This window comes from Schistocerca cancellata, chromosome 9, assembly GCF_023864275.1.
Source record: "Schistocerca cancellata isolate TAMUIC-IGC-003103 chromosome 9, iqSchCanc2.1, whole genome shotgun sequence".
Lineage (NCBI taxonomy): Eukaryota > Metazoa > Arthropoda > Insecta > Orthoptera > Acrididae > Schistocerca > Schistocerca cancellata.
In genome coordinates, this window is record NC_064634.1 from 317,925,465 (window position 1) to 318,213,822 (window position 288,358).

The 288,358-nt window shown below is 39.4% G+C and overlaps 1 protein-coding gene across 2 annotated transcripts; it reads right to left on the bottom strand.

The window, feature by feature from the left end:
- Window positions 1-3,831: 3,831 nt before the first annotated feature.
- LOC126100298 (phosphatidylinositol 4-kinase alpha) lies at window positions 3,832-202,684 on the bottom strand. Of its 2 annotated transcripts, XM_049910905.1 has the most exons (40): window positions 202,521-202,684; window positions 202,231-202,444; window positions 201,967-202,146; window positions 198,471-198,660; window positions 189,244-189,330; window positions 188,948-189,122; window positions 181,972-182,149; window positions 176,321-176,530; window positions 166,905-166,970; window positions 131,204-131,304; window positions 110,984-111,131; window positions 110,540-110,729; window positions 103,023-103,209; window positions 102,759-102,862; window positions 99,809-99,968; window positions 98,052-98,211; window positions 97,782-97,921; window positions 97,402-97,535; window positions 97,183-97,284; window positions 96,466-96,639; window positions 94,837-95,002; window positions 84,359-84,562; window positions 83,764-84,004; window positions 75,236-75,393; window positions 61,671-61,799; window positions 57,639-57,821; window positions 53,439-53,634; window positions 49,348-49,574; window positions 47,181-47,362; window positions 46,854-46,986; window positions 42,625-42,804; window positions 37,350-37,470; window positions 35,541-35,684; window positions 35,245-35,374; window positions 33,726-33,903; window positions 22,648-22,773; window positions 15,713-15,835; window positions 14,337-14,460; window positions 14,067-14,226; window positions 3,832-5,112 (listed from the first exon to the last, which is right to left on the bottom strand). In XM_049910905.1, exons 1-40 carry the CDS (start codon window positions 202,608-202,610, stop codon window positions 4,887-4,889), a joined length of 6,321 nt encoding a protein of 2,106 aa, XP_049766862.1. In that variant the 5' UTR covers window positions 202,611-202,684; the 3' UTR covers window positions 3,832-4,886. The 2 variants fall into 2 exon arrangements, with proteins under 2 accessions (XP_049766862.1, XP_049766863.1); XM_049910906.1 differs by lacking the exon at window positions 166,905-166,970.
- Window positions 202,685-288,358: the final 85,674 nt, after the last annotated feature.

Consider the following 288,358-nt stretch of genomic DNA (forward strand, 5'->3'; position numbering starts at 1 on the left):
CTCACAACACAACGTCCTATAATTATTCGACATGGTGGCATTGCTGTCAGGGTTCCTCTGAGACATAGCCCATAGGTAGCCATCATCCACTGCAGTAGTAGCCCTCGGGTGGCCTGAGCGAGGCATGTCATCCACATTTCCTGTCTCTCTGTATATCCTCCGTGTCCAAACAACATCGCTTTGGTTCACTCTGAGACACCTGGACACTTCCCGTGTTGAGAGCCCTATATACCTCATATTATCAGCCAATTTTGATATGTGTGTCAGAATTAGAACAAAAGATCTGAGCAGAGTACAAGTGACACAGATGTGCTTTATATGAGGGTCCTGGCTAAGATGAGAAGGGGCAGGATAAGAAATGAAGCAATACGAAACATCCTTCAGATCAATCCCCTAAAAGAGATTATGGAGAAAAATAGGCTTATGTGGTTTGGTCACAGTAAAAGAATGGGACAAGAAAGGTTTCCAAGAAGAGCTCTAGAATGGACAGAATCTGGAAGAAGACTGACTGGACAGCCACGAACATGATGGAGAGATCAGGTGAAGGCTGATGCAAACTGAAGAGGAATACAGAGGGAATAAATGTGGGAGAAAGTAGAAGCTTGGCAGAGGCTCTGTGAATGACCTGCATATGCAGAAATGTTTCACGAAAAGAAGAAGAAGATAAAGGCAGCTTGCAACAAATGTCAAATTGTAATGCATACAAGTGAAACAAAAGAAAAATTCGGAGTAGGTATTAAAATCCATGGAGAAGAAATAAAAACTTTGAGGTTCACCGATGACATTGTAATTCTGTCAGAGACAGCAAAGGACTTGGAAGAACAGTTGAACGGAATGGATGGTGTCTTGAAGGGAGGATATAAGATGAACATCAACAAAAGCAAAATGAGGATAATGGAATGTAGTCGAATTAAGTCAGGTGATGTTGAGGGTATTAGATTAGGAAATGAGACACTTAAAGTAGTAAAGGAGTTTTGCTATTTGGGGAGCAAAATAACTGATGATGGTCGAAGTAGAGAGGATATAAAATGTAGACTGGCAATGGCAAGGAAAGCGTTTCTGAAGAGGAGAAATTTGTTAACATCAAGTATAGATTTAAGTGTCAGGAAGTCATTTCTGAAAGTATTTGTATGGAGTGTAGCCATGTATGGAAGTGAAACATGGGCGGTAAATAGTTTGGACAAGAAGAGAATAGAAGCTTTCGAAATGTGGTGCTACAGAAGAATGCTGAAGATTAGATGGGTAGATCACATAACTAATGAGGAAGTATTGAATAAGATTGGGGAGAACAGAAGTTTGTGGCACAACTTGACGAGAAGAAGGGATCGGTTGGTAGGACATGTTCTGAGGCATCAAGGGATCACCAATTTAGTATTGGAGGGCAGCGTGGAGGGTAAAAATCGTAGGGGGAGACCAAGAGATGAATACACTAAGCAGATTCAGCAGGATGTAGGTTGCAGTAGGTACTGGGAGATGAAGAAGCTTGCACAGGATAGAGTAGCATGGAGAGCTGCATCAAACCAGTCTCGGGACTGAAGACCACAACAACAACAACAAATGCATACATGCTCAAGTATGCAAATGATCAACAATTTATTGTAACTGCACAAAGTAGGAGTAAAGCCATTACATTCTGCATCATAACAGTTCAGTTTAGCCTGTACAGAAGTGTAACAGAAATGCTCAAGTGCTTAAATGGGAATCCTTTGGAGAAAGACCACACATTTCTTGCAAAACAATGTTGAGTAATTTAAAAAAAAAAAAAAAAAACATGACCATTATGTTGCCACCCTTGTGTACCTCATGTAGTGATCAAGAGAATACGATAAGAGAGTTAGAGCATATTCAGTGATGCGCAGTCAATCATTTTTCTCCCACTCAATGGAAACTGAATAGCAAAGAAAACAGATATTATTGGTATGGTGCACAGTCTAACATGCACTGCACAGAGGGTTAGAGAGTTGCAGATACAAGAGAAGATTACACAGTGGGTTTCTCATTTAGAAATTTCATTTGAATGTTGGCAGTTTGTGGGAAGATCACGTTGTGCTTCTTGTAAGAAGGAGAAACATCTACCGACATCTGTTGGTTTTTAACGAGAGCGGATTCATGTCTATTGATATTGCAGTTTACTGTTATATGTATTTAACAGGAGCAGATTCATGTCTGTTGATACTGCAGTTTACTGTTACACAACACTGCTACTCATATTGTTCGGTGTCTAACAACTGTCATGTGACTATGGAATCACTGTGTTCAGGAGGCCCATATTCAGTGTGTCAGGGGATCTCAACAGCCCCACCTGACTAGCATCAAAGAGGGCAGGCATGGAGCATGCTTGGCAGTGCAGTATTGCACAGCTATGTCAGATACTTTGAGTTATGGAACTGGATTGTCTGCAGCAAGAAAATTATCCACACAGAAAGTGCGAAGACATATAAAGCACCACAGATTGTCAGCAGCATGACCCACTGTTGCAGCTTCCTTTGATGTAACCAACTGCAACACTGTAGGCTAGAGTGGCACGACACTGTCTTTTCATTCAAGTCTGAGTTCTGTTTACAGCATCATGAAGGTTGAACACTGCCAGATTGTGTTCAAGATTGTCATACAGAAACTGGCCATATTTGTCACAAGGGATTGTTCATGAATTTTATTTATACAAAGTAGACTTATTATTCTGTCTGCTGATCACTATGGACTAGTCTACCTAGTATATGACAGTGAACTAATAGTACCATTACGACGTATTATCTGAAGATAGGCAACATTTTCTAATAGATTACAGAATCAATGGACAGAAAAATTAGCCTACTTTGTACTGTCATATGGGCCCAGCACACGCTGTAATGGAATGAAATGCCATTGGGTATACAAGACTTCTGTTTTGCATACCAGGTAAGCTGGACAACAGGTGCTGAATTTCTGACACATTATGGCTTGTGGTCTCGCCATATCCTTGGGTTCTCTAAGACATCTTTTTTCCCACAAGATTATGCAAGACTGCATGTTACCTATGTTATCTTGATCTAACTTAATACTGGTGGTGCTCAAATGTTACCCTGGCTAGCACATTTTCCAGATGTCTCAGATGCTGAAAACTTCTGGTCATTTATTGCTGAGTGAGTGGCACACCACCATTTGACAGTAACTATGATTGATGAATTGTGGCATAGAAATGAAGTAGCATGACATGAAATATCCAAACCTGTCATTCGAGCTCAGTTTGAGTCGATGCACAGCCAGGTTGCAGCTTTGCTGCTGCCAGAGGTGTCAGCTATCTGTACTGAATTTCTCATCCAGTGTATCCACAAATAATAAATTTAATCTTGTCTTCTTCCTATTGGATTCTATATGCACAATCAGTCAAATTTTGTTACTTCCTAGCATTTCACTTTGAATGGCTGGCACTATATATGGCTTTCTACATTCCTCATGATCTAGAAGATCACATGCAGATTCCCTCTCACTGCAGTGCATAATGTATCACCATCACATCTAACAATGGTCACTGAGTCTTATCTGGAGTTTAGAGTATACAGAAATGGCAGCTGTGATTAATCCCAAGATCAGGAATGTGAATGTTATGAACTCCCCCCCCCCCCCCCCCCCCTCCAAAGCCCAAAGTTGTAGGATTCAGGGACAAATCTTGCTTACCAAATGCTAGATATGTGGCAATTATTACACATTATTTCCTTACCATTATAAATTCTTTATTGCTAAGTAGCCCATAGTCACAACTAATTTTTATCTTGATTGATTCTCTTACTGAATCTCATACAAAATAAGTTCTGTTAGTATTAAAGGAACTGTAAAGAGGTAAAACTACGGTTTCATTGAAAATAATTTGTATTGTTGTACTGGAATGAAATATAATACAGAACAGTGGAATGTAAAACTGACAATTTTGATAAAACATTACAATAAACAGTTTTAATAGTTGATGTTAATACACTCTTTTTCATTTCAGATGACTTTCAGAGCTTACTAAATAATTTAACAACACCACTAGATAATTACCATTGGTTTAACATTACTCTTAATATTCCTTGTTCCAACATTAAAAAACACAGACTATATAATGACATGTAAATTACAATGCTTTTTCTCTTTTTATGAGTGTCTTCACTACCATCCTCATTCATAACAAGTTTCAGCCTGCATATTTTATAGTAATGACTGATTAAATAATGGCAGGATGTGCACATCAGTTCCACAGTAACAAGAATAACAATTATTTCAAAATGAGAGATATTATCAGATGAAACAGAAGTGATATTTAGAAACAAACATTTGTCATAAAATGGAAAGAGGGTGTGCATTGTTTTTGATGCCATTCGAGAACTCTTGTTTGTTTAATATAATTTTTTGATTTATTTATTACAGGACAGAAAATTAATTCACGACTATGATGACACTTATTTCTTAATATAAAAACAACAGTCTAACTAGTATATGTAAACAAATATCAGCAGTTTCTGCCTGATTGTAACAGGACAATGACAAACAGTACAAAGTATGACACATCACGCAAAAAATGAAAAAGTCATGGTGAATTGAATGAAACTTATGCATTTATGACATTGTCCACCACTCAGTTTTCTGCATTGTGAACAATACATATTGAAATTATTTACATAAAATAATTAAGTACAATTATTGCATTGCATCTTTTTCATATTTACAAATACTTTACAAATTGTCATGATTGACTCTGACCTGCAAGTGCAACCGATAGACGTAACAATGTTTTATGCTGTCAAACCGCATAATATATTTACAAAGACTATATTGCACAGTCGAACAAAAGAGAATTACATTAACAATAAACTACACAATTTACAGAGCATGAAGATGATGTATACCAACAATTACAGTGGCATTCTTTAGTATGGTATCTGGTTTTGGTAATACTGTATCATGTCGTATGTCCTGGTACGGAAATTGAGGAAAGAATTTCGTATAATCCCTAACATTGCTGCTGCTGCTTCCTTGTCCGTCACACCAGGGTTGAAACGTGCTCGAAGGAGTTTAATCGTCTGTCCTCGGAAGCAAGGTAACCCTGTATCTAGCATCAGTGACACCAAAGATATAATTGCTTCATGGTATGGCCTGAAATCATAATATTTATAACACAATTCATTTCCAAACAATGGAAAATCCAATTCATTTCCAGATTTATTACTCATACAAATATTTCATATACAATCAAAATAACTACTAAAGAACAAATAAGAAGGGGAAAAACATGAGGAGGAAAAATGTCTACAAAATGAAGTAAAACCATTACCTAACAAAGCACCTACATAAAGCCACCGACGAGATCTACTTGTGAACTTGAAATGCAGCTACAGATGAATTACATAATAAAACAGAAAGATTATCAAGCTCTTAGAACCAACATCTATTTATCTGGAGATGAGATAAGAGGGAATGAGAAAAATATCACAAGCTTTTACAAAACTGAACCTAAAATCTTCAGCCTATTTGTACCTCATGGAAATAAAAGTGAACTTGGGCTGTGAAACAGCTGTAAATTGCAATTTAGTTCCAACAAAGGTGGTAACTTTCATCACACCACACTTGTTCAGTTTGGCTCAGCACTTCATTCATTCTTCCGCTCATTTACTAGCAACAGTAAACAGACAAAGGAGAAATAACTCATTTCCCCATATGTGTTAACTTGTTATGGCCAGATAGTTCTCTCAGATTAATGGGTGTTAACCTGTCTGTGCTGGGCAATTCTCTTAGGCTCACTGATATGTCCACAGATTCATGGGTGTTAACCTGTCTGTGCTGGGCAATTCTCTTAGGCTCACTGATATGTCCACATGCATGTGGAATGAACTGTTGCTTATTGTTTGCTGCCACATTTTTACAATATTGCACAACTTCAGTACCCTCAAACTATGGCTGAGAATGCTGTTTAACTTGTATCCTTAGTGGATACCCCTTCTCAGTTCATCAGTAGATGGCAGAGTCAAATAAAAAGAAATTCTGGTTATATGTAAAGGCTGTTAGTGCTCAGTCACTCATGAATGAGACTGGAACTGAAATTAAGAGTAGCAAAGAAAAGGCTGAAATGCTTAATTCTATTTTCAAATGTTCCTTTAAAAAGGAAAGCCCAGGAGAATTGCTCTAATTTAACCCTCATACCACAGTACATGTTAGTGATATTGAGGAACTTCTAACATCATTAAAAATTTCTGTACATCCTTCTGTACTGTTACACAAGTGAACCTGAATATGAAGGGATAAAGAGCCTCTAAGTTGGGTTATCAAATTTCTACTGAAAAGAAACATACATTCTAAAAAAGTTATGATGATAAATATTTTTATGAAAAGACTATCCTACTGGTTTTTTCTTTATGCACTTTTGTGGAAGATGAAATCAGACACTATGCTACTGCCACAAAGGAAACAAAAGAAGAAGGTAAGATTAATGTTTAATGTCCAGTGAATGATGAGGTCATTGGAAGCAGTGCCCTGACAGGGGAAGGAAATTGATGCTGTGCTTTTCAGAAATACCATTGTGGCAATTGTCTTAAATGATTCAGGGAAACCACAAAAGCCTAAATCTGCATGGCCAGACAGAGATTTGAACTGCTGTCCTCTCAAAAGTGAGTACAGTGTCTAAACAAATGTGCCATCTCACTTGGCATGAAGCAAAAAACAAAGCTGCTTCAATGAATTTAGAGCTTACTGAAAATAGATTATGAAGTGCAGTAATATGATGAAATCTTGAAGAAAAAAAAACAGATTATTAATAGGATGTTCTCTTAAGATAACTGCCCTCAACATGGGGTCCAAGCAACCTGTCCCTCCTTTCCAGACTATCCACCCTTTCCCCATGAGAGATGAACTGACAGTTTTGAAAGCCAGGGATCTCAGTGGTACTGGAATTTGCCTCCTGAAGGTAGTAATGGCCACCTGTACTACCTTATGACTACAAATAACATACTGCCCAAGTCATAGTTTGGCTTCCTCTAGGGTTCTGATACTGAAGAGGATATTTACACACATACAGAGAATGTATTGATTAGACAATGAATTACAAGCTACTGGTAGATGCTGTAATATGCCACAGGCATTTTACAGTACAAATCACAACATCCTAAAATGTAAATCACAAAGAAAGGTCCTCATATCATGATGCCAGAAATAACTTTGTTGTTCCTCAACAAAATATTGGAAAACGGGACCTCTCGCCAAGTTACTGCCACTCCCACCAATAATGGTCATCTGGAGGGGGGGGGGGGGGGGGGGGGGGAGTTGGGAAGGAAGAGACCATGCTTCCCAATCACAGCACCATTCCAAACGAAGCTGTTTGTCTTGTGGTGTTAACAGCAGCCCATGTAGAGGACAATAACTGCCTACTCCAGCTGCTGCTAATCTCTGACCAATGGTTCAGCATGATACAGAATGTTGAGAGATTTCACTATTTTTTCTCAAAGAACTGGTGCAGATCTAAAAGGGACTGGTGTTCTTGATGTGCAATATGTTTATCCTTCCCTGTGTTATCACGCAATGCAACATCATACCACTGTCACATTCGAATGTCCCACAAATGTGGATACTGCGTGATCTGACCAGGTGGCCAAATTGTCCTCCCACCCTCGCCCAAACTTGTATACAACTGGTACAGTCCTTGTACAGCATCTGGATTTTTCCTACTAGTTCTTCAAGCACATTCCTTTCCTCAAGCACTCCCACATCTCCTCTCTTGCAACACTATCATATACCTTTTTGTCGATCTTCACTCTATGATCTTCTTTAAAATTGCAACCCACGCAAAAGCATGTTTATTCCTCTTTAATTAATGGGCTTCAATCTACTGCCTTTCTTAAACAGAGGTATTACTGACACCCTTAATCCAGTCTGCTGGCATCTTGTTGTCTTTCCACTCTGCACTGTGTGTTCTGTACATTTATTGTAGGCCCTGCATGCCTGCTGCCTTTATCATGTCCACATTCTCTTCACCTGCTCCCACATATTTTCCCTTAGGTGTAGATTTTAAGGCTGCCTTTTTCTGCCCAATGGGAGTTTCTTCACTGCTGGTGTGAGTATTTGGTTCTGTGTTATGTTCTTCAACTGATCTATTAAGCAGTTGGTCAAAATTGTCCTGACAGGTATTCTCTGAAGTTATTTTCTTTTCTTACTAGATTTACATTTTCTTCTTCAAGTGCCTTTACGGTATTCACCAGTTCCCTTTTTACCTCTGATAATACTGTAGAGAAGTTTCTCATTGCATCTGCTATCCACCTCCAGTTCCTGCATTAATATCTTCCATGTCTTGGCCTTCTCTTTTGTAACAGTTCTTTAAATTTCTTATTCCTTATTTCAGTATATTTGTTCCAGATCTCTTCTCTTGGCTTCATTTCTAGTAGTTCTGGTTCATTTTTCCCAATGCCTTTCTTTTTGTGAAAAATTACATTGTAATACTGCTATTCTCACTCTTTCATTCCACAGACACTATCTTCGAGGAAGTCCTCAGTCTGAGACTACAGAATGAATAATATCCGTAATCTAATCTGTATTATTCATATACTGATGAGCCATTATGGCCACTGTCACCCACGAGACAGAATTTCAGCTAATAGCATTATGGATGTGAAGTGTAAGGAAAATACATACGCAGAGATGAATGGGGAATCATTCTAGTGTTATAGGCTACAAATGGAGAAACCCACTGACATAAGCAACTTTGATGTGGGACAGACTGTTATGGCCATGTGCCAGAGAATGAGCACCTCAGAAACAGGGAAGCTGCTCAGCTGTTCTTCTGGTGCTGTTGTCAGCATCAATAGAAAGTGGTTGAAGAATGGTGAAACCATGAGTAGGTGACATGGTGTTGGATATCAATGTCTCACTACACAATGCAGAGTTGTGGCTTGCCTGCTCTGTAAAGTGGGACAGGTAGCTATCTGAATCAGATCTGATGACAGAGTACAATGCTGGTGCAGGACCAAGTGTTTTGGAGCATACCATTCAATGAATATTGTTAAACATAAGGCTCCAACTCCTCACATGTTCCCTGTAGTCAATTATGGCTGCAGTAGGTTCAGTGTAATGCAGCAGAATAGGGCAGTATGAAACAAAGAGAACGATACCATATATTTTGGGATTCTATTACGTTATCTTTACGCAAAGTCATATACATCCAGAACTTTCAACTGTATTGTCTGACACTCACTACATCTATGAAAACTAATTAATAAGGTGCATAATACACAAATCCAATCAATTCATATATTGCAAACCCAGAACATGTTACATCAAATGTAAACATACAAGGAGAACATTATTTGTAAGAACAGGACACAAAAAGGCTGCAGTAATAATGACGGAACTCAATGTAAAGAGACTGAAATCATGTCAAGCATCAAACATCATGGCGTAACTACAAAGTAATTAAGGGATGTGGTCGTACTATTGTTATCAGTGAATATTTCATGAAATTATGATATAAAAACTGATTTATTTCAGCATACTAAATATATAAAATTTGTTGTCATCATTTGTCAAGCAAAACACCGCAATTAGTGTCATGAAAGCACATAAATGTCAATTGTAAGTTTAATCATGTACAGTAGAAAAAATACATAAAAAGGTTGTGTCATTGTTGTATGTTATATAAGCACCACAATCAGTAGCCAAATGGCAAGTGCAGTTCAGATCCGCTTCCTGATTGGTATTACATCACTCCAGTATGAGACTTTATGATGAGAAGTCTGAGTGGTATTTGTAGAAATAAATATATAAAAGATTAATTCCAATGTGTTGGCTACAACATTTAGAAATTAGTGTACTACAGAAACTGTCTTCATAGGCTGTATGTGGTTACCAAGAATGTTTCATAACGGAAGGATTATTTATTTGCTGGAGAGTTACGCCATCTTTTAATAGAAAGCAGATACAAAAGTTCTAACGTAAACAGATAGATAAAAAAATCTCCTCACCAAGTGGCGGCAGGAGAACACACACATAAAAAAAGGTTTTACTTATGCAAGCTTTCTGAGTCAGTGGCTCATCCTTCTGGCAAAAGGGTTGAAGGGGAAGGAAGAGGGGTGAAGGGAAAGGAACTGGAGAGGTTTAGCAAAAGGGGTAGAGTTGGAAAAGTCACCCAGAACCCTGGGTCAGGAGAGACTTACCAGAGGGAATGAGCAGAGATAAATATGGAATCATTCTTGTAACTGGGCCACAAATGGGGAAATCCACTGACATAAGCAACTTTGACATGGGACAGATAGTTACGGCCCTGCGTCAGAGAATGAACATGAAGGAAATGGAGAGGCTGGTCAGTTGTTCATGTGTCACTGTTGTCAGCAGTTCTGTACGGTAAGTATTCCCACAATCCCGGGTTCTGGGTGACTTTTCCACACTCTCCCCCTTTTCCTAAACCTATTTTGGCAAGCAGAAGAAAAAGAAAAGTTTATGGAAGGATTTGGACAATAATACCTTATTACCCTGGCTGGGGATACAGCCTATACAGGTGGAAAAGAACCAAATTAATGTGAATAACTGAAAATACAATAATTTATACAAATGGCTACAAACATTTACACAGGAACAATTTAAGAATCAAGGTAAATGAACGACTGAAATGAAATGTAATTTACGTAATTAAAATAAAGTCTTGCATGAAAAAATAGCGGGAATGATAAGTGAAGTGATTAAGGGTGTAGAACAATCAAAATGTACACTAAGTAACAACTTAGAATTGTTATTGAATGGACTAAGACAGTCGCTGGGGGATAAACTACATATTACGAATAACGAACAAACAATTTGGAATACAAGATATCAAACTTTAGTTACCAGTTGGCAGTATCAGAAAAAGGACTTGGAAAATAAGACTGGGATCACAAACAATTAGATGCATAGGATGTTCTTGTCAAAAATAAGACTGTAAAGATAGAATCAGATTAAATAAATTAAGTTGAAAATATCTGTATTGTAGAAAATTACATTTAGTTGGAAGAGACTGAAAACATAACTTTTGACGTGTTAGAGTTCACTTTAGTGGAAGCAGTTTGTCAACAATGTGTTACACACCTCAGAACTGTAGTTGGAAACTTTACCAGTGTTAGCAAAAGCAGAAGTAAAAGTACTTAAAGAAATTAAAATATCAGAAAATTAAACTGAAATGAATATATTTGAACAAGTGTGAGCTATTAGCAAATATGTCTGTCAAACATTTTTCAAATGATGATACTCTGTAACTTATAAACTTAAACTATAGAACAACAGGTTATTCCAAATGTAATATGCAATGTAAATGTTTCTTTGCCTAAACAAAAAAAGCTAATAATGTTACCATGGGAATGCAAAAGTGTTATGGGTTTGTGAATTGTAAAACTGAATTGTAGCTATATAGTGTACATTTATGCATATATCTGACAAGGGGACCCTCCATACTGCAAATAACAGATTCTGGGGTGCTTCAAATATGTTGTAGTGCCTCTACAACATATTTGAAGCACATCAAAATCTGTGATTTACAGCATGGGGGGTCCCCTTGTGAGTGGTATCTGTTCTGTCAGACACATCTGACAGACTGTACATCACTCATTATGATGCTGCCTTAAAACCCCAATATTAATTTTGAAGCACCCAGTACTTATGTGCACATACTTCAATGCATTGAAACAATTGTATTTGTTGGAAACTATTTATACTATCTGTCAATTATTATTGTTATTATCATCACCACCACCACCACCATCGTCATCGTCATCATCATCATCTGAGATGCATAATTATCTAATAACTGCCACAATGTACAGAAGATTACCATTTCTAATCCACAGTTTATGCCGGAGCACCTATGTACACTATGTTGACTACAAGATGATGAGATGATTGTACCAGGAAGGGACAATCCAAAATAAGACTGATGTGCCAATTAAATTCAATGTATTCAAATAACTGTATATCTGTGAAGATATACATAATTGCTCCTAGTCAATTTGCCAGCTAGTGTTATTGACTAACAAAAGTAAAATTGGAGAGGCAAATAAGAAGACAATTTATACTTCTTTTGAAACTTATGCTGTCATACTGTGAAAACCACCAAATGAATTGACAAAACAATCATATCCATTACGTTTGGTAATAAATTTAATTAGTATTTTGGGCATCTTGTAAATCTTGGCAGCACAAACACTATATGCATTGCCAATGCTGTAACAAGATATACTAATTACAAAGACTCTGTGTATACAGATAAGTTGTATTATGTGAAACATAAATGATTTAGTCATATACTTTTACTCTTTAATACTACTATTACCTGAGAGAATGAACTTTTCACTGTGTGATATTAGAAACTGTAAAGTCTAGTCATGCATTTCAATAGTTTAATATTATTTATGTTTTTCTGCGACTGTGGTTTGTCTGAATGGAGACTAAATAATATTTCAGAGAAATACATAAGAGCTGAGTACAACTGAGGAGAAGTGGCATACTGAATGGTGATGGTTCATACAGGAATCCTGGACAGCTTTGCAAGTTCATGGATAGAAAGAAGGTGCTTTATGCAAAAAATATAAGTTAATAATTTATGTAAAGAAAAAGTAATTATTATATACAGATTGTGTGGGATTAAAATTTGAGAATAAACTGAAAAAATACTAGTATTTCACGTAAAGTTTTATGTAATGTGAACAATAGATTTGTTGAAACTTTATATCACAAACGCACACAGACACTACAATTACTTTATACGACAAACTTTCTATGCTGATGCATGAATACCATGATAAAGCCTTGCCCATAATAATTCCAATGTGTTGTCTATATCATTTAAAATTCAGTCTTTAATAACTATAAATTTAATAATGAGTCTTTCCTTCTCATCCTGTATGGTAAAGACTGGGTGACTTTCCCAAAATCTACCCCTTTTCTTAGATCTCTCCAGTCCTTTTCCTTCACCCTCCTTCCTCCCCCTTCAACACCTCTGCCTGAAGGAGGAGCCACTGACTGTGAAAGCTTGCCAATCACAACAGTCTTTTATGTGGGCATTCTGCCACCGCTTGATGAGTAGGTTTTTGATCTATCCAATTAAATAATTTTATCAATAATTGATTGTTTCCATAGCTATATTTAATAATTAGTGTACCACAAAAATTATCTTGTTATGCTGTATGTGGATACTGGCAAGCATCATAAAGGAAGTATTATTTATTTTCTGGAGAGTTACACTGCCATTTCGGCGGAAAGCAGAGGCAAAAGTTAAGTGTTCAAGTTTATTTGCAGAAGCATAGAAACATTATAATGGGATCTTCGAGATAGGACCCCAGGTGAATAGAAATATGTCATCTGGTTGGATGAATCACATTTATTGACAGTTTGATGGTGTGTCACTTAGGTGAACAGCTGCTTAAAACATGTACCATGCCACAGAAAGAGGCCGGTGGGTGCGTTAGTACACTACGGGGAGCATTCACCTGGGCTTCCGTGAGACCTGTGGCAGTAATCCAAGGTACTTGACAGCTGTGAACTATGAGAACATTATTGCACCCCATCAGCACCCATTCATACTTGATTGTCTCTCTGGAACGATGGCACTTGCAGTGGAATATCTCTCTCTGTCATAGGCCAGAATCGATTTGAGGAGGATGATAATGAGTTCATGTTGTTGACATCTTGGCCACCAGATTTGGCTGATCTCAATCTGATGGAACACATTTGGGAGATTATTGGGTGCCAGCTATGCGCTGACAAACCATTGGATCATAATTTACAGGAATTGTGTGAAATGAGCAAAGACATCTGGTGCCACATGTCTCCGGAAGCCTACGAAGAACTTGTCAAATTCATTTCACATAGAAGCACTGCTGCACTGAATTCCAAAGGTGGACCAACATACTATTACACAGGTCATCATATTTTGGCTCGTAAGCGCAAAACTGATTATTTGACACATTATGGGCATTTGTCAGTACCTTGTGTGCAGCCCGATAATGACTTGTAGAATGTTCCATCACTTGTAAGACAAAGGTGTTACCTAGAATTAAAATTCATGTCTTGCATTATGAAAGAGCAGTTATCATTCGTTTACAAACCTGACAGCCAAATATGCCTGCACACAAAGTTCCATAAACCACCGGAATGGTGCAGCTTCCATTTTGCCTCCCATGACCATCACCATTTCATCTGTCAGCTTTATATCTGGTTCAAAGCCTAGATTTCCACCAGGTGAGCTCTCAAACATGAAGCCAAAATCTGTGTGTGCAATAAAGGAGTTAATAACAATACAACCAAACATCACTTGCAAAATTTTGTAAAGTGTAGGTGAAGAAACACACACAAAATAGAATCAGTATAATGCTCACCGATGTGGATTATATGGCCTTCGGTGTCCAACATGATATTCCCATTGTGTCTGTCTTTTATTTGCAGCAAGTAGCCTATAACGCTGTAGGCAGCCATTGACTTGATGAAGTTACGCCTTGCTTTCTACAGAAAAAAATTAATAAATATTTAAATATTTCTTATTTTAAAAGAAAATAAAAACAATGCAAGACAACAGTGTGTACTTCAATGTAGGTAGTAGCAATTTTACTTTTGTTTCCGTATCACAAAAACCATTTAAAATGTCAAACACTGCTTATTTATTATAAGTTCTTGCAGACTTTATTTTTCAATGAACGGAACAACTAGAAACTTCTATACAGAAATGTTCAATAGAAAGTTTTAGAGGAGAAATTTAAAACAGAAGATTCAAAGGACGTGCCACCAAGCCACTGACTTCAAATACATCCAGAACTGTTGATGATACTAGCATATGTCCTGTCATCCAATGTCGACATGGAACTGCAGGTTAAATTGCACCATGTTTGGCAGTGAGACCCTCAAATTTAAGAAATCTGTATCCTTTTCACAAAAAGTATCACAGTAAGCTACAAAAAACATCAAAACCAGTACAAGTCTCCTTCAAGGACTCGTAAATTGCGTTTAAAGAGTACATAGTTTCATTCTTTACTTAACACAGTTGCATGAGTATTGTACAAAAGTTATGAGTATTGGCAATACAGCAAAACATCCTTCATCCCAGTACCAAGCATTGTTTTAAATTCTTCAACATTTCTGACATTATTTGAGATTAACAGCTTAACTGTGTAGCTACACTTAAACATCAGTAATAGATTTTTCCTGTTTTGCTTTTTGAAGGAGGCTAGAGTGCTGTAAATGCTACGTGAATCATAAGTATGGAAATTAAAAATCATTTGAAAGTTAATTGCAGTTTTACAAATTACAATGATTCTATGCTAAATGACAATCAATTTCATGAATGTACCAATGGGAGTCAGTACAAGATAGATACACCTTAGTAACAGCCTTACTGTTAAATTCTGAGAGCTCACATTTTGATATGAATCCAGAGACTACCACATCCTACAAAATATGTCTCACATAATGACTAGGAGAGAAAATTACACAAATAAATTTGGTCATGTTAACAGAATCTTCCAGTGGTTCTTGGTAGAACAATAATTACATTATTAATAAATATAATAATAATAATAAATCTGGTCTTGCAAATCTGTGAAGCAAATAAGAAGGGTTTGGGAGGGAGGGAAGGGGGGAGGAAAGATTATGGTACACTATATGCCATTGTACGTTTTGTGACGTGCAGATGTAAATGTATAAATTCCTTTGGTATTTTATCACCACAATTTTTAATGTAAAGGGGAAGACAGAAAATTACCTGAAATTCCTTTGTTTTTTCATCACCATAGGTCTTAATGAAATATTCATACATTCCAAAATCAGTCTGCCGCCCAAGCTGATCTCTTGATTTGGCGTTGGGCACACACTCAATAACACCACACTGAAAAAAAAAAAGTTCAAATATCAAGAACCAAGCTAATCTTGTTCTTCATAACCATGACAACACACACACAAAAGATGTCTAAATTGTATCATAAGCTTATGCAACGTAGATTAGAAAAAAAAAATGGATGGAGCAGATAATTCTGAGTATAAAGGCTGAGGCTGCCTGTCTGGTTAGGAGGGGGAAGGAAAAGTAGTTGTGATAGTACTCAAATGTGCAGCTTCTAGAAAAATATTATCAATTGAAAAGGGGGAAAAAGAAAGATATTTGAAAGTGGCTTGCCCATTTTACAGAAAAGGGGTTCTGTTTCAGTTACCTGGTTCATATCCCAGCTCTCAAATTATTTCTTCATTATCTCCATGTTTACAATGGGAATCACTAAGTCACAAGAAATTACAAATATACAGGGTGATTATAATTAAACTTCCAAACAACTGTAGAAATAACAGCACTGGTCAGAATGACATCAAATTGCAACAAAATATTATCCAAATCTATAAGAACGGTGAGAAAAATAATGTAGAAAATTACACAACATTATCACTGTTCTCTGTGTTTCATAAACTTCTGCAAACATTAATTTATCAAAGATTAATTAATTTTCTGGAAAGGGATCCAATCCTCTCTGTTGCTCAGCATGGCTCATGGAAGAATAAAAAATGACTGCTACATGTACAATTACATACACTCCACCTTAGATGCTCTAGATAAAAAACAAAAAGCAGTTGGGATCTTCCCATATTTTCAAAGGCATTTTATGTCATAGACCACAAAATTACAATATACAAACTGCAGTCCTATGACATCAGAGGCACCCTTCTGAACTGGTTCAGCTTATATTTACAAACAGGAAACAGAAAGTAGCAATAACAAAAAATGATCAAGGGCATGTGGGAACTTACTGCTATGACTATAGAGATATTGCAGAAGGTGTCAGGATACAATTCTTGGACCAATTCTGTTCCTTTATAATAAGTAATTTATCCCTGAACACCAATGCCAATACCAGTCCGCTCTTTGCAGATAATACCAGTATCCTCCTTAGCAGCAAAAATGCTCATGAGCTCCAAGGGGTCACAACTGAAGGTACAGGTGAGTCAGGGAGAATGACTGTTTCGATAGAAATAACCTGATACTCACCACAAAGAAAACCACCTTCCTGAAGTTTCATCTGATATTCAATAAATGTATGCCCAATATGAAAATACATGGCTCTGTAATATCACTTGCATCAGACAAGATTTTTAGGCCTGTGTATCCAGATCAACTTAAAATAGCTGACATACACCAGCAAAACTAACAGTAAGCTGAATGAAGTGTGCTGTGTCTTGCACTTCCTTGCATACCACACAAGACAGGCTCTACACACAGCTTCAGCATTCTTCACACTCAGAAGATGACTGTGAATGTAATTAACAGCACAAAGCCAAATGACAACTGCAAACCTCTCTTCCAAAAATCACTGTTGGCAGTATCTACATATTATAAAAGCCTATATATTATAAATATGTCAGTTTGTAAAAATGTGAATAATGATAATCACAGTGCAAGAAAGGAAATGAAACTTCATTTTCAGAGAATGTGTATCTCTGGCTTTAAAAATTCTCCATTTAACGAAGGCATTCGACTTGCCAACAGCCTGCCATCAGAAGCAAAAAATATGAAGTATCTTTCTTTAATAGGAATCTGGAAACTTTTTTGCTTTATCATAGCTTTTACGCTGTATATGAATTTTTGGGTCATATATATGTGAAAAAAAAAGCATGAAATCAATTGCAGGAATTATTTCTGTAAAATAAATAAATGCTAATGTAAAATAACACCATATGCAACTGCACCAACTGTGTGCTATACTTTAAATAAGTGTGTGTGTGTGTGTGTGTGTGTGTGTGTGTGTGTGTGTGTGTGTGTGCATCAGGGGGAGGGGGGAAGGGGAGGGAGGGAGGGAGGGAGGGAGGGAGGGAGGGAGGGAGGGAGGGAGGGAGGGAGGGAGGGGGGAGGGAGAGAGAGAGGGAGGGGGGAGGAAATGTGAAATTTTAATATCTTCGTAATGAGTTGTAATATGTGACTATGGCAACCAGGCATTTGTTTTGTATATGCGTGAGCTGGCTGTGAAACTAAAACTACATTATAATTAATAATACTTATGTAAAATCATGTTATGTAAATTCCAGTCACATCATACTATGACTTGTTCAGTATCATATCTACACCTACATTTACATCTACACTCTGCAAACAACTGTGAGATGCATGGCAGATGGTTGTACCAGTTATTAGGGCTTTTCCCTATTCCCTTCCCAAATGGAACATGGAAACAATGAATGCTGAAATGCTTCTGTGCATGTTGTAATTAAACTAATATTGACCTCACTGTCCTTGTAGGGGAGATCATAGGGGACTGCAGTAAATTTCTAAAGCAATCAGTGAAGACCATTTCTTGAAACTTTGTGAGTAGGCTTTCTTAGGGTAGTGTATGTCTACCTTCAAGTGTGTGCCAGTTCAGTTTCTTCACTTACCCATAGGCCAAACATACATGTGACCATTTGTAATGCCCTTTTCTGTATATATTCAATATCCCATATTAGTCCTACTTTGTACATGACCCAAACACACTTGGGTAACGTTCTAGGATGGGTTGCACGAGTAATTTTTAGCTATGTCTTTGTACACAAATTGTGTTTCCCTAGTATTCTACCAATGAACTGAAGTCTGCCATCTGCTTTACCTATGAACGAGCCTATGTGATGGTTCCATTTCATATATGTATAAAATGTTAAACCAAAGTATTTGTGTGAGTGACCAATTCCAACTGTGACTCACTGGGACTATAGTGGTAGCATACAACATTTTTCATTTTGTGAAGTGCATCATTTTATATTTTTTGTCATTTCAAGCAAGTTGCCAATCTTTGTACCACTTTGAGATATACTGCATGTTTTATGCATCATCATGTGTATGTCTTGTCCCAGAATGATTTTGAGGACAAATACCATAAAATAGAGTGAATAGGGGCATGAAGGTGACTGTAGACAAAAGTTGGGACAAAGTAATTAAATGAAACAAATCATTTGTGTATTGTCTAAGGTGTTGTGAATAGTGAAGTAATGATGGAAAATCTGTTGTCTACAAGATTTTTTGGCACCAAAATTGTGTCTTTATATTTGTCATGTTGGCAGATGTTATACTGAGCTGATAATCTGCACAGAATTTTATTACCTCTTAAAACCGTGTGGGTTTCCAAGATTCGCCTGTTATTGAATTAATATTCTCAGTCCAGTGTATTTGCACATAACAAACATATAGTTAGCTTCATTCTGAAAGCAATCATTTAATATGTTTTTTTAAGTAATGTTGTGTAGTTATATCGGCATGATAGACAGGACAAAAAATACCGTAAGTACCTACTGGTAGCACATTTTTCTTAAAAATATCTATTTTTAACAATTTTGTTTACTCATTTGTTAACCTAACCTCAATGTTAACATCTCTCCAGGTGATTCATGATGCCTAGGACATACAAAAGGAAATCCTCACTCAAGTGTACATTGTACTGTTGATGAGGTGATGGTAATGCAGGTTGTTCAAACAGTTGCATATGGAATGTTCAAAAGTAAATCAGGAAAAAAACTGAAATTTCTAAGTGAGCCCCACACTGTTACATGTGGCAATCAAAAGATATTCCTGGTGGGAATACTGAGTTCAAGAATAAAGGTAGTGAAACTTGGCTTTCTAAAAATCTTGAAGTAAATCTTGTTGAATGCCTTATAATTTAAGGCTATCCTTGGAGTGCCTTCCACTTCCATTGCTTCATAAAATGTCACTTGCTCAGAGAGAGCATGTATTTAATTAAATTTAAAGACAACATGCCCAGATATGAGTGGGCACTTGGCTTCCTGACTAGATACAAAGCTAAACTCTCTAAACACTTGTGTCTAAAGGAGCCAAGCAAAAGTGTCCCCCATCAATTATCAAAACTTTCTTTGATGAGCTGACAGCATCAGTGGAAGGTAATGGAGCGAGTGTTACTCTAGTGGACTTAACAAATATTTTGTGTAACTCTGTATCATTTACTTTGTATCACTGTGAAGTCAGTGTCATTTATATAAAGAAAATATCTATTTTAGAATAAGTTGGTTCACGGTAATCTGTCACACTGTAACAACAGTACACTAGTTGTTGCATCCTGGTGCCAATATACATTTTGTAATGTCACCTGGCAGCAAAAATGTTTTCTTGTTCTGTGCTCTGCAGAGTTAAGTCAGTAATCCATGAATTTTTGTTTCATGTACAACTGGAAATATATATCCACATGCGGCAATAGCTCCTGGGTACATGTAGCATAGTTTGTGCCGGGTGTTTTTCAATCAAAGTGGAATGCTATAGCCAAGTATTACTATGTAATAAAACACTTTTTTATCTGATTTTTTGTAGATCTCTGATGATGGATAAATTCCAAAATGCATCATATGAGCAATAAAGTCATTCTTTGCCCGATGTTTGACTTTTACCATTGTGACCTAGTCAGCCTGAATGCACAACTACTGATTATTATAATAGTGATTGCCAGCCTTCTGCATGACTTTACATCACATTTATATCAAAATAAATACCAGTTCCATATCACCCCAACCATGAGGGGAGTATTGATACAAACAGAACATATATACAGGGTGTTTCAAAATGAATATACAGGTTATAAATAACACATCAAATGAAAGAGCAACTCAAACAGATTTGTTTGTATACTTATGTGTAAAGGGAAGAGTATGGAATGACCAAGAATGAATTAAAACATCTTGAACAAGTGAGAGTCTATCACGCATAGTCCCAAGAAATCAGTTTGGCCTTGTCGTTCGCAGTTGTTATAAGCTCTAAAGCCTACATACTATGGTTTACACATGCCAGCTTCGCAAATGAAATTTTGCTGCATGAGATGAAAATTTTCTGGATTGTGTTGTCTTCAGTGGTGAATCGACATTTCACCTAAATGGAAATGTGAACACACACAATGTGTGTATCTGGGGGTAAGCAAATCCTCACGAGATGGTACAGTTGCAATGAGACTCCTCTCGGTTTTTTTGGCGAAGCAACTGTAATTGGTGTTTATCAGCAGCAAAATGGTGTGCCATCTCACTGGCATAACTCAGCATGTGACTGGCTAAACTGTGTTGTACCCGACCAGTGGGCTGACCGCAAGGTATTGGATGACAGAGCTAGTTTTATATGATCTTCATGGTCACACACGATCTGACCCCATGCTATTTTTGCCTTTGGGGGTTCATAAAGGTTGATGTGTATGTCTCCGCTACCAGGTGATCTATCTGACTTCAGAAACAGCACTGTTGCAACAATTACTATAGACACAGTGACCAAGGTTATGGAAAAACTTGCCTATCGACTCGATGTCTGATGATGGTGCTCACATTGAACACTTTTAAGGAAAACTGTTATAGTTGCTTTTTCATTTGATGTATTATTTGTAATTGTAAGTTAAGTTTAATAAATGTTACAAAGATATAAAACCTGTATATTCATTTTGAAGCACCTGTATATTCAAAAAAGGAAAAGGGAGAGCAGATTTTCATTATAGGCATGGACAACCTGAGCAGTGTTACACAATATAACAATTTATTGCTAAGAAATACCAAAGTTGTCCCTATTCACCCCAGAGTACGGTATGTACTCATAAATCAGTGGCATGCAGCATGTCGCATTGGAGATCTCCCCCTGTTTTCCTTTTATCACAATTGACTGCTAGTCATTATACAAGTCCTTTTTCAAACACTTAAACAATATGGAGCATTATCTGCACAGAATATATGTCAAAGCATCTCTGTTTGCCCTCAGTCCTTAATGAAAAATTGAACACTAAAGATCTGTTTCTCACTTTAATCTGTTACAGTTATTCTAATTTCTCTTTGTTAGAAAGCATAGTCTTTCCAACTATTTATAACTATATTATATATTTCAAATAACGACACTATTACAAAAAGGATAGTTGTTATTTAACATGTAGTGGAGATGCTGAGCCATAGGTAGAAACAACAAAAAGACTGTCATACAAGCAAGCTTTTACACACACACACACACACACACACACACACACACACACACACACACGAGTAAGGCCTTGGCAAACAGACAATGTGTGTGTGTGTGTGTGTGTGTGTGTGGGTGTGTGACACAGCACTCCGCGATGTGGTGAATAGCAACTATCCGTTTCATAATATTGTCATCATCCTATCCTGGAATTTCCATTGTTTGATTTTATATACTTCAAAGGAATTTTGTAAAGAACAATAAAATGAAGTTATCAGTCTGTTAAGTGTTCAGTATGTTTCAGTAGATTCATCCTTTACGGTTATCACAGTGGATTAAAGGGCTCTATCAGGATGAGGAAAGAAATAGTTATAAGTAGTTTTACACTACTCAAAAAAACCTTCACACAAAGACAAAGAAGAAGAGAGTACAGAAAGTCGTAAAAAATATTGAAGAAGCCATCCGTCTTTTGAGGATCTTCATTCTAGAAGGAAAGTGATGTATAAAGTGGACCATAAGTTGGTCAATAGAATATGAGGAGTAAGACCTAGTTGGTTTAGTTCTACATGAAAACCTAATAAAAAACAGAAATGTTGTCAATGTTTAGCATCATCATAAAAATTTATGTATTACTATTATCAAGAAGAAAATGCTAAAAATATATACGAGATTTTTCTCTGTTGCTTGCCCATGTTTCTGCATTTTTTTGAAACTTAGGATGTATAATAAAGTCTACAAAATGATTTACGTGGGTCACCAACACTTACTCCAGGTGCTGTGGCAACAACTCGATATGGGAAGAGGTACAGATCCAGTCCAACCTGCTGGAAAATATTTTTGAATATTCCAATAACCTGCAGGGCTAGCATGTCTTGACGTACATCATCTCCAACCTGAAAATAAAAATGTTGTATTGGTACATTTTTTATGGTTTGACACTGTTTTTAAGCTAAAACTTTACTCTAGTTTCCTTTTTCAATTAAAGTCTTCAACCCCAGGCCCAATGGACACTGTAGGAATATAAATCTTAACATAAACATGCTATATCACTTTTGCTGCATTTATACTCCCCCCAAGTGGAAGAAAATGACTACACCAACTTAGAAAGGAAAAAGTGAAACAACTCACTCTCAGATTCTTAGAACTGAGTAAGCAATCCATTCACAAGAATTTGAAAGAGCATAGCAAATAAAAAATGTAATAGTCACTCACGTACTCCCTGTCTGTGATAACGTTGAGCATACATGTCCTTTCGGTTATCCTATAACAGACTGTAACTAAATGTAAGCACTATGCCTTATTATGTAGTTTAGTTTTTGGGCACCATGCATATTTCCTAAGAGCATGTACCATGAAGGAAAGCAATGTTAAACAGTTTAACATCTCATCGATACTGGGGTTATTGAAAACAAGTTGATATTTGCAGGGGAAGGAGCCTGCCATGGCCTTCTGAAAGTAACCATAGCTGCAGAGAAATTGAAGTAAGGAAATTTTAATCCCACTTTTCCCAAACATGAGCCCGTAGCATTGATGACTATGCTACCTCACATGGAACAAATACTGAAATTGTGTTTAACCATTTTGCTGCTGTGAATGTGTATGCATATCCTGCTACACTGCTCCCCAGATGCTACAGACACATATATGCACCACACTTGGGTTTTCCTATAGTGCTACCGACATCTGTATGTGCCCTGAGCTGCTGACCTCTCACTGCTGCAGATGAGTTACTTCCATATCTCAGAAAATAAAAAAGTTTCATATATTTAGCATGCAACATGCAATGCCTCATTGCATGCTATCATTTGAAAAAAAAAAAAAAAAAAAAAAAAACGTTTCAATATTGTGAATCATTTACGAGATACGATTGTTATCACCACATGAATTGCAATGTGAAAGGATGTGAATGGGCACATTGCACGTGACAATCTGTTGGATATAAAACCCAATAACAAAAGGAGATATTGTTCTGTTCTCAATTTTAAATAAAATAAAGATATCTTATCACTGTCACGTATGACCTCAAATCAACCATTCACAAAGTTTATGCAATGTGTTTTTATCTCTATGAACTCTTTAATTTCACACAGTGTTTTACTTAATTTGACACAGTGCAGTAGTAAGTATGACTAATAACAAAAAGAAATTCAGTTTTTTAATGAGTGACAATATCAGTCTGTAAGATGTGCAAAAATCAAATTTGTTCACCTAATAGCTTTTGAAAAATTGGGTGATAAGTATTCCATGTCGACCAGAATGCCATCTCTCAGCACAGGCATAACAAAAGTCGCTCTTAGTATGGAATGCAGAGAGCACATCTGTAGCAGTGAAAGAGGAAAATGCAAGCAGGTTATTGATGTTACATCTTGCCTCTATCTCAAAACAACAATCAATATTAAATGAAAATTATGTAAGGGAAACTAAGAGCTCGGTTTATATAAGAGCTGCACATCAAGAAACTTAACAAATGCTGTTAAAACACCAACTTTTGGAACAAGAGTTCATTTATTATTATTACAGGATTAATCAATACAAAGATTAATTAATATATCTAAAAACAAAGATGATGTAACTTACCAAACGAAAGCGTTGGTATGTTGATAGACACACAAATAAACAAAAACACATACACAAAATTCAAGCTTTCGCAACCCACGGTTGCTTCATCAGGAAAGAGGGAAGGAGAGGGAAAGACGAAAGGATGTGGGTTTTAAGGGAGACGGTAAGGAGTCATTCCAATCCTGGGAGCGGAAAGACTTACCTTAGGGGGAAAAAGGGACAGGTATACACTCGCACACACACACATGTGGATGGATATGTGTGTGTGTCCTTTCATCTTTCCCTCTCCTTCCCTCTTTCCTGATGAAGCAACTGTGGGTTGCGAAAGCTTGAATTCTGTGTGTGTGTTTTTGTTTATTTGTGTGACTATCAACATACCAACACTTTCGTTTGGTAAGTTACATCATCTTTGTTTTTAGAGATATTTTTCCCACGTGGAATGTTTCCCTCTATTATATTCAAAGATTAATTAATAACATCATCTTGCTGTATTCCTGTATTCCTGTTATCCTCCGCCAAGCCTCTTTATCCAGCGCATCTTCCTTGTTGATGCTGTGATGTTCCATTACTCCATTTATGTGGTCTGTCCACGAATGTCGTGGTCTTCTGCACTTACGTCTGCTGGGTGGTTTCCATTCATAAACCTTTTTTGGCCACTGATGATCTGGCATTCTCATCATATGTCCATACCATTTTAATGATTTTCTATCAATCACTGTATCATTTGCCGTCATTGTAGCTCTTACTTCACAATTACTTTTTCTTTCGATTCTTCATATTCTGGCACTCCTATGCAAATAATCCATTTACACAGCTATTAATCTTCTTTTGAGATCCGTATTTAAGATCCATAGTTCTGATCCATAACACAGCACTGATTCAACTATTATCTTACCTACTCTTTTCTTATTGCTGTTGGAAATATTCTTATCCCACCAAAAAGAATTCATACACCCTAACACTGTTCTGCTTTGCTGTATTCTATATTTTACTCCTATATGGCCCAATCCATTTTTATCATATGTGCCCCGAGATATTTAAATTTCTCTACCTGTCTCATTACTGCTTTGTCACTGATGAGTACTTCAAATTTAGCATCACTATTCACCACCAGATACTCTGTTTCTGTTAGAATCATTTGTAGTCCTCACCTGTTGTATTCCTGATATAATCGTCGTATCATGAACTCAAGGTCATAATCATCTGGTGCTATAATAGCTTGATTGTCAGAAAAACTTAACGATAATATTTGTACATCAGTGACAGTGATTCCCATTCCGCTGCAGCTGCTCTTCCAATTTTGGAGAGCCACTTCTACATATAAATTGAACAAGATGGATGACATACTGCAGCCTTGTTGCAAACCTTTAGTGACATTAATAGGTTCTGGTAACTTTGAACCTCGTTCAATCTATACACATTATCTCTGTACATTTCAATATTAATTCGTAAAAGGTGGTCACCCATACCTATATATTTCACAGCTTCCCACAGCTTAGATCTAGGGACTGTATTGTAAGCTTTTGCTAAATCTACAATGTGTAGCTCATTCCCTACTGCTATAAATTTCTCCATTAGTTGTTGTAAAATAAATAGGTTGTCTGTGCATGATCTGTTCTGCCTAAACTCGCTCTGGTCTTCCCCAATATGGTGGCCAACATTTTGTCTTATTTTTTCAAACATTATCTTGCCAAATAAGCAGCTCATTGTACAGTTGACATTAATGCCTCTACAGCAGTTTGTGTCTTTTCTATTCCCTTTCTTGAAAATAGAAAGCATATACGACTTTTTCCATTCTGAGGGAATTTACAACAGATTTTCATCAGGCAGGTTATTCGTTTCTTCTGATATCTTCCTCCAGCCTTCAATAATTCAACAGAAATGTTTCTTGGACCAGGCGATTGGCCAGTCTTCATTTTAATTAATGCACAATTCACTTCCTTTATTGTAATGTTTGTATTTAGATCAGTTACTTCCATCTTCTCTTCATTCCCTTGTGTGTAATATGGCCTATCTTCAGTTAAAAGGTCTCCATAATGCTTTTTCCATTCCTTTTAAGGAATTAGATTGTCTACTGCTTTGTTTACTTGTATTTTCTTCATACTGGTAATAGTCCTCCACAATTCTGTTCCCACATATTGTTTTTTTCTAATTTAATTCTGTTTCTTAATTCGCAATTTGTTGCCTGGTAGTTTTGCCTGTCCTGTAGTGATTTAGTTTATAACCATTTTCTGTAGAGATTTTTCTTTTCCCTAATCAACATCTTCAGGGCATCAGATATCCATGGAGAACCCCCGTTACCTAGACTCTTACTCTCAGTCCCTAGTACCTCCAGAGAAATTTTTTTAAGTTCTGTTTTAATATTTTCACATCCTACTTCAACACTGTCATCTTCTGGAATCACTTTAAGTTCATTTTCTAAGCTATGCTGAAATAAATCCTTGATACTGAACTGCTTCCGGAGAAAGAACTTATACCTTGCCTGCTTTAATTTCTCATGACTGCTGTGGTCAGCCACTTGTCCAGTTGTTTATGTTTTTCTCCTAAATGGGTATGTCAACTTCGCTAAAACTAAGTAGTGATCAGACCAACAGTTGTCCCCCACATGACTCTACAGACTTGAACTACCATTTTTGGCCGTTGCTTGGTAATGATGTAATCAATTATTGATTTGTGCTGTAATGAGGGTCTCCCCCATGTATATCTGTGGATATCTTTATGTGAATTGTGTGTGTTCAGAATTTTCAAGTCATATTGGTTACAGAATTCTACAAGATTTTCTCCAGAACTATTAATGACATTTTCTCCATTATCTTCCAACTACTGCATCATTTACTTGTAAGCCAACCCTCACATAAAAATCTCCTGCTATTATTACATTTTGGTGCTTTTTGACTTGATTGAGTAGATGGTCTAATTTCTGGTAGAAATGGACTTTGGTTTGCTGTGCTGCATCGTCGTTTGGTGCACACACCCCTATTATAACTATATGAATGCCATATTAACTTGATGGTAATAGTGAAAATCCTTTCACATAAAAATGCATAGTCCTTGATGTAAGTGCTCAGAGCTTTGTTAATTGGAATGGAAACGCCTGCTTTTGCTCATTTATGTTTATCAACTCCAGACCAAAAATGGGTGAAATTTCCAAATTTCTCATTACCTTGTCCCTTCTTTTTTGTTTCTGAAAGATTAATTATGTCCACTGAGCTGCGGAAAAAATTGCTGTTTCGAAGAGCGCGCCGCAGCACGTTGTGTGAAGCAGTCGCCCACTGTTTCTGGTGGCGGCACCGCTGTGGCAATCGCAGCTTTGGTGTCTCCCTCTGGTGGAAAAGGGGAAAGGTTCCCTGTTCACGTGCATTTAAAGGTCAGTCAAAGTGAGTCTGGGTCAGTCTCACATCACCAGGTGCTGGTCTGTCTCTTGTTCACATTTGTGTGGCAGTTAGTGTCTGTCTGTCGTCGGAGAGCTAGTATGTCTGTCGTTTGGATCAAACTTTAAATCCGGCAAATTAGAGTCTTGCCACTCCACCAGTAACAGAACTCAGCTAGTGGTCACCCAGTCAGGGCTGAGTTCCTGCATCTGAGTCTGCGCGTTAGGCCGCCAGTCTGCTCGAGTTGCTCGGGCAACGGTCATTGGCGGTTGGATCAATCGGTTGGTAGGTCGCGCACTGAGACATAAGATGACGTGTCCGTCTTGAGCATCGGCGCATGTGAGGTCGCCACGTGAGTCCAGTGGGCCACGCCGTATAGCGAGGGGTAGTGGCTTCACAGTAGACATGAGAGCAACAGGAGGCAACCCACGACATCGAGCTGGTCGGTGCGAGCTGTGACACCATGAAATGGGAGATCGGCGCGCTTTCCTGCGTCCGTTGAAGCGGCTGGCAGTTCGGGAGAGCGTTGGGGGTGCTGTGCCAGGTCTTCGCCAGAAATTGCAGTTTATTACAAGTTAAGTGATTGGAGATATATTGTTTATATTTAAAAAGAAAGATGATGAGACTTACCCAACAAAAGCGCTGGCAGGTCGATAGACACACAAATAAACACAAACATACACACAAAACTCAAGCTTTCGCAACAAACTGTTGCCTCATCAGGAAAGAGGGAAGGAGAGGGAAAGACGAAAGGATATGGGTTTTAAGGGAGAGGGTAAGGAGTCATTCCAATCCCGGGAGCGGAAAGACTTACCTTAGGGGGAAAAAAGGACAGGTATACACTCGCACACACACACATATCCATCCATACATACAAGACACAAGCAGACATTTGTAAAGGCAAAGAGTTTGAGCAGAGATGTCAGTCGGGACGGAAGTATAGAGGCAAAGATGATGTTGAAAGACAGGTGAGGTATGAGCGGCGGCAAATTGAAATTAGGAATTAGCGGAGATTGAGGCCTGGCGGATAGCGAGAAGAGAGGATATGCTGAAGGGCAAGTTCCCATCTCAGGAGTTCTGACAGGTTGGTGTTAGTGGGAAGTATCCAGATAACCCGGACGGTGTAACACTGTGCCAAGATGTGCTGGCCGTGCACCAAGGCATGTTTAGCCACAGGGTGATCCTCATTACCAACAAACACTGTCTGCCTGTGTCCATTCATGCGAATGGACAGTTTGTTGCTGGTCATTCCCACATAGAACGCTTCACAGTGTAGGCAGGTCAGTTGGTAAATCACGTGGGTGCTTTCACACGTGGCTCTGCCTTTGATCGTGTACACCTTCCGGGTTACAGGACTGGAATAGGTGGTGGTGGGAGGGTGCATGGGACAGGTTTTACACCGGGGGCGGTTACAGGGGTAGGAGCCAGAGGGTAGGGAAGGTGGTTTGGGGATTTCATAGGGATGAACTAAGAGGTTACGAAGGTTAGGTGGACGGCGGAAAGACACTCTTGGTGGAGTGGGGAGGATTTCATGAAGGATGGATCTCATTTCAGGGCAGGATTTGAGGAAGTCGTATCCCTGCTGGAGAGCCACATTCAGAATCTGATCCAGTCCCGGAAAGTATCCTGTCACAAGTGGGGCACTTTTGGGGTTCTTCTGTGGAAGGTTCCGGGTTTGAGGAGATGAGGAAGTGGCTCTGGTTATTTGCTTCTGTACCAGGTCGGGAGGGTAGTTACGGGATGCAAAAGCTGTTTTCAGGTTGTTGGTGTAATGGTTCAAGGATTCCGGACTGGAGCAGATTCGTTTGCCACGAAGACCTAGGCTGTAGGGAAGGGACCGTTTGATGTGGAATGGGTGGCAGCTGTCAACTCCATCAACCTCCTGACCCCACCAACACCCCGCACCCCCACCTTCTACCTTCTTCCCAAAATTCACAAACCCAATCATCCCGGCCGTCCCATTGTAGCTGGTTACCAAGCCCCCACAGAACGCATCTCCGCCTACGTAGATCAACACCTTCAACCCATTACTTGCAGTCTCCCATCCTTCATCAAAGACACCAACCACTTTCTCGAACGCCTGGAATCCCTACCCAGTCTGTTACCCCCGGAAACCATCCTTGTAACCATTGATGCCACTTCCTTATACACAAATATTCCGCATGTCCAGGGCCTCGCTGCGATGGAGCACTTCCTTTCACGCCGATCACCTGCCGCCCTACCTAAAACCTCTTTCCTCATTACCTTAGCCAGCTTCATCCTGACCCACAACTTCTTCACTTTTGAAGGCCAGACATACCAACAATTAAAGGGAACAGCCATGGGTACCAGGATGGCCCCCTCGTACGCCAACCTATTCATGGGTCGCTTAGAGGAAGCCTTCTTGGTTACCCAGGCCTGCCAACCCAAAGTTTGGTACAGATTTATTGATGACATTTTCATGATCTGGACTCACAGTGAAGAAGAACTCCAGAATTTCCTCTCCAACCTCAACTCCTTTGGTTCCATCAGATTCACCTGGTCCTACTCTAAATCCCATGCCACTTTCCTTGACGTGGACCTCCACCTGTCCAATGGCCAGCTTCACACGTCCGTCCACATCAAACCCACCAACAAGCAACAGTACCTCCATTATGACAGCTGCCACCCATTCCACATCAAACGGTCCCTTCCCTACAGCCTAGGTCTTCGTGGCAAACGAATCTGCTCCAGTCCAGAATCCTTGAACCATTACACCAACAACCTGAAAACAGCTTTTGCATCCCGTAACTACCCTCCCGACCTGGTACAGAAGCAAATAACCAGAGCCACTTCCTCATCTCCTCAAACCCGGAACCTTCCACAGAAGAACCCCAAAAGTGCCCCACTTGTGACAGGATACTTTCCGGGACTGGATCAGATTCTGAATGTGGCTCTCCAGCAGGGATACGACTTCCTCAAATCCTGCCCTGAAATGAGATCCATCCTTCATGAAATCCTCCCCACTCCACCAAGAGTGTCTTTCCGCCGTCCACCTAACCTTCGTAACCTCTTAGTTCATCCCTATGAAATCCCCAAACCACCTTCCCTACCCTCTGGCTCCTACCCCTGTAACCGCCCCCGGTGTAAAACCTGTCCCATGCACCCTCCCACCACCACCTATTCCAGTCCTGTAACCCGGAAGGTGTACACGATCAAAGGCAGAGCCACGTGTGAAAGCACCCACGTGATTTACCAACTGACCTGCCTACACTGTGAAGCGTTCTATGTGGGAATGACCAGCAACAAACTGTCCATTCGCATGAATGGACACAGGCAGACAGTGTTTGTTGGTAATGAGGATCACCCTGGGGCTAAACATGCCTTGGTGCACGGCCAGCACATCTTGGCACAGTGTTACACCGTCCGGGTTATCTGGATACTTCCCACTAACACCAACCTGTCAGAACTCCGGAGATGGGAACTTGCCCTTCAGCATATCCTCTCTTCTCGCTATCCGCCAGGCCTCAATCTCCGCTAATTCCTAATTTCAATTTGCCGCCGCTCATACCTCACCTGTCTTTCAACATCATCTTTGCCTCTATACTTCCGTCCCGACTGACATCTCTGCTCAAACTCTTTGCCTTTACAAATGTCTGCTTGTGTCTTGTATGTATGGATGGATATGTGTGTGTGTGCGAGTGTATACCTGTCCTTTTTTCCCCCTAAGGTAAGTCTTTCCGCTCCCGGGATTGGAATGACTCCTTACCCTCTCCCTTAAAACCCATATCCTTTCGTCTTTCCCTCTCCTTCCCTCTTTCCTGATGAGGCAACAGTTTGTTGCGAAAGCTTGAGTTTTGTGTGTATGTTTGTGTTTATTTGTGTGTCTATCGACCTGCCAGCGCTTTTGTTGGGTAAGTCTCATCATCTTTCTTTTTAAATATATTTTTCCCACGTGGAATGTTTCCCTCTATTATAGAGATATATTGTTTCATTTACTTGGTAAATTCTACTTGTTTTCTTGGTGAGGTCACCAGCCACTTTGTTTTGGGGGCATCCCACAATTCTTCTCAGTTTGCCCACCTGCGGGAAGGTGGTTATTTATGAATTGGGTGGTCCATTTCTCCCTTGCGAAGTAGGGGAGGGTTAGAGCAACCTGCGGTTCGGGTTCTTCAGTAATCTCCCTGTCAATCTGCCATAAGTTAAATAGCTGCCTCTGTCATGTTTGTCGGATTTGGTGTTAACGAATTTATTGCTTGAAGTGTAACGGCTGAATCCCTGAAATATGTTTTTATCTTGCCTATCCTCTTGAGAGGCGGTATATGTGTAATGTAGAGCATGTTTGTATATTTTATGTAAGACTGCATTTCATGGTTTTTTTTTTATTTAAATGGTCATTTTAGTATATAAAGTTGCCACCCTTCCACAGTAAGAGTTTTTTTTAGAATCAAGTTGAACCTTCGGTGGCAAGTTAATTTTTTTAATGTTAGTGTTTTGTCCGTCCCTCCTACGGGGTGCATAGTTTATGTGCTTGTGTGCATAGTTTATGTGCTTGTGTGAGTTGTTAAAATTTTTGGTTTAAAGTAACCTGGTGTGTTGCAGATTTGCACCAGTGTAGTCTTTCAGAGGTTGTTGTGAGCGATCGTGACTACGGCTGTGTGAAAAAGGAGCAGCAAGGTTCTCAGCCCGAAAGCTCATACTGTCAAAATTTGTTCTTTCTGTCTCTGAATAAATTGCAACTTGATATTTAGAGAGTGCTTTCTGATTATAATTTTAAATCTGTTTAAAAAGGGGGGGGGGGGCTTTTAGGAATAAAATTTCCATTTGTTGAAAGAAATTTAATTTGTTTTCATCAGTTACCAACTGGCAACTACTTCCACACTCACATAGTGTGATTAAATGTGTTAATGTTCTTGATGAATCGCTAGTAAATAAAGTAAATTCTTAAGAAAAGGTTTTGAAAGTAAATTCATAGTTCATCCACCTTCAGTCGGCTAATTTCATTCTCTATTTTGTTGTGTTTATTTGTCAGGCTTTGAATGTTCCATGTACCAACTCTCAGTGTCCTTTTCCTTAATTATCGTAAAGTGTTTCTAGCTGATTTCGGAGACTCCACTTTAGATTCTTGAGCTTGTAGAAGTTTTTTTGTGGATAATAGGGTCCTGGCCCATTGACCCAACCCCCAACTTGGAGGACCAGTATTTGGTATCAGAGTTTACTCCCCTAGGAGGGTTGGCCCGCCACACCTATAGAGATCCTCTTCCCTAGGTGGGACACATTTCGTCTGGCTCCTCTGTTGAGGCCTGTCCGGCTTGGGTGACCCTGCCAGTAGCTACGCTACCGCTGGCATAGCCCTCAACTTCACTGGAACATGCAAAACCTCCCACCCGGTACTAAAGGTACCTTCAATAATGCAGTGTCCCTTGAACAAGAAGAGTTCATTTTGTATGGAAAAAGATAGGAAAAAGATGGAGGAAACATAAGTATTGAAGGAAGAGGTAGTACTGCCACCCACAAAACAAAGGAGGATAGTACAATATGAAAAATCAGTTTTACTTCATCAAAAATTAACAAATCATCCCCCCATCTGTAAAGCAAACAGTATATAATACATTAAAGAAAATAACTGTACTAAGGTAACACAATACTAGTTGGTTTTGGCACTGATGTTCTTATCATGCACGTATAAAAAATACAGGTGAAAGAAGGAAACACGATAATCTGGCATCTGCCAAGCTTGGTGATCATAGACCAATAACCAAAAGGCACTGCGTAGTTCACTAAATTCTAATGGTGTTCTTAAAGCACCAATCCTAAATTTGGCTACTCAACAGTTATAATATATCATCATTACAAGCACAAGCAAGACTGGAATCACCCGAAACAAGTTTTGTATGCTTGGAGCCTGAACAAATAGCTGAGTGTCAAAATTAAATCACAACATATCTTTTCAGTACCTTGAAAATTGCTGCTTGCCACTTCTCAATTCCTAAACCAGAAATAATATTAGATGAGTCTCTTTGTAATGGTGGTGACTGTAGCTGTTGCTGTGAGACTTCCATTGCCGCAGTCTCGAGCTCATTAATGCCCATCTGTTTTACACGGAAACGTGCAAGATATGGAGCTTTCGCAGCACTGGAAAAAAAGAAAAACATTTTAGTACTGTGGCTACATGCTGAAAACACACTATAGTATACATCACATACAAATTCATACATAATACGTAGAAGAATATACCATGCAAATGTTTTCCCAAATACATTACTGCAAAAAAAATTAGTACACCTGGAAAGGCGATGTTGATTTTGATCCAATGACGCCCATACACCACAATGGAGAGGGGAGCGGGAAATGGAATTGCAACACAAGTTGAACATGCTGCATCAGTTGTGCAATCACACTGTTATCAATGGTCATGTGAACATTCTCACAACCATAGATGAGGTTCTGGATCTCCAAGCAACACAGACACCCACCAGAATCATCATACTGTAAGGGCAGCAGTGCCGGATCATACAGCTACCACAACACAGATAAGAGGGCTACTGAGCTCAAACATGTCAACAGGAACTGTTGTGAACCGATTCTTAGCAGTGTGACTACAGGCACAAATGTCTCTAGCCTGTCTTCCACTCATGTCACAGCAAAGATGTGCACAGCTTGACTGGTGCCAATAGAGGATCACTTGGAAGATGGAATGGCACGTCTTGGTCTTCAGCATTGAAAGCAGATTCTCCCTGCAAGCAAGTGATGGTCATTTGCACATACAAAATAGACCTGGTGAGTGCTGCCTTGTACAGTCCTTCGGCTGAAGAAACACTGGCTCCACCACAGGTCTTATGGTCTGTGTTGCGATAACTTGCAACTCTTGTTCACCTTTGATGTTACTGAAGGGAACACAAACCAGCACTCAGTGCATGCAGAATGTTCTTAGACCTGTTCTTTTTGCCCTCTGGCAACAGGACAATGATGTGTTATTCCAACAGAATAATGCTCATCCACAAACTGCCCATGAAACTCATTGTGATCTGCAAGACATGTAGCAACTTTTCTGGCCAACACAATCTCTAGACTTGTCTCCAACCAAGCATTTGTGGGACATGATGGGATGAGAAGTGATTTGTGCAACTCGTCAACCAACAACTCTTATAGAACTACATGAACAGGTCGACTTAGAACAGTTTTTGCCATCTGTACGATCAACTGGATGCCAGAGTCAGGGCCTGCATTGCTGCCAGTGGAGGTTACACCACATACTAATATGGGTGTTTCAGCTAGGGTCGCTACCTGATACATCAGAACTGCTTGTGCTATTGATCTGTAAATGTAATCATTTCATGTACTCCATATGCACAGTTTGCAACAATTAATCTTGAGTGAATTGGAAACCTCTAAAAGGGTGTACTATTTTTTTTTTCCTGAAGCGTATGTATTACAGGCATTATAATGGTCAGATGTCTTCAAAACAAAGCTAACCTCTGCATTGGTGTACCACTTTTGTAATCTATATCCAACACCATTGCCTCAGGGTTTGACGGTAAGTAACAACCTGCTTGCACTTTTATCTTGCTAAGTGCCTCCAGACAAGCCCGTTTACGTTCTGGGCCTGCAACAATGGGAAACACATAAACTACTCCGCAGAATATTCAAAAGACTTTTCTTACAGTTGTCTAAAAACCACAAACGAAAGCTGTGTAAAAAATAAAACAATATAAAAGTTAGTGATTGTTCGATTACAGAGCTACTGATATTGTAATGAGTTTTCACTGTACCTTTAGGAAATGGTCTGATTTCTCCTGAGATGTTTGTTATTTTTGCAAAAAAGTCAAATTCTCGTTCATAAAACTGTTTAGCAGGCCCAGACAGTGAGGACACAATACTTTTTGTTAAAGAATCGAGGATATCATACAGTGTCGCTGCAAAAAATGGAAATATTATTCTTTGCTCAATATCAAGTGCTTTTTACATTATGAGAAAAAGACTGAAAAGGGAAAATTAAAAACTGATTCATATAACGAAATTACTACATCATTTACATTACTGCATAAATGGCACAGTACATTACAAGAATTTATGCATACTTTCAAAAGCTGTGGGAGTTATATAATTCTGAATCTGCAGCCAGGATTCCATTTGTAGGTACCACCTCCTAAAAATAATAAAACTGCTCATTTCACATTAAGTAAACATAGTCTGTGGCAGCTGAAGCCACACTGTAGCTCCAGCTGCCATAGACTGTGGTCAGGTGTGTGAGCTGTGTTTGTGTTAGCACGTGTGTGTTGTGTGTGTGTGTGTGTGTGTGTGTGTGTGTGTGTGTTGACTATTTCTGACAAAGGCCTTGTTGGCCAAAAGCTTATTGTGATAGTCTTTTTGTTGTGCCTATCTGCGACTCAACATCTTCATTATATACTGAGCAGCAACTATCCTTTCATAATATAGTTACATTTATCCTGGATTTTCAATTTTTTGAAGTAAAAGTGCCACTCTCCATGACCTACAAGCTGTAGCAAAAATTATCTCAAACTCTATGCAATAAATCAGCCAAGTAATAAGATTCAAGGCTTTATGCAATACAATGTGTAAAATTTGCTCAAGCTGTTACACAGGTCAGAAGCAGAAATTCACACACATGATGACATGAACTATCACACACACACACGCGCACGCAGACACACACACACACACACACACACACACACACACACACACAATATCTGATTTGGAATCAGACACTCCACAGCAATTCCTAGGTAATTTTAATTGGATGTGACTACTGGTAATTCAAGAGTCTACCCTGATAGCCTGGGTGAGATTGGGGTGTGACCTTGAAATTAATTACACACAGAGGAATATAAATAAATAAAATAAAAACTAGTGCAGCTGTGGAATTTCTATTTCCAAAATAAATATTTTATCAGGTATGGCCAAACCTATACAATTCTTCTACTCAAGTAATGGGGAAGACATATATAGTCGAGTCACAAAATCAGCCACAGCAACGTACACAATGAAACATGGAACATTTGTTTAACAAGGAAAATACTCATATTAAGAGAGCCCACTCCACCATTTATAAAATTCTCATGCAATAGATCCCCCTTGCAACATCAATGCTACCCATGTAGAAGACGCAGGTGCATGACCTTTCCGATAAATCCAACCAGCACATCCTACTTCAGTCCCATAATAGGCTATACTCTTATTCTGTCAAGAGGCAGTGCCAACTGTGGAAGCAGACATATCATATGCTAATGCTACTGTAATTAATACACAGCATTTTACATGCAACCGCCAATGAGCTGTCCACACATCTGAATCATAAACCCCTAACTGTGGCCTACAGCAGAGTTAACCACCTGGTAGCAAAATAAATTGCAAGGGGATGTTTCTATCACTTTCCTGCTTTCTGCATATTATTGTATGATATGCCAATGACAGGAATTCTGCTGTATTTATTCTGGTTTAGTGTAGATTGTTTTACAGAAGATGAAGTTTTTGGGATTTAACGCAAACAATTTTGTTTCCCAGAAATTTTGTAAATTTAAATATAAACACAAGCTCATTGCACAAGATGAACTTACGATCTTTCTGCTGCATTTCTTCATCAACATACATATTAGTTTGCATGTTCCAGATCAACTGATGTGCAACAACTTGTGATTTTTTGGAAATGTATTTGATAAACTCTATCACATACCCCATCTGTAATAAAAACAAGAATAATGTAACTTATTTTTGTAACTATGGTTGTCAGTCACTTCAACTGGTTTTATAAATTTCTTTTGAAGCTGAAAAAAAGGTTATGTCCTAAGATACAACATAAATTCGGTTATAAATATAACTGTTAACAACAATATTCAAACAGGAAATACAAAAACATGTATTTGCAATATTTTAATGGTACTTTCAACATACTATATTCCTTGACACACCTGAATTATATTCTCTAAAATGAAATAAATAGAATCAACAGATATGCCATCAATAAAAATCATTGAGATAAAATAAAACTTTCTACAGCTCAGCAATTTGAACCCATCTCTACTGCTTTTTGCAAGCTGCTGCTCTAACCATTTAGGCCATCAGAGCCTGCCTTCCTAGACTGATTCACAGTTTCAGTATCACTGATGTTTCCTTCCTACTACTCCCAAGAACAGAAACCAGAGGACTTCCCATGGGGTAGGAGTCCTGGCACTCAGGCAACTCTCATTGCAGTTTCTGGAAACAACAGAAAATCCTATAGGCCTGCAGTGATGGCCTAAATGGTTGACAGTATTGATCATGATATGTAGGCAATTTGTGTTCAAATCACAAATTTCTGTCATGATGTACTCATTACATTTTCTGTTTTGTAATCCAGAACTGTTTTTTTAAAATTGATTTTAAAATAAAGAGCTAAGTGGCACAAGAAAAGCAGATATGATTGTTTGCTAACTTACAAAACTCTCTACTTTTGGGATGGAAAGGAGGGGGTAGAGTTTTAACATACCATCAAGATCAAAAGAACTTAAGCACAAGCTCAAGTGGGACAAGTATGAGATAGCAAATCAACTGCGCCTTGTAAAAGTTATCATCATGTTCTGTGTATCATAACTCCAACCTCTTGCTATGATACGGAATGAGTCAGTTTTTTAACTACAGTACTTCATCTCAGTGGAAAATGTGACAAGAAGCAGATTATTTACATGACTTCTTAAATTTTTCTTTTCTTTTTTATGCAGTTAGTGATTTATACTTAACTATGAAGTAAAAGGAATTGTCATGCAGATATTATTTCACTGTAGTCTCACAGGGTTTGCTAGTGGTTACTAAAATCAACATGACTTGATATTTCAGTGAGCGACCTGCCCTCCATCTTCAGGAGAGATGCTGTTGCTGCTGATGAGTACACTGAAAACTGATGCCGTGGCTGGGAAATGTAATCATCTATAGGTATGCAAAGAGTTGCCACCCACTGTTCCAACTCAGTCGAACTTTGGTATGAAGGGCATGCACTACGAGGTGTGCGAGAAAAGTAATGAGACTAATTTTTTATTTACCACAGTTTTTATTTTTTTCAGACAACAATACTATCCCATTCAAAGTAGTTTCCTTTGGCAGCTGTACACTTGCAGAGTCACTGGTCCCAGTCTTGGCAGCAGCACTGAAGGACTTGAACTGATAGACAGCACTGAAGGGCTTCAACTGGTAGGGCCTTTAAAACTTAACAGCCACATTCTTTTGAATGTTCTGGGGCATTGTCCTGATACACAATCCACTTTTCTGTAATGTCCTGTCTCACTCGATTCACCCTTTTCCTCAGACTTTCTTGGACATCTTTGTAAAACGTTTTGGTTGACAGCTTGTTCTGGAGGAAAAAAAAATCATGCACAAAATTCCTACTGTCAAAAAACGGATCAGCATTGTTTCAATCTTTGATTTGCTTGTTTGAGCTTTTTTTAGTTGAGGAGATGTCTCAGTGTGCAAGTCTTCAGTTTGCCACTTTGACTCAGGATCATATTAAAAAATCCAGGATTCTTTGCGAATGAACCAGCCATGGTTATTAGCAATATTCTGCTCATTTATGAAATTTTTGGGCACCATTTTGCTATATATTTTTGCATGGGCAAAACTTCAGCCAACATTTTACGTACAGTGAAAGTGTTTAACAGGTCACCCATTATCCTTATCCTTGGTCTGACCTCTCAAGAGCACGCACACATTCAACATTTTCATCAGTTTTTGAAGTACCTGAGTGAGGTTCATTTTCAACATGTTCTCGGTCTTCCAAAAAATCATTTGTGCCAGTGAAAAACCACTCTCAAAAATCATGTGATGACTGTATGGAGCTGAAACAGGGACTCAGCATCTGGAAGGGATGAACACACTAGTATACACAAGCAGAACAACACAGTGTTGCCAGATCTCTCACACTGTTATCAGTCTCATTACTTTTCTCACGTATCTCGTATTTCCGACACAGATAGCCTGACACAGGAACTTGCACACCTGGCGTCTGTGGTTAAGGAAAACAGATATTCGGAGAAGCAGATTCATCAGGCTATGGAGTTTGTACCATCCATGGCAGTGCATGAAGAGAAGCATAGATCTTTAATCTTTGTTCCTTATGCTGGGGGTACATCCTTTAAGAATGGAAGAGTTTTAAGTAGATTTGACATTAGGACACTACTTGAGTTTGTCAAAGTTGATTTGGGAGCTACAGAGCCTGACATATACAAAATTCCATATCAATATGGGATGGAAAAAATAATTTTTTGTGTTAATAGCTGTAAAATTTTATTTATTCATTATAAATAAAATTGTACAGCTATTGGCACAAAAAATTATTTTTTTCCAAATATTTATCAGCTGTTGGTAACACTTGAAGAACGCTTCAATAAACTGGGATGACTTACATCGGCCATTGGATTCGTATAGTTCAGGACAGGTATGTGAGATGGGGTTACAGCAGTCTGAGAAATCAGTGATAGCAGAAAATTGTTTGAACAAGGAAAATGGGATGAAATGTGTTGCAACTGTGATAGTAGCCAGTATGTACTGTTTCTGGGTCAGTATTTATAAGGTAGCAACTGAAATTAGGTTGGCAGGCAACCTGATTAATAGAGACAATGAGTTTTCTCTTAGCAGGCCATGGAACCTGTACTATCATGCATCAAACATTCTTCGGTGTGGACAGCCTGAGTGCTTGAGAACAGACTATAAGAGGGATTCATCATTGACACCCATGCCAAAAGGTCAGTCTTGGGGGTTACACCTGTGGTGAGCTATGCAGGCACAGTGCACAGTATGGGGTTCAAATAGGGTTAGTATTTCTAGCCTTGGAATCAGTTTTCAATGGGATCTAGTAGCACCAGCAGTAGCATTTCTCCTGAAGGTGGCTCCACAGGTGGATAGCCGAAATACTGAGTCATGCTGATTTTAGGGTTTGGCAGCAAACCGGAGGAGACTACCATGAATTATTATGCCAGGAAAGTCTATGCAGTCAAATATGGCTTCAGTTTGCATTCGAAGCTAATTTCATTATCCATTAATTTCTTTATGTCACTGGGTAAATGGTCAAAGATTCTTATGATTAAATACTTCACTCTTTTCTGTGTCACACTAAGGATGAGGAATGAACAGTGTAACCATATCTCCATCTAGTGTTTATTTATGAATATTATTATTGTCTTCAAGCTGTAATGGTTGACAACAAATTTCATATGAGTGTAAATTCACTGTGAGGCTGTTTTCAGTATGTCTAACTGTTTATAGAACTGTCTGCAAGAGGTTCTAGAATGGACACCACACATATTATCTTCATTACACACATCTGTGCAAGAAATATTTTTTTCCTCAATGATGTGTTAGCCCAGAATATGTAAAGTAATGATCTGAGCATTTGCCTGAAGTAATTTCAGGAAACCAGACATAATGAAAACCTGGGAGATGAACCACACTCTTTCCAAATATGAGTCCAGTATCTCATCTATTGTCTCTCCTAATGTGGAGTTTACTTTGAGAGGAACAAGATTAAATGCACAGACATTTGATGACATGGATTGGCTGGCATGATTGGTGGTCTAAATTAAGAAGCTTGTAAATGCAGAAAAAATAGAGGAAAATGGTTGAAGAAGATTTACTAGAGTAAGAATAGGTAAGAGAAGTCAGAATGATGGGTAGAAATAAAGGGACAGCTATTAAAAGACCTGAACACATAGGAGATCTGGCAAGGAGCTTCGAGAAAGGTACAGCACAACCTTAATAGGAGTGTAATTAGAGGTCTTTCGTAAACACAAGTTTTGGAAAATGATTTTGATCTGAAGGTAGACAACCTTTTGTACCCACCACTCACTTTTTTATCTTGGCTAATAAGAAAATTTTCGAACTGCCTACTGGTTATACAGTAATAGTGATTTATGAAGTAGGGAAATAGTTTCACTTGAAAAATTACAGCAAGTTAAACCATATAATAATAATTACTTACCAAATTTTTATGACAATGTAACGAAAATGTTTTTACAAGTCTTACCACCTATTGCCCGTTGAAGGCTGCAATGCCCTCTAGTGTGCGGTAGGGATCAGGTCGAATGCCACTGATTTAGATGTAAGGCCTAAATAATTATTTCTTTCTGTGCTTGTATACCTAACTTGATTGCAAGGCAAGTCAATTTAACACAAAACCTCCTCAGTTTTTCTTTATCCTCCCACTGCTAGTGTGCCACAACCATGCTCCAGTCTCCTCATTTCTCCAAATACTCTCCTCCACACTTTTCAGCCTACTATCCCTTGGTCTTCCTTTAGGCATTTTGCTTTGGAACCTCAGTTAAAGCACCTTTCTGCAATTCTACAAAATGTCATTCCCTTTACATACCTGTTGCACTTAAGCCTCACTGTTTCTATTCAGTCCTCTGGGAGTTTTTTTTTTATGTGTGCTTGTAGCCTGCTAAGTCCCTTTTCTTCAATGGCCTAGTTCAGAAGCATGAGTCAGGATACACTCTTAGTAAGAGTAATACATTATTTCTTAGGATTTCTATGGAACAGCTTTATTCTAATCATGCTCCTGTATTTCCAAGAAATGCCACTGCCTGCATGTCTCTCTTAATGACTTCAACATAATTTTTTTAAGGTAATAATAGCAATGGAAAATTAAATTAAAGAAACTAATACATTATGAGGCAAAACTGCTGGCCAGTGCTCAACTTATTATTACAGCTTTATTTCTACTTTTGTCCCCTAAAACCAAAGAAAACTTTATATGTCTTATTTTCAGCTGGAAAGAAGGCTCTCATTATGCCTAGATTATAGTTCTTGAAAAGCTGAACCTTTTAAAAATTCGACACACACTGAAAATAATGTAAAATGCAATTATATTACCGTATCATGTCTCACTGCCTGCACCAACTGTGGAATGTAGAAGAGAACTGCATCTGCAGGATAACTACTAAGCACTCTGACTGCATACTGGGCCGTGATGGGATGTGGTGGAAACTGCCGTGAGAAGAACGACAAAGCATGGATTGGGGTTACAGGAGCCCAGGTCAGGCAGTGGACAATCTGAAATTAAATAAACATATGAGTGTTTTGTAAGTAGAAGCTTATTCTGGTACTTTCATTTACACAATCTATAAAATACTGCATATGAATTGGCCATATTAATATGAAAAATTTGAAGCAGACAAATAGCAAATGTGTGTACATTGGCATTCCACACAGGATATTACTAGGAGAGAAATAGTGGTAAATAAATTATATCCCAAGGATCAGTTAAGCACACAATCTTCAGAGTGAAGATCCATTCATTTGAAGCTTCCTGGTAGATGAAAACTATGTGCTGGATCCAGACTCAAACTTGAGGCCTTAAACTTTCGTGGGCAAGTGCTCCACTGAATAAGCTATCCAAGCATGGCTCACGACCTGCCCTCACAGTTTTACCTCTGCCAGTACTTCCCCCCACCCTCCAAATTTCACAGTTCTCTTGCATATTTTGCCTATGAAAGACAAAGGTTCTGTCGGTCCACTACGCAGTTTTAATCTGAACAAAGTATGTTGATAATATTTAAGAAGATAAAAAAATAAGGTAACTGGTATGAATTTGATTCAGAACTACATTGCAAAAAGTGTTAAGAATGTTCCAGACACCTCCACCTCCCCCAATGAAAGCAGTTTCTTTTCATAGCTATGGTTGTGCTGTTGATAAAATATTTATTTATTTATTTATTTATTGTATATAGCCCACTGACACATTTATGTGAGTGTGACACTAGAATGTAGAATGAGTCAAAATACAGATTATAAAATGAACTCTACATGTAAAATGAAGAGTTTTCAAGGGCAGCACAATTAATTTACCAAAAACAGTCAGAGAAAATAAAGCATAAAAAAGAATAGCAATTACAGGATAAAATGGGAGTAGTACAAAACATTATTCTTTGTTGTCTAATTATTCAAAAGACTGTAGTGAACACATAAAGAGTATTCATGAAAACAGTTTATCTGTCTTTCCTAAAAAATCTAAAGAATAAATGTTTTTACAAGTAAATACATACTTATTTTAAGTGAGGCAAAGGTGTCACATACACATTTAATGTTCTGCAATGAATTAATGATTTTAACACTACTGTACAATACACTTTTGACTGATGATGACCGAAGTTAAGTCCCATAGTGCTCAGAGCCATTTGAACCATTTTTAGTACACTTTTCTGTATCAGACTCAAGCTCTTTGGGTCACAATTGAAGCCAGTTTTTCTTCTTGTAATGTGATCATAGCACATTTCAGTCATTTCGTAGCACACAATGTCATTAACGAAGCACATAATGGACTGGATATTATCTAGTAAGTATTACAACTGTCTTACAAAGTATACAGTAGGGGTTCCTGTATACGATCCAAACACAGTTCAGACCTGTTTGATAATAGAAGATATTCTTCAATAGGAATAAATTGCCACAAAGATAATTCCACAACACATGGTGAAGTGGAAGCACTTGAAGTACATGCATTTGTTGGCAGTGATGTCACAAAAACTTGATACAGGACTAATGACAACTGTCATTGAAGACAAATTATTTAACATTTGAATGACACAAAATTCCCAGACTTCAATGAATACCCCACAATCCTGCTTCCAGATTTGATTTTTGCCTCAACAATTTATGTCTTTGTTTGGCACTCTACAAGGAGTTCCCATCTCATCCATAATTTGTACATATTTCCCACAGATAAACTGTATGCTACTTGATGTCATGCCTGCATAGCCCTCACTTTTTTTTGGAACTGGGTTTGGATACAAGATTTCAGCTTTAAATGGATGAAACCAGCCGTTGTATTTCTGAGAAAACTTCATAATTTACTTGTCATTTTAAATGCAGCTATAGCTTTCTGGAGCTTACCATGGACCCACTTCAATTCCTATCTTCAGTGGTACATTTGAATGTTAATTAGCATTACATTTTCCTTCAAAATAGAAAATTGCAGATGTAGGCTTGGTAATTTCTTGTGGCTATTGCTCAGCAATGTTGCACTCTGTTTTCAAGAAACCTGCTGAGAGACAGTCGCCTCCACTAACAATAATTTCTTTCCACAATCATTAACCTATTTCTTCTTTCTCTTTGCCAACTTTAGAGTATTTGCTGGTGAGTGGAGACCTTTGAGTATACAGAATGGAGGCTTTTTTTGCACATGACATCTCTTATTCTTCTTACAATTACCTAATCATAATTCAACACATCATATATCATGTTGTTGCTAAGAACACATTTCCAAACTGGCACTCTTTGTGGGTTTTCTAAAGTCATCTTTGCTGAGAGGGTGTAACTTCATTCCATCGAGCAATTAGAAAATTAAAAGTTGGCTCAAACAGAACCCCACATACCTAAGAAACTCCAAACAAATAAAGTGTGATAAATGTCCCACAAGTTACCCACTTATTTTATTATCCTTGCCACCAGCACAAAGCACTTCACAACACTGAGGGGTTTCTATAAATGTTATACTATGCTAATGATGGATGCAGTTAAACCAAGCTCCAAATTCTCCATAACATACAACATTCCAGCAGTACATGTAATAATTATTGCTGAAACTGCAAAGAGCTTATGGTTGTGGAGGAGCAGTAGCACTGACCATCCTCCCATCTATAGAACTCCAGGTTGGCCAACTTGTACTTAGTGAAGAATGGTCAAGCTTCCTCAGACACTTGAAATTTGACAGGACACATCCAGCATGTGTAGCTTAGTGGAAACTACAAATGTGGGAAGCATAACCAAGCACAACCCTCATCTCCTCCAGGGGGAGGGGGAGTGGGCAATAATGACACATTAGTCTATCGTATAGAGATGCTCAATGGCATACAAATAAAATTATGGCTACAGTGCAACTTTCCTTTTCATAATATTGTTACAAATAAAATTGTTGCTTATTCAAAAATTGAGTACGAATTATTCAGGGATACAGAGCCCTGATGATCAGATAATTGGTCATTCAATCTAAAGTTCAAATAGTGGCTTTCAGAAAATGATCATATAATGATGATGATGATGATGATGGTGGTGGTGATTATTGGGCTTGTCAGGAGGTTGAAAAGTTAAACAGATTAGAATTTTTTCTGATTCACTGTTTTACATTGTGCCGTATGGGCTACAGTTAACACCTATTAAGGTGACATAATGTTTTGCATGGCGTGCAAACGATTTTCCACATGCTGAAAGAACAGTAATATATTTCAGTACTAAAGGGAATGAGTCTAGTCTGGACTACTGCATGTCATGACAGCAGTGTTAAACACTACTCTATGGACAGCTTTGGTGCCGGTCTAGAACAAATATTGATATGATACTCCAATTCTGCAAACCAGAATGATGCTGGAGTTTGTACATATGGTCTTCTCCTGAACTACAGCTGTACCACATGCTTACCTCAAGTTACAATACAATTTTCTTTCTTGAGTAAAGGACAGTTCGTCATCCAAAAAATTGAAAATAAGAGAAAAGTATGAATTCTTTGGTGTACCTCTACTGTGCTGTGTTGTTGAAATTGTTTTTCTGGTGGTTTTAGACAGCCCACTAAGTACATTGCATCCTTTCTGAAAAGCTGTGATATCTAAATTTTTGATGAATATAGTCATACTGTCAAGCCAGTACAGAAATAAACAAACTTACTAAGTATTGTTTGTATGAATTACCCCTATCAACCTATATAAACTTTCGAAACTTCCTGGCAGATTAAAACAGTGTGCCGGACCGAGACTCAAATTCAGGACCTTTGCTAGAGCACTTGCCCGCGAAAGGCAAAGGTCCTGAGTTCAAGTCTCGGTCTGACACACAGTTTTAATCTGCCAGGAAGTTTCATATCAGCGCACACTCTGCTGCAGAGTGAAAATGTCATTCTATATAAACTTTCCTTTGGCCCCAAAACAAGATAAAGTGTTGCACACATCTGTACAAACAGATACAATATTAAATTATTAATAGAAACACAAGCAGCAACAGTCTTCAAACATTAAACAAATAACCAAGATGCATACAAAGGAAATATTTGGTAGTTTGCTGTTAGAAAGAAAGAAAAATAAGCTACTAAAACAGTGAATAATTTGCTAACATACCTCACTGGCATCATTAAGCAATGCATCTGTTGTAACAAGATAGTTGAGAGCATGTGGGATGTGAGAGACAACTGTAGGATTCCCACGTACTTGATTGGACACCTCACGAATTATGCTCTCTGTGTTTTTCAACCTAAAATATGACATCAAACTTGAATCTTTATTTGAAACATGTGGATTGGAGCTCTAATAGGAAGTGTCTCAACTTAGATTCAGAAAAAGTATTTCTCTATCTTTAATTAATTAACATACAATAACAGTAACAGTAATAGTTACAGAACACAATGGTCTCTCATAATCTTGTAAGACCAGCGAAAGTTTACAAACCTGAGAGGAAGAAAGACTGCCAGTATGGGGCTTATATCCCATGCTAACCGAGCATTGTCCCTCCATGTACGTTCTGTCATTGTCTTTGAGCGCCAGGCAGCTATTGTGTCTTCTCCTTGCACTTGTCTCTCTTGGCGGCCCATTGGATTGTACCATATCAATAAGAATTCTATTTCTACAGCCTGCACAAAAAGACAGAACACTACAAAAATAGTGCACTTGATCTCACATAATAAGTGAGGTGTTTCTACAAAATTTGGTCATTTAACAGTATGTCCTGAAATGTTTAATGAATTTCAGTCACTAATAATTATCAAGAAGTATGTTATAGGTAACAAAAGAAAACAATAACATGTAATATGTGCAACACTGGTTAATAGATCAAAGGATCTTTCAAATTACAAATACCATCCCCAACACTAATTGCATAGTGGAATAACAAATAAAATCAACAGAAGGGTATGCATGCATGCTTGCATCAATTACTAAGATGACATTTACATATGTTTCATATTTTTCTTGATAATATTCTGTCCCATCAGCAACATAGAAAAACATTAAAGTTGTAAATTGAGGGCACAGATTGACTGACTGACTGACCGACTGACCCACTGATTGAGGGGGAGCAGGGGGGTGTTTATGGGACTAAACGGTGAGCTCATCAGACCCGTGATTACAAAGTTACACATGGAAGAGAGAGGGTCAGCTAAAAGTGGATGGATCTAGTCAGAAAAGAGAAACTATAAAATAAGGAAGTTAAAACACACACAGCAGAAGGTATAAAAGGGTAGCCCAAATCGAAAAACTGGGAAAACGAGGGATAAAAGAGCAGTCTTTGCAAGGGGGAGAGGTCATGTGTCCCAGACCAAGGACACAGACTTTTATCAGGCTATGCTATCAGGCTGCATCGTATGTGTGTGTGTGTGTGTGTGTGTGTGTGTGTGTGTGTGTGTGTGTGTGTGAGGGAGGGGGAGGGAGGGGGAGAGGGGGAGAGAGAGAGAGAGAGAGAGAGAGAGAGGGCTGCATCGTGTGTGTGTGTGTGTGTGTGTGTGTGTGTGTGTGTGTGAGGGAGGGAGGGGGAGGGAGGGGGAGAGGGGGAGAGAGAGAGAGAGAGAGAGAGAGAGAGAGAGAGAGAGAGAGAGAGAGAGCACATGCATGCACAAATGTACTTTATGGGGCTATCTTCTGCTCAACGCTTCCTCTATATGAAGCGTATTAGGTAACTGGATCGATAAAAAGAATCTATTCACCAAGCAGTGGTAGAAGCGCATACACATAAAGAAAGGTTTTACTTATGCAAGCTTTTGCAGCCAGTAGCTCCTCCTCCTCCTGGCAGAAGGGTTGAAACAGAAGGAAGAGGGGTGAAGGAAAAGACTGGAAAGGTTTAGGAAAAGGGATAGAGTTTGGAAAAGTCACCCAGAGCCATGAGTCAGGGGAGACTTAGCAGATGGGATGAGGACCGTTTCCTTCTCATCCCCTTGATGAACAAATTTTTTTTACCCATGCAATTACAATACATCATCAAAAATTGATTATGTTTGTTTCTATATGAAAAGCTATCAACATCTCTCACACTACAGTTTGAAATTTTAAATTGGTTTCTTCAGCTGTTCAAAAATCTGACACTAACATAACTGAAACTTCCTGGCAGATTAAAACTGTGTGCTGGACTGAGACTCGAACTCGGGACCTTTGCCTTTCGCGGGCAAGTGCTCTGCTGGCAGAAGTAAAGCTGTGAGGACAGGGCATGAGTCGTGCTTGGGTAGCTCAGTTGGTAGAGCACTTGCCCGCGAAAGGCAAAGGTCCCGAGTTCGAGTCTCGGTCCGGCACACAGTTTTACTCTGCCAGGAAGTTTCATATCAGCGCACACTCCGCTATAGAGTAAAAATTTCACTCTACTAACATAACTGTTCATGTGGTAAATATTACCCTGCATGTAATTCTCTTTTTATAAGTAAACAACTAATGTAAAGTAATGACATGAAATGTAATACACATAACAATAATTAATATAAAAAAGGATCCTCCAAACTACAAATACTATACTTCTTGACTACTGATTATATGTTTTTTCTTCTCTTTCAGTAACATGCACAAACTGTTGAGGTATCAAGGAGCAATCTGTTATATTCATAATATTACAAGCTGAATGAGCTGTTTCACCCACCAGTAGCTCAAGTATCAGATTTCTCTTTTTAATATAGTTTTTCACAAAGACATCAGCATTGGGTACTCTCTTACTACGTGCAGATCTCTTTGATAATGTGTTGGTGCTAGAGGACAGAGGCACTGTGTTGATCCAGCCAGTAGCTTGGCGTGTGAAGTCTCCAGATGTTGACCTCATATCACTACTCATGGAATGAAAGGTAGATGATGGGGCAAAGAGATCAAAATCTGAAAAACATAAAATTCAATAAAACAGGCACTTAAAGCCAACAGGACACAATGTATTACAGGGACAGAGATATTTTTCATTACAAGGTTATCACATTAATACTACACATAAGTTTTACATTCACATATAGATTCTAATATCTAGTCTTGAAACAGAATTTCGTATCATGATAAATTTAAAATAGTAGTCATATGAAACAATAACTGACGCACTCACTAGACACATGAGGTTCTACATCTACAACTACAAGGTGAGAAAACAATCAGAGATTCACTGCTCTCAAACATTTTCTGACACTAACATCTTCTTTTTCATCAGATGCTCACATTTAGAGGACACAAATTTTCCATTTGGGCTAAGCCATACATGATTGAAAACCCTATAATAATACCAATCTTCACTGTTCTCTCACATTTCTTTACATTGAGAATTTTATGAGGAGGACAGACTGTTACTCACAATACAGCGAAGATGAGGAGTCGCAGATACGCACTGCAAAAGGACTCTGTGTGTGTGTGTGTGTGTGTGTGTGTGTGTGTGTGTGTGTGTGTGTGTGTGTGTGTGTGTGCGCGTGTGCACGTGCGCGCAGTCTAATTCTGATGAAGGGCTTCCTGGCAAAAAGCTTACATGTTTGACTGCCTTTTTGTTGTGTATATCTGCAACTCAAAATCCCTGTTACATGGTGAATAGCAATCTAGCCTTTGCATAATACTGTCACTATTCCATCATGGATTTTCCATTGTTCTGTTTATGTTGATATTTCCTTCACCTTCAATAGATAAAGCAGCAGTAAAGTTAGGACACAGAGTGTTTTATGCCTTGTAATCTCTTTCGATCCTCTGGCTATAGCTGTGTACATTAATTTCTACTGTGTCTTACTGCAGCAGAAGTACTTTTTCCCTGTGGAAATCAGAGGTACATATTTGTAAATGTTTGGCCTTTTCATCACATGCAAGTGCTGCCATCTGTTGGGTATCAATATAAAAATATCTGCAAGTTAATGTAGCAATACGCAGCAGCATGTGACATTGCATACTAGCTTGTGATCAGCAGAATATACAGATGTGGTTGGTTCACTATATTCCACCACATAATGTAATGTTGTTATTGTTATTTTGCATGGTAATTATTGAATGATCATTCTACCATTTATTAGAATAGAGAATATTTTGTTATTAGTAATTTTAGTTTACAAAGTATGTTTTGAAAATGGGTACATATTTCTGTTTAAATCTTGCATCTAAAATCATTAAAAAAATCACTTAAGAGCATTACCAAATAAATAAAAACTTTCCTTCCTCCAGAAATAATGCATGTATGAAAGGGTGAAGAAGAACTGACAAAAATCTGTGCAAAATGAAAACATGAAAGAGAAAGTAAAAAAGGTTTTTTATTTAATCTCCCAAAACAGTAAAAACCAGCACCACACCATACTTCTCTCTCTCTCTCTCTCTCTCTCTCTCTCTCTCTCTCTCACACACACACACGCACGCACGCACGCACGCACGCACACACACACACACACACACACACACACACACACACAGAGGGGGAATAAGAAATGGTGGTGGACAGTATGGGTCCAGTAATTTCTGAAAATACTATTACTCTATAAGTCAAATTGAAGAACCCAAAATACATAGGATATTTTCATGCTTGCTTTCACTTTCCTGATGATGGGGTCTGTGGAAGAAAGATGAGGAAAGACAGGTGAATGAATGGAAAGATGTCATTAAGATTCAGAACAAACTTTAATCACCTGCAATATTTAGGTACATCTACATCTACATCTACATGACTACTCTGCAATTCACATTTAAGTGCATGGCAGAGGTTTCATCGAACCACAATCATACTATATCTCTACCATTCCACTCCCAAACAGCGCGCGGGAAAAATGAACACCTAAACCTTTCTGTTCGAGCTCTGATATCTCTTATTTTATTTTGATGATCATTCCTACCTATGTAGGTTGGGCTCAACAAAATATTTTCGCATTCGGAAGAGAAAGTTGGTGACTGAAATTTCGTAAATAGAACTTGCCGCGACGAAAAAGTCTTTGCTTTAATGACTTCCATCCCAATTCGCGTATCATATCTGCCACACTCTATCCCCTATTACGTGATAATACAAAACGAGCTGCCCTTTTTTGCACCCTTTCGATGTCCTCCGTCAATCCCACCTGGTAAGGATCCCACACCGCGCAGCAATATTCTAACAGAGGACGAACGAGTGTAGTGTAAGCTGTCTCTTTAGTGGACTTGTTGCATCTTCTAAGTATCCTGCCAATGAAACGCAACCTTTGGCTCGCCTTCCCCACAATATTATCTATGTGGTCTTTCCAACTGAAGTTGTTCGTAATTTTTACACCCAGGTTACTTAGTTGAATTGACAGCCTTGAGAATTGTACTATTTATCGAGTAATCGAATTCCAACGGATTTTTTTTGGAACTCATGTGGATCACCTCACACTTTTCGTTATTTAACGTCAGCTGCCACCTGCCACACCATACAGCAATCTTTTCTAAATCGCTTTGCAACTGATACTGGTCTTCGGATGACCTTACTAGATGGTAAATTACAGCATCATCTGCGAACAACCTAAGAGAACTGCTCAGATTGTCACCCAGGTCATTTATATACATCAGGAACAGCAGAGGTCCCAGAACTCTTCCCTGGGGAACACCTGATATCACTTCAGTTTTACTCGATGATTTGCCGTCTATTACTACGAACTGCGATCTTCCTGACAGGAAATCATGAATCCAGTCGCACAACTGAGACGATACCCCATAGGCCCGCAGCTTGATTAGAAGTCGCTTGTGAGCAACGGTGTCAAAAGCTTTCTGGAAATCTAGAAATATGGAATCAACTTGAGATCCCCTGTCGATAGCGGCCATTACTTCATGCGAATAAAGAGCTAGCTGCGTTGCACAAGAACGATGTTTTCTGAAACCATGCTGATTACGTATCAACAGATCGTTCCCTTCGAGGTGATTCATAATGTTTGAATACAGTATATACTCCAAAACCCTACTGCAAACCGACGTCAATGATATAGGTCTGTAGTTCGATGGATTACTCCTACTACCCTTCTTAAACACTGGTGCGACCTGCGCAATTTTCCAATCTGTAGGTACAGATCTATCGGTGAGCGAGTGGTTGTATATGATTGCTAAGTAGGGAGCTATTGTATCAGCGTAATCTGAAAGGAACCTAATCGGTATACAATCTGGACCTGAAGACTTGCCCGTATCAAGCGATTTGAGTTGCTTCGCAACCGTTAAGGTATCTACTTCTAAGAAACTCATGGCGGCAGCTGTAGGTGGACCTGAAGACTTAGCGATTTGAGTTGCTTCGCAACCCCTAAGGTATCTACTTCTAAGAAACTCATGGTGGCAGCTGTAGGTAAGACCCAGTTGAAATCAAAACCAATACACATATTTACAAACAGTTTTTTCATGAAAAATAAGTGAATGAAACACAAATAATATGCCGTAATGACTCAAAGAATGATGTACAACACAGTGAACAATGTCTTCAGAAGTACAAAGGTAAATGTGCTACAGGATCACAGAATAGGCAAACAAATTAGGCTTACATACAAATTATTGACAACTGCTGGTGTAGTGAGAATTACTTTCAATAAAAGTATTACTGTTTTGTAGGTGTAAGTTTATGCATATCAACAGGAAGATTAATCTTTCCTATATGCAACTAGTGAAGAAGGAAAATGAGCACAAAATATTGAAGTTAGAACAAAAGTTTGAAGTGGTGTTGGGAGTCTCCATCTGTGAACTGCATGCATCAGTTCAAAATGAAAGAAAGATAGCCCTTAACATCTACTCAATAATATGACTTACCACCTATTACAGATGTTTTGAGATATTTTTTGTCAGAATGCATAGCTTGCCAGAAGCGTACAAGCACCAGAATGTCCTCTCGGAGTTCGTTCTCATTCTGTGTTGGGCAGTGTGGAGGAGGACTGCAGAAGTAGTCCAGGCAAGAAGCATAGACACGTTCACGCAAAACATTGCGAGCCAAGGATCGTGGCAATACCTGTTGAATTTACAACAGCTTCTTACTCTGACAATGGGAAAAATGCTTTATCTATTAATCAATTGAAATTCAAACAACATCCTCAGTAATCCCAAGCAATGTGTCAAAATAAACCTTCTCACTTTGTTTGCCAAAACTGCACAATTCAATACAAAAGTATAGTCATGATCAATTTTCCCAAATCTGCCAAGGCAGTCTGTTAGGCAGCGTTACAAATTGTTTTCTGCTCTGAATCTGCAAACAATTCTGTGCCCTTGTATAAATCTTTGCATTACCTAACAAATTTAATACACTCCCTTCTGATTCATAAAGCAGTATCATGACAGATGCATCAAAATAAAATTGCTACTCAAGTTCTCAGTGCTAGCAAGAAATAACACAGTGACAGGCTCCACAACAGCATCGTATTTTGGAAATAATATTGTGGAATGTTTTCAGTACATGACTTTTAACAAAGTGATTTCAAGGCCAACTATCTCTATGGAGGTACTGATATACTGAACACTTCCTCTGACTACATGAATCATATCAATGCAAACATTAGTTTACTGCTGGAGTATAGAAGCACAGCACATTTCTCTTTTTGCATGTTTCAGTGTGATACAGACTACGCTATGGTTTTGGTATACCTGGCTTGTGTAAGCCCAAGACCTGCATCTAAATTGTTGCATGGCATGAACATCCTATCACCTAGCACAGAATAAAAGCATTTTTGATACTGGTGTACACAGAAAGCACCATTTCAGTATGCAAAATTTATAACACAAGCTAATGAATCCAGACACATTGTTCTGGAAGACGACAAATGAATCCAGTAAAATTAAGTCTGTCCTAAATGCCAAAAACACATAAAAGCATGTGGGCAGCAATAACAAAATGAGATCTGCTGAATGTTTCCTGGTTTTTTGGGTACCCACAATGATCAAAATTATGTTAAGGGACAAAATGTCTAATCTGCCACCTTCCGCCCAAAAATACTCGTATTTAATGACTGGGGCCTCAAAAATGTGTTTAACAAATTTTAATATTTGTCATGGATATTCTTTAAACACGAAGTGAAACATGGCACTGTCAATGGAACAGCAGCAGAGAGAGTGAAATTCAGCAGCAATGCTGGTGCTGGCATAGTTCTTGTTTCAGTTCTGCCACTCACTCAGCTTATGGTCTCTAAATGATGATTCTACAGGCCAATTTGATTTACTGTAGCAACAACCTACTTACACAATGATGTCCATGATAACCATTATGGGTGCAGAACTATTTCCTGACAATTATGTTGGTTACAGTCTTCAAACACATGCTGGAAAACATTTTTTGAGAGGTCCTTCAAAATCGTCTCTGCAGCCTTCACCGCTGCTTCTGATGATTAATAATGCCTCCCACGAAGGCGTTTCTTCATGTTAGGGAATAGAAAAAAGTCACATGGGGCCAAATTCGGACTATAGGGAAGTTGAGGGATGCAGTTCATGTTGATTTTTGCAAGATATTCAGCAACAACACTGGCAATATGTTGCCACACATTATCGTGGTGCAGCATCCAGCCTGCTTCACGGAAATGTGGTCTTTTGAGACTGATATGGATTTGCAATGTTTTCAGGACATCACTGTAGTATTGTCCCGCTACTGGTCTGTGTGCAGGTACAACATGCTGATAAATAATTCCATGAATATCAAAGAATGAGATGACCATAACTTTCCCAGCAGAAGCAACCACTTTTGCTTTTTTGGGGGTTGGTGATGAAGGAGATTTCCACACTGAGCTTTGCTGTTTGCTCTCAGGATCAAAATGATGTAGCCAATTTTCATCAGCAGTGATTACATTAGAAAGAAACTCAGTCTCTTCCTCTAACATCAACTTTAACTGCATGCAGACCTGCATGCAAATGTTCTTTTGTTCGGGAATCAACAGTCTCTGAACCCATCGCACACAAACACGTGTTATGTGTAATTTTTCTGTCACCAACATGTAGGTGGCACCCAATGGAATGTTCAGATATCAGAAAGTGATCTTAAAGTAGTTCGTTGATCCTCTCTCACAATGACAGCAGCAATGCTGATGTTTTCTTCCGTAAGAGCAGTAACTGGAGCACCGGGTCCACCTTCATTTGAAATTGATCGTCTCCCGTCTTCAAACAATTTAAACCAGCTTCGAGCTGTACTGTAGGAGGAACAGACTCTCCATATGTCTCCTGTAGCATTGTATAGGCTTCAGCTGCAGATTTGTTGAGACGAAAGCAGAATTTCAAAACCACATATTGTTCCTCGGGTGTTAGCTCCATTGCAGTGGTAGGCAATACTGAACATGTGTGACCTTGCCTGCCTCTCATAGGGGGGAACTGGGAGTCGTAACAATGAAGCTACTATGTAGTGTTTGTTGCACATTAAGCTAACAGAATATCATAAGATTAAATTTTAGCATGAGAAATTATGACCACAAAAAAATTATGATCATTCTTTATTGAACAGCCCTCGTATAACAGAGTTGTTTATGCAGACTCTGAGGTTCCAACATGCATGGATAAACGATGAGCTATGATAAACAGAATGGTGTAATACATGCTGGAGCTTGTAAACTCCACAGCCATTAATGATTGTTGGTGAATAACAGAACCAGTGAGCAATAATAATTTTGGTCAATATTTACCACTGGTTGCATTACTCACCAACAACAGTAAAATACTTCATTGAAGACTTTTTTGCATGGCAAGAATTCCCATCAAGTTTGTCAAATGACTGCAATGAATGTAATGTCATTATTCCCTTGGTATGATTAAAGACACATCTGAGCGTGAAAATGTAAAAAATCCCTATACCAAACAATCACTGGAAAAAGTGACATGTGGTGACAAGTCAGTCTTTTTCTTGTATTGATGAAACAATTTAGGAGATGTGTTGGGAGAACAAAAAACAGTGAACACAGTACTAGGGACAAACTGAAATTTTCTGACTGCTATGACTCTTTGACATACCTGACACACTCTAGTTCGAGCTTCAAAGGAACTTCCTGCACCTCTGTATGGACAGCTTTATAGTTCTAAACCAACCATGCTGCCAGTCTGCCCGAGTGACATTTCAAACCTGTTGTTTATAGTCTGGGAAAGTGTTTTTGGGTGACAGGTTACCAACATTTAGTTTCAGGTTAGCTCTTGATCTCAAAATTGTGGCACTTGTCAATGTTATTCAAGCTTTGCTGCCTCATGCGCATTAATAGTATGGCAAGCCACCCACTGGAAACATATTTTCTTAATATAAATGTGTTATATGAGAACTGGCAGTGAATGAAGGCCAAAATAGTCTTTAATCGCCTCACGTGTTATTTAAATGTCAAATCACAATGAAGAATGATGGTATGGATTTTTCTTTGCTGTATACTCTTCTTCAATGATCTGGCTCAGAATTAATAAGGTACAATGAAATTCACTGAATTGCTGATTTATGATTTATGATGAATGCTGAGAACTGGTCTCCTCCTAAGCTAAGATGACAAGTCATATAAAATTCCACAACTGAGTAAAGATATGCATCAGATTTCACTATCTGGTATGCAGACTGAGTAGTATACCAGTTGCAGTGAAATGGATTCACTGAGCATTGATGTCTTGTTGGGAAGTGAGGAGGAAGCAGCTGCCACAACAAACCTGTATGTGGGCTACAGTGCTGCAACCACTACTGTTTGCCGAAAAAGTAAAGGCATAATTAACACAAAGGAACATCAGTACATACATGTAAATATATATGACAAAAAAAAAAGAATGATTCATGTAATAGGCTAACCAAATTAAAATTTACAAACAACCAAGCTCTATCATGTTTTATTGTAGGGCTACTGTTACAGCAAATTGGATAGGGAAGTTTCTGAGAGCAGTGTTCTAATGAAAAAAATATTTGATGTGAACTATGCAAAAAAAAAAATAGATGCTACAATTTCAGATCCCTAGCAATCAGGAAATTAAAAATTCTGTCTATATTAGAGTACAGTTCCCTTATATTATGTCAATACTTACATCTCCTTGTAGCAATGACAGCCCACATGCCAGAAGCCGGAATCTAGCTCCTGCTGAAACAACATGTCGTGTCTGACGACCCACACCAACTGTTGTTGGTAACGACCGATGTAGCAGCATAGCCAGCATTTCCACAACTTCCTGGTTGCAATATTTAGCTGTTTCCACCACCTCTGACAGGAACTGTACAAATGTAAAGAATGTGTTACAAACAAAACTCTAGAACCTATCTTATGGGAACTTTTTCTGAAAATGAGAATTTTAAGTTAGGTTTACAGGACTGCACAATATGGAACAATTATGACAGTCTACACAGTTTCAGTACACAGATTCCCAAGTAGACACCAAATTCTGGAGAAAAGGATAGCTAAACATTACAATTCAGGTTCTCAGCTCTTTCGAAGGTTGCTGATTATTTTTTTACTGCCCACATATTGATCCTAAGAGGACTGAAGGTTGAACTGATGTAGTAGTTACACCACAGCAAATTTCTTGGGTGCAAGCACAGAGAGGCATCAAAATGATATTGAGTTCCAGTGGTCCTTTCAGGAACCAGGACAAATGTTTTGGATCTCCACTGACAACTATTGCAGTGTCCAATCAATGAGAAAATCAATGTTGTTGTTGTTAGCATATAAATCACACTCATCAGCACTCTTAAACAAAGTAAAATTATATACCACCACAGATAAATGAGATAGATATTTTATCTCTAAGGATACTAGAATAACAACATAAATGTAACAGCATTTCTAAAAACCAGGTAATACAGTCAATAATTATAAGAAAATCTCAGTCAGGAGGAATGTTTTGACACATTAAAGTCAGAAATTAAAAACAGTGAAAATAATTTAGCAATAATTCATCTAGTATTTGAGAATGAGAGCACTTCCAACAAAAGTGTAATTTCAAAGCTTTAAGCAAGTTCTTCCCACTGACCACCCACCCCAAATACAAAAAATAATGAAAGGAAGAGAGTTTATGAAATTTTCCGTTCATGCTGTAAAACTGCAGCATCAGGCACAACATTTTAATTTATTACAACTTCACTACTAATTCTATTCACAACATGTTTTAAAGGTGGTATCCACATATATAACTGATGTACCTGTAAAATTATATCATTGTACAACACATAGTTCAGACAATACGTCATTTTACAGATGGAAATTTGATTCTTCAAAGAATCAGGTGTGTGTGTGTGTGTGTGTGTGTGTGTGTGTGTGTGGTGGGGGGGTTACTCGTCTTTCTAATTAGGCATGCCAATATCTACATCTCAAAAGTACTGCACACTGGACAGTATTCCCTGCAGAAGGAATCAGCATATCAATTTGGCCAGCATATTGGAGTGAATTCATCTAAAATAAGTGATTGGAAGGAAATACACCAAGGATGAGTAGTTGGTTTCACTACCTGCAACTTCATATTCCTCACTTTCAGCTACTCTTCTTTCCAGTGACAAACTTTCCTGTACCTTCACAGTTAGTTGATGATATACAAGGGACTCTCATGCACCGCTGTGTTTCTGTCTAGGGCATATTTAGCTGCCAAATCAGCCAACTCATCTGTCTAAATTCTAATGCCCTGGTACCCCGCTTTTGTGAGGAAAGGATGGAATCCTGAAACTTACTAAACTGTTGCTTTGCTTGGTATGTCTGTTGAAATATCTTAAAAGGATTTCATGCTGTTGTATCTTATCACCTCATTTCCTCAATTTCTTTCAATATTGCAAGTAGCTCAGAATTATAGACTGTAAATTTCTTTGGCAAGTGAATCCTAAGGGCTCATACAGGGAATACAGCTGAGCAGTCAACAGAATATCCATTATTAGACTTTTTAGAGTATCTGAGGTGTGTTCAAAAAGTAATGGAAATTCTGTAGTTTTGTATGCTGTATTAGTCCCATTTGCATGATTTTTTCATTATTGTGTTGCTAAACATGACTGAGAAGTATTAGTGATATCATATATTTAATCTGTTGTCAGCTGCTAAAAAGATCACGTGTTTCAGTCATATGTGCAATTATTTATTTTGGTTAAAAATGAATCACAGAATTTGTACTAAATTTTATTATAAGAACACAATAAAGTGCAGTTAAGTTTCAAAAATGTTAAATAATGCTTTAGGTGTGTCTGCCATTAGTAAAACACAGTTTTACAAGTGGTATAAGAAAAGTAGGCCATGGAGACACTGAAGATGAAATCATGGAAAAAGTAAACGAAATGACTGAATAATAACCTAACCACAATCACAGAAGTTGCTAATGATGTTGGCACATCAATTGGCTAATACAATGAAATTTTCTTATATGTTTTTGCTATGAAATATATGTTAGTCATGGAGTCAACAATGATGCCAAACTACTCAAATGTGTCATAATAGGTGAGAAAACACAGGTTCTTTAGATACAATGTTGAAACTAAGGCTCAGTCATTCCAGTAGAAGCATTCTGGGAGACTAAATAAAGCTCAACATGTGAAGGTTATGCTCATTGCATTCTTCAATTTTAAAAGCACAGTGCACCATGAGTTCTTGCTATGAGGATGAAATATCAATAAGTTGTACTTTTTACTTGGTTGGTTGGTTGGTTTGGGGAAGGAGACCAGACAGCGTGGTCATCGGTCTCATCGGATTAGGGAAGGATTGGGAAGGAAGTCGGCCGTGCCCTTTCAGAGGAACCATCCCGGCATTTGCCTGGAGTGATTTAGGGAAATCACGGAAAACCTAAATCAGGATGGCCGGACGCGGGATTGAACCGTCGTCCTCCCGAATGCGAGTCCAGTGTCTAACCACTGCGCCACCCCGCTCGGTCACTTTTTACTTGTTCAGTATCATTTGCGTGGAGAGGGGCAGTTGGTGGTGGGAGATAGGGTTTGTGGTGACACTATTGTTGGCTTTTGCATCACAATAATGCACCTCCTCACACTTTGCTGATTTTCATGAATTCTTGACCAATAAATAAATAAATACTCTAATGATGCCAGAGCCTCCATATTTGCAAGACATGGCTTCGTGTGACTTTTTCTCTTCCCAAAAATAAAGAAAACGTCAAAAGGCTGTCACTTTAGAAGCATAAATCAGATTAAAAACACATCTCTAAGAGAGCTGAAAGCTATCTAATCCCCAAAGTGTTTTGGGACTGGAAAAAGGGCTGTTGTCAAACGTGTGTAATATCTGACAGGGACTATTTTAAAGTGGATAACATTTATTTACATACTAAATAAAATTGTCTCCAAAAACAAAAATTCCACCTTTTTTAAACACATCTCGTGTGACAATGTGACTATGATGTTCACTTAAAATTTGATAACTAAGATCTAAAGATATATTCAGAAACATTTTTCTTCTTGTGCTTTTTTAGCTCTAGAAGATGTTTGGATATCCTCATCAATCAAGTTCCACCACTGCTGAAGACCAACAGATAATGCTGTTAGCTTATGGATCTTGCAGACTCCTAGCAACCTTGTTACTCATGGATGACTCACAAAAGAGTAGTAATGCAGGTATCTGGTGACTGGGTAAAAGACAGGATGCTGTAAACTGTAAACTTCACACTTCATGAGGAGGCTGTACTTCATGGCAAGTGTTAGCTCCACAGCTTCAGAACAGAGATTTACTGTTGGGTGATAATGACAAAATAAGTACCATGAAATCAAGGGCAATCCACTGTCTTTGATGAATCCAACAATTCTGTTGTTATGTACTTACGGTAGTTCATAACACCCCAACAATATGAAGTAACAAGAATTTTTTTTTCACACACGGTAATGTTGTGTAATGAAAGCCTTGTAAGTACTGTGGAAGAGTGCAACAATTTGCAGCACATACTTGTAAAAAGCATAGGTCTTAGTTTAAATGAATGTATTCCACAATCCCGAGTTGCTCATGTGTGCCTCAATGAAATAGCTTTTAGTAATGAATTCATGTGGCTTTAATTAACACCATTTTGAGGTATTTATTAAAAAAAAAAACAGGGAAGGAAATAAAAGAAGTAAGAAATATGCCTCATAAAACTGAAATTTTCTTTACCTACCTGTACCCAAACATCATGTGGCCTCACAAAAGGTGGACAAGGCTCAAGTTTACAACCTTCATATGCTGCTAGGGGGCTTACTTCATCCATATCCTCTGAGAACAGCCCCAATTTCTTGTCAACAGAACACTGCAAACAGATAATAATTGAACAGCTGGGTACCCAGTATGCTAGTAATTATTATCAGACATTTTAGATTGCCTCCAAATTTAATGAGATACAATAACAACATTAGTCTGATAATAATATATTCCATAACTAATATTTACAATAAAAATGGTTTGAAAAATAGGCACATATGCTAAACATATTTAATGTCTGAATACTGTCAATTTCCCAGTGTGACTAGTTCTTTCTGCTTTATTACTTTCAGACTGGAACTGACTGCTGAGAACAAATTTTAATCTTCTGCAATAAGTTCCATTCGTATGAGATATTTTAAAACAAGTAGTTGCTCCTAAACATTTCTGTACATCATTTATAATATACACATATCAAAAAAAGTTTTGCAGCACCTCGGTTCTGAGAGTTCCAGTATCTGTACAGAAAATTGGAATTGAGATCAACACAAACATCATTCCCGCACTTTTTACTGCTCATGAAAACCACAGGTTGCATATTGTACCACCACACAGCAAGACCTTCAGAGGTCCATATTGCTGTACACACCAGTACCTCTAATACCCAGTAGTACATCCTCCTGCACTGATGCACGACTGTATTTGTCATGGCATACTATCCACAAGTTCATCAAGGAATTGCTGGTCCAGATCGTCCCACTCCTCAACGGAGATTCGGTGTAGATCCATCAAGATTGGTTGGTGGGTCATATTGACCATAAACAGCCCTTTTAAATCTATCCGAGGCATGGGTCCATATCTGTACCGCGCTGTATGGTGTCATGGTTGCAAAGGTGGACCTCGCCATGGATGTCGGGATTGAAGCTGAAAAGCATTATTCAACATTGTGGCGTAGCTGTCCGGGTTTCTCCGAGCCATAATCCATAGGTAGTGGTTATCCACTGCAGTAGCAGCCCTTGGGTGGCCTGAGCGAGGCATGTGAGCGACAGTTTCTGTCTCTCTGTACCTCCTCCATGTCTGAACAACATCACTTTGGTTCACTCTGAGACACCTGGACACTTTCCTTGTTGAGAGCCCTTCCTCGCACAAAGTAACAATGTGGATGTGATCGAACCGAGGTATTGACCATCTCGGTGTGGTTGAACTACAGACAACATGAGCCATGTACTTCCTTCTTGGTGGAATGACTGGAGGAACTGATCAGCTGTCGGACCCCCTCCGTCTAATAGGTGCTGCTCGTGCTTGGTTTTTACGTCTTTGGGCAGTTTTAGTGACATCCCTGAACAGTCAAAGGGACTGTATCTGTGATACAATGTCCATGGTCAATGTCTGTCTTCAAGAGTTCTGGGAACTGAGGGTGATGCAAACCTTTTTTTGATGTGTGTATTTACAGTTTAATTTTTCATTAACACAGCAGGCAATTTAAAACTTGCTGCCTTTTTTTCAATATTTCTTAATGGTATTGGATTTTTGACACAATGGAATGAGATAAGTCATATTTTATTTAAAAATGATTAAAGCAAATACATTTGTGTGACAGTAGCTAATAACTTTTAGAAAAAGTAAAATTTACTATTTTCACTTGTTAATAATCACTACTAAAATCAATCAATATTGTCAAAATATTAACTACAATAACATAATGACAACATAGCATCCAATTAAGGGACTAATGTTAGATCAATGTTCAGAATAATAAATATTCATTGTAGAAAGTAAAAAGTCATAGGATGTTGCAAGGAGAGAAGGAAAACATGGGTACCAGCAATGATTATCTACAAACTGAAGAAGTGCTTCTATAGGTTGAGGAAGAATAATACACATGAACACGGTGGTGGAAAAGCTAAAAAGGAGGAGAATCATTCTGCAGTTAAGATGTAGAATTCTGGGGAAACACCTGGACGGATAGTGATACTTTTGTATGGTGGAGAGATGACTGATGTTTAAAGTGAAATGCAGTTTGAGACAGAACGATGCACTGTCCCCACTTTCAGTCAGTCTAGAGCTGGAAGAGGTCATCAGTGACAATGACAGCAACAAGGGAACGATGTAGAACTGAAAAGACACAATAAACAGTGAGCCTTTAAAGGGACATAGTGTTGTGGAGCTAAGGCAAAGATAAATTCTAAGGAACAGTAGAGCACATAAAGTAACAAACTGTGAAAGTCAGTCTGGGAGATCAAAAGAAGTAAAATGGAATACATGCTGATGTTCAACATGGAGGTACCCAATATCTTGCTGCCTGTAGATAGATTAAGCTTTAAATATGTTGGTAAGTACCTGTGAACATGGTTCACCATGTTTTATGAATTAGATCTCAAATTAAAGAGTTAAAGAAAATAACAGGATGAGACAGATGTTCCTTCAGTAAGTGAAGTATGTTTAGAGACAAAGCTCCCTCACACAGACTAAAGTTGAAGATCTGCTGCAGCATCATTTAACCAACTGTACTTTGCAGCTGGAAAACATTGGCACCTAACAACACTGATTAAAATAAAGAGATATCCTTGAAGCATTAGAGATTATGTAAATTTTAGGACTTCTTACAGAGAGAGTGGAGACAGCACACTGATAGAGAAAATTATGGTATGATGGATAGTTATTGACTACAAATGTCATCAGAAGTAAGCAGGGTGCTGGATGGTTGCAGGGAATAGAAGACTTCAATCTGTAGGTGCCTTATAGAAAACTGCAGATTCTGCTTCCCTCTGGAGCACATGTGAGTGCAGAAGTGTAACTGTAATGGATGCTGTGAATAAATATGTGAGCCGAAGTTACTATGTTGAATTTCTTTAAATACTTGTGATTAACAACATTTTGGTGCCAAACCAAGGAACTATGAGGAGAGATAAATTGCTACTACACATTCAGGAGGATTATATGTTGACAGCAACTTAAATCGCAAAATATCATCACACCATGACACTTTCAGATCACGCAGATAAATTATAAGATAAAGAGAGATCACAGAATATAACATTTGTTGCTGCCATTAATGCCACGTGGGTATTTCAAGATTAATAAGGTAACTGCTGATATTACCATATGTTGAAGTTATAATGAGAGCCAATGAGTCAGTTTAAGCCTTCAGAATGTAATTTTCATGTTAAATTTCACATTGTGGCTAGGTGGCAAGAGTGCTGTGAATTTCCATATAAGATGGATTAGGGACCATTTACTCGCCTCAAAGAATTAATAAACTGTGTTTCCGTAGAGTAACTTCAAAAATAAATTAAAAAATGTCAATAAATATAATACTCTATGCACTTAGGAAGCACTGTATAGTTCGGTTTCAGGCACACGGTAGAATTCAATAACTGCCTATGTTACTGGCTGCAATGGCCAACCCTCTTCCCTCATTTTTCTGTTAGCTTAGAGAATTATTAAATAACAAAGGGGGTGATTGGAACTGCACTTGTGTGGACATCTCTGAGTGATGATTGTTTCTGTATATGGTTAATCTGTGTGCGCATGTTAATGATGGAGTCACACTGTGCAGTTAGTGTATTATTCACAAAGTAGACTGCTAACTTATTACTAGACTGCCAAACAACAGTGAACATTCCTAAGGGTTGTTAATGGTGAATACTGCACAGCCACACTACCTGTTGGCAATAGCGAACAACCCTAGGGGGTACTATGGTGAATACTGCAAAACAGCATCATCTCTTAACAATATGCTGACAGGGATAACTAGTGCAACAGACGCGCTCATGTGGCAGTAAGAAAAAATAACACATAATGATGGATATCACTACGGTTCTCCTGAAACTACGACGCAAGAGGACAACTCTAAGCTCAAAAGCTACATGTTCTGTGAGCCAGATAAATGGGTTCAATGTTTCTACACCAGCAGAGGAATTTGACATGTCAGGACTGCTTGCAGAAAACCCTAGAAGAGCTGATCTCACTCAATGACTCAATCCAGGATTTACTGGATAACACAGTACACAAGGTCAACACAGAAGATTGTGAAGACTACACCAACAAATGCAAACACACTATCCAAAAGGCGAAAGAGCTTTTAGGAGCAGCACATTCAGGAAAAGGAAACGTAGCTGATATGCATTTATGAACATCAGTAGGTCACCAACATGCCTATGTAGACATGAAGTTGCCTACCATCACAATGGATCCTTTCTATGGTGACACAGAAGAATGATCTTGATCCTGGGAGCAGTTCAGAGCTTCCATAGATGACAATCTGAAAGTGTCAGTTATGAAAAAGCACATATTCCCACATGGAGTTTGGTTGATGGGATTGCTGTTAGAGCTGACACATGAAATTTTGAAATCCAATGATGGGGATAATAATCGGATTATCCAAAAGCACCTTGACTTCTTCGAGAACCTTAATGCTTCTATTTCAGCTGTCCACAGACTCTCAATGCCACCTACACTGCCACAAGCAGATCTAAGCACTAGCAGCACAAGGAGAGGATGTGGATTCTTACTGGAGTGTTTACCTCCAAACTCCTCCATGCATTCCCAGAAAAAAAATTGCAGAAACTGGCTTATTTATGCACAATGGCAAAAGCTCTCCTAGAAGGGAATCTTACACATCCCACGGGGTTTCTAAATGAAGAGGGGGAGTGAGCCATGACCGCACACAGGATACGAGTGGATAATATAACACAAGAGAATTACGTACCCACGGAATCTGCCTTTAGTGCGAAGGTTAAAACAAAGGGTGACAAGAAGATGAAACAATGAAATCCAGGACCTTTCTGTGCATACTGCGCAGAAAGGGAGCACTGGGATGAAGACTGCCTCAAGATTGCAAGCTTATAGGCTAGAATAGGTACCACACATATAACAAACCACTACTTCCTGTGACTTAGGATGTGATCAGTCCTTTAAACTGGGAAAGGCATCTTGTGCAAAATGTAAGAGTGAGCACCATATTTCTGTCTGCAATAGTCACCTCACAACAGTGAACAAGACTGAAATGGTGACAACTTCACATTCTCACAAACTGCTTGTGCCAGTATCAGTGGACCAACTGGCAAGAGTAAACTGGCATGTACCATCCTACAAAATGGGAGTCAATCAAGTTTCACGCAACATTCAATGATTGAATCTCTTGACCTAACTGTAACTGGAACTTCAACTTTGGGGATAACAACATTTGAATCATTCTACACTTCATCTCTCTCAAAGAATAAGACCCATTTTAATATGATGGGATACTTTACCCACATCCACATTACAATTACAGCTTTTGGTAGCAGCAATTAAATTCTCACATCAGCCAGCAGTACCACAAATATAGGAGATATGTCCTTTCAGAATGGTACACGGCTGGCATATTCGACGGGAGACACAGAAGATCTATCTAATGAAGTCCAGAAAGGAGCTAGTTAATACTGGAAAATTGTGGCCTTGGAACAACCAATTAAAGTATCACCTTCATTGATTCTTTTTCCCACAATTTTCAAATATATTCTTAGTGGAAACAGGACCGGTACTGCAGTTAACAAACAACTGTCAAATTCAATCAGGGTAGCTGCAGTGAGATGTTTGATGAGTCAGTGCAACGTTTTTGGTACTTGGAGACAACTGGAAAAACACAGTATGAAATGCAAACATTGACACCCATGCTCCTACCCTGCATCACGAGAGTTCCAAGTGTCATACTGAATGGAGAATGACCGCAGAGTTGTATACCATGGAAGGAGGATACACTTCTCTCTAGCAATCACACCACTGTTGAAACAAATCTTCTCTCCTTACAAAACAAAATGCAAAGGAATGAAGAACTGAAGCTCATTTATCATGAGACCACATCAAACTACATTACGAGAGGTGAGATAAAAATTGCTTGAGGACCATACAGTTGAGAAAGGATTTTACTTACCACACTACATGGTGAAGAAATGCAGCAATGGAAACATTAAACACAGGATTTTGTTCGATGCACCTCACATGAACGAGACTCTGCATCCCTGGATGACATTCTTGAAACAGGAGCAAACTTACTGCGAGACTTACTCACAACCTTGCAATGATTCCACAAACTTCTTCTGACAGGACTAGTGTTTGATGTGGATCAAGCCTTCTTACAGTTGATCTTGAATGAACAGGGCAGAGATCTCACAAGAGAATGGTGCCTATGCTATAATGAATGATGTCATATTTACTGTTTCAAATGTTTGCCATTTGGACTTATACTAAGCCCATTCCTTTTGTCAGCAGCCATAAGGAAGCTAGCAGTACTAAATAATGACAAATGTCCCTGATTATCAGCACTCACTGATTGACAATTCTGTATTCATGGATGACTTTATAGATAGTATGAGAGACAGTGAAAGCTCTGCAACTGTTTATCATGATCTGATTGCACTCTTCCTGCAGATAAGCCTTCCATTTTCGAAATGAGTGACTAATTTGAAAGAACTGAAAGCAATATGACATGCCAAAGGCCTTGAAACCAATCTCGCAATGCACATCTTGGGATCAATTAGAACACTGAAGGTGAGGATCTCCACTGACTAGTGAAGGACAGCTAAAGACCAGGCTGATAAACTGGCAATCAAGAGAAACATTATTCAAGCAGCTGCTCAGGTTTATGACACCCTTGGTCTGTGACACCCATTGTGATTGTTGCTAAACTAATCTTCCCAGACACTTGGCTGAGAGGTCTTACATGGGAGGATGTTTTTCCCACAGATTTGCTCATAGTTGGACTATTGCGTCTCAAAGCTTTACAATTTGTCACTGTTGTGCATTTACAGATTCGATAAGCACAACAGGCAAAAGTGATTCTGCAGAGGTGCACATGTTCTCAATCGACCCAAAAGAGCTTATTGGGCTGCTTTGTGCGTATAGACAACTACAGACATTGGTTACACAGCACATATTGTTTGTAGCAATCAAGAAGGTAATGTTACCTACGTTGGAATTGCCTGCCACATTGGTCAGCTCGTGACTTGTTCATTACTATGGGTAGGTAACACAATTTGATGCCAACAGAGTTACTCTGTGAAGTGATGCCACCGTCACTTTGGAGGGAATACAAAAAGATCCAAACAAATTGTAAACCTTCCTTTGTAATCAGGTGACAGAAACACTGACCTACACTATACCCAGTCAATGGAGTCACTGTCCTGGAAGACAAAATCCTGCAGATCAGTTCACACGGACTAAAAGCAGATCTATGAGTAATGCTTGACATCTGGTAGTGTGGTCCACCATGGCTTCCAAAAGACAAACAGTCATGACCAGTGGACATCCCATTGACTATGTATTATCTAAGCTGGACGTCTGCTTGTGATTGCTCTTCTGTGAGTGTAAATTTACAATTGGTGGTGTCCTTATATACAAACTGTTATTTATTGCTCTGTTTATACATATGTGTTTTTTTGAATCGTGTTGTTTCTGTAATTTTTACTGTGATGTTATGAGCCATATGCTAAATAAATCAATCCCAGTTACAGCTAAATAAATGCCATAAGCCAACTCCTGAGCAAATGTCACTCTGATCAGCATCACTGAACCCCCATACTGTGAGAAGAGTTTGCGTTTTCGAAAGATGATAAGCTTTCAGGAGAGTTCTTGACTATTGCTTGTCCTGCAAGATAATATGCAGATATCAGTAAGCAGAAATAGAGGTGGCACTATCATGTGACAGAGTTCAACCCACAAGACCACTCACAGCAACAGGCACTGATTTTGCTGGACCATTATATGTTACAAGCAGATACAAAATTAATAAGTCTGACATGTACCACAACATGTACCATTAATATTGAACTTGTCACTGATATGTCCACTGATAGATTTCTGAAGGCCATGCAACACTTTGCAGAATGTAGATGCCTACTGCTCAGACACTGCTACAATATTCCATACAGCCAACAGAGAACTGTCTGAACTCTTCAAAACTGCCCAGCATACTGAGATACAGCACTACTTTGTGCCGACCATGGAATCACCTGAATGTGCACACCACCACGGGCAGCTTGGTGAGGAAGCTGGTGGGAAGGCATGATAAAATCCGTCATCAAGGATTGCAGGAGGAAGATGCCCAGCTGCTCTCAGATGAATGAAAACAGCCTAAACACCTTTTTGACAGGAATAGATACTACAATACATTCAGGACCCATAATTCAAAGAGACATTGATGCGCCATTGACGCCAGCCCACCTTGTAAATGCTGGAAAACTAGTAACCATTCTATGCGGGCCACAACCAGTAACTAGGAGGTATCTCAGCAATGAGTTCTGACAAAGACAAAAGGTCAACAATGATATTAGGCATAGGTGGAAAAATGAATATCTCCTGCTGCTTAGAAGCTACCATGAGGTGAAGGGATATCCCTCAAGAAGAAACCAAGAATCAAGGAAGTTGTTCTGCTTCAAGATATCAAACCATGGCATTTGTAGAAGAGAGCGGTGGTGGAAGAAGTGTGGCATGGCAGAGAAAATAAAACAAGCTGCATCATTCTCTGCCAGCCAGGAGGTACAAAGGTCTGTCAATTGGTCCAGCTGGTCATCCCCCTCAAGAAAGAACAGGGTGGGGAGGATGTCGAGGTATAAGAGACTTTTATTCCATCTGTTGGTGGCTTACAGAAAACTAAGCTTTGCTGCCCTCTGTAGCACATGTGTGTATTCAATTGTGACTGTAATGGATGTTGAGAATAAATGAGTGAGCCAAAGTTACTGTGCTGAATTCCTTTAAATACTAGTGAGTAGCAGCACTGGTCATATTAACAGGTGATCTGAGAACCCAATACTCAGAGTTCCTGATGAAGTACATAGAGCAGAGAATACATCCACTTGGCAAATCAAAACTGAACTGGTGGGATGAGACATAAAAGGACCAAACCTATCAAGATGTCTCATGAAACTGGAACAAGGTTACTAGACTGATGAAAATTAAAGCACTGTTCATATGGTCTTCAGGATTTATGACTGTCACATGATCATCATTATGCAACCAGTGAAAATATCAGTAGCTGTTTCACAGGATTCTCCAAATGTTAAGAGTAATCACGAAAAGAGGATAATGGAAAGAAAATGGGAGTAATCACTATAAACTGTCATCATGATCGTCCACATAAACCAAAATTGTGTTACCTGCACAGAAAAGGAAAATGCCTTCCTTCAGACAGAACCATGATTCAACTCATTGCTCATACCCCTGTAATAGACCTAGATGCAAGACCTGTCCCATACATCCTCCCACTAGCACCTACTCCAGTCACTAACATCACCTATCCCATCAAAGGCAGAGCTACCTGTGAAACCAGACATGTGATCTACAAGTTGAGCTGCAACCAGGACATAATCCCCAAAAGTAATGAAGCTTATCAGTTTTATTGTAGACCAGTAAGGGTTGACCAAGAGTATCCAGTCCACAAGACTAGCATCTGACCTGCATAACAAAATCCAATGATGTCTGCAGCGCTTCAGAATATGCAGTTACCTTACAAACTGTAATAATCAAACAATGGAAAACACAGTAACAATATTATGAAAGGAAAGTTGCTACTCACCAAATAGTGGAGATGCTCAGTTGCAGACAGGCACAACAAAATGACTGTCACAAATAAAGTTTTTGGCCATTAAGGCCTTGATCAACAATAGATGACACACACACACACACACACACACACACACACACACACACACACACTGTATCGAAACTTCTTTGTTACATTACGTGGGGATGCAGTGAAATTTTGCTGGGGGCGAAATTTTTATCATCAAAAAGAGATTATTTGATTTAACCACAAAAACCTCAAAAATTATTCTTGTGTTCCATATACATTCAAGAAACGTGTGATCATGGGGGTGTTTCTTACTGATCACATAGGCCTCCACTACTCATACACTTACATTTGTCTCAAAGTAAGCCAAAAGAACAACAAACCATCCCACAGTGGTATTCTGCCATCCACCGAACCTACACAATATACTTATTCATCCTTACGCAACCACTGCTCCCAACCCCTTAACTCATTGCTCATACCCCTGTAATAGACCTAGATGCAAGACCTGTCCCATACATCCTCCCACTAGCACCTACTCCAGTCACTAACATCACCTATCCCATCAAAGGCAGAGCTACCTGTGAAACCAGACATGTGATCTACAAGTTGAGCTGCAACCACAGTGCTGCATTCTATGTGGGCATGACAACCAACAAGCTGTCTGTCCACATCAATGGCCATCAACAAACTGTGGCCAAGAAGCAAGTGGACCACCCTGTTGCTGAACATGCTGCCAAACTTGACATACTTCCTTTCAATGACTGCTTCACAGCCTGTGCCATATGGATCCTTCCCACTAACACCAGATTTTCTGAATTGCGCATGTGGGAACTTTCCCTTCAATACATCCTACATAACTGTAACCTTCCTGGCCTCAATCTTCATTAGTCACTGTCCTCATCCATACAGCCCCTTTCCTGTTCCCATTCCAGCACTACACAGCCATCATTCCACCATCACATCCAGACTTTTTACTTCTCTCCTTTTCCGCTACCCGCCCCCGCCCCCCCTCCCTCTCCACGTCTCCCCTGCCCTCCGTCCAACCCGCAGCACTTCATTGTCTGCCACCACCACCATACATCCCTCCCCCTCCTGCCCCAGTGTCCTCTGCACCCCCACCCAGTTGCCACTCCCATCATGCGCTGGTGCTGCTGCTCGCAGTGTGGTTTCAGTTGCCTGCAACTGCAGTCATCAAGTGAGTTGCATTTGTGCGTGCGAGCGTGTGTGTGTGTGTGTGTGTGTGTGTGTGTGTGTGTGATCTATTGTTGACAAAGGCCTTAATGGCCGAAAGCTTTGTATCTGACAGTCTGTTGTGCCCATCTGCAACTCAGCATCTCAGCTATACAGTTAGTAACAACTTTCCTTTTCATAAAACTGTGTAATAGAGCTGCAGACCAGTTGGTATCCAGGACATATCAAGAAAACACTGACAAAATTATAATGTGTGGAATGGAAAATTGGTCAGTTTTTAAGAAGGAACCACTGTCTGGAAATATACACAGTTTGGAGCATTGAAGTTTGAGAATTGTAGCCTCAATGTGTCTTCATATTGTGTTTCGTAGCCTAATTGGTTGTGTAACCTAGTCATCACATGAAAGTATATTCACAGACTGCAACTAATAGCATTCCAGGGTATTCACTGCCATCTTCCCACAGTCATTTGCCTTTATCGTAATTGAGTAGTTGTGTTGCATGCCACAGCAATAACAGTTGACAACAGTGTGACACATACCAGTATACAAGCAATAAATGCCAAAAATGCTGCTTGAAAATGTCAAAGCTGATGGGAACGGCAGAGCTGTTGCACAATTGTATGCCGAAAGGTTTTCTAATAGAAATACTGCAGCCCCTTTGATGTTTGCAGCAATTAAGAGAAGACATCAAAAGTCTGAAAGTTGTACGCAGGTACTGTATTTTCTGTGAAGTGTGTTTCCCAAACTATAGTGTGTACATACAGCAAAGTGTGCTTACTGTGCCCTTTACACTTTCCTGTACATACCCTAGTACTGTGTACTGAGAAATTTACTGTATGCATGAGAGGTCTTCTAAAAACTGTATACACTGTTCTGCATTTCTATCTGATATTAGGTACCAAACATTGAGGCCTTTATACATTTGGTTTGAATGGTTGCCTTTGAAGAGCACATTTTGGAACACCTCCAAGAGGAACTGGCCCCCAGCACTTGCCTAGTGGTGCAAGTGTTGGGTGCATCTCATGCTAATGTGTGAGGAATTATCTAGCAACAAAACCTACATCCATACCATCTCCACAGGAAGTTGAGGCAACAGTAGTGGAGAACCATTTAAAAGAAGTACCATTTCTGCAATGGTATTTCCAGCCACAACTCCAGGCTTTGGTGATATTTACCAATGAATGAATGTATACCTGAGATATCACTGTGAACTTTGACAACACTCATGTTTTGCTAACAAAAACCTGTGTGCCTAAGTGGTTAAAAATTACCAATAAAGTTCCAATGTGAACATATAGGCTGGGATAATGTGATTAGATCAGTCTATGTATTTAATGGCAATTATAATAACAAGACCAATCTACCTCATGTGTCTCAGAGATATTCTTCCTACCTTATTTGAAGGTATGTCACCAGGGGTTTATCATATAATTTGATTGTGAAATAACACAGCTTGAGTTCATTTTGATGCAAGTGTGCAGTATAATCCAGACACACCATTTTCAAATCAATGAATTCGTAGAGGATGACCTGTTCCATGGCTACCACTGTCATCAGATTTTATGGATTTTGCACATTAGCGTGTGATATTAAAAATGGTTTATGCAACCTCTGTAACATCTGAAGAGAATCTGATCACATGGATCCACACTATGTATGAAACACTATGTGACCAGCCATGTGTACTTCAGCCTGTGTGGCAGTCTTTCAACTGCCAATGTACAGTATGCAACGAAGTTATGTAATGTACTGCATGGTGTGGTATTCTTGTTGAGTTTCTTAAAGGGAGTGTAACACCAATCCATACACAAATGAACTACTTTTCAACTTCGATAACCCATTATGCTGAAAACATGAGTTTTCTGACATTGGTTCTGTCTTGAAAGATGTTCAGTTTGCCATCATATACAACCTACTAAGTGCTGTCGTTGCTCTTTTATCCATCCTGTACAAACCAGATATTCACGGTATACAGCCTGTTGTGGACAATACAGATATGACATATTTATTATGGAGTCATTAATAGCAATTTATATAATTAATGAATGGAGGAATATGCTCTTCATAGGTGAACCCCACTTCAGTTCGCAGTATATCTCATTTCACATTTATCTAAAGGGATAAAAGTAGATGACGCAATCACAGGAATCATACGGAAAGAGGCTAATTTAGTAGCAGTGGTGGTGGAGACAAAGATGAAACAAAAACAGACAAAAAGTGTTGCATTTCATCCTCACAACAGGTGGCTCCCTCTCCACTGGGTCTCAGTCACTTGCTAATATTTTAGAACCTTCCCCAACTAATTTGTCTTTCCTCGCTGTCAGTCCCTGGAATTTCACCTTCTGAAGGTGAGTTATGGAGTAAAAATATATGGAACATGGGGATTTTTTTCTGGTCGTTCAAATGGCACAAGTCCATGTAGTTTACACTGCTCTCCACAGAAACTGAAACCACTGAGGCCTGCTATATGTAGAGCACTCCTCAACAAGTTTTTACCCTGTAATTTCTTGTTCTACCTACAAGAGTAATATCACTGAAATTGTCTCATATAGAAAGTCCCCCCCCCCCAATGTATTTTCATTACTATTAAGCTGACAGGACTTTTGGAGTCAAATAACCTTCATTTGAATCATTTTCTTGTCGCATCATAATTAAGACAATTCTTGCAGATGCCAGTGTTAAGTGGTGAATATAACAGAAAAGACTGGTGCATGTGCGTATTCCATCATTTGGATCAGTAATAACAGTTGCCATGCTTCCTTTGCTCCTCTGGAGCTAACATTAAGTGCTTTATCGTACCTGCCATGCTGCCAACATTTCCTGCAGAAATCGAAGTTCTAAATCTGGTCTTGCAGTCATTAACCACTGCCAGCAATCAACAGCTGTCATCATTGCTTTTTCTGTAAACAACTCCACCTGTGACCACGCCACAACATGCAACAATTTTCGATACACACCTGTAAGTAAAGAAAGAAAATTTGTAGCAAAGATGGCAGCTTGACATTTTGCAGTGTAATATTTTAACTTAAAATTCCAGGTCTCACAATTTCATCAACAGTAAATGTACATCAGCAAATTGATATTCCAAAAGGTGTTCATTCATCAGAAACAATATCTCATGAAACCAGTATTAAACATATTTCAAAGAGTTGCTGTGGAGGTACACAAAACATATTTTAAGAACAATTTGAGTTGTCATACATACTTATATTTCAAAAACCAATGGTTTCTTCTGACAGTAATGACAGTATAATCATCACTACCAGTGCCACCATCAGCAATTTGACATCTACTCCCAGAGAAATGCATCTTCCAAACATTTCCCTGCATTATAAGTTCCAGCTTTACACAGTAAAATTGCAACTGCATGTTTTAAGATATCATCCACCCATCTTCTATTAGGTCATCATCTTCATAATTCGCTATCTCTTGGAATCTAGCAAAGAAATATCTTGGTCAACCAACCATCCATTCCCCTGGATACATTCCTCATGATCCATTTGTTTGTTTTCCTGCCTCTTGGAGTAATGCCCACCATACAGCTTTCAGTTCACTGATAAATCCCCTTCAGTTTCTGAATGTTTTTTGTATTATCCATTCAATTAGTGTAGCTTCGTGACTTGGTAAATTCAGACTTCAAAATCAAGGATTCAGTGTTCAATCCTCAGTCAGTCCTAGGATATTTCAGTCATTTAGCGCTCCTTTCACCTCTGGCACTGATTTGTTAATGTGAAAAATGCCAAGCTACATGATGATTCAGAGTCTACACTAAACTGTAGGTCCCCTTATAAATGGATGGGTAAGTCAGTTTAAAGGCCACACTATTTCCAAAAGGATCATGTGAGTAAAGCACTGTGGTAAAGAAAAAGAACATTGATGACACATTGGATGCCATTTAAATTTGGTACCCATCTTCTTGCATAATTACTGAAATCAGGGATCAAATTAGGCCTATCTTCCACATACCTCCTCCTCCCATCGATTGAGGCACACTGTTTTTGAAATGGTGCGTTGACCTTACAGATAATGTTGAATCAATATTTATGTCAAGTAACTCTTATTAATGATGGTATGACCAACTGCACCATTTAATACCCAATTAGCAACACACATTATCTACAGAATTACGCAGAGAATTGCATCGTCAGATAAGATGTAGAAAGAGGCGAAGTAGTGGGACAGTTGTAGCTAACATGTATTATTACTAATAGTGGAAACATGCTAGCTTCTTTGAAATGTAAAGCATGTACAAGGTTTTGTTGACACAGTAGGATAGATCTGCTTTGCCAGGAAATCCCCATAAGAATTCATATGACTACTGGACTGATTCTCGCCTTCACTGACTTTCTGGATCAGATACATACACAAAGTTATTTCAGCATTTAATCACAATGCCCCCCCCCCCCCCTGAACAAGCTGTTGGTGGGGCAGATTGTATGCCTAAGCAATACAGATCACAATACCGTAGGTGCAATCACACCAGAGGGGTATCTATTAAAGAGGCCAGACAAATGTATGGTTCCTATAGAGGAGCTGCAGCCTTTTCAGTAGTTGTATGGGCAAAAGTCTGGATCATTCATTGATATGGCCTTGTAACATCAACCAAAATCATCTTGCTGTACTGGTATGGCAAATGGTTGAAAGCTAGGGGAAACTATAGTCATAGTTTTTTTCAAGGGTATGCAGTTCCATTGAAAGATTAAATGATGACAGCATCATCTTTGGTAAAATATTTTGGAGGTAAAATAGTCCCCCATTCAGGGAGGATTTACTCAAGAGGATGTCGTCATCAGGAAAAACAAAACAGGTGTTCTACAAATCGAAGTGTATAATGTCAGATCCCTTAATTGGGCAGCTAGGTTAGAAAATTTAAAAAGCTAAATAGATAGGTTCAAGTACAATATACTGGGATTTAGTGAAGTTTGGTGGCGGCACGAACAGCACTTCTGGTCAGGTGAAGTCAGGGTTATAAATACAAAATCAAAGAGAGATAATGCAGATGTAGGATTAATAATGAATAATAGAACAGGGATGCTAGTAAAAAAGTATGAATAGCATAGTGAACATATCATTGTAGCTGTAGCACGCACTCACCACAGTAGTACAAGTTTATATGCCAACTAGCACTGCAGATGATGAAGAGACTGAAAAAATGTATAATGAGATTACAGAAATTATTCAGATAGTTAAGGGAGACAAAAACTTAATTGTGATTGAGGACTGGAATTTGATAGTATGAAAAGGAAAACAAGGAAAAATTATAGATGAATATGGACTGGGGGAAAGAAATGAAAGAGGAAGCTGCCTAGTAGAGTTTTGCACAGAGCACAATTTAATCAATGCTACCACATGGTTTAGCAAACTGGAGACATCGAAACGTTTCAGATTGAGTATATAACGGTAAGACAGAGATTTTGAAACCAGATTTCAAATTGTAAGACATTTACAGGGGCAAATGTGGACAATTAATTGGTTATATGCTGTAAATTAAAACAAAAAAAATTGCAAAAAGGTAGGAAATTATGGAGACGGGACTTGGACAAGTTGAAACAACCAGAGATGGTGGCAAGTTACAGAGGGAGCCGTGGGCAATGACTTGCTGGAGCAGGGGAAAGGGATGCAGTAAAAGACAAATGGGTAGCTTTAAGAGTTGAAATACTGAAGGCAGCAGAGATTCAAATACATAAAAAGAAAGGACCCAATACAAATCCTTAAATAACACAGGAGATATTGAATTTAACTGATGAAATGAGAAAATATAAAAATGTAGCAAATGAAGCAGCAAAAGGGACCACAAATGTCTAAAACAAGAGTGACAGGAAGTGCAAAATGGCTAAGCAGGAATTGGCTAGGGGACCAATGTAAGGATATAGAAGCATATTTCACAAGAGGAAGGATAGAAGATGCCTACAGGAGAGTTAAAGAGACCTTCGGAGAAAAGAGAACCACTTGTATGAATATCAGGAGCTCAAACGGAAAATCAATCCTAAGCAAAAAAGAGAAAGCTGAAAGGTGGAAGGAGTAGATAGAGGGTCTATACAAGGGAGATTAACTTGAAGGCAGTATTATAGAAATGGAAGGGGATGTAGATAAAGAAGAGATGGGAGACATGATACTTGACAGAGCACTGAAAGATCTAAGTTGAAATAAGGTCTTGGGAGTAGATGACATTCCATCAGACCTACTGATAGCCCTGGGAGAGCCAGCCATGACAAAAGTCTTCCATCTGGTTTGCAAAATATATGAGTCAGGCAAAATACCCTCAGAGTTCAAGAAGAATGTAGTAATTCCAATTCCACAGAAAGTAGGTGCTGACAGGTGTGAATATTACTGAGTTATTAGCCTAATTCGGGAGAAGAGGAGTTGGTGGCACAACTTGACTAGGAGAAGGGATCAGTTGGTAGGACATGTTCTGAGGCATCAAGGGATCACCAATTTAGTATTGGAGGGCAGTGTGGAGGGTAAAAATCGTAGAGGGAGACCAAGAGATGAATACACTAAGCAGATTCAGAAGTATGTAGGCTGCAGTAGGTACTGGGAGATGAAGAAGCTTGCACAGGATAGAGTAGCATGGAGAGCTGCATCAAACCAGTCTCAGGACTGAAGACCACAACAACAACATTAGCCTAATAGGTCATGGCTGGAAAATACTAACATGAATCCTTTACAGAAGAATGGAAAAACTGGTAGAAACCGACCCCAGGGAAGATCAGTTTGGATTCTGGAGAAATGTGGGCATATGCATGGTAATACTGACCCTATAACTTACATTAGAAGATAGGTTAAGGAAGGGCAAACCTATGTTTGTAGCATTTGTAGACTTACAAAAGCTTTTGACAAAGTTGACTGGAATGCTCTCTTTGAAATTCTGAAGGTACTAGGAGTAAGATAAAAGCAGCAAAAGGCCTTTTCCCAACTTGTACAGATACCAGATGGCAGTTAAAAGAAAGTTCAGGAAGAATAAATAAAAACTTCGAGGTTTGGCGATGATACTGAAAGTCTGCCACAGACAGAAAAGGACTTGGAAGAGCTATCAACTGGAATGGACAGTGTCTTGAAAGGTGAATATATGAGGAACACTGATAAAAGCAAAACAAGAATGTAGTCAAACCAGATGATACTGAGGGAATTATATTAGGAAACGAGATACTAAAAGTAGTAGATGAGTTTTGTTGTTTGGGCAGTAAAATAACTGATGATTGATGAAGTAGAGAGGATACAAAATGTATACTACCAATGGCAAGAAAAGCATTTCTGAAGGGAAAAAATCTGATAAGGTAGAATACAGATTTATGTACCATGAAGTCTTTTCTGAAAGTATTTGTATGGAGTGTAGCCATTTATGGGAGTGAAACATGGATGATAAACGGTTTAGACAAGAAGAGAATAGAAGCCTTTGAAGTGTGGTGCTACAGAAGAGTGCTGAAGATTAGATGGGTAGATCACATGACTAATGAGGAAATACTGTATAGAATTGGGAATGAAGGAAATTTGTGGCACAACCTGACTTGGAGGAGGGTCAGTTGATAGGACACACTCTGGACCATCAAGGGATCACCAGCTCAGTATTGGAGGTTTGTGTGTGTGTGTGTGTGTGTGTGTGTGTGTGTGTGTGTGTGTGTGTGTGTGTGTGTGTGTGGAGTAAAAATCATAGAGGGAGACCAAGAGATGAATACAGTAAGTGGATTCAGGAGGATAGACGTTGCAGCAGTTATTCAGAGATGTAGTGGCTTGCACAAGATAGAGCAGCATGGATAGCTGCATCAAACCAATCTTCGGAATGAAGACAACAACAACAAAAACAACAACAATCACAATGAATATAATGGTTTCCAAGATCTTAAAATTAACTTTATTTAGGTGCAAACTAACTTCTATGGATATTCACAAAAAGTGAAAAACATACACGACAAATTCATCATAGCATTTTATGATTGTACTTGCAGGAAAAAGATGTTTGCAGTTTTCCTTAAAGCCTTTAGTAACTATCACTTAACCTCTAAAATTTCTGTCATGCACTCAGTTTCTACTATACAACTTTACTCCAGATATACTATAGATAAACTTACTTCTCTTCCTCCATTGGCCAAATCTTTCTCACTGTTCAATAAGTGCAAAAATAATCTGATCTGTGGTATCTAATTTCAGAATTGTGTCTTATTATTTATAACAGTTTGGCTCTGTTACATAATTTCATAACTCTTGTAAAATTAAACTCTTGGCTTCTTCTACTGATACTACCTCTTCACATTAACATGCAAGATGAACTGGCCATCTGTATTTCCTTTCTGATGACTAACACAAACTGCCATTAATTTGATATCTGGTGCATCCAAACTAACATTACCTCTGTCACAATTCTACACTCAGGTGATAAAAGTAATGGGGCACCTCCTAATATCATGTCCAACCTCCCTTTGGCTGGAGTAGTGCAGCAACTCGACATGATATGTACTCAACAAGTTGCTGGAAGTCAACTGCAGAAATATTGAGCCATGCTGCCTCTATTGCTGTCCATGATTGCAAAAGTGTTGCCAGTACAGGTTTTGTGAATGAACAGACCATTCGATTATACAGGGTGGGCAGAAATTCCCATTACAGACTCCTAGGACATGTAGAGGGTAGTGAGTACACAACATTTTGAATAGGAACCCATGTCCAGAATTGTATCGTTTCCATTCTACAACATATTCAATTCAGATGTGTACCTCGTCAACGTCTGCTTAGGGAAAGAGAAACATCTCAGAGTTCCCTGTCCTGGTATGCAACAGGGTAGACACGACGATGTGTACTATGTCAAACGATCTCCAGATGTCACTTATTGTCCACTTTGCTGTGAGACTGAGTCAATACCTGTGCATCACCAATAGACGAAACATGGTGCAGTACATGTTTGTAGAATACACAGACATGCTCCTTGTGTATGGTGAAGCTGGAGGTAACAGAAGAGCTGCTAGTCAGCAGTATCACGAACGTTTTCCACACCATCACACTACATCGCACAAACTGTTTGCCCAAGTTACACAACGACTATGAGAAACGGGTACCTTCACCATGAGGAGGCAGGACTGTGGTGCCCCACGGCGATGCCGCACTCCCGAATTTGAAGAATGTCTACTGCGTCACATTGAAGACAGCCCGTCCACGAGTTCACAAAAAAATGCACGTGCAATGGCTGTTAGTCACAGTACTGTCTTGGACGTCCTGCATGAGCAACAATTATATCCGTACTACTTACAAAGGGTACACGCTATGGGTGCAGCAGACTTTCCACAACGCATCACCTTCTGCACATGGTTCCTGCACTGTTGCATCGACACGGCTGTTTCCACATCGAGTTCTCTTCACAGATGAATGTAGGTTCACAAGGAATTGTGTTCTGAATGCTTGAAATAGCCATGTCTGGGTGGGCAAAAACCCTCATGTCACACATGTTCAGGGATTTCAAGACAGGTTTGGAATTGACGTGTGGGCAGGTATTCTTGACATTATGTGATTGGACCATACCTCCTTCCATCCAAGCTCACGGGTCCCTCATACTTAGTCTTCCTACGACACGTAATAGACCCATTCTTGGAAGCTGTGCCATTGAATGTCCATCAGGAAATGTGATTTCAACATGATGGAGCACCACCTCACTTTTCACTGGCTGTCCGGAGACATCTCAACAGACAGTATGGTGAAAGATTGATAGGCTGTGGTGGTCCAACCGCGTGGCCGCCATGATCGCCGGATTTAACTGCTATGGACTATTTCTCGTGGGGCCGTATGAAGAGCCTAATTTACGAGACACCTGTAGAGACAGAGGAAGATCTCTTGGCATGAGTTCTGGCCACTGCACAAGACATTCAAGACACACCAAGTGGGATGGAGAGAGTGTACCAGAACACGCTTCGGAGGTACAATGTGCGTAACAGCATTGGTGGTCGCCACATCAAGCCGTTGTTGTAATGTATCGGTATGTTATGGCTGGTGCCGTAGATGCTGGGTTCTTGTTGTTGTCGACTAATGTAAACCATAAGGTGTAAGTTGTAACGCAAATGCGTAAGTAATAATGGAATGAATCAGTATTCTTTTCAAATGGATTGCAGCAATTGTACTGGTACACACCTAAGTACATTCCTCATGTGGGTGTGGATGAGATAATCGTCTGCATTGAAACTGTCATAGAACGGAAACAATACATTTCCGGACATGGGTTTCTATTCAAAATGTTATGTACTCACTACCCTCTACATGTCCTAGAAGTTTGTAATGGGAATTTCCAACCACCCTGTATACCAGAAATTTGTGATGGAATTCACGTTAGGCAAACTGGGTTGCCGTATCATTTGCTTGAATTGTCTGTAATGTTTTTCAAACCAATGGTGAACAACAGTGGCCCAGTGCCAAGGTGCATTGCCATGGGAACATGAAGTCAATGAATGGCTGCAAATGGTCTCCAAGTAACCAAATGTAACCATTTCCAGTTAATCATCAGTTCAGGTGGAACCAAGGACACAGTCTGTTCCATGTAAACACAGCTCACACTATTATGGAGCCACAACCAGCTTGCACAGCGCCTTGTTGACAACTTGGGTTCACAGGTTCATGACATCTGTGCCACACTCTAACACTACCATAAGTTCTTATAAACTGAAACTGGGACTCATCTGACCAGGCCACAGTTTTCCAGTCATCTAGGGTCCAACCGATAGCGTCACAAGACCACGGAGATACTGCAGGTAATGTCATGCTGTTAACAAAGGCACTTGTGTTGGTTGTTTGCTGCCATAGCCAATTAATGCAAAATTTCACCACTCTTTTCTAGCAGATACATTTATCGTATGTCCCACATTAATTTCTGTGGTTATATCACACAGTGCTCCTTGTCTGTTAGCACTGACAACTCTCTGCAAATGCTGCTGCCCTCAGTCATCAAATGAAGGCCTTTGGCAACTGTGCTGTCCATGGTGAGAGGCAATACCTCAGATTTGGTATTCCCAGCACACCCTTGACACTGTGGATCTCGGAATATTGAATTCCATAATGATTTCTGAAATGGAATGCCCCACCTGTCTAGGCCCAACTACCATTCTGCATTCAAAGTCTGTTAATTCTTGTTGTGTGGCCATAATCACGTTGGAAACCTTTTTGCAAGAATTACCTGAGTACAAACAACTGCTACTCCAATGTACTGCCCTTTTATACTTTGTGTATGCGATACTACTACCATCTGTATATGTACATATCGCTGCCCAATGACTTTTCTCACCTCAGTGTAAGTAACCCGTCCACATTGTTCTTTATTTCATTAAATGTGTGAATTTCAGTACATACAATAATACCTGGAGTAGAAATAAGAAGTGCTGTTGCTCTCCAAAGAGCACTATGATGAGCTTCACTGTCTTTTGCTTTACATGTATTCCAAACAGCTTCAATCAGCTGATCGGCTAAAGTTTCACGCGTTTCTCCACCCTGCAACATTCCTTCAACTTCTCCAGCAGAACGACTGCGCAGCAACAATGATGACATAAACCTTGGTGAGTCACTGTTAACACAACCTGGCCGCTTATCAACAATACCTACCTGAAATGTAACATTACAATTACTTAAACACACAAGGTTGCAAATAGCACTGTGGAATCTTTAGGGAATCTGAAGGAGAAAGCTATGAACATTAATTCGTTCACAAATGTTTTATCACATGACTCTGCTTTCATGGTGCATCTACGTTTTGATTTCATTCATACTCAGGCTCATTACTTCTCCTCTTAACACACTAATTTCTCACACATCACTCATAGTGTCATGGAACAAGCAAATGAATGCAGTCTGTCAGAGTAAAACTATGCTGCAAAGAGTATTATATCTACACAAAGATTTGAACTATAGCTTATAACACCATAACAAATTTTTTGCACATTAGTAACGATGACTTACACTGATCGGACCAATTGGTGGGGTGATTCCAGAGTACTGCAGGACACACTCAGTCGCAAGTGCTAAACCGGCATGGTGCCACTGACCCATATTCTGAATCTGGTTAAGGTACCCCTGCAGATGAGAGCGAGTAGCCTGAGGTGCCCATTTCATTGCTTCTTGCACAATGCCTTGACACCGTGCTGCAAAATCTTTTACTATGCTCTGAAATAAAAAACATACATCTAATCTCAAGATAATATGTACACGACAATAAACACATTGACTGAAAATATCAAACTGGAATTACTGTTTATTCAGTTAATAACTAAGTCTCTGTAGTGGAAAGCTTTTTATGGATGTGATCAGATATCAAGTCAGAGAGTGAAGATTCGTGCATTCTGCGTTAGCATTGTCCTACTTGTGCAACACATCATTTCAACACAGTATTATCACAAAGACAAGTCATAAATTTCAATCTTGGGACCTCTACACAAGAAATGAGGAAGAAAGGGTGATGGCAGTGGCTAACATCATTCTTGATAGGGATGCAGTGGTTGGTGATTTAATTGGAAAAGTAGTTGTACCTGGAGGCTATACAACTGTTTTGTTCAAATCAAAGTCATAGTAAAAGGCAGTAATTACATATACTTTTTGAATAACAATAGTATTATGTAAAACTGCCAGTTTCTGGGTATTTTATAGCAATTCAGTTTTATTATAAATTATTTTCTTATATAGCAAATTAGTTTGACTGTAAATTTTTATGTAATTGATAACACATGTATTTAAAGTAAAATGAATTGTGTCCCTTTAACTCATAGTTTGTCATAAATTGCAGCAAATGTTGGAGTCCATGACGTTCAAAGCAATTTAACAGTGTCTTGAAGGGCAATCATTTTTTATTTTACAGTATATTTCTTTCAAAATTGTTTCTTAGTCGCACAGAGCACATCTGAAGTGGAACATGGTAAGGAAACCACATTTCATGTTCAAGTTTCCAGAATTCTTCATATCCTATAGCATATACACTCCTGGAAATGGAAAAAAGAACACATTGACACCGGTGTGTCAGACCCACCATACTTGCTCCGGACACTGCGAGAGGGCTGTACAAGCAATGATCACACGCACGGCACAGCGGACACACCAGGAACCGCGGTGTTGGCCGTCGAATGGCGCTAGCTGCGCAGCACTTGTGCACCGCCGCCGTCAGTGTCAGCCAGTTTGCCGTGGCATACGGAGCTCCATCGCAGTCTTTAACACTGGTAGCATGCCGCGACAGCGTGGACGTGAACCGTATGTGCAGTTGACGGACTTTGAGCGAGGGCGTATAGTGGGCATGCGGGAGGCCGGGTGGACGTACCGCCGAATTGCTCAACACGTGGGGCGTGAGGTCTCCACAGTACATCGATGTTGTTGCCAGTGGTCGGCGGAAGGTGCACGTGCCCGTCAACCTGGGACCGGACCGCAGCGACGCACGGATGCACGCCAAGACCGTAGGATCCTACGCAGTGCCGTAGGGGACCGCACCGCCACTTCCCAGCAAATTAGGGACACTGTTGCTCCTGGGGTATCGGCGAGGACCATTCGCAACCGTCTCCATGAAGCTGGGCTACGGTCCCACACACCGTTAGGCCGTCTTCCGCTCACGCCCCAACATCGTGCAGCCCACCTCCAGTGGTGTCGCGACAGGCGTGAATGGAGGGACGAATGGAGACGTGTCGTCTTCAGCGATGAGAGTCGCTTCTGCCTTGGTGCCAATGATGGTCGTATGCGTGTTTGGCGCCGTGCAGGTGAGCGCCACAATCAGGACTGCATACGACCGAGGCACACAGGGCCAACACCCGGCTTCATGGTGTGGGGAGCAATCTCCTACACTGGCCGTACACCACTGGTGATCGTCAACGGGACACTGAATAGTGCACGGTACATCCAAACCATCATCGAACCCATCGTTCTACCATTCCTATACCGGCAAGGGAACTTGCTGTTCCAACAGGACAATGCACGTCCGCATGTATCCCGTGCCACCCAACGTGCTCTAGAAGGTGTAAGTCAACTACCCTGGCCAGCAAGATCTCTGGATCTGTCCCCCATTGAGCATGTTTGGAACTGGATGAAGTGTCGTCTCACGCAGTCTGTACGTCCAGCACGAACGCTGGTCCAACTGAGGCGCCAGGTGGAAATGGCATGGCAAGCCGTTCCACAGGACTACATCCAGCATCTCTACGATCGTCTCCATGGGAGAATAGCAGCCTGCATTGCTGCGAAAGGTGGATATACACTGTACTAGTGCCGACATTGTGCATGCTCTGTTGCCTGTGTCTATGTGCCTGTGGTTCTGTCAGTGTGATCATGTGATGTATCTGACCCCAGGAATGTGTCAATAAAGTTTCCCCTTCCTGGGACAATGAATTCACGGTGTTCTTATTTCAATTTCCAGGAGTGTAAATATATTAAATGTCCTTTTAAAGTAGTAGTTGTATAACATCTTCCTAACTAGCTTTTCTCACAAATTTTACATTTTTCATAGGTTTCATTAGGAGTACACTTCACAATTTTGAGTGGATGGTAAGAAGAGACTGCCTCATAAATGGAATAACCAAGCAGCACATAAAAGATTTTACTGAAAGAGAAGCTTTAAAGACTCTTCAGACCTCTAGCCTCAACTTGTAACTGTTCTCAGAAGTTTACAGTTTCTGCATTCTGAATATTCCGCTCTGTTGAACATACATGAAGAGATTTTTAAACAGTGGCATGCTTCGTGATGGTCTGAAGCAGTTTGGGAGACAGCAGTGCCCTTCAGTATATAGCTGGCAACATTGTTGCTACTATTTGAAGTTCTGATGTTTGAAGATCAAACTCTGCAGAATTGAGGAAGGTGGTGTTAACACACTGGGCCACTGGTTACCTTACGTGGCAAAGTCTTTTGACTATGTAGACCACAGCACACTGCTAACTAAATTAGAACAAGCTGTTCCAACTACACCTACAGGACACAGGTGACTGTGAGCATCCACAGCTCATCTGCCAGACAGGTGCAAGTGGTAGGTTACCTGCCAGACTGCACCTCATTTATGCCCATTTCTGCAGTGTGCACGAGTCATTCGTCCAAGTCAGGATGTGGGCATTCAGCTGAGGCATACGACTGCATAGGCTGCAGCTTGGTTCTACAACTGCCTGTGTGTGAGCTGCTTGCCTATCCTTTCCGCTGGTGGTTAGTTGCCCTCAGGCAATCATCAGCTAGAACTGCCTGAATTGAAACATTATCAAATTAAGGATAAGACAGTACATTGGTTTTAATCTCAGCTGATCCATACACTTCCACATAATAGGAAATGAGCTAGCATCCAACTGGGTTATTCGCGACATATTTTTCATATAGTTTCATACCATGGCTGCATATTGTATTGATACAAATTAATGACTTGCTTTTAACTACCACAACTAAACCTAAAGATTCTCTATTTGCAGATGATACAAGCATAAGCATTACAGATTTAGGTGAATCCAGAATCAAGTAAATATTATGATGGCAGGGTCATCAACAGAATTAATATTTCATATTCATCGAGTGCATATGAAGGTACAAATAGACTTGAAATGCCTGTGCCTGCAGTGTGTGTTCCTGCATGTAACACATGCATTATTATAATATGTTCCAATATTTCATAAATAAATAAGTCCCAGAACGTTTCATATATTACAAATGTTAAATGATAAGCAATTTGGGGAAGAGAATTGATACAATGATATGTGCAATACAAGCCAGTGACTATCTGCTACAAGACAGTGAACAACGCACAGCATGCTGCACTGCTACCCTTCCTTGAAAAACCAAGAATCCACTGTTTCAAAGTGGATTCTAGCTTCCTGGACCTGACTAGTCAGTGCTTATTTGTACAGTAGCATAGCTGTATCTTCACATTCTGGTTAAGTCACTTTCTCATGGTCACTGCAATGTTACTTCCATTGATCAATCATGATTGTTGGGGAGACCTCCACATTAATAATATTTGGAGCAAGGAATTGAACAACATGTTCAAACTTTGTCTCCTTGATGTAGGATTATTATCCTTGACTTTGAATGTAATGTCTGAAAAGCAATGTAGGTTCAGAATGGGCCAAACTTGCACTTTAATCATTTTTATGATGGCCCAACCTTCCTCATGGGTGTAGAAATTCATACTATTTTTGTTGTGGATTGGCAGGAGAGCCAACGCTGTGTTATTAGAGGAAGATGAAAGGCAAGCGTTTTAGCTCACGCAGGCTGGCGTGAGGTCTGGAACTGGTCAAGGAAATTAGACTAGCAAAAAAGGACGTAGCTGTGGAATACTTAACTTTAATCCATAAATGGTGAACATCGCTCTTGACAGTACATGTTTTACAGCATCAATAGTAACTGGTGATGGCGCCTTGCTAGGTCATAGCAAATGCCGTAGCTGAAGGCTATGCTAACTATCGTCTCGGCAAATGAGAGCGTATTTTGTCAGTGAACCATCACTAGCAAAGTCGGCTGTACAACTGGGGCGAGTGCTAGGAAGTGACTCTAGACCTGCCGTGTGGCGGCGCTCAGTCTGCAATCACTGATAGTGGCGACACGCGGGTCCGACGTATACTAAAGGACCACAGCCGATTTAAAGGCTACCACCTAGCAAGTGTGGTGTCTGGCGGTGACACCACAATTTTATCTAGTTTGCGGCTTACAGACTGGTATTTGGCATCTTTTTTAAAGCTCATGATTTTAATCCTGGTAATCCCACATCCACAAGTGTGCCAGCTTTCTAGGGCTTCTTTGGTTCAAGTGATTAGCTGTTTGACATAATCACACTTAGTATCATCACTTTGAAACGGACTGAGGTTCAGAAAAAATGATGTGAAATCTGTATTGTCTAACTTTTGTGGAGCATCACACTCCAGCAAGTCTGTCTGAAGGCAACAAGCATTGAGGACATACTACCCAATGTATTATTAAAAGCATTATGTGAGGTCATTTGGCCATGGATTGTAAGGCAGTTGCCATAGAGTGAACAATTTTGCATTGTGAATTTACTTCTGCTACCAGTCTTGACTGAAACACTTTCCAGACAAGAGATCATTAAATATGGTGCCCCATGTTTCAAAATTATTTCTTCTAAAGAAATTAAGTGATTTATGGAGCCTTGGTAAAAGTGTACTGGATGAGTTAGGTAACACTCACTACTATCTATTTATTCCTATTTGTTGACTTCGGAAACCTCCCAAGGATATCAATTCCAATTTATTGAATGTCCAAATAAATGCAAGGCGCTCTTTCTCAGTCTTATAGAAATCCTTCACAGACTTAGAGAACACTAGGCCCAAGCAATTATTCTTTCAGTGCATGCAAGATATGTATAAAAGTTGCACCTATGGCAAAACCATTAGTGTCTGTGTGTAATTCCATCCTGGCATTCTCGTCAAAATGTGCCATTACTGGTGAAAATGTCAGCACATCCTTAACGATACAGAAAGATCATTCTCGCACTTGTGCCAATAAAATCTGGCATTTCCCTGCAGTAGTTCTTGTAGTTGCCGTGCCTTGCGAAAGAAAACCTTTGTGATATGTTGCTTGTTGTTGTTGTGGTCTTCAGTCCTGAGACTGGTTTGATGCAGCTCTCCATGCTACCCTATCCTGTGCAAACTTCTTCATCTCCCAGTACTTACTGCAACTTACATCATTCTGAATCAGCTTAATGTATTCATCTCTTGGTCTCCCTCTATGATTTTTACCCTCCACACTGCCCTCCAATGCTAAATTTGTGATCCCTAGATGCCTCAGAACATGCCATACCAACCAGTCCCTTCTTCTTGTCAAGTTGTGCCACAAACTCCTCTTTTCCCCTATTCTATTCAATACCTCCTCATTAGTTACGTGATCTACCCATCTAATCTTCAGCATTCTTCTGTAGCACCACATTTCGAAAGCTTCTATTCTCTTCCTGTCCAAACTATTTATCATCCATGTTTCACTTCTATACATGGCTACACTCCATACAAATACTTTCAGAAACGACTTCCTGACACTTAAATCTATACTCAATGTTAACAAATTCCTCTTCTTCAGAAACGCTTTCCTTGCCATTGCCAGTCTACATTTTATATCCTCTCTACTTCGACCATCACCAGTTATTTTGCTCCCCAACTAGCAAAACTCCTTTACTACTTTAAGTGTCTCATTTCCTAATCTAATTCCATCAGCATCACCTGACTTAATTTGACTAAATTCCATGATCCTTGTTTTGCTTTTGTTGATGTTCATCTTATAGCCTCCTTTCAAGACACTGTCCATTCTGTTCAACTGCTCTTCCAAGTCCTTTGCTGTCTCTGACAGAATTACAATGTCATCGGTGAACCTCAAAGTTTTTATTTCTTCTCCATGGATTTTAATACCAACACTGAATTTTTCTTTTGTTTCCTTTACTGATTGCTCAATATACAGATTGAATAACATTGGGGAGAGGCTACAACCCTGTCTCACTCCCTTCCCAACCACTGCTTCCCTTTCATGCCCCTCGACTCTTATAATAACTGCCATCTGGTTTCTGTACAAATTGAAAATAGCCTTTCGCTCCCTGTATTTTACCCCTGCCACCTTTAGAATTTGAAAGAGAGTATTCCAGTCAACACTGTCAAAAGTTTTCTCTACGTCTACAAATGCTAGAAACATACGTTTGCCTTTCCTTAATCTTTCTTCTAAGATACGGCGTAAGGTCAGTATTGCCTCACGTGTTACAACATTTGTACGGAATCCCTACTGATCTTCCCAGAGGTCGATTTCCACCAATTTTTCCATTCGTCTGTAAAGAATTCACGTTAGTATTTTGCAGCTGTGGCTTATTAAGCTGATAGTTCGGTAATTTTCACATCTGTCAACACCTGCTTTCTTTGGGATTGGAATTATTATATTCTTCTTGAAGTCTGAGGGTATTTCGCCTGTCTCATACATCTTGCTCACCAGATGGTAGACTTTTGTCAGGACTGGCTCTTCCAAGGCCGTCAGTAGTTCTAATGGAATGTTGTCTACTCCCGTGGCCTTCTTTCGACTCAGGTCTTTCAGTGCTCTGTCAAACTCTTAACGCAGTATCGTATCTCCCATTTCATCTTTATCTACATCCTCTTCCATTTCCATAATATTGTCCTCAAGTACATCGCCCTTATATAGACCCTCTATATACTCCTTCCACCTTTCTGCTTTCCCTTCTTAGCTTAGAACTGGGTTTCCATCTGAGCTCTTGATATTCATACAAGTGGTTCTCTTCTCTCCAAATGTCTCTTTAATTTTCCTGTAGGCACTACCTATCTTACCCCTAGTGAGATAACCCTCTACATCCTTACATTTGTCCTCTAGCTTAGCAGTTTTTCACTTCCTGTCGATCTCATTTTTGAGACATTTGTATTCCTTTTTGCCTGCTTCATTTACTGAATTTTTATATTTTCTCCTTCCATCAATTAAATTAAATATTTCTTTTGTTACCCAAGGATTTCTACCAGCCCTCATCTTTTTACCTACTTGATTGTTGCTGCCTTCACTACTTCATCCCTCAGAGCTACCCATTCTTCTTCTACTGTATTTATTTTCCCCATTCTTGTCAATTGTTCCCTTATGCTCTCCCTGAAACTCTGTACAACCTCTGGTTTAGTCAGTTTACCCAGGTCCCATCTCCTTAAATTCTCACCTTTTTGCAGTTTCTTCAGTTTTAATCTACAGTTCATAACCAATAGACTGTGGTCAGAGTCCACATCTGCCCCTGGAAATGTCTTACAATTTAAAACCTGGTTCCTAAATTTCTGTCTTACCATTATATAATCTGATACCTTTTAGTATCTCCAGGGTTCTTCTATGTATACAACCTTCCTTCATGATTCTTGAACCAAGTGTTAGCTATGATTAATTTATGCTCTATGCAAAATTCTACCAGATGGCTTCCTCTTTCATTTCTTACCCCCAATCCATATTCACCTACTATGTTTCCTTCTCTCCCTTTTCCTACTCTCGAATTCCAGTCACCTATGACTATTAAATTTTCGTCTCCCTTCACTACCTGAATAATTTCTTTTATCTCATCATACATTTCATCAATTTCATCATCATCTGCAGAGCTAGTTGGCATATAAACTTGTACTGCTGTAGTAGGCGTGGGCTTCGTGTCTATCTTGGCCACAATAATGCGTTCACTATGCTGTTTGTAGTAGCTTACCCGCACTCCTATTTTTTTTTATTTATTATTAATCCTACTCCTGCATTACCCCTATTTGATTTTGTATTTAGAACCCTGTATTCACCTGATCAAAAGTCTTGTTCCTCCTGCCACCGAACTTCACTAATTCCCACTACATCTAACTTTAACCCATCCATTTCTCTTTTTAAATTTTCTAACCTACCAGCCTGATTAAGGGATCTGACATTCCTCACTCCAATCCGTAGAACACCAGTTTTCTTTCTCCTGATAACGACGTCCTCCTGAATAGTCCCCGCCCAGAGATCCGAATGGGGGACTATTTTACCTCCAGAATGAGACACTTAAAGTAGTAAAGGAGTTTTGCTATTTGGGGTGCAAAATAACTGATGATGGTTGAAGTAGAGAGGATATAAAATGTAGACTGGCAAAGGCAAGGAAAGCGTTTCTGAAGAAGAGGAATTTGTTAACATCGAGTATAGATTTAAGTGTCAGGAAGTTGTTTCTGAAAGTATTTGTATGGAGTGTAGCCATACATTGGTAGTAGGAGCATATTCCAAGGAAACCTGTCAGATCATACTGTGCCAAGAAGTTGGAAAATCTGTTATGGCAGTTACTTTTTCGACATCAGGACAGATTCACTGTTTCAGTTAACTATGTGGCCTGAGCTTTTTGTTTCTTTGGTGAAAAAATTGCACTTTCTGGAATTCAGATCTAGTTCTGTGTCCTGGACACATTTCAGCACAGTCTTCAAGCAACTTAGAGGCTCTTTAAATATATTCAAGAAAATTAAAATATCATCCAGGTAGCAAAAACACACCACTCATTTAAGATGTTGAAACATGTTGCCCACTATGCATTCAAAGATGGCTGGAGCACTGCACGACTCCAACAACAATACTGAGTTAACCAGTGTCCTGATTCAGCTGCATCTCTGCACATATCCTTAGGGACAAGTTGTGGCTGTTCATGGCAACTGATTGATGACCTAGAGAGTTTCTTGTCCACTTGTGGTGGATATGATTGTTGCTGCCACAGAGATTTATTTTATGAGGCTGAGAACCCTTCTGGCTTTGACAGGAACCTCACAGTTTACCTGAGCATCCAGATTGTTTACTGGAACTCATCTTGTTGACAGTAGTGGCACATCTTCAACAACAGACAATGCTGGCGATGTTGGTAATGTGCTATTTGCAGTCTGATTCCTGTTCATTAAGATGATGGCATTTGCATAGCCTCATTGGAGCCATGTGGATGCTGAATGCCAAGACATGCGGCATCTCCAGCACTTAACAATTGGTGACCAAGTCAATAAATGAAGAATGGTAATTAATTAGAGTATTCTAAGGAAACTTTTGCATTTTTTATTTGCCAACATTTTTTCACCCTACCAGAGGCAATGCCCAGGTGGACATTACTTAACTGCCATCCTGCATAAAACACCGAGTTATTGCACACCTGCTTATCATAGCAATCAATTGTCACACTTGAAGCTATGTATTTTTCATGCCAGTGCTGTAAAAAGCTTCATTTTTTGTGGCTAGACAATTTTTCTAGATGGATGAAGGAACAAAGATTGGAGTTTTACATCCCATTTGCGATGAGGTCATTACAAATGGAGCAGAAATTCAAATTGAAGAAGAATGGGAAAGGATATTACAATTCAGTGGCCAGACAGGGATTGTAACTGCCATCCTCACATAAACAAGTGCAGTGTCTTATTACCATACCACTTCATTTTGTTTAGATGAAAGGTAAGTTTCATCACAACTCTTGTACGAAAGGCATTCCTGATAAACATGTTTGGTTATCTATCATGGAGGAACAAAGGTAGGTAGGTAGGTAGGTAGGTAGGTAGGTAGGTTGGTTGGTTGGGGGAAATGGACCAAACAGTGAGGTCACCAATCCCATCAGATGATTGAAGGATAAGGAAGGAAAACGATCATGCCCTTTCAAAGGAACCATCCTAGCATTTGCCTTAAGTGATTTAGGGAAATCATGGAAAGCCTAAATCAGGACGGCCGGATGCAGGTTTGAACCATCATCCTCCTGAACCTGAGTCCAGTGTGTTAACCACTGCACCATCTTGCTCGGTGAAAGAAAAGTGTTTTTATATCTAATTACCAGCTTTATCAATTACTTAACTGCCTACAGAAATTAAACACATCACCAAACATAATTTTATTATTTACATGTACACTTTTAATAATTTATCAGTAATTTATCCAACAAAAGATTTATTTATCACCACATACTTACTGATGCAACCAGGATATAATTTAAGACTTCTGTACTAACCTCCCTTGCCTCTAAAGTATCCATAAGTAGTAACGTATATGGCATTCCTGGTATGTGAACTGTTGGAGTCTCTTTATTAGGATCAAGTTCAAGTGAAAAAGATAAAACTTGCAAAATATCTAGCATTGACCACAGCACGCGGCAATTCCATAGTAAGTGTGGGAATCTGTAAATGCAAAGAATATATCAATAACATGGACATCATATGGAGAAAGTAAAGTCTGCTTGTTAAATTAATAAGAAACTATTGTAATAGATCAGTTGTTGAAGCATTATTTCCTTTTCCTACTTTCATATTTAAAATATTTAAATTAAAAATGAAGCTTGACACTAGATGTTATGAAAGAATAGTGTGACTGTCTATTTATCAACAGCTGAGAGGACCAAGTATAGTGAAGATGATTAGCACGTGAAAGGAGAAAGTCACCATAGAGCAATGAGCTGGTAGCTGCCTGTCTGAAGCTTTTACATTTGCTTGGGCAATGTGACAGTTCTCGCAATTTTCTTCCATTGATATCTTTGGCACTGTGTAGATGATACTCACCTGAAACTCAGATGGTAAGTCTTCAGCCTACACTCTAACTTGAATAATCATTTTGCTGCCACATTCCCAATACCTTTAGAAATTTTATCTACCCCTTCTGCCTCATTTGATCATACATCTTTCAAAGCTCTACCAAACTCTGACTCTAATACTGGTTCCTCTATGTCCTCTAAACCGCCACAGATTTCTTCTTCTATCATGCCAACAGACAGTTCCCCCCTCTGCTAGATGTCCTCAATGTACACTTTCCACCCACCTGCTATCTCCTCTGTGCTTAACAGTGTAATTTCTTTCACTCTCTTAATTAATGCTGACACATTTAATTTTCCCTAAAGTTATTCTGATCTTTCTATAGGCTGACATGGCCTTGTGGTGATCTTTTACTCTCTTCACAGTTCAGCTGCCCTTTTTCCTTTTTTATTCTGGCAGAAATCAATGCATTTGCAAATTACAGTAATCACAATTATCATTTCTAATAGCTGAAATGGTACTAACACTTCTATCCCAGTAGCATTTTTTTAACATGTCAATCTGATTTCACAATCTTCAAATCAATTCCTAAATTTTACCACCCACGTCCTTTAAAAGCATGATGAATATTTTAAAGCATGTCTCCCAAAGAATTATATTTGTATTAACTGATGTATAACAGTTATGTCATTGACAAAAACAATTTAAATTTTGATAACTTCAGCCAATGTAACAAACTAAATTTACTCACTACAGTTTGTTGCTACTGCTGTTAGCTAATGTTAATCTATGTTATGGCTGAAAGAACGGGAATAAGGTGGACAGAATGAGGGGTGCAATAGACGGAAGGGCAGTCACAGTAAATTCACTTATTGTCACTGAGGACTACATTTTTCATGTACAATTTCTTCTTAGTATAATTATTGTTACTACTGTTATAATTACTGTTGTGACAAGCAAAACAGTTTAATGATGAAACTGAACTGCAGAGACAAGAGCAAAATGAGTTTAGTTACTTATATGTAGATTGAGAAACAGAAAAATAAATATGCAACATAATTGTTCATATAATACCACTTCCTGAAAACTGAGATTTAGTTTCAATATCACTTTACCTGTCAACAAGGCCAGAAAGATATTTGTCAGAAACTCTTCTTATCTGTTTGTGAATATGATTGAAATTTACAAGAAGATATTGGGCGTGGTTCTCTAATTCTCTTTCACGAGCTTCATCCTTTGGTTTATTTGACATCACATCCACAAATTTAGCAAATACCCGGTCACCAACGCTGTGGATAGATTAGTGTACCATTATATGAATAATAATAATAATAATAATAATAATAATAATGCATTAAAATACATTTTTCATCATTTATTTTTCACTAAATTTTATGAAATAATTATTAAGAAATTAAATGGAAAGTTTCCTCTCGAATCACATTGAATTTTTTTTATATACATGTAGGAATAATCATGCCCAAAAGGGCAGCAAATTACATAGAGTATAACTACCAAAGTGACTATCTCTCATTTCCTTCTCCTTCATCAAATGATGGGGATTTTGGCATTATGCTACATAAGAACAATAATGACACAGTTAAAAAAATACCCATCAACCAGGTCATCTGAACTGATCTGAGAATAGGTGGCGTGTAACTTTATTAAATGTATTGTGTGTCATTCAGAGCTGCCATGTTCTGCACTGAGCAGCATTATCGGCAAATATTTTACCAATCTCGTTTCTATGTACATACAGTACCAACATTTATATAATGTGTAGTGATACACGTGCTTCCCTTTATAAAGCATGACATTAAATTATACGGCACCTGCATACACAAGACCACATTCCTGATTTGTCTTTTTGTAATGCTGAATCGCTCAGGTACTCCAGGATTGGTTGCAAACTAGGTTCATTTGAATTCTCAACTCTGTGAAGAAAAAAATTAAAAATATCAACAGCAACAATTATAAATCCTTTTATAGCCTGTGCAAAAAGGCTGAAAGTAATAATACAATCTTATTCTTGGGCTTAAAACAAAATTTACCTCATTATTTCAAGCCAGTATACAGACAATAGATATGTAGTTTGAGCAAATGACAGTGCTTTTACATAAGCTGCAATGTCTGGTGGATGTTCTAGGAGGATCAGTATCTGGTTCTTGAGATCCTGAAGTTCATTCTGCAACATATACAGATAATATCTAAATAATTTCAAAACATTGTGTTGTATTCATGTATACGATCTGATGCAATAAGTTTTCTGTTTAATATTTTTATACACTCTCATCTCCAGTATTTCTCAACACAGAGAGAGAGAGAGAGAGAGAGAGAGAGCTGCAGGAGAAAAAATAATGAAACAATTAACAATAATAAAATAATATGCACAAAAATAAGCATAATTATGTTGGTGATTACAGTTACTCACAAGTGATACACTATCATTGCGAACAGCAGCTGTATATTGTAATTCTCGCATTTCAGAACGTGATGAAGTCTGAGAGACAAGATATGGTGACTTTACAGCAATTACTTTAACACCATCATACCAATCAGACGGCCACAACCCTATAACAACACAACAAAATAAACACACACAGAATTTCACTTCAATATGTTTAATGACTTTCTCATGATAAATGCAACATAAAATGAACATAAGAATTTTCAAGAAGTAAAACGGAAATAAAAACCTTACTTGAATCAGATGCTGTAAATCCCATTACTACGCAATATAACCAAAAATCTCTGAACAGTTTGTGTAGTCTAGGTTTTGGATGACGTATTGGAGGCAAGCGGCGCATGAGCATTGCAATAACTGGAATAAGTACACCAAGATTGCCAGCACTACTTGAAGCCTGTAACACAAACATTGAAGAGATTCTGTGTAATGATCAACAGTATTAGCCACTGAAATGAACTTAATTGACAAAATGATATCAAGAAATAAGCAAACAAAAATTTATGAGTCTTTTTAGTATTCAAACAACGTGTTAAGTTCTCTTGTCCTTTCCCCTTCTTCCTCTTTTTTTATCCTACAAGACAAGGAAGGTAAGTTTTGTACACTTTTTCCCTGTTCTTTTGGGTGTTGCAACTCATTGTATGTTTTACTGTAAACTATAATTTTTTGATCTATCTTTAAGTTGTTTCATCTTTTTCACCCTATGGTTTACATGGAAAGTTTTGGTTCCATTGCATATACAGAATATTCTGGATAACTTTTTTAAAAATAAATGAACAGGTTTCACAGCAAAACACAGTATTAGCATATAACTAATGTTACTTAACATTTAGGTGTGGCTGATTAGAGATGACTAAAAATACAAGCACTGTTTTTCATACCTATTCCATTAGTTTCTGAAATCTCCAATACCACTTGCAATTTTAAAGTCAATGGTTACTAGATGGAACTTTGGGTTAGAGGAGTGAGGCAGTACACTATAAATGGAGTATCCATCTTCAGTTCTGGAGCTGTAGTTGTTTAAGCACTGATACACAGATAGAGCACTGACATGTTCTTGTAATTCTTGAAATGATATGGCAAATCAGCATGAAAATTGTTGTCTTAACTTGAAGAATATAGTGCACATGCCTGTTTCTTTAGTTCCTATGGGACCAAACTGCTGAGGTCATCAGTCCCTAGGCTTACACACCACTTAATCTAACTTAAACCAACTTACACTAAGGACAACACACACACCCATGCCCGAGGGAGGACTCTAACCTTTGAGGGGGGGAGCCGCACGAACCACGGCAAAGCACCTTAGACCGCATGGCTACACCATGTGGCGACTAAACTTCTCCAGCCACTATGTCACAGACTTGAAAGATGTCTTGAGCCATCATCACTTTCTGTATCAATATTAAAGCATATTTCTATGAACTTATGAGGTAGAATTGCTTGCCAGCACTTACTTCAAGAGGTGAAAATTACATGTGAAAGTACATCATATTATCCTAGTTTTCTGAACTAATAGTTCCTTCCTCAGGCAGGGGAGAGTGTTAAGGCTGGGGCAGATCAAAAAGGAAGGGCAGGTCACTCAGACCCCAGGACAACGGGAAACAGAGATTTCTTTGTTCTGAATAGGAGGATAGTGTATGTACTTTCATGTCTGTCCATCTGATGTACTGTAATTTTGCCTTCTGAAAGTAAGTACTGATCAGCAATTCTGTCTCATAACTTTACATTTTTCTTGAGAGAATTTTCCTTTTGATATCATTAATCATATTTCCAAATTATCAATAATGTGTTCAACGAGTCTATGGGACACTATCTTTCTCCTTAGCAACACTTACTTACACGTCATGGTATTTCAGATTTGTGTTAAAAATATTGAAAATGACACATCTAGAACTGGTACCAGAGAAAAGTATTATTTGAAAATTTTACTGGAATTCTAATAAAAATATTTTTTCTTAACATAAGGACAATTATAGTACTTTGGCTAACAGTACCTTCTGTGCGGCAGGAGCTTTCTCTGAGGCTCTCTTCCCCTCAAGTCCAAGCTGCACAAACAGCTCCAGAAGTCTCCCCAAAAGGTCATTCATTGCTGATTCCCCCTGCATGTTTGCTGCTATATTGGCTAAGGCATTCACAACAGCTGCTGAAACATGTCTAAATACAGAAACTGGTGTTAGCTTGAAAGAAGTAGCTCCCAATGTGACTTGTGACGCAGTTCATAGGGTGCTGTTGACAGTGTCATTGAACACCTTTAAACTGATACTGTCATTCACAGTTCATAAAAAAAAATACAATTAGATCACAGTGACACTATAGGGAATACAGAAGCAGCACAATAGAATGAAAAAAAGTGTCTGTCATAATTATCATTTTTTACCTACCAGGTGGAGATAAAAGAGTCTGCTAATAAAGTTCATAGTAGTTGCACTGGTAATGAGAAGTGGGAATAATTTATGAATTCTATCTGCTGCCCAGTTACAGTTGCAGCACAGTCTGGGTAGTGAAAGCTGCTGCGTAAGAAATTTGAATTGCCATGACAGCTTTTCTTATGTTGATATTGCTAACCAGAATCACAAAGTTATCAAAGATGTATCTGATGGAAATGATTATTCATGATGAACCTACATTTCACAGAGAGAGAGAGAGAGAGAGAGAGAGAGAGAGAGAGAGAGAGGGAGAGGGAGAGGGAGAGGGAGAGGGAGAGAGAGAGATAGAGAAGGGGGCGGGTGAGGGAGGGGCTACAGTGTCTCTTAAAGAGTTAGTTTGTTTGTTTGTGTCTCTCTCTCTCTCTCTCTCTCTCTCTCTCTCTGTGTGTGTGTGTGTGTGGGGGGGAGGAGGGTTAGCACCTCACGTGTGATACTTTCAAGTACCGATAAATCAGGCAAATTTTCTCATGTCACCATATATATTTCACAGAGAATTTGCTTTTATTATAGAAAAATAGAAATAAAATTAGACGTGGGAAATTACTGGTGAGGCACCTTTAATTCCTGAGTAATACCATTGTCTATGAGCTTTTCTGTATTTTGTGTGTCTGTGTCCGAGTGGAGTGGGGGTTGTGGGGTGAGAGCAAAATTGGAGGCAGGTGTAGAAACTGGGAGAGGTTCATAAGCTTGCTTTTACCTGACCATGAACTCAAATACAACATTCTCATTTGAAAGTGTAAGAGGCATTCAAAGAGAAACGAGCCAGAGGCATAATTACAGAAACCAGTACCTGTATGTTAGAAGTACTGACACTGGTTGTTGAGACACTTGTCCGGCTGTTACGCATGGAGGTGAATGGCTGTCTCATAAAATTCTCTGTGCTGCAATGTTATCAAGTTCCGCACGTACAGCTGGATGTCGTCATCTGAGGTGAACAATTTGCCGCTCAGAGCCTTTCCTTCTTTGACCAAGATGCCCCCTTCTGATTCACTCCCTACAGCACAGGACAACAGTGAATGCCCAGCATTACTCGCAAACCTTGACCACCCTTTGCCTAGCGATCAAATCAAAATGACCCGGCAATCTCACTCATGGGGTCATTCTGCTCCATGACAATGCAAAGCCTCATATGGCCAACACAGTCACGGCACACCTGCAGAAATTCAAATGGGAGGTTCTCAGTGACCCTCTATACAGTCTGGACCTCTCTCCCTGTGATTACACCATTTTCGGTCCCCTTAAAAAGTCTCTGAGGGGCAAACAATTCACCTCGGACAACAACGTCCAGTTGTACATGCGGAACTGGTTAACATCGCAGCCCTGGGAATTTAACAGTACAGCAATTCACTGCCTTGCGTCACAGAGGGACAAGTGTCTCAACAGCCAGGGTCAATATCTCTTAACATACAGGTACTGGTTTCTGTAATTACACCTCCGGCTCGTCTCTTTTTGAATGCCCCTTATATTATTATTGCACTAAATGGGTGGTTGCCAAACTTTTCTGGTTTTAGAGTCCTTAACACAGGCCTGGAAAAACAGTGCTTCAGCTGTACTCCTGCCTAGTGCACTGAGCATGGTGATGAGTGCAGCTGAGGGATGAGGAGGAACACGAAAATGAAGGCTACAGGCAGACGCCACTTGAACAAAGCAGTCGACTTGTGAGACACCAAGCAGTTTGCTGACAGTATTACCTGTAATGAAACAAAATTACACTCTGCATTTGGTTTACTGTTGCATACACATTCTTGTCAAAAAAAAAAAAAAAAAAAAAAAAAAAAAAAAAAAAAAAAAAAAAAAAAAAAAAAAAAACCCCACCCATACAAAGTGCTTAATATGCCATTACATTATTATGAGCTGCAGAGACAGTCACTGGAACGTCACCACAGCACCAGCCACAATACCGATAAGTACGCTAGGTGGACTGAAGGTGGTCATTAGGGATAAAACTGAGTTCATGGTAAGTTGAGCAGTAACAAAATATTTTCTGGTCAACATCACTGATTATTCAAAGTCATTTATTCTCTTAATGCAAGGAGAGTGTCATTTGGTAACAGATGCTAACAAACAAATATTAATCCTCAGGAAAAATCAGCTTCAAGTTCATGACATGGAATGTTTCTCTGAACTCAAGGCAGTCACTTCCAGACCAGTCATGACTGAGTAATTCAATGAACAAATTAATCAGGAGTATAATTAATGGAATGGATGACCTCTTTCACTACACAACTTCTCAAATCTCAGAATCAAACTTGCTACACTCATTTATTGTTCCATGCGGTACTGGTGTGCACAGACTGGGAACCATGATACTAACCAACTGAATGTTGCTATATAGTCTTCACAAACTGTATTCAGTAACTATTAACTCTGCAACCTTTCAATACAAGATACTTCTGAAGAACTTTGAAAGAAAAAAGTGATAAAATAATCTAGATGCAAGATACAGTTCATTATATTATTGTAAGTAGAATACACACCACTTCCAGTCTTTGAAATCCATCAACATATGACAACTTACCTATACTGACATTTCCTGTCATCAGTTGAGGAACTGTATGCAGCATTGCTTGCTTCCACAGTTATTGTTGTAAACATTTTCATGATTTCTTCAGATACTTGAGACTACAAATGGTAAAGAGAAAATATTAAGAAATGATGTAAATAAATGATCAGTCATCAGACTGAAAACACATGAAACATGTTTATCTAAGAAATGAACAACACTATTGATTATCACATCATTAATAAAACCAGCTGTGTGTATATTCTGCACATAACATACCTCGCATTTAGAGATAATCATGCATCCAAGTTGGTCTACAATGAGGTTGTCGAGAGTTGATGGAACACGACAGAATCGTTGCTGGAAGAACTGCAGGATTGTTTCTGTTGTCTTTGGGGTATCCTTAAGTGCAACAGCAACATGACCTAACATTATAACTATATTTGTTGATATAAGAGATGATTCACTGTGAAATAAAATAACAGACTAATTTTAATAGTTGAAATTAAAATAATTCATTATGAAATAAACTAATCGTCATGTCTAACACAATTAAAATTCTTGTGTCTTATTACATGTGAGGCATAATGATTTTTTTTAATACCATGAGAAATGGATAAGCATTATTACAGCTAAAGGAAACATTGCATACTTAATATGCAGAAATAATCAGAGAAGAATGGATATTAATTATAGTTTCACTTACTATCATAGAGTGAGGTTTGTTCTAAAAAACTAGAGGTTTCACACTGTGGAAGTATAATTATTACTAATGAAGTGAAACTCAGCCATTAAACCCTTAATACAGTTCTTGCTGCACTGCATATGACGTGTAACTGCGTTGTATTTGTTACTAATATGAAAGACTCAGATTTTACATATTATTCACGTTCCCACTGAGTTGTGGATCTCTTATATTATGGACCACTGGAACTTTGTATCTTTCATTCATTTTAATGTTCTTTTCACTAACTCTTCTTTTCTTGTTTCTCTCCTCCTTTCTGTCTGTCCATAATATTTATTGAGCAATAAGTTTTTAGATAAAGAATTGTCAGTCTTTGGATCCAGGTGAAAGGTATAGGTGTTGCACCAAAACTAACGCTAAAGGGGTCATAACTTTTTTATCAACTGATGTAGTCGGATATGAAATTGGTTTGCCATATTCAATACAGGTATTTCAGGTTTTTTCTCCTGGCAAATAAAGAAAGGATTGTCAGTCAAAGCCACACAGTGTTAGCAAGTTCTTGGTAGATGGGAGCAGGCTGTTGAGACCCATAAAAGACTACAAAATGTGCACAAAAAATGACATCACCGACAAGAGCAATGTGCACAGAGGGATCAAGAAGAAACCAGTATTCAAGACAACCACCACAGTGGAAGACCATCGAGTCTCACCACTGACATGAATTGTTAGTGATTGGATGTTACAATTCATAATTCACATGGACTCATGTGTTTTAATCTGCGAGTTGGTTGCATATTAAACTGTAGACATAAACTCACAAAGAAAATTGTGCAAAGTCTGCATGAAGCATTCAAAGGCAGTAAGCAACCAGTGGATATAGGCTGGACATTAGCTGAACATCTCAGTCTAACAGAACTGTCATTAACCAACCGGCACTCTCACTCCATATGACATTGGAAGTGATTTAATTCTGAAGCTGCACACAGTATAATGAATCTAAATCTCTACTTCAAGAAGGAAAGAAGATTAGCGTTTAATCTCCTGCCAGTGGTTGGAGCATTAGGGACACAGCACAACCTTGGATTGGGGAATATGGGGATGGCAATGGGCTGTGTCCTTTTCAAAAGAACCATCCCAGCATTTGCCTTAAGCAATTTAAGGAAATCATGCAAAACTTGAATAAGGATGACCAGACAGAAATCTGAAATGCTATCCTCCCAAATGTGAGTCCTCTGCGTTATTATTGTATTTGGTGTATCTTCTTCATCTTCTGAGAGCCAACAAGCAGTACAAGAAGTGATCAACTATTTTGGGGGGAAGGGGGATTACAAGAACACCATTACTCTACATTTTCTAGAATGCAGGCATATCAATATCATGCAATACACTAAAGCACTCCAGTAGCTTCAACAAACCAAAAAGAGAAAGGTGCGATAAAATAATCTCAAAGCATATTGTGCTCATTGTGACAATGAGTGACAAAAAACCTCTTTGGCAACAAATCATATGATCAGTAAATTGTTACAGTCCATTGATACCCAACTAACTTAGAGCCCTAATCCAACAGTCTTTGATTTCTATCTGTATGATCAACTGAAGAGCAGGCTCCAAAGAGAATGAAGTAATTCAGAACATCTAGATGCAGATGTAGATGTAGATGGGAACTGGTACATGTGGATGTGAATAATTTGTTATAGTATAGCAGTGAACTTGACTTTTTCCAGGGCAAATTAAAAGATTGACTCCAATTGTGGCAAAAATTCATTGTTTTAAATTGTGATAATGGTTTGCATGCATGAATAATCACAACAACATGTGTAATATGAACAGTCTAGATTAGTCAATCAAAAAGTTATAACCACTTTAGCATTATTTTCCATACAGTTCTTGTAAAATATTATAAAGCTATTGTCAGCACAACTGTTGGAGCTTATGTTTAATATAGCACTTTTGCATCCTGGCACAGGTCGTATCACCAGCTTGGCTAAGGATGTCGCCTGCATGGTGCAATCAGGACATCGACGACACTGTGGACTGAGGTCTACTAAGGTACCTTTAATGAATGAGAGGTAGAATGTCTCCTAGGATGCCTAGGACAGGTAATTTTGGAATGTAGAGAAGAGGTAGTCAGCTTCACAGAAAGTGAATATGGGTGCAAACACTTAAGGACTCAATTTAAGAACCTTATTCAAAGAGGTATCCTACAGCAGCATTTATATCTTTGCAAATAAATTAGTACACCCTACCACTCTGTATGTTAGTCCTTACCAATTGCTCATGGTTTATGAGTTATACCTTTCATTATCAGAGATGAGCACTCTATTTGAAACTTGTTCTGGCAATACCCAAGCAAATACTTCAACCACAATGAGAGAGAAATGTGAGACAGCGCTTGTTCCTCTTTATATTCTGATACACAGAAAATATATTCATTATTATTTATTGTGACTACATGAAATCAATCACAATAGGAGATTAGTGCAAGACTACTTGTTCCCCTTCATATTCTGACAAAGAGAGAATATCAATTACTACTTGTCGCTTCGCAGAGCTGTTTCCATTCTAACATGCAGAAAACTCAAAATGATAACTGTTGCTGGATATTTATCAGAAACATGTACAGACTTCTTGTAGTTGTTACTGCATCAGCATCAAAGTGTCACTCTACCCAAGCTGCTTTCTGGTAATGCGTCTTGGCCCTCTATACAGGCCATTTATACACTGGTTTTCCAGGAACTTTCATGCGAGCTTCTCCTGCAGAGGTGTTTTCCCCTGACTCTTCTGAAGGTCTTTCTAAAGATTCTTCCACAATCTTCTAGAAGGTTCTCGAACATCCTAACTATATGGAAGCATTTACTAGTAACATCGGTGCCTGAGGATGTGTCCTCACAAAGCAATGCTGCTTCCTCAGCAGACTGTCAACAAGTCTGGCTTGATGTAGAGCACTGGCCCGCTTTCTGATGTCTGCCTGACACCATGCCTTGTGTGTGGCTCTTAATAAAGTTTCTCACCTTGCAGTCATGCCATTTCTTACATTAATAAAATCTTATAATCATGCCATTCCCTGCCCCCCTACCCCCCACCCCTCCCCACCCCCCACAGGTTCTTAACACATCTGACTGCCAACATTATCCACCACCAAAACAGTCTGTAAAAACTTACATTTATATACCTATGACGAAGAGACTTTGAGCAAGAGTAACCTGTAACTATCACTATAGTTAAGATTAAGCCTATGTAAACAGCTGTAGAATAATGTTGGACTCATCTCTCATAGTCCATTTCCCTTTGCTGCTGATCAATCGGCTGCCCCACACGCTAAAAATCTTTTTCCAGCTACAGGTAATCTAACTTTGTCACTTTATGTTTTAATGATAATTCTAATGGTACTTTTGATATGTTTAGCTTTTTATCTAGTTTTTCAAAAGAACTGCTTTCCACTGTATTACTAGGGACAATGTCCCTTCTATTGATATTGTGTTACTGAATGTAAACCTCCGATCCATAACCTTTGCAGTTTGTATGGAATGTAAGAATTTTGAAGGCAAGTGCCTTCATCACCAGAAATACTTCCTGTACTGCATGGAAGGCATTGACAAATATTTGTCTATGCAAAATCCTCAGAGCATTGTCATCATTGTATAAAGGCAAGGAGGATTAGACACAACCATACACAAGTCACAGTAATTTTTGTGGTTCTCATCTTACAATGTAGTCTCCATATAGTGGAGATGCTGAGTCGCAGACAGGCCCAAGAAAAGGAGTTTCACACTTAAAGCTTTCGGCCAAGCTGCCAATGGCCTTTGTCAACAAAACACACACACACACACACACACACACACACACACACACACACAAACGGAGCTCACACACATGACTGCAGTCCAAGCAACTGAAACCACACTCAGTTGTGGTTTCAGTTGCCTGAGACTGCAGTCGTGTGTGAGAGTTGCGTTTGGGTGAGTGTGCAAATGTGTGTCTATTGTTGACAAAGGCCATTGGCTGAAAGCTTTAAGTGTGAAACTCCTTTTGTTGTGCCTATCAGCGATTCAGCGTCTCTGCTATATGGTGAGTATCAACTTTCCTTCTCATAATATTGTTACAGTCCATCCTGGATTTTCCATTGTTTAAAATGAAGTCCCCATTTTAAGAAGACATTAGTACAAGGGAAGTGACCATGAAGATTTTGTTAACTTTCACATGGATGTGTTTTATCTTTTTTTTTTTTTAAATATACGATGATGACACTGTGTGTGGATTTTGCATAGATGACTATTTGCCAATGTCTTACAAACAGTACAGATTCTCATTTATTTACACAATAGACAGGATTCTGTGAGACTATGCACCTTCAAGCTACTTGATCATGGATGAGCCACAACACGGTTTACATAATGATGATTAGAAACTATAGAAGTTAATGAATTTGTAAAACACAAAAAAATTGGGTGAATATATGAATAAGCAATCCATTATAGAGAACTGTTCTGAACAACTGCAAGGAAATCTTGCACAGAACAGGAGTGTGCCATGAGGAAACCTAAAAATCTAGATTTCAAAATTTGGGGTTTATCACTCAATTTTTAGTTTCTACCATTTCCCTTGAAAACAAAACCTGAATACTACTCATCTTACTGTATGAGTACAAGACTAAATAAAGTGTCAGCCATGCATAAATTGTTCTTACACCTACTGTTCACTGAAAGAATGTTTCTTCTGAATGAAACAATACTGTCAACAATTCATAGCATTATGGTGTGTGCATATATGCAGGGAAGCAGAGTTAGATTTCTCACCTGAACAATGGTGTACATGAATTTCATGTAGTGATGCTGTAAATCTGCCTGAGTGCACTTTCCTGGTCTAAGAAAATTCTTGGAGAATGCACAAAGTTTCCCCAAAATACAATACCATAGAGGACAATGAAGTGAAGCTAAGCAAATAAGCCTACAATGGAGATTATTCTTATGATGAAAATAGCAGCAGTCAGTTTTTGCACAAGATCTTGGAGGTTATACTTCCAAGAATGTTCTTCATTTATCCTCAATTCTAAGAATAAATTGTCAATTTCACTGTATGTTAGACTGCCCGAGACAATAAAGTTTCACTTTCAAAAGAGTTCCATATCGGAACTGTATACATTGGATTTTTGTTGCATTTAATTATTAATTTGTTCTCTGAAAACCATATGCGTGATACTGACTATGCTATTAGCTACAATTAATTACATTACATCACCCTCTACTTTTCATATCTTCAATCAGATTCAAATACCTTCCTTGCTTGCTGACACTGGAGGACAACACACTACTTCCTATTTTCCATACTGTTGAGTTTTTCCCCTAAACCCATTATGTTCCAACTTATGCAATACTACTGTACAGTCTAAACAAGCAAATGCTTCAGTTAAATCAAAGAAAACACATATTGTTGTGCAAAGGTAGATGATGAAATGTGTCAAAATGAGTGCTTTTGTGTTAGTGTCAGGTCCATGTTTTAGCTTTTAAGTCTAGTACACATATATTTTCTGTCACAGGAAAATGGGTGCACTGAGGTTCAGTGTCACTGAATATAGCTCAACAAATTAGTCTTTTTGTTCAAATTTCTGGCAGTTGTTATTTTGGCTACCCATATCAAATGAAAGACTTTTACCTACTTGTCCCATAATGACCACTTTCATGACCTGTAGCCAATAAACTAATACATTAAAAACATTAATTCAGTGACGACTTTTTTGCTAAACAAATTTCTTGAAAATACTATAACCAAGTTTACTAACACAATGGACAACAGGAAAAGTATTGCAAGCACTACTTACATTATAATACATCACATAGTTGTTTCTAACTTCATCAGAAAGGACTACATAATAACTTTTGAACTTCATGTCAAAAGTTGATAATACCATCAATGATAAAGACTGAGAATTTGGGTATTAGGGGAGCAGCATGTAATTGTATTAAATGATACCTCCACGAAAGAAAGTAGTTCACACAGATAACACATGAAATGAATGGCATTGTCAGCATCCACCAGTCAGATTTATTATGTTTCATATTGGGTCCCAGCCTGTTTTTACTACATACAAATGATTTAGATATAAACACTAGTAACAGAAAATTATACCAATTTACAGATGATGCCAGCATCTTCATTACAGGTCGCACCAAAGAAACCTTTGAAAACAGCATTAAGGTCTTTGATGCAAACAATTTGATTATAAATCAGAAAAAAACTTGTTGCAATGGACAAACCACCCAGAACAGGACACCAGGTAATTTTGAAATAAATGGACAAATAACCGGAAAAACAGAAAGCGCAAAACTTTTCATTATACAGATACAACACAACATGAAATGGCTTACAATTGTTGACTACATAAGCATAAAACTGAGAAAACCCTGTTTCATAATTTGAATATTAAGCAATGGATGTCATATGATAATCTCAGGATCAAATATTTTGTTGGTGTTCACTCAGAACTGATATATGGTGTAGTATTTTGGTGAAACTGTGGAGCAAGCCTGAAATCATTTCAGTTAAAGGAAAATACTATTAGACTAATGGAAAGACTAAAGCAAATATCATCATGCACACAACTCTTTATATAAAAAAGAAATTCTACCATTTCCATGTATTAGAAAATGTAATTATCATAACAAATTAAACATTATCAGTCCCTGCATCACCCATAATAAATCTGTACACAGCTACCACACAGCAAAAAAATGAAGTATGTACAACAGACAAATACAGCACTATTACAGAAAAGCACACTCCATCCCGGCATCAAAATGTATAATGTATTACCCAAATTAAAAAAAATGTTAATGGACAGGGACAATTTCCAATCAAATGTGAATGATTACTTACTTCTCCTATGTAGCAAGGAAATATCTAGAAAAACAAAACTGTAGCAGCAATTAATGCTGTTTTTGTAAAGTATATAGAGTAATAAAATAACGTGTAAAATACTTTTTGCTAAAAATTATGTATGTAAAAATTTCAAGAAATATATGTAGTAATTAAGAACTGGTCCAATATATTTTGTACACTGTGCAGTCCTAGATTCGCAGGACCAATAAATAAATAACAATATAAAAGCACAAACCTGTCAGACTTCTCTGCAGTGAAGAGCCTGTTTGATACTGATGCAACAAGAGCACGGACACAGTATGGATCCAGTGTGTATGCCGCTTGTAATGCGATGCATAGGTTTTCTATTGCTGCATCACGTAGTTTCTCAAATGCGGTCTGTGATGTGGACATCAAGTCAGGATCTTTTTGTTCTTTGCCCTGAACTGCATATAAGAAGAAGGAAATAAAATCATTTTTATCGTATATGTGATTAGCTTCAATTGTATCTTATATTTTAAATAGATTGAATAAACTGTGGTTCTCCAGTTACTCAAATTATGCTTTGAAGATTAAGTGTCTGCCTTACATTCTGTTTCTACATACCAGGTCGACAAGTGTGCTGGCTATTGTCAGGAAATGATTTTTTTTAATCAGTGACATTATTGGCTGGCAGAGCAAACAACAAAACAGTACAAACCTGTTATCTTTGGTTTGGTGTCCTTACTGTCAGCATAATGTCTATGTAATTTGAAGAGAATTGGACTTGGAGTGACTAAAAAGTCACGCAGGCAATATATAGATGTGCTTGCAATATTTGGAAACTTTTGTGCTAGTTTACCAAGTCCCTGAAAATTTAAGAATAGAAATATAAAGTACACATAATAACAACAGAGACTATAAACAATTAATTACCTCACAACCTGCATATAAAAGCCAGCAGCATGAAATAGCCAAGCATCAAACTCTTTCCTGACAAAATTTTCAAATTATGTCAAAACAGACTTTACTGTCATTATTTATGATGAAAAGGCAATACTTTTCATTGGTTCTAGCTCTAGTAACCTACAAGGATAGGTAATAAGTAGGGTAGCATAAAATTTGTAAGAAAGCGAGAGAGAGAGAGAGAGAGAGAGAGAGAGAGAGAAGAGTGGATAAGAAACAGAAAAAACAACAAGAATGTACATGTACCACATCATTAAAAGTTTATCCTTCAGGATAATGCCTTTGCTCTTTCAGTTTAGTCTCTATACAACGCATTTTATTATAAAAAGAATGTTGATATACAATAAGAAATTTGTAGCTGATAATAATTAGGATTTGTTTGGGTAATGAGGGAAGGAGAAGTATCATGAAGGGAAAGACAAAGAGGGAAACGAATACAATTATGACAACAGAATATAGTTACTTTAATGATCTACTATACTTGCAGTTCTAGGAGAGTCAGAGTGGTTGATAATGAGAGTGGCAGGATTGGTAGAGACTGAATTCCACTGATTTATACCAATTCCTTTTTGGTTACTACCATCTTTAACTAGCAGACACAACTGTGCTTAACCGTATAAAATCATAATTAATAAGATTATTTCAAACACAATTACATACGACCTTTCAGTGATCATTAGCTCAGTGTGTCAGCTCTACTTCCGTATACTCAAATGTACTAAATACAATATTGTCTGCTAACTCAAGTTGGCAACAATCAGAAATAGGTCAATACCAGTCAACAGCATTCAATTTATGCTTGTTAGCCATCTCACCAAGAATCTTCTTAGAGTGGATACATAGCACCCATCATTTCTTAACAATACACCAGTATGCTAATAAATGAAACCCATGAAAAATTGAAGAAATGAATTTGGTTGTCTTCCATCCAAAATATTATTGTTACAAGGTGTTGCTTTATAACAGAAGAAATGAGACAACAAAATGTTGAAATGTAAAATGAAAATTATTCTAAGCAAGAATACATATTAGAAAGAATAAAAGGAAAAAAAAAACAGTGAGGAGATATAAAAGCAATACTGATTGAGATGCACATTAGTTAAATGTATTAAAGTGACCGACAATGAATAATTGTGGTTGTTACCCCAATAAGCATTCATTTGTTGTTAGCTACATTTCTTTGAGTCAACAAAGCATTATGCAGAACTACTCCCAAGGCTTAGAGTGGAAAAAAGTAATAAAATCTATTTTGAACATATAACATATCAGGAAATTCATTCTCTCTCTCTCTCTCTCTTTCTCTCTAAAAGGTAACCCTCTTTATACATTGCTAGCTGAGCACCCAGCATTTCCAGGTTCGTATTTTTTCCAATCTTCTATTAGCCAATCTTCCCCTTCCCCCTCTTTCTATCCATTTTCACCTCATCCCTCTCTCTTTCCATCTCCTCCTCCTCCTCCTCCTCCTCCCTCCTCTTCCTTCCCTCTCTATGTGAACATGATAACATGGAGGGGTAAGAGGAGATGGACAGACAGCAAGGGGGGAGGAGGAAATGGGAACAGATAGAGGGGAGAAGGGGATGGACAGAGAGAGGGCAGAGGGGAAGATGGGCTACTAGAAGATTGCAGTAAATACAAACCCTGGCAATGGTAGGTACTCAAATAGTGATGTACTTTTGGGGGGAGAGGGGGGGGGGGGAGGGAGGGAGGGAGGGATGGAGGGGGCGGATGGAGAGAGAGAGAGAGAGAGAGAGAGAGAGAGAGAGAGAGAGAGAGATAGATTTCCTGATATATTCATAATAGATTTTTTGTAAAATTGGTTTGTCCTACTAAGGGCCACATGAAATAACTTATGTATTCTTCTTTTTTTCATTCCTTTCTTCCAGTAATTTTTCATTCTTCCATTATGCTTTTCTCTTCTTTCTTCTGTCCATATGCAACTGTCTTTTTCTTTGTTTTCTCCTTGAAACCTTTCACTTTTTCTCTGAATCTTACTCTTTCTACTAGTTCTCGTTATTCCCTTTTCCCTCAGGTCTGCTTTAACTTCTTTTGTCCATGTCATTGATTTTTTTTCCCATCTAGCCTTTTTCGGTGTCCACAGTATGCAAATCTTCACTTCCAAATTGTGTCTGATATTTGCTCTACTTTATTACTTCTTAATTTCCATTTCCCATTCTCATATTTTGGTCCCAAGATTTTCAAAATTATTTTCCTTTCCTTGTTTTCTATTTCACCTGATTTTTTGGCTATATTTAACGAAATACATTCTAATGCATGAAGGCATTCTGGGTTAATGACAGTACTGTAGTGCCGAAATTTTGTATTTATCGAAATAGATTTCTTGTTATAAATGTCTTTTGATAGTTAAAAAGCCGCCTCCATCTTTCTTGATGTTACTAGTTTAGCTTCTTTGTGTAAAGCATTTGGTTGTATTATTTCACCTAGATATTTAAGTTTTGTAGTCTTTTTTTATTCTGCCATAAATAGTTTCCATATAATTTGGTGCTTCCTGCACATCTGTCATGTACTCTGTTCTCCCCCCCCCCCCCAAAAAGATACATGTAGGCCTATTTCATCTACTACAGGTTCATAAAAAAAGATGAGATCACCTGCAAAAGCTAGACAATCAAAATTCAGATTATCCCCTTTTCTCCTAATTGTGATTCTTCTAATTCCTTCTTCTTATGTTATTTTCCTCCATTCCTTAATTACCTTTTCTAGCACACAACTGAACAGCAGTGGGAAGAGAGTCCATCTCCATGCCTTACACCAGTTTTCATCTCAAAAGCCTTGGAGGTTTTGCCCAGAAATGTAAGTTTGCATTCAGTATTTGATTGTGTGTCTTTTATGTCTGCCACCAATATGTTGTCAGCTCCAAACTCTTTTAAGCTGTTGAATAATGTTTTCCTGTCAACAGAATCATGTGCTTTTTTGAAGTTAATAAATTTTATATAAATGCTTTTACATCTTTATATCTCATTCTTCTGTACCTGATTATGAACTTCGGATTTAAAGCTTGTTCCACACAGGATCGTCCTTTTCTAAGCTCTCCTTGAAGCTCTCCTAACTGCTGTCCAAGTTCGCTTTCTAATCTGTTCTGTAATGCTTTTGAAAGAATTTTGTAAGTCACTGGAAGGAGGGATATTCATCTATAGTAGTTGCTGTCAGTTTTATCTCATTTTTTTGTGAATTAGGTGAAGTAATGTTGTTTTCGAATGTTCTGTTTCCCAGCTTTTTGAAAGACACCATGGAGCTTCTTTTCTGTTCCCACAATTTCCCACATTTCAGCAGTTACTGAATCTTCCTGGGGGCCTTGTCATTCTTTGGATCTTCAAAGATATTTTGCATTTCATACAAGCTGGGTGGTTCTGAGTCTCCTGGATTTTGTTTTGGAAAGTTTGCTCCTGGTGTCTCACAATTTAACAACTTATCAAATTTAACAACTTATAGAAGTAGCTTGCTAATATTTCAATTTTCTTTGTTGTTTAGGGCTAACTGTCTGTCTTCGCTCCTGAATCACAAGGCAAGTGGCTCTAGGCACAGTGAGTGGTTCTGAATAATGCTTTGTTGATTCAAAGAAATGTAGCTAACAACAAATAAAAACTTATTGGGGTAACAATCACAATTATTCACTTTCAATCAATTTAATACATTTAACTAATCAATTTAATACATTTAACTATGTGCATCTGAAATTTGAGTGCAAAATGGTTCTTAATCTCTGTAGAACATCTTTGCAGGTTGTAACTAATGCATGTACCAAATATGGTTGCAATCATTCCATTGGTTTAGCATGACCTTTTTACACACGGCTCTGCTCTCATATACACAAGTCAAATATATTTTACATATATTTAACATCTATTTTACATCTATTTCACATATATTTAACATATTTCACAGGTATCTGTCTACCGTATCTTCATTCGGCGTCGGCGTTGTCGTTGTTACCGTGAGACACCGTTATACCAAGAGGAAAGGCGCGTCGATCTTAGAGCATGAGATATGATGACCTTAAGCCATTGACAACACACAACGGTCACGGTAGCACCTGATTCCAGAATAGCTGCAGTAGTTAAGATCTACGAACTATCCCTTGTTGACCAGGTCCCCAAAACTTAACTCGTAACGAGATCCCTTCAAAGCAAATTGTCATAACGATCATCTATAAAGGCTTCGTACAACGAGAAGAAATGTTACGGTTGATGGAATAATAACAGATACGACCAAACTGTCTTGTCTCTTCTGCTTTATTTAATATAACTTCGTTCACAGTTTCATTTCGCATTCACCACTCATTCACCGAAACCCTTTGACGAACAGTTTTGGTTGCTTAACACCAACAGTCAATGATAATGATACAGCTTTTCTCCTTTTTATAAATTGAAGCCCGCTCTCCGTGATATAATAAAAAAAAAAAACGGTCTCAATACCGCGTCCCTCGTGAGATGCGAATAGACTTATCCCGGAATTTACCGCCCTGTAGGTGTATTCAATTTAATGACCACACTTCGCTGTCCGCTATTTCGCGTAACTGAATGTCCATTTGTTAGTCTGATTATACACTGTAGCTATTTAAAATTCGCCCCTATATTTTTCACAACGCACAATTAGCACTTCGTTACTTTTTTTTTTTTTTTTCTAAGAGTAAACGAAAAAAAAGACGCCGTATAATCGGCTTAGTCAACATAAAGCAAAACACCTTAATATGCCCAATTTCACCTCTTCTTATAGGATCGGCTACCTTACTCATTAATTTACTACATGTTGTTTCCAATAACACTAAACAGGTATCGCCGTTATATTTTAATTGTATTCAAAAGCATGTTACTACTATTATGACCAACCAAATCGTCACAAATCGCGCGGCGTGCGTTTTTAATGATAACTTTACGCTATTCAATTAAATCGCGCGGCGTGCGTTTTTAATGGTAACTTTACGCTATTCAATTAAATCGCGCGGCGTGCGTTTTTAATGATAACTTTACGCTATTCAATTTCCGTTACAGCTATCTTGACTCATAATGTTACATCTGTACATACATTTCACCCTGAAGCTTCATTTTCACATAGCTTAATGTTTATAATGTCATATCTCCTGAACAATGTGCTGAACAAGGACATAATTCTGCAGTTATATCCAGAGATATACATGGTTATAGTCAGGAAAATGTGTTGTGAATAGAGTTACTAGTAAAGAAGTAATAAGTTATAACATTATGCATGATGCCACAGTTTTTCACACATCTCATTATTTGTCACATATCTTCTAAATTATGGGTACTACAATGATATATTCTTGTAGGTACATTTGTGGCAGTTATGGATACTGCCTGCAAAATGTGTTGTGTTGATTATAGAGTAAACAGAAAGAAGTAATAAACTAAAAAATCATCCATGTAGTGGTAGTTTTTCAAGCAACTCAGTGATATATGAAGTCGTATCTCCTGATCTGTGTGTAGTAGAACCACTATGTGGATGCAGATTAGTTTTGCTTTAAATACACGCTGTATAGGGCATGAGTCTTAGTTTCCTTTAAGACTGGATTGGGTGAGTAGATGTTAGTCAAGAATGCCTTTAAAGCAACAAAGATGCCATTATCAACACCTTACTGAGTTGGAGCAAAGTCGTGTAATCGGGTTCAAAGAAGATGGATGTTCCTTTTGTGATACTGCAGACAGATTTGGCACGAATGTAGCCGCTGTACATAACTGCTGGCAGTGGTGGTCAAGAGAATCTACAATCACAAAAAGAAAGGATTCTGGATGGCCAAATGCACTACCAAGAGGGTAGACCATCACATTCAACATATGGCTCTGGCAGATCATACTGCATCTACAGCAGCAATTTGAGCAACACTTGGTACCACAATGACACAAAAAACTAACAAATCAGTTGTTTCAAGGACAGCTCTGAGACGGATGTCATGTGGCATGCATTCTACTGACCATAAACGGTTGCCATTTGCGACTTATATGGTGTCAAGCAAGAACTCATTGGAGGACATGGTGGAGATGTGTTGGATTTTCTGATGAAAGCTGGTCCTGCCTCAGTGCCAGTTAGGGTCATGTATTGATAAGGACGAGGCCCGTTGAGGGTCTGCAACCAACCTGCTTGCATGCTAGACACACTGGATTTGTATGTATCAGATTCAAATGGTCAGTGAAAGGTGGTATTGCCAAACATATGCTCCACGTTGTAATCACGTAGCTATAAAGCTCCGAATTACAGCCTGTTGTAACATCAGACAGCATGTTTGGGTAGACAGCTGGATATGCGAAATGCGAGGTCCCGAGTTTGGCCACGAGCAGGATCATCATTTTGTTGTGACTCGCCGATCATTCAAAGTGCTGCCGCGCAATTACGCACGTCCTCTACATGCGGCACTGTCTGTCTGCCAGCCACGCAGCAGCCGCACCACCTAAGCGGCCAGCGGCCGCTAGACTTGGACTCAGTGCTGATTTGAATGTTACCGTAATCACATGTCTTGCTTTGTCAACTTGCTCTGTGACTTACATGTGTTGTGTCGTTTTTGAAATATATGTGTTCAACTTGACGTTATAAAAATTGGCGATGAGGATGGGATTTTTCCTTTTCATCGTTGACCCACATGTTTCCATGGCTACTTTAGAGCAACTATTGAAAGGTCTCATTGAACAGCAAACGCTTCTCACATCAGCGATTCGCGATTTCGTCGCGGCATCAAATGCGGGCCATTTCTCGTCGTTGTCTAGACCTCCTTTTCCTCCTTATGACAAGACAGCGGAAGACTGGTCTGATTATGAAAAACGTCTTCGACAGCACTTCTTGGCATTTCATGTCACAGACGAACAACCAGGTAAGTCTCTGTTACTTTCATGGATTTCATCTCAAATGTATCGATTGTTGTCACAATTGGCTCCTTTGAAAGATCCTGCGTCTCTGTCCTTTGCTGAAATGTGCTCACTTCTGTCCGTCTATTTTCAAAAGCAAATGCATGTGGTAGCCTCTCGTGTTGCCTTTTATCGTTGTCAAAAACAACCGAATCAATTCTATCGCGCTTGGGCTGCTGAGCTTCACGGCCTCAGTTGAAAATGTCAATTTGTTACTGACTATCATAAAGAATCCTATGCGGATTCCATGGTACGGGATGCTATTATCCGGTCGGCGCCCGACAAAGAAGTGAGGCAACGTGCCCTTCAGTTGGCAAATCCGACTCTAGATGAAGTCCTATGCATCGCACAGTCTTTTGAAACTTCTTGCATTGCTGGAGCGCAAATAGAGGCGTGGGGTGACGTCGGGGACATACAACCTCTGTGCGCTGTTGACGACGCGTGCGGCGTGTCCCCGCCGGCCGACGTGGCCGCTGTACGCTCCCACGCACAGCCTTGGCCTAACCGGAAACAACCCTCTCAGAAAATGCAGCAAAACCCCCAGCAACTTCCTTCATGTCCGTGGTGTTTTACGAAACATTCACGCGAGGATTGTCCCCAATGTTGGGCCGTGTGCCACAATTGCAAAAAGAAGGGTCATGTGTCTTCCGTTTGCAAATCCGACCACATATATGACGTTCATGACCGTGACGCTGATTCTGCTTCTGTGTTGTGTGTCAATTGCACTTCTTCCCTTTTAGGGAAGTTATTCCTCACAGTCCACATCCTTGGTCGGGATGTTCGCATGCAAGTGGATACTGGTTCTTCTGTCACTATCATCAATTCGCAGACGTATCTTCGGTTGGGTTCTCCAATCCTATCACCTGTCACTCGGCAATTACGGACGTACAATAAACAGAAGATTTATCTCTTGGGACAATTTAATGCAGAGGTATCTTACAAATCCATCGTTCGCACTGTTCCCATATTTGTGGTCGACCAGAGTAATGCAGAAAATCTTTTTGGTTTCGATCTCTTTCGCATTTTTGTGTTCTCCATAGATGACTCTGTCAATATCGTCTCTGATGCTATTCCGTATGCTCAATTGGATTCCTTGTCAATGACATTTTCATCCCTTTTCTCTCCTGGGTTAGGCCATGCAAACGACTTTGAAGCTCATATCACGCTCAAACGCACTTCTCGGTCTAAGTTTTTTCGGGCTCAGCCCATTCCTGTGGCCCTTCGTAATCGGGTAAAACGGGAGCTGGACTGTCTCACTACTTTAGGGGTCTTGCTTCCTGTCACTTCCAGTGAGTGGTCCTCTCCTGTCGTTGTCGTTGCTAAGCCCAATGGTGATATTCATCTCTGTGGTGATTTTAAAGCCACTGTAAATGTGCAATGCCTCATCAACACTTACCCTATGCCCCGACCTGAAGAATTGTCCACCAAGCTTGCGGGAGGCCAGTATTTTTCTAAAATTGACCTGTCAGAAGCTTATCATCAACTTCCTCTTGACACTGCTTCCCAGCAGTTTCTGGTCCTTAACACGCCTTCGGCCTCTATCAATACCAACGATTGCCATTCAGGATTGCCAGTGCCCCTGCTCTCTTTCAGCGATTCTTGGAAGAATTATTGCTCCCTGTCCCTGGGTGTATCAATTACATAGACGACATTGTTGTCACTGGTTCCACCACTGAAGAACATCTTCAGAATCTCCACACACTATTTCATGTCTTACAGACTGCCGGTCTTAAGTGTAATCTTCAGAATTCACAATTTTTTCAAGCATCTATCACGTACTTGGAGTTTCAACTCTCTCAGGATGGTATTCGTCCGCTTCAGCAAACTGTCGCTGTGATTGATGCCCTTCCTCGCCCTACATCTGTTAAGGAACTGCAGGCCTTCTTGGGGAAAATAGCATACTATCACAGGTTTTTACTGTCTGCTGCTTCCGTGGCTCAGGCGTTGCATCGCCTGTTGCATAAAAGCGTGCCTTTTCACTGGTCCATGCCATGCGTTGCGGCTTTCCAGAAATTGAAGACTATGCTGAAACAGGCCCCGTGTCTGGCTATTTATCAACCTGGCAAACATCTCGTTCTTGCCATGGATGCCTCTCAATACAGGATTGGTGCAGTCCTTGCACACCGTTTTTCTGACGGTTCTGAACAACCCATTACTTATGCCTCCAAAACGCTCACGGATGCCCAACGAAAATATTCTCAAATTGAAAAGGAAGCTTTGGCCATTATTTATGCTCTTTATAAGTTTGGTGTTTTTCTTTTTGGATCCAAATTTCATCTTGTTACAGACCACAAACCACTTGTTTCCTTGTTTCATCCATCAACGTCGCTTCCCGACAAGATTGCACACCACCTCCAGCGTTGGGCTCTTTACTTGTCTCTTTTCAATTATGAGATTCATTTCTGGCCGACAGCTCAACATGCGAATGCTGATGCACTGTCTCGCCTTCCCATGGGTCCTGATCTGGCATTCGATAGGGACGAACTTTTGGGTTTCCACCTGGATGTTGCCGAGCAGCAGGTTGCGGATGGGTTCCCCATCTTTTACGCTGTATTGAAAAGGGTTGGCCAGATCGTCCGTCCGCTAAGACTTCTGATCCGTTGCGGAACTACTACGCTTTGTGTTACCGCCTCATGGCTAGGGATGGTGTTATTCTCCTTTCTACCGAAAATGCTTCGCCACGTGTTGTGGTACCTGCGTCTTTGCGTGCTTCAGTCTTGCGCCTCCTTCACCATGGGCACTGGGGTGTGTCTCGTACAAAATCTCTGGCGCGCCATTATGTGTACTGGCCCGGCTTCGACTCTGAAATAGCACACATGGTCGCTGCCTGCAGCCCTGGTGCGTCACAGGCCGCCATGCGGAAGTCATCTTTGTCACCGTGGCCTTCGCCTGAGAAGCCCTGGGAGTGCATTCATGCTGACTTCGCGGGACCTTTTTTAGGTACTTATTGGCTACTAGTAATTTGACGCCTACTCTAACTTTCCTTTCATTGTCCGTTGCACGTCGCCTACCACCGCGGCAACCACAAGTGCTCTCGCTCGCACTTTCTCTTTGGAAGGCCTTCCCTCTACTCTTGTTACTGATAATAGTCCGCAATTTGCCTCTTCCGAATTTGCGGATTTTTGTGCTTGTCATGGTGTCATGCATGTCATGGCCCCTCCGTTCCATCCACGGTCAAACGGTGAGGCTGAATGACTGGTCCGCACATTTAAGGCTCAGATGAGGAAACTCCTGACTTCTTCTGCTGCTGATGATGCGCTTCTCCAATTTCTGGCTTCTTACCGTTTCACCCCCATGGGAGACCACAGCCCGGCTGAGCTCTTACATGGCCGACAGCCCCGCATGCTACTTCATCTTCTGCGGCCCTCCACCTCACGGCCGCAGGTGCCTTCGCTTGGCCGGTTCACCGCCGGTGACCTTGTATGGGTATGGGGATATAGCAGGCGGCCAAAATGGAGTCCTGGCCGCATCTTACGCCACCGTGGCTGACGCCTGTAATAAATCCAGACAGACACGGGTGTTGCAGTGCGTCATTCGGACCAGCTTCAGCCTCGTGTGCCAGCAACGCCTGTTCCGAATGCCGCTACACCACCTTCGGCTCTACCTGACGCTCGGGATCTTGGCATCTCTCATTACTCACAACACAGCCCTCTCACCATCATCTCGGTGCCAGCACAAGAACGGATGCCACCAGGAGACGTGCCCATGCAGGAACCAGATGACCATCAACTGTCGGAGCAACTATACTCACCTCCTTCTCCTACAGATGCTGACACATCGCCCAGTCTCCTGTTATAACAACCGGACTTGCCGCAATGGGCAGATTTGTGCATGGGGCCCCAGCAGATTCGACCCCTACGTCTCTGGTCATCTCGACCCATTATCAACGGGGACACTTCCGTCCGTACGGGAAGCCTCCTCCTCGAGACTTTACGGCCAGTCAAACAATGCCTATGGATGTTGGCAATTTACAGGCCACCTCCATCAAGACAAGTGCAAAAATTTGAAAGGGGGGAAAAGTGTTGTGACTTGCCAGTCATTCAAAGTGCCGCCGCGCAATTACGCACGTCCTCTACATGCGGCGCTGTCTGTCTGCCAGCCATGCAGCAGCCGCGCCACCTAAGCGGCCAGCCAGCCAGCGGCCGCTAGACTTGGACTCAGTGCTGATTTGAATGTTACCGTGTTCACATATCTTTGTCAACTTGCTCTGTGACTTACATGTGTTGTGTCGTTTTCGAAGTATGTGTGTTCAACTTAGACATTATAACACATTTTATTTTTATATCTGGACCTTTCTTTTGTAAATAAAAATCACCTTTCTTGCTGCACTGCATTTTATTTCTCCAAGATGTGATTCACCTTTTTCACTTTAAGGCATCATTGGTGGGATACAGAATGGTACAGTTTTGTTTTGATAGTGTTATCTGTAGATTAGTTGTTTTTTTTTATGTAAGTACGTCATTATATACAAGAGAAAACACAAGATGGTACACAATGACATACAAACACAAACTCTCACATAAAGTCACCAACATTTTTAAGAGACAGGGAATAAACGTAGCATACACAACAAATAATTCTATCCAAAAATACTCCCCCCCCCCCCCCAAAAAAAATCAGATACATATACCAGAAAGCAGGTATATATCTATTACAGTGTAACACTTGTGATGGCAGATACACAGGACAAAAAGGCACAACATTTGATGTCATATACAAAGAATACATGAGAGCCTCGAAGTGTGGGACAAACCATATACATTTGTAGAACACATAACAGAACACAATCACAAGCCAACCACTAGAATAGAAAGCACAATAATAATTAGAATCAACAATAAAAAATTGCCTCCTAACCCCAAGAAAATTAACACATACAGAAAACAAAAGCAGAAAACCATGTTGAATGACGAAGTACACATGCCAAACAACTCAATGTTTACACTGATGGATAAAACAATAGAGGAGCACAACAACAGAGGACTATTATCACAGTAATAATAATAATAATAATAATAATAATAATAATAATAACACCACATAACAAACCTGACATCATACTCACCAATAAAAAGAAGAAATTAACACAACTAATTGAAATATCCATACCCAACACAACAAATATACAGAAGAAAACAGGAGAAAAAATTGAAAAATACATCCAGCTGGCTGAGGAAGTCAAGGACATGTGGCATCAGGATAAAGTCGACATTATCCCAATTATACTATCAACTACAGGAGTCATACCTCACAATATTCACCAGTACATCAATGCAATACAGCTACATCCAAACATATATATACAACTACAAAAATCTGTAATTATTGATACATGTTCAATTACCCGAAAGTTCCTAAATGCAATATAACATATACCATACAGTTACAAGGAAGTCACGCTTGACCGAGGTCCGCGTCACGTTCCATTTTTAACCAGACTTAAGTCTGAGAAAAAAAAGTCAATAATAATAATAATATCATCCAATCAATCCCTTTCTACTCACTTGTACATGAACCTCTCCACGAGACATTTAAACCAAAACTCAAATCATCTGAACACCAAAACTTTTAATCATTCTCTGACAGCTATTACATCAATATTTTAAAAAATCCATGCTTATGTACTCTGTCTCTCTGAAGCTGTTTTCAGAAGATACTTCATTAGGTTGGCAGCATGTACATGAACAAACCAAATAGGATGAGAAACATAGTGAATGCACAGTAGTTATGTCTTGAACTCTCAGTTTTTGATCTAATATCTATAATTAGCGACTTAAGCCTGACAATGTGTGGTAACAATAAGGACAAACAAGATGAAAAGTGGGAAGAAAAAAGTTCAAAATATAAAAATATGCTTATGTTTCATGAATAGAGCTGTGATGCAAGCTCGAGCTTGTGGCCAGATGAGAGGTAACACAGGTACCAAGCAAAAACACAAAGGACTGTAAGTAATGACTTACTTACATAAAAAGCTTCTATAATCTACAGATAACACTATCAAAACAAAACTGTATCATTCTATATCCCACTGATGATGCCTTAAAGTGAAAAAGCTGAATCACATCTGGGAGAAATAAAATGCAGTGCAGCAAGAAAACGCAGTTTTTATGTATGAAACAACTATTTCTGTGCTTGCTGTGGTGATTGGCCACACAAATAAATTCGTTTCACCTGTATCTATTGTTGTCTAAATGTTTACATATGAAATTCTTGTAAGTAACGGAACTGTACAACTTTTGTTTACGTAAAATCCATTGGCATTGGCCACAAATGTGTACATTCATTCCAATGGCTACAGTATCCATAATGTTCAATAACTGCTTACAATTGCACCTGACTAAGGTCTAACCATGTTTATATGTTTCAACATAATTATGGAAAAACAATAAACCTCGTATGCAGTCACTAGCCATACATATAACAAATACATGGAAAATAATGATTAGCTGTTTTACAGTACAACTGATGTTTTGTCATGTCATTAATGTGACACCATAATTTTCAGGAGTGAAACGTAACACTGCCCAAAGTGTCCTCATCCAGCCTGATTGCATGCATTGCAATGCTGCATCATGAAGTCAGCAAGCTTTCCAAAATCAAAGATTTCACGGATTTCATCAGAGACTACAACTATTCTCACAAGATGATCTTTGATTGTGTCTTCCAGGATCATGTGGACGAGTTTCTTCATGTGGTCCCACACGTAAAAATCCAATGGTGTCAGATATGGGAAATGAGCTGCCCAGGGAACTGGACCATCTTGGCCAATCTACCTCAGCACCTACCACAGCAGTGGAATGTGGTGATGGGTGATCGTTTTGGAACCACATTTCCTGCCTGATAGCCAGAGGAACGCCTTCCAAATGCGGGGGAAGGATGTTTTCATGGAATGCTAAATACGCCAGTCCATTTAAATGGGGAGGAAGTATGATGGGATCCAGTCACCTATAATATCTGCCCAAATTTTTATACTAAATCTATGCTGATAAGATTTTTGCGTCCATCCAAATGTGGCTGTTTTGGGAGTTTAATGATCCTCCTCTGGTGAAGCATGCCTCATCTGTCCACAACACCATCCATTCAAAATGAAGATATTTGTTATATTGATTTAAGTACCACGCAGAATATTGGTAACAAGAGGGATACTCCTTTGCCACCACATTGTGCACCTTCTGTAAGTGGTACAGTAATAGGTTTCTGTCATGTAGTGCATCCAATACTGCAGCATGCAAAACTTGCAGTGACAAACAAACAGATACATTTTACCATGTGTAGTTTATAGGCATACTTCAAGAACATCGGAATAATTTTACATACCCCCAAAGCATTACCAATGGCCCTCGAACTGATACTAGGTATTATAGCAACTGTACCAAGAATGTTTTGTCCTAATTGAGTGTTCTGTACATAGCATTCTTGTCCAGCAGTGATACTGGTTACAGCAAAACTTCCAGTCTCCCTTAATCGTTCATCAACCACTACAAAGGTGTTCACATACAGAATTATCTTGCATTGTAAATGTTGTGGGCCCCCAGTCCATTCTGACCCACAGCATCATATATGCTACATGCATATCGGTGTATTCCTTGAAAGAGTACTGATGACACACCACGTTACCACTACGTATGTGTCAAACCTACCTCTGTTATTGTTCTATCACACCTCCTCCTCTGTACCTTCACAGCTAAATGTACTCTTCGAACAAAGATTGATTGCATACATATGATTCCTGATGATGATTGAATGACCAGCAGGTAGAGGTTCACTACACAGCCCAACACAAAGTCGGAAGTTGTCATAGTGAAGATGGCAGTGCATAGAATTGCTGACCCATTGGCCTGCCGTTGAATATTTTCCCCTGTTTGTTTTTGTATAGCTCTCTTGTTCAATTTGAGCAAACCACATGGAGAATATGTTTCGCAACACAGATCCTCACAGGATGTTTGAATCTGAGCGCAAAACGACCTGACTGGCTAACTTCAATGCTAAATAACTTGTACATAGCCCAACATATCAAATTTTTTTCTTAACATTTAAGACTCAGGACAACCTGCTCTGAAACATACCTACAAGCAATTCAAACTTTTCTTAATATCATGTGTGTGTGTGTGTGTGTGTGTGTGTGTGTGTGTGTGTGTGTGTGTGAGGGGGGGGGATGGGTGGGGGGGGGGGGACGGGGGGCTGTTTGGATTTACATTTGCTGGTATGGTCTAATCTAACAATGACTGTAAAGCCAGACATCATCTGATTTCATTGCAGAGTATACCATCTATTTACTAATCTACAGCAACAATACCATTAATTTATTTTTGTACATGTGTACGTAGTATCCTCATAAATCCAACTTAAGTTTAATTATGGTAATGGAAAGTTCTGCTAGAAGGTAAATTATTTACCATCAGTAAAAGTAACAACTTGCCAAATAGTGGTAGAAATGTGTCATCAAAAGGCATATAAACAGAGAGAATCTTGCCGCATTTAAAATTCAGTCCACAAACCGTGACCTTGTTTATGTGCCTTTTGACAACACAACAATATAAGTTTATATTTTGGCGAGTACACTAGAAGAATGAATTACTTAGTACTATTGTAAAATGATGCATTTTTCAGCAGTGAACACATGCACATAATGTTTTGCTAAACAATATTATGTTTGTAACCACATGACAACTGTGTTCATAGAATCACTAAGAACACACACACATGTGAGACATCTTTCTCTAGCACAATGTCTGGCCAGAGCAAAGAAGGGAAATTTTGCTCTGGAATTATTTTGTGCGAATGTGTGAAATATCACGTTAAAAAATAAAATGTTACGTTTCATGGACAAAAATAATTATACAAAGCAACACCAGTTTCAAAACCAAATGGGAACAGATTGCTGTTCATGTGACTCGTGGAAACAGGAAGTTTCACTGGGTGCAGGACTACTCATTTGTATGACTTGTTTTTGCACAATGTACAAATCTGAAGACTTTCACATCAAAGTGTGACAGACTTAATTCCTCTCACTCTCCTCTTGAGAAAAATTATGCAGTAACAGATGGACCATATGCACTCAGCTGTGAACTCCGATTTTATGCAGAAAAATGGAATTGTCAACTGAGCTGCATGTCCAGAAATATACTTTGTATCAATCCTGGTGGGGAAAAAAAATGTAAATGACATATACTTACCTATTATATATATCATACAGTAAAGTTCTGACAGAACGTAAATAATTTATGAGTAAAGGGGACTGTTTACTGAATGACAAAATCAGGGAGTCGTCAACAAACACACACAAAATAACGAAGACTTTGCTGGCTTTTGGAAGAAAACCTTTGATGAGCTAGGCTCTCTCTCTCTCTCTCTCTCTCTCTCTCTCTCTCTCTCTCTCTCTCTCTCTCTCTCTGCGCAGAGGTGTTTATTTCTACTCTAGCTCATTAAAGGATTTCTTCTGAATGCTAATACAGTTTTCATTCTTTTGTGTGTGTTTGTCAGTGGCTCAATGCTTCTGTTATTAGATGAGTGGCCTTCTTTACTCCCAAATATTAAAATTTTATGTTCCAATCTTTCATAAAAAATTGCATATTAAATTAAACCTGAGCCACAGTTTTAGGTTTGTGGACAGAAGTCCAGAACTAGGTTAAAATGTTTTCATTTACATTTGACTGCAGAGAGAGAGAGAGAGAGAGAGAGAGAGAGAGAGAGAGAGAGAGAGAGAGAGAGAGGACTAACAGGAGCAAAAAGAGAGACAAACATAAGCTTTCAGAAAGAGAATGCACTTTATTAATTAAAATAACGAAAAGTGTTTGACAAAATTATTCAAGGCCTACTGAAAATAGAACAAATTGTCAAAACAGGAGAAAACAAACAATTCTTTGTTTTGTTTGCATGCAAGACAAAAATTTTGCCTTTATGTAATTTTCAAGATTATCTTCACAATAAACATTTGATTGGATATAAGGTTCACCTGTGCAAAGGCACACTAATTAACACATTATAGGAACATTACAGAAAAGGCAAAACAAACAGCTTAAGAGAGAGAGAGAGAGAGAGAGAGAGAGAGAGAGAGAGAGAGAGAGAGAGAGTACACAAAATTCAAATTTGTCACCAAACTCATTTGAGAACAAGTGAACGCCAACTGGGACTGTATAGACACACAACACTGTTTGGAAATGTGAAAAGTGTGTTATTCACAAACAAAAGTGTGCAAAATATGTGTAGTATTCATTTGTTCAAAATGGCTCTGAGCACTATGGGATTTAACATCTGAGGTCATCAGTCCCCTAGAACTTAGAACTACTTAAACCTAACTAACCTAAGGGCATCACATACATCCATGCCCGAGGCAGGATTCGAACCTGCGACCGTAGCAGTCGTGTGGTTCCAGACTGAAGTGCCTAGAACTGCTCGACCACACCGGCTGACTATTCATTTGTGATTCTCAATAATTCATGAAAACGCAAAAGCGAAAAGGCTTTGCAAAGCTATATGTAGGTAACAGTAAATACAGACATGAAATATTGTGGCACAAAGAACTTGCATTTAGTTTATAAAGTGATGTGTTAACTTGCCAACAAAATTCACATTGCCATCGTTCAGTTGCAGATGACAGGCAACCAGGACACAATAGTGTAGAGAAGGTCCTGCATAACTGTATAATGTAAAATTAAGGCAATGACAACAACAAACAAAAACTGTCTTTAGCCATAATTTTTGTAGATAAATAACATTCAAAATATATTGAAATTTCACAATTTGAATTAAGAAACACCACTGAAAATGGAACAAAGGTGCTGAAACATGTCTGCAACATCTGAAATAAGTGTTCTTCATAACAGGTGGACCTTATATCCAAAAATGTTATCAGCAAACATGACCAATGCAAGAGCAAAATATCCAAATGATGAATATATGTTTTAGCTTGTGTGGTTCTTGACTGCTTGGATGCCTTCAGCAAAATCAAACTCTCACAATGTGAAATTGTGAACTAAGCATCATAATACCATCATAATCATTTTACAGGAAAGGTACACTACTGTGGGGCTTAACCAATGGGAGTCTGTGCCTGCATATTCACATGTACCAACTAGATATGCCACCATGGTACCATCAACAAGGTGCCACCAGGCAAACACCTTTAAAATCTCATGCCCCTCTCAAGATCTCCTAATCTGAGATCACAGATCATCTTACTCCTGAATCATGTACCATCATCTTATGGGTCTTTCTAATTATATAGCCTGCTCTATCGAATGATGATTTCCAGTTACACACTGGACGTCACCCTGGTGTGGCTGAACATTAGCTCCAACTTACTGCTTAGTTCCTTTATTCATTTATTAAAGACAGTACAAATGTTATACGCCATTTGTAATCTATATTGGTTCCACTTCTACTCCACACTCATCATTACTTATATCATTTTCCCCAACAGAAACATTCGGTACGTACGAAGTCTACTGTTCAACATTTCGCAATATAATACTCCACTGATCAACGAACCGATGCTTGATTCCTCTTCATCTTAATCAAATTTGCACTCACAAATAACTATTTCATTTCTGAGGGGCACACACACAAATATTTATTGAGCACAATAATGGAAGAATTCAGAGTGTTTCCCTGTAATGGCAGCTTTGACAGTTCACTTAGGGAAGACTTTTCCACGAATACAAGGACAATCACCAGCTTCTCTGGTTCTGAAAAAATATTTTTACTAATTGAAATAATGGAGCAGCTTAACTACTGTACTCTTTATGATCACCCTATTTTCACAGGTAAGATTTACCTGTTCCATTTCTGAATCTCATGCTATACTCCCATTTGTTTAGCTACATCTAGCTGATGGACAGCTTCATGTCAAATCCACAACCTAAATACAGTAATGGGCAATACATCTGTGACAGTTCTCAATGTTTTCATGTGAAATGCTTCCCCACTTTCAGGTGCTGCATTCATAGTAAATGAGTGTGTTTCAGTAACAAGCTACACATGAATACACCACCAATTTCATCATAGCTTTCACCTCACTATTACCCCACCAATCTAATTTAAAAGCAAAGCAAATGTTCTATGTCATATCAAATCAACCAGGGAAAACGAAGTAGTATTGTTCTTGGCACACAAAAATATCCATGCCTGCAATGCATCAACTGACTTCTTCAACAGGGCTTCCTATTTCTAAAGGTATGCTGCAATATGAGGACCACTATCATATCCAGCATTTTTCTCACATCACAAAGAGTTGCTCCCTGTCAACCTCCAAAATATCTTTATCGCATTCATTTTGCCACTAAAAGCCACAGTTTTCTGGTTGCAACTATGCAATTTATTCTTACTAACAAAATGTGTACTGATATCAGAATCTCGTATCCAGGCACACCATAAGAGGCATATGTGCCAGTATAAGTCATTGCAGCAAGAAACAGGTGGTTTTTATTTTCAAAACAAATATTTTTGTGCTTGCTGCAGATGATGGCTATGCAAACTAACTTGTTATTCTTGTCATAATTTATCACCTGCTTCCATTGATGTCCATTTCATTTCTTTGAATCCAGTAACATTATGAACTTATAATATACACCATTTCTAGTATCTACGCCAGCCCAATTAATGTTATGAAAGAAGTCAAAAATAAAGATTCATCTGTAAGTAATGCATGTAGTGTGTCAGTTAAAGTTCAATCAATTATCAATCTTTTTAGCAAAATGAGAACTGTTAAGCTGCCAGTGAGCAAGAATGGACTGTGATAATGGGGCTACACTACTACTGCTATACTGAAAAATTTGAGTAACTCAGAACTAAATGGATAGCAAGTCACACCAAAGCTTGGACTTCGACCATGTCAGTGCCTAACTTAATTTTAATTTTCAGCAAACATGTCCTTTATGAGTTATATTTTTGACTATAACATTTTCCATTTTTCAGATCAGATCTCAGTTCCTTCTGTTATAAGTGGTTCCGAATTCTCTAACCCAGCAGCTCATTTAATTTTTCCCTCTCTCAACATATTTGGATTTCCTTCATAAGGATTTATTACATGAAGAGATTAATGTATTTCTCATAACCCACAAATTTATTCTTATCAACAAAAATGTGTACTGATAGTACAGTCTCACCTCCAAGCACACCATAAGAAGAGGCATATGTGCAAGTATAAGTCTATGCCCTTGATTGCTGTTTATCTTTTCTGTCAATCTTCCACATAAACTGTCCGCACCTGAAACAAATTATTTGAAGAATTTTAATAAATCTGCAAGATCTAGTAGGAGACTTGCTTTCCACAACACTGACAGCAAAGTGAACTTTACGTGTCTATTATAATTATATTAAAAGAAGTTTACTCCATTTTATAGTGAAATTACAAAAATGTAGAATTATTATGTCTGTAAGGGTTCATTTTCTTTGGCAATGTACTTGTTTTGCTTTATTCATGACATTTCACCTTTGTCTTTCTATGCATTAGAATGCATAAACATTTATAAGAAGAATGAAAGAAAATGGTTAGCATCCTAACTTACATTGTTTATCTCCTGAACATCTCATAAACACACTAGTATTTTACAGCCATACAAAATATGCAGTATGCTGACACTAAATTCCATCCCTGAGCATCTGCATCCACATTCATACCGTGCAGATCACAGTGAACTGCTTGCCTGGTGATACTTTGCATTGTATGGCATGTTATTGTTTCTTCTTGTTAAAACAGTGTATGACACTGGGAATGATAAATACCTATGTACACACTATAATCAGTCTAATCTTCTATTCACAGTTCCTAAGGGAGCAATACATATGAGGCTGAAGAATATCTCTAGATTCCTCACTTAATACTGCCCTTCAAACATTATACGTTGGGTTTTGAGGGTAACACACATATTTTCAAGATTTTGCTGACTCAAAGTTTTCAATATTTCTGTGATACTGTGTCATGAGTCAAACAAAGCTGTTACCATCCATGTGCTTTTCTTTGTATAAACTCAATAGTCCCTGTTAGTCCAATATTGTATGAATCTTTTGCATTTGAGCAATATTCTATGATGGGCCATACATGTGATTTTTAAGCAGACTCTTTTGTAGACACACTGCATTTTCCCATATGCTGCCAAGAAATCAAAGTCTGTTGTCAGTCTTACCTGTGGTAGAACCTATGTGATCATTCCATTTCACATTCCTACAAACTGTTATAGCTACGTAATTCTTGTGTTGACTGATTATGATATAGCTCACTGATGATATAGTCATGGGCTACTACATATTTTCATTTTGTGAATCGCACAGTTTTATATTTCAGTATTATGAAAATGATAGGTTGCTACTCACCATATAGTGGAGATGTTGAGTCGCAGACAGCACAACAAAAAGACTGTCACACAAGTAACCTTTCGGCCAAAATGGCCTTCATCTGAATATCTGAATTAGACAACATCCATACACTCACATATGCATTACCACAATCTCTGGCTGCCAAGGCAAGAGAATGTGGTCGTGTGTGTGTGTGTGTGTGTGTGTGTGTGTGTGTGTGTGTGTGTGTGTGTGTGTGTGTGTGTGTGTCTAATTTAGATGAATGCCTTTTTGGCCAAAAGCTTACTTGTTTTACAATCATTTTCTGGTGCCTGTCTGTGACTCAAGAGCTCTGCTATATGGTGAATAGCATTTTATCCTTTTCATAATATTGTCATTATTGCATCCTGGATTTTCCATTGTTCAGTTTTATATTTCTGAACATTTAAAGCAAGTTTCCGTCTTTGCATGACTTTGAAATCTAATTATGATCTGACATGATACTGAAGTAGCTTTTTCAGATATTACTTCATTACACATAACAGTATCATCTGCAAAAAATCTGAGGTTAATATTGTCTGCCAGATCAACAATATACAACATGAACTGGAATACTGCCAACAAATTTCCCTGGGGCACATTTGAAGTTATATCCTTTTACATCTGTTGATGTGCATGGGTGTGCAACTGCGATAAATGCTTTTCAGAAGTAAATAAATATTGCATCCATCTGATTACCTTTATTCATGGCATGGCTTTCAGAACATCATGTGAGAAAACCACAAGCTGAGGCTTGCATGATAATCATTTTTGCAATCCATGGTGATTGGCATGGACAAGGTGCTTCTGTTCGATATACTTGATTATGTTTGTGCTCAGAATATGAGCTAGGATTCTATGACAGATGAACATCAATGGGATTGGGCAGTAGTTTTATGGATCACTTTGGGTGGTTGTTGTGTTGTTGTAGTCTTCAGTCCAGAGACTGGTTTGATGCAGCTCTCCATGCTACTCTACCCTGTGCAAGCTTTCTCATCCCCCTGTACCTACTGCAACCTACATCCTTCTAAATCTGCTTAGTGCATTTATCTCTTGGTCTCCCTCTACGATTTTTACCCTCCACACTGCCCTCTAATACTAAATTGGTGATCCCTTGATGCCTCAGACATGTCCTACCCACCGATCCCTTCTTCTAGTCAAGTTGTGCCACAAATTTCTCTTCTCCCCAGTTCTGTTCAATACCTCCTCGTTAGTTAAGTGATCTACCCATCTGATCTTCAGCATTCTTCTGTAGCACCACATTTCAAAATCTTCTATTCTCTTCTTGTCCAAACTATTTATCGTCCACATTTCACTTCCATACAAATATTTTCAGAAACGACTTCCTGACACTTAAATCTATACTCTGTTAACAAATTTCTCTTCTTCAGAAACACTTTCCTTGCCATTGCCAGTCTACATTTTATATCCTCTCTACTTTGACCATCATCTGTTATTTTGCTCCCCAAACAGCAAAACTCACTTACTACTTTAAGCGTCTCATTTCCTAATCTAATTCCCGCAGCATTACCTGATTTAATTCGACTACATTCCATTATTCTCGTTTTGCTTTTGTTGATGTTCATATTATATTCTCCTTTCAAGACCCTATCCATTCCGTTCAGCTGCTCTTCCAAGTCCTTTGCTGTCTCCGACAGAATTATGATGCCATCATTGGCGAACCTCAAAGTTTTTATTTCTTCTCCATGGATTTTAATTCCTACTCTGAATTTTTCTTTTGTTTCCTTTACTGCTTGCTGAATATACAGATTGAATAACATTGGGGATAGGCTACAAACCTGTATCACTCCCTTCCCAACAACCGCTTACCTTTCATGCCCCTTGACTCTTATAACTACCATCTGGTTTCTGTACAAATTGTAAATAGCCTTTCGCTCCCTGTATTTTACTCCTGCCATCTTCAGAATTTGAAAGAGATTATTCCAGTCAACATTGTCAAAAGCTTTCTCTAAGTCTACAAATGCTAGAAATGTAGTTTTGCCTTTCTTTAACCTATCTTCTAAGATAAGTCGTAGGGTCAGTATTGCCTGAAGTGTTCCAACATTTCTATGGAATCCAAATTGACCTTCCTCAATATCGGCTTCTACCAGTTTCTCCATTCGTCTGTAAAGAATTCGAATGAGTATTTTGCAGCCGTGACTTATTAAACTGATAGTTCAGTAATTTTCACATCAGTCAACACCTGCTTTCTTTGGGATTGGAATTATTCTTCTTGAAGTCTGTGGGTATTTCGCCTGTCTCATACATCTTGCTCACCAGATGGTAGAGTTTTGTCAGGGCTGGTTCTCCCAAGGCTGTCAGTAGTTCTAATGGAATGTTGTCTACTCCCAGGGCCTTGTTTCAATTTAGGTCTGTCAGTGCTCTGTCAAATTCTTCACACAGTATCATATTTCCCATTTCATCTTCATCTACATCCTCTTCCATTTCCATAATATTGTCCTCAAGTACATCGACCTTGTATAGACCCTCTATATACTCCTTACACCTTTCTGTTTTCTCTTTTTTGCTTAGAGCCGGTTTTCCACATGAGCTTTTGATATTCATACAGGTAGTTCTTTTTTCTCCAAAGATCTCTTTAATTTTCCTGTAGGCTGTATCTATCTTACCCCTAGTGAGATATGCCTCTACGTCCTTACATTTGTCCTCCAGCCACCCCTGCTTAGCCATTTAGCACTTCCTGATGATCTCATTTTTGAGACGTTTGTATTCCTTTTTGCCTTCTTCATTTACTGCTATTTTACATTTTCTCCTTTCATCGATTAAATTCAATATATCTCCTGTTACCCAAGAATTTCTACTAGCCCTCATCTTTTTACCTACTTGATACTCTGCTGCCTTCACTATTTCATTCCTCAAAGCTACCCATTCTTCTTCTACTGATTTTCTTTCCCTCATTCCTGTCAATCAGTCACTTTGGGTATCTTTCTTGAATAGAGTATGACCTGTGCTTTCTTCCAATCACTAAGAACAATTTTTGTTAATGGGATCTACGACATTTTATGGTTAACACTGGAACTAACTCAGTAACAAATTGTATTTAGAATCTGACAGATCTCATAGGGTGCTGGAGTCTTGTTTAATTTTTGTGATTTTGTGTGTTTCTCAATGCCACTGACATTAATAACTACATCATTTGTCTTAGCAGTGATGTGATAGTTAAACTGGGGTGGAACTTATGTATCTTCTTAGTAAAGAAATATTGGAAAACGAAATTGAGTACTTCTGCTTTTGCTTTTCTACCCTGTATTTCATTTTCTACATCATCAATGAGCATCAGGACACTAATTTTGGTGTTACTGGCAGCCTTGTTACACAATCGGAATATATTTGAATTTTGAGAGAAGTCATTTGATAAAATTCAGCAATGATAGTCATTTAAGACTTTGCATTTCGCCCTGATGACAGCCAAATGTGTTTCATTAAGTGTCTTTTTGTCTATAGCCCTATGCTTTGTTTTACACATAGTAGCCACTTGTTTCAAGAATCATAAAAGGAGGTTGTATACCTGGAAGAATCCTGGAGATACTAAAAGGTATCAGATAGATTATATAATGGTAAGACAGAGATTTAGGAACCAGGTTTTAAATTGTAAGACATTTCCTGGGGCAGATGTGGATTCTGACCACAATCTATTGGTTATGAACTGCAGATTGAAATTGAAGAAACTGCAAAAAGGTGGGAATTTAAGGAGATGGGACCTGGATAAACTGAAAGAACCAGAGGTTGTAGAGAGTTTCAGGGAGAGCATAAGGGAACAATTGACAGGAATCGGGGAAAGAAATACAGTAGAAGAAGAATGGGTAGCTCTGAGGGATGAAGTAGTGAAGGCAGCAGAGGATCAAGTAGGTAAAAAGATGAGGGCTAATAGAAATCCTTGGGTAACAGAAGAAATATTGAATTTAATTGATGAAAGGAGAAAATATAAAAATGCAGTAAATGAAGCAGGCAAAAAAGAATACAAACGTCTCAAAAATGATATCGACAGGAAGTGCAAAATGGCTAAGCAGGGATGGCTAGAGGACAAATGCAAGGATGTAGAGGCTTGTCTCACTAGGGGTAAGATAGATACTGCCTACAGGAAAATTAAAGAGACCTTTGGAGAGAAGAGAACCACTTGTATGAATATCAAGAGCTCAGATGGCAACCCAGTTCTAAGCAAAGAAGGGAAGGCAGAAAGGTGGAAGGAGTATATAGAGGGTTTATACAAGGGCGATGTACTTGAGGACAATATTATGGAAATGGAAGAGGATGTAGATGAAGACGAAATGGGAGATAAGATACTGCGTGAAGAGTTTGACAGAGTACTGAAAGACCTGAGTCGAAACAAGGCCCCGGGAGTAGACAACATTCCATTTGAACTACTGATGGCCTCGGGAGAGCCAGTCATGAAAAAACTCTACCATCTGGTGAGCACGATGTATGAGACAGGCGAAATACCCTCAGACTTCAAGAAGAATATAATAATTCCAATCCCAAAGAAAGCAGGTGTTGACAGATGTGAAAATTACCGAACTATCAGTTTAATAAGTCACAGCTGCAAAATACTTACGCGAATTCTTTACAGACGAATGGAAAAACTGGTAGAAGCCGACCTCGGGGAAGATCAGTTTGGATTCCGTAGAAATGTTGGAACACGTGAGGCAATACTGACCTTACGACTTATCTTAGAAGAAAGATTAAGAAAAGGCAAACCTACGTTTCTAGCATTTGTAGACTTAGAGAAAGCTTTTGACAATGTTAACTGGAATACCCTCTTTCAAATTCTGAAGGTGGCAGGGGTAAAATACAGGGAGCGAAAGGCTATTTACAGTTTGTACAGAAACCAGATGGCAGTTATAAGAGTCGAGGGGCATGAAAGGGAAGCAGTGGTTGGGAAAGGAGTAAGACAGGGTTGTAGCCTCTCCCCGATGTTATTCAATCTGTATATTGAGCAAGCAGTAAAGGAAACAAAAGAAAAATTCGGAGTAGGTATTAAAATTCATGGAGAAGAAGTAAAAACTTTGAGGTTTGCCGATGACATTGTAATTCTGTCAGAGACAGCAAAGGACTTGGAAGAGCAGTTGAACGGAATGGACAGTGTCTTGAAAGGAGGATATAAGATGAACATCAACAAAAGCAAAACGAGAATAATGGAATGTAGTCAAATTAAGTCGGGCGATGCTGAGGGAATTAGATTAGGAAATGAGACACTTACAGTAGTAAAGGAGTTTTGCTATTTAGGGAGTAAAATAACCGATGATGGTCGAAGTAGAGAGGATATAAAATGTAGACTGGCAATGGCAAGGAAAGCGTTTCTCAAGAAGAGGAATTTGTTAACATCGAGCATAGATTTAGGTGTCAGGAAGTCGTTTCTGAAAGTATTTGTATGGAGTGTTGCCATGTATGGAAGTGAAACATGGACGATAACTAGTTTGGACAAGAAGAGAATAGAAGCTTTCGAAATGTGGTGCTACAGAAGAATGCTGAAGATAAGGTGGGTAGATCACGTAACTAATGAGGAGGTATTGAATAGGATTGGGGAGAAGAGAAGTTTGTGGCACAACTTGACTAGAAGAAGGGATCGGTTGGTAGGACATGTTTTGAGGCATCAAGGGATCACAAATTTAGCATTGGAGGGCAGTGTGGAGGGTAAAAATCGTAGAGGGAGACCAAGAGATGAATACACTAAGCAGATTCAGAAGGATGTAGGTTGCAGTAGATACTGGGAGATGAAGAAGCTTGCACAGGATAGAGTAGCATGGAGAGCTGCATCAAACCAGTCTCAGGACTGAAGACCACAACAACAACAGCCACTGTTCCTTTAGAGTGACTGCATGTCATGCAAGGCCCCTCCCATCACAAACTATTCTAGTAGGTACATACCTATCCAATGCATGGTCACTATTCATTTAAACTTGAGCCACAATGCCTCTTCACACACTGCCATAGGCAAATGTTTTGAGTTTCTATTTGAGATGTTACATGACTACCTCTTTATGTAACTTACTGAACTTCTAAATCTTCCAACTGCAGCAGTAGTTCTATTAGGGAGATGTATTTTAAAGTGTGTACTGCTCATATGGCTTCCTTGTGTTGCCTATGATTTTGGTAAAACTACTTTTGCAAGCACAGTACAAATGTATTTATTGGTAAGAAATCATTATTTTTAAATGCAACAATTCATCACATTTTGAAGCAATTCTTTATTTAGTTCAGTGTATACATCAGTAAATAATACCATGGAAACTATAATAGCTGTAAGAGTACATAAATTTGTAGTAAAAGTGTTAGAAATTTATTGAGTTTCTATTCAAACGAACAAAAATCTTGGAAGGTCCCTCAATCTCCACAATCAAACTGCCATTATTGTCTTGCCAAGCATAACTGAACTAGAATCAGAAACTAGCAATTATGAACAGTTTACAAATAAAATACATAAAATGAAGTACATTTGGGTGTTTGTGTGTTGTGTATGTGTGAATGTGTGTACTACTGTTAGAAAAAGAGATTGTGCTCAAAAACTAGTATGAATGCTGTTTTCTGTTACATGTTTCTGCGCTCCACGAATTGATCCGCTATAGGTGAGTGGTTTGCCTTTCCCTTATTTTATGCCTTGTTCAATCCAGTAATTTCCATTACTTTTTTTTAAAAAGAAAATGAATACTTCTACCTTTTTTAAAAGTAATTACATCTCTTTCTCAATTCAGAGATAAGGGAAGAAATGTATGTAGTTGCTAACATTCCAAAGCTGTCAACAGAAAAATGACACAATATGCTGCATTTCCAAGAGGAAATGTTTAGGAGAGAGTGGAAGGGAAGTTGGTGTGATCACAAGCAAAGGATGCATTGGGAGAGGAAATTGGAAGGAAAATAAGGTTCACATGACTAACAGTTACATTATAACACAGCTCTATAAATAAATTTTTTTTTTTCGTTGCCAGGGAAGTTTGAACGAAAATGGGATATTGTTATGATACTCATTCCGAGTATATTTGTACTTTTTCCAAATTGGCTCTGGTTTTTGAGATATAGGTTATTTGTGGAAATGAGAGTTTCATGTGGATAATATCGACTGCAGGGTCCATATATGGTGTAATGTATTTGCTACCTGTTTTTTAATTAGTGATATTGTACTATCTTTATTAAACAATTGTGCTCAGGGAGTGCATCTGTGTGGTTGAGGATTACATCATGCAAACATCACACTGTCAGCATGTGTTCAGTCCTGTTGTGCGGTGCGTGTGTTGAAGATATTGAGGGTTGTGCAGATTTGAATTCGGCGGTACTCGACATCCATTTGTTGGCCGAGGTAATCCCCGCAACAGCCGATAGGTAGCGTTCAGTGTAAACAAGAAAAATGGTGATGGTCGAAAGTCACACACATGTGCAGTGCAGCTTCAAGGAGATAGAACCTTTTCATCGTGACGTAGCAAATAAGAGGTGAGTATTCATTTCACACAAAACAATTAATGATGTTTGTTGGATGTGATTGACATGCAAATACAAGAAAGTTCTGCATAATATGTAGTATTTGTGCAATTTTGTTTTAGGAAAACATGAGTTCTTCACGCCGTCTTTGCGTGAACCATCCAGATGAGTTCTGCTACATTTGTGGTGAATACGTTCTTCAAAAGAACAGGAAGAATATCACTCCTTTTGTGAAGGAAGCGTATCTGGCATATTTCGGAATTAAACTTGGAGATCAAGGCAAGGCGTGGGCACCCCATAAAGTTTGTAAATGCTGTGTGGAGTGCTTACAGCAGTGGACAAAACGAAAAAGGAAAAGCTTAAACTTCGGAGTGCCTATGGTATGGCGAGAGCAGAAGAACCATACAGATGATTGCTATTTTTGCATTGTTAATGTGAAAGGTTTTAATAGGTTCAAAAAACGAAAGTGGGAATTTCCCGATTTGGAGTCAGCAAGAAGACCGGTGGTGCACAGCAACGATGTTCCTGTACCAACCTTCACAACATTACCCACGCTAACATCATCAGATGACGAGGTGCACGGCGAAGAATGTACAAGTAGTGGTTCGGAATACAAAGGACGTGAGACACAACCCCAGCAGTTCGACCAGGAGCAGCTCAGTGACTTGATACGAGAACTCAATCTTTCAAAGCAAGCATCAGAACTCTTAGCATCCAGGCTTAAGGAAAAGAACTGTCTTCATCCAAGTGTTAAAATAACAGCTTACCGGACGAGAGAAGAAAACCTTCTTCCATACTTCAACCAAGAAGAGGTTATAGTGTATTGCAGCAATATACCTGGTCTTTTACTTGAATTGGGGCTGCCGGAATATAGACCAGAGGACTGGCGTCTCTTCATAGACAGTTCCACTAGAAGTTTAAAATGTGTTCTCCTACACAATGGCAATCGTTACGCATCTATTCCAATTGCCCACTCAACAAAACTTTGTGAAGCATATGCTAAGATCAAGATGGTTCTGCAGAAAATTCAGTATATGCAGCACCAGTGGTTGATTTGTGTTGATTTGAAAATGGTGAACTTCTTGCTTGGACAACAAAGTGGATACACAAAGCACCCATGTTTTATCTGCATGTGGGATAGTAGGGCAAAGCACGAACATTGGAAGCAGAACACATGGCCTCCAAGGGAACATATGGCTGTTGGTGAAGCAAACATCATTAATGAACCTCTGGTTAGTAGGGACAAGATTGTTCTTCCACCATTACATATTAAGTTAGGACTAATGAAGCAATTCACCAAAGCTTTAGACGGAAATGGTAATTGCTTCACATACATCTGCAATATGTTCCCTGGACTCAGTAGTGAAAAACTTAAGGCAGGAATATTTGATGGTCCTAAAATTCGCAGGCTCATCAACGATACCAATTTTACAAGTGTCATGACTGTCACTGAAACATCGGCCTGGAACAGTTTTGTCGCTGTTGTAAAATGTTTTTTGGGCAATCATAAAGCTCCCAATTACGAGGAACTGGTCAAAAACATGCTCACTAACTTCCAAAACTTAGGAGCTAACATGAGCATAAAATTGCACTTCCTTCACAGCCACTTGGATCGATTTCCTCGTAATCTAGGTGATTTCAGTGAGGAACAAGGAGAGCGGTTCCATCAAGATATGAAAGGAATAGAGGAAAGATATAAAGGAAGATGGGACACGCATATGATGGCAGATTATTGCTGGAATCTGCAACGTGACTGTTCTGAAGAGACCTATAAAAGGAAAGCGTGCAGGAAGCGGTTCGTCATGGACGGAAAATGATATACTTATAGAGAAACTTTTCAATTATGTTTTATACGTGGACAAATGCCTATCAGGTTTTCATAGAAGCTATTTATAAAGATTATTTTCTTTTTTCATTGTAGTTTGTAGCGCTCGAGTTCAGTATTAGCAATTTTTTCTAATTTTTTGAATAAATCATGCATTATCTCAAAAACTAGAGCCAAACTGCACAAATGGTTGCTATATTCGTCCTCAGCACCACTAACCCATCCTAAAGCCACTCAAATATCCTTGGCAAGAAAATGAGTGTTGACCAGTGTAATCACTGCATTCAACCATTGTTGACAATGTACCTACTTGCAATCCCCTATATAATGTATAGATCATTATCCTTCAGTTATTGTCTGTATCTAGACAGCAGTGTGAAGTTTAGGTATTTTATTGGACAAATGTATACATTCTGCTCATCACAGATTAAGTCACAAAATATTTACAAGGAAAATTGCCATCAAAATAAAACACGAATTAAGTATATATAGAAAAAAATCTCTACTTACCATCACAACAGGCACACATGGATAGCATTAAAGTCTCTAACTCCTGGGCCTTATTTCTGAAACTTATTTCTGGGACTTATTTAATTTGGCAACAGAAGTGATAGGGTTAGTGAAAGTGGGACTAATTAGGAAATGACAATGAGTGTTTCTCTGGCCTAGGAAGTCACATAATGATAAAGGTTCACAAATAAGACATAACACTATGACATGCTGTAAATAAAATCACAGATAAGACGATGTGGCCAGAACAAGAGAGAAACAAAAATGGCGAAGGAAAAGAAAGGCGTGAGTATAAGAAAAATTAAAAGAAGAGACAAGAAATGAATAAAATAGAAAGCATAATGCTAGTAGTGACAACATGTGGGCAGAGTGGGAAGAGGAGTAGTGATGTGAGAGTTCAGAAATGAAAAGGAGACTGACGATAACGGAAAAATTTTGTGTGTGCCATTTGTCTTTTGCATCCCGAGATGGTGGGTTATGATGGGGATGAAATGTCTTGCACAAATATGAGTAATCCTGGTCTTAATATACACTGATGGGAAAAAACTGCAACACCAAAAAATAATTAATGCGGAGTAATTTATTTAATCATATGGCTAGGGCCCCCTGTCGGGCAGACCGTTCACCGGGTGCCGGTCTTTCAATTTGACGCCACTTCAGCGACCTGCAGTTGATGAGGATGATATGATGATGATGATGATGATGACAGTACAACGCCCAGTCATCGAGTGGAGAAAATTCCCTGACCCAGCTGGGAATCGAACCCAAGCCCAGAGGACTGACAATCCGTTACGCTGACCATTCAGCTACGAGGGGCAGACGTGCAGTCATGAAATTTCAGGAATACATTTGCCTATTTAAGTGATTAACATTACAAGATTAGAAGTTAATGTAAGAGCAAGATAGGCTATTGCAAATGTGAAGTGTTGGTCTAACTGCCAGAATACTGAATGCAAGCATGCAAATGTGCATGCACTGTGTTTTACATGTGCCAGATGTCAGTTTACGGGAGGGAATTCCATGTCTGTTGCAATTGGTCAACCAATACTGGGATGGATGATGATTGAGTTGTCGTCCAATTATGTCCCGTATGTGCAGATCTGGTGACTGACCAGGTCACGATGACATGTCGGCACTCTGCAGAGCATGTTGGGTTACAACAACAATATGTGGGTGAGCATTATCCTGTGAGAAAAAACTCTTGGAATGCTGTTCATGAATGGCAGCATGACAGGTCAAATTAGCACACTGAGATACAAATTTTCAGTGCAGTCAGAGTGCGTGGGATAACCATAAGAGTGCTCCTGCTGCTCGTAGCCCTATTATACAACCTCATTCAAACTCAGTGAGCTGTGGATAATGGCATCCTCGTTACCATAAAGGCATTCTTGATAACATCACCTCACCACATTCAATCTCAAAGGTATAACTAACACTCACGATCCTAACATCATGTATTTAAATCAAATGTGATTTGCATCATCATAGTGGTGCTACCAGCACCACTCTTATGCAACTGGCATGAAATTTGAATAGAAACCATCTTTCAGGAGTATAAATACATGTACCAACTTTTGTTGTCTCGACAACTCCTTCTCGGCGTTGCAAAATTTTTCTCCATCAATGTCCTTCGACAGTCTCTATGAACTGAAAGATAGAATATGTGGTGGCTTATCACTATTAACTTCTTAGAACACATTTAACCTTAGCAAACCCAATGTTTTTACACAGTTCCAACATTTACAAATGAATTGTGGTAGTGGACGAAACCACATCTTTACAGAAATACATGGTATAATGTCAGGGGAAACGATACAATTGAATTCGTTGTTAAAACAAGATATGCCTAATAGAAAATGCCCCACAGAAAGTGTCATAGCATACAAGATTTTTTAATATACGTAGGTTATACACAAATTTATTTCAGTGCCTTCTGTATATAGAAGGGGACGATTTTTCAAATATTCCCCTACGACAAAAAAATACACATTCACATTTTGCATGATTTGTTGCCAATAATACTTTTTGTATTATTGAAGCTTCATCAGCAGAATGACCAACTCTGGCCTGCTTCAATAGTTTGGATATGCCTGTTAACCAGTATTCCATGCAAAGCCACTGGGAATTCAAAGAATTCAGTTTAATATCAGACAAGACGGCCTCTTGGTATAGGTAGTGATGCTAAAATTATCATTCCTTAATACAGCAACATACCATCACAGCACCTTACGGTGGTCGCTGAAGAACATACTGAGTTCAATTTTGGGCAGTAACCCTAGGCACTGAAGACCGACTAGATCACGGTGTCAGGTTTCATCATCCTTGTTCACAGACTTTACTGAATTGACCTTCCTTTGTACATGTGTAAGGTTGATGCCACAGATATGCACCTTTATACAGGGTGTTACAAAAAGGTACAGCCAAACTTTCAGGAAACATTCCTCACACACAAATAAAGAAAAGATGTTATGTGGACATGTGTCCGGAAACACTTAATTTCCATGTTAGAGCTCATTTTAGTTTCGTCAGTATGTACTGTACAACATGAACAAATTGTAAATTTTCACAATCAACATGTGTGGGCTGACGAGAATCCGCACGCAATTGTGCAATCACGTCATCAACACAGATATTCTGTGAACGTTTGGGCAGGCACTGTTGGGGATGTCTTGATTGGGCCCCACATTCTTCCACCTACGCTCAATGGAGCACGTTATTATGATTTCATACGGGATACTCTTCCTGTGCTGCTAGAAAATGTGCCTTTACAAGTACAACACAACATGGAGCTCCTGCACATTTCAGTCAAAGTGTTCGTACGCTTCTCAACAACAGATTCGGTGACTGATGGATTGGTAGAGGCGGACCAATTCCATGGCCTCCACGCTCTCCTGACCTTGACCCTCTTGACTTTCATTTATGGGGGCATTTGAAAGCTCTCGTTTACGCGACCCCGGTACCAAATGTAGAGGCTCTTCACGCTCGTATTGTGGACGGCTGTGATACAATATGCCATTCTCCAGGGCTGCATCAGCGCATCAAGGATTCCATGCGACGGAGGGTGGATGCATGTATCCTCGCTAACGGAGGACATTTTGAACATTTCCTGTAACAAAGTGTTTGAAGTCACGCTGGTACATTCTGTTGCGGTGTGTTTCCATTCCATGACTAATGTGATTTGAAGAGAAATAATAAAATGAGCTCTAACATGGAAAGTAAGCGTTTCCGGACACATGTCCACATAACATCTTTTCTTTCTTTGTGTGTGAGGAATGTTTCCTGAAAGTTTGGCCGTACCTTTTTGTAACACCCTGTATAAGGACTCAGATATCAGTAACCACTAGTCAGTCTGTCTGCTTATGAACTTTTCACAGATAACTGGAAAGTTAGTGTGATGATGATTATGATGATGATCACCACCACCACCACCACCACCACCACCACCACCACCACGAACTACCAACAATAAGCTTGTTGATGCTAGGCACTGTTCATTATTTCGATGTTTTCATCAATTGTTGGTTGTTGCCACCATTCAAGTGAACATTGGTAGTGGTGATGGCTCCACTCCTTGATATTTGGCTAGTATATCTAGTATATTTTCATCAAAGATGTATTTCAAAATGTTCTTGTTCTTATGTTGGATTAATAAGTGTCTAATTAGTTAGGTTTTGCTCTTTTACATGGTGTTCAGCAATGCCCCTTTCTCTTAGTTAGGTTTTGACTGTAACTGCCATAAGATGGCAGTTACAGTGGTGTGTAACGAAAACAGTGAACTGAAAGTAAACTGTAAGATCTCCACCTGGTTGCCAGATGAGAAAAAGCAGTTTGCTAAGATGCAGTGAATTAGAAGTTACCTGACACCCACTGAAGATGCCTTGTAAAAAAGGCGAAACACGTCTGGGTGCGTAAATAAAAATAAAAATTCAATGTGCAGCATGCAAAAGGCATTTTTTTTAAACAACTACAAGTTTCCAAGATGCTAAGCAGAGCCTCCAGTCCATCACAGTCTGCCCTTGATCAAACTCAGATATACGAGGGGCATTTGAAAAGTCCGTGCAAAGTCCGAGAGATGGCATCACCGGCACGTATTGAGGTCATGTTTAGTTAGTAGCATCTTTGGAAAGAACACACACCAAGTTTCAGCAATATTGGTCTATTTCTTTGTGTTTGGCATTCGTGTGAATCAAGGAAGTCGAGTGATTGTCAAAAAATGGCTGAAGAAGAATTTCATGTGATGATTAAACATTACATTATGAAAGGCATAAATGCCTCAGGAGACTAAAGAGAAGCTTGATAAAGATTACAGTGAATCTGTACCTTCAATTAGAACAGTTTATAAGTGGTTTCACAATTTTCGGAGTGGCCATATGGGCACAAGTGAATGTTCTGGACGCCCTGTGGGGTTATGAGTCAAGAACTCACTGATAAAATACATGATATGGTGATGGATGACAGAAGAGTTAGGGTGCATGAGATTGCTAGTGCTGTGGGCATCTCAAATGAATGGGTACATAATATTTTGCATAAACATTTGGACATGAGAAAGCTATTCGCAAGATGGGTCCCGCGATTGCCCATGCTTGACCAAAAATGGCATTGTGTGAAGCGAAGTGTTGCAAGGATAGTTTGCAGCTGTTCAGGAAGAATCTGCACGACTTTAATCATCATTTTGTCATTGTGGATGAAACATGGATACATTACTATACTCCTGAGACCAAAGAACAATCTAAACAATGGGTTATCATGGGAGAATCTGCACCAAAAAAGGCAAAGACCAGTCCTTCAGCCGGAAAGGTTACGACGACTTGTCTTTTAGGATTCGCAAGGGATGATCCTCATCAACTATCTGCAAAAGGGTAAAACTATTACAGGTGCATATTATTCATTGTTACTGAACGGTCTGAAAATCTATCTGCAAGAAAAATGCTGGCGAATGGACCGCAAAAAGTCATTTTTCCAATACGACAATGCACTAACACACACCTCAGCAGTTGTGGTTGCAAAATTAATGGAAATAGGATTCCAACTCGTTTCACATCCCCCACTATTCTCCAGACTTGGTTCCTTCGGACTACTATTTGTTCCCCAATTTGAAGAAATGGCTGACAGGACAAAGATGTTATTCAAATGAGGAGGTGATTGCGGCAACTAATAGTTATTTTGCAGACTTGGACAATTCCTATTATTCGGAAGGTATCAACAAATTAGAACAACAATGGACAAAGTGTATAAGTCTAAAAGGAGATTATGTTGAAAAATAAAAAAGGTTTATCCCAAACACATAAGTAGTTTTTATTTTTGCACGGGCTTTTCAAATGCCCCTCATATCACATGCCTTCCCCATACTACACACGGACAGCACATTCACTGACACTACATGCACTATGCATATTTCTCATTAGCAGTCATTCCCTGGCAGGTGATGCTATTATATCCTAGAGAGGTTTATATTGTTAATAGGTTAGTGGTTGTAATGTTCTGTCTGATAAGTGTATAAACACTCTTGTAAATCAAGTAATGGAATTTTTATGTGGATAGCACAATAGCTCATGACAATAGGACTCTACTAGATTTTAAAATAAGATTTGTTTGAGTAAGTATTGTGAGAAATTGGAAGAGAAAGGGGAATTGCTGAACACCATATAAAAGAGCAAAACCTAACTAATTAGACACTTATTAATCCACCATAAGAACAAGAAGATGGCAGTTACAGTGATGTGTAACAAAAATAGTGAACTGAAAGTGCACTGTGAGATGTTCATCTGGTTGCCAGATGAGAAAAAGCAGTTTGCTTAGATGCAGTGAATTAGAAGTTACCTGACACCCACTGAAGATGCCTTGTAAAAAAAAGGCAAAACGCATCAGAGTGCATAAATAAAAATAAAAATTCAATGTGCAGCATGCAAAAGGCATTTTCTTTGAAACAACTGCAGTTTATATACAGCTGCTGCGAAAATGGCCACTACAAGAAATGTGTTATCTTGGAAACTGCATAACTTCTTTGGTGTTTGAGGAGCACTGTGGTGAGTCTCCTCACCACATGGTGAAACCATGTCCAGATGTCATGGGGTTGGACAGCTACCCTTTATTACAGATGTCTGATGTCATAGTCTGGGCAGACAGGTAAAACAGGACAGGTGGTGAACTTTGGCGAGACTAACATCAGACTTTAATGCTGGGCGAAGTACTAGGGTGTCTGAACACAAAGTGCACTGAACACTCCTAATGATAGGCCTCCGCAGCTGATGACCTATGCATGTGCTAATTGTTAACACCATAACATCAGTCAACACAACTGAAATGAGTACGTGGCCATTGGCACTAGACGTTGGCACAGTGCCAGGGTGTCGCATGGTCTGATGAATCCTGATACCTTCTTCATCATGCCAAGAGGAGGGTGCAAATCCGTCCTCTTTCAGGGGAATTGCTCTATAACACCTGTACTGTGGGACGGAGACAAGCTAGCGGCAGCTCCATTATGTCCTGGGGAACATTCACACAGGCATCCATGAGGCCAGTGGAGACTGAGCAAGGCACCATAAGGGCCAATGAGTATCATACACTGGTTGCAGACATGTGCACCCTTTGATGACAATCATGTTTCTTGATGGCAGGGGTAATTTTCAACAAGATAAGGCGTTATGTCAAAAGGCCAGGAGTGAGGTGGACTGGTCTGAGGAAATTAGTGGCAAGTTCCAGTTGATGTACTGGCCCCCCAACTTGAAAGATCTGAACCTGTTTGAACACATCTGCAATGTAACTGAACTGGCATCAGAGCTCATTGCCCACCTCCCCAGAATTTATGGGAATTAAGTGACTTGTGTGTGAAGACAAGGTGTCAACTAGCTCTAGCGACCTACCAAAACCTCACTGCTTTCACGTCATGATGTGTCACTGCTATTATCCATTCTAAAGGTGGACATAGCATCTATGATGCAGGTGGTCATAATGTTCTGGCTGATCAGTGTAATTTTGACATGTGTATTCAACTTACGTGTAATCACAATTGTAGTTTTCTTACATATTATCAGCCTACCTGTTAAAATTCTTAAGAAGTCTTCAAAGTTATCACTGGGCAATGAGCAGAATTTTAGCCACCTACTGTTTGTATTTCAGGTGGGACATTCTGCAGAAATGGATTGTTATTTGTACATGTAGTTGATCTGAATCTTTTATGTCTCATCAAAGAATTGGAAAACTAAGCCAGTCAGATGCCTGAGGTAGCGAAACTAAATGCATCCCCTAGTCTGGTTGGAAAATGATGTAATTGTAGTGTACATTTTTGTAAAAATTGAGTAATATAGATGTAGTTGCTGAAAAAGATGAGCATTTATACTGTGTTTACTCTGCACTCTACTAATTGTAATATGAACTACTGGCCATTAAAATTGCTACACCAAGAAGAAATGCAGATGATAAACGGGTATACATTGGACAAATATATTATACTAGAATTGACATGTGATTACATTTTCACGCAATTTGGATGAATAGATCCTGTGAAATCAGTACCCAGAACACCTGCCTCTGGCAGTAATAATGGCCTTGATACGCTTGGGCATTGAGTCAAACAGAGCTTGGATGGTGTGTAAAGGTACAGCTGCCCATGCAGCTTCAACACGATACCACAGTTCATCAAGAGTAGTGACTGGCGTATTGTGATGAGCCAGTTGCTCGCCCACCATTGACCAGACGTTTCCAATTGGTGAGAGATCTGGAGAATGAGCTGGCCAGGGCAGCAGTCGAACATTTTCGGTATCCAGAAAGGCCCGTACAGGACCTGCAACATGCGGTTGTGCATTATCCTGCTGAAATGTAGGGTTTCGCAGGGATCAGATGAAGGGTAGAGCCACAGGTCATAACACATCTGAAATGTAACGTCCACTGTTCAAAGTGCTGTCAGTGTGACCAAGAGGTAACCGAGACGTGTGACCAATGGCGTCTTGCAAACGTCCCCATCTGTTGACTCAGGGATCGAGACATGGCTCCATGATCCGTTACAGCCATGCGGATAAGATGCCTGTCATCTTGACTGCTAGTGATACGAGGCCGTTGGGATCCAGCACGGCATTCCGTATTACCCTCCTGAACCCACCGATTTCATATTCTGCTAACAGTCGCTGGATCACGACCAACACGAGCAGCAATGTCGTGATATGATAAACCGCAATCGCGATAGGCTACAATCCGACCATTATCAAAGTCGGAAACGTGGTGGTACGCATTTCTCCTCCTTACACGAGGCATCACAACAACGTTTCACCAAGCAATGCCAGGCAACTGCTGTTTGTGTATGAGAAATCGGTTGGAAACTTTCCTCATGTCAGTACGTTGTAGGTGTCGCCACCAGTGCCAACCTTGTGTGAATGCTCTGAAAAGCTAATTATTTGTATATCACAGCATCTTCTTCCTGCCAGTTAAATTTTGCGTCTGTAGCACATCATCTTCATGGTGTAGCAATTTTAATGGCTAGTTGTGTACGTACTTAAAGGTATTGATGAGAAACTTAGAATATGAAACAGCATTTAGCACAACAACCATCAGATTTCAATGAAATAATAGAGAACAGAATAAAAAAAATAATTTTTATATGCCTGGAAATAAGGCTTGTACAATGATAATATAAATTAGTTTTGTAACCTTAGTATGAGGTAGAGTTATTACTGATATTATTATATTACATGCTTTTGTGCCTTTGTTTTACTGAAATTCTCAATAATGTCATTTCATGTCATGTCACTGAACCCTATTTAATTTGAAACTTTTCTTTCAGTTGATAAAATGGACAGACTGGCATTCCAGTCCAAATTGCTGGAGATCGCAGTCAGGCAGTCATGTGTGCTTCAAGTGTGTACGACTGAATGAATTGAATGAATGAATGAATATATATATGTGTGTGTGTGTGTGTGTGTGTGTGTGTGTGTGTGTGTGTTTTCCTTCCTTGAAAAAGGCTTTGGCTGAAAGCTAAATGTGTAACAAGCAGTCTTTTCGTTGTGTCTGTCTGCAACTTAATGAGACATCTCTTTGGTAAGTAGCAATCTATCCTCTTCCTTAAATTGTTGACAGTTTCGCTAGTCATTCCTGATTCATCACAGTGTCTAGATAATTTCAATTAGGTTTAGTTCAGAAAACTTCTCTTGCTTGGTACGACTCAGACATAAATGATAAAGAACTATTGAATTATAAGTGATATACAGTGTAATGATTCACTGGAGTTCCATTTAATCATAAATTGGAGGATTCATTGGGCTGTCCACTGAGCAGCAATGTCAACACTCTTATCAGCTGCACGTAGATGTCTATGACACCTTTTTATTTCTTGCAGCACTTGCTCCCGATCAAACTATCAAATATTCCATTGCTACAGCCAAAGTGTCATTGGAAGCTTGAAGCGTAAATTTTGTTTCAACAGTTTAGAAAATTTAGTACCTTTCCTTTATGGCAATGTATCATTGTGGCATGTCTTGTACAAATCACCCTATGCATTAAAACATTCCTGAATGAATTTTTCACTTTGCAGTGAATTGTGTACCGATTTCATTTTGGAAACATCCCCCAGGCTGTGGCTAGGGAATGCGAGTTCGAGTCTCGGTCCGGCACACAGTTTTAATCCACCAGGAAGTTTCATATCAGCACACACTCCACTGCAGAGTGAAAATCTCATTCTGGAATCATTTAAAACTTCCTGTTTTTCCTACAAGTAACTTTCAACTACATGTAGAAGCTGAGAAGAATGACTGTAACTTCTCTACAGTTCCATGACTGGTGACTCTAAAGGGAACACATGATGGAACCCCAATTTGGTTTTACAAAGAGTACTCTACAGCATTGGCCCTTCACTTATTTATCACAAATTTCTCAACCAGAACAAAGTCCCAGTAAAAAGCGCAGGTGACTCCTGTACCGTATACAAAGAGGGTAAAAGAACAGACCCACAAAATGACAGACCAATATCTTTAACATTGGTTTTCTACAGAATTGCTGAACATATTCTCAGTTCAAATATAAGGAAGTTCCTTGAGAATGAAAAGTCTCTGTCCACAAATCAGCACGGTTTTAGAAAACATTGCTCACGAAAAACTCAGCTTCCTCTTTTCTCACATGAGATCCTGCAAATCACTGATGAAATGCAACAGATAAATTCCATATTCCTAGATTTCTGTAAAGCACTTGATATGGTACAACACGGCTGACTGTTAACAAAGGCACATGCATACAGAACAGATTGCCAGATATATGAATGGCTCAAAGACTTTGTAACAGTGCCCAATGCTGTCCTCTGTGGCAAGTGTTCATCAGGGTATCATCAAGTGTGCCCCAAGGAAGTGTGATAGAACCACTGTTATTTTATAAATACAAGGGGGGATCAAATATAAACGAGATTTTTGTTCCTGAACATCAACAGTTGGTAGGACTGGCCCCGCACTTCTGCTATGCTTAGGCGGGACCATTAGAAGTGAGGAGAGCATGCTGTTAGATATTTCCTGCAGTTTCATCAGTAATACTCATGATGTCTGAGCAACAGGTGCATCCCTCCATTGTGCAACGCATAATTATTAAATGTCTTGCTCATGAAGGATTTACAGTGGTGAAAATTTGCCAAAGATTGATGGCACAGTTTGGTGATAAAACACGATCAAGAACGTGTGTGTTTGCCTGGCATAAAAAGTTCAAGGAAAGCCAAGAACGTGTGGAAAATCAGCAACATGATCGCTGTTCTTGGACCTGCATTACAGACAAAAACATTAATGTAGTTAAAGATATTGTTAAAGACATTATTGACAATGATCAACAGACGATAATATCAGAAACTGTACAAAAAGTTGGAATCAGTTATGGGAGCTGTTAAGCAATCATCACAAAGGACCTATAGTTCCATAAAGTGTGTTCTAGATGGGTCCCTAAACTTTTGACTGAAAATCTGAGGTTGACACATTTGGAAGTCTGTCAGAGGCTAACAGCAATGTTTGCAGAAGATGGTGATGCACTTTTGAGTCAAATCATCACCTTCGATGAAACATGGGTTCAATAATACGCTCCAGAATCCAAACAAGCCAGTACGGAGTGGAGGAGGAAAGGAGAGGCAGCGTCAGTGAAAGCCAAGACTCTGATGTCAGCTGGCACGGTTCTTTCAACCATTTTTTTCTATCAGTGAGGCATTTTGCTGATTGACTTTTTGCATGAGTGACGCACAGTCAATGCTCCTTACTACTGCCAACTATTTAACAAGGCGAGAGTTGCATGTTGCCAAAAAAGATGATACCAATCAATTCTCCTCCATGACAATTCACGAGCCTGTAATGCAGCCCTAACTGTCTCCAAGCCACAGGAAATGCACTGGACTACACTTGATTATCCTCCTTACAGGCCGGACTTATCGCCCTGCTATATCCATTTATTTGGACCGCTTAATGAAGCTCTAGGAGGGCGACGATTTGAAGATGACGAGAGTGTGGAAGACTACGAGCGCAACTGGCTGGTGACACAACCCAGTTCTTTTTATGGTGAGGGCATCAAAAAGCTGCCAATATGCTGGGGCAAATGGATTTCCAAAGCAGGAGACTATATGGAAAAATAAATTATAAATGCCTTGTGTTTTTCACTAAATGAATTTAAATAAAAAATAAAATCCCATTTATATTTGATTTGTCCTCGTACATAAATGATCTGGCAGACAGGGTTAACAGCACTCTGCGACTGTTTGCTGCTGATGCTGTGGAGTACGGTAAGGTGTCGTCATTGATTGACTGTAGGAGGACACAAGATGACCCAGACAAAATTTCTAGTTGGTGTGATGAATCACATCTAGCTCTGAATGTAGAAAAATGTAAGTTAATGTAAATGAATAGGAAAAACAAACCCATACGTTCAGATACAGTATTAGTAGTGTGCTGCTTGACACAGTCACATCAATTAAATATCTAATCATAATGTTGTAAAGCAATATGAAATGGAACGAGCGGGTAAGCTCTGCTGTAGGGAAGACGAATGGTCGACTTTGGTTTATTGGGAGAATTTTAGGAAAGTGTGGTTCATCTGTAAAGGAGACTACATATGGGACACTAGTATGACCCTTTCTTGAGTGGTGTCTGAATGTTTGGGATGCACGCCAGGTCAGATTAAAGACTGACTCTGAAGCAATACAGAGGTAGGTTGCTAGATTTGTTTCCAGTAGGTCTGAACAGCAAGCATTAGGGAGATTCTTTGGGAACTCAAATAAGAATCACTGGAGTAAAAGTGATGTTCTTTTTAAGGACAACTATTGAGAAAATTTAGAGAATTGGCATTTGAGGCTGAATGCAGAAAGATTCTACCACCGTCAACATACATTTTGTGTAAGGACCATGAAGATTATGTTAGAGAGATAAGGGCTCATACACATTTTGTGTAAGGACCATTAAGATAAGGTTAGAGAGATAAGGGCTCATACAGAGGCATACAGTCAGTTATTTTTCCCACACTGTTTATGAGTGGAACAGAGAAGGAAGTGGCTGGCAGTAGTAGTAGTAGTAGTAGTAGTAGTAGTAGTAGTGGTGGTGCAAGGTACTCTTTGCAATGCACCATACAGTGGATTGCAGAGTACGTATGTAGATGCATGTATGAACTCCACAAAGACTGAATGAATGAATGAATGATTAGCACAAAGACTGAACATAGCTTTGAATCAACTTCTCATTTTTTGTTGTACTTCTCCGTGTGCATCTGACATTGACACAGCATTGTCATAATCCTGAGAGCTGCACAATGTAATTTCCACCCATATTTTTCCAGCTGCTGTTGATTAGCTTTTGACATATCCTCTGCAGTTTTTCTAGATATAAAAAAAATGTAAGAAGGATAAAACTTCCTGGCAGATTAAAACTGTGTGCCCGACCGAGACTCGAACTCGGGACCTTTGCCTTTCGCGGGCAAGTGCTCTACCATCTGAGCTACCGAAGCACGACTCACGCCCGGTCCTCACAGCTTCACTTCTGCCAGTATCTCGTCTCCTACCTTCCAAACTTTACAGAAGCTCTCCTGCGAACCTTTGGAAGGTAGGAGACGAGATACTGGCAGAAGTGAAGCTGTGAGGACCGGGCGTGAGTCGTGCTTCGGTAGCTCAGATGGTAGAGCACTTGCCCGCGAAAGGCAAAGGTCCCGAGTTCGAGTCTCGGTCGGGCACACAGTTTTAATCTGCCAGGAAGTTTCATATCAGCGCACACTCCGCTGCAGAGTGAAAATCTCATTATGTAAGAAGGATCCTCAAATTTCCACAATGTTGTCTTCTATATGAACGTATCTTATTTGACACACTTGGTCAGTTCTGCTTTCATTGGGAGTGCTGTCAAAAATTACTTTGTAATGTTAACCCTTTTTTACATCTGCAATAATTTCTCCTTAAAATGTTCACCAAAAATAAAAATAAATTCAATTTGTATCCCTTTTGACATATAAAAAGGTACTCTCTTTGACCAACCAGTGACCTCTTCTAGAACCAGTGTTCCTTCAGTACTGGATCATCTTTTGCCATAATTTGCACCAACTCTAAGAAATTGTGATGACCACAGAAAGCAATGTTTTGCTGGGCTAAAAATACTGTAATATCTAAAACACAATGTAAAATGTTTCTCCATTTCTTGGTCTCATCATTAAATTATGCAAGTATTTTTAAACTATACTTATAGGCACTTGTGCAGATAGTTTATGGTGTACTGATTCTGATCTGGTTTTGACTGATAGATAAGCTGATTAACAAGTAACGTTTTGTATATAATTTATAAATATTCCATACAAATTGTATGAGTTATGATGAATTAAGCTGTGAAAGTGGTACCACTGCCACCTAGTGAACAGCTCCCATACCCGAGTGAGCATCAAAGTCTCAAAAATGCAGCAAGAGGAATGTGATTTCCATTTGATGTTCTGGTCTAGTTGTAGAATGTGTGGCCAGAACCCAAAAGACAATGTGGTCAAATCCTAGCTGTGTCAATTGTTTTTTTACTCTGTGTTTCAACCCAACATTCACCTCTCAATGATATGCAGATATGCAATTCGAAATATGATGACAATTTCCATCTGTCAATTCCTGCTTTCTTAGATTATCAATTACAATTCACACTTTTAATCTACTGCAAATTCTTTGCACAACACACAGTGAGTTATTCAACTTTGAAATATCATAATGAATGTGATCAATAATTAACTGATGACTGTGTTATCATCAGGCTGTGATGTGAGACATACAATTTTAAATACTAAAATATTTTTAACCAATAGTTTCCTTGCAACTGTTTCAGAACGAATTCATGAGGAAAATATAAATGGTGCTTTATTTTTTATGCTACATGTAAAACATTTTCAGAAAAATTACTTCAGCAACTTTGCTTCAACTTTCAGCTTTCTGCCTACCTTGAATCAATTCTAGATGTTGACATGATTCTCTGTGAGGAGTATGCCATAAAGAGTTCATGACGAAGAAGTATTGCATATGAGCTATGCTTCACAGGAAAAACTCAATAATACAAGCCAAACATGCACATCACATGTATTTTTTCTTTTTTTTCTCTTATTTGTGCCACCTCAGACAGCCTCCAACACATGTTGAAACACACACACGATTCACATACAATATTTGTGTTGGTTGTAAACATATTACATACATCATGATGTTCTCCCATTATTGCCATGAGATGCCACTCCAAACACAACTGGATGTGGGAATACACAACATTAATGCCTCCAAACAACTTTCTAGCCATGCGTTGCCTATGTTACATAATATATATGAAAGTGATGATATTCATTTACTTAACATTGTTCTCTGAAGTCTATTCATAACACTATGCAATGGACCACAATCAAAATACGCTGTACCACACAAGTCGTCTGGCTGTAGATTTTTAATGCTACCCATGTGAAGCTGGGCCATGTTGATAGTGTAATTGTGTCTAGCACAGCACTGGTTAATATTTTACAGTTTTTAAGTCACATGCAACATCTTACAAAAAAATCCTTAAAATTCTCACCACACCTAATAACAAATTCCATGGCCTGGTCATAGGTAAATATGGTCTTATATGTTAATACAAGGGTGTGCTCAAAGGTAATGCCTCTGAACTTTTTATGTAAAAACTCTCAAAGTTGTTTTTTAATGAAGCACACTTTGTTAACATTCTACACCTTTATTCTTCATTTCCACAAATTTATTTCTGAACATAGTCACCCTGCCGACGAACATATTTCCCCAGTGAGAGACCTGATTCCTGATACCGTCACTGCAGGGCATTTTATTTCTTGAAAAAGCCACAAACTCACCTCTGCTTGCATCACCTCATTGCTATCACAATGAAGTCTTCAAAGCTGTTCTTTAAGTTTTGGAAACAGATTAAAATCGAGTGGGATCAAGTCATGACTGCACAGAGGAGGATTGATGACAGTGAGCACACGGCACTGGGTTGCTGCAGATATTGCAGTGCTCATGTGTGATCTGGCACTGTCATGCTGAAGGAGAGGGTGATGTATATGTGGACAAACTCTTCTGTGGTTAGAAACTCAATTACAGCATGCGGCCTGTCACACACACCACCATTTTACACACTACAATTTGAAGCACTCTAGTGGCGACGGACTGCAGTTTCCATCAGCGTGATACGTAATACCTCAACCAATACAGAGAATGGATTAAAAATCAGAGGCATTAATTTTCAGCAAGCCTTCGTATTTTGCATATATATGGTTTTATGCCTACATACTTGGGCTTTTTTTTATGGAGCCAACATACAGAAGTAAAATGCCATTCTTCATATTTTTGTAGAAGTTATTACACAATTGCTTATGATATCTTTGAAAAAGAGGCACTATTTAAATTTTTAAGGATGATCAACTTTCTACTTGTGCAGTTACTACATTGTACTGCTGAAAACTACTGGCTTTTGTGTTTTATTCATTGAAGAAACAGATAAAAACACTTACTGTTTATTGTAATTGGTACAGCTGCAGAAGATACTACAAAATTTAACACCATTGCTGTTGCAATTAACTAAACATCAACATTTACATTTACTTTTTCAGTCCTTAATCAATGTTTGTTTTTTATTCAGTTGTGCAAATCCTCCACTCATTTGGTTCTTGCTGATTGAAATCTTGTTTTCAAGTTGGGATATACACATGTCAAATTCGTCTTTCTTCTTGGCATTTTTGGCTGATAAAAGTTTATCACACTAGATAGGGAAAATTGAAATGTTGGATGGTGCCAGATTTTTTTTTTTCCTGGTACTTCTGAGCTTGACCACAATGCTTTTGCAAACACACTTTTCCTTCCACTTAGTGCAGTCAGGTCGTCATACAAAACTTGTAAACAAAGCCACTCAATTATTTTAAATGAGTCTAAATGCAGTCCTTGATCTAACGTATTAAGATCCATGGAATCCTCTTGTTCCACCTTGTAGCCAAGTATCCAGTGACGTGGACAGTGCAGTGACTGGAATCCAATCATCTGTTTGGTCCATCTCAACAAGGCAAAATCTGTACTGCATGGTAGCAAACTACGCCATGTAATGAGGAAAGGAAGTGACTTTTTTTTTACAGTTGATCAGGTTTTGGGAAAGGGGAAACATATGCCTGTGGTGTTCTGCCCAATGCATGGATCAAACCAAATTATATGATTCCAAACCTCAACATCAACGAATGGACTGAAATGTGTTAATACATACTTCAAAATGCATAAAGATATCTCTGATGAACCTCTCCTGTTAATTCTTTCTGCCATACTCCCTAGTAACAGCGACCAACAATACAGTCATTTGCCGCAGTTTGCTGCAGCTGCAGCCTGCTACCAATACATCCTCTGGGGCCTGAACAGAAACAATCTCCCCCCCCCCCCCCCCCCCCCCCCCACACACACACACACACACAGAGGACTGTTTACTATCAAACAAATTTAGATACCTACCCCCATACAAAACCACACAAAATGACGATAAAAACCGACATCACAAAACTCCCCAAATACCACTTAACACAATATCATCTGGAATCAGACACTTCCCTTGACCTGTTATCCTTACAACATCTCCACATACAGCCGTCCTTGGTCCGAGACGCTGGAACTTTAAGTAGGCCTCATTTCTTCACGTGTCCCCCATCATAGCCGACAACCGAAAACTGTTGACCCTGTCAGTCATATCCATACCTACCAAAGACATAAAAAAAGCAATTTACCAAAATTCACACACAACGCCACACTAGCAAACTAAACCAAAATCACCACCTAACACACCACCAGAGAGCACCACCGATCGCATTAAAACGACACCTACAAACACGCCACTCTCACAAACTAAATTCTGCGCCGTCGTGACGTCACACACCACAACAGCCTTACGTCACGGGTCAAAGCCGATGGGTGGGATCGGACGCTTCAGTCGACCCCACCATAGGCATACGCTTTGTGGCAAATGGCACTGCTATCATGGCACTATCTTGATTTAACAAGACTTATGTTAGTGCCAGTAGCGAGCATTTAGGTCCCCTCCTCAGTGCTCTGCAGTCAGTTCACATTTCAGGTTTTACATCAACTGGAATGCCTTTGTTGAGGGCACTCTACACTGTGTCCTCTACTCTGGTCGCAACTAGTGGTCCATCAACCTGAATCTACTGCACTGAGCCAACCGAGGAGCACCTCACCACTGCGATCAAATGTCAGGACATTGGGGAGTGCATCCTCTGCTCACTGCTTTATGGGACTTTGTTTCCGATTTGCCTTTGAGACCACTGTCATGGGACACTACTACCATGGACTTCACCCATAAACAAACATTCTAATGCAAAGTCAGGTCAATGATTACCTGATAGGACATTCCAGTACTTTGGTGATTAACTATCAGACTAAATTGAGTATTGCAGACTTATGTTACAAGGAACTGTTATTCTATTTTGTTTATGAGTTTCAATAAAGCTGCACTGTTATTAGCTACCCAGGCACATCAATTATAGTGCATTATTCCCCTTGGGCATGAACGCTACATTGGTGATCAGGAACAACATTTAAACCATTCTTGCCCCATACTAGGATCACAGTTTGCAAAGTTTAGACACAGTCTGTAGCACAAGGGTTCAAAGACTCACCATTCTCGTCCCCACCACAATAGCAATAAGGATATTTACTATCAAAAAACAGTGTTGATCACAATTTACTTATTACAGTGACCAGTTTTGACCACTACTGTGGTCATCTTCATCTTCAGACCAATGAGTAAGAACCTCCTTCTGGTGGTAAATCACTACTAATTTGTAACACATTGATCACTGGTCACTCCCACAATGTATTCAAAAGTAATAAGGATATTTAACTAAGGAGTATGTCCCTACAATAACTAGCATCCAGACTGTCAGCCTTTTTTGTTTGCACAGAGTAGCCATCCATCTCTGTGCTCCACTTTGGACTGCTGCTGGTATTTTTTCACTGTATGCACATGCTCTTAACACCTGCTGTCTCTCTTCAGTATGGTACCACAGACCTCTGATGTCTTGATGCAGCTTCTGCTTCACTCACAGCACCTAAATCGAGACTCCGAGCTTCTTTTACAGAAATTAACCCACATGGCTGCTACTCCTACCCAAGTGTTGACAATGCAGCCACTACTCCTTCAGGAACTCATGATGGGTTAGAACCATAGCCTTCGTACCTCATGTGGTTGGAAAACTACTCACAGTCTCTGCAATTAATTATGCCATTTAACAACAAGTTTCTTTCCTCACTTATCCTGATGCTCACACCTATCACATTCTTCAGTCAATTAACCTAGGTACAGTCCTGGTTACTGTGTGCTATGTTCACCTGTGGGACCAATTCAATGCTTATTATGGAATTTTCATGCTCCAGCAAACACACACCATTCCGAGGCATTTCCCTCAATTCCATCTATCCTCCTCCCCACATTCTCAGTGCTCATCTGCACAATAGACATTCTGCACCATTGTCCATGCAGCTGCTCAACACCTGACTGGTCATTTATCAACATACTCAAACCCTTCAATGCTCCCGCCGCCTCAGGGCCCCTCCCTGCCCTCGATGCACACCATCCTTCCTAGTTCCAATTAATCCATGCTCTTGTGCCATTTCCTTTACCTTTTCTATTGCTTCTGCAGAGTCATTTGGCAGCACCTGTCCTTTTCAGGGCAATCTTGCAGGACTCATCTGCACCTCCAAAGGGGTCACTGCCTCTGACACCATTGGACCCATTGCCACCATCGTCACAGTCCCTACATACATGCTTCTGGTCCATCTCTCACAGGCCATCGACCTTTGATTATGCCTGTCCATGACCCAACCCTTGGGAACCATTCTGCTTTTATCATCCTGCTTTTTTTCCTCCTGCTCCCAGCAGCTTTTGTCCGAGCCAGACCCATCAGTCACTGCACCAAGCTGGTTGAGATGCACCTCACTGCCATGCCCAAACATTGCATCCATTTGTCCACTGCTCACCATTTCATGGAACTTTGTATCCAAACCCTCATAGGACACTATCACCATGCATTTTATCCACATACGAGCATTCCAGCGGAACGTCAATGATTACACACTAGAACTTTCCAGTACTTCAGTGATTTATCAGACTGAACTGAGTAGTGCAGACTCACATTCCAGGACACTGTCATTGCATTTTTTTATTAGACTCAATAAAATTCCATTGTTATTGGCTACCTGGACCCATCAGTCATGAACACTACACTTTCATGCCAAGAACACTCGAAAGCATTGTTACTGCCAGTATTATGTATTGCCAGCTTGTGAGAAGAGTACTGCCATTAATAAAATACACAAGAATAATTTGACTGTTGATAGGAGACTACCAGCTGAACGTCAATGCACAAAATCACAATATTACCTATTGGGTTCTTTTTCCCCTCCTCTCTCTGGAATCAGCAGCAAGCATTTTGTAGGTTGCCTTCCTTTTTTGCCTTCAGGAGGTCAACTGCTCCTTTATTTGTCAACCAGCATTTCATGTTGTGAAATGTAACGTGCAAAACAATACATAGTGTCCTTTGACAAAAGCCTACCTTACCTATGCCTACCTTACCCTTTTTTTCCAAAAGAAAATGGTATGTCAGTGAAAAATGGCGATGAGACAAACTTTCTTCTTTTATTTCTCTCTTCATATAAGCCATTTCAATCCACTGGAATGGCAAATATTGTGTCTGCTTATCAAAATAACGTGTGAAAAATCTGCAAATGAGCTGCATCTTATCACCCGCTCATAAATCTCCACGTGAAAACTGACAGTGGCAGTTCTTTCTTAGAAAAGAACAAAATCCCATTGCTAATATTTTAAATGTACCAAACAAATCCTGTGATATTTGCAGCTTACATTTGAGTGAAAGTTCAGTCCATATCATTCCAGTTTTGGCTAAGTGCCACATTACTATATTAGAACTCTGTAAATATTTAACACATACAACTTTTTGACCACAGGAATTATGGGAAATGTTTTTTCTATTATGAACAGCAGTTACAATTACTTATCACACACTGCATCATGTGACAGCTTTCCAGTTTTTCCTCCTCCATGTGTAAGGGCATCTACTATCCTCAATGACTCACATTACTTACAAACTTTAACTTCGTGTTTCCTTTCTTTATCTAAGTGTTTTTGCACTTCACTCATTGCAACAACATTTGGTGCATCCCCCATGATGCCTTCATTTACAATATTGTTCACTGCAACAAGGAATTAAAATTTAACCAGGAGATGCAGGACATCAGATATCACACTATTCCAACTCTTAACTAAGTTTTGACAAAAATGTTTTTAGAATGCTGTTGAGGTGAATGACCAGTTTAAAAATGAAGGATTCAAAAGGTCACAAACCATAATATGGCACGTGGGAGCAGTTCCATAAAGCCATATTACACGTCCTGTGCTCATGTCACCATACCATATGTGAATAACTTACAACTATATTTGAAACTGGATACCAAATTAATTCTTTCAGCAAGTGGTGAGCAGTGTTAAACCAAGTGAAAAAGCATCATCAAAGAAAAAGTAAATCTCCATTTTGGGTGTTATTAATGGTTTTTTCCCTCTTCTTTCCAAAAACTGCTTGTTTTTAGCTCCAAAAAGATCCAGTTCATCCAATTTTATAACAAAAAAAAATTTTCTTCAATAAACATAGAATACAAACAGGAAACATTATACATAGCATGAAAATCTTTATTCTGGAGAGTACATATTGATATAAATTTAAAACTGGAAAAATCTTACTGTGGATCTTCTAAAGCAAACAATTAGGTTCATCTACTTCCACATTTAGAACATACAGAAACCTTGAGGACACACCTGTTAGCAATTTAATATATTTACATTTGTCAATGTCAATCAGTACGACATTTTCAAATAAACCTTCACTTATGCACGTTACAGGACTCACACAGCAATTGCTGCAAATTACAAAAGTGGACACTTGACAGGGTTGACTACAGAGTACTTTACCAAGTTTTTTCTGTTAGTTGACACATTACAGGAAAGTAAAGGCATACAAACATCATTAGGATCATACCAAGTAATGTGGTACTTAAACCAACCTTTGAGTTCACAATCCTTTTGCATTGCTCTCACAGCTTTACAGAAAATATTTAACACACTGACTGCCATATGCATAATGATGGATGTTTCATCACCAGGATGGTGGGTACATGGCATCAGGCATAATTATGGCTCTGCAGTGGCTACCAGTGGATACATGACATCAGACGAATGACTTTGCTGCTTCAGTGGCCTTGTGGCAGTCAAGTATTGAAACGCTGAAAGCTGCTGTTACCAATTTCTCAGCCAGCTCATTATTCAACATCATCAGATTTTAAATATCAATTACACAGTCTTTCTTCCACTGATTTTGAGGTTTGTGAATAAATTAATTAGCAATGAAAAGCCCTTTGATGTAACTCAGAATGCTGTGCAATCCAGTGACAACAAGGTAAGCACACTGTTGAATTTCTGAAGGCAGGGCATTGTGTAAAGTTAGCCATATCTAATAAATTCCATGAAGACTTTAGGAAGCAACAGTTGACCCACATAAAATTCGTGTTTGAGTAAGCCCAGGAGACCACGCACAGTTATTCTAGGTGACACTGGTCCCAGGAACCAATGTATTTTTATTCAGAACACCGAACAGGTACAAACTGGTTTCCCCTGTGCTACATTTATAATACTGTTGTGGGGTACTTCCACCTTTTTTAAGTATTTATAATATGAAAATGTGAAGACAGCAATGTTTATGATGGAGAAGAAGATAAAGAATTTCTTCCTACTTCCCTCGCCAGCATCAATTCTTTTTTATATTTCCTCTGGTTTCAGTGCTTTCTGAGATATTACCCCCTTTTATTCTTCACTACAGATCCCTTGTCTCCAATCTGTGCCAATACAGGAAAGATTCCCTATCCCTAACCAGAACACAGTCCCACATAATGTTCTTGCATTGTTTGCTGTTTTCTGACTCATGGGTTCCCTCCCCCTGCCAATGGCCTGACCCTCAAATTACTCATATCTGGTTGCAACCAATCCACTCACTATGACCTCTATCTGTTCAAATTCCATCAGTCTGTAGCCCACATCAAATTAGCCCTGAAAAAAAAAATACAAATCACACTCAAGCCACCTTTCATTACATCTGCTCCATCTGTAACATCCTATTGATCCACAATCTCAAATTCCTGCACCTCATTTCCCAGACTGAAACACTTTCCCTCCAGGAACTAGAGCAGCATGCAAAATACTGCATCAAAAAACTATCAAATTTATTCACCTCATACTCCCGCCTTGAACTAGCACTATCCACCACTAGTAAAAAAAGCTCCCTCAAACATTCCCCTGTAACCACCAAACCCTGCCTTGCAGACAAACTACATCAGCCATACCCTTAGAAACTCACTCCCTCCATCTTACAGAGACCAGAGCCTAAATAGACCTGCAACACAGTCATGAATTTCTCCTCCAAGAGCCGCAATGACTCAGAATATCAGCCCTTTAAAAGGCTCACATCTTTTGCCTCACTTCCAAATTAAAAATCATGCTGGACTTGTCAAAGACCTTTCCTCATACTGATACCTATGGCAGAAACACTTTTTTTGTTGCCAATTCTACTAAACAAACTCTACTCAAAATCATACTGAACCCTGTCTTATTCAATTTATTGCTCCATCCAGCTGTGATCTAATTACTCCCCACCCTCCTCCTGCCCTTTCTGAATCATCCTCTAGTAACTTGGCATAATTTCCTAATGTCACACCTCATCTCACAATCATTCCCCTAATCTTTCAAAATGTAAACCAGCCTCACATTTGCAGAATGAACTGTTAATGAATTGCAAAGATTACTTGGCAGAAGAGCTGAATGTCATATGTCCAGCTACAAGCCCTGCCACAGTGACCCCATTCCAGAACGAGCAGGATCTCCAGTCCCTCCTCAAATCTAGAGGTCCATCCCAGAATCTTTCTCCTGGTCTATGTCTATCCTCACCCACACCACTTCCCACATTCCTATCTTGTACATAGTTCCTAAAGTACTTAAATCCAACCATCCAGGATGCCACATCATTACAATGTGCCTGTCAGCCACTCAACTTGTCCTCTGTATGGTGAGTAGCAATGTATCCTATGTCATTTTATTGTAGTCAGCAAGTGAGCTGCTCTCCTTCACACATGACATCACAAAGTGGCAAAAAACTGGACTCCATCAGTCCCCATATATATTAATACAACAACTTTATTTGTAGAGTATTAAAAAATCTACTGTTCTCAAGAAGTGTTGCTTATATTCATTTTTATATATGTATAGTATCACACAACAATAAAACAGAGCACACTACTATAAACTGTGTTTACAGCTGTTCAGTTCCATTGTGCTGGTACACAGTGATACCAAGAAATAATTTTCTATCCTACTTATCAGTGTATTCTTATCACATAAACACACTCAAAAGCATGTGAAAAACTGACAAAAATATACATGTATGTATTTAATTAACAGCAAGAGAAAATGACAAGGGTATGTAAGTAAGAGTTTGCAGAAGGGATTTGTGTCACTTCATGAGAGGGTATAAACGGTAATGGAAAAATCACAGCAGGACAACTACATACTGGGCCATAAATCAGCTAATAAATGAAGCCATCATCAATCACCAGAACACACTGTGCATAGCAGGTGAAATGTTAAATAACCGAGTTTACCTAGCCATTCTCAAGGCTCAACAAAGACAATGGAACATGCTTGCTCTTTATTCAGCACTCTTGGAGTAACTGGAGGAATCTCTACAAAGTGACTGGCAAGTCAACTTCAAAGAATTATCTTGGGTGGTACTGTATAAACTGTGTACACCTTTGGATTATTTTTCAAGCACGAATCTTCTGATGGCAAACAACAGGATGCTACAACTTCACATGCATCACATGCTGGGTATTCCTTCTGTCGCATCAACTGAAGCACTTTTTTAAAAAATTTGTTCATTTGTTAGTAACATCTCTTAATTAGGAATGAATTTTTGATCCTGCAGATGACAGTTTGCAAAAGATCATACAAACATATATAGGGAAATAAAGCTTTTCTATATAAATTGCTGAGGACAGATATTACACTGCCTTTTGTGCTTGTAACTTAATGTTTTATCAGAGAGAAGGATGCACATATAACAACATCCATAGCAAGAAATGTTAAGAGTTAGTCAGCTGCAGCCTCAATAAAATGGCATACAACCTGAACTCTTTTGATTGACGAAGGCCGACAGTGATGTCACCAAGGACACATCACAGCAGCATCGTTCTGGAATATACCAATCACCACATGCTGAAGAAAACTTTAACTTCTAATGCAATGTGTCGTGTTTCATAACTGGCACAAAACAGTGTATCTACTGTGTGGAAATTCCATCCCATATCAGAAACAATTTACTACTTACTTACAACATGTGATACACAATATTGTTTCATACATTACTGAAATCCCACAAAGCTTTTCAGAATTATTTTTGTAAGAAATATTCCAAAGAACTTCCCTGAAAGTGTAGTGAAAAAATTAGAAATCTTAGACTGATTTGTACCAGCAGTCGGTACTGTGTATCTGTGTCACCTATACCTACAATATTATAATTTTTGTCTATTTCTGGGAATACCCATGCTCTATTCTGTACTCACAGGTGTATGGCAATTAACTGCAAAGGCAATTTTTATTCTCCTATCTGTCACTCATGAGCTAGCACCTAATTCTACATAATTTACTAAGTGCTCCAGATCATGAAACAACTTTTTTCTACTAATCAAAAAGACTGTATGAGAATGACAGGACACACATTGATTTTTGCACCTGTTTTCACAACTACTTCCTTGAATGCGAAAACATTCACAAAAATCCAAATCTCCTCAAACTGAACTTTTATGAAGCTGAGGTCTGTAATGACTCATTTTAATTATTTCTCAAGATAACATAACTGAGATCAAAAAATAACTGTGGATTACCCAGTAGTATCCATAAAACAGTGAGTATGATGCAAATGTAAATGAAAAACATGTTATGATTAAGAATTTAAATGGTTTCTGAATAGTTAATACTGAAACAGATTGTATATGATAAAACATCCATCTAGAAGGAGACTAAATGGTTTAGGTCACTACTGCTAGTAATTCTTCGTGGAATGTCTTTGATAAAAATAAATGCCAGAGATACAATTATGTTTTCACATGGATATCTAAAGAGGTAATTTGTATTTTTGCTACTTATTTGTATTCAAAACTCTTTAGCTCCAGCTCGAGTGTTAAAGACGTTATAATAACAAAGCCTAGTATTTTTCTGTCCTGCATAAATGTTTCTATGAGAAACCTTTTGTTGACTATAATAGCTTTTTCCCTTTTCAAACCCCGGTGTATCAGTTCCTCACTGTGAGTACATGTTAGGACCTTTTTTGCATAAAATATAAGAAAACATACAACTGCATTCCAATTTCAACATAACGAGCAATCTATTCCTCTCCTAAACATACTGTTGTAAAAATCCATAGATATTTTTTTTGCTATATTATATAAAAATCTGAAAGTATAGTCTTACGATAAATTAAAAAGCAAATAGCAAATCAGGCTCAAGTTGCTGAAGTTGGTGGTCGTGTGTGTGTGTGAGGCGTGCTTTCTTGTGTGAATAAATTGTGTGTGTTTCTCTTTTTCTGATAAATGGTGTGGCTGAAAGCTTATGCATAAGTGTCTTTTAATTCTGCATGTCTGGAACTTAACTTGTCACCTTTACAGTAATCAGCAATCTATCTTTTGCTACATTGTAAATAGCAAACATAATTAACCATGACAAAATAATAATTGGAATATGGCTGAGCAAAGCACAAAGCAGAAGAAATGGAAGAGTCAGACCCCAAGTTTTATATTTTTAAAACATTTGCTTCATCAAATGAATGATACAAATAACAAATTGAAAAAATTAAAGGAAAGTTGTACAGCACCTATTTAGAAGGAAATGTTATTCAGACGTCAAGATACGAAAACACACAAGGTACAGTTAATGAATCAGAAATAAAAATATACCATTTTTTCTCATTTTCCATTTGTGATTCTGTCAGTCTTGTTCTAGTAATACTTGTTTCATTGATTAGGAATTAGATATTTCAATAATGTCAACATTCATTTCCTACTTTACACTTAAACAGCAATAAGTTCACTAACACATTTTACGACTATAGGGGATGCAACCTATTTATGGACCTACCTAATTATAAAATTTGTATCAGATTTAATTAGCACAGATGTCAACAGTCAACTGTAGAACATAAGTTCAGTGCATTAATGAATACACCACCTTTTTTATTCCTAGTTTTAATCTCATAAAGAAAAAAAGAGCTACAATTATTTTTGATGTCTTTTCTTGACCAATCCTTTGGCACATCGAGTTGCTGAGCAGACAATGAACTAAAGCAGTCTCTGATATTAGGACATGGTGTCCCAGCTTTCTTTGGCTGTTCAACAAAAGACACATCAAGTTGCAGGCATGTACAATTCTTTCAGCCACAGCCTCCAACAGTAAAAGACACACAAAGCAAGCACATCTCATGCACAAACGACTGCCAACTCCAGCGTCTTGGGCCGGAATGCAACAACATGTGGGATGCAAGCAGCAGTCTGAAGGGGATGGGGGAGGGGATAGCATTATGGTGGTCATGAAAGAGACGAATACTGTCTGGTGGAGTGTGCTGCAGGGACTAGACTGCCAATAGGTGCAGTGTCAGGAGGTTGTGCGACAGGAAGGTGCAGGGGATAAAATAAACCGGGTGGGAGATAAGAATGTGGAGGAGATGATAGGACAAAGGAGGTGGAAAATGAAGCCAGTATAATTATTGGAGCAGAGAACATGTTCTAAGGACAACTCCCATCTGCGCAATTCAGAAAAGCTGGTGGTGGAGGGAAGGATCCAGATGGCTAGGGTAGTGAAGCAGCCATTGAAATCAAGTGTTATATTCAGCTGCACGTTGTGCCACAGTGTGGTCTACCTTGCCCTTGACCACAGTCTGGTAGTGGCCGTTCATCCTGGTGAATGTAATATCTGTTCTGAAACCTAGCAAACCCAGCAACATGGTGGAAAGCTACCGCCCCATTGCCCTACTTCGACAGCGCTACCTTAGAGAATGTTCCAGTTGATTACGCAGGCTTCAGACCAGGGCGTAACTGCTGCGACCAAGTATTGTCTCTCACATCTGCCATAGAGCCAGGGTAACAAATGAAGCAGAAAATATCTGTGGCGTTTGTTGATCTAATTACCGCCTTCGACACTGTGTGGAGGGAAGGCCTTATCTACAAATTTCTCCGCATCATCCACTGCAGAACAATGGCTAAACGGATAAACAGCATGCTAAGCAATCTGAAGTTCCAGGTAATCACTGGAAGCAACATAAATAAGGAGGGGAACGTAAACAATGGATTCCCCCAAGGATCAGTTCTCTCACCATTACTGTTAAATCTACACCTAGCTGATCTACCTGACACTTTGTCCAGAAAATTCAGCTATGCCGATGACATGGCTTCTAGCTGTACAACACCAGAAAATAAGGACAACAGAAGAGATTCTAGCCAATGACCTGTCTGTATTAGATAATTACTTCAAAATCTGGAGACTCCAACCCAGTGTGAGTAAAACAGAAGTGTGTTGCTTCTATTTAAATAATCGGTTGGCGAATGTAAAACTGGAAGTAAGTTTCAGAGGCAGAATTCTTCATCATAATTGGAACCCAAAATATTTTGATGTCATCCTGGACCGTACAATATGCTTCAAACACCATCTTCTTAGCTTGACTCAAAAGTTGAGAACTCGAAACAACATCCTACATAAGCTATGCGGAACTACCTGGGGATATTCAGCAACAACCCAGCGATCTTCAGCTCTGGGCTTAGTGTACTCAAGTGCCGAGTATTGTGCACCTGTTTGGATGAACAGTCATCATACAAGGCTTGTTGACACCCAGCTGAATACGACAATGCGCATAATATCTGGCGCAATCAGATCTACTCCAGTTTATTGGCTTCCACTGTTAACCGGTATAATGCCTCCTAGTTTACGCAGATGTTCTGCCCTTATGAGGGAATTCCACAAGATCTCCAGGAATTCTAACTTACCTGTGCATAGCGACCTGCCACTTTTAAATCTTAAGATACTGAAATCACACCATCCATCGCTGTGCGATGCTGCTGACATGGTTGCTAAGGATTTCAAACCCCTTGAAGAATGGAAAGGTTGGTGGGAAGCAGTGACAGATGGGCACCTGCATAACATCATCTCAGGTGCTAAACTTCCAAGTGCTTTCGATCTACCACACAATACCTGGACTACTCTCAACAGAATCCGTATCGGCCATGGCCGATGCAGGGATACTCTCTTTAAGTGGAAGAAGCTGCCTAATCCAGCCTGTGACTGCAGGACACCATGCCAGACTGTTCAGCACATTGTCAGTGAATGCAGGATTCGAACCTATCAAGGTGCTGAAGAGGACTTCCTGCTAGCAATTCCAGATGCAGTGTGCTGGATTGAAGGACTGGATATTCAGTTGCAAAGCCAAACTTAAGTTTCTTGTGTGTAAATATATACATATGTAAATGTAATTTAATTTTATGATATGTCTATATTAGCCATACACTAAATAAATAATCCTGGTGGACAGCTGGTCGCTAGTCATACCAATATACCGGGTGATCAAAAAGTCAGTATAAATTTGAAAATTGAATAAATCACAGAATAATGTAGATAGAGAGGTACAAATTGACACACATGCTTGGAATGACATGGGATTTTATTAGAACCAAAAAAAATACAAAAGTTCAAAAAACATCCAACAGATGGCGCTTCATCTGATCAGAATAGCAATAATTAGTATAACAACGTAAGACAAAGCAAAGATGATGTTCTTTACAGGCAATAATATGTCCACCAGCATTCCTCAACAATAGCTGTAGTTGAGGAATAATGTTGTGAACAGCACTGTAAAGCATGTCCGGAGTTATGGTGAGGCATTGGCGTCGGATGTTGTCTTTCAGCATCCCTAGAGATGTCGGTCGATCATGATACACTTGCGACTTCAGGTAACCCCAAAGCTAATAATCGCACGGACTGAGGTCTGGGGACCTGGGAGGCCAAGCAAGATGAAAGTGGTGGCTGAGCATACGATCATCATCAAACAACGCGCCACCTGTCGGACATTTTGTGAAATTTGATTTTTCCCCCCCCTAATAAAACCCCACGTCATTCCAAGCATGTGTGTCAATTTTTACCTCTCTATCTACATTATTCCGTGGTTTATTAAGTTTTCAGATTTATACTGACTTTTTGATCACCCGGTGAAATGCTGTGCAATGATTGCAGCAAAGCTGGTAAATAATATAGCTGCTTTCAAGGGTGGTCCAGCTCCTGATGGGATAAGATAAACCTCTGACAGGACTGGAACAGGTATTTTTATGTATCTGTGCATGTTTATGTGTGTCTTTACAATTTTTAAAGCATCTTTACATGTCTCTTCAATTATCCAGCTCCTCTCAAAACCAATAACATCTATTTTGTCCATTTCTGCATCAATCCCATTTCCTCTACATAATACCTGCCACAATTGACCCTTGCTCCATCGTTCTGTGCAAGTTCAGGAAGGTACCCCTTTCCCTGGCTAAAACCCAGTCCCACATCCTGGTTCTCAAATGCTGCCTAAACCATGAAATTCCCCCAAATGGCCTATCTGTAAGGATTCCTTTCTCTGGATCCCATCCCTTCTTTCACACTGACCTATACCTTTTCAGATTCTGCCAATCATTGGCCCTCATAAACCTGGAACTGCAAAAACACATCTCCATGGCACAGGCATCCCAGAACCACTTCTGCTCCCTCCCTAAGATACTACTACTATGCAATCTCTACTTCATACATCACATCTCTGAAACTGTATACCTTGCTCTCCAGCACCTGAAGCAGCATTCCAGACACCATTTCCATAAGTCATCCAACCTGCTGACCCACCTTGGGGCACCACTATCTAACCCTTATCATACCCAGTGTTCCTCCTCGTCCACACCCCATACCAGCTAAACCCTGGCAAGCTGACGTTTTCAGCTTGCCACGTCCTCCAAAACTACCAACTCTTCACCAAAATTGAGAGCCAAAACATTCCTGTAATGTTGTTGTTAATCTTTCCACCAAAACCCTCAGTCCCAAAGAAGTTTCAGTCCTATCCAAAGGCATCACCTCATCTCCAGCTCTACACCCAAATTTAACCATGCTGGACTTGTCAAAGATCTACTCCCCTTCCAACCCCTCAGTGATCTCCTCTCCTCCCTCCCCAACACCCACCTAACCACCTGCTGGCCACCTTTCAGGAAATCCTTACATCAAACTTAGCCTCGTCATCCTTCCCCACGTCCCTTTCCCAGAACACTAATCTTTCAGTAGAAGAAAGAACAGCCATACACAACCTCAAAACAAATCCTTACCTAGTCATCCTACCTGCAGACAAACGTTCCGCCACTGTTGTTATGAATCACAGTGACTACCTGGCAGAAGTCCTCCACCAATTATCTGACTGCTCCACCTATTAACTCTGCCAAAGTGAACCCATCCCAGAAATCCAACACAAACTCTAATCCCTGCTTAAAGCCTTACATCCTTCCCAAAACATCTCCCCTGAATCCATTTCCCTGCTGAATCCTATGACACCCTGCACACCCTACCTTCTATGTGCTCCCCAAAATCCACAAACCCTACAATCCTAGACTCCCCATTGCAGATGGTTCTTGTGTTTCCACTGAAAGAATTTTGACTCTCATTGACCAACACCTCCAACCAACTGCCCGCAATCAAGCCTCCCATCTCAAAGACACCAACCACTTCCTTCCTGACTCTCCACCTCCACCACCCCCACTTCTTTACCTCCTCGATCCCTAGTAGTCACTGTTGATGCCACCTAGCTATATACAAACGTCCCTCATACCCATGGTCTTACCACTATTGAACACTACCTTTCCCAATGTCCTTCGGACTCCAAACCCACTACCTCTCTCCTCATACATCTTACTAGCTTTATCCTAACCCTCAACCGCTTCTCATTTGAAGGGAAAATACATAAAAAATGTGTGGCACAGCCATGGGCACCCTCCTATGCCAACGTTTTTATAGGCCATCCAGAGGACATCTTCCTAGCCTCCCAAAACACCAAACACCTTGTCTGGTTCAGTTTCATTGCCATCTTCATTCCTCCGCAATCTCAATACCTTCTCCCCCATCCACTTCATGTGGTCCTCCTCAACCTGGTTTGCCACCTTTCTACATGCTGACCACCTCCTCTCTGATTGCACTACCTGTATCTCTGTCCACATTAAACCAACCGACAACCAACAGTACATGCATTTTGACAGCTGTCATCCCTATGACACCAAAAAATCCCTCCCATATAGCCTGGCCACTCAGGAATGGCATATCTGCGGTGACAAAAATTCCCTTATGCAATATGCTGAGGGTTCCACCAAGACCTTTACAGACAGGAACTATGCCCCAAACCTAGTCCACAAACAGATCTCTTGTGCCATTTCCCCTCACACCCTCAATCTTCCCATCACCCCCAAGAACCAGCCCAGACTGGAACAACTGAACCACATTCTTTGCCAGGGCTTTAATTACCTATCATCATGCCCTAAAATGAGGGACATCCTATGCAAGATACTCCCCCCCCCCCCAAAAAAATGGTGTTCCATCGTTCACCCAATGTCCACAACATCCTATCTCATACCTATGCCACTCCCAATCCCAACCCCTTGTCCCAAGGATAATACCCCTGTAGAAGACCCACGTGCAAAACATGCCCAATCCACCCATCCAGCACTTTCTATTCCAGGTCTGTCACAAGTTTATCCTACCCCACCTGGGGGCTGGTGCCCCCTGTGAAAGCAGCTATGTCACTTACCATATCTGCTGCAATCATTGTACAGCATTTTATATTGGTATGACTACCAACCAGCTGTCCACCAGGATAAATGACTACTGCCAAACAGTGGTCAAGAGCAAAGTAGATCACACTGTGGTGCAACATACAACTGCACATAACACACTTGATTTCAATGGCTGCTTCACTACCCGAGCCATTCGGATCCTTGCCCCCCCCCCTCCCCCCCCCAGCTTTTCTGAACTGTGCAAATGGGAGTTATGCATACAACACATTCTCCGCTACCATAAGTATCCCAGCCTCAAACTATGGTAACATACTACTGTCCCCACACCCTCCACCCGTTCTTCCCTATCATCTCCTCCTCATTCTCATCTCTCATCCTGTTTATTTGCATCCCTCTGCTAATGCATCTGTTCCTTTTTTTGCCCACCTCTCTGTCCCACAACCACCTGACACTGTGCCTGTTGGCAGTCTAAAAAGTCACTGCACACTCCACCAGACAGCATTAGTCTCTCCCCCCACCTGTACACTACTATCTCTTCCCCTTCCTGCCCCCTCCAGATCACTGCTTGCATCCAACGTGATGTTGCGTTGCATTAGTCTCTCCCCCCACCTGTACACTACTATCTCTTCCCCTTCCTGCCCCCTCCAGATCACTGCTTGCATCCAACGTGATGTTGCGTTCTGGTCCAAGATGCTGGAGTTGGTGGTCATAAAGGCTGTGCTCGAAAGCTTTACATGAGTGTCTTACAATTGTGCCTGTCTGCAACTTGATGTGTCTTCTTTATGGTAAGTAGCAATTGTCTTTTCCTACAATGTTGATATTACATTGTTTGATTGTTCAGCAAAAGAGTATCTTACATGCTGTACTGACACAGTAACTTTGCTCAGCCATCTTCCACAATCACACCAACACAAGGATCAGAATAAATGTTATCATCAGACTAGTCCCAAAGTCACAATAATTGGGTGAGTAAACCATAAGCAAATTTCATAGCTTGCCGTGGCCGCAGGTGCATGCGTTTGGGTGTCCATGTGGTCGTCTGTGTGAATGTGCGTACTACTCTCAGAAAAAGAGATGGTACTCAAAACAGGTGGTGTGAATGTATGCTCCAGACATCGATTCTCTGTAGGTGAGTGGTTGCCTTTCCCTTATTGTACATACTATTTTAATGTTGTTTACTTTACTCTATTGACTTTCAGTTCTCGATTGCTTTGATAAGTATTCTGATCAGTTGGCTTGATATTTCTATCGTGCTTAATTTCATGCACTCTATTTAATCAAATCCAACTTCTGAAACATTTCTTTTATTTGAACATAACTCAGTGGTCTTCCCCTCAACATAGTTTCATCAAATAGTTACACTTATAACACAGTAACTATCATGACTTAAAAATTTTACACTACATACTTATCACAGTGTTACCTAACACACAAGAAATGCAGGCATCAGTGATACAACCATAAAATACATCTGTATTTATAACTTGCTGTAAGAAGACTTAGTTACCTGCATTGAAACAATTCACTGTTGTGCAATGTTTTAATTTATGCTTATAATCATCCAAGTTAGTTTATCTTGATATACTTTACAAGTGTTTCTAAACTTTATATCTCTAACGACTCTTTTAAAATTAATAATGACTAGTTTCTACAATATATTTGGAATTAATATTCAAACATTATATATATATTTTTTTTCAAGCTCACCTGTTTCATCACCAATAGCCCACACAAGCAAGTCAACACATGCAGCATTTGCCATTACGTTCACTTCAAATTTGTTAACTGTTGCGAATTTGCTTTCTTTGTCCTCTTGTTCACTGGCATCGTGGTGACGCGATTGCAATTCTGTCTGGCCTGAGAGAAATAATCCTTTCACAAATTCCTGGACATCACGTGTGAAAGGACTTGGCAAATCTGTAAGTGAAGAGGGGATTTGGAAGTCTTCATTTATGCAGAAACCAATACTTAATTATTTCTGTTAAATTAACTTTTTAATGTTCACCATTACTGAATCAAAGTGAATTTTTCAACATAGGCTGTGTATTTATTCATACCTTTTCTTCGTCTAAATATATGTACAATCAAATTGGAAGAATGTTGCCTTCATATCACAATTTTTTGTGGTGATGCCACTGACTATGAAGATGTTCACCATACTCAATATATTCAACTTTAAATTCTATAATTGCTAGAAAGAATATATAGGTAAAACAATCTCATTCAACAAGCTGATGACACTGTACACTGCAACCTGGTCATATATTAGTAAACAGTATCTGACTGGCAGTAATGTCTTCTTACATAATACTGAAAGAATTTGAAACACGGGTGCGAAACAGCAACGTGATGTAAGAAGGCCATTACTTCTGAAGAAGATACTTTTACAAGTATTGAAACCTAGGTCAAGGGGTAGTAAAATTTTATTTGCAACTGATTGGCTGATTTTTCAACCTCTTCATAGTGAAAGAACTACTAAAACAAAGGATCACATAATGAATTTTACACTTTCAGGAGGTGCATAACCCCAATACAGTAATGTTCTGGTCTCATTTATAAATAAATCTGTTTATAAATAAATCTTTACAAAATTACTATGGAACACTTTTTGACCAATATGAGGTACCAACAGATATCCAAAAATTATTTCCCAGTTTGAACATCTCATTGCTGCCACCATCATTTTTATGAATAACAACTATTATTACACACACCACTAGTACAGTAATAATCTGCATTAAAAATGCCTGTGATTACACAATACTATCATTGGTGAAGACAGTAGAATGGCTGGCTGACAGTTGTTTCACATATGCAAGATACAGCAGGAAACCTCACTTTGTGACAGTTCCTGACCACACACCTACACTGTTTTATTTCATTGTGGCTTGATTTGACATTTTTATTTATTTGAGGTTTCATTATGTGAATATTTTTGTCACTGTGTTCAACCAGATATATTGATAGCAACTCAGTGGAACTTCAGATACTGTGGCTATGGGTAGCAGGCACCCAAGGATAGAAGATAAAAATGCAATTTTCAGAATATGCCACTCTCAAGAGATAATGTACATTTTGACATGGTAATCCTAAGTAATAGATTGTATTTTCATAATGACAAACTTAAACTTCTACCGAATGTTACAAAAATAGGCCAGAGGCAGCATCAAAGTCTTGTAACCATGGACCATGGACTATGCAGCTGTGGGGTGGCTTGTGCACCTCATACAGATGGCCATACCAGAGGTACACAAAGGGGCCAGGCTTACATATGGTTCTTGGGATGACAACAGATTTTTCAGTGGGTGCAAGGACAACAGCCTGCACGTTTGACCTGCTCTTGCAACATTAACCAACATGTCTTGGCTATGTAGGTACCGCAAACAGTTGAATACATGTGGAAACTTTAGCTGCCATAGTTTCAAGAACATGCAGCTCTACCATATGTTTTAATAATGATGGCATCCTCTTGAGGAAAATATTTCAGAGTTAAAACAGTCCCCCATTCTGATCATCAGTTGCAGGTAACTCAGGAGGATGTTGTCATCATGAAAAACAACTTTGGTGTTATACAGGTAAGAACATGGGATGTTAAATACTTTAATCTGGTCTGTAAGTTAGAGAATCTAAAAACAGGAAAGACAGGCTGCAGTTTGTTATACTAGGAATTAGTGAAGTGCAAGGCAGGACTTTGGACTTCTCGTCACGAGTACATGGTTTGTTGTCGTCATTGGTTTTCTGCTGCAAATGGTCAGATGTGGTTTATCCATGTTCTCCTGTGGTGCCTGCCCATGTACCATTCTTCTCTCAGGACTGTATCCCTGCTGACTCCTCTCCTTCACTTGGTCCAGCCATCTCCTCCTTGGCCTTCCTATGGGTCTTTTATGAATCACAACTGTGTGTGTAGCCACAGTCTTGCTATCCTTCTCTTGTCCATTATTTTGACATAACCAAATCATCTGAAATTGGCCCATCACTTTCTCTTTTAAGGACATGTACACTCATGCTCCTCCCATTTTTTCATTTTTTGTCCTATTCTTCCTAGTTTTCTGTGTCAAAGTTTGTAAAAATTTAATTTTTTGTGGTTTGCAGTTCCTTGTCAACTTGTTTGGTTGTTGTGCAGTTTTCAAGGCCATATGACTGAAGAAGAGTCTATTTTGACCTTAGGGAAACTCGTTCATTCAGAGTAGATTCTGAACTCAATGGTAGAAATAGCTGACTTTTTGATCAGGTTAACGATCTCACATTACATATTGTTATTGTTTCAAGTGCTGTACTCTCAGTATCTGTACTGGTCTACTGTTTCCAGCTGTTTTTCTTCCAGTCGTATTTTTCCTTTCTTGTTCTCCCTGTTAAGTGACACTGCATCCATTTTTTATTTATTTATTTATTGTTAAATCCATGTGCTTTTAGATGTTCAATCCAGGTGGCAAGGGTCTCCTAGACTTCTTTCTCTGCATTGCCCCAAATTACTACATCATGCAATGCAAATGTGTTGATGTCCTTGGTGTTGTTCTGCTTTGCTCCTTTTATAACTTCATCCATGACAATGATAAAAAGCAGTCCTTGTTGAACACCTTTAGCTGTTTGGAAGTGATCAGAATTACAATTTCCTATCAGTACATCGTTCTCAACGCAAAATCAAGTAGGTGTAATGTACATGTAAGCTTAACAGTGAATAAGAAAACAGGGATGCAGGTAAACTTATATGAACAGCATAGCAAGTGTATCCAAGGTTCTCGGGTGTCCAGCCGGATCCGATCGTCGAAGTTCCACGATATTTCGGCGAATAACCGTTCCGCCATCATCAGGTGGTGCTGATGGAATGATATGTCTACGCTGTGTCCGTGGTATTTATGTCTGCAGGGTCCCGAGTCGTACCCTGGCGTGGGTGGCCGGCGGGGCACTGTGTGGTGGGAGGGGTGGGGGTAGCTGCAGCCATGCCCGGTGGTAAGCGCAGTCCATCTCCGTCTGCCGTGGCAGAAGGATCTTGCGTCCGCTCGCGCCGTTGCTCTTTGATAGTGTTTAATAATGGTTTCCAGGCCTTGCTAAGTTGAAACCCAGTGTTCCTGTTGATGAGGTTATCTGTTACTCGAATTTCTATGGCCTCCTTGTAGATACTGTCCCAGTAGGCACTTGTGGCCGTCAGGATTTTTGTCTCTTTGAATTTTGCTGTGTGTCTGGTTTCAATGTAGTGTTCTGCTAGGGCCGAATGGCTGGGTTGGCGTAAGCGGGTGTGACGTTCATGTTCCTTGCATCGGTCATCGACCGTGCAAACTGTTTGGCCGATATAGAATTTGCCACAGCCGCACGGGATTTTGGTTGGTTGGTTGTTTGGGGAAGGAGACCAGACAGCGTGGTCATCGGTCTCATCGGATTAGGGAAGGATGGGGAAGAAAGTCGGCCATGCCCTTTCAGAGGAACCATCCCGGCATTTACCTGTAGCGATTTAGGGAAATCACGGAAAACCTAAATCAGGATGGCCGGACCCGGGATTGAACCGTCGTCCTCCCGAATGCGAGTCTAGTGTGCACGGGATTTTTTATACGCCCGTTTTCTTAAGGCCTACGTCATCTTTTGCCGTTCCTAGTAGGTCACGAATCTTTGCTGGTGGCCGGAAGACAGTGTAAATCTTGTGTCGCCTTAACAGTCTCCCTATTTTTGACGACACGTTGCCAGCAAATGGCAGAAAGACCAGAGCTTTCTTTTCTTCTTCAGGTTGTTCTTCATCTCGATTCTTAATGCACTTCTTTTGTTGGAAGGCCCTTTGGATTTGGCGGTTGCCATACCCATTCTTGCGGAACACGGTCTCCAGGTGTTTGACCCCCGTTGTCAAGTTCTGTTCATCAGAGATCGAGTGTGCTCTATGTATCAAGGTGTTGAGCATTCCATTAAGCTGCGCTGGATGGTGGCAGCTGGAGGCATGTAGGTAAAGGTCAGTGTGTGTAGGCTTTCGGTACACACTGTGACCCAGTGAGCCATCAGACCTACGTTCCACTACGACATCAAGAAAGGGTAGTTTTCCATCTTTCTCAGTCTCCATGGTGAACTGAATGTTACTGTGGATCGAATTTAGATGTTGTAGAAAAATCTGTAGCTGTTCATGTCCATGTGGCCAGATGACGAATGTGTTGTCCACGTAGAGAAAGAAGCATACAGGTTTCAGTTCGGCAGCTTCCAGTGGTTCCTCTTCGAAACTCTCCATGAACAGGTTGGCCACCACTGGGGAGAGCGGGCTCCCCATGGTTACTCCGTCGGTCTGCTCGTAGTATTGACCATTGAAGACAAAGTACGTCAAACTTCCTGGCAGATTAAAACTGTGTGCCCGATCAAGACTCGAACTCGGGACCTTTGCCTTACGCGGGCAAGTGCTCTACCATCTGAGCTACCGAAGCACGACTCATGCCCAGTACTCACAGCTTTACTTCTGCCAGTATTCATCTCCTACCTTCCAAACTTTACAGAAGCTCTTCTGCGAACCTTGCAGAACTAGCACTCCTGAAAGAAAGGATACTGCGGAGACATGGCTTAGCCACAGCCTGGGGGATGTTTCCAGAATGAGATTCTCACTCTGCAGTGGAGTGTGCGCTGATATGAAACTTCCTGGCAGATTAAAACTGTTTGCCCGACCGAGACTCTAACTCGGGACCTTTGCCCGAGTTCGCAATCTATCTTTTCCTTACATTGTTGATATTCCCATCTGGAGTTCCTATTGTTTAACTGTAGTACTGAATCAAAATGTTTTTGGAAATCAAGAAATATTGCAATGTAAACTTCAAGATCTTGTTCATCCAAGAACACCAGCATTTCTTTTGTCAGCAGTTTCTTAGCAAGTGCCAGTATAGTCTGCACCTAGCATCACAGTCTGTATTTCTGTTATATGGTGAATAGCAACTTTCCTTCTCATAATATTGTTAGAATTAATATTTCCATATTTCTGCAAAAGCCAATGTGCAGCACAACAGTTATTCTAAAATATCAAGACACTGAGATGAGACTGTGACTATGAATTTCAAACAAATCATACAAGAAAATGCAAACTAGGCAACTGTAAAAAATTAAATAATGTGTAATGACATTGGGAACCCACAAACAATGAAACTAATGCACTTAAGCTATCAATGCCTCACATGAAAAGCCATCAAAGGTTGTTAGGAGCATCTTAATATAGACAAGTACAGCCATATCATCATGTAGACAAATCAGGTACTATGAAGGCCTTGTCTACTGACTATCTTGGAATTTGATAAGAAAATGGAAATTACTGGCATTAAGCTTATGAGGACTTCTAAAGTGAGCTATTAAAAAGTTCATCAAAACAGATTTGAAACATTAGAATAATTCACAATTAACCTTACCTTTCTGGTACTGTAGCAGCTCACGCAACAATGTAACAATGACGAGGTTTATAGTCTCACTGAAAGATTTGTATGGGAATATCTTGATATGGCCAGAACAATAAACTTCAAGAGCTTGTTCATCCAAGAATACCAGCATTTCTTTTGTCAGCAGTTTCTTAGCAAGTGCCAGGATAGTCTGCAAATACAATCAAATATATTACATGGAAAACAACTATGTTACACATTAAGTTGCCCAAAGACAGAAAATACTGAGCAATAATGTTTCCGTTTATATAAGTTCTGGTATAAAATTTAATGAAAATATTACTGCAAATAATTTCTGAATGCCATTAACAACATTCTTCTGAAGAGTGTACTGCCTACTAGGCTTTACTTCCATGATGTATTCTCCTAAATTCTCTGAGAAGTAACCTGTGGCTCCAGAAGTACAGGATATCACATTTCTCAAGAAGCATCTATTTTGGATGCACTAAATGGAGACACACAATGAAATTTTCATATTTTGAACTGCAAAAAGAAATGTCAGAGGTAATGATGTTAGGTAATAGAACCTAAGTGGCCCCGCTGGTGCCACAGGAAATTGTTTCACAGTCAGCAAGTTACAGTATACATTGAGAAATAAGGCACTGGCTATTTAGAGATTACTTAGTTTTTCTGTGTTTATTCAATGCCTGGTACTGATGGTGACAAACAAGACAATATACAGATAAAGCACAAAACTGTAAAAAACATACTAAACATTTTCATAGTCAGCTTAAATAGAGGACTGATCCTTACATTTACCGGTGCCCATTCATAAAAATATGAGATTTGCTCCATTTCAGTATGTTGTCCCGAACAATGAATGTCACTAGCATCACAACTCACGAAACTTATTGCCGGATTAGAAAGCAATCTTTGAGGCGACTATGTCACATCATTACAGATGTGTGGCTGGAAGGCAAAACATTATGGCTGAGTCATTGCTTTCACCATTTATAGCATTTAGTCTTCCTCTCATTGGCGTGTGACCTTTTGCCTCAACAGTGAGGTAGTAGCCAGTTATGTAATGATACCTTGATCTACTGCCATCCCTGCTGGCCTCCTTAGTTACTAAAACAGCTTGACCCTCTTCTCTCACTCACAGTTCATCTCCTTCCCTTGCTTTTGCTGTAGATAAAATGAGTGCAGTATGTTCTATACTATTAACCATTCCCTCTGCTATGTCAATTTACTTAGGACCTTGAATAGAACTAAGAGAATCAAAGTAGGTATGGAACTTCTCATCACTGCCACACATAATCTATTCCAGTGTGTACAGGGTCAAAGACAACTCGGTGATCAGGGAAGTCCCTCCACTTTAACTTATCTGTACACAGTAGTAAAATTGTGCTGCTTGTCCAAAATATGATAAAATATAGATCCAAAACACATTTTGTGTGGTTTCTTTTCAAAAATTGGCCAAATTTAAAACATTCTGTTTCTCCTAAAACATACTTTTGCATTAATTTGATAGTGTCTCATATCTTGTAGATAATTATTGGCAAATTACTCCACAGGTAGGTCAACTGTATGGTGTGCAAATGTGTGTGTGGTAGTGAGTATATTTTGAATCAATTTTGCATCACATGGAGATGCTGTCTAACGTAAAGTGATGGCTCACCAGCATCAACAACTGAAGGGCTGGAAGTGAGATTGACCCTAAATGCGTCTGTGGGTAATTATCTCATTCAGTATCTTCAAGAAGATGAAAGATCAATACACCATACATTAACAATCATACAAAAACTGTAGCAAAATGAATCTGCTCGCCAAGTGTTGCATACAAAGCATTTAAAAATAACAAGCACTAGGTGAATCCTAATTCTAAAATCTCAGAGGTTATAAGCATGAGGGTCAACGTGACTATTCAAGGTTTTCCCGGTGGATCTGGTGCACATGTAGCACATCCACATGAAGATATGGAACTGTTGCTTTGATAAGATTTGGTGGGACTTACACAATATTGCCCGGTGGCACACCTGAGGAGTGTATTTCCAAAAGAGGAAAGGTCACAGATTTTTATGTGGAAAACTAAAAACCAGACCTTAAGGCTCACTTCCTCAGTCACCTAACTATCATACAGTTGATGTATGCCTGCTGCAAGGCTATAAGATCCCTGGAAACACTGCACCTGAAACTGTTAAAGGATATTATGTCTCCAAGTAATATTAGAAGGCCCTCTCCAGGAAAAAGAAAATACCTGTTTATGTGACGTCTCAATAGGGAAACTTATTTGTATGGTAAACAGAGGCAGAATCTGGTTACTAAACACTATATTTTGTGAACTCACTGAAATTGAATAGGAGCTGTCTGGATTTTTAAGATCCAGAGATAAGACAGTGGTTGAATAAAGCATGTTTGGTCCTTACCAGACTTAAAGAGTGAAATGAAAATAGCTCCCTTCCATGAATCAGCAAATTATTCCATGTTCTACACAACATTACAAAAGTTAAGAAGCATTTTCCAACCTTTGGCAGTGAGGTACGACAACAAGCTGTAATGGATTTTGTAAGGAACTGAGGCCAGACAATGCTGTATCTAGCTTCTGTATGGCAATGGCAGATCTAATATTGGCGGGCATGAAGTACCAACTATTCCTCTCAGAAACTGCTTGGCAGCTGGCTGTGGCAGTGACTCACATGAATGGTCCACCATGGTCTTGGCAATATCCCATTAGTTGGTAACAACAGTCTGTCATGTTATTACAGCATTAACAGAACACATGTGATCTCTCCCTGAAATCCTTCTGATGCTGTGATCATACACATGTTGCTCCAGCGGAACAGTTGGAGCTCAGCACTGATGCCATGGTACCATTTTGCTCCAAAAGGCTGCAAGGTTGTCAGCAGGTGGTAAGCACATAAGCCTGTCCCGACTCAGTCACGAACTGCCAAGCAGCACCCTTTATTCCATCAGGAAGTACTCTATCTTCTACACTTTACTGAAGGCTTTTGTGTGGTCACTCAGCAGCACTGTAGATCACATACAAATGATGTGGTCCATTCATTCCTAAATGTAGTCTTTACATTCAGATTTAAAAACCTGACTCACAGTGCTCAGTCCAATTTGCTGAGCACCTACTGCTCTGCCTCAAATTCATCCAGATCTGGAATAGATATATGGAGACCAACTTTTAGTATCTACACTGGTTTGAAAATGCCACTACATTACACTGTCGGCAGAGGTACTTCATGGCCCAATGGTGGCCTGATAATAAATGCGGACCAGAACCCCTGAGAGGAAATTAAACTCTTCGTGTGGGTCAATCTATGGAAGTCGAAAGTCAGAACCCTCTTAGAGATGTGCACAGGAATAACTCAGCATGTAGGTAGCGTGGCTGACTGACGACTCAGCAGTTGTCAACAACACTCAGCACAATTCATAGGGCAATGTTCCCAGTAGTTGAACTCAGCTTAAGCGATTGCCCACTCAACTTACTACCACCCACAGGTAAACACCTCCATCAGCTGGTGCTCCCATACTAAACACTTCATGCGCCGTCCATGGCAGGTTGCCACACTATTCTGCAGCGCCACCCGAACAGCTCATCTGTCTCCATCCCAATGTCCACTCACTGGGATGCTAAACCCCTCAACCTGAGAAGGCCATGTAGGGCTTGGGTCACGACCGCTGTTGCAGAACTAGAGAGGCCATCAGAGAACCCGGCAGCAGATTGACTGCCAAAGGAGGCAGTCCACTGCCACTTGTTCTGCTGGGAGGGTGGAAAGGCCCTGAGATTGAGACAGCAGTTCCACCGGCAGCATTGGAGGTGAAGTCACTTCCATTGGTGGGGTGGGGAGGAAGAGGGTGGGGGGAGGGGGAGGGGGAAGGGGGAGGGTGGATGGGGGAGGAGGAGGGTGGATTAAAATTCATGGGCTCTACATTGGAAGACGCAGGTGTGAGCATCATTGGAACCTGAGGCTGCAGGTGATGGGAGAAGAGCAGAGGGCATGGAGGGGGAAGCAACAAGGAAGTACCCTTGTGCAAGTGGAAGCCCACACTCAAAACATCATGAACAACGCAGCCACCCACCAGATGTTCCCTACTGAAATCCAACAGCCTTTGGGACACACACTGACACCCGGAAGCAGCCCCTGCCACCGCCCACAGAACCGGGCTCAAAGAGCAGACCCAGAAAGAAAATATAGTGGGTCACAGAAGTCCGGGACGTGCGACTCAGGATGTAACAAATCCACCAGATGACATCCAATGATTAGCGTCACCCAATACTTAGCCAGAGAAAACGACAATGCATCACCATGGGATGAGACAGACACTGACTTCTTTATTTGGGTCTTGAATGTACGCAGGAAACACTCCACCTCCGAGTTAGAAGCTGCATGAAACGAAGTGGCAGGCAGATATCATCATAATGCAAAATCTTCAAGCTTCCACAACACTAACTGCCTACAGTTATAAGACACAAGTGTCCTTGAGGAACCCTAATGGCCAAAAATAAGTGACAACAAACAAACAGTGGCAGCTGACACTGTGGAGGACAGCTTAGCTATGTTTAGGTAATTGGAAAATGCACTGATCACAAACAACCACATGCTGCCCAAAAACGAAGACACGAAATCAACTTGCGCCCTGTCCCAAGAGAACTCCAGGACCAGACATGGAGAAAACTTGCACAGCAGTGGAGCCACATTCTGTGCACAAGCTCTGCAAGCCCACACCAGATGTTCGATGTCACACTCGATCACAGGCCAGTAGATGTGACATAGCACCAATGCCTTTATACAAGTCGTATCTCAATACAATGCATGAAGCAAATGGAGTCTGCAAGTGTGCAACACCAGGGCGGCCACAACTCAACAGCATTGTTCCACCTTGGGAAGCATGAGGATCCCATGGACATTGTGAGTTGATGACATTGACGAAAAAACATACTCCATGCTGGATCCACATCCAAGGGATGCCCTCCGGCCAACCCATCTGGGCAGTTGAAATGATTTTCCAGAAAAGCAGGTCTGCAGCCATGGTGGTCATGATCTCTAGTGCGGTCAATGGAAAAACCAATAGGGTTTGCTGCAAGGCATTATCAAATGCAAACACAGAAGCATCTTGCCACTCAAACCCCAGATTGGGCTCCACTTGTAGCTGTGATAGAGCATCAGCATTGGCATGCTGTATGGCGGAGCAGTAATGAACATCATATCGTTAGTTACTGAGGAAGAATGTCCACCTCTGCAATCAGTCAACAGTCCAATCGGGCAACTGGGAATGAGGGCCAAAGAAGGAATCTGGCAGTCTGTAGTCAGTGATGAGGATGACTTCATCCCATACAAAAAAAGGTGAAACTTTTTAACTCCAAAAATAATAACTAGTGCCCCCTTTTCGACTTCGAATACGTAAACAGTGCGGCAGGAAACATTTCTGATGTATAGGTGATGGGCTCTTGTGTGTCATCTGGCTTCCAGTGAGACAGAACTGCACCAATGCTATACTGAGGCACCTCACAGCCCAAGGTCACAGGTTTACTCAATGTAAATGAAGCCAGACAGGGAGCATTGCAAAAACACTGGCTGAGGGACCAAAAAGCCCATTGTAAATCTGTAGATCAGACAAACTTAACACCTCTCTGGCGAAGACAGTTAAGAGGATGGCAGATGTGAATGGCCCAGGGAATGAATTGAGCACATTATGAAATCTTACCTAAAAAAAGACTTCACACTCTGTGCCATATGGATCCTTCCCTCCAACACCAGCTTTTCTGAACTGTGCAAGTAGGAACTTTTCCTGCAATACATCCTACATTCCCATAACCCTCCTGGTCTCAACCTTTGTTAGTCACTCTCCTCTCCCATCCCACCCCTTCCCTGTTCCCATTCCAGTACTACACAGCCGCCATGCCACCACCAAACTCAGTCAATTTTATTTCTCTATTTTTTCACTACTTCTCATCCCCCTCCCCATCTCACCCCTGCCCTCCACCTAACCTGCAGCACTTCACTGTCTGCCACCCCTACCATACTATCCCGCACCCTCCCCGACCCAGCCTCCTCCTTATCCCCACCCAGTCACCACTCCCATGATGCAATGGTGCTGCTGCTCGCAGTGTGGTTTCAGTTGCCTGAGACTAGTCGTATGTGTGAGTTGCACTTGCGTGAGAGTGTGTGTGTGTGTGTGTGTGTGTGTGTGTGTGTGTGTGTGTGTGTGTGTGTGTGTGTGTGTGTATTTTTGGTGAAGGCCCATGGACATAAGTTTTAATTGTGAGATTCTTTTTGTTGTACCTATCTGCGACTTGTATCATCGCTATATGGTTTATAATGTTTTTGAATTTTATCCACTTGTACTCCATATCTCCATCCTCAGAGCTGAGCATTGGTAATATTATGTAATTTGTATCTACTCACTCTTGCTAAGTAAAAAAATTTTCTTGCCCTTTTTAACATTGCTTGGAACATCTGCTGTGATTGTTAATACAGCCTCATGATCACTGATGTCCTCCTCTATGTTAAGTTATTCAATAGTTCAGCTCTGTAGGTTGCTAAAAGGTCTAAGATCCTCATGACTAAAATGTCCACCTAATTGCTCAAAGTGATTTGCAAATTACACACAAAGAATAATCTCTCACAAATCCCTAACCCTGGTCCTAATTGTAATAACGTAACTAACGTTATATTCTTCAAATTTTAATATTGTTGCCTGATGTTAGTCTGCTCTAAAACCTCAATAACTACCTTTTCAACTACTGAAGTTAAATTTGCTGAAACAATGATGCTCATAGTACTACAACCACATAGAATAGTGTTTAATCAGTTTACTGTTTACATGTGTTAGCTAGACCAAGTGATGCAGCTTCCTTCTCTATTTCCAGTGGTCATTAGGTAAACGTAACTGTAGCCACCATCTCTGTTATTCCTTTTCTGTAGTAGCCAATAATCACTACAGACAAATGGTACTGTAATTATTATATTCATTACACTGCTATAATAATAATAAATACCTGCAAATGCACGATGGAAAACTGGAGGAGATTTCCTTTTTCTGGTGACTCAACAAACCTCATTTGTGGAAACTGATTGAAACTGGAACCATATTTATTAAAGAAATATGTGGTTGCATCATATGGCACTGAATGGCAACTCTGAATTGAATGACGTTTCAAAGTGCTAACACATCTGTCACAGACAAAATTGTAATTATGTGATTACATTCCACTTTCACTTAAATATTTTTAACGTAGATAATAATTCACAAGCATAAAAATTCTGCAAAACATACTTATCTAATATAACTTACAGAACATCAGATGTTGAATCAACACTGCTACTAGATGGTAAATCAATTGAAGGAAGATTGCCTGATAATGATCTTGGAATAATAGACCTATAAAAAAATTAAAATTTGGAATTAGCGGAACAGATGTAAATTTTCAAATGCAAAATACAGAACAACAATTAGAGGATGGGGAACTCTGGATTTTGCGGTGGCTATGTTGCAACTTGTTGGTCTTGATGACCAAAATTAATTGGTTGGTTTGTGGGATTGAAGGGACCAGACTACTAGGGCCATCGGTCTCCCAAAATTAATTATGTGCCATACAATATTGTGGTCTTTACATGAAATAAATAAAAAAAGAACTTTTCTTAAATTTGCGTGAATTTTGCTGTGACTATGTCACAACTTGTAAGAAGAAGACAGGATTTGGAAGGAATGGTTTTGAGGAGATGTATTAACACTAAAATTCAAAACAATTATAGCATATATGACAAAGACAAAAATTAGACACCAAATCTTGGGGCTCCACAAGCATCAATTCCATCAACAGTAACACAGGACGAGACAGCCCAATACAAATCGATGCTTAAAACTCAGAACAAGGGTAAAGAAAGTACCAAGAGGCATACCACAGCTCGCGATACAGCCATTCTGCTTTGGCCAGTGATATTACCATATGCACTAAATGAAAGCTGTGGTGACAGGCTGATCTGTAGCACAGGCCACAATCTAAGTTAATCTGGCAGGTGATTAGCTGAGAGTTGATGAAGCCAAAAAAAAGGTGGTATGATATGACAAACGCATCTTCCCCCTTCCTCTGCATGCATGCCCCCCCCACCCCCCACCACACTCTACGTTTATCTTCTCACTGTGGTGTGATATTTTGTAGTTTTTTAATATGTCTGAAGGCATTAAAAACAAGAACATATCTGCCCAAAAACCCCACATTCCCAATAATTTGATAATGAAACTACACATGATTGTATGACATCACAGTCATCACATCTGCTAATAGCATCATTGGTCAAAGATAACATGTTATGTTGCATTCTTAAATATATACGAATAACAAAGCACAACAGACATAAGATGTAAAAATCAAATTACTGTAATTTATGTTGCTCTCCTCCTTTTTACAGCTGTTGATACTCCATACAGCAATTTTCACAGTATGTTACATGTCAAATAATAATAATAATAATAATAATAATAATAATAAGTGTATACAAGTCTCTTAGTTTAAACATAAAAGAATAAGAAAACACATTCTACAAGAATTCTTGTATGTGTATATAAATGTTGAAAAACTGGATTGCAAAATGCATGAGTGCATGTGCTGTCCTCCCCCCACCCACAGAATGGTCATTCCATTGCTCATTTTCAAATCTAATGACATTATATGGGAATGTTCCAAAATCAATATGTAAAAAATTTAAGTTTGATATCTCCTTTGGTTCCATTTCTACAGCCTTTTGCAGGCAGGGGTCGCAAGCTTGCGCCACCTATGCACATGCAGAAGTGCCAATTTTAGATAAATTTTGCGACAGGTACTCTTAACATACAAGTTGCTGCTGTTGTGTACTTAAAAAAACTTTTTGTGCTGAATAATAAATTATTACTGGTCAGATTTTTATTTAAATAATCTGGTAACAGCTGTACTACTTCAAAAAATGTCAGAAAATGCACTGAATTACTTGAAATGACCACCTTTAAACAGCCATTCATTACAATTTTAAGGATGCTTTCAGCCAAGAACTGGTAATATCACACACAACCTTGTCGTCTTCTTGCGTTTTTTGTAAAATGTCATTTCTCCTCTATGAAGATATGAGGTGGGATCCAAAATTTTTGGGACTGGTGCTGTCATCTGGAAAGTAAAAATAGTAGATCTTTGCACTGCTAGGTGGCGAGAGCTACATATCTGATGGGTCAATGTGTGGAGTGGCATTCAGCTGGGAGGACATGCTGCGTGTCCACAATGATTTCCGTAACACTCTGTGTTTGGTGTGTGGCTATTTTACGATGGATACGCAAACAGAACAGCGCACTTGTATCAAATTCTGTGCAAATCTCGGGAAAAGTGCTACAGAGACTCTTGCAATGATTCAGCAAGTGTTTGGGGGCAGAGCAACAATTGTCCCAGTGGAAGAGACTGGGCTCTCCAAGACACAAAAAAGCGAGACAGGTGAAGAGCAAAGTGAAGAGCATGATCATCGTTTTCTTTTATACCAAAGGAGTTGTGCACAAATAATTCATCCCACCTAACCAAACAGTGGATTCAGCGTACTACTGTGATATTTTGCGATGTCTCCATGAAAACGTGTGGTGACAATGGCCTGAACTTTGGCGTCAAGGCAACTGGCTGCTGTATCATGACAACGTGCCCTGTCACTTCTCTTTGCTCACCAGGACTTTTCTGACAAAAAACAACATGGTGGTTGTACCCCACCCACCGTACTCGCCAGATTTGGCAACTTGTGACTTTGCGCTATTCCCAAAACTGAAACTCAAGTTGAAAGGCCGTTGGTTCGACACTCTAGAGAGGATTCAAGAAGCATCACTGGTGGTGATAAACTCCCTCAAAGAACAGGACTTCCAGAAAACGTTTGACCAGTGGCAGAAGCACTGGGACTGGTTTGTACATGCGGATGGGAACTACTTCGAGGGTGATGGTGACCATTAGTCCAAAGGTAAGGTTTTCACCAGTCCCGAAAATTTTGGATAGCACCTCGCATATGCATCTGCAAATTTGATGAAAACATCTTGAGTGCCAAATTTTGCATAGTTTTGGACATTCACATGTCAAATGCATATTCTTTAATCTTTTTTATCTTGCTATATCTGGAAAGACTATTTTTTAAGTTTCAGAAGCTATGTAGTTTAATTTTTGACCCATGTCCGCCTATGTCTTAAAACCATTACTCTAAGTTCTTACTTTTTATACATATTGTACACTCTCAAATGCGACAATAAGTAAATAGAAAATAAAGTCAGTGGATGCTGCTTTTATGTCAATAAAAATACAAGTGTAGTTATATGCAAATCACGCTAGTTCACAGGCGAAGTACTGATGCTAAACTGTGTTTGCTTCGACCCTCTGTCCGAAATTATGTTGTATAAATAGAGATGATATTTTAACTATTGACGACGCCTTTGGCACAATAGTTTTATGAATCTGCTTTGCAGGATGTGATTTTAGTGTATTTTACTTCTGATGAAGGTATATTTAGATATACCGAAACCATGGTCAAGAATTTTAATAAATCTTTATCCTGCAACTGTTTTGGCTGTCATCTTTTACCATGAAGAATTTCAACAATTGCTGTTTCAGCCATGTTTAAAATCTTAAAATATGCAAATCAGCTTCCAAGAAATAAGCAGCAAAAAAACAAAATAATAATTAATGCCTACTTATGGATGAAACTGCACCCAAAAGGTTGCATAAATTCATCCCTGATTAACTTTCATTAAGTATTATTTGAGATATATAAATCACTGTTGAATATGTTGCTGAGACATTTTTACAACACTCTTATAATCTCGCTGTGTGTTTCTATTAACAGATGAAATGACCCCAAAAAAGTTTCGTAAATTCATTAATGAACTTTTGTTTTTCAACATTATTGAAAATATTACAACATTTTTACACCATCTTTGAAGGAATATATATTATCTTTGAACTGTCAGTATCTCTCTTGTGTTGATCTTGTGATAAGCTTGCTCTTAGAAAGTTTTGTGGCTGTACTATTTTGTGTTTTTTATATATCATGAAATGAACCAAGAAATACCTGGTTTTTTTCAGGGGGGCGGGGGGAGGGGGGGGGGAGGGAGTGGTTGAGATGACACTGACCAGCACCATTTTATCACGGTATAGGTGAGCTTAAGGCAGTGAAAGAAATGTCATTGTTGGTTTTCAGGGGGGCAGGGGGGGGGGGGGGAGAGTGGTTGAGATGACACTGACCAGCACCATTTTATCACGGTATAGGTGAGCTTAAGGCAGTGAAAGAAATGTCATTGTTGGGCAAAAAGCTTTTGAAAATCAGATCTGGACTTAACATTACAAAAGACATCCAAATACCTTCATACCATAATGCCCTGCTGCTGACAAAATTTCAGTTTTGGCAAAATACCTGCTGTAATCCATTTAAAAAAGAAGAAGTTATGAAGTCCAACTGACATTTCTCATGTTGAAAAGTTGAAACTGTATACTAGGAAAGTTTTCAAACCTGGACAGAAGCTTTGTCCTAGACATAGACAAGAATTTGTTTAAAAACAACTACAGCAGCAGGACGAGCGAGAATCAATGCCTACTGATTATATGGATGCTGTTGATACTTGCTACACAGTGAATACTTAACTAGAGTCTCTCTGAGATTTGCCCTTAAATCTTGAACGAGTTGGTAAAAGGGATTCAACAGGTTACACAAGGTAGAGTGTTCAGAAAGCACAAGGTCCCATCACAGGGGTGGTGAGGGGTGGTTGAGATGTTGGTGTGAGCTCCACTGATGCTGTGGAAGCACAAGGACAAATGGTGAAGCAATACCAGAAATGTATGACTATGGATATTTCAATAAATAAACTAAAAATTAAAGTGCATTGTTGAAGTCATTTAAACAAAGTTCAAATTCGAGAACGAGATTTTCATCCTGCAGCAGAATGTATGCTGATATGAAACTTCCTGGCAAATTAAAACCGTGTACCAGACCGAGACTCAAACTCGAGACCTTTGCCTTGACATTTCATATCAGCATACACTCCACTGCAGAGTGAAAATCTCATTCTGGAAACATCCCCCAGGCTGTGGCTAAACCATGTCCCTGCAATATCCTTTCTTCCAGGAGTGCTCGTTCTGCAAAGTTTGCAGGAGAGCTTCTGTGAAGTTTGGAAGGTAGGAGACAAGGTACTGGTGGAATTAAAGCTGTGAGGATGGGTCGTGAGTCGTGCTTGGGTAGCTCAGCTGGTAGAGCACTTGCCTGTGAAAGGCAAAGGTCCCGAGTTCGAGTCTCGATCCGGCACAGAGTTTTAATCTGTCAGGATGTTTCAAAGTTCAAATTCTGACCCTGTCTCCCAGCAGCTGGTGTGCAGAGTAAACAGCAAAATAATTCAGTGTGTCTGTGAGAATGGTGCAGCACGCAATGAAACTAAAGATGGAGGCTAGCATCCTGGCAGTATCTGCAAAATGGGAGGAAAAAAAGACTCAATGATAAGATCACAAAAAGTCTTCAGGTTCTCTTCTGATGCATTTTCTTGGCTGTGCCGAGGTGATAGAAGAGGTTCATAACTTTCTAAACAGCGTGGTGGCAAGCTGGTATGACATGCGCATACAAAAACTGCCACAGCATCTAAAAAAATGCATCAACATAAAAGGCAATTATGATGAATAACAGCTAAATGTTCAAGCATTAAATTGATGTAAACCATTGTAGAACTAAACAGTTCTATGTACTTATAAAAAAATAGGAGACCTTACTTTTGGAATTACCCTCGTAGAACACAAATGGTGGGTTCATATTGACATGGATACACAAGACAAGTGTCATGCAACTGTAGAAGATTTTATTGAGGAACTGGTTCTAAAAGTTGATGGTCTGATAAACCACCTTTTCCTTTCAGAACAGCAAAGTTCATATCTGAGCCCTCTGAAAGAAAATCTTGCAACTAGTAAAGTGAACACTTTTATAGTTTTTGCTGAGAACTATTTGTCATTGAAAATGGTGTTCAAGGGTTTCACTGGAATAACAGCCATGTCACATTACATCCCCTTGTGTAAAGAACTACAGAATATCAGCATATGCATTATAGGTGACTGCCTTAATCATGATTGCAGTTCATGTATTCACAGTCTGGCTGGTTAAATATTTGAGGATAATGATAGGAGAAATCAAGCACATTCACAGCTAATATCTAGTTCAGGACCAGTGCCAGTCACAGCAGTGCTTCTCTACTGCTCGTGTTGGCAACACGTCAGTTTCATGTAGCCAGCGGGATGATTCTTTGACATCATCAATGAGAGGTGAGGATAGGCAATGTATTTCTAGCAGCGTAATTGAAAACATTATCTTGTTTACTCTTATTTGGTGCATTAGTGAGCTTTGAGATAAATATCTTGTGATTATGATGGCAACACAGTCCGTCGGTGCATGTCTCGTAGATTAAATGCCTAGACATGAAATGTACCAAAGGTGATGGTGAAAGGACTACACAGTTGATCCATGTCACCATACTGAGTTAAGTGGATGTAGTAATAAATGCTGAACTATCTACCTCCTCCCATGATTTAATAAAAAAAAAAAAAAAACTGAACCACATACGTAATGGGCTCACAGAGATTGACTCATAGCAACACGGAGCTGAGAAATATTTCTAATATTTTAGTTAGTTGGTTGTATGCTCCATGGCACAAAATGCATATACTATATTTATAGATTTATTTATTCCTATTCAAGAATTCGCCTACGGTATACAAGGAGTTGTCAAGGAGATAAGATTTCAATTTATTTTTGAAGCTATTAACTGGTGTCATTTTCTTTCATCTGGTAATTTGTCAAAAATTTTTATAGCAGCATATTTTACCCCTTTCTGTGCCAAATATAGGGTGAGTAAAGGGTAGTGTAAGTCTTTCTTATAACTTGCGACGCTGTCCTTGGTTTGCAGATATGAGGTGTGACTGAAACAAGGAGCAGTTAAATTTATAATACTCTTTTACAGCTTTCTTCTGAATTATTACTTTAAAACATGTCATCTGGCTGCTGCTCTCTCATTGGCTGTGTAGCATAAACAGCTGACACACCTTTTGCTCCCATTGAACCTCACAGCGAGCAATGACAACATTCCTACATGAAACATGTAAGCATGCCACTGCCCCTATTCTACATTTTTATGCACATTCACTATTTTAGTGGTGGGATCTGCAGCCCAAGACAATAATTTCAAGAATTTTATCAGTTTATGACTGTGTGAAAAGGACTTGGATATACCTACTAAGTGAAATTTCTTTGGAACCAGGAATGAAAAATTTCCTCGTGGTGGAATTGAGGAACAGCTAGAAGAATGGTAGCTCATGTTAGTTTGCAGAGGCATTAAGATAATGAAATATTGATGCCTGCAGATCTGTCAAAGTTCTGTAATGACAAAACATTTCAGGCACTTTTTTACCCAGAAAGAAATTCAACAAATTCAGCCTGACAAAGAAAGACTGTTTGCCAAAGGCCACACAATTGCTGCGACAACAGAAAATCACCAGTTCAGGCCCAGTGATTTGAACTAGATCAGAGTAAGTAAAGTTCCCAATGACACTACAGCATTCACAAAAAATGGTTCAAATGGCTCTGAGCATTATGAGACTTAACTTCTGAGGTCATCATTGTCCTAGAACTATTCCAGCTGTTCCAACTACAACATTACACTGCAGACCGTATGCTGCTTACATGTATGACAATGCTTGGTGGCTATGAAATATATGTGAAGTTTCATCTGAACAAAATAGTATCCTGGTCAGCTTTATGGAGCCCCATAGTCCTCCCATTCCTTCCACTGCCCATCTACTAAAACTACTTGTTGGATTCCAGAGCAAGACAAATTTAAAATCATAGAAACACCAACATCAGAAACGCAGTATATTTGCTCTGAACAAGATGTTGCAGGCAATTCACTCAGTCTGAAGCAGAAAAGAATTAGTTCAGTGCATAGTGTGTTTAAAGCAGTGTTTCTGGATTTCCATTTACTTTATTGCCACTTATTACTTGAAGTTGATTTGTGTATAACTAGACTTTCATTTTCATTTTTATTGATATAAAAGCAGTTTTCACTTATATTACTTTCTGTTTACTCATTAATGTCACATTTGGGCATGTGCGCTGTGAATGACAAGTAATAACTTTGAGTGATGTTTTGCAGCCATTAGTGGGTATGGGTCAAAAATTAAACTATACAGCTTCTGAAGCCTAAGAATACTCTTTCTACTTACATCAATATAAAAAGATTAAAGAGTATATAGTTGATACCAAAAATTTTGTCATCAAATTTGGCAATGCATATATTTTGATAGAGAAAGACAAAGGTTGTTGTACAAAAACCACAAGAAGACAAGGTGGCTTTGTGTCATATTACCAATTCTTTCTCAACATGCCCATAAAAATTTAATTTATGGCTGGTTAAAGATAGGCTCTCCATGTCACACAACCAATTTTCTGCTATTTTTGAAGAAGTACGGCTGCTGCCAGATGAATTTAAAAATCTAATCAGTAATATATTCTTATTCAGCACAAAAAGTTGTTTAAGTATACAAACGCACATGCTCGTAAGTTAAAAAATGGCTCTGAGCACTATGGGACTTAACATCTATGGTCATCAGTCCCCTAGAACTTAGAACTACTTAAACCTAACTAACCTAAGGACAGCACACAACACCCAGCCATCACGAGGCAGAGAAAATCCCTGACCCCACCGGGAATCGAACCCGGGAACCCGGGCGGGGGAAGCGAGAACGCTACCGCACGACCACGAGATGCGGGCACTCGTAAGTTAAGTGTACCTTCTTAAAACCTACCCAAAGGTGGCACTTTATCATACATATTGGTGGTACAAACCTGCAACCCCTATGTACAAGATGCTGTGGACATGAAACCAAAGGAGATTTTGAGCCAAAGCTATATGCATCTCCATCCAAGACATTGCTGAACCTACTCAATAAATTTTACTTAGTTCAGATATGGATTAGTGGGGACCATGTCTAAAACTGGTCCACTTGAGATCAAATGATACAAAATTATGTTCTAGAATGAATTATTGATGGACGCAGTGAAACACAGAGTATAATAAAAAATATTTTGAACGTGTAACCATTCAAGGATAAAAAAATAAAAATAAACCAGATCAATATTCAAAGTCCACTTTGCAGACTTTCAGAATTAAACTCAGCTACTCTTATCAGTATAATATGACATGGACATCAGGGTTGACATATAAATCCAGTAGCTGTCATCTCATCCCCCCTTCCTTTAGATAATTAATTCTGCATCACTTTACTGTTTCATGTACATTTTATGGTATTCTAGATGTGGATTTTAATATGTCAGTTTTTAAATTGTGAATTCATTCACATTTAATCAACATAAACATAGATGCTCACTATCTAATACATTAGTGTTTTAATTACCTATTAGGAAACACAAACAGAATGACAAATATTCACAGAAAAGATCAATAATAGTTCTTCACTAGCTGCTGTCACAATAAAAAACACTAACCAAAAATTTGAGAAACTTCTGTTCTTGTTGAGCTGGTAAGCTGATCCCTCATTGCGATATGATGTTGGCACAGGTGGTTCCGGCCTTGGAAAAATTCGGCACAATAACGGGGTATCACCAGGCGCACAAAAACGTCCCATTGAACGTGCCAGTCCAATCAAGATTGGTACTGTTGACTTGCATAATGTCACTGAAAAACGAATTTTAATATTACAGTGTTTACAGCAATCCAGTAGGCAGTACATAGACTCAAATGAGTTTTTCACTCTAAAACATGGTCTGTGTTATTTTATCAAGGCATACTTTTGATTCATGTAGTTGTTAAAATGTGAGAATTGAGTAAGTTACACACCATAGGCATTGCTGGCTTTCATGAGTAAAATACCATTTGTTCGTAGTTTGCATACAGCAATTGTTTGGTTATTTACTTATTCATCAGTAGATTTCAGCAAAAATGGCAGTCTTCAGCAATGTAAAATGAGTCAAGATCTGCACTATGTCAAATGGGGGCTTGTTAAATATCTTACCGTGTCAACTAGGGCAATCGGTACTACTTGCCTGCTTTGATCTGAGATATAACGATGATGTATTATGTCATGGTGATGTATCATATTTGTAATGTATTCTGTTTGCAGGTGATGTTTTTGAGTATGAGGTGGAGCACTCTAGTGGGGGGTACTCATGTTTCTAAACTGTTTGCAGTGGGTGATATTGGACCTTTTGAGTGCTGGTCGTGATGGCGGCGGTAGTGATGATGAGAATAATGAGTATAATAATAATAATAATAATAATAATAATAATAATAATAATATTGGAAGACTTTGTGGCAGTTTATTAGTGAGTTATTTAGAAGTTAGCAGTTACAGAGTCATTTGCAGGTTGAAATTATTAGTGCAGTGTGTTGTTTATGACTGGAATTTAATTTTATGTTTTGATTTTTATTAGTCATGGATGTGACAACAAAGATGACGAGATTTCAAGAGTTTGTGTTGATGAGATGGTTTTTGCTATCATTAGATTGCTAGATTTGTATGTTGACTGTATGTTTGGCCAGTATGTTTTCATGGGTTTAATATTTTTACTAGAGTATGTATTGCATGTGTGTTTCTGTGCATAACTGTGTGGGTTCTTGTATTTCAAAATTGTTGTTATTGCAATTGCTTATAAATTTTTTGGTTGGGTTGTTAGATGTTGGTAATTATTGTTTTGGACTGTGAGTAGCAGGTATCATGGAGCTTGTTTTACCTAAATTGATATTCAATGTACAAACCAGTTCTGGTTTTGTGGTACCATGGACAGGTCAACTGTTGTTGACATCGCCTTTTGTTAGTTTTTGCAATTTTTTGCTTAGTGTATTAGCTTTATTTATTGAATTTTGTAGCACAATCTTTTTTATAGTGTAAGTATATATCTGGAGTCTCATTGTCCATACCGTGCTATGTCTTTTTTTTAATTTTTTTACTAGTGTGTACTACAATTTCTTTTAGGATTTCTGTATTAGTATCAGTATTTTATGTTGAGCCACACAGTTTAACTCTGATTTCAGAATGAGGTACAATATGAGGTATTGGCAGAAGCAAAGCTGAGTGAATCAGTCATGAGTCACACTCAGGTAGCTCAGTTGCTGGAGCACATGCTTGCAAAAGGCAAAGGTCGAAGGTTTGAGTCCCAATCTGGCACATCATTTTGATCTGCCAGGAAGTTTGTATCTCTGGTTGTCAATAGTTTTATGATATCTTTCACGATATGTCAATAGGCATGTAGTGCTATTTATTTTAGGATTTCTATACTGATTTTTTGTTATATCCTGTTTCTATCATTTCTGCATTTGAATATTTTGTAATTCATGTGATTTTGCAGTAGTTTTGTTCAATTTTAGTGTGTCCCCACCCAAACCCTCTACGTTGCCACATTAGTCGTGTCAGCTTCAACATTTATTATAAATAATTTGTACAACTGTGTACTTAATGATTTCATTTTCAAAGCATGGAAAAGTTTAAAGGTACTGGTCACAATCACATTTGTGTGGCATTTTGTGGCTTGGTAGGACTTCACTGATCAAGGCCAGCAGGTGGTATTAGACTTATTTATTCATCTTACCATCAGAGTACAAAACTCTACTCTACACCTGGGACAAGGAGCAAAGTGTACATGAAATGTGCCTATATTATGATTATGTACATCACAGTTCCATTAAAACTGGTTTTTATCATCAGCAACAATGTACATGGAAGTGAGTAAGAATTCCAAGTTTCTTAAAACGGCATCTGTAATATGCACGATTATCTACTTGATACAATATCCTAATTGCTCACTTCAGCTGTACATACACTTTGTTTAATTTAAGTGCGCTGTCCCAGAAGGTAATTCCATGAGAACACAGAGTGAAACCATGCAAAACTAGCCAACACACTTGTCTTTAGGTAAACACAATGAGAGGTGTTTCTAAGAGAATAACAAGCTAAACTGAGCTTCTTGATTAGTTTATCGATCTGTTGACTCAATTGTAATTTATTATCTGGCTCGAACCCACTGAATTTTACTGGCCATGCTTCATTCAGTAAATGACCATTAACGTCTACTGCTGGTGCTAAATGTCATTAATGCTTGTCTGAAATTGCATATTATGAGTTTCTGTGAGATTAAGACTTGAACAGTGAACCACTTGCAGGTCTTTTCATCCATCAACTAACTTGTGTCCGCTAGGACTTAGTTTTGCGCTTGATTACTATGCCTGTCCCCCCATAAAACATTCTAGTCTTTGAACTGCCCTTTAAGGCCATTTATATGGAACAACAACAAGAGTGGGCCCAATATTGAAACCTAATAACTTGTACAATGGGCAGTACCTTCTGCCACACACTTTGCATTGGTTTGCAGAGTATGGATGTAGATGTAAATCAGGGCTTCTCACATGATGCACCACATGATACAATCTTCATGCTAAGGTGAGTAGCATTCTCAACACTGTGGCTGATGTCATCCTCCATTGTATAACTGAGTTTATGGTCCAAACTGTTACTTGCAACCTCTAGAATTACTACTTGACCTTATTTTCCAGAGCATAAATGTAACTTGCCCCTTATACCTCTTACTGTCAAACTGCTTTGAAACTTCTTCAGATGTTCGAATGCTTTTGTCCTCCACTTGTAAGGCACTGAAGCTAATGGAGACAGCTCGGGTGATTAGTTAGACTTGCAGTGCCTGCTGGATCTTTTTGCTAATTTCAAAGGACTGAGTGTAGAGGTTTAGACCAAACATTACTACTTCTGAATACAGCACATGACACTGCTAACCCTTCTTGCACCCCCACCAAATCAGCTCGAAGTCTCAAGATAAAATGAAACTATTGACCAGCATGTCTAGCTTTTTGCCACATACTTAATACTTCTCTGAACTACAGGAATTGAATATTTAAGATGACTGGGTAAAACGCTGAAGTGAACAAATATTTAATTTATTAATAATCAAATACAACCATCAACGCATCACTTACGTTTTGCCGTCGATCCCCGTGGCGGAGTCTGTTCTTTGTAGCTCCTGCACAAGTTCGTAAGCACTCCAAGAAAGTCAACTTGAGTCGCTATGATCTCATCTCGTACGGCTTCATATTTCGCTGCAACGTCTGACAGGAGTGTGTTTAAGCAGAAACTAAATCTTTCTGCTACTGGTACTTCTGCATGGAGGATTGAAGAAAGTAATTTATGACAGTCATTACAGAACACGAATAGAAAATAACAACAATGACAACTATTCTTACTTTCCGTAGATGTAGTGCGCACTTCATCTAGCCAGACTGCTTTCGCGAGACCCTTCAGCAACCTTACAAAATACGGCAGAATCCTATCCTTGTGCTGGAAATTTGATTCCAAAAAATAAAGACCCAAAGCAATGACCGCATCTTGTCCCCTCTGATCAAGACGAAATATCCCTTGTGCATTTTCTTGTGGGCACAACGCAAACAGTGTGTTCACCTGAAATTAAAAATTACAACTGTATTGACGCAAATCCACAGCAGACGAATCAGTGGTACCCAAAGAAAACTCTTACTTTCTCCCATGGAGTATTTTTGATGGCGGCAAGGGATCTCGCCAAATGTTGCACAGTTTTTCTAAAAACATGTTTTTCCTCGCCAATCATTATGTTTAAATAATTCCTACCGGTCCAGCAGCCGCAAATTTGTTTACAACTAACATCTATATCCAAACTGACATTTTGCAAGTCAAAGATCTTGAATCACAAAAAGGTAAAGATAAGAAATATAGTGGTCAAAGATTTACAACGATGTTTTTCATGTGTCATCAGATGCGTTCCTTCAGCGGACTCGGCAAGAGAATATTCAGTCTTTATGATTTGCATTTCTTTTATTTTAATAAGAAGACAGTAAAAGCCAATTCGCACTGGATGTCATGACACGTCAAAACATACCACAATACAATTCAATAGCAGGAATTCCAGAAGCCGTCAGCGTCACGTAAGGGTTTCTCGTGAAGAAAGTTTTGACGGTGTCGTCGCTATTAACATCGGAAGTTAATTTAAATTTATTCCAGGATTGGTAATGGTAACGTAAAGTAACGACACAGTTACATAGCCTATAACATACACTTTATTCCGTAATCGACACAGGACAATCTACGTTCACAATACCTGACATTAGCTATGAATTGCACTGTATGATCTTGATGTCAGAACCGTCGAGGGCAGGAATCTTTCGAAGTGTTGCATATCTATTGCACCAAATGTGTGTAAATGATGAAAAGTCTGTCCTCCACGTCATCATTAAACTGACAGACCGCTTCAACACCGCCAGCAGTTCATGATCGTAGGCGGCCACTTGCACTGATAATCCATCAGTTTACACGGAAATTAAAAAAAAAAAAAAAACGAGGGGCTCTTAAATGCCCGCAAGTTCTTGCTACAGGATCGCCCCCATGGCCAAGTCACTCACGTCCAACATAGTCGTCTATTGAGGGATAGGTAGTGGATACCCTAAAGTCGTGGCATATACGAGACAGTCTTTAATTTTGTCAAGGCGTGTAGCATACGTGGAGTTTACTCGACCTTGTACATATCAGTTGTGTTCTTGACAGTTAGAACTTCTGTGAGCGGTGCCCATATGGCAGCACCATTAGGAAAATGTCGACGACATAAATTAATCATTCTGAGGAAACGGCATAGTTCATGGAAATCTCGCTGTTGAGGTAGCTGCCTAACGCACTCTGCTCGCTGTGGTGTAGGGCAGATAACAGTGGCGTTGAACAGGTGGCTGAGGAAGAGTACTTCAGGCTGATGAAGGTGACAATTGTCATTGTTAATGATGGTGCCATTGCCAGTAAGCACATTGGGAACTAGTCTGAGATGCAGCTCGTGCTCCTCCTGTGAAGGAGAGAAAATTAGACTGTCATATAAATACACATAACAAAAATGGAGATTAAACAGGATACTAGCAATGAACTGTTGCCAGGTCCCGGCCATGTTTTTGAGACCATAACACATGTGCAGAAATTCATATAAACTGAAGGGTGCCATGGTGACCACCTTTGAATATCCTCCTTACTCATGGGTATCTGTCGGTCTGTTTTGCAATATAAGATGTTGAAAACCGAGGTGCCCACAAGGTGAAGTCTTTAATTTTGGGGCCAGGTAGCTATCAATGACTGTGTGGGCATTCAAGGCCTTATAGTCTTCACTTAGCATAAATATTACCATCTTCCTTGAGCACTAATTTGATGGGAAAAGCCCACAAACTATCAGGTTACATGATTCCAACTTGCAGTAATTCATTAACGGCAGTTTTTGCCTACACAGAGCTTGTCTGGTGGTAACCACCATGGTCTGAGACAGACAGGAGGGGCCAGAGTGCTAGTAACCTTGTGCACCATCCCACTGTATTTTCTCTATCATTACCTTTCTTACGATTTTGGATATTCATTGCCCTGGTAGGCTGACGACTGCTTAATTATCCTTTTTTAGCTTATCAATGTTTTCTTTGTATTAAATATTGCGTGGTACTCTCCCCCACCCCCTCTATGTGGTTCGTGAGTGACTGCACTGTATTTCACCCATTTCAAAATTATTATCAGCATTTCGATTAGGTTTAGAATAGATTCTTCCTTCAGAAGGGTCTGTTGCACACTTTCCTCCTACTAACCAGTATTATTTTCCTTTGGTAAAATTTCATTAGGCGTATGCGTTCACGGTCAATTATATCGCAATCCAGTAGACCGATTAAGAAGGGGACAGTTACAAGGTTTTAGTTCTAAACTCACAATTTGGCTTATGTTGGTGTTGTGGTCTTCAGTTCGAAGACTGGTTTGATGCAGCTCTCCATGTTGCTCTATCCTGTGCGAGCCTCTTCATCTCCATAAAACGACTGCAACCTACATCCTACTGAATCTGTTTACTCCATTCATTTCTTGCTCACTGACTACTATTTTATCCCCCTCACTTCCTTCGAACACTAAACTGGTGACACAAATTTCTTGTTTCTTCAGTTCTACGGAGCGAGGTGGCGTGGTGGTTATCACACTGGACTCGCATTCGGGAGGTTTTCTGTGATTTCCCTCAATCGCTTCAGGCAAGTGCCAGGATGGTTCCTGTGAAAGGGCACAGGCGATTTCCTTCCCCATCCTTGCCTAATCCGAGCTTGTGCTCGATCTTTAATGATCTCGTTGTCCACGGGACGTTAAACACTAATCTCCTCCTCCTCCCCAATTTCATTCAGTACCTCCTCATTAGTTATTTGATCGATCCAGTAAATGTTCAGCATTCCTCTGTAGCCACACATTTCGAAAGCTTCTATTCTCTTCTTGTCCAAACTGTTTATTGTTCTTGTTTCACTTCCATACATGGCAACACTCCAGACAAATACTTTCAGAAAAGGCTTCCTAACACTTAAATCTATATTTGATTTCCATTCAACTGCTCTTCAAGCCCTTTGCTGTGTCTGACAGCGTTGTAGTGTCATCGGCAAACCTCAAAGTTTTTATTTCTTCTTCATGAACTTTAATTCTACTCCAAATTTTTCTTTGGTTTTCTTTACTGTTTGTTCAACGTATAAGTTGAATAGCGTTGGGGATAGACTACTACCCTTTCTTAGTCCATTCTCAACCATATCTTCCCCCTCATGCCCTTGACTCTTACAACTGCCATTTGGTTTCTGTAAAAGTTGTAAATAGCCTTTTGCTCACAGTATTTTACCACTGCTATCTTCAGAATCGGGCTTATTTCAATATCAAAGACTTCTGTTTGGAAGTTGACTTGCAACATTCCTGATTGTTGTAGCCTTCTTGACAGTGTAAATGTCCAGTGCTAACACATGTGAAAACCCATAGAACTTTCACATGCTGGTCTTTGCATTGCAGAATGTGGGCCGGGCTCTAAATACAGTCTATAGAAATACTCATTTTTCCAACAATTTGAGGAATATCTAGATTTTATAATTCCACCAGCCATTATGTACAAGGGATTGAAAGCGTGAGTCACTGTAAAAATCTGAAGAAACTGCATCTTATATGGCAAAAGTAAACTACTACACTTGGTTTATTGCACAGATATCAGTTCCCCATAATGCACTTCTGATCAAGGAAGTCAAGATGATATGGTCACCACAGTGTCACCAAGTGTTTTGCATCTTTAAACGAGCATTACAGTCTACATGTTGTCTAGTCCTGTACTTCCCAGGAGTATTGATATAGGCAACTGATGACCTCAATACGTCATTGGAGCAGTCTTGTCCCAAGATGAACAAAATGGTTTCACACAGTCAATTGTCATCTACTCAAGGCTTCTGGTTGATCCAGGAGTTCGTTTGGTTTAGGACTGTCACAGAGGTAAATTGGAAGAATTTCTCATTATTGCAAATTCTGAAGGTAGCAGGGGTAAAATACAGCGAGCAACAGGCTATTTACAATGACAGCAGAATCGAATAAGGATATCAAACTTCGAGAAGTCTTGAAATGGGTGACATCAGACTGATTGGACCAATGCTACCAGCACTGCTAAATGTGACACAGAAAGGCTGTCTTGCTTCAAGACATTGGTTAACATTTCAAGATCGCGCACTATTACTAGGCAAATCAGTCTCACTGAGTGGTCATTCCATATGCTCTCCACAATAAGGTATTTTGTTTGTTACTTGTGGGCCATCAAGGCACTAGGCCACGAGGACCCTCTCTTGCCACTGTTTCTTTCAGCCAACTTTAGATAGGGAGATTGAGTACCTGACATGATCAAGTTAGAATAGTGCTCTTCAACAAACCTCTTCGCATAAGGTTTTCACTCCATGTCCCTAACCACATGATCTTTGGAACAAGGGTTACATCGATTTCGTGCTGTCCTTTCAAACACAATGAGGCATGTAGTTACTGGACTCGTCTTCAATTTTTCTGTATGTGGTGCAGATGCATTCCATAGTGATACAGACCACAGTTTTAGTATTAACTTAAGTCTTGGAAGTTATACCGAAAGCAATACTAAAGGGCAATGGTCTCAAATTCACAGTTCCCTCCTTTACAGAGTTTTGTGGACAACACAGCATCCAGCGCCTTCTTACGGTCCCTTCGATTCAAAATCTGATGGGGAGCAGAGCAGATTGTCTGCATCTTTAAGGAGAAGTGCATAGAGAATGTCCTAACATTATTTTTAAATAAGGATACATATATCACAGTAAAGGCCCAGTGAAGTTCCACAGCTATGGACCATCCTCCAACTACTCTAGCATGAGTGACGATTATCATGCAATTGTTTTCACACTAGCATCACAATGTACATGAAAACATGCAGGTAGCACCCTGGGTGGTCTCTCAAAAAATCACTGCACCTACTACTTGGATGTGGATGGCAACCAACGACAGTTTTGCCAAAATCAACTCCAGCACCACCACTACATCATGCAACTGGAGACTCCATTGATGCCCCGGCCCCATTCACCAGTCATGAGGAACACAGCACTGCAACTCCTTCACTCCTGGCGCTGCATTCATCAAGTAGGGATATGAATTCACCTGTAGCCCAGAAATGCTCTATGGTGTCTTGAAGGCCATACCTGTCACCACTGACCAGGTATCTGCACTCCTTGCATCACTCTCACCATTCTTGCTGCTGGTGTCTCTTGATTTCCCCATTTTTTTCAGCACTCATTACATGTAATGCAATACAAACCAAACATCTGTCGTATGTTACATTGCGAAAAAACAGCATTCCCTAGAACACTTTAAATATTTTTGAAAACTCACTGAAGAAACGCACATCACTCAGCGGCCACCATGAGCCACAAAACAGTCTAATTTAACGGCCATTAACAGCCCTAGTAGTCCACTGATATATCTGAACAGAGCACGAGCTAGCTCAAATACTGACGCCACACATGCTTCAATGCAGTTATTTCAGGGTATTACAGATTAGTGAGTGGATAGCGAGTCAACTACAAGTGATCAGAACACGATATACATGTACACTATGTGATCAAAAGTATCCAGACACCTGGCTGAAAATGACTTACAAGTTCGTGGCGCCCTCCATCGGTAATGCTGGAATTCGATATGCTGTTGGCCCACCCTTAGCTTTGATGACAGCTTCCACTCTCGAAGGCATACCTTCAATCAGGTACTGGAAGGTTTCTTGGGGAATGGCAGCCCATTCTTCGTGGAGTGCTGCACTGAGGAGAGGCATTGATGTCGGTCGGTGAGGCCTTGGACGAAGTTGGCCTTACAAAACATCCCAAATGTGTTCTATAGGATTCAGGTCAGGACTCTGTACAGGCCAGTCCATTACACCGATTTTATTGTCAAGTAAACACTCTGCCACAGACTGCGCATTATGAACAGGTGCTCGATCGTGTTGAAAGATGCAAACGCCATCCCGTAATTGCTCTTCAACAGTGGGAAGCAAGAAGGTGCTTAAGACATCAGTGTAGGCCTGTGCTGCGATAGTACTACGCAAAACAACAAGGGGTGCAAACCCCCTCCATGAAAAACGCGAACACATCATAACACCACCGCCTCCGAATTTTAGTGTTGGCACTACACACGCTGGCAGATGACGTTCACTGGGCATTCGCCATACCCACACTCTGCCATTGGATCGCCACTTTGTGTACTGTGATTCGTCACTCCACATAACGTTGTTCCACTGTTCAATCGTCCAGTGTTTACACTCCTTACACCAAGCGATGAGTCGTTTGGCATTTACTGCCATGCTGTGTGTCTTGTGAGCAGCCCCTCGACCATGAAATCCAAGTTTCTCCTGCCTAACTGTCATAGTACTTGCAGTGGATCCTGATGCAGTTTGGAATTCCTGTGTAATGGTCTGGATAGATGTCTGCCTATTACACATTACGACCCTCTTCAACTGTCGGCAGTCTCTGTCAGTCAACAGACCTTTACTACAATAGACTGAATCACCAGCTACAAAGAAGAATACTTCACACTATAAAAACATTAATATTAGACGATGACTAACGATGAATTACAGCATAATACAGAGATATAGGGACAGAGTTATGAGAGACAAGTTGGCAATGAAAAGGTTGTTGATATTTAGTGTTTATTTATTAGCCTCACTAAATGCTTAGCATTCAACTGGCTTTGTCAACAGAAGTTATACATTACATGTACCTTTTAGTTATATACATACAGTTTTAATGCATTTACAAATTGATGATTCTTATTACATTATTAACATTCTAGTGTATATCATGATATATGTACACAATGATATATGAAACGCTTCCATATATATATATATATATATATATATATATATATATATATATATATATATATATATATATATATATATATATATGCGTGTGTGTGTGTGTGTGTGTGTGTGTGTTAATTACAGAAGTACACATATTTTGTTTTAGTTTCACATTTTGTATGTGGAATATCTACTTTTCACGTGAATGAAAACTATGTTATGATTACACACATGATTTGAGTAAATACACAGCTACGGTACTCTACTAGCAATTAGGGTTTTCCCCTTATCATACATGTCCTTCAGATTACTTTCAAGTTATTCTTCCACTGAATAGTATGGTATATTTTTCAAGCACACCTCTAACATTACCTTAAATTTACTTGGAGTGAAGATTTTTGCTGATTATGACAGTTTATTATCTATCTTCAGATTTAGGTGTTGGTGTGTATTATGTATCAGTGACAGCCTTGAATATGGTATGTCCACCATGAAGCTGTTTCTGGTACTGTGCACATATACATACATTCTCAAAGTAAATTTCTGTATATTTTTGTGCTGTATATTAAACAGTAATACTCATAAACACTTGGAAGCGTCATTATATTGAGTTGGTTGAAGTGTTCCTTACAGGTTTATCTAGGACCCAGTCCTTGAATTGATTTTTTCTGCCATTTTAAAACCGAATTTGTACCTAGTGAATTTCCCTATACCAGAACACCATACTGCAAATGTGACTGAAATAATGTATCATACAGAGAACCAGTAACTTTTTGTTGACGAAGTACCTTAGAACAATTGCATGTGCAATGTCAGATATTTTATATGCTCATCCCATGATGGTCTTTGGTCTATTATGAGATCTAACAGTTTGACACTTTCAGTCTCTTATTTTCGTGCCTTCCCCTGTTTTTATTTTTTTTATGCACTGGTGCTATGCCTTACACTACTGAATACTTTCTTCGAATAACATTGTTTTTGTCTATAACTGACTGCATATCTTCACCAAATGAAATCATGGTCATACGCACGTAGAACACTTTTGCACACCATATGAAAGGCATGTTCGGAATTTTTATATGCTTTTTTAGAAAAATGTACTTGCAAAAAAAAAAGATACTGTTGATACATTCGTTAACTATTTTTCCACGTAATCGCCATCCCATTCAATGGATGTGGTGAGTCATGGCACAAGCTTCTTTATGCCCTCCTTGAAGAATTCTTGTGCCAGTTCTCTCCTCCACTTCAGAACCTCTTTCTGCACCTGCTCAGTGGTTGAAAATTTAATTTCATTCAAGTGTGCCCTCATGGAGGTGAAAACATGATAATCTGAGGGTGACAAGCCAGGGTTTATTTGGGAGAGGGGGAAGGGGCAGTGGTTTAAACCATCTGAACCAAATGAGTACAAGAGAACCTTGGTGACTATCGTTGCGTATGAATGTGCATTGTCATGCAACAAGCATTTATCAAGCCCTAATGTTGTTTTGAATGCTCCTTTTGAGTTTTTTTAGGATCTCACATTATCACTTTGCATTGATGGTGCAGGAGATAATGAAAGGAATTTCTGAGTTACCTCAACTACAAACGAACAATTCTGTCATAGAGCACACAAATAATTTATTAATCATCAAAACACCTGCGATGTGCACAGATACATATATACTCTTCACATGTTGAAGAAGCCATGAATATATCTCAAAGATGTTTGTGCACAGTCATTTCACTGGTGTTAATCGATTAGTCGATACTGTGGTCACCACAGGAGCTTCCCTCCCTTGAAAAGCTGTAGAGGCTGAAGCTTGCATCGACTTCTATCCTCCTCAAGGACTCTTGGGGAGGTAACCAACTCATGCCTGTTGCAGGCTGCCTGGACAGAGGCATGACTGAGCCATTTCTTAGCAGAGGTGGAAACAGCAGGAGCTGTAGTGAGTACCTGGGCACAAGTTGGCAAAGAGGGTTGGTAGTGCCACTGGAATTTTGGAGAGTGGAGCCATCTCAATCTCTCCTTTGCTGTGCACATGATAGCCTGGGAATTTGTATTTTATGTGTATGCCAGTGCGAGTGAATAGTGGTGTATCAAGCATCAGGGCAGGGTTGTCTGCATCCCCTGATGAGGCTGTCATTGAGATGAAGCATAGAGGAACATGGCCACAGGGATGTGTGGTGCGGATGTCAGCATAGGTGGGTTGCATTATAGTTCATCTTGGGGAGGAGCAATGAGGCAGGTTTGAATGTTTTTATTGATACTGTCCCAGTGCCTCCTCTCTTGCGGACAATGAAAATGATAGATCCCCTCACAAACACTTTGGATATCCAAAGTATGGGGAAGCGAGACTCAGCCAAACTACATCATCGTGCAGCCATATGTGCACTGATGTGTGCAGTTTTTTGAGGATGAACTGATTACATTGACCATGGCACTTTGTGTTGCGTGGGCGTAGACAATTGATATACTGCTCGAATTTTTTAAGAAATTTCAGCTGGTCCCCAGGTATCTGTGCTGGTGAAGGTGTAATGGAGTCAACTGGCATCCGCAGTTGCTCACCAGAGTCTAGTTGAGTTGGAGAGCAGGGCAAATCGTCTTTTAATGTTGCTTAGAGGCCAAGCAGCGCCCAGGGTAGAATATTAGTCGATAACTCTTTGTGGCACATGATGACTGATCTGAGTGATGGATACATGTGTTCGTCCATGCTATTGCTAGCAGGGTGGCAGCTTGTGGTATGAAGGTGATGGGTACCACACAAGTTGAGTAGTTGGTTGAATAGTGATGATAGTGGGAGGAATGCCATGGCGAGTAAACCATATATTGATTAGTGTTGCAGCAATAGATTCAGCGGTGATATCAGCCAGAGGTACGGTCCCAGGCCACCTGGTGTAACGATCAACAATGGTTAGAATGTAACATTGATCATCCATGACATGACAGTGAGACAGTTAATTCTAAATGGATCGGGGCAAAGCATGCTGATGGTAGAAGGAAGTCCTGCATAGAGGCATGTTCATGCCGTGAGATTTTGTTTCATTGGCATGCAAGGCATGCACAAGTATACTTTTTGACCCCAAGCTAGACAACCTTGCTCATCACCAATTTGACCATACCAGATGAAATGAGGCAGAAAAATGTAACAGACCTACTAAGGAGACTGCCTACACTACACTTGTCCGTCCTCTTTTAGAATACTGCTGCACAGTGTAGGATCCTTACCAGATAGGACTGACGGAGTACATCGAAAAAGTTCAAAGAAAGGCAGCACGTTTTGTATTAATGCGAAATATGGGAGGGAGTGTCACAGAAATGACACAGGATTTGGGCTGGAAATCATTGAAAGAAAGGTGTTTTTCATTGCGACTGAATATTCTTACGAAATTCCAATCACCAACTTTCTCCTCCGAATGCGAAAATATTTTGTTGAGACCGACCTAAATAGGGAGGAACGATCACCACCATAAAATAAGGGAAATCAGATCTCGTACAGAAAGATATAGGTGTTCATTCTTTCCACGCACTATACGAGATTGGAATAATAGAGAATTGTGAAGATGATTCAATGAACCCTCTGTCAGGCACTTAATTGTGAATTGCAGAGTATCCATATAGATGTAGATGTAGATGTAGATGTAGAGTTTGCACTGTGGACGTGCTGTTGAATGAAGGTGTCTGTGCACTGGCTATCTGCAATTTTTGCTCATTCCACCATGGCAATAGTTGCTGCTGGTCAGGAGAGGCAGTCATTGACAGTGTTATCTTTGATGTGGTGAATGTCAGTTGTGAATTAAGCCACGAAGACTGCATGTCTGGCTTGAGGTGGTGAGTTGTGTTCCGTTGGCCGCTGGAGAATGGACGTTAGAGGCCGAAGAACAAATAACACTTCAAAGTGTTGACCTTCTAGTATAGGTCGGAAATGTTTGATGGCTAGGTACATGGTCAGCAGTTCTCTGTCTGTGACACTCCATTTTGTTTGTGCTTCTTCCAGACGCTTGGAGAAGAATGCTAAGGGTTGCCACTAACTGTGGACTTGTTATAAGGCTGCACCCACTGTTGCCTGACTGGTATAAACAAAGAGACTGATTGGCGCTCCAGGCTTTGGATGTGCGTTCAGTGTTTTCATGTTTTCGAATTTTGCAGCTGCTTCCTCATTGCATGGGACCTCCTTGTTACCAAAAGTATTTTTTCCCAAAAGAAGTAGATCGAGAGGCAGTTGGGTCACTGCTACATCTGGTAGATGTCGACGGTAATGATTCATCATTCCAATTAGTCATAGGAGTTCTTTGTATGTCATGGGGCTTTGTATATCTTGAACGGCAGAAACTTTTTGCTTCAGTAGAGTTAGGCCAGAATGGGAAACCTTATAGCCAAAAAGGATACTTCAGGTTTGGCGAAAACACTCTTTTTGGGATGATGACAATACCAAAATCCTCAAGATACTGAAAAAACTGACAAAGATGTTGAAAATGACTTGCAGGAATTTGAAAAATGTCGAAATGTCAACGACATAGCAGAAGACGAATGAGAGATCACTTAAAATTCCTTGTATAAACCTTTGCCTTGTTTGTGTGGCGGTATGTAATCCATAGGGCATGAATTTGTACTGGTACAGTCGAAACGGTCTTATGGTGGCCGTTTTTTTACATCCCCTTTGGCCATAGGAATTTGAGAGAATGCCTTGGCACAATCAACGACGCTGAATATGGATGCGCCACAAAGCATGTCGTTGAAGTCTACAATATTGGGGACTGGGTAACGATCCAGTATGGTACTAGTCTTTAGAACTCGGTACTCGCCACATAGCCTCCATGTACCATCTGTCATTTCTTCCATCCACAGCGGCGACGCCCAGTCACTATCTGAAAAGGGATACAATGCCCTATGCCAACAGTGTGTTCATTACCTGTTGTGCTGCACTGAATTTATCTGGTGGTAGGCGCTGTGCACGCGAGAAGATATGGTTTCCAGGCGTTGTTTTGATGTGGTCCTGTGGTGCGGGAACGTTTTTCACGTGCTTTGGCAGGATCTGCCAGAGCGGGAAATTCACGCTATAGCTGGGCACTGATATTGTCGCTGAAGATGGCATAGAGTTCATTGCGCTCAGCACACTCACCACGAAGAGGCGTAGGCGACGTGGCAGGTGGAAGATTGTCAGTGTGCGCTCTCGCTAAGCAGCCATTTAAGTCCGGCATCACCTTGTAAAAAAGTAGGAAATCAGCTCCAATAATTGGACCACTAGCGTCAGCAAGATGCCACGAGAAAACATGACTAGAATTTTGTAACTAGTATTCCTGTCCTTGATGGACAGCGTCTTGGAATGTTGTAGCGCTGCGACAGTCGCGTTGCTACAATGTAGGGTACTGGTTGTTTTGTTGTCGGGAGTGTTTTGTTTGTATGACGAGCGGCAACTCCCACTAACGATCGTCACTCACGTTTGGGTATGCACTCGTGCAGAACATTTTTTTGCATTAGCACCAGACATTTTGTGAAACCAACACCAAGCGAAAGAGTCACTTGTGTTACAGGTGAAATTTGGTGTTTTGCATCCTAGAGATTTGTTGGGAGATGCGAAGTGACGTTGAGTTTTAGCACAGTTATCACTTGCTTGTTGTGTACATGCTATGACACAGAACGTGTCTTAGGTAGCTTTGTCACCTGTAGTTAAGCGCGTCCCGTTGCGTCGTTACATTGTGTGGCGTGCGTGGTCTGGTGCCGTTCTCGGATGCACACTATAATTGATCACAACAAACACTGCGTTCAAGGTAAGTAGCCATAGTGTCCGCGTTCTTAGATAAATCTGCCAGGGGTAGATTACTTTCAGCAACTAATACAAGGCGTAACTTTGCGGGAAGCTTGTTGAGTCGTATAAGGCGTAAAGCAGTCTCAGCCAAGTCTTTGCGTGCAGATGAACGTAATTCCTGTAGCAGTTCTGAAGGCTTCAAATGCACATAGGTTTGGGATGAGAGCAAGTTCTTAAAACGTTCATGGAGTGATGCAGAATAATGTTCAATTGGAACCTGTCTCAGGTCGGAGTACGATTGTTCGTGTAGCACATGCTCCACATTTCGTATGCTATCAGAAACTAATTGCTCTAACAGTAACACATGTTTGTCAGAGTCATGGTGCAGTGGGTGTTTTAAAATGTTGCTTCGACTTGAGTAAACCACAATTCACAGTTTGTCGACCAAAGAGGCCACAGTTTCAAATTACCAATGTTTGGCGGTGGCGAAGTATGATACACGTCCAGATTGACGTGATGACTTATTTATTCAGCTGTGGTCGAAACGGAAGCATAAATTTATACAATATTGTCCGTGGAGCGCAGCGATCTGGTGTTATACTTTGGTTAAAACAACAGACGAGATCGCATTAACATTTGTTTATGACCGGTTTCGGCTTATGTTAAAGCCATCCTCAGATTTTTTGAGCCCTCTATGGCCGGTGCTGGCGGCTTCTCCGTTTTTCGAGTGATACCATTATCATACGTTATGCACTTAATGTACGATCGTGGTATCACGTGAAAAACCGTGGAGCCGCTAGCACCAGCCATAGGTGGCCCAAAAAATCTGAGGATAGCTTTAACATAAGGCGAAACCGGTCATAATAAAGAAATCTTATTGTGATCTCCATTGTTGTTTTAATCGGAGAAGCAATTGACGTAGAAACTGATGTTTGTTCCTGATTGACTGATGTCGAAAACGGCTCCAAGGTACGAGGCAACAATGATGGATCTGACTGTGTTGTCACTGGTTTATCCATTTTCTAGTCAGTGGCCACCACTGTAGGAGATGATGAAAGGTATTTATGACTTATCTCATTTACAAACGAATAACTCTGTGATAGAGCACGGCAAATAAGTTTGAAAGATGAAAACACTAGCGAGGAGCATGAAGACATATACACTAAACACACTCTGAAGAAGTTGAAGAAGTTCGTACACAGTCACTTCATTGGAGTCAATCGGTTAGTCGACCTTGTGGTCACCACAATGATCTAGCCCTTGGCGGAAATTCGACCAAAATGATGCCTTTTCGCACCCAAAACAAAGAGGTATGATATTTTTGCCCAAAATTACGGTTCTGAATTTTTTTGCAGATGAGGAACTGGTGTGACACCACTGTGACGATTGTGTTTTTGTGTCAGGCGTGTAATCAGCCACCCAAGATCCATCTCCAGTCGCAGTAGAGCTCAGAAAATCCTCACCTTCCAGTTCAAGTAGTTCAAGAAACTCACAGGCGCTGTTGGCCAGATTTTTCTTGAGTTGCTCCCTCAGATGTTTTAGAAACCATTGTGCCCACAGTTTACGGTATCCCAGCATTTCAATGCTTGTTTCATATAAGATAGTTCTGGAGAGTTATGGAAACATCTCAGAAATTTCATCTGTTGTCAGCTGATGGTCTTTGCGAACAGTTTCCTCGTTTTTTTCATTAACTCTTCAGTCAAAATAGAAGGTCTTCCACTACTCTGTCTTGATTCATATAAAAATTTCGGTAGGGGTTATTCCTTGCATAAGTGGGAAGCAAATCACAGCATGTGGCTCGCACTTGGCAGGTGTTCTTACCGACACTTTTCACGCCGTTGTACACTACATTGTGAGTTTATATACTACTGTGTTGCTACGATGCTCCCTCTTGTCAAGAGATCCCCTTCCACTATACAGTGTTGGAAACCCTCAAAAAACCACACCTGTTATGGTTGCAGTACACTTACTTTCTGAACATGCCTTGTAGTATGGGAAGTCATTAACATAGACAATAAAAAGGTTGGTCCAAAAAAAGAGACTTATGGGATATCTCTCTTAATTTTCATTGGTTTTGATCTCTCCTTGTTGACATGCAGTAATTAATTGTTGCCTGTTGCTTCGATATGATTCTGCTGAATTTAGTGGTTTATCTACAGTACCATAGTATTCTAGTTATTTTGCAGTAATCTCATGTGATACAGTCTCAAAGGCTTTGCTTAAGTCTATAAGTGTAGCAATGGTGATCAGTTTCCTTCCATATCCATTATGATTTCCAGATAACAGATTTTCAATAACTTCCATAGTTAATCAGTTTTATCTAAATCCATATTGGCTTTCACTCAGTAACCGTTTATTCTCTCAAAGAACTTGTCAATATGTACATGTATGCAGCTCTTCATGATTTTACATATTATAGGGACAATTGATATCAGGCTATAGTTAACTGGCACGGCTCTGTCACCATTTTTGTATCCTGGAAGTGCAACCATAATTTAAGACATTCAGGAATAGTACTATCATCAAGAGTTTTGTCCACAAGGTAGAATAGAGGCTATCTGATTTCCTTAATTATACATTTTAGAAAATAGTTACTGAACCTATAGTAGTCTCCTGTTCTGGCTGGAGATGTTCAGCTAGTTTACAGAGTTAGAAGTGTCTGTAGCAGTAATTCTTCTCCAAGTGAATCTTTCATTTGTTTTACTCTGTGACTGCAAAATGGAGGTCTCAGTATCAGATATACATTATCACTTTTTGATAAAAGGGTACTTGCAGAATTTGTAAAATATTCCTTGAGAGTATTACAGTTAACTGGGATACTTTTTTAGGTCAACTGTCTTTCCTAACACATTTAGGTTCTGAACATGTCTTGCATGGCAAACTCTTGGGCAATTACTATTATTTACAGATCAATGATTACAAAAAATACAATCCTTATTATCTATAAGTGTCACTTGCTGAAATTGTTTGCATATTGATTCAAAATACTTATTAACTTTAGTTATTTCGCTGTTTACACATGATAATTCTATTTAGTCATAGTGTTTTGGTATTTTTAGTATCATTACATCTGTGTTTGTTAACGTGCCCAATGTTACCTACGAGGCTGATGTTGCTGCAGCAGTCTCATTGTGGTACATATTTCTGAAGTCACTTGTGAGAACTGCAAAGTCATTGGTTGATACATTTCTGGAATCTTCAGTGCTGGTGAAGATTTGGCACAATCTTGCACAAAGCTTCACAGTTCCTTCAGTTTGAATGTTTCTTGGTGTGGAAAAGATCTTCAACTTCATAGCTAGTCCTGTTGCAAAGCGATCAGAGCAGGTTCTGATGGGTAATGATGTTTTCTTCGGTGTTTCTTGAGCCTCTCATCTGGATGTGCTTTTTTCTGTCGCATCTGGAGAACTGTTTGTTTTATTCAGTTTAGCAGCAGTCACCCAGAAAGTCAGGTGATCACTTGATCACTGACAGAAGACAAATACTGGATACAGTTTTGAACTATGATGCTCTGTTTCAATACAGGAAACCCCTTGTCAGCAGCTGAATCAGTGTTATTTGCAGAAGATACTGTCATTTTTTACTACAGCGAAATGAAGCTGATTTACAACAGAAAATCTCTGCGATAATAGAAAAATCAGAAGGATGGTTAATAGGGAACTGAAATTTGTTAAATAAGAGGAAAACTGGATGGATGAGCTTCAGAGAGACAAGAACAAAAGCCAGATTCAATAAGTCCAAGAAGTAGCTCTAGCATTGAACAGAAATTTACATGAAGCATCTAGGGCTTGTGTTAGATGAAGATTTCAGTTAGGAAAAACACATTTCAAATTACCGAATAAAAGGTTGAGTAAACAGTATTATGCCTTTAGAATTTTTAGGTTCCTCTGTATCCTGTTACAGTATGTTCTGAGCAAACACAAGCTTTGCATGCAGTCATCTAAAATTCGAAAAGTGAATAATAATAACAATAAAAGGGGTTAGTGAATCATGCTGAAACTTTTTTAAAGAGCTTAAAATTTCGACTCTTCCTAAACCTAGAAAATATTCAGGATTTAACAGCTAAGTTCATAATTATGAAACTAGAAACTGAAAAAAATTTCATGAAGGAGTATTTTGCAAGACCCTATATTAGCAGAGTATATAAACCTAAAATAATGTTCAGTGAATTTTCTATGGATATAAAGGATATAAAAACATTAGTTATACTTACGAAATTGCAAAATATAACAATAACCAACAGTTCTTGTATCATTTATGAATACATAAATTATTCTCATTGATACAAACCTGTCATAGTGTTCAAGAATATACATTATGTGTTTCACTATGTCAGTAACACAATGAACATTTCTACTGCTACTTCTCTGCTTTGACAGCTTAAGGGAACCAGGCACCCAGGAATGGGTTACAGTGAGATTGAAAAATGGCAGTAGCAATTGTTTGTGTGAAATTAGGTAACTGAAGTAGTGTGGGTGGAAAGGTATCAGTATTTGTGTAGGGTTAGATTAGATTAGATTAGATTAGATTTACTTTCATTCCAATTGATCCGTAGTGAGGAGGTCCTCCAGGATGTGGAACATGTCAGAAAAACAACAATACATGACAAATATTTACAACTAAAACAAATAAGCTAATGTACCATTCCACAGGTCCCAAGTGGAATGATCGTCATTTTTTAATGAACACTAAGAGTCATTTTACAAATACTATTGCACTGAATTTAAAAAGAAAAAGTTTTTTATTTATTTATAAGGTAAGAAACATGTAATACAACTACTGTAATACTTATTTACAATGAACACATTACTGCACTGAAATGGTGCAGAAGTTAGATTATACTTACACACACACAAGCACACACACACACACACACACACAAATTTTCAGTGAACACATTACTGCACTGAAATTGTGCAGAAGTTATGTTGTACTTATATACAAATCAGTTGGTTTTACTAAGAAATTCATCAATGGAGTAGAAGGAGTTGGCCACCAATAAATCCTTTAGGCTTCTCTTAAACTGAATTTCATTGGTTGTTAAGCTTTTTATGGCTGCTGGCAAGTTATTGAAAATGTGTGTTCCTGAATAATGCACACCTTTTTGTACAAGACTAAGTGACTTTAAATCCTTGTGAAGATTATTCTTATTTCTAGTATTGATTCCATGAATTGAGCTGTTGGTTTGAAAAAGTGATATATTTTTAATGACAAATTTCATTAAGGAATAAATATATTGGGAAGCTGTAGTTAGTATCCCTAGTTCCCTAAACAGGCTTCTGCAGGATGTTCTTGAGTTCACACCACATATAATTCTTACTGCACGTTTTTGTGCCTGGAAAACTTTAGCTTGGCTTGATGAATTACCCCAGAAAATAATCCCATATGACATTATGGAATGAAAGTAAGCATAGTATGCCAGCTTTTTCATTTTTATATCCCCTATGTCTGACAAAATTCGCATTGCAAACAGAGATTTGTTAAGACGCTTCAGCAGTTCTGTGGTGTGCTCCTCCCAGTTGAATTTATTATCAAGCTGTAATCCCAAGAATTTAACATCGTCCACTTCTTCTATCTTCTTGTCATCATATGTTAGACATATACTCTTGGGACACCCCTTACAAGTTCTGAACTGCATGTAGTGTGTTTTTTCAAAGTTTAGTGACAAAGAATTGGCTAGGAACCAGTGATTAATGTCCGCAAATATTTTATTGGCTGATCTTTCTAAGACTACACTTGATTTGCTATTTATTGCAATGTTTGTATCATCAGCATGCAATGTTTGTATCATCATCAGAAGAGATGACATTTGTAATAGTATATTAGATTTTAATTGAGGCACTGAGAACTATAATGACCTAAAGCACACCAACATCGATTTTTAGATTGTAGCATGTACACATTTTCATGACTTCTGTTGATCTTATAATGAGACAACTTTATCTGTGCTGTAGGCCCACACTGTGTGTATGAATATTCACGAAAACCTTGTAAGGAGAATAGATGCTGAATGATGAATGCATGCAGCTTGGCGCTAACTTTGTGTAATGTCTTGTCTGTATAGACGTGTATCTGTTGCCTTTAAGATCCCTTCACTTTCACACATCAATCTATACAGTAAAGTAAGGGCCTCCCGTTTTGTCTTTAGGCTGATCCGTGATAAGACAGGCGAAAAGTTAGACTACTGGAGGATTATTAGTATTTTCTCTAATTTTTCATTTGTTCTCTCTCTCTCTCTCTCCTTTATCTATGTACAGTTTTTGATATAATATTTCATTACGTGAAATCAGCCAAATAGAAGCTCTGGTGGAGCCCTTCGTCTTAGTGTTCAGCGGCTGGCTTGCTGTAGGAGATCTTTACATTTATTATTATTGTTAAGCGCTGCATTCAGTTGGGAAAATCAATCGTTTGAACAATTCGTTCCTTTGACGAAAGATTTCGAATTCCAGATGTGTACGAAGCCTTTTTGGACGATTTAACAAAGACTCGGTGATTGCAGGCTCTCTTCGACACAGCTGAAACTTCCCCACTAATTACAGGGCCAACGCGATCATCAATGATTCAGACAAAAAACTCATTCGTTCATTCACTCCAGAATAAAAGGGGTCACAAACCTTATTTATGAAGGAAAATGTATATTCAATCCATCTCCATTACATGTCCTGATCTCTGTTGGTTCCAAGTCTTAATTATTTTCCGTTACAATTTCTTTCTCTCTCTTCAAATAACTCGCTAGTGGCACAAATGTTTATAGCTCGCTTTAGCGCGAAGAAAAGCAAATATGTCTCTTTTAGAAACCCGTCAATCTTTCAACAGATACTTCCGAAGCTGTCCTAGTTACCCGTCTCACAACCATGGAGAATACATACATGTATCTCTGTTATTCCAAAGAATAAACGTACTAGAAAATACTTTGGCGTCGACGAGCTGTCGGCGCATATATTACTAGAAAATCCGATCAGATACTTTTCAAAAGTGAATAAATGTGGATGGTTTGATTGACAATGATTCACTGGTGCTTGGTAGAGGGTAATTTTCCGTGGGGAGATTACAATGCCCCTCGCAGCGAGCGAAGTTTGTGAGCTTAATTTTGATTTACCGAACACACTTCGCGAGCTATCTACACTCCTGGAAATGGAAAAAAGAACACATTGACACCGGTGTGTCAGACCCACCATACTTGCTCCGGACACTGCGAGAGGGCTGTACAAGCAATGATCACACGCACGGCACAACGGACATACCAGGAACCGCGGTGTTGGCCGTCGAATGGCACTAGCTGCGCAGCATTTGTGCACCGCCGCCGTCAGTGTCAGCCAGTTTGCCGTGGAATACGGAGCTCCATCGCAGTCTTTAACACTGGTAGCATGCCGCGACAGCGTGGACGTGAACCGTATGTGCAGTTGACGGACTTTGAGCGAGGGCGTATAGTGGGCATGCGGGAGGCCGGGTGGACGTACCGCCGAATTGCTCAACACGTGGGGCGTGAGGTCTCCACAGTACATCGATGTTGTCGCCAGTGGTCGGCGGAAGGTGCACGTGCCCGTCGACCTGGGACCGGACCGCAGCGACGCACGGACGCACGCCAAGACCGTAGGAACCTACGCAGTGCCGTAGGGGACCGCACCGCCACTTCCCAGCAAATTAGGGACACTGTTGCTCCTGGGGTATAGGCGAGGACCATTCGCAACCGTCTCCATGAAGCTGGGCTACGGTCCCGCACACCGTTAGGCCGTCTTCCGCTCACGCCCCAACATCGTGCAGCCCGCCTCCAGTGGTGTCGCGACAGGCGTGAATGGAGGGACGAATGGAGACGTGTCGTCTTCAGCGATGAGAGTCGCTTCTGCCTTGGTGCCAATGATGGTCGTATGCGTGTTTGGCGCCGTGCAGGTGAGCGCCACAATCAGGACTGCATACGACCGAAGCACACAGGGCCAACACCCGGCATCATGGTGTGGGGAGCGATCTCCTACACTGGCCGTACACCACTGGTGATCGTCGAGGGGACACTGAATAGTGCACGGTACATCCAAACCGTCATCGAACCCATCGTTCTACCATTCCTAGACCGCCAAGGGAACTTGCTGTTCCAACAGGACAATGCACGTCCGCATGTATCCCGTGCCACCCAACGTGCTCTAGAAGGTGTAAGTCAACTACCCTGGCCAGCAAGATCTCCGGATCTGTCCCCGATTGAGCATGTTTGGGACTGGATGAAGCGTCGTCTCACGCGGTCTGCACGTCCAGCACGAACGCTGGTCCAACTGAGGCGCCAGGTGGAAATGGCATGGCAAGCCGTTCCACAGGACTACATCCAGCATCTCTACGATCGTCTCCATGGGAGAATAGCAGCCTGCATTGCTGCGAAAGGTGGATATACACTGTACTAGTGCCGACATTGTGCATGCTCTGTTGCCTGTGTCTATGTGCCTGTGGTTCTGTCAGTGTGATCATGTGATGTATCTGACCCCAGGAATGTGTCAATAAAGTTTCCCCTTCCTGGGACAATGAATTCACGGTGTTCTTATTTCAATTTCCAGGAGTGTATTAGTGTGGATAACCCGGAAGTGCTGATTGTCAGTCCTCTGACTGGAAAAAAAAATCTTATGTTTAAGACAGACGAAGAAAAGAAATATTGAAAACAGAAGAAATGAAGAGACAGGTACTGCAGCTGTATTGCTTTTACATGCACCAAGGTGTTATGTCTGCTGTGCACAACCAAGGAAGATGATCTTTCATGAAACTGTTATCAGGGTCTACCCATTCGGGAACTTTCTTAACTAGGGAAACCTTGGAAAACCTCTTAAGCCTAGACCCACAGCCTACGGTACATAGAAGATAGGAAAGCCTACAGAAGAGAAAAAAATAATTTTGAAATTGATCTCTAAAGGAAAGATAGGGATCGATTTATATAACGATTTGGAGAAGAGTGATTTGTGCCTCTAGCAAAAAAAAATATTTTACAATAAATAACGTGAGTTTTCGTTTTACAATCTTGTTCCTAGTACAATATCTTGCGGTGCTGAAACTCCCCCGGGTCTTGCATGTCCCCGACGTCCACATTTGTAGTCGGTCTTCTACGCGGCCCACTTTGTAGTCGGTCTTCTACGCGGCCCACAATGGGAAGAGTAGAAGGGACAGGGATACTCGAATTCACATGCAACATTCATTCCAAAAGAATTAGCAATGACCGAAAGGGAAACTCTTCCTGTAAAAGAACTGGTTAGGTTGCACCGTCCAAGATTCTCCTTTTTGAAAACAAAATCCTTATGGCTTCATGCACGCTTTTTCTTACAATGTACTGTAAGGAATTTAGCCATTGACGTAAGTTTTCCATTTAGCCATTGACTAATGCTGTTGCCAAAAACATCATCATATTTACTTTAGTTTGAATATTCTTTTGGACTTTGCATCCCCACTTGTGCTTATAAGTCCAAAAATTCTGACACATTTCTGTCAATGATTTATTCTTCGTAATTTAAAGGATTCATGCAACTTACAGTAGATTTTGGATTCAAATCATCGAATAATGGAAAGTGTGGTTCATTTTATACAAAGACATAATCCATCATTTCCCTGAAAAGTCATATAATTTATCTATACTCAAAAATTTTTTATCCTAAATACATATATTTCTCCGCTTGATTGCTGTAATGTAAAAGTTATTAGCATTGAGGAATGCGGATTAACTTCTTTCATTTATTCTCTGATTCATATGGCGTTCATACATGCACATATATGGAAATGGATTTTTCAAACAAAATTCCAAAACGAACAAGACCCATTAAATAACTACTAATTCTATGAATATTACTTTCTTTTAACATTCAACAATAAATCAAAACTCTTAACGTCTAATTATAACACTTTTTGTTTTAAAGTTCAACATCAATCAGTTTACCCTCGCGTTTGATGCGAGTCTCTTACAACGCATATCTGTGTCGTCTATATCGATTCTAACTCTCGCGCCGACATCAACTGTTTTGTGCGGGAAATTATCTTTGCGGCGTTAACCGTCACTCATGATTCATTGCCTAAACGCATCCCTTCACACGTTTACACATCTAAGCGTGCACTTGAAATTATATATGAACTTTCACTAGGAACCTCTTTTGATTATGCAGCGTCATTTGCGGGAAACATTTCATTCTTCTTGAAGGTCAGTCAGATCCTTTATAAATCTTGATGCCATTAGCAATGCTAAAGTTCCATGTTTACCCAAACACAGGTGAAGCCTATCTCCACTATCTTCTTTGCAGCACTCAATAGTAATAGTTAGTCACTATTTCTATAATCTGTGTCACTGATTAATTATTTCAGTTTAAAGTTTTCTAACACTACATACACACAGTTTATTGTTATGTTTTTACGAGCGTTCATCTCTGTCACTCGCAACACCATTCCTCCCTATCTTCTAATCTTCATTAAATTTTTTCAATCTCCTTGGTTGGTAAAATTCCCTTCGCGTCAATTATATGCCCCAGGAACTTGTTTCTGTTTACTGCACAATGGGATTTCTGTCGGTTAGCAGTTATTCCCATGGTTTTGAACACGTCCAACACTCGATGCAGTAAGGTAATATGCTCCTCCCAGGTTTTCGATTCTGGGCCTAGTGCATAATCTAGAGCTGCTATAAAGATTCCAGCACTAATGTTGAGTCCGAAAGGAACCACCGTAAATTGGTAACTTCTTCCAGAATAAATGAAAGCCGTATATTTCCTTGATGACTCATCCAGCTTGACTTGCCAATAAGAGCTCCGCAAATCAATGCTCGTCAAATATTGGACATCCTGGAACCGTTGTATAAGTTCGTCTATGTTTTCCGGATGTGTTCTCACTGGAATTATGATTTTATTTATTTCTCTGGCGTCGAGTACCAGTCTAACAGTCCCATTTGCTTTTGGCACGACCAACAATGGGGAGCAGTATGGGCTTGTAGAGGGTTCGATCAAACCCCATTTCAACATGCGATCTATTTCTTTTTGAACTTGAGCCTTTAACCTCCAGGGAACAGGATAGAACGTTCTACAATACGTTTCGTGCGGCTTAACGTAGAGATGGCATATGTATCCCTTAATAACTCCTGGCCTTTCATCAAACACGTTTTCATACGTTAATAATAATTCATTGAGCTGCTTCTTCTGATCTTCTATAATGCAGTCGGATTCACTTAACTTTTCACACACTAATTGACCGAAATCTTCTTTGACTTGGAACTCATTAATTACGTGCTCTTTCGAATTTTGTGCCGTCCTGATTACTTGCACACTGATCCCACAATTATATTTTCTCGTAAGGCTTTCTTTTTTCAACAACTCCAACTCAATTTCTTGTTTATTAACATTCAACCAAATTTTTCCTGTTTTAAAATCTATTCTGCATCCGTATTGACGTAGGCTGTCGACTCCGATAATGCAATCTACCACCAAATTTTTCACAACAAGGAATGTGCTTAATATTGCTACATTTCCGACTTCTACACTAAGTAGTGACTGCACTTTTACATTAGCCGATCTAGCCCCAACGGCGCCTATTATTCTGCAATTTTGAACTGGAAAAATTGGTACTCGTCTTATATTTCTGATCTTGTTGAATAGAGCCTCCGAAATAACATTTGTGGTTGCAGCTGTGTCTAAAACCGCCACTATAGGTACGGTCTCCAAAATGACTTGCACTTCGGCTACTGCCACCTGTTCCTTATCCTCATCTTGTGGTTCTAAGTCCTCGGTCAGTTCATCTGCCAGTAATCGTCCATCATTATACGTTAGCATGGGTACACATATCCTGTTGCCCCTCAACCAATTGTTGACCGCTCCTCCGGGGCACGAGTGGGTCCTTACAAGTTTGTTGGATTTTGATTAGTCTGCTGGTTGACATCATCCGTCACTTCGGTAATTACCGGTTGATTCGCAGATGTCCGTCCCCACTGATGTTGGTTATTTGAATTCATTCCCCCCGGTTGATTCCACTTTCTATTATTGTTATTATTCCAGGCTTGGGGTCTGAAATTCCTTTCGGTCCCCCACACGGGATTGTATCTTTTCCCATTCCTGTTGTTCCTTGGATAGCCCCTCGCAAGACTATTGCCGGGATTACTATTGAGATTTTGAGGGGTTTCTCCATTATTTAACGATCTCTGTTCATTCCCTTGCCTACCGTTTGGCGGAGGTTCTATCCCCCTATATTGGAATCTGTTATTACGGGCTTTCTGGTTGTTCTCTTCGATAATATCTATATGGTCTAACGTCGTGAGGAACGACTCCAAGTCTTTATCGTTGCCGTAAATCAATTGATTCCGGATGCTAGTTGGTAGTATTGCCTTAAGTATGTTTATTATGTCTGGTAAGGGCATAGGTCTGTCCCAGTATCTTGTTTTATTTATATATTTTTCGAAATACTTTCTAAGGCTTCCTTTCGAAAAGGAGAAAGGCTCTGGGTAGAGCACCTCCTGCCTTAGGCGTTCCTGTACCCCTTCTGACCAGAACTTTGCTAAAAACGCCTTCTCAAAATCGTCATATGTCGAGCAAACAGAAGTCATGTCCGAGGCCCAGATCGCCCCCGAACCTTGTATATATCCTGTAACAAAACTGATCTTCTGCCACTCCGACCAATTTCTGGGTAGCACTCCTCTGAAACTTCGAATAAAAACAATTGGATGGACCCCCCTTTTGTCAGGGTTAAAAATCTGGAATTGCCGATGCTTTATCGTTTTTTCTTCGGCATGGCAAAGGCTTTCGTAATCTCCGTTAGATAAGAATTCACGCGAACAACTAGCTCGTGGCAATTTACTGTTTGAGTTACTTACACAAGTTGGTATCGTGTGCGAATGTGCAGTAACTGGCTCTATAGTCGCTGCCAACGTCTGCTGCTGGCCTGTATTCATTTGTTCTGAGCTTTGTTGTGAAGCGCGCATCGACTCTTCTATCGTTTGTTTCCAATGCTCCAAATCAGCCCCTAACTGCTGTCGCACCTCCTCAAGTCCTTCCGCAAATAAATTCTCTTCCTGTTTGCCAGATAAACTCTGGAATGCTGCCTTAACATTTTGCTCAACGTTTTCACACATTAGCCTTTTGTTTTCTAATGTGATTTCGGATAATTTACCCGTTAATACGTTAATTTGGTGGTCTATAACGTCCTGACGCTCTGTCAGATGTTCAACACTTTCCTTTAGGTTAGTCTGCCTACGTGCCAATTCAGGAAGTTGCGCAATTGCACATGACATGGCGTCTTGCTTTTGTACTAATTGCGGAACCATTTCCACCTGTTCCCGTACAGTATCTATCTTAATAGCCACATACTCCTTCATTTCTACACGTACGCGGTGAGTAGATTCCTCACATTGAGCTTTCACCAATTCTATTTGTGCCGTTAATTTTCGTTCCGTCTCTTCGGCCTGATCTTTGAGTTCCTTGGTCTTCGCCTCTATCCGCTGCTCTAATTCGGAAAAACTGTCTTGTAACTGCTGCTTAATCTCAGTTTTCAGATTTTCCTGCCCTTCCGTAACTGAGGCTAATTTCGCGTTCAAATCATTTTGCCCTTCCGTAACTGAGGCTAATTTCGCGTTAATGTCGGTTTTCAAATTTTCCTGCCCTTCAGTAACTGAGGCTAATTTTGTATTCAAATCATTTTGCCCTTCAGTAACTGAGGCTAATTTTGCGTTAATTTCGGTTTTCCTATTATTCATGCTCTCGGTTATCATCTGCATCTGTCTCATGATAATTACCAATGGATCTAATCCATGTTGCGTACTTACTGTTACATGTCCCTCCGTGTCTACAGGGCGTTCTATTGCGCTATCTGTAGCAATCGGTTCTACAACACTTCTTACTACATCATTATTATCAGTGCTAACAGCTGAAGGCTGTTGCGTGCTGCTATGCTCTGCTTGACTCATCCTAAACATTGCCCTAGTTAAAACCATATAAATGTTCTACTATCAATATATATATATATCTCCCTTCCACTGTCACTATATGTAACTCCGTTCACACAAGAGTACTTCTGTGGCTACTTTCTTACTATGTAAATAAATGCAACTGGGGCAGGTCCCTCAAACTACATCTAGCATGAACACAATTAATCAATGTTCAAATATCCAATAATACTAAACAGAAAAGCGTATATTTCATCTATACTAGCAAGCTTTAATAATAAAATTACAGATCTGGCCTTTTCTCTGCGCTCAGCGTGCTGTCTGTCTTCTTATTTGTAGATTCAATTTTGTTGACTGCGAGTATTTCCTCTCTTTTCCAAGCGTCAGTTAAGTTAGCTCGTCGTAGTTCACATGAAACAGAGGACAAAATTATTTTAGCAACGTCCAAAAACGTGTCCTGTCACGGATAGGCCATTATAATGTATTAATGTAAGGAGAATAGATGCTGAATGATGAATGCATGCAGCTTGCCGCTAACTTTGTGTAATGTCTTGTCTGTATAGACGTGTATCTGTTGCCTTTAAGATCCCTTCACTTTCACACATCAATCTATACAGTAAAGTAAGGGCCTCCCGTTTTGTCTTTAGGCTGATCCGTGATAAGACAGGCGAAAAGTTAGACTACTGGAGGATTATTAGTATTTTCTCTAATTTTTCATTTGTTCTCTCTCTCTCTCTCTCCTTTATCTATGTACAGTTTTTGATATAATATTTCATTACGTGAAATCAGCCAAATAGAAGCTCTGGTGGAGCCCTTCGTCTTAGTGTTCAGCGGCTGGCTTGCTGTAGGAGATCTTTACATTTATTATTATTGTTAAGCGCTGCATTCAGTTGGGAAAATCAATCGTTTGAACAATTCGTTCCTTTGACGAAAGATTTCGAATTCCAGATGTGTACGAAGTCTTTTTGGACGATTTAACAAAGACTCGGTGATTGCAGGCTCTCTTCGACACAGCTGAAACTACCCCACTAATTACAGGGCCAACGCGATCATCAATGATTCAGACAAAAAACTCATTCGTTCATTCACTCCAGAATAAAAGGGGTCACAAACCTTATTTATGAAGGAAAATGTATATTCAATCCATCTCCATTACATGTCCCGATCTCTGTTGGTTCCAAGTCTTAATTATTTTCCGTTACAATTTCTTTCTCTCTCTTCAAATAACCCGCTAGTGGCACAAATGTTTATAGCTCGCTTTAGCGCGAAGAAAAGCAAATATGTCTCTTTTAGAAACCCGTCAATCTTTCAACAGATACTTCCGAAGCTGTCCTAGTTACCCGTCTCACAACCATGGAGAATACATACATGTATCTCTGTTATTCCAAAGAATAAACGTACTAGAAAATACTTTGGCGTCGACGAGCTGTCGGCGCATATATTACTAGAAAATCCGATCAGATACTTTTCAAAAGTGAATAAATGTGGATGGTTTGATTGGCAATGATTAACTGGTGCTTGGTAGAGGGTAATTTTCCGTGGGGAGATTACAGCCTGTCTCACTGATTTCTCTGATACTCACTTCCCTATGGTCCCAAGCCACAAAGAAAAATTTTGTTTCTCTGCACTGCTCATTTGTTATGTAGGGTTGCCAGTATAATTTAGTGTCAACATCATGTACATGGTAGTGCTTCGTAATTGATGGTAGATTGGCAATACTGTTTGTTTTGAGTACTTGCTGAACATGGGGATTATAGCTTGTTGTACTGAAATGGTGCATAACAAAGGTAAAAACCATATAAAGATGAAAAATAGTGTGAAAAAATATCAGAAGAAAATAACTCACAAACTTTGTGTTCCCATCTACAGTTTTCTGCCATGGGATGCTGACTTCAGTGAAATCCAAAAAGTGGAGAAGAAAACAGTTTCAACTTTTTCACCTGATGGTCGGTGTCAAGTTGTACAGAAAGCAAGACTAGGTAAACCTCTTACAGTCTGTAAAATGAGAGTTTTACCGATATCAATACTAGACCAAAAGTTGATGTACATAATACCAATGTACATTTCAGGAATTTTACAATTATGAAGTTTTCAACAGGTGGCTGGGAACTGTTATTTTAAGTAGTGTATTCTTGACTTGACTGTTTGGAGGCCACCATTTTCCACATGTCACACTAACGGAGGCTGCTGTGTCTTATTTTCTCACACTCTGTATATGGTTTGCAAAATCTAGTGTCCAGATATGTAGATGGAAGGCAAACATCAACCTTGAAACAAAAAGACTTAATAAAACTATTAAATTTTATGCCTGGATTGGACAGTCAATTTTATACTCAAGCCACAGAATCAGCTTAATGAAAATGGTGATACTAGGGTCCATACAATGTTGGAACGGGTCATAATAGTGTGTATGGTGCCTTTAGTATTAGTTTGTACTTTCTGATTCTAGTTTAAAATTAATTACAAACTTTACAACTGTCAAAAAGATACTATAGTCACTAGACCATATATGAAAATTTTGTGCAATAATGTTAATAACAGTAACCCTAAATTTAAAATTTCATGACCTGAAGTCAGTACTTACTTTTTCATATGAAATATAGGATGTTGAGACTTGGCTACAAAACAAATCAAGCCTATGAGTCTGGTGGTTTGCCAAAAGTTCGGATTTTCACAGACATGTTTTTCTCAAAACTATGTGTCTGTGCTTTGGGTCTTACAGTTCTCAGTGCCTCATTTGTTTTTTTTTTTACACAATTAAGATGGAAATTCTTTTCTCTGTTGCATATCCACATTCTGTATTGCCCTTCCTAAGTAACTTATCTACATCATAGTACAAAAGGATGAATAAATCTTATTATTACGGCAGTAAGGAAAACCACGTACATGGAAAGCAATAAACACAATAGCAAAAACAACTTTGAATATAAGGAAAATAACTATAAATCATATTGGAAAAAAACAACTAAAATATAGAAGCCAACACACAAATTTGGAAACTGTTAAAATGTAAGATCTTCTGTTGTGCAGTTCGTGAATCCTTAAATAGTATGAAATGTCTTTTTAGCAAGTTTTTTAAGTAATTTTTGAAAATCTTTAATGGAACTTTACATTCTTATGAAGGTAGTTCATTAAATAATTTTATGCCTAGGTGTGTGTAACTACTTGAAGTTTTACTAAGTCTAGTAATGGATTTGCAAGCCATTGGATTGTGATATATATTATGTTGATAAACTCGCAATCTAAATGTGATGTTATTCTGATCTGGATTGTAAATAACAAGGGAACTGTCATAATACTTAATGACATAGAGTGTATGTTATTCTTTAAGTATTTTGCCACACAAAATCTTGATATGCTCTGTAAAAGCTACACATATAACAGTATGCAGTACTTTATATGGCTATGAAAAAGTGCACAGAACAAGTTGAACAACTTTTTTTGCTTTCAGTCATACTCAAAGTTTGTCTGGAAGTACATGATCCTTGGTAATTTAATACGTAAATAGTCTGTACGATGGCTCCATATTAATTTAGAATTCAAGATTACACCCAATAGTTTATGATATCCAGTGAGAGTCAGAATTTCCTAAGCTAAAAATTGTATTCTTAACTTTACTTTTCATTTACAGTTATTTGTTTTAGCTAAATAAGATACTGGAGTGGAGATTGAAAAGCTGTTTTTGCTCTGTTCCATTATGCTTCTTAAGTTCTTTTCAGTTGCAATTAAAGTGATATCATAAGCTGAAAGAATGTATTTGAATGGAAATGTGCTAGAAAGATCATTCATATAAATTATAAACAATAAAAAGGCTAAGGAAAACATGGAAACAGTGGGTATGTTGCCATATTTTTCACTGAGAAAGTGTACTGTAATTGTAAAACTGAGTTGTTTCAATTTTAGCAGGATGCTGATACTCATGGAGTATGCAAATATGTGAACTAAACTAAACAAAAAGCCAAAGCACACATCCTGGGTACATTTAGAAATTGAGTGCCATTACTGTTAAAGTTTACCTTTTGTTTCATATTACTGAGATACAGTTCTACAAGGGACAGTTTTAAATATAGAAAGCTGTCATACTATAGCCTACTCTAATACGATGAAGCCTTCAATATCACAACCTCATGCAGTTGTCAGATAGATGACTGGACTTGTGGAATGGACATCTTGTTGCACACTACAAACAAAGATATTCGACTCTCTTATTGATATAAGTATACATTTAACACATGCACAAAAGAAATAATCACTGATATCTTCAGAAGACATAGCTAAAAATTCCATTCCAACAAGTGTCGAAAATTATGAAATACGAAACCGCAGCATTGTTCAGAAATCAAGTGAATGGGAGAAAGTGTCATATGCTCATACATAAACATAGTGCTATGATTAATATACATGCACAACAATGAATCAGTAATATTATTTCCCTGTAAATGGGTGAGAATAGAATTTTAATAAATGACGAAAATTATGATACACAAAAATAAAACATTGTGAATCCGTGAAGTATAGCGCAACATGTATGGTATGCTCATACATAACACTTAAAAAACCATTTTTTCGCAGCTGTGAGTTTCATAATCAGTTTCCTCAGTGTAAACATTAAAATGTAATAAGATGTTTTCTTTGACAAACAATCCACTTCTGATGACCTATTTTGATAAAAATTCATTCCTAATGTTGGGACACTGTGAACAATTACTCAAAGGGAATTCTCAGAAATCGGGCAAAACATGTGCAATGTAAACATAGCTTCCATTTCTGTAACTGTTTTAGACATTCTGTGGCAGGATTAAGTTTTGTGAGGCGTTTTTTCAAACAGGTATATACTGATACTTCACTTTACACTATTTTATCACTACAGTTTCTTAATCAGAAGAACTAATGGGTAAAAATTAGAATCAGATATATAAGAGTATAATATAATTTTAATATAGCTTTAATTGACTTATTGTCACTCAAACTTTGCTAGGAAGCAATAATTTGTAACTATAAATCTTTACACTAGCTTGTATTATCGAAATTCTTTCCACTTGTAAGCAATAGAAATAAAATGAATCGTTTATTAAAGTATGAATCAACTTTTCCTTCAATCTTATGTACATTGTTGCACACACAAGTAATGTTTTTAATCGCATTTTCTGGAAGTCATTCTTTATTTCTGTTGAGATCTCCCTCTCACTTCAGTAACTGGATCTTTCCCATATGTAGTTAGTTGGTTTGCTGAAATTATGTGACAGATTAGGAAAAATTCTTGGAAACGCACTTTCCAGTAATTTTATTCAAGCTCTTGGATACATCTGCTCATTTCCTTACAAATACATGCATTTAAATGTATTAATAGTTTGTAATGCCCTCTTCTTCAAAATGATTGAAAAGATCATGGTTAAATTTTCCTCAGAACTACTTCAGAACTGGTTTTAACAACTGATTCGCCAGTCAATTGTTTTTTTAGTTTGGTCAGTTTTTTCATAGAATGAAACAATCAAATGAAACAAGTCTCTGCAGCCATATACGCTACATGAATGCTTTTCAATTACTTTTCGAATTTGAGTGATTGCAGTCAGTCTGAAATAACCCACTGATACAATTATCTGACAATTAAGTCAGTTGTATGAACGTTTTCAGTCACTCTGTGTTAAGTGGTTTCACTTACATGCCTGTTCAACCTTTTGGTTATACATCAACCATGACTAGGTTGTCAACTTTTGTAGACATAAATAAAGCACTGGTATCTAATTTTAAATAGAAATGAAAATTGTATTTTTAAAAATGAGTTAACAATCTAAATTCATTTATTTTGTAATTATTTTTGTACTTCTGACATTAAATACTAATTTTTGATTGATATTGAAAGTGTAATAATTGGAGCTAATTGCAAATTTGTGTTTAATAAAAGAACAATTGTTTTACTCATTTTACTGATTCTTGAGCTCTGTGGCAGTGGATTATATTATTTTAAGAAATACAACAACCAGCCACTTTTTTATGTATTTTTATTCAAGCTTATACAGCTGCAGCATCCAGTGTCTTGTCGACACCGTAATGATGTACTGCGTGAAGTACACAATATGTTTTATGCTAACTGAAGATGGATGAAAGCCTGAAACACATATTAACTTAAAAAAGTAGCTGGTTGATGTTTTTCTTAAAATAAAAAAAAAGTAATTAACAATAATTTTTTTATTTTAATTTATTGAAACACTCTCTTCCCACTGGTTTGCACCCCGTACCAATAATTGTCTTTCAGAAAATGCTGAGATGAGGTGACTTGTTCATTTCATAGCACTTGTTGCAAGTACTTTTTGTGAAAGATATTTGTTATCATTCATTAATTTGCTTGAGATCTCTTTAATGACTATAGCTGTAGAATATGAATCATCCTTGCAGATACTGTGTATTCTATATCGTGTAGAATTTATCTTAAGGATTATTTTTTAAGTAATCATAATGTACAGCTTCTCTTATTCCCATGCTGTAAGCTGTGGCTATGGGGGACATCAGACTTCCAGTCTTACCCCACCATCTAGCGTTTCGACATTTTGAGCCAGACACAAAGTTCACCATTAAAGAAACGCACTATCTTAAGGATGGGCAGAAGCTGAACGAAAAGCTAACTGTTGGTACTAAATAAAAAGATAATACTGAAGGAGGATAACAGTGATGGCAGATGATAACAGAGTACAGTCAACAACAAGATTTATTGGTATTTTGTTTGTTTGTTTTATTTGGCCTCCAGAGTTTGTATTCTGTTTAGCCATCTAGATCACATGACAGCTGTCATCATATGTGTAAGGTTTAACGCACTGGAGAGGAGCGTTCACATTGGATTGAATACATTGCACCATTTATTAAATCAGATGTAACTGTCGTTGAAATTTGGAAATGTTCCTTCCTTCTTCTCACATTCCAAAGGTAATTTTTAAGCTTAATGTCGAAACCCCAACAAAACAGTTAGGCGTTAATTACATTTCGGACAGTTTAGTCCACAATATATCAGTCCATTGTAAATTATGAAAATAAGAGTTAGTGCTCTAAGCACTTAGTAAAATGAAAATAGGTAGTGTCTCTTTTAACTTTGTTGTAGTGCGTAGGATGCATGCATAAGGAAATTACAATATTTGACTTTGGCAATTTTACAAATGTGTCGCAAGCAAAGGGCGACATCAAAAATAATCAATTCTTCCTCAGTATAGACAATCCCAATTCTGTGCTATATGGAGAGTACAGGCGAAGTGATCTAGCTCTGATGCTGCTATCGAAGTCGCTAATCTTGAAGCTGCTGTTGAACTGGGCTGTCACCAGTTGGTCGCGGTGCTTATGTCCTCTTCACATAGGGGCCACTGCTGTCGTGTGGTCGTCGTGGAGGGAGGTCGGGTCAGCGTGCAACTGGCTGTCTTCTTCCCACAGCCTTCTCTTCCCTCTCGTTCCCGACTGGCGTGATGGCGCTTGACTTTACACTGTAACATTCCCCCCCCCCCCCCCCCAAGGCGACGGACCCTCGTCGTATAGGGAACATGACAACGGGAGTGGGGGGAGGAGCGTGGACGCACAGATGGACCGAAAGCTGTGGCTACGGGGGACGTCAGACTTCCGGTCGTATCCCACCATCTGGCATTCGCTCTGATGAAAATGTCCCCCGGAAAATGCCAAGAAGGGTACACGTCCACCTCTTGAGACTCATAACAAGGTGTAGGAAGCGTCGGCTGCTGCGGCGTGGCTGGGTCCAGCTCCATCGGTAGGACGGGAGGAGGCGGAGGAGGCAAAGGCTCCGTCTTCATGGGGTCGTCCCGCGGTGACGTGATCACATTCTCTGGCGGCTGCTGTGGCCGCGCGGTCCTCGGGATCCGCGAATCTGGGCGAAGAGATACAGAAGGATCCCCGTCCACATGACAGTGGCGAATTTTATTGTGATGTCAGCGCTGCAGTTCGTCGGAGCCTGAAATGAGGTACAGGCATGCGCCAAGTCGACGAAGGATGGTCCGATGCCTCTGAAAAACACAATGTCATGCAGCGCGAAGCGATACTTGCGGCCTTACATCGGCGCCGGATGCTAAGGAGGGTGGAGCAGTTGGAGCAGAGTCCGATGACAATGGCCGTGAAGCAATTCCGCCAGCAGTGGTTCATCTCGTGGATGCGAACGATAGGAGGCGAGAAACAGTTGCAATGCTTGATCCCTGGTGTATGCAGAGCAAAGTTTGGCCTTCTGCTGCTTGAAGGTTCTGACAAAATGTTCCGCTTCGCCATTGGACTGTGGATGGAATGGTGCACTAGTTAGATGCTGTATGCCATTGAGTTCCCAGAATGTTCGAAATTTATTTGACATGAATTGAAGGCCGTTGTCCGACACTATGATTTCTGGAAAACCTCTAGGCAAAAAATAGACGACAATGTCTGAACTGTGCTACATGACGTTATCGCGTTCACTGGCACAGCAAAAGGAAACTTGCTATGAAATGAAATGTCGTGTGGCTAAGGCCCCCCGTCGGGTAGACCGTTCGCCTGGTGCAGGTCTTTCGATTTGACGCCACTTCGGTGACCTGCGCGTCGATGGGGATGAAATGATGATGATTAGGACAACACAACACCCAGTCCCTGAGCGGAGAAAATCTCCGACCCAGCCGGGAATCGAACCCGGGACCTTAGGATTGATATTCCGTGACGCTGACCACTCAGCTACCGGGGCCGGACTAAGAGTCTACCACAATCAATCTGCGAGTTTTCCAATGAGGTCCCGCAAAGTCTATGTGCACACGTTGCCATGGTGATTGAAACTCAGACCATACAGAGTATATTTTGTGGTGGAGCGGACTGGTTTTCCGCACATGTATGACACTGTGACACTGTGACGTCATCTATTCTATTTGGGTGTCCATAGCCTGCGAAGTACAGTGTCGATACGCTAACTGTTTCGTACGGCAATCCTCCAGTGTCCTTAGTGAAGTAACTTCAATACTTCTTTTTGTAAGGCTTTCGGGATCAACTCATGTGACTGTCCACTGTTCGTTTGAACAAGAATCACACATTGCTGTATAGCGAGGCTATGTCGATGTGTAAAGTATCCGCGCGCAACATAGTTCCTTCTGCTATGCAATGAACGAGGCCAAGAAATCCGAATGTATTTTAGTAAAATATTCAAATCTGCATCAGCTTCAGTGGCCTCTGCAATTTTCCTATAGTTCAGAGGAAAGGACTGAAGCAATTCAGAATCCTGAGCATAGATGAGACAACAAGATGCAGCAGAAGCGTCAGGGCCAATCGGAAGACGTGAAAGTGCGTCCGCATTGCCATGTTGGGCTGTCGGACGATACATAATCTCGTACTGGTATTGAGACAACAACAAAGCCCATATTTGCAATTTTTGGGCAGTTCGTATAGGAGCCAGCTTCATCGGATGAAACAAGGACTGCAATGGCTTGTGATCCGTTGCTAAGTAGAATTTTCTGCCATACAAATAGTGGTGGAATTTGGTGACACCATACACCATATAGTTACACTAAGCTTTGGACAACACTTTTGATTCGAAAGCAATAGACCTGTCTTTATCATCAATTCTGCACGAAGGCACTGCACCGATCCTGCCAGAAGAAGCATCAACTTGCAACACGACTGGTTTGTCAGGATCAAAGTGAACAAAGCATCGATCACTGAGCAGTGCATCATTAAACCATTGAAAATGTCTTTTTCCAAAGTTGTTTCGCAGAGGAAGATTGCACTGTAGTTCCTTCTCTAGATTGTCGCACAGATGACAAAATGGTAGATATCGAAATAGACGACAGAGGGATAGAGAAACAATTAAAATCGCTCAAAAGAGGAAAGGCCTCTGGACCTGATGGGATACCAGTTCAATTTTACACAGAGTACGCGAAGGAACTTGCCCCCCTTCTTGCAGCGGTGTACCGTAGGTCTCTAGAAGAGCGTAGCGTTCCAAAGGATTGGAAAAGGGCACAGGTCATCCCCGTTTTCAAGAAGGGACGTCGAACAGATGTGCAGAACTATAGACCTATATCTCTAACGTCGATCAGTTGTAGAATTTTGGAACACGTATTATGTTCGAGTATAATGACTTTTCTGGAGACTAGAAATCTACTCTGTAGGAATCAGCATGGGTTTCGAAAAAGACGATCATGTGAAACCCAGCTCGCGCTATTCGTCCACGAGACTCAGAGGGCCATAGACACGGGTTCACAGGTAGATGCCGTGTTTCTTGACTTCCGCAAGGCGTTCGATACAGTTCCCCACAGTCGTTTAATGAACAAAGTAAGAGCACATGGACTATCAGACCAATTGTGTGATTGGATTGAGGAGTTCCTAGATAACAGGACGCAGCATGTTATTCTCAATGGAGAGAAGTCTTCCGAAGTAAGAGTGATTTCAGGTGTGCCGCAGGGGAGTGTCATAGGACCGTTGCTATTCACAATATACATAAATGACCTGGTGGATGACATCGGAAGTTCACTAAGGCTTTTTGCAGATGATGCTGTGGTGTATCGAGAGGTTGTAACAGTGGAAAATTGTACTGAAATGCAGGAGGATCTGCAGCGAATTGACGCATGGTGCAAGGAATGGCAATTGAATCTCAATGTAGACAAGTGTAATGTGCTGCGAATACACAGAAAGATAGATCCTTTATCATTTAGCTACAAAATAGCAGGTCAGCAACTGGAAGCAGTTAATACCATAAATTATCTGGAAGTACGCATTAGGAGTGATTTAAAATGGAATGATTATATAATGTTGATTGTCGGTAAAGCAGATGCCAGACTGAGATTCATTGGAAGAATCCTAAGGAAATGCAATCCGAAAACAAAGGAAGTAGATTACAGTACGCTTGTTCGCCCACTGCTTGAATACTGCTCAGCAGTGTGGGATCCGTACCAGATAGGGTTGATAGAAGAGATAGAGAAGATCCAACGGAGAGCAGCGCGCTTCGTTACAGGATCATTTAGTAATCGCGAAAGCGTTACGGAGATGATAGATAAACTCCAGTGGAAGACTCTGCAGGAGAGACGCTCAGTAGCTCGGTACGGGCTTTTGTCAAAGTTTCGAGAACATACCTTCACCGAAGAGTCAAGCAGTATATTGCTCCCTCCTACGTATATCTCGCGAAGAGACCATGAGGATAAAATCAGAGAGATTAGAGCCCACACAGAGGCATACCGACAATCCTTCTTTCCACGAACAATACGAGACTGGAATAGAAGGGCGAACCGATAGAGGTACTGAAGGTACCCTCCGCCACACACCCTCAGGTGGCTTGCGGAGTATGGATGTAGATGTAGATGTAGAAGTAGATGTAGATGTAGAAAACCTTCTTGGCACTCATCTATCCTAACGGGACGTTCATGCGACGTAAGTGATGGGATGGAGCTGCGATTTGTGCAACATTCAGTATGAATATCATATAATAGGTGATTTTCCCTAAGACTGACTGCAATTCTGTGACATTACGAGGAACTTGCAGGCCACGTATGGCTAAAAAATGTGACTGAAGAGGATGTACACCTTGACTATTTATGACATAGCCAAGATACTGCAACTCAGTTTAAAAAATCACACTTGTCTGGTGTACACTTTACTCCTGCATCAGATAACACATGAAACAAACCACACAAATTTGCAAGGTATTCTTCAGCTGTACCCATATAGTTTGAACAGTTTGCTACTGGAACAGTCAACTGTTCCAAATACTGTTGGAAAATGGCGGGTGTGGAAGCACTGCCAAAAGGCAAACACAAACATTTAAACAAGCCCAAATGGGTGTTCACAACACACAAAATTTGAGATTCTTCATCTAGGGGTATTTGAAGATATGTGTCACGCAAATCAATTTTTGAAAAGTAGCATCCAGCTCCTAATCTGTCCATGATATCCTCTAGGCATGGCAATGCATAAGTATCAATAACAGTTTGTGGGTTGACTATAGACTTACAGTCAAAACAGAGGCGAATGTTACCTGAAGGTTTGGGGATCAAAACCAGTGGTCTTGCCCACTGACTGGCTTGTATGGGCGAAATAGCTCCGCTATCTTACAATTCTTTAAATTCAGGAGCGACTTTATCCTGTAATGCAATGGGGACAGTTCTGGCCTGGCAGAATTTCGGCTGAACATTGTCTTTTATGGTAATACGCGCAACAAAATTGTTAGCCTTGCCTAAACATTCAGAAAAGAGTACAGGGAATTCTTTTAGCAAGCTAGCTACACTGTCTTTTGCATTCAGTGCAGACACTGACAACACATTGTCCTGAATTTGACAGCCAACCAAATTAAATGAATCAACGCCTCATATGTTCTCACAATAGCGTGATTGTAGCACAGTGAAAGTCACAGTCCGCATCTGTGAGCGATACATGGCAGGCAAAGTACATTTTCGAGAATGGGAATGTCATGTCCATTATAAGCGGTCAGTTGTGTGCTAGTTATAGACAGGCGTGGGGAGCCTGACAGTTCATATGCGTTACGATTCAGCAATGTAACAGGGGCACCCATGTCCAACCAAAATTTCACAATTGTTCACTAAGGTGCAAATGAACAAAAAAATGTTTTACTGTGAAGAAACTGTTTTCTAGTTTTGCTAATGCCTGCAGCAGGCTTTGAATACGCTGCAATGACTACATGGGTCTTCTGACTAGATTTTTGTGAATGATCAGAATTCTTATGTTTGTTCCATTGCCAATATACAGATTGTCCATGACCTTTATTGCTACAAGCGTATTATTGTGCCTGTCTGGATGGGCAATCTTAGCATTTGTGCCATGGATAACACCGAAGGTATGACTTAATTCTGTTCACCTGTGTAGAGAACTGTTTATGCAGCTTGGCACGTGTGTGCTCTTGCTGCCTACTGGGCCAGTCGTGTGTTAGAGATAACTCAACCCGACAAATTGGTGACCGCTCAAATTTATCGGCCGCTATGACACCTGAATCATACTGATCTAGAATTTCGCTCTACATGTTGAAATAATCGATCTGACTGTTTCAAAATCTGTTCTCTAAGTTTGGCATCAGTTACATTGTACACGATCACATCTGAATATAAAGCACCACAACCACATTTGCATTTTCATTTTGTCGTCATATCCTGCAAATCTGTTACCCAGGCAAGGTAAGTTTGTTCTGACCTTTTCTTGCAACAAAAGAATTGTTACCTGGCTTCCATCAAATTAATTTGTTGATCATAACAGTTAGTTAGAGAATCTACAGCCTGATCACAGGAAGGTTCACTCGGAGTGGAGTTAGGGAACAATTTCTGAAAGAGGTAAATAACTGCACTTCCTTCTGCTGATAAAAAGTAATATAGTTTCACTGTACCTGACACTTTGTGAGTAATGATGTAGGATTCATACTGTTGCAACCACTCGAGCCATTACTCTTCGTTTTTGTTAAACTGGCGAAAAGGCTGTATGGCACTCGGAGCTACAGTTGCTACCTGTGGCGCAAAAAAAAAAAAAAAAAAAAAAAAAAAGAGCACTATGGGACTTAACTTCTGAGGTCATCAGTCCCCCAGAACTTAGAACTACTTAAATCTAACTAACCTAAGGACATCTCACACATCCATGCCCAAGGCAGGATTCGAACCTGCGAACGTAGCGGTCGCGCGGCTCCAGACTGTAGCGTCTAGAACCGCTCGGCCACTTCGTCCGGCCGCCTGTGGCGCAGCGTTAGTTGTTTCGTCTCTTAGTTGCTGCTGTGCAGCGTTTAGCGGGGTGGCAATCTCCTGTGTCTGAAACTGAAACGTGTGTTAGCTGTGTTGCAACTATCGGTTGCAGCTGTGGCGTCTGAGCAGGGGATGGAAGAGGTGGGTTGCTCATTGTGGAATAGGCAAATGCGATAAACAGACAAGGCAAGCAATAAAAATAAGCAGATAAGCAAAGAAAATTTCTGCAACGCCCATTTGAAAATACTGAATAGAAAAAACCTATGAGAGAGACTGTTAAAACATGTAAACACACCCCTGCTAAGAAAAGACAAGGTAGAATTAAGGCGCCAGCAAAACACAAAGGCCCATGACAAAACAAAAATCGTCGTCATCAAATATGTAGTGTCTAGGAAGGCTGCATACTCGGTTTGCTAGACAAACAATCAAACAAGTCCTATTAATGAGTTTTATTACAAAAAGAAAATTTGGCAATGTCACAGTTGTGTCGCAAGCAAAGGGCGACATACAAAATAATCAATTCTTTCTTAGTATAGACAATCCCAGTTCTTTGCTACATAGAGAGTACAAGCAAAGTGATCTAGCGTTGATGCTGCTATCGAAGTCACAAGCCTTAAAGTTGCTGTTGAACTGGGCCGTCACCAGTCGGTCTTGGCTCATACGTATCCTTCACCTAGGGGCCGCTGCTGTTGCGTGGTAGTAGTGGAGTGAGGTCCGGTCAGAGTGCAACTGGCTGACTTCTTCTCACAGCCTTCACTTCCCTGTCGTTCTCGATGGGCGTACAGGCGCCTGACCTTACGCCGTAGCATTTGGCATGCCTCCTGAGATGTCATCAAGTACTCTGAGGGGTAGGAGTATCTTCTGGGGCTAGATGTACCCCAGTTACATACCACTGCTTAAGTTTAACCAATGAAAGTTCTACAGACTGGTTTCACTCAGAAGACTGAATGAATAGCTGTCAAATTAAACACTGAAGGGTGTTTTCACTTGGAAAAACGAATACATGATACAGCTGACAGTAAAACTATTGACTGGTTTCACTTGAAAAGAAAGAATGAATAGGTCACCCAATATGGAAAACTATAATGGACTGTATCAATCGTTTTTATTCTGTTACTCCCACGGACCAGTTTCAGTGAAAGAAATTACCACAACCATTCTGTTGTACTAAGCCTGTATAAAGGTCTTAGTTTAGCCAATGAGTCTGTATAGGATGATGATGTTTGGTTTGTGGGGCGCTCAACTACGTGGTTATCAGCGCACGTACAATTACCCAATCTTTTTGCTCAGTCCAATTTCGCCACTTTCCTGGATGATGATGAAATGATGAGGACAACACAAACACCCAGTCATCTCGAGGCAGGTGAAAATCCCTGACCCCGCCGGGAATCGAACCCGGGACCCCGTGCTCGGGAAGCGAGAACGCTACCGCGAGACCACGAGCGGCGGACGAGTCTGTATAGGACAGTATAAGAGGCGTACAGTATGACTGGCCATGCTTTTCCACCCGAGTTTAGCGGAGGTTAAGACAAACCGTCGTTGGACTATCTTAGCGAGTCATTGTGAAGGATTCTTTCTAACTGTTTTGCCGAGAAGCTCTCGAAATTTATGTCCCTCGCAGAGTCAGCATCAGCGCCATCGTGTTCTCTGTAATGTGCAATTCTCTTCTGGTGATTCTAAGCGAGGAAGCGGAAGCTATTTTATTCGAAATAATGTTCAAACTGGATGCCATATTTACTAAACATCATAAACTGATAATATCGATACAATTAATAATAATTAACTAAAAACTAACAATTTCGTGACATCGTGGTCTCACGATAGAACTAAATGGGGAGGCATCGTATCGGCGACTGACGACTACGGCGCATAGCCTGTATCTCGTACTTACACTCGTGATATTTCACCCCCATTCGTACATTTTCGTTAGCTTAAACATTATTCTATATTTATTAAGATGGACGATTTCTGGCGTTGTAATATTGTTGTAAAAATGCTTATGACCTGTAGGCTTCTCCTGATATCTGTATTGAAAAGAATGACTTTTATTAGCAAATATTTATTAAGCAAGATTACTCGTTTCGCGCCATAATAACTGTACCTTCCCTACGTACCTCACATGGCCAACTAAAGATACCGGTCTGGGCACTGGAAGTCATGTTGTTTGTGACATAGAATAGCTCTGGGGCCCACCGAACTTTCTTGTAGGCCTTGAGTAGATCTGTTTTTCGTAAGCTGTGCACCTCATGATGTGTTGCTCAGCATGTTGAACTTTGTATTGACGTGTGGGTTAAGTACTAGCTGCTACAATCTTCTGTTATCGAAGGAAAGTTTATGAATTTTCAGTTATTTGAACAATAACTACTTAGCAAATGCTAATATAATTATTTTCCGCAACTACTCAATAAGCAGAGAACACTTGTGTTTGATTGGGGGGTTATGCCGAAAGCTGCAATGTAAACTACCTAAATGTGTACAAATACATTTTGAAATGTGTATACCTACTTTGCAAAAGCTACACCGAATTTCTGTTTTCAGAAACAGGTACTAGAAATGTCAAGATGCTGTAGTGTGGCTGGCTGTAAAAGTTATACAAATCAAAAAACGGATCTGCCAGCACATTCTCTTTACCAAGTGATGGGGAACTAAGGAAAAAGTTGCTGCAGAAAATTCCCCCCAATATCTCAAAGCTAAGGAAACCAGTAATATGCATAAAACATTTTACTGACGAATATGTAATCAGGACAGAAAAGGTTTTAGTTGATGGAGAAATAAAGACATTTGTAAGAAGATATCTCAAGCTGAAACCAAAGCAGTGTGTTCAATTTTCCCAAATTTACCAGAATACTTGGCAACAACTGGACCATCATGAAGGTAGAACGTGACAAACTTGATAAAGCAATGGCAAGAAGTTTGGAAGATTACAGGCAGTATGAAGAACAAATCGCTATAAATATTTGGGAGATATATGAAATTAGTTTTCAAGTGCAACCCATATCAACAAGAAACAATGGTGCTGCATCGAGTGTGAAAGGAAGATAGTGCTGTGTTTTATTGCTGTAACTAATGAATTACCAGCTATTTTAGGTTATGTAACTATTGATACTGATTTATGTGTCCTAGTTTCTGTCAACAGATAAAAAATTCTCCAGCCTAAGGTGCTTATTGCATATAGGGTGGTAAAAACCAAGCACGTATTTGATAGAATATTTAAATATGTGGAGTCAATAGCGTCTTAATGAGACAATTTAAGCAAGTGTTTAGTGGTTGAAAATGATTTGTGGACGATGCTCCGCTCTGAACGAGAGGGCTGATATAGTGGCAGACATCAACACACATCATTAACAAGTCATCAGCTGATTTGTTCGGTGAAGCTGTCAAAAGAGTTCGCACACTGGCCGCCAAGAGGGCTGTGATTAAATTTCTCTTTGCTGTAGCACGAAGTTCTATGACTGTTTTGTTCTCGAAAAACTTCACTGACCAAGATTGCCTGGTATGCCCACCATTATTTTGTCTCACTTCATGATATGGTAGGATTGTTGTGCATGCGCTGCAGTTTAAAAGGAAATGTCCCGACTGACTGAGTCACTGACTCATCATCACCCATCCCAAACCGCTAAGGACAGACACTTGAAATTTGGCGAGGGTGTTGATCTTATACTGTTGGCCTCGTTTAAGAGCGGAATGCTCGAAATTCCACGCCTTGGGGGTGAAATAGGGGATGAAAGGCCTTTTGAAAATGTGTCGCTGTTAAGACAATTTTGAAGCTAAACCTACAAATACTGGTTTCTCAGTAAGATATAAAAAAATATGTGGTATTTTTGGAAATTCAACCACTAAGGAGTTAAAACAGTTGATGAAATCTTTTTTGAAAATAAATCATTACTAATGAACTGCAAAGGCATTTTTAAAGGTACATCTATGAAAACTGATAGTTGACTCCTCAGTCAGAAATGAAAATGCTGTGTTTTACTGTATTTGGCAATTCAGTCCCTATTTTTAAGAAAATATTTACTTATATCAAAACATTTTAAAAGCTGAGTCTATTAAAATTGGTATTTCACTTTTTGGTTAAATACGAAGAAATATGTGTTAGGGGATGAAAGTTTATATGGAATATTACAAGAACACAAAAGGCATGATTAACAAAAACCTTGGACTCCAGCAACCACAATCGCTTTTTGGTTGGATGTACATTCAGAAAAGACTAAGCTACTGTGGCCTTAATTAGCATGAAAAATTTAGGTGTTCCAATTTGTGAACAACATAAAAATTCGATTAAAGAAAATAAAAAAAAATCTTTGCAGACCTTACAGTCTACATGAGCGAAGCACTGAGTGCTACGCTAGTTCTAAATAAAATGTTGTTCATGATACACCAGAATTGATATTTCGTATATGTACCTAGCTGAGTTACGAGCACTCCATATTCAGTTCAGAAGGCTATCAATAAGCCCTGCAACAAATTGCTTTTACTTTTGCTCTTATATATAGAGAGCTGATAGTGTTGTGTGGAAAGTTACACAAACGTTTGTTTGGCGTATTAAATGAAAACAAAAGATGAGCAGTTTAAGAGGAGAAGCGGTGACCTTTTTTTCACCAAAGCTCCCGCTTTTCTATTGACAGACGCTATATAATATATGTAGACATATTTTCTACTGTTGTCAGAGTCAGTTGCTTAGTACTAGTCATAATCTGTAATACTTTGCAGACACTGTTTGCAGCAGCTGCTTGTGCAATGCCTCATTCTACATCCCTCGAGACTCTCCATCAGGACAGGATATAGGGAACACAATTTGTGAGTGAATGAATTTACTGTGTGAGCGATCTTCTAACCAACCAATTATAGGTAAATATACTGAGATAATTACCATACCAAAATGTAAAGAAATATCTAAGGCTGGCCATCAGCTACTGCCCAATTTGCTTTCTTCAATACCCACCTCTTAAATATGGATATCAGCATTTCTGTTTTGCATCTACATACTGTAATCACACAAATCGACTTAAGAGATGAGAAATATGCTAATTTTATAATATGTATACTCTATGAGACTACCTCTCCATGATGAATCAGAAGGAATTCTGAACAGCAGTTCAGATTTTGGCAAGGTCACGACACATCTTGTCATTTACTACCAGTGGAGGAGTTGGCTCTAAATGTGAGTAACATCAGTCTTCCCATTAAGAATGCACATAGAGCTCTCTCCCCTCCAGCTACAGGTAATCTGCAACACCAACACTGACAAGTCCCTCAAACTAAAGCTGGCTTCCAACTCGGGAAAAATGCCAGGCACTCAGTATCAGCAGTCACCAGATTCCTACAATTAACTGTAGTCACTTCACGCTGAGGGGTACAAATCACTGCAGAGGACAGTGTGCAGCATTTTCTTGGCGTCACATATGACCATCAGCTGATGATGTGCTCTCACGTATAAGAGATGCAAGGGAAGGCAACTGCCAGACTTTGAACACTCTAATCTATACTCCATTCCACCTTTATACTGCCACCAAATATATTCTAGAATTTGCTACCATTGCTTGGGCAGTTCAGCCAAGTGTGACATCGAGCTACTGCAGATCATGAAGAACCACATGCTATGTCTGTTGTACTATCCGCCACAAGATTTCCAATTGGTATGTGTTGGGCAAGTAACTAGGGCCTGTAAACTGCACATATATTTCAGGAGAAAATTTGTTGAAAAATGCCAAGATCCACTGAGTGCCGACACATATGGGACTGACCAAATGAAAAAATAACGAATCCAAAGAACAAGAACGAAAACAGTGACCAAGAAGGAAAACTAAGGATAAAAACCACAATACAGAACCAAAAATGAAGTCATTAGAAGGTTGAAAGAAGACAAAACGAGAAAGATTTGTGAACTTCATCCAAAGCCAGGGAAAAGATAGAAGTCATCCTGTTCAGAGCCCACCAGGAGTACCTCACAGTTTGTTGGGAAAAACGACATTTCAGTTGTACTGCAGATGTCAGCGATTGTTCTAATTCTTGATCTGAAAATAGTTTAATTTCTGGCACAATTTCAATAAGAAATTACTGGTGTCGTCAAATCATTCAAGTTACTCAGAAAACTACATTATTGATGATAAACTGGAAATTTCTTGTTGAAATGGTGTGTGGTCGTACTCGTAAATAATCTGTTTTCAAAACAACAGTCTGTTTGGAGTCCAGGTGGTGCTCACACTAAAGTTAAGTGCATAGAAGACTTCTAGATGACATTAGATCAACTATACAAATACCATACATAAAAATAAAATTTTCAGCTTAGGAAGAAAAGCAAAATTATACCAAAGCAATGACTATTTCTAGTGAAGATCGTCTCTTGGTTATTTTTATTTTGTATACTGCAACATTTCAGCAGTGAAGCCATTTTCAAGAAAAATGTTTTAACATGTTAAACACCTATGTTTTGGTTTACAGTCACATAATTTCATCGGCAATATGTAGCTGACTGTGCTTGAGAGCTTTAGACATGATATCCAGTTCAGTACAAACAGATGCGCACAGCAAAGCCACTTACTACTGCGAAGGACTACTGAACTATGTTCAGGGACACCTTGAGGTTCATGGGGTGAGAAATTTATCACAGGGCGTTTCTGATGACAAGCGCTCAAGGTAGTGGCGCCATGCAGTCAACAATAATGTTGCGCCAGCAACTCAGTTTCCACAGTAATGTTGGATAGCACCGCTACAATTTGAAACAAAGAAGAAATTAAAATATTCTGTGGAGTTATGATATGACACTGTAAGCTGTATGGTGATGTTCTGCATAAACAACATGTGGTATCATGTGAAGCTACATCGATTAAGAAGCACTGGAAACATCATATCAGTATATGTGAATGGATGGAGGAACGATCAGATATTAAAATTAAGAACAACAGTAAGAAAGGGATATCTAACAATCTGAAGAATCCGTATCCCAGAAGATGGAAACATGCAGGATACACAATATTTTTGTGATAAAATGCAAGAATTTATATATAAAACAAAGAAAAATGAATGTTCTTACAGCAGGAGATCCATGCACATTTTAAATTCAGTTGACTTTTGTAATTTCAGTGACTTACGAATAATGAACACTTCCTTTAGGCATAATGTTGTGAATAAGTAATGTGGAACTGTGTTAGTAGTAGAACAGTCACTGGCTGCACCACATAACATGTGAAATCACCCAAGTAATGGAAGGAGTAAAAGTAACAATTTGTCGTATAGATGAGATGTCGGTGCTGAAGAGTCAACAAGCACATAAACATGACTGCACATGTTGCTACGCTTTCGGATTATCCTACTTCAGAGCTAGCTAATATAGTACACAAAACACACACACACACACACACACACACACACACAGAGAGAGAGAGAGAGAGAGAGAGAGAATGAGAGAAACAGACAGAGAGAGAGAGAGAGAAATGCACCTGGCTACATTATGCTGGCACTGCAGCTCGACTGGGCCAGTAGTAATAAGTGAAGAAGAGAGAATAAGAAGAGAAAATACATTACCCACCTGGAGTATAAAAATGACTAGAACTGGTCCTGCATCTATCAGATTTATCAGTGTTAATCTGAGCTCAACATTTTGACCAACTGACCAATTGGTAATACTGAATATCTTTGTCTTGGCTCTGCTTGTCTGATAATTTCTCAAATATAGTGTACAAAAAGTGAAAAGTGCCAGCACAATGTAGCGATGTGTATCCCTGTCTCTCTCTCTCTCTCTCTCTCTCTCTTTGTGTGTGTGTAGTATATCAGCTAACTCTGAAATAGAACATTCCGAAAGCTTAGCAACATTTTCGGTCTTGTTTATGCGCCTGTTGATTCTTCAACAACTCAAGTCTCAATTATGCAATGAGTTGTTAGTTTTACTCCTTCCGATATTTGGCTGATTTCACATTTTCTGTAATGTTGTCAGTGACCGATCTCCTGCTTACACAGTTCCATGTATATTTATGCACATCATTATGGCTAAACTGGAATATGTGAAAGACTGTAATTTTTTAAAATCATTTGTCTCTCTCTTTCTCATGATTTACAGGATGATAAACCTAGCAAGATTGTACAGCATGTGGTATATAATCAACGTTATCTCAGTAATTTCAAATTGTTTCATGTTCGTTTCTTAACAGTTTTCTTTAGTTAATCACTTCTCTTGTTTCGGACCCCTCCAAGGTAGGATGTTTTATGGAGAATCTCCACCTCTTGCGTGATGGAAGAAAGAGTAAAGTTGTTTCAAAATTATTAAATGCAGTGTTTATTACAAGATTCGAAGGGGTTTTATTTAATAGGAGGAAAAACCCACGCTAGTAAGATTTCTTCTATAAAAACTTTGTATCACAAAGACGATGCCTTATCGACACGACACAGTCAGAAGAAATTTATTTATTTAGTAAGAGTGAGGCCACAGAAGAAGATTGTGGATCCGCTACTATTGAGAAGAAGTGGGGTAAAGCGATAACCTTCATGGATATTACTTTACAAGACATTAATGAGAAGAAGTGTTAGTGTTACAGATAAATGTAGCAATAGCAGGTGTTCAGTTTTTAGCCCTGCCCACATATCTTCAACGACTTCCCATTAAATTGTAAAGAAAAAGCTAAGTCATGTTCCCCCCACATCAACTTGCCACCTGTGACCGGACAGTGCTGAATAAACATAGAGGTGAGTAGATAAAAGTTTTGTATCGCACACATTGCAAATGTCCTAATTATACTATATTTCTGTTACATGTTTGCAGTTATTGTAGATGAATGAGACGACCAGCAAAATCGAGTATGTAAAAAGAGCTACAGAGGAAAACTATCGTAATGATATACTGGAGGTAAACAGTGAAAAACAGACAGACAACCATTCTGCAACACAGGTAGGCACCATCGAATCGTTAAGCTGGCATGATTAAGCTTGGTAGCGTTTCTATCAATGCTATAACCAGATCCCATCCTGCCCTAAAATTGTAGAACTATGGTTATTATTATTATTATCATTATTATTATTATAAGTAGCAGTAGTATTGTTGTTCTAAACAACTGCTTCAATGTTACATAGGCCATAGTGGAGGCAAAAATTAGTCGCCATTTGGACACAGTCTAAATTGCAGATAAAGTTTTTAAAAGTCTTGTAATGTACTCTAACGAACATATGTTAGCATATATAAAAAGTTTATAAGAAAGTAATTAAAACACACAAGGCAATGCACAATGACAAAGTAATCATAGGCATAGCAAACAAGTCGAAAGCAATGTGGAATATAGTAAAAAAGGAAACAAACAAAAGTGTTAAAAAACAAGATAACATTCTATTAAAAGATGATCATGGTGTGTTACTCAGAAATGGTACTCTAGCAAATTACGTAAATGACTATTTCATAAACACTCCAGTCAATCTGAGTAAAAATTTTGCTAGTAATAGTAGTACAACAGTTCAAAGAGAGCAAAGTAGTAATTCAATATTGCTATGTCCCACAAATAAATTAGATGTTCTTAAGATAATAAAAACAATGAAGACTAAAATGTCCTCTGGAATTGATGAGATATCAGGTTCAGTCATAATTAAATGCGCTAGAGTCCTAGCAGAACCATTCTCACATATTATAAACATATCATTAACAGAAGGGGCGTTCCCACAAACATTAAAAATTTTAGAAATAAAACCATTATATATATGACGTGGGAAACTACAGACCAATAGCTCTGTTATCTGTATTTCCAAAAATAATTTAAGACTGTCATGAAAAATATAATTACAAATTACCTCGAAAAATTCAATCTCTTGTCTGTAAACCAACATCGTTTTCGCAAAGGCATGAGTACAGAAACAGCAATTACCCAATTCATCAAAAACATTGTAATAACAGTACATTAGGAATAAACTTGGACTTATCGAACGCATTCGATACTGTTGATCATGATATCTTGCTAGACAATAAAACCAAAGCATCGTGTACAGATCATACATGCAGACTGTACCAATCGAAGTACCTCAGGGCAGCGTTGTAGGACCTCTCTTATTTCTTATATATATTAATGATATCAAGATCCCAGTCAGTGGTACGCACATAACTTTGTTTGCTGATGACACAAATATTGTTGTAACAGATGTAAATCGGGTATTGCCAACATCTGCAACCAGAGTTTTGGAATACATAAAAAACTGGTTTGAACAGAACAGGCTAACCTTAAATATTTAAAAACTAATTATATACATTACAGGAAAACAAAGTCTCATCATGATGTGAATCTCAAAATTCAAAATAAACAAATTGAAAGCGTAGCTGCCACAAAATTCTTAGGTGTGGAAATTGATGAAAATCTAGACTGGAAAGCCCACATTTCCTACCTCACTAACAAGTTAAGCTCTGCTTGCTTTGCATTTCACATAATTAGTACTGTGTGTAGTAGAGAGTGCACCAGAACTGCCTACTTTGCTTACATCCATTCTGCTATCGCCTATGGCCTAACACTCTGGGGTCATAATAACATGAAAACCATATTCACCTTACAAGAACGAGGTCTTAGAATAATTTCAAACAGTAAAAGGCTAACACTTTCCAAACAGTTATTTCAGCACCTAAATATTCTACCCTTACCATGCCTCTATGTAAAAAAGTGTTGTTAATATAAAAATTCACATTGATAACTATAAAACCAACTCAGATCTTCACTTGTACAATACAAGAATGTGCAATGACATCCACATAAAAAGTGTAAACAAGGCTTTAACACAAAAACAAACCAACCTTCAGGGTACTACTTTGTACAACAAACTTCCATCTCAGCTAAAAGAAGTAAAAACATTGTCTACATTCAAGGAAGCAATATTTAAATTCTTAATGACCAACTGCTATTATAGTATAAATGAATATATGCTGTAACCTTGTAACAAGTAGCTACATACATTTACTTTGTTAGTAGTACCATAAATCAAATGCTTGACACAGTCTTAATGTTAATTTTTCTGAACAAAAGTGTTAAATCAATTATTTACTTGTACTGTATTTCATGGAAAAGGCCCCAAACAAAAGTGTTAAATCAATTATTTACTTGTAATGTATTTCATGTGAAAGATCTTTCTCATACTTTTATGCTATCTTTTATATTATTACAGTAATCAAAGTTGTATTGCCAAAAATATTGTGCTGGGTACAATGAACCATTGTAACGTAGGAAACTGTACACCCTTATCTTATTTTGCTATACTATATTCTTTGACGAAATCCATACAATGTACTCGTACACTGCCGCTGGCTGAATAAACTACTACTACAACTACTACTATTACTGTTTCAATTTTTATGGAATTATAAATGATAGGGTACAGCCATCAGTCGTCCTTTTTTGTACGTTTTCTTTGGCAAATCCAGATTTCAGCTAGTGCCTAGTCATTATCAATTGCCAAATAAAACCCGCAAAAAAAGGACGGCTGATTGCTGTGCTCTATCATTTATAAATCAGATCATAGTCGCTTAGTATACTGAAGTTCCGAATGGAAGGTAACCTGATGAAGATTTTATGGCATTGTTTTTCGTTTGTCAATATGGAATCAGTCAGTAAAGCTATTGTTCAGAACAGTGAAAGAAATTTAGATCTAGAAAATGTCGCTGCACATACCAGACACAAAAGCTAGTGGACCACAAGATGCTGGATATCAGTGGCACAGTCATGACTTTTATTCAAACACAACTCATATAGGGCAGGAAAATGTACTGATGGGTGATGTAACATTATTCACAATAGATGAGATAACTCACAAGCGATCCCAGCGTATATTTTTTTCTCAAGATAATAGCGGAAAACGTGTTAGTGTAGATTTCGCAAAATCTATTTGGTCGACGTCACGTGAACAGTGAACGTGCCTTTCTCCTGCTCCTCGAACAGCACCCAATCACAAGCGAACAAAATCTGAAAGGTACACAAGGCGTTAGCGCGTCATGAGAGTCTGAAATACAAGTAACTTTAAAAGCTATTTGTACATATGAACATGCGCAATTTTACTTAACAGATGAGTTTGACGACTTGACCACAAAGTTGCGCGTGGACCTGTGCAGAGATTTGGCGAAAGATTTACGCATAGACATGGTCACTGACTTAAATAATATATATCAGAAGTTTTCGTCCGTAATTAAAGATCAAAAGGAAACCGTGGACAAGCTTAACAGTATAACCGAAGTTCAGAATAATTTAGAAACTGCTCAGCTGAAATTACAAAAACCGTGAAGTTTGTGCAAGTCAGCGTCACGGAATTGTAGTCAGTTTGCAGAGACTTACCGGATGAAGTACAAAAAGTAACAGGACAGGCAGAACACTTGAAGATAGGTCACGAATTCGTGAAAAAACACCAAGAACGTATACACAAGGATATGAAGAAAGTAATTAAAAGAGCTGAGGTTGCTTTATTAGATAGCGACACTACACCTGCGCTAAAGTTCCTGCAAGTGTATAAAACGTGCGTAGATGTCGTGGAAGAGATAATGACAAAGAAAGAAAGCAAAATAATTGCTAAAATCGATAGAGATATTAAAGCGGCAGAAGAACGAATATGTAAAGAGCTCGTGAATGGTAGCGGTAGCTCAAAGGAGCCGACCGCAATCAAAAATCAACGCCGAATGGATATGTCAGGAAGCGCGAATGCTTACACGCATTCACTAGCGGCTATACCTGACGGTAAAGAAAGGTAATGACTTTGTGACAGCCAACACCAATGACAGCTCCTTCATATGTTGCGTTCAATCGCATGCAGCTGGAGACGGTGCCGCAGCCTGTGAGCATATTTTGTTTGTGATCTATTTTAGTAGATGATGGTCTACTCAGGCATAGGCAATTTCCAATATATTTGACTAAGGGCAAGAAAACAAACACTGTCGTATTCACAAGGTCGTTCCGGAAGGTGCTGCCGCGCAACTGGAGGGAAGCACAAAAGATCAGATTCGTAGTAGGTTATACCCATGGCTACCGACATGGCTGAGCGTTGCCACATACACGAACTATTTGCCGGCCGATGTGGGTGCGCGGGTCTAGGCGCTTCAGTCTGGAATCGCGCGACCGCTACAGTCGCAGGTTCGAATCCTACCTCTGGCATGGATGTGTGTCATGTCCTTAGGTTAGTTAGGTTTAAGAAGTTCTAAGTTCTAGGGGACTAATGACCTCAGAAGATAAGTCCCATAGTGCTCAGAGCCATTTGAACCATTTCCGAACTAATTGAGCGAGCGTTTCTTGACAAATTCTTGTCAATCGCCGTACAAGAGACGTTGCGTCGTGAGGTGTTTAACCTTCAGTTCTTGAACGGTTACCAAGGAGGACTGCGTCTATATTTTGAAAAATATCTAATTAAGACACGTTACTGGACGAATCTAATATCACATGTTGACGTCTTATAGATAGTCAAGAGTCGGCTACCGCATATCAAGGAAAAATTGATAAACGAAGGGGTCCAGATACCAAATTTCAAGGTCCAATCGATATGGCAAATGGCCAGGATATACCGACAACAGGAGGCACCCTAACGTAAACAACAATGATTACAAACAAAGAAACAGGGGACACGTACAGGAGAGAGGACAAGGACAGACAGAAACTGTTTCGCGATCTGGGTGGGATGTAAATTGGAAGAAAACTGATCCCACTGTGTATATGGTAGCGGTAACGCAAAGTGACGAAATTACTCCGGCAACACCACAGGAAAACAGAAGCTGGTCACGATAAGCCCTCACTCGCAGGCCGAGAAGAGGAGTGGGGGCACACATGTATTTACAAACTGTTGATATGCTATGGCCAGGATACCGATATTAAGGAGGAATTATGTATCGAAGACAGAAGTGGTATTAAAAAAGCAGAAGAAATAATAGCTAAAATAGACTATGTAACAGCGCCAGTTGTACTAGATAGAGGGTGACAACTAACATTATTTAACAAAGTTTGCTCTATGAAATTAGTAAGGATATAGACATACCGACTTTAGTAGTATAAAATTGCCATGTCTTGACTGCAGATGGGATCAGATCAAAGCAAATAAAATTACAGGATTGTATACCCATAACATTCAAAGACATCACCATACAATGTACCTTTCCAGTAGTAGAAAAACTAATTGTCAATTGTTTAATGGGGACGGACGCTTTCAGATTATTCAAAGCATAGATCGATGTAGGTAATGGTAAGTGTTATTTCGCAGTGGATTAGCAAGAGATATCAGTAGATCTTACGGGAGAAAGAACAACCCATAACAGTCGCAGAGGAGATAGTAGTGTAAAAATACAGTTGTTGTACACGGAGGTATTATTACTCGATGAACAAAAACTGAGAACATAGATGATCTAACAATACAGGTCAAGGGCAACGAATCTACTCGTTCATCTGAGGCACAAAGGACAGAGCCAAGAGCACTCATTCAACGTGTGTTTGAAAAACGACTGGGAGTAATAAAAGATTATGCCAGTGAGATGAAACAGTTTACTATTCTTCTTGCTACACACTGTGGTTAAAAAAGGAAGCGATAAGGAAGGAAATCGAGCACATGATCGATTGGGGGGTAATAGGATTATTAGCAACTGCAAAGCCAGATGGCAGTGTGAGGTTAGTACTTGCTGGAAGGAACATAAACAATATTATCGTCCCAATGAGGACACGACCAGAAACTTTAGAGCCACAACTGCTGAAGTTTCATGGAGTTCGATTTCTTATCACGATCGATCTCAAAGCGCCCTACTGGCAAATAGCCTTGAACCATGAGAGCAAAAAGCACATAGCATTTTTATGTGGACGAAGGGTACTTTCCACCTCCGTAAAACATGAAACAGGTCAAGGTGTATGTAGACCTGGCCTTCTTCTTAAGAAATTGCTGCCTAACCAACTCTTAAACAGTGATGCACTGTTGAACTTACTAAGGAAAAACAATACTTGGTTATTGACAAGTCAATGCCAAAAAGATTTGGAAAACATATACAAGGCTCTTGTCAATGTCATTACTTTAAACTACTCTGACATGAACCAGGAAATTTTCCCAAATACAGACACATCATCACAAGGCCTAGTGGCATGTCCTTTCCAAATCAAAGAGCTAAATGGCAAACAACCAACAAGCATTATTAGTTTCGCGAGCAGAATGCTTACAGAATGCGAGAGGGTGTGGTCTACAACCGAACTCGAAGCACTCGCTGTCGTGTGGGCATTTCGAAAATAGATTATTATTTATGGGGCGGGCACAAGAAGGTTTACTGTGATCATCAAGCCCTCTCGTTTCTCCTAGCCTTCAAACTACCACACAGAAGAATAGCTCACTGGTGCCTGTATTTACAAGAATTTCATTTTGAAATAGTGTACATTAGGTGTGAACAAAACATAATAGCCGATGCGTTATCGAGACTACCATGTGGGTTGAATGAATTTTTGGAATTTACTGAACAGATCTCATATATTGGCGTTTTACTAAAATATGACGGGACCTATCGACCATACTATGTAAAAAAGTGGCTCAGCCTAGGACAATTGCAAGAAGAGGATCAGTGCTGACAAAAGGTAACAAAAGAGTTATTGGGAGCCAGGGATACAAATGTAAACAAGTTCTACCCGCTATACCAAGGAGGGCTATTTCACAGACTCACATTTAGTTACCTCAAATTATATGCTGTAACCTCAGTAACCTCGGGCCCCATCATTAGCAGAATGGTGAAAGATTACTTCCCTAGTGTAGGACAGCCGAGGATACTCTTGACTGACTATGCGTCATGTTTCACCAGTAAGAAATGGAAATAATTTGGCAAATACATACTAGTACCCCGTTTTCACCTGGAGGCCAGCCCCATAGAGAGACTGTTCAGAGGGCTTAAGTGATTCATCTATACACATATTGCACACTAAGTGGACTAAATTTGCATCACCATTCCAACAGATACTAAATAATTTACCACACACAAATTTACTGGTTTCACACTGAGTTGATGTTCAAGAAAGCTACAATAGATGAATGGACAAAATCTTTACCAAAGATACCTAAAGGAATGACTATGGAGGAGAATGTAAGAGAAGCCCTAGTAACCTTAGATGCAAAAGGCAGAAAGTAGAAAAAAATCATATGGTAAGAGGTTAGGACGAGTAACTAAATTTCAAATGGGTCAGGAAGTGTTGCTACAATCCCATCCAGAGTCGATAAAATACAAGAAACGCAATCACAAGCGGCAACTGTTATACATTGGGCCATTTATAATACTCAACATTCCACATCCAGGATGTCCCGACTAGCGTATCCCAACAGCGGGAAGGAAAATGGATTGTACTCACATAAAGACCTGGTGGAGTTTTTTCGTTAGCAGAAACCAATACAGTCAGTACAGACAACCCAAACAGATGGAGGATATGGAATAACATATATGAAAATTCAAATGGCTCTGAGCACTATGGGACTTAACATCTGAGGTCATCATTCCTCTAGAACTTAGAACTACTTAAACCTAACTAACCTAAGGACATCACACACATCCATGCCCGAAGCAGGATTTGAATATGCAACCGTAGCGGTCGCGTGGTTCCAGACTGTAGCGCCTATAACCGCTTGGCCACACCGGCTTGCAACATATATCAGTTTGACAGCAGGCAAATCATATACATGAGAAGACACCATATATATGAGAAGACACTGCAAACACACTTTTCGGTGACATCATGTATTAAACACCTAACCAGAGCAATAAGATCGCTGTGATAAGATTTAGGTAAATGCCAGGTAATACAAAGGTAAGATTACTTTTAAAGGATGCTTTAACGACGTAGTTAATAAGTGACCATTAAATAAACAGCAACCAATCAAGCTATTTTGAATCACATAGTACAGGAGAACAACAGAGTTGACCACTGACACATGCATTTTGGAGTAAGGCACGTGATTCCCGTGGTGGGGAGAAGCAGTTCTGACATACAGGAGCAGGGGAGACGTCCGGACACTACAAACACTGCAGCACATGTAGGGAAATTTGAAACATGTGCAAAACGATATGGCTTATTTAACGAACCATACTGGTAACATAATACCATGTGCATACCAAAATCTTATAGAACGGTACAGACATCAGCACAGAAATGAAATTAATTAAATAACAAGTATATATTTATATAATAAGATTAAGGTAGTTTAAAAGGAGTATTTACAAGGAATAGGGAACTGACAAAAATATGAAGCTAAAGTAAAATAAACACTACTACATCAAAGGGTAAATGAGAAAAAGAACATCTACAGGAAAATGGAAGGGAAGTAAATTCAACAAATACTAAACCTAACTACAAATATTTACAATAGGTACTGTGAGTTACAGGTTGGGTTATTTATCATATAAGCTAACTACAGTATTTTAACAAAACTACAAACTATATGGAAAAGAACTGAAAACTGGGTACCATATATTAAAAGAATAACTACTAGGTGATTTTGCTAGCAAAATGTTACACAGAAGGTCATTTACATAATACAAAACGCATAAATAAAACAAGTAGCAGATAAGTCGAGGGGAGCTAGAATAATGGTATTTGTGCTCATATTAAAAACAAAACTTGTGTGCTCACAATCATAAAGTTTAGAAGATAAGAATACTTTAAGAATTTAACTCTGCCAAGTGTGAATGTAAATAAAAAAGAGAATTCTCTCATGTACTAAGTCTTTATAAGTAAGTGATTAAAGGATCAGTGTGACGCGATCTGACCCACATGCAGTTATGTACTTAGTAGTTTAATTGGTGATAGCGATATTTTCTAGGGAACAATGCAAAACCACATCTCAACTAAATAGAGGAATATTAGGGTGGTAGGTGCTTTTGAAGATGGGCCACACCATACTGCAAATGTTGTGTGAATGAATGTATAAATACCTATATGTATGTGGAATGGGTGAGCTTTTTTTAGATTAAAGTACATGAATGAATTTATGACGTGTAGAAAAGATCTAATACCATAATGAATGAGTTAAAAAGTAATTTACTATGAGGCAAATGACACACAATGTGAATATAAAATAGCATTTTAAACGGCGGATTGTATAAATGAAAGCATGTAACCCTGGAATATGGCTGCCTGGATATGTACATTGGTGATAAGAAGGGATAACAAAAATTTTAAATAATAGAATCAAAGCTTTACATCAATATGGCACCTGTAAATAATTACTGATAAAATATACGGTAAGCACAAGAATTAAGAAACAACCTCCAGCGAAAACAATAACATGAGAAATGCAAGGTGGAAATGGAGAAGCCTTCTGAACCATGGTACAAGGGGACGAGTAAAAGCATGCACAATGGCACTTTTGAGATGGAGACTATGTAGATTTAAAGAAGAATTGTCTAATATTTGACACAAATACATGTAGACAGCATGACAAAATTACATGAAAATATCAGATAAAATGAAATATTTGCTTGATTATGATATGATGAATTTCAGAAGGAAGTTTGGACAGAGAATCCCATATTTTTCCTTCTTTCAAATGACACTGTTCCCTGCAGATAGTAGATCTCTTTCCTGTAGAGTTGATAGAGATGTTACTGAGTCTAGTTGTGTGCTGTCTATGTCGTAAGATGCAAGGATGGTAGAAATTTCATTTTCCTTTCTTTGACACCCTGCAATTAAGAGGGGATAAGTAAATAAGTAAATAAAAGGATAATTTTCCTCTACTACAAAACTGGAGAAAACTTATGCGTGCCACCTCAAGAATGTTCAGAAAAATGAAGTAAACTTCAAATGTAAAACCTATGATTCTTGTATATAACCTCGCAATTCTATGTAATACTTTATGTGTATTATGTGAAGACAATTACACGGTACTCATGCAGGCGATATCTGAACCATGTTAAGTGCAAAAAGTGACAAGGGTGGTTTTCTGCCAGGAATACAGAGTGTGCATATGGCAAGGATAAAACAAAGATGAACCTTCTATTGCAGCTCAGTAGCACAGGACGTGGCTACAGGAGGGAAGTGATGAAACAAATACAGGTAGTAAAATCACCTTGTCCTCTACAGACATTCGTCGTAGTGTCGACTGCACGAAGTGGCTTTTTTGGACTCTGCAGGGATTTGTCATAGTTCATGAAAAAGTAGATGGAAACTTACATACGACCTTCATTGTGGCTCCGGCAGGAATGAGAGGCACACGAGCTCACTATACTACGTGGACAGCCTGACTGGCTCCTATGCTGTGTTACTGTTACACACTAACAAGCCGAGTAGAGACTGAACTTGAATAATCAATATGCCCATTGTAGGAACAATATTATTAAATGACAAGTAAAAGTTACAAAACAAATGAAAAAGAAGCTGACACAGGTTGGAGTATTAAAAAATTAAAAATAAAATTTTATTAAATCTGACCAAACAATTAACCCCTCAAGGCCAAGGACCTAATATAGAAACTGTAATGTAATGTCACCTCCTGGTAGTGAATAAGCGAAACCTTAACAGACCAAAAACGTGCACCACTACTGTATACTGTTGTCCAGTAAAGTCTGGACAACGCCACTACACAGTAGGACTGCAGTTACAGTGTACCTAAACTAGGATACCTGAAAGACATTAATTTTTTAAAAATTGTTTCTCTCTCCCTTTCTCATGATTTATAGGGAAATAAAACTAACAAGATTGTGTAACATGTGGTATATAATCAGTTTTATCTCAGTAATTTCAAGTTTTTTCATATTCATTTCTTAACTGTTTTCTTTCATTGATCACTTGTCTTGTTTTGGATGCATCCATAGTAGAATGTTTTATAGAGGTGCTCCATCTTTTGTGTGGTGGAAGAAAGAGAAAACCTGTTCAAAAAGTGATAAAGACAATGTTTATTACAACTTTTGAGTGGGGTTTTAGTTAAAATGAGAAAAAAACACCGTATGTCTGTTAAGACACCTTCTATAAAAAATTTTATATCACGAATACGATGCCTTATCGATGTGACATGGTCAGATGAAATTTATTTATCTAGTAAGAGAAAGGCCACAGAAGAAGATTCCAGAGCTGCTGCTATGAAGAAGAACGAGGTAAAGCGAGAACTTCCACAGATGTTACTTCACAAGACATTAATGAGAACAGGTAGTGTTACAGGTGAACATAACAATAGCAGCTGTACAGTACGCCACCCTTCCCACATATTTTCAAAGACTTACCATTATTTACACAGACTGTATAAAAAAGTTAAATCACATCGCCCCCACTTCACATTGTGTTGGAACTGCAGCTTGACTGTACCAGCAATAATGAGTGAAGAGGAGAGAATAGGAGGAGCCAATACATTACCCAGATGGAACACAAAAATAACTAGAAATGGTCCTGCATCTACCAGATTTATCAGTGTTAGTCTGAGCTCAACATTCTGACCAACTGGCACTGCTCAATATTTTTGTCTTGGCTTTCCTTGTCTGATAATTTCTCAAATGTACTGTGTAGAAAGTGAAGTTCTTGGAAAACCTTTTGGAGAAACCCTCACTGGTGGAGCAAGGGGAAAACTCACAAGGAAATTGGTTGTACAGGAATATTTATTATACATCAGTACGTAAATAACTTAAACTGTTTAACGGAATATGACACTCATACCTCTAAAACTGTTGAATAGTCACAATTACCACTTTCATACAACTACCTTCACAGAGCCATCTATATTATGTTGCACATTTATACATGACAATAAAAACTGAGCTTACACAGAACTGTCTCAGCGACTAACAGAACTCTTCACTATGACGCTGAGTAAGGAATAAGCAACTAGCGTCCTTAAAAATTATGCCATACTGAGGAAGTCAACAAATTGTGTTCCTGAATTCAAACTGGGAAGATGATACTGTCAACTTTGCCATACTTCACAGTGTGGAGTACAGAACAGTGAGTGGAGATTCTACATTCACAGTCTATATGAAAATATGCAACCACCAGTAAACACAGGGTTCAGTTTAGAACTGATGCACAGTGCTGTTTAAGCAGGATCTTGCTTGTTGGTACACTTCAATGGCATGTGATGGTAATAATGTAAGATAAACTCTATCAATAGATTCTTACTTTTTATTTATGATTTATCCTTGTTCCCATAAATAAATGGGTATTGATAGAACAAGTTCATGGTGTAGAAGTAATTTTGTTCTAGACCTTAAAGCATTTCTTTTATTGCATGTCTCAACTGCAAAGCAAAATCTGTAGTATTCACAAACGAAACAATGTAATTCTTTTGATGTTCCAGTTAGGGCATGATATGAAAAACACAATAAATTATCACTTATGACAGTGTATTAGAGACATTTTGTAGACTATTCTTCCGGTTCTTCTGGAATGTCACCCAGAGCTTGAACTTGCTCTAATTTTTTCTCCACTTCAGCCAACAGTCTGGCTTCTTCTGCTTCCATCTGTTTAGTCTCTGCTTCGTTTTGTCGATCTGCTTCTTCCTTGAGTTCAGCTTCAGTTTTGGGTAAAGTGCTGAAGTAATAAATAGTAGTCCTCTTGTAGACCTCTCCTGATCTCAATATGCAACTTGGAAACTGTCCCTGAAGAGGGAAAAAGTACCCCTGAATTTAAAAGAACATAAATTGAGTGTACTAAAATCACTGTTATTATTACTTTATCCACATGAACAGTGTCTGAACTCAGAGGTTGTGAACTGAATTACTTGAAGAAATACAGAAAGCAACAAGTTTCAGTAAAAGAAATCATTCTTACTGTTCAATAGTCTCAAATCACTTTTATCGTATTGAAGCAATGCAAGTCATGATACTGAACACATTGAACAGATTGCTTTACAATTAAATGAAATTTCACAAATGATCATGACACCAGTATTATTTAATTTATTCTCATTGGTTGCCTAACATAGTGCATGCCAGAAAGGAATCTGTGGGGACACTAGTGGAATTAAACCGACGATCAGAGCCCACACACCAAGTAGTGTGAAATCTGTGGACTTCAGTTGGGTGTAGACATCGCTGCTAGGCGATGTGTCTTGCACTGTGTGTTATTAATAAAGTATTATTGCGCTGTGTTGTGTAAATCTGTTATATAAATTGTTTGTACTGTCCATACCTCCCACTAGAGAACGTATCTACAGTGATGAACCCACCTAAAGCCCAATGTGTAAACATCACCATGGATGTTGCTAACTATCGCTACAGCGTCAACAAGTGTTGTATAAATTGTTAGTACGGTACTGTCCATACCTCCCACTAGAGAAAGTATCTACAGTGATGAACCCACCTAAAGGCCAATGCTTTACCCATGTGTTTTGTGTTGTGGCTATAGATATGCTTATTTCGTCATAGATGTCCAGTCCTGTTTAAAAGATACTAATTTGTAAACAGAATACACTCATATCTGCAGATAGCCCTAACTGCTCTTTTCTGGATCCTAAAGTTTTTTGTGTTGGTGGCTGAAGCTCCCTGAAAACTAGCCCATCCCAGAGTACAGAATGAAAGTATGTATAATATGCCTGAATGACTGTTGACTTGCTTACACTTTGGTTTAACACAAGAAGTGCATTACAAGCCTTTTGAAAGCTTTTTTCCAAATTCTTTCAGATGATAGTTACATTTTCAGTTGTTCTGTACGCATAGCCTTTGAATTTAAGTTCAAGTAACTGATTTCAGTAATGTGTTTTCGAGATATGGTATTGTATGAAATTCTTGTACGAAGTATCTGTACCTACATTCCTAGAAATTTTGTCAGCAGCTGTTATTAAAATGCAGATGTCATCAGCAAATAAGATTTGGTTTTTCACTTGATTAATATCATTTAAATCATCATTATAAAGGAGGAACAATACAGACCTAGGACAGAACTTTGTGGCTCTCCATACTTCACTGGCGATTTATTGCGTATATATGTTGTTGTAATAACATTTCCTTTAATGTTGTCATGCTTTAAAATCACCATTGCTGTCTTATAGGTAATATCTTATCCACTGATTTGGGATCCCTCTGAACCCTTTTTGAACTAATTTATGAATAAGAAATTCATTGGCAATTATGTCAAATGCTTGTGAGAGATTTAGGACAATACCAGCGGCATGTTCTCTGTCATCTAGTGCTTTAGAAAGAGCTCCTAAATACTAATACATAGCTGTTAATGTTGTTCTGGCGCCAGAACGAAGAGGAAGAACGGCAGACCAGAGAAGGCGGTGAGGAAGCGTCAGACAATAGCCTGTTCACAAGAACCGCACCGCGACAGGAACTCTACCTGCAAGAAGTGAATATAAGCGCCGCTCCTGCCAGCCTCGGCAGACATTAGTGCTCAGATCAGCTCAGTATATGGACATTAGTGGACGGTTGTAGAATGGCACTCGTTGATCAGCTAGTAGTGATCCATACCAAGTACTTACTTGGACTTTGTCTATAGCGAAGATCGTATTACTGTTTGCATGTCGCCTCTTGCTTGCAACATTTGCTGTAAATAAAAAGTTAAGTATTGTCAATCTGCTTTGTAGAAATAAAACTACTAATGTTACTTTCTTGAATTGTATAGCATTCTGAGTATGCAGGATCACTCAGGCACCCTCTATACAAGATGAGTGGGCAATACCCAAAAAATGTGGACTTGGATTTGCTCAATCTGTGCTGGTTTGATGAGTGATCAATTTTTTAAAGTAGCTTTGAAGCCTTTGTGGAATACTGGACGATAGTTATTGACATTTTCAGTGTTCCATTTTTTGAGTAGAGGAGTTACTTTAGTTATTATTAAGGTATTTGGAGAGGTTCCAGTTGATAACGATGTGTTTACTGCGTACATTAGTGGTTTTAACACATAACAAAGGCCAACTATAGAAAAACTTTTTTGCTGAAATTACCTTATTCTTATGTTTTTTAGGGTGGGAAATCCAAATACTATACTTAAAAAACTGTATCACCCACCATTTCTTCACATTTCACAGTTAAATTTATTAAATTAAGCGATTTTTAAATAATTTAACAGCTTTTGTATAGATAAAATGATTTAAAAGGAGGTGTAATGAATGTAGATGACGTTGTTAGCACTGTTGAAAAAAATTTGCTGGCGAGAAAAGGTCGATCCTTTATTTGTGTTAAGAGATGGTGTTTTGTTTACTCTCAACCTAGCCTCACTTTCCCATTTCCTGTATATGTGCTCAGTACAATGTATAATTGTGTTTGTAAAAACTCTGCCGACAGTTTTTGTTATATTTGTGGTGAATTTGTGATTAAAAAACGCCAACGAAACATTACAAACTTTGTATAAAAGATTTATCTGTCATACTTTGGATCTAAACTTGATGATCAAGATAAATCTTGGACACCACATAAGGTATGTTGTGTGATCTGAAAAAAGATCCAAAAAGGAGAAAAAACCTTTAGATATGCTATTCATATGAATGGAGGGAGCCATTAAATCATTCCAATGATTGCTACGTTTGCAGTGTTGATATTACTCATCATAATTCGAAAAACAAGAAGGTAATAAGCTACCCTAACCTTCCATCCCCTATACAACCAGTAGGGCATGGTGTAGATTTGGTGGTTCCTGAACCACCAGATGACTTAAATTCTATTCCTACAGAAGTATTTTCTGCTGTGCAATGTGATTTACATGAACCAGATGATGATGAATTCCACTGTAATACAGAAAGTCTAGAGCCCAAATTGTTTACTCATACCGAGCTTAATGATTTGGTTAGGGATCTGGGCTTAACGAAAGAGAAAGGTGAATTGCTTGGCCCTAGATTAAAAGACAAGAACTTATTGGCAGTTGCAACCAGCATATACATGTATAGAAAGAAAGAGCAGCAATTTTCTCAGTTTTTTCAACAAGGAGGTGAATTAGCATACTGCTCAGACATTCTCAGTCTGATGAATGATTTTGGTATTGAATGCAATGAGGAAGACTGGAGGCTGTTTACTGATTTATCCAAACCTAGTTTAAAGACTGTTTTACTACACAATGGTAACATGTATGCATCTATACGGGTTGGACATTCTGTTCATATGAAAGAAAGCTATAAAAACCTAGAAATAGTGGTAAACAAAATAGGCTATTCTGCTCATGTTAGATGATATGTGGCGATCTAAAAGTAACATGCATGCTCCTTGGTCAACAAGGTGGCTTTACCAAATTTTCATGTTTCTTGTGTGAATGGAAGAGTAAGGCTAGGGATCAGTACTAGTGCAGAAAGAACTGGCCTGTGAGGGAGTCTTTAAAACCTGGCGAGAAGAACATTCTACCCAAAAACCTTGTAGATCCAAAAAACGTACTCCTACCATTTCCACATATAAAGTTAGGCCTAATGAAACAGTTCGCAAAGGCTTTGCCTAAAGATGGACCATGTTTTAAGTATCTCTACCAAACGTTGCCACACCTTTCAGAAGCTAAACTAAAAGAAGGCGTCTTTGTCTGACATTACATTAGAAAATTGATGTTTGATGTTAACTTTGAATCCACAGTGACATTGAATGAGAAAGAAGCATGGGTATCATTCAAGGAAGTCGTTTCAAAGTTCTTAGGACATGAAAAAGACCCAGAATATGTTTCTATTGTAGATACAATGTTAAAGAAGTTTAAAACTGTAGGATGTTTAATGAGACCGAAAGTTCACTTTTTGAACAGTCACCTTGATTACTTCCCGGACAATATTGCAGATGTCAGTGAGGAGCAAGGAGGGCGTTTACACCAGGACATTAAAGTGATGGAAAGACGCTATCAAGGCCGCTGGAACACCAACATGGTGGAGGACTACTGTTGGTAACTTTACCGAGAAGTTCAGCAAGCAACTCATCGTAGAAAAAGCTACACAAGAAGCTTCAAAGAAAAAAGAGGAAGAAAATACGAAGCAATTCCAGCTGACAAGTGAAACTTTTATCAACACATATCATTGCTTTATGTAGCTTACTGAAATACAAACCATGCTTATGTTGTAACAAAGCATTTCATTAATTTCCCTGTTTACCGTATAGCATAGGACTTTATACTTTATATTAAAAATCATATCGCTCGAAAACTATGGGCGGTACAAAAAAAAAAAACTAAAGCTAGATTTAGATTCTGCTCATAAAAATCTATAAAGATCAGCTGTCAAAGTAAAAAAAGGTTTTAAAAAAAATTTTTCGTTGGCCTGTGTAATCAGAGGACTTTATAAATATGTAATCAAAGACACCATTCAGCCCAACTGAAAAATGGTTCAAATGGCTCTGAGCACTATAGGACTTAACATCTGAGGTCATCAGTCCCCTAGAACTTAGAACTACTTAAACCTAACTAACCTAAGGACATCACACACATCCATACTCGAGTCAGAATTCGAACCTGAGACCGTTGCGATCGCGCGGTTCCAGACTGAAGCGCCTAGAACCGCTCGGCCGTTCCGGTCGGCAGCCCAACTGAATATATGTTTTTGAGTGACATTATTTACTTCATCTCTAACTCTGTGACAGCTTGAAGAAACATAGTCTTAAGACTAGCATTTAAATAATTTGGTAGGCACATAGGTCTTCATAATGATTTCAAACTGGTTTCGGATTAAGTGATTTGCTGTATTAGTAAAATACACATTGCATTTGTCAGCTACCTCTTATGGATCTGATAGTCTATTATTTTCAATTTTCAGAGAGATATTCTTTGACAATGACGATTCTGTGCCATTTTCTGCTCTAATAAAGTTCCACACAGCGTTCATTTTATTTTTTGCACTTGAAACGTAGTTATTATTTCATCATTTGGCTTCTTTTACAACTTTGTTGAATATTTGGTTATATTTTTTCATGTAATTTCTAAATTCTGGAGTACTGTTATTACTATGATCTGAATCTTGCAAACGTTTTACTTTGAAATGTCCACAAATAACGATATCCATTCTATCACATTTTATATTATACACTGAAGAGCCAAAGAAATTACACCTGTCTAATATCGTGTAGGGCCCTGCAAACACCCAGAAGTGCCACAACATGACATGGCATGGACTTGACTAATGTCTGAAATAATGTTGGAGGAAACTGACGCCATAGTGATCCTAGATGATTACATCCTGCTAACTGGGAGAAGAATGTGGGGAAAACACAGAAAACAGGGGAAAATCTTATGTTTCAACAACAAGAAGGAATGTCTTTGGTGAAGTATTTAAAGAGTACTCTTGCATGTACAAAAACAAACGTTATGAGAAAGTTTCCACAGGACATTCTATACACAAGGTGCACTACTTGGACGATCTGTGAAATTAGCGCCAGGGAAGATGGTTCAAATGGCTCTGAGCACTATGGGACTTAACATCTGAGTTCATCACTCCCCTAGAACTTAGAACTACTTAAACCTAACTAACCTAAGGACATCACACACATCCATGCCTGAGGCAGGATTCGAACCTGCGACAATAGCAGTTGCGCGATTCCGGACTGAAGAGCCTAGAACCACTCGGCCACTGCGGCCGGCGCCAGGGAAGACAGAAGCGTGAGTTGTGAAAACAGAAATTATTTAATTCCTATAGATTCAGGTGATGTGAAGGGATGGAAAGATATGTATGTCAACTCATGGTGTACTGACGTGCTAAACTGCACAGAGCTGTTCAGAAAGTTACATCAGGGGGTGTACCGGACAAAAGGGGTAGGCATGAACTGCGTGATAAATTTATGAAGGAAAAGATTCTTCACATCAATAACTATATATATTCCTTCCTATAAAAGGCACTACTGCAGAAGGGACAGACTAAACAACATTTTCTACAGAATATAAATTTAAGCTCTGTGTACAGATTTCGCAAACAAAAAATAACAGAAGATAATTTTGAAACTGAAGTTGTCTCAAGCTTTGTATGAGAATGTTTTTAGGGCAGAATATAATTCATGATTCAAACGACCCCATAAAGACACTTGCAAGATGTGGGATTTGTTTCAAATGAAAATTAATTCTCTAACTACAGAAGAAGAAACTCCTGATATCTAATAACCACAACGAGACGTGCAAGCTGAGAAAGAATTGCATCAGAGGCAGCTTTTTCTTGCACAAGTAGGCATAAAAAGGGTCATACATAGGGTAAAGAACGAAGACTGCATCGTACTTTCTTTTGATCTACAAAAGACGTTTCCTCTTCAGAGAGTGTGTACTGGTGATGTCTATTATAAGCGGCCACTTTCTTGTGTCAATTTGGGCATACATGATTTAGATACATTCAAAGACACAGTGAACATCTGGCATGAAGACATGGCAAGTGAGGCACCTGATGAAATAGGTTCTGGTGTTTTGAATTATTTAAATGAGCATTATGGCAGAAAAAAGATCATAATGTGGATTGACACATGTGGTGGACAAAATTGATTCGTAAAATTAGTATACATGGCATGTGAAACTTGCTGGATTTGGACGGGTTACTCCTGTAACCAAAATATCAGATCTGAAGATGGTTCTAGCTGAACCGAAATCGGTCATATGAATATAAATTGTGCTATCAAGACAGATTATAAGTAACATTGGTGGCCAACTCCTACTTCATTGATTAATTTTTCAGTAGAACCAACTAATTTAGTGTGCATATATATATACATATATATATATATACACTCCTGGAAATTGAAATAAGAACACCGTGAATTCATTGTCCCAGGAAGGGGAAACTTTATTGACACATTCCTGGGGTCAGATACATCACATGATCACACTGACAGAACCACAGGCACATAGACACAGGCAACAGAGCATGCACAATGTCGGCACTAGTACAGTGTATATCCACCTTTTGCAGCAATGCAGGCTGCTATTCTCCCATGGAGACGATCGTAGAGATGCTGGATGTAGTCCTGTGGAACGGCTTGCCATGCCATTTCCACCTGGCGCCTCAGTTGGACCAGCGTTCGTGCTGGACGTGCAGACCGCGTGAGACGACGCTTCATCCAGTCCCAAACATGCTCAATGGGGGACAGATCCGGAGATCTTGCTGGCCAGGGTAGTTGACTTACACCTTCTAGAGCACGTTGGGTGGCACGGGATACATGCGGACGTGCATTGTCCTGTTGGAACAGCAAGTTCCCTTGGCGGTCTAGGAATGGTAGAACGATGGGTTCGATGACGGTTTGGATGTACCGTGCACTATTCAGTGTCCCCTCGACGATCACCAGTGGTGTACGGCCAGTGTAGGAGATCGCTCCCCACACCATGATGCCGGGTGTTGGCCCTGTGTGCCTCGGTCGTATGCAGTCCTGATTGTGGCGCTCACCTGCACGGCGCCAAACACGCATACGACCATCATTGGCACCAAGGCAGAAGCGACTCTCATCGCTGAAGACGACACGTCTCCATTCGTCCCTCCATTCACGCCTGTCGCGACACCACTGGAGGCGGGCTGCACGATGTTGGGGCGTGAGCGGAAGACGGCCTAACGGTGTGCGGGACCGTAGCCCAGCTTCATGGAGACGGTTGCGAATGGTCCTCGCCGATACCCCAGGAGCAACAGTGTCCCTAATTTGCTGGGAAGTGGCGGTGCGGTCCCCTACGGCACTGCGTAGGATCCTACGGTCTTGGCGTGCATCCGTGCATCGCTGCGGTCCGGTCCCAGGTCGACGGGCACGTGCACCTTCCGCCGACCACTGGCGACAACATCGATGTACTGTGGAGACCTCACGCCCCACGTGTTGAGCAATTCGGCGGTACGTCCACCCGGCCTCCCGCATGCCCACTATACGCCCTCGCTCAAAGTCCGTCAACTGCACATACGGTTCACGTCCACGCTGTCGCGGCATGCTACCAGTGTTAAAGACTGCGATGGAGCTCCGTATGCCACGGCAAACTGGCTGACACTGACGGCGGCGGTGCACAAATGCTGCGCAGCTAGCGCCATTCGACGGCCAACACCGCGGTTCCTGGTGTGTCCGCTGTGCCGTGTGTGTGATCATTGCTTGTACAGCCCTCTCGCAGTGTCCGGAGCAAGTATGGTGGATCTGACACACCGGTGTCAAATTGTTCTTTTTTCCATTTCCAGGAGTGTATATATATATATATAAAATTCAATTTCAATTCAGTGTGATCTTAGTGAATGAGTGTTGTAAAATGATCCTTTCATTTAGTGTTCATTAAAAAAATTACGATCATTCCTCATGGGACCTGTGGAAGGTACATTAGCTTATTTGTTTTAGTTGTAAATATTTGTCATGTATTATTGTTTTTCTAACATGTTCTGCTTCCTGGAGAACCTCCTCAAATATGGATCAGTTGGAATGAAAGTAAATCTAATCTAATCTAGTAACATGCTGTGACAGTAAGCTTCTGCTGCATTGACATAAATATTATCAATGTGTACTGTATTCCCAAGGAAATTTTTACATTGTAATGCATTACTCTAGCTCTAACCTTCAGACTCATTATATATAACTTAAATAACAATAATTTAACACTAATAATATCCTCTGCCATTGTCTAACTTGTATTAACTATTGAAACATTTTCTCACATGAGAAATAGTTGTTGCATGGTCAATAGCTTAAACATTTATCCTGTGTCTCTGGCTTCCAATGGGGATCGCTCTGTTTTGCTACTAGCACTATATTACATACTTCGCGTTTCGCTTTCATACCGTCATCACTAACTTTCCTAACCACTTTTTAAAAAGTCTTCATTCAACTATTTTGTAGAGAATAATTGTTCTCTCAATTTTCTGATCTTGTGCAAGCTCATCCCTGCATACCCCTTTTCATCTATGGTGTCAAACAGCCAGCCTTAGCACTCATTATTTAGTAGCTGTTTACTGTTAAAGTTACCATGCCCAAATTGCACATGCTTGATTCACAAAACTTCCTGTAATAAGTTGATTTAATAACATATTGTTATCATCTTGTGTGTAAATTGGCATATTAATTTTAGTTCCTGTTATCCTTATCGGTTGCTAACTGTCAGTGGCACTCTTCGGTGTATGTGATATATTAAGTGATATCATCTCTGATGTCATCAGCTCACTCATATCTGAAAGAATATGGAAACGTGCTGTAAACTGTATGCAGCATGCACACTACATATTAAATCCGTAGTAGTCTGTAAATTGCTGACGTTTTGGAATTAAAGTAATACAGAAATAAATGTTTTTTCTACTTTGGAATGGAAATTTAAAGTGGTTTGTACTCAGCCAAATGAAGTAAAATTACGCTAAAATGTTAACAAGTGCGGAATTCCGCTGCTACGCCATGAAGGTAAAAAAAACTCCACTATGTTTAACAGAACTCCACTACTGTCGACAACACAGGCTAAGAGTCAGTGCAGTGTTGAAAATATTTCCACGCTATACAACTGGTTAGACGCCTTGACGCCAGCGCTTCGACTGCACTGCATCTGTACTAAGCAATTCATTCAAAGGTTGCAATTCAACCAGCTGAATCGCGCTTGGACCACTTTATTCGCCCAACGATTTTGTATCGTTGGCAACGAGTTAACGAAATCGTCTGTAATGGCGGCAATATTATCTCACTTCATTTTCCACAAGCTGCGTGGCGGCAAGAAATTGAGAAGACACGATTTTGTGTGATCGCCAGAGAAGGTTGTGTTGCAGGGAAGGATTCACATGGACCAGGTTGTAAGCAGCCATTGAAATTGAGCATGTTGTGCCACCAGGTGGTCAGTATTTTTCTTGGTATCAGTTTATCAGGGGCCATTTATGCTGGTGGACAGCTGGTTCGTAGACATATATACACAGGAAGCTACGCAGTTTTTGGAGTAGAGGTGTTTTATGACATCGTTTGTTTCCCATGAGGCCCATCCTCTGATGGGCTATGATAAGCCTGAGACAGGAAAGAAGTAGGAAGTGCTGGATGACTGGATTGGGCTGGTTTTCCACCTTGGTCTGCCAAAGAGATATGATTCTTGTGGCAAAGGGTTGAGAGTGGGATTAGCATTGGATTAGGATGTGTTTTAGGTTGGGTGGGCGAAAGAACACCACTTTAGGAGGGGCAGGAAGGCTCTTGGGTAGGGTGTCCCTCATTTCAGGGCACGATGTGAGATAAGACCTGATGAAAGATATGGCTCAGTTATTTCAGTCCAGGATGATACTGGTGACGAGGATGCTCACTTGTAGCTGATTTTTGGGTGTGTTGGGAGAATTAGGGTGGGGGTGTGAGGATATGGTTTGGGACATCTGTTTGTGGAGTGGGTTTGAGCATAGCATCTGCCTGTAACGGCTACTGTGAGACCTTCATCATACTAGACAAGGGAGTTCTCGTCACAGTACATACATCATCCATGGATGGCTATTGTGTATGAGAAGGATTTTCGGTGTGGAAGGGGTGACAGCTGTTGAAATGCATATTCTGTTGGTGCCTTGTCAATTTAATGTGGACAGAAGTGTGGATGAAACTTCAGACAGGTGGAGGCCAATGTTCAGGATGGTAGCATGTTGGGTAGAGGGAGATGGAAGAGAGGTATTGAGGTTGTGAAGGAATGAGGATAGGATGTCTTGCCCTGAGTCCAGATCATGAAGATATCAGCACAGTCAACCTCAACGAGACTAAAGGTTGGGAGATTTAGGAAGCTAGGAAGGTTTCCACTAGAGGGTCGATAAACAAGTTTTCACAGGAGGGTGCCATGGAGATGCCCATGGCTGTGCCCTGTTTTTTCTTTGTATTCTTTTCCTTCAAAGGACAGTAGATGAGGGTCAGGATATAGCTGATAAGCTGTCTAAGTAATGAGGTGATGGATTTGGAATCTGGAGGCCGTTGGGAGAGAAAGTGTTCGTCCTTCAGACTCCAAAACCACCACCTCATTCCTTTTACAGTTTACCAACTATCCTAACTCGCAACTACTTTTACTTTGAAGGGAAGTTATATGAACAAATCGACAGCATTGCTGCGGACATTCAAACAACAGTCCCACACGCCAACCTGTTCATAGGCCATGTAGAGGAAACTCTCTTAGCTTCCCAGAACTTATAATCACTAGTCTGGTTCAGGTTCATTGCTGATTCCCTCATGATTTAGACTCAGGGTCAAGATATCCTATTCTATTTCCTTTAGAACTTCAACATCTTCTGTTCCATCTGCTCCACCTGATTTTTTGTACCCAATGTGCCACCTTCCTGGATGTTGACCTTCACCTTTCTGATGGCTCCATCCACACCTCTGTCTGTATTAGTCCCACTAACTACAAGCAGCACTTGAATTTCCACAGCTGCTGTCCCTTACACATGAAAAATTCCCTCCCATAGAGCATAGCCACCCATGAACGACATATCTGCAGTGATGAGAACGCCCTTGTCCAGTGCACTGATGGTGTCATGAAGGCCTTCGCAGAGAAGAACTACCCCTCCAACCTAGTCCACAAACAGATTTCCTGTGCGGAATCCTCACCCACTACCAGTCCTCCCACTATCCCTAAGAATCAGCTGTAAAGAAGTGCACTCTCATCACCCATTATCATCGTTGACTGGAACAACTGAACCATCTTCATCAGGACTTTGATTATCTCTCATAGTGCCCTGAAATGAGTGATGTCCTGCCTAAGATCCTTCCTGCTCCAACTTACATAACAACCAGGTATCATATCACTGTGGCAGGCCAAGATGCAAGACCATGAAATCCACACATACAACCCTTCCTACTCCAGTCCTGTCACAGGTTCATCCTACACCATCAGAAGACATGCCACCTGTGCAAGCAGCCTATCATATACGCAGCTTTTTATCTTGAGACTATTAAACAATTGTCCATCAGGATCTTGCCAGGAGCTGGTGACACAACATGCTCAGTTTCAATAGCCGCTTCACAGCCTGTGCCATCTGTATGCTTCCTTCTACCACCAGCTTCTCTGAACCACACAGGCAGGAGTTGTCGTTATATTACATCCTCCATTCCAGTAATTATCCTGGTCTCGATAACTGGTAATCCACTGTCCCCATAGGCGCCACCCATCAGTTTCCCCTTCCTCCATCATGTCATCCCCTCCCAAAAAACGTTCCCACATTACCTTCAGCATTCTCCACTCCCAACTAGCTTCGACAACTGTGCACCACATGGACAGCATGTGTACCTAATATCCCTTCCTGGAAATAAGACAGAATTAAACGGAAGTTTAACGTAATGAGGAGGTAAATATGAGTGAAGAAACAGCTACAGGAAGAAATGGCAAAATATGATAGAGACACAAACTACAAAACAGCATAATAATGAATATATTTATAGCGCCACATTTAGTCCCTTATTTTGAAACCACAAATTATCGACAATGACCCCCTCCCACCCATAAATCCATGAAAATATTTTTTTATCTAAAAGCTTGTATTATTCAACAAAAATCATGTTGGAAGCTCATTAATCATTTTGTATTTGATTCATTTCCATTTCTTAAATTTTCCTTTCATTGTTTTTCCATGTGCTATACATTTCCCTGCAACTAAGTTTTATGATTATCTCCTGTGCATCCAATACCTCCTTTCAAGGGATATTTCATTGTAATCAGTTGAGTGAAGATGAAGAGGCTCATTGAAGAGGCTCCATAGCCTGCATGTAACACATTTATGTACCTATGAATGGTCCAGTCTTATTTATGTAGTCAACAGTATTGCATGTCATCTCAAATACAGTTAGCATGTTTGTAGAGGTCATAGTTAAAGCACAAGTCTACAGTGGTTAAGCAGTTGTGTCTAGCTTATAACAACACTGTTAATGTTACACGTTCATTCATACATCAGTAATTTATATGTAACTGTGCTACGTACTCTATTTACAGCATCTGGAAATCCCTGTGTAGCCAACTCAATTCCACCAAAACGATAATACAGCACTCCATTAATACCAGGTATCCTTTTATGCTGAACTTCTGATTCAGTGAGTACCTGTAGACAAGAAAATACATTTTCATGTTTTAATTTTTGTAGTACCACTCATCTAAGCAAATTATTTAGAATTTCTGTGAAATAGCAATGCTGTCAAATTCAACATCTCTAGGGTCCTAGTCTCTCAGCAGGTTTTCTGTTCAATATGTGAAGCAACCCATACTCTCAGAATTAACCTCTGCCTATGAAGCACCTCTTTTAGTCTGTAACTGTGGATACAATTAACTAGACATAAATATTACATCCAAATGTACAGTCCTCTCCCTCTCTCTCTCTCTCTCTCTCTCACTCTCTCTCCCTCTCTCTCTCTCTCTCTCTCTCTCTCTCTCTTTCTCTCTCTCTCTCTCTCTCTCTCTCTCTCTCTCTCTCTCTCTCTCTGTGCGTGTGTGTGTGTGTGTGTGTGTGTGTGTGTGTGTTTGTTTTTGTGTTTTGGTTAACATTGCATACTGATGTTCAGAAAGATACATGCTGTGAGAGAACAGAAAACTGAAATTTACGAATCAGAAGTTACTGAAAATGCAGCTAAGTTCACAAATCATGAAGTCCGATTTGATAACTAGTGAATAACACACTAGTTTAATGATCAAGGAAAGCTTGACAAGAAGTTATAAAACGTTCGTCACATGGTTCATGTAATCCAACAGCAAAAGAAGTTGGCATCAGGGAAAATCACTGAACAAACATCAAACATAAAGCTTATGCCATTCCCCAATAGGCTGATTTGTACAGCAAACAGTTTTTATAATTATATAAAGAGACAGCTTCGGTTGCAAAGTTATTATTATTACAAAATGCGCTTTCACATGGCTAAGGCTTCCTCAGATTTTTGAAAGGCTATAAAGGCAATGGTTATCACCAGTTGTTAGGGTGGTTAGAACGTTGGTTACAACCATCCAAAGAAAGAACTGTCAAACAAGATACATTTGAAATAGTCATAGCCAACAGGTGAAGAGCAGCACAGAGACACAGGTGCATCAAATGAACCTGGAAGGCAGCTGAGTAAATGGTCTAATAGACACTCATTGAAACTTTCCAAAACGTTGAAATTTTCCATCATCAAGAAAATATCTGGTTTGTAATGGCAATATGTAATACAAAATTACATTCACTAAATAATATAGGGAGAAATATTGTTAGTTTTGATAATTCTCATGTGACAGGAAACATGTACTGTACTTAATAGCACCAATATTTAAACTGTGATTTTAAGACATTTGTAACTCATTTTTAATGATGAAAATATCTTTATACAAAAGTAAGTGAGTTTTGTGACTTAATTGTCATACTAGAATATCTTATAATTGTTTGTTAAAATAAACTGCAAATTTCTAAGGCGTATTATACACTCCTGGAAATTGAAATAAGAACACCGTGAATTCATTGTCCCAGGAAGGGGAAACTTTATTGACACATTCCTGGGGTCAGATACATCACATGATCACACTGACAGAACCACAGGCACATAGACACAGGCAACAGAGCATGCACAATGTCGGCACTAGTACAGTGTATATCCGCCTTTCGCAGCAATGCAGGCTGCTATTCTCCCATGGAGACGATAGTAGAGATGCTGGATGTAGTCCTGTGGAACGGCTTGCCATGCCATTTCCACCTGGCGCCTCAGTTGGACCAGCGTTCGTGCTGGACGTGCAGACCGCGTGAGACGACGCTTCATCCAGTCCCAAACATGCTCAATGGGGGACAGATCCGGAGATCTTGCTGGCCAGGGTAGTTGACTTACACCTTCTAGAGCACGTTGGGTGGCACGGGATACATGCGGACGTGCATTGTCCTGTTGGAACAGCAAGTTCCCTTGCCGGTCTAGGAATGGTAGAACGATGGATTCGATGACGGTTTGGATGTACCGTGCACTATACAGTGTCCCCTCGACGATCACCAGTGGTGTACGGCCAGTGTAGGAGATCGCTCCCCACACCATGATGCCGGGTGTTGGCCCTGTGTGCCTCGGTCGTATGCAGTCCTGATTGTGGCGCTCACCTGCACGGCGCCAAACACGCATACGACCATCATTGGCACCAAGGCAGAAGCGACTCTCATCGCTGAAGACGACACGTCTCCATTCGTCCCTCCATTCACGCCTGTCGCGACACCGCTGGAGGCGGGCTGCACGATGTTGGGGCGTGAGCGGAAGACGGCCTAACGGTGTGCGGGACCGTAGCCCAGCTTCATGGAGACGGTTGCGAATGGTCCTCGCCGATACCCCAGGAGCAACAGTGTCCCTAATTTGCTGGGAAGTGGCGGTGCGGTCCCCTACGGCACTGCGTAGGATCCTACGGCCTTGGCGTGCATCCGTGCGTCGCTGCGGTCCGGTCCCAGGTTGACGGGCACGTGCACCTTCCGCCGACCACTGGCGACAACATCGATGTACTGTGGAGACCTCACGCCCCACGTGTTGAGCAATTCGGCGGTACGTCCACCCGGCCTCCCGCATGCCCACTATACGCCCTGGCTCAAAGTCCGTCAACTGCACATACGGTTCACGTCCACGCTGTCGCGGCATGCTACCAGTGTTAAAGAATGCGATGGAGCTCCGTATGCCACAGCAAACTGGCTGACACTGACGGCGGCGGTGCACAAATGCTGCGCAGCTAGCGCCATTCGACGGCCAACACCGCGGTTCCTGGTGTGTCCGCTGTGCCGTGCGTGTGATCATTGCTTGTTCAGCCCTCCCGCGGTGTCCGGAGCAAGTATGGTGGGTCTGACACACCGGTGTCAATGTGTTCTTTTTTCCATTTCCAGGAGTGTATAAGAAGCTCAATTGCAGCACTTTTCTAGACACCAACATTAGCAAGGAGCATAGTAGTTCATGGTTGTTCTATGAAAGCATAATGTAAGAGTAGGGTGGTTGGTTTCATGCAACCAGTAGGCAGATTGACAGATTTTTCTGGATAAAATATGTTTTGACTAAAGAAACCAGAAAATAACACTTCATGATTTATACAAAAACCTATTTAAATCAAGCATTAGTAGTAGAAGCAAATTCAAGGAAAATAAAATGCTGTGTGATGAACAGTGACAACAGTGATTCTAAATCTACATTTACCTTCATATTCTGCAAACCACTATGAAATGGGTAGCAGATGTTACTCTCCAGTGTAGTATTAGCGTTTCTTCCTGTTCCATTTGCATACATCATGCAGGTGGAATGACTGTAAAATCCTGTGTGTGTAATCTTATTTTTGCAGACTCTATAGCACCAATAAATAGGAGGCTGTAGCATATTCTAAGATTTACTATTCTGTGGTCATTATAGAAACCTTGTAAGTAGGCTTTTGAGAAATACCATAGTTGGTGTCCATATTAAAGTGTCGGCCATATAGGTTTTTCAGCATCTTTCTGATACTGTCTTGTGGATACAACAGAGCTAACAACATTTGTGCTGCCTTTCTTCATATTCATTCAGGATTTCCTGTTAGACTGCAGACTTGAGAAATATTATCTTAATGTAACAATACCCCTAATTTGTATTTATGTGAATGTTTTATGTATGGTGGAAAAAATGTGGATAGAAGTGTACATAAGATTTGATGTACATATACAGAATACTAGAAACGACAGCTTGCTGGATTGCTTTATTCAAGGCTCACCGTTATCCATAATGAGTACAATTATTTAAGTATAAAATATTTCCATACACAGCTCATTCAGTACCATTACACAGATCTACGAAAGAGCTAGAAACTTGGCTAAAACGCAACAAATTCAGCTCAATTAAAGAATTAATAGAAGTTAGTCATTCTACTACTTGCAATATTTATATAAACACTTAGTTTTATGTGACTATGTATGTAACTGATTATTTGATAAATTTGATTTTGCTGTATACTTGAAGAATTCTGCAGGAAATACTGAAAGTTCAAATAATGTTTTGATTATAATTATAAAAACCCACAAGTCAATACACATCATATTTATTTATTCAAATAACCCTTTTGGAGAATACCATAAATCAGCTTTGGTGTTCCTTCTTTGTGTTTAGTTTTCATTGTTCCCAGACTTCCTTCATACTTTGAGAGAGTGACTTCTTTTCTTCCTGGGTCCATTTTCCTCCTTTTGCAGACTTCTTTCTTTCCTGAAGTCCTTTCTGTTTTGTTGCTTCCTTACAAAGTATTCTGTTATCTACTATGTCCATTATAATTCCTGTGTATTCATATCTTTGTAAATTTTGGTGAACCATGTGGATTTGGATTTGTATCTGGTTAGTAAGGAGGAGATCTGCTTGGTTATTATGTTACTTTCCATTCAGTATATGTGCAAATAAAACTGTAGTCTTCTTTTCCTCTTTATATCAGTTAGCTTTTCCATTTTCAAATAGAGCTCCCTATTTCATCTAAATGTGTATTCAATATTACTATCGCTTCTAGGTCCCAATTAAATCTGTAGAATTCTTCTTTCAACTTTTTCCAGTTTCTGAAGACCTCCAAGATTTGTTTCTGTAAGTATTTTTCATACAGACAGTGTTCCAGGCCATACCACTGTTTGATAGCATCTTTGTTTTATGTCTGGACAAAGTTTTCTTGTTAATATATGTTTCTTGTCATTTGGAATGCCGTTTTCATTTTATGTATTCTATTTTCTACATCTATCCTTTCTTTTGTGTTGCTTGTTATCTGTTCTCTGAGGTATTTAAAGCAGTTTGTTTCACATATTGTGTTGTTATGAATTCTCCAATTTGGAGGGGCATGACTGATATTTGTTATGAAATCTGGTTTTGAAATGACAGTTTTAATCCTATTTCGTCTGCTTATTTTTGAACTTCTGTGATTTGTTCTTTGGCACTAATCAGTGAGTGGGTAATTAATGCCATATCATCTGCAAAAGCAAGAAAATATATGGTGATTTTAAGAGTACTTTGGTTTCTTCTTAGTTGAACATTCTTAGTGTTAATGGATTTTCTCAATTATCTCACTACTTTCTCAAACGTGCAGCTAAAAAGTAAAGGTGATAAATCATCTTCCTGTTTTACTTCCGATTTTATTTCGAAGGGTTTCAACAGCTCCTTCATAAATTTAACATTTGATGTTGTGTGTGTTAAAGTTCCTTTAATTATTTCTGTTTTTTATTGTCAAGTCCAATTCCTTTAAAACGTTGATTAGTGCATTTCTATCAACTGAGTGACATGGCTTTTTAAAATCTACAAAAGTTGTCATGAATTTAAAATTTCTGATTTTCCTCATTTCTATTATGTTCTGTAGATTTAGTATTTGTTCTTTGGAAGACCTTCTCTTCCAAAATCCTGCTCGATACTCTCCTAGCTGTGGGTTGAGTATTCCTTCAGCTCTGTTAAAAAGTGCCATGGACAGGATCTTATACAGCACTGGCAAGAGGGAAATCTCACTATAATTGTTAGACTCACTTTCTTTCCTTTGCGTGGTGGACATATTAATACTGATGTCCACTATGATGGTAAGCTATTTGTTGTCCAAATTTCTTTAATGATGTTGCCACTAGAGTATTTTCACAATTCAGTAATATATTGTCTTCCTCTGCCACTTTGTTACTTTTAAGTTGTGTTATGATTTTTGTAATTCCCTCTATTGTTGGTGGCTTTGTGTTTGGTTGTATTTGAATTACATTATTTATTTATTTATTCATCTGTAAACAAATTCTTTGTATGGATGTCGTCATTATACATACATATGTACATTATTTTTTCACATAAGATAATGAAGTACAAGCTATATATAATAAATTCATAATAGATATATGTATATTACACACACAATTTATCATTGAATTACATAATGCAGAAGAACCTGCTTCAATCAAAAGAAATAAATCACAAGACTCTTCTAATACTTGTAAGGGTAAATTACAATTTAGAATGTCCGCTTTATAATTGATTAATCTGATTATTTATTTATGCCAATTTTATGCTGTGTGAATTCTCTAATCGGATAAAAACAATTTTTTAATAAATATTCAGTAAGGAATACTTTAAATTCACACAGTTTCTTTATGTTTTTGTTTTATTTTGGTAATTTATTGTATATCTTGACACCTTGGTAAGACATAGTGGTTTGGGTTTTAGTTTTATTCATTCTGTCTAGGTACAAGCAATTACTGTTTCTGGTTTGGTGATCATGTATGCAGCTGTTTGCTAAATATTGTTCAATATTTTTGTGAATAAGAACTGTAGTTTGCAAGATATATGCACTTGGGATTGTCAGAATACCCCTTTTTTTAAATAGCTCACTGCAGTGTGCTCTTTTGTGACTCTCGCTCATTATTCTGATAGCTTGTTATGGCAATCTGAACACATATTTCACATTTTGGGCATTTGCATCCCAGAATGTTATGCTGTAACTTACTATAGAATGTATGTGGGCAATGAACTATTGCACACAGTTACTAATATTCGTAATATATTATATAAGGGCCATCACAGAAGTTGGGAAGGAAAACGTAGATACAAAGAAGGTAGCTGCGAAGAAACTATGGGTGACAGTAGAAATACTTCAGGTGATTGATGAAAGGAGGAAGTACAAACATGTTCTGGGAAAATCAGGAATACAGAAATACAAGTCGCTGAGGAATGAAATAAATAGGAAGTGCAGGGAAGCTAAGACGAAATGGCTGCAGGAAAAATGTGAAGACATCGAAAAAGATATGATTGTCGGAAGGACAGACTCAGCATACAGGAAAGTCAAAACAACCTTTGGTGACATTAAAAGCAACGGTGGTAACATTAAGAGTGCAACGGGAATTCCACTGTTAAATGCAAAGGAGAGAGCAGATAGGTGGAAAGAATACATTGAAAGCCTCTATGAGGGTGAAGATTTGTCTGATGCGATAGAAGAAGAAACAGGAGTCGATTTAGAAGAGATAGGGGATCCAGTATTAGAATCGGAATTTAAAAGAGCTTTGGAGCACTTACGGTCAAATAAGGCAGAAGGGATAGATAACATTCCATCAGAATTTCTAAAATCATTGGGGGAAGTGGCAACAAAACGACTATTCACGTTGGTGTGTAGAATATATGAGTCTGGCGATATACCATCTGACTTTCGGAAAAGCATCATCCACACAATTCCGAAGACGGCAAGAGCTGAAAAGTGCGAGAATTATCGCACAATCAGCTTAACAGCTCATGCATCGAAGCTGCTTACAAGAATAATATACAGAAGAATGGAAAAGAAAATTGAGAATGCGCTAGGTGACGATCATTTTGGCTTTAGGAAAAGTAAAGGGACGAGAGAGGCAATTCTGACGTTACGGCTAATAATGGAAGCAAGGCTAAAGAAAAATCAAGACACTTTCATAGGATTTGTCGACCTAGAAAAAGCGTTCGACAATATAAAATGGTGCAAGCTGTTCGAGATTCTGAAAAAAGTAGGGGTAAGCTATAGGGAGAGATGGGTCATATACAATATGTACAACAACCAAGAGGGAATAATAAGAGTGGACGATCAAAAACGAAGTGCTCGTATTAAGAAGGGTGTAAGACAAGGCTGTAGCCTTTCGCCCCTACTCTTCAATCTGTACATCGAGGAAGCAATGATGGAAATAAAAGAAAGGTTCAGGAGTGGAATTAAAATACAAGGTGAAAGGATATCAATGATACGATTCGCTGATCACATTGCTATCCTGAGTGAAAGTGAAGAAGAATTAAATGATCTGCTGAACGGAATGAACAGTCTAATGAGTACACAGTATGGTTTGAGAGTAAATCGGAGAAAGACAAAGGTAATGAGAAGTAGTAGAAATGAGAACAGCAAGAAACTTAACATCAGGATTGATGGTCACGAAGTCAATGAAGTTAAGGAATTCTGCTACCTAGGCAGTAAAATAACCAATGACGGACAGAGCAAGGAGGACATCAAAAGCAGACTCGCTATGGCAAAAAAGGCATTTCTGGCCAAGAGAAATCTACTAATATCAAATACTGGCCTTAATTTGAGGAAGAAATTTCTGAGGATGTACGTCTTGAGTACAGCATTGTATGGTAGTGAAACATGGACTGTGGGAAAACCGGAACAGAAGAGAATCGAAGCATTTGAGATGTGGTGCTATAGATGAATGTTGAAAATTAGGTGGACTGATAAGGTAAGGAATGAGGAGGTTCTACGCAGAATCGGAGAGGAAAGGAATATGTGGAAAACACTGATAAGGAGAAGGGACAGGATGATAGGACATCTGCTAAGACATGAGGGAATGACTTCCATGGTACTAGAGGGAGCTGTAGAGGGCAAAACTGTAGAGGAAGACAGAGATTGGAATACGTCAAGCAAATAATTGAGGATGTAGGTTGCAAGTGCTACTCTAAGATGAAGAGGTTAGCACAGGAAAGGAATTCGTGGCGGGCCGTATCAAACCAGTCAGTAGACTGATGACAAAAAAAAAAAAAAATGCTGTGCAAATTTTTTTCCCAAGCATCCTAATTTGTTCATCCCAATTTAAGTGTTGATCAACATAAATACCCAAATATTTTGTGCTGGCTACACACTTTCTGGTTTCATTTTATTACTCTTTTTCACATTAAGGGTTACTTTGTTGTTATTTGACCAGTTGTGAACTTCCATAAGTGCATTTTCAGCTTTAACATTTAACATTTCTGGTGTCCTGTCTGTGATTATTATATTGCTGTCATCAGCAAATAACACTGTTTCACCTTGCCTTACCCACTGTGGGAAGTCAATAATATAAATAAGAAATAGTACTGGGCCTAACACACTCCCTTGAGGTACTCAAATGTTCAAATATTCTTCATCTGAAAGATGTTTGACTAAATAATTTGAGCTACTTGACCCACTGATTCCTAGTGCTTCAAGTTTATCTAGTAGTATTTCATCGTCAACTGTATCAAATGCCTTACTGAGATCTATGAAAATGCCTGTTACTTGTTCTCCTTTTTCTATGGCTTCCAGAACTACTCTTGTAAATTTTTCTATAGCTGCTTCTGTTCGCTTTCCAGTCCTGAAACCAAGCTGTTCTTTGCAGTGGAGTTGTTATTTATTTAAGTAATCCATAAGTCTGTTTTTCATTATTTTTGAAAAAGAAGACAGCAATGAAACTGGTCTGTAATTCTCTATATTTTCTGTATCACCTTTTTTGTGTATGGGAAGAATTTTTGTGTGCTTTAGATAATTGGGAAGCAACCTGATGAGAACGACTCATTTATAATGTCTGCTAAGGGTTCTTTTATGGAGAGATGGGCTATTATCGCGCTCAAGAAACGCGCGACGCGAAGGCAATTTCTCGAGAATGTCTCGGGTACGCTCGAGAAGTTGACAGTGCTGCGCTCTCTGAGAAATTGGGCAAGCCTTCAGTATACGAAGCACTGAGCCGCAGCGGTCGTACTCGTCGTACGTACGTGCACGGAAAACTTTGAAATTCTATGATTGATATCAACTGTACTACCGTTATTAATGTGTACTGAAGTATTGGTATATGTCTCATAAGACAAAAATCATAGAATTGTTGTTTAAAACGAAGCATAGAATTCGCATGAAACAGAAGCTTTATACCTACAAAATAAATTACCTTGTACATTCTGCATGTATTCATGCATGCTTAAACGTAAAAGAAAAGTGCTATAGCCTTTTATATACAGAAACTGCGTACATGCGTTTACTTACTGAAGAAAGAAAGGAAACAAAAGTTGTTCAGCAGAAAGCATTTTCGATTTTTGTTTAGAAACACGATTTTATTAACCAATTGGCCTTTTAGCCTGCTTCTTTGTTTGTTAATAAGTAGTCCTGTTTTCGAAAATATTATTTCACTGGGGACAGAAGTTGCAGGTATTGCAAGATACTTTTTTCCACGACAGCTAGACCTGGGTAACTGTTTTCATTTTTTTCCAGTAGTGTAAAGGATTATCCGTGCATTGTAGTTACGGTTCTTCCAAATATCGTTGTACCTCCAGGTCTATGCTATCACAATCGCTTTTCATTAGATTTTTATTGGAAACCTCTTCATCGAAAGAAGCCCATAAGGAACTACTGGCGTTTTGTACGAAATGGTACTCGTGGCTAGTGTCGTTAGCAGCGGAATGAGTAGATCATACGGTCTCTACCACGTTTGTGCACTCTGCAATTAGGCTTGCAACGGCATGTTTTGAATGAATGGGATTCGTAAATGGTAACGTTTTGAATCTTGGGTCGAGAACTGTGGCAACGGCGTGTACTTTGTTGGTTTCTATTAATCCTAGCCGGGCTATTAGTGAGTTGTGCAGATGTTGCTGTAGTTCTTGCGCTGTCGTGGTAGCCCACTTCCCATTGCATACGGTTAGGATTAGTTGTCTGATTATTGGAATAACTTTCGAAAGAGATGTATAGTTTTCAGTTGAGATTTCGCTTGTTCAAAAATGGCTCTGAGCACTATGGGACTCAACTGCTGTGGTCATTAGTCCCCTAGAACTTAGAACTACTTAAACCTAACTAACCTAAGGACATCACACACACCCATGCCCGAGGTAGGATTCGAACCTGCGACCGTAGCAGCAGCGCGGCTCCGGACTGGAGCGCCTAGAACCGCACGGCCACCACGGCCGGCTTTCGCTTGTTACCACTTCAAATGGCTACAGTACATATAAACATTTGCTCAAAATTCGCCACTCGTCAGCTGTGAGGTTCTCTACACTTGAATACAAAGATGATAAACAGGCTCCACTAGACGTTGTAGCATATAAAACGTACTGTTCCATCAGGTTTCGGTTTCCTGAATCAATTTATGAACAGATTTTTTCATTAGATTCTGGATCTCATGGGGTTTTTCATTAGCATTGCAACTTGTTTTAAAATAGCAAACAATTTTTCTGGCCTTTTCCCGCATTATGCAGAGCCCACTGTTGCAGTTCAAAGAACTTTTCACAACTAAATTGATGGTGTGTGCTAAACAAGGCACATGTTGCATATCTATGTTGCCACTGTGAATAAGTTGTACGGCTGCCGTCATGTTACTGGTGTTGTCAGTTGTGATGCTAACAACTTTGTTTCCAATGTTCCATTTTGAAATCACGTTATCTAATGCCTCACTAATATTTAGCGCTGTATGCTTTTCCGGGAAACGGAATGTCTCGAGAGCTAAAGCTTTCAGGCACCAATTAGTGTTAATGAAATTACCAGTTACAGCTCCTGCAAGGGGATACGTTATGCTCGATAACTAGTCCAATAAAATTACATTCGTATCGTGCAAAAGCTAGGATAG

Coding starts and splice junctions, on each gene's coding strand:
- LOC126100298 (XM_049910905.1), bottom strand. CDS start 202,610: ATGATTGGCGAGGAAAAACATGTTTTTAGAAAAACTGTGCAACATTTG. Junction 35,685..37,349: donor AGAAATGCAGCAGAAAGATC/GTAAGTTCATCT, acceptor CATTTTTTGCAG/CGACACTGTATGATATCCTC. Junction 15,836..22,647: donor TTGTTGCCACAGCACCTGGA/GTAAGTGTTGGT, acceptor TTTTTTTTTCAG/TGTGGTGTTATTGAGTGTGT.